The following is a 288,358-nucleotide window of genomic DNA, read 5'->3' on the forward strand; positions in this document are numbered from 1 at the left end:
TGTAATTTCTCAAGAAAGAGAGTGGACTGCTCACAAACACCTATGAACTCATTTGAGTGGTATAGATACTTACCTTCATGTAAGGGTGGTACTGTGTGCAGTGGATAACCTTAAAACCATGTTCAGTAAGAGGTTTGGAAAAAGGGTTGTGTTAGATGGAGCTACCGGCCCCATTCTTTTGACTTACAATTTTGTATACTTTTTGAGTAATTAACAAATAATTCACTGACAGAAGCAAGAATCTCTGATCTGTCCAGTGTGATGGTGCACTGGCCCTGTTACTGCAAAAATCACCTCCATTCAGAACACTGCCTTCAATGGAAACACTAATGGCTCTTCAGAGATGCCAAATTGCCTATAACACCTGCTCTCCTCCTTTTCAAACCCTCTAGCATATCCGCAGCCATTTCCCAGGGTTTATTTGTCAATTGTGGGCAAACATTATGTAACCTTCTTAGAATAGAGAAAAGACCTGAGTAACTCATCCCCTGTGGGGACACGTGCAGAGCTGTGATTCTGTGTCTCTGTTGAGCTAATGAAGGTCAGAAAGTCCTGTAGAAAAAAATTGGGGCTCCCTTCTCAAATGATCAGAGTGTGAATCCTAACTCAGTCATCAACTCCACTAATTCATTTTATGATCATTAGCAAACTGGTCAATCTTTCTGTCCCTCAGTCCCTTCCCCAATAAGATAGATACCTAGAAACAGGATTGTATTAAATAAAACTACCAGTCCAAACTATGGACCCGAACAAATATTTGTTTTCTCCTCAATTATAAAACCCTTAGGGTTATTCATGGTTAGGGACAGTTGCTAAGTTAGTTTTATTCCATGAAACAAGTGGCACTAACCACAATAAAACATTCTCCTTTATTGATTGGACAGAGATGAACTAAGAGACAATGAAAGCATATTTGGGGAATGCTCCTTGCCAAGTCCACTTTGATGTGTTTGTTATACAAGAGCAAAGGCAGATGGAAATGATGAAATGGCTCAGCTGGGTGCGAAAATATGAGACAGAGGCATTTTTTTTGACGAGTTTTTACTCAAGGAAATATTCAGCACCCTCCCCAAGATACAGAAGAGAGCTTCTGCTGAAAACCTACAGATCGCACAGCCCCTACCCAGACCTCAAGAGTCCTTTAGCGAAATATGACTTGGAGTTAAAAGCAGAAATGAGTTGTGAGGATCTGCTTTGGAGACCTCAGATAACACTCTTGCTTATCAATCCTTGATCAGAGAGGATGCCAGAAACACATGGGAAGGCCTGGCCCCTCTGACCTTCCCACTATAATGTTTGGAAACGAGAGGGCTCAGGGTATTTCAGGAGGAGTCTGAAAGAGAGATCAATGTGCCTAAGTTCAGTTCCACACACATTTATCAAACCTGTCCCAAATGCCAGACGGTATGCTGGGAGCAAGAGCAGCATTAGGAACATGACAGAGACCAGAAGAACTGGCTCTCCAGAGTCAGAATGTTCCAGAGCACCAACACCCTGGTAAATTCATATTTACACATTTGACTTGCACATGATGTTCCCTGTATGTGTTATGAATTGGCCTAGCAACAATACAGTCATTATTCTGTTATTTTATATGTATGAGCTCAGAGAGTTCTAGGCATTATACAGAATATAATCATTGTAATTTCATATTCAGTATTGCATCAGATTTGAGAACTCAGTTGCCTAATTTTAAAATAGCCCAAATTATATGACAAATCATACTGAAAAGGATGGTACATGCAGAAACTCATAATTTCAGAATTTCAGGACTGATCTGATAATTAAATGGGGTGATTCATGAAGAGTGCCTAATTCGGTGCCTGGATGGTTGTAGTCCCTTTGATTCATATTAGGCATCACCAAGATTTGATTCAAATCAAATAATGGTCGATTCACACAGACCAGAAAGACTGTGAGTATAATTAGGCAACAATCAATAAAATTATGGAATCGTTGGGTGTGAAGGGATTTTGGAATTTCATCTGATCTCATTTTGTAGCTAACCTAAGTCTGTCAGCCTTACTCATAAACCCAGTTTTCTTGCCCTGTCTAAGCATGTTCAGGATGAACCAACTTTTGATTTTACTCTTTATGAGTGCCTCAAATCAGAATTACACCTTGATTTTTTTTTTTTTTTTTTTTTTTAACAAGCTGCATGTGCTAGCCAAGGAGAGATATTTTCCCCCTAACCTCATAGTCCAACTTCAAACAGAAAGTGTCCTTATGGAAAGACTGGCCAGATGCAGGTATGTATCTCTGGGAGTTGTCCTGGTTTCTTTTTAAATTAGGCAATGAATATACCCCTTGACATGCACACACAAGATTTGTGGCAAAAACACCTTTCTTTCATGTAACTGATTTCCCTTTAATCCTCCTCTTAATGTATATCATTCTTGATGCATAATCTCAAACAGGCTTTGAACTAGTGAATGCTAACTTTGAGTAATGAAGAAAGAAATGATGGTTTACTTTATAGCTGGGTTCAGGATACATGGGGTTGAGGGGCAATGGCAGTATAACTGCTCACCTTTCACCTTGGCACAAGCAGGTGAAGTACTAAGGGGAAGTGATTGTAAGAGGTGACAATAAGTTAAAATGCAGAGGCTGCATGTTCCTGATGCATTTGCATTCGTGGGTTTGTAGGGTGGTGTTTAAAATAAAAAACCATCACCAAGACAGAAAAACTGCTATAGTTATATCATAGCACACTGAGTTGCAAACCTTTTAATGAAAGACATAATTCTTGGGTTGTCTACATCATACTATATTCTCATGCAAAACACTTTAATGCCTGGTGTAAATTACTTTCGACTTTCTTAGCATGTATTACATTTTTTAATCATGCGTATTCAGTTCTATTTTCCATTTGGATTCAGGAGAGCAATATCCAAATAAAACAGGATGAGCTCCACACCTCCAGTCTCCCTTTCTCTGCTCTTACTCCCTCCCCCGCATTCCTCTTTTCCTCCCCTCTGCTCTGCAACCTGACCCCTCCTCACCTCCAGAATAACTACAGTTCCTTGCACATCCTCAGTTGGAGGGTGTAATTTGGTGATGTAATTTGGTAGCTTTTCCCTGGACAAGATGTTAGACAAAGAAGTCGCCAGAAATGCTCCAGCCCACCCTGCACCAGGGCCATCTACAAAAAGACTGGGCATAGGTCCACTCTCTTCATAGCAGGGTATGGGCACAAAGAGCTGCTTATAACCATCTGCCTTCAAGGAAGACACAGCTGAAAGAATTTTAAAATATTTACATAAAATAGCCCAGGCCAGTGCCCAGAGTAGGTGCCCCATAGGCATGTGCTGCCTGCCTGATGCTGCACTGCCGGTATGGGCATCTTTCTAAAGCACCAGGAACACCAAACAGCTTCTGGCACACCACCCCCCTTTTATTTCTCCCTCAAAGGCAGAATTAATCATTCATATAAACCCTATCACACTGTCCATATGCTTTGCCTGTGTACATGGTGCTGGGGATCAAGCCCAGGGTCTCACGTATGCTAAGCACACACTCTACCACGGAGCCTTACCTCCAGCCCCCTAAGCTTTTTAATAGCAAGTGCCACCATGGACCATGGCTGGTGCACAAAGTTTTCCTTGACAATCTGTAAGCACATCTGGGACCCAGATTTATACATCTAAGAATCTCAGGGTTGGCATGCTCAAAGTTTGCTGAGTGAATGAATGATATATCCTATGGAAAAATATGTCAGATGTACATGCTGCCAATTTAAGTCATTTATATTTTCATCTCACAGTCTTTGGATTACGTAATGAAAGTAGGAAATACTCTGCAATGGTGATACAACCCCATAGTCTGTATTCTAGAAAACATGTAATGATAGTAAAACACTGAATGTGTTTATCCATTTTTAATTCAGGAGATTGGCAACATGGACTGCATTTGTTTTTTTGGGGGGGAAGGGGAGTGAATAATTTAGTATGTCTTCTGCAGGATTCCCCTTTTTCCCTGATGGAAAAAAAGTGCAGCTTTTACTTATTTATCTATAACCTCTGGTGGGCTCTATTTTTTCAGCTGGTTCTTCCTATCTAGGTTCAGAGTCTAAATAGGAGGTTGGTCCAAGGTTAGCTAAAGCCCTGGACGAAATGAGTGTTGGCATCTGTTCCTGTGACTATTGATTCTGGGGCTGTGCCAGGTCTCTGGGGATTGGAAAGATTCCCTATCTGAGGCTACTTGGCTACAAAAACCCTTCCTCCAGCCCTTGCCAACTAAAACACAGTGGGAGCAAATGTTGTGTGGCAACCGGGTATAAACACAACAGTTGGAATGCTTCAGAAAGAAGTTTGGATTTCCTGGTTAAGTGTATTCAATGTTAAAACAACAATAACAGTGTTAAAAACACATTTGGGGATTGTTAGAATGCCTTACCCACTGATTCTCATTATTACTCTTAGAGGCTTATTGGATGCACCAATGTCTCTGAGAAATATTTCCTTAGAGGCTACATCCACACGGGCAAGATAAGGTGAAGAAGTGAATTAAAATAGCACCCCCCCCCCCGCAAATAAGGCAAATACAATGTGTGCTCAACCAGTGGCTTACCTTTGAGAATGTGAAATAATGAAAGAACAGAGGCTTGGTTTCCACTTTTGACTGTAACCCTTATAAACTCTGAGAGTTCAGGTAAATCGTGTTTCTGAATCTTAGTTTCCTAATCTGTAAAGTGGGTAGGTCACTCATAGAAATCTCTGGTATTCCTTCTAATACTGAAGCTTGGTGTGTTTGCTGTCATCTGAAATTCACCTGATGTCCCCAGCCTAGCATGCTTGTGCTTAAGTACAGGATAGAGACTCCTCTTAATTTTTAAAATATGACTTTTGATATTGGCACAAGGACAGAAGACCTCATGAAATTCTCACTGAGGAACTACCCAGCGAAGCAGGCCCTGTTGGGGTTGAACTGCACCCACTGCCCCCACACCCCTGCCAAGAAGAGATATGTCAAAATCCTAGCCCCAGTTCTGAGGAATGTAACCTTATTTGGAAATAGCGTTTTTGCAGACTTAAGCAAGTTAAGATAGTCATCAGGGTGGACTCTATTCCAGTATGACTGATGTCCTTTTATAAGCAGAAATTTAGGCAGACAGATGTAGGGGAGACATGTGGAGACACAATAAGAAGGCTATATGAGACATAGTCAGAGATTACACTACCACAGGCCAAGGAGTGTCCAGGACTAACGGAACTGGGAAAAGCAAGAAAAAAATCCTTCCCCTCAGATGTTGGAGGGTCCTGTTGACATTAATCTCAGACTGCTAGCCTCTAGGACTAGGAGACAATAAACCTCTGTTGCTCTAAGCCACCCAGTTGTGGTGTTTTGTTACAAGAGCCCTAGGAAACTAATACAGGATCTTACCTCAAATCTCCTCAGCCCTGATTCCACCTGGCTTCTCTGCAAGACAGATGGGTGTTTTGCCCAGGGTGTGTGTTACTTGACATTTTCCAGATGAAAGAGTGGAAAAGAGACAAGAAGAGAAAGAACAAAATTGAAGGGTAATTATGGACATGGAGAAGGCTGGGACCAGAATGATAGTTTTGCAAAGGTACAGCTTCCTATTAGCAGATACGGTACTTTTGTTCCAGTTATACAGAGGTATTGCTCTAAGCCCCCTAATGTTCTGTAGTCCAGTTGATTGCTTCTGCAACCTGATGGCCCTGCCTCTCCCCTGAGACCCCTCTAAGGTCTCCCCCAGGTTCTGGGAAAAAAGGATTGAGATGAGTTTTTACTATACAGTTGAGCTACTACTTCATCTAAAATGCCTTCTGGCTTTATGGTTCATTTTCTAGAAACCCACCCTAATACAAAAGTAGGAGAGAAAGGAGGAAAGAGGTTCCAGGGGAGAAAAGCAGGGAAGGACCAATGCTCACAGAGACAGCAGAGGTGAGACAGTCCTGACGAACAGATGCAGGGTCAAGTGACCTCCTGTTGGTGCTACCCACAGAGACTCAGGTGAACTGAGAAAGTGTGGGTGGAGGAAACTCTCCTGTCAGCTAGTCCAGTCAGCCATGGGATGGGTAGAGGAAGCACCAATAACAGTAGTACCCATTTTACCTCTCTTTATGCCTCATCTCAATCCTTACAAGACATCTAAAAAGTATGCGTCATCATTTACAAGTGAGGAATCTGAAATGTAGAGAAGTTTAATAATTTTTGTAAAAGCCTATGCCTTGTAAAGAATAGAATTAGAATTCAAACCCAGCTGCATTTACCTCCAGCACCTCACTTAGAGCTGCTAGTCCTTCAGCCTCTGAAGGGAGGTTGTTCAGCTCTGTGCCACTCGCATCAGAGGGTGCTGTCATCAGTCTGAATCTCCAGTCAAATAAAATCTTTTGATCAAGTCCAGATGACTCATCTATAAACAAAACCAGATAATAATGGACACTAATGAGGTATCTTCCATGTTGTCAAAGACCTTTGTACAAGCCACATCATTTAATTCCAGACTGTCCATTTGCAAGTAGAACATAGGCTATTACGATGTTCAGCATTTTCAGGATTTCTGTATCGGAAGCAGGAACTCCTGTTCTCTACTGTCAAACAGTGATCTTGAGAGATTAGATACTATTCTTACTCTAACCCTACCCTTATATCTATTGGATATAAAGGAGCATTCTCCAGATATATTTCAGATTTATGGATAACATAAATCCAATTATTTTTAAATAAGATTTGCCTTGATCATCTGGCCATTTCCGAAGCATTCTTAACTCTTTATCTATGTTTGCTCTGTCAATCCTGTTTGGTAAACATCACCCAAGCATGCTTTCAAACACACTGCCTTTTAGAAATCAATGTAAATGTAATTCTACCAACATCAACTAAGATAATAAGATCTGAAAGGTCATAATGGTACCAGACATGCTATGAATAATAGCTGTAAATGTGACTCAATGATTGATTCAACCAATGACAATGAGGGTCCTGGGGAAAATGAGCTATTTAATTTTCTCATAGACCCTCATATGCTCTAAAGAACCTTTATTTTTGGTATTGGCTTTCAGGCTCATTGTATTATCACTACATGTGTTATCGGAGTTTGTAGAAGAAAAAGAAACTATAAAAGTAGCACTTGGTTTTATCATTGTGCCCATGGTAGTCCCACTCCTCAATGTTAAAGACCCTAAATCATGAACCTGCATGTTTCATCTGTTACTTTTAAGCACTACTGTATGGCTTTCCTGGGCCTTCCATAACAAAGCACTGCAAACTTAGTGCAATGGTAATTTATTTTCTCATAGTTTTAGAACTCCCCAAGTCCAAAGCCAATGTGTTGGCAGGTTTCTAAGACCTCTGAGAGAAAATCTGTCCCATGCCTCTCCTCTAGTTTCTGGTGGCTACAGTTTTCCCTTTGCTTGTCCATTGTCACTGCCATACTCTGTTTTCACATGGCTTTCTTCCTATGTCTCTGTAACTTGACCATTTCCTTATAAAGACACTAGTTATATTGGATCCGGGGCCCACAGTACACCAGCACAGACTTACCTTAGCTAATTAGATGTGTGATGACCCTGTTTCCAATTAGGTCACATCCTGATGCTGGAAGTTAGAACTTCAACATATATGTCGTTTTTGGAGGGGGTCACAATTCAAACTCTAACAACATCCAAGTAGATAAACATTAGAGTTCATGTCACTATAGCTGTTATTCTATAAATCAGACAAAACTATAATACACGTTATATACACATTGTGAAATCTTGGTTATAAGTAGAAAATTTGCCTTTTTTTTAACTTTATAAGTTTTATATAGTTAAAACAAAAAATGAATACATATAATGTATATAAGGTCCTGTCCCACATAACAATGTTACAGTCAACAACAGATCCATATATGACAGTAGTCCTGTAAGATTATGTCACCTACTGACATCATAACCATCTTAGATTTTTGTAAGTGCCCTCTTTGATGTTCACAGTGATGATGTTGCCTAACAAGATATTTCTTATATTCCTGTCATTAAGCCATGCCTGATTGTATGAGGTAGAAGGAATAATAATATGATTATCAGTGTACCTGTCACCAGCTTAAGAAATGGGACATGGCTAATAAAATTAAAGTCCCCATATGTCTCCCTAATCCTGCTCTCCTCTATCCTTGATAAGTAAGACAGACTAGGTCCCTGTCCTTGAGGAGTTTATGTTTCAAATGAGGGAGACAGGCTATAACCAATGACAACAACAATAACAGAGAGAGGAAAAGCTATGCTCTATAGTTGCAACAGAAAATAACTGGAAGTCTACTTTGGACTAGAAGGTCAGGGAGGGCTTCTTTGAGTGGTCACACTTGGGCTGTCACCCAAATGAAAAGAGGGAATCTGCCAGGCCACATAAAGATGCAGAGGGGCAACATTCTGGGCTAAGAGATGAGAAAGTTCAAAGGCCCTCAGGCAAGACAAGCCTGGCCAGTCAAGATGAGGTAGATTCTCAGTTAAGAACAGGATCTAAGGGCTGGGGTTGTGGTTCAGTGGTAGAGCACTTGCCTAGCATGTATGAGGCACTGGGTTCAATTCTCAGCACCACATAAAAATAAAATAATAAAATAAAGGTCTATTAATATCTAAAAAAAATTAGAAAAGAACAGGCTTTAAAAACTTGAGGAAGTGTTATTTTGTTCTATGAGCAATGAGATGTTATTGGAGTGTTTTCAGCAGGAAGTTGCATGACCTGATTACATTTCAAAAAGAAAACTGTGATGTTCAAACTAGGAAACCAATGAATGTTGATAATTATATATAAACCAAGTATGATACAAAAGACTAGTTTTTCCAAACGAATCTTTTATAGGAAACACAAGTCTATCCCTTCCTCCCTGAACAACATGAGCAGCAGATATACACATAGTTCTCCTTGGAAATTAAAATTCAATGTCTCTATTATTATTTTTGACACACATATTGGTGTGTGTGTTTCAGGCAGGGCAAAAGTGGTTTTATATATCTCTTAATATGATAACCTGATCTCAAATTGAACATCATAGGTTTATTTACAATGCAGATAAGAATTTCAACCTAATTTCATTAATCTAAATTTAATAAATAACTTTTTCAAATATTCTGACACTACAAAAAACAGAAAAGAAAACCGTGGCTGCCATATCAGGGATGGAGGCGAAGCAGAAGAGAAACAGGAGACTCTCAGGGCTAGATGGTTAGAAGTGGAGATGGGCACAGCACATATTTGAGGTGTACTCTGGAGGGGTGCCTACAGGACTTATGGAAACACTGGATGGCAGGTATAGAGGAAGAAAAGGTAAGGCCAGTATTTGTGGTTTGAGCAAATGAACAAATTATAGTAAAATGAAATGGAAAATATTTACAGTAGAGCAAATTTGGGGTAATGTGTGAATCACAGTTTTTTTTTTCCTAATGCCAATATGACAATCATGTGAAGATTTTAAAACAGTTTGCTATGTAAGTCTTTTCTCTTTGTTTTAAAAAATGGTTCTATTCCTTATACAAAGAGTCAAGTTTACGTGAGTCAAGACACCTCTATTTGGTGAATTTCCTCAGCCATTTCCTTGTGGCTTTCTTCCCCTTTGCTTCCTGATTGCTCAACACTCAATCATTCACCACATATTTTAGTACTAGCTATGTGGGTGAGCACAGTGCTGGCAACTCACATTCTGCAGTCATAAGTGTGAATGTTTGTACAATGGAATGAATGAATATATTGCTCAGGTTCTCTTGAGGAATATATAGTCTAGTTCAGGAGATAATAAATATACTTTAATAACTAAAATACGACATAGAAGGTGGCGAGTTGAACAAGAAAGGTACTAATAAAGGATTGTGGGAAAAGAGGAAGCTAAGCGATTCAGGAGAGACTTCACTACAAATGGGCTACATTTACCTAATAGAATATTGCTCAGTCATGGGAATGAAGAAAATAAAACTATATGCAATGATATGGATAAATTCCACAAACACAATTTTGAACAAAATAAACCATACAAAAGAATGGGCACTGTGTGATTTCATTTATGGGAAGTTCCAGAATGGTAAAATCAAACTATGGTGGTAGACATCAGCAAAGTGGTTACTCTGTTAGAGGAAGATGAGTAGAATTCTAAAGTTTTTGGTATGTTTTGGTTTGGAGGGCTTTGTTTGTATTGGTATGTTAACTTTTAAAATAGGTAAAAATTCACCTATTTGTACACTTGTGATTTGTATACCTTCTTAAAGTGTACTATGTCAAGAGCTGCGAAGATGCTGCAATTTCCCCACTTGCAAGCCTGCCAGTTAGGGATGCTGGTGGAAGACATGATATTTCTATATCAGAGACCAAAACATGTATTACTCACAGCATGGCAAGCAACATGCACTTTGAGTTTGCTCCAGTTCCCGTTAGTCCCCACCCCCAAAGTTGACCAGAAGAGGCTCAGATGGAGGCTGAGCCTCCAAGCAGTGGGGTTGCTTATGTGGAGGGCCTCCAGCTTGGAGAACCCAAATTCTTCAAAATGGAATGTAAGCAAACTGCTCCTGCTTTCCTCTGGAGAGAGACAATATCTTTGTTATGTTATATAGTAAACAAAGCTGTCCTCTGCTGGGGGCTTTTGGTGTCATCTATCTTCTGAAACTGCTCTCTATTCAAACATCCTGGAAAAGATAATCTAGATAATCTAGAACAAAAGTTGCCAGTGCCTCTCTGCTCACAAGACACACATAAATGTGAGAGACAGGTGGAGAATCATCATACAAGAGAAGCTTTAAGAAAATGCTTACGTTTTAGAACCTGTGGCATTTGAGCTGGGACTTTGGGGACATGATCAGAAAATGGGGAGAATGATTTTCATGCAAGGAACAGTGGGCAATGGAGTTTGAGTACAGCATGGGGGTTTCCCTACATGAAAGGTCTTTTGACATAAGGAGATGGGTAAAATGAAATTCAAATTGCCAATTTTATTGACTTTTTTACTGCTCAGATAAAGGTTTATAGAAGGGAAGAAAATCACATTAAAGATTGAAACAAGATTTTAAGAAATCATCTGTGGATCTCATTTATTCTTTTCCTCCAACTGTACAAGATTTTGGATTATTTAGAGTTGAGATTTTGAAAATGTTTCCATCATAATGTGTGCACAGTTCGGTAGATTTTATTTTGAAGATAAACTAAGAAATATGGAAAATAGTAAACGCAAATGCCTTTAAAAGTTGTTTTTTATTTCTGTAATTGAAAATTTTAAACCAAAATTATATTGGCCCTAATTAACTTTACTTTGAAAGACAGATCTCTAAATTTCCCTTGTCTTATTTAGTATCAATCTAGATGACCCAATAGCATTTAACAGAAATGTGATCAACTTAATGTTAACATCTTCTTAATATTTTTCTCTCTGAAACATCCATTTTTATGCTACCTAGGTAAGAGTGTGGAAGTGAATATTAAAATCCCATAACCATATTTAGGTGCTGATGCTGCGTTTTCACATTTTATGGTCTATCTTGAGCTGTTTGATTGAACGGCAGTCTGCTGCTTAATCAAGAGCCATGTGTTATTCTATATAAGTGTACTGTATTATAAAAGTGAATGTAAAATTAATTTCAGGATATATATGTTTAATTACACAGCTTCGTGTTACACAGCTGAATCAAATTGTCCATTGCCTCTTAATAGCTTAGAAAAGTTTGGAATTAATTTAAGCAATGAAGCCTGAAATATTTTTAAAAGAGGCTTTTCTCAGATCATAACTCAGTTCTTGAAGTTAGGTCTTTTGTGGTTTTGCAATTTAGGCCCTCAGGTGGGGATGTCAAGAGATATTCCATTTATCGAATGTTTGCTGTATGCCAAGCAAAAGGATAGGTGGTTCACGTATACCACCTCATTTTAAAGCCTAACAGAATTCCATGAGGTGAGTGTAATTATTCCCATTTTATGAATGAATAAACAAGTCAAGAATAAATTACTTGAGACCACACTGTTAGGTGATCAAACCAAGACTTGCATCCATAGTTGTCCGACTCCATACTAAAATTATTTTTAAAAATAAGGCTTGTGCACTGGTAGAATGGAAGGATGAATAAGGACCATTATGTTAGCAGTGGTGACATTCAAAGTAATCCTTAAATCATCATTTTTCCTTTCTGTATTTTGTGGATTTTGGATAATGTGTAAAGGTATATATTTATTTAAATGTAGTATAGGACTTAAAATGACTTTGAGAAGTCATGAAGGAAAATGCTATCAATGACAAGGGCTCTGGTGAGATATCTACATAAAATCTCTAGACAAAGGAAGTTTGAACTCACAATCTTCTAACAGTCAGAGCTATAAGGCTATTGCTGAGGACCCAATGGTCATGGGCTGATAGAGAACTCAAAGGTCAAGTTTGGTTCAAAAGATAACCAGGTGAGGGATTCACTCCACAATGAAGAGGTCTAGTGGTCAGACCTCAACTGGCTTAATTATTGCTAGATCATGTAAACAATTATGATCCCTACCTCCACACCAATACCACTTAAAAAATTACTCTAATAGCTTATAATCATCAGAGTCATTACACTAATTTCTCTATTAAAGGATGGTCTTAGGATTTCCTTAGTAAGTAGCCCTATACTTTTTATGAATCCTTGATGGAGATTGAGCTAATCATTTCCCCCTTAAATGTATCATTCCCCTTAATATTTCTGAAACTACACTTAATTGCTCACTGAAGGCATGGAGGGAGAAGGATCAGGAGAGTGTGGGAGATGCTGCCTATGTCACTCATGTTCCCCCTATAAATCAAGGTATCATTCTCCTAGCTGCCTGGAGTGTTGTCTACTGGAAGCTACAGACCTGCTGAGGATTTGTCCTTGGCTAAACAAGCTGCCTTGTGTAGGGTAATATGGCCTCCTCAGGGAAAGCCCATGTCTACTGGCTGAATGGTAAGTAGGTATGGAGTACAGTCTCTTGCCTCAATTTGGGGGAAATCTCTGAAAAGCCATTTCTGCTCCAGGCATGCCCTGGAGGATCTCATGAGACTTCTGTTGCAATCCCAGTGGAGTTCCACTGCACTTTCTACCCAGTCTTCTGTCTCTCACTCCCTTACAGATGTTGCTTCTTACTGCAAACATCCATGATTCTTCTGTATGTCACTCTGTTTCAGAGTCTTTTCTCTGAGGAACCTGACCTAAGGTTTGCCTGAGATTTCCTGTGGCTTCCACTCCACCCTTCTCTCACTGGTGAGCTACAGAAACAAGAGCATACAAAGGCAAATTATTTCACAATCACCATATGAAGCAGATTCCCAGATGGATTTCCCTTCTTAAAGGGTAAATGGCAAGTTTGCTTACCAGGGTCCTATAAATCTATTCTCCAAGTCCTAGAGTCAAGAACTATACTATTTGTTAGCCTCACTGTCAATAGTCTCCTTAGAGTGTGAATAAAATGAGCACTGGTCTAAACCCAAGCTCAAAGATGCTGTGACTGATCTGCTGGACTTCAGAGATCATGGGTCACACTGACAGGTCAGAGCCAAGAGTTTTCTCTGGTCATAGCAGAACTTCAGTAGCAGTGGTGAAACAGGTCTCTGGTTTATGATGAAGCAACGACACCACTTCATGGGTGGCTTTGGCATTCCAATACTTGTCTTTTGGGTTGGTCTCTACCATCAGTTACATAAAAGAAATCATAGAATTGAAATAGACCCTGCCTGCTCTGGATTTGGGTGAATGGGTAACACAGCAACTTATCTTGGATTTGCAAACAATGCTCACAGAAACCCACAAAATCAGAAGAATGAGATGGCAGAGGCCACGCCAAGGAAGTAGGTTATCTCTTTGCAACAACTACGAAAAATATACTGGAATAGATTACAGTGGGACACCTTGGTCAATGAAGACTTTGGGATTTAATCACTCTTATATGAGGAATGTTTTGTATGACATCAGAGTGAGTTGTTTTCCCCAGTAAACAATGATGGTTATACATTTCATAGACCCCCCCGGAACTTTCTCCAGATAGGAACTGCTAACTGCTATCCACAAAAACAAATGATTGATTGACGTAAATGGAAAAATACTCCAGTAGAAACATCTTTAAATGTCCTTGTGAATGGTGACTCCTTTCCTGCTAAACTTGTTTCTCTACTTCTTAGATATAATTTTCTCTTATAAGCATTCAAAAAGTATTTACAGTATGAAACAATTTCATTGGACCAGTAAATTGATTTCATTTAATGGGGTAAACTTTGCAGAGAATTCTTCGGGTTTGGCAGGATGCAGCGCTCCTAAAAATCAAACCATCAAAAAGTTTTTTAGTGATCTAAATAGTAACCCTCTTCATTTACATTAATTTTTTGGCCAAAATAGAAATAAAATACAAAACTCACCAGGACTTCCTCTTGCCTTGACAACTAGAACCTCAGGCCAACTTTAATACTAAATTACAGTGACAATATTAGCTTAGATTTTCTAATAAAATTCTTCTTCCTTTCCCATCTCACCTTCACCCTATCTTCCCAACATACAATAACTATATAATTTGAGAAGTAGTTTTAAGAGTTTATCCTGGGTAAAAGCCAAGAAACATTCTGGAAACTGTGTCTATTTTTATCTAGTTGGTCCAATATTTTAAGCCTGCTATGGAGAAGGCAATTAAACCACAAGTATTTAGTAAGTGGGCAACAAGAGTAAGAAAGATGTTCTAGTTTAACATTTCTCCAAAGATCAAGAATTTGCTGATGTGTGGCTGAATGTGGATTATATATCCATTATAGAAAGGAAAACAGTCTCTTCAGTATGGAATCTATTTTCCAAAACTGAGCAGATCTGTACCTCAGACAGTTCCATCCAATAAATTGTGTCCTAAATCTTTTTTGAACTGCTGAGCTTAAATCAAATTTAGAATATAAAAGGTTTTATTTTATATAACTTATATTCAAGACTTCTATTGAGTCTTCAACATGATTTGCTGCAATGTATGTGTTTTTGGTGTGAGTCCAACTGCTTAACCTGTCTATGGTTTTAGTGATAAAAGTTCATATTGAGAGCTCTCAGGCTACTTGTCAATGTTCCCCATGTCTTTAATATATTCCGATAAGATGAGCTGAACCTTTATAAAAACTGACATTAATTGATGATTCCCTATATCAATACCTCTCTCAATTTAAAAGTGTATTTCCATATTCTTCGTATGTTAGAATCTGAGATAATGGAATGTATATGTCAAGATAACATCGGCACTGATGTGGTAAAAATATAGCTCTAGAGCCCCAGTGATTTAACACAATAAAGGCCTGTTTCTTACTCATGCTAATCCCAGTGTGAGTTGGAACTAATTCATCAGGGTACATGCCCTCTATGCTGTGATACAAAGATCCACAGAAGATTCTTTGTGTTTTCTAGCTCCACCATCTCAAAACCCACCCCTCTTTGTATCTCGGCAGGAGGAAGGAGGTTCAGAGTTGCACACTGACTCTTGAATACCTCAACTCTTGAGAGACTCGTGCTCATGGACTATTTATTGCTCAGACCCAACCACTGGGAGCATGCGGATTTTCAGTAAGCAGCAAAGGCCTCTCTGTTCAAGACAATGTTCAGCATTCCAAAGGCATATGCAAAGTTGTTGGATTTGATACAGTGAAAATGAAGTTTATATCAAAGTCACTGCTTTTAGATAATGTCTTAGTAATATTTTATCTGAACATATACACAAAATCCATGCTTACAATTATACATTTAATAGCAGAGCACAGTTTTGTTTCATAAAATAACTCCCTCTACTTTATTGTTACAAGTGATGCTTGTGACATGGATATTGAGATCAGTTTTTGGTAAAGTCATTGTTTTATTGTTTAGATGGTAAAGATCAATGACCTTCCCCATGTAGGCAGGAGATAGGGTTTTACTTGAATAAGACTACTAAGAGCGCCAGGCCCCAGAACGATAGCAATCTGCTAAGGAACAAGCAAATCTTTGCCCTCCAAAAGAAAACTAGAGGCATTGTTCAGAGAGACAATTGTAAGGGAATGTTTTTTTCAATGTCCCTGTTAATGAGACTGTTAAGAGAACTTCTCCTCTATATTGGAAAAAAGTATAATAATAGGCAGAATAAGGAAATGGTGGCCATGATTCCAGGCAAGGGGCTTAGGGGTCACCAGACCTTTAGAACAAGAACATAAGACGGGGAAGGAGAACAGGCATGGAACCTGGGACCTTGTCCACTACCTCAGTTTTTTGAATAAGATTTTTGAGTTCCTGGGAGGACCAAGGGCTTGGTTTACCTTTGGGCCAACTTTTAGAAAGGAAGCAGAAAATCTTTTTAGCTTATATGTGGAGAATAGACTAAAAGAAGTGAGAAGATTCAAATATAGGGTTGCTTTTGGAGACAAAGGCTGGGCTGAAATCATTGACTAAGACTATAATGTTTGATATGTGTAGGGGATGGGGTGAATGGGAGATGAGGTTGGGAGGTGGACAATAGCCAGATGACAGACAGATTTGCTTCCAAAGTCAATGTAGAGTCATTGCAAGATTCATATCAAAATTAGAACCAACAGCTGGGAAGCTATTGCAGTAATGCAGTCTAGAGATGATGATTTTATGAACTCTGACAGTGGTGAAGATAGAGATCAAATACTTGGCAATGGACTCTACAGGACTTATCAAAGTATTGATGGTGGGAATGAGAAAGTTATAAGTGAATTGGGACGACTTCCAGGTTTCAGGCTTGGAAAATGGGTGATGATGAGGCCATATTCACTGGAAGAGAAGCAGGCTGAGTGTTGAGAAGGCAATGGGACAGCTCTGTGCCTGGTGAATCTGTGCTGGAACAGAATGGATATTCAATAATATTTCTTTGAATATGTGCATTTCTTACTTGTTTGGGTCAGTTTTTTCAACACTGTTACCAAAAGATGTGACAAGAACAATTTAGAGGAGGAAATGTTTATTTGGGGCTCAGTTTCAGAGGTCTCAGTCCACAGATAGCTGACTCCATTGCTCTGGGTCTGAGGTGAGGCAGAACAACATGGTGGGAGTACATAGTGGAGGAAAGCAGCTCAGGACTTGGCAATTGGAAAGCAGTAGGAGTTCTGATCACCAAGGACAAAATCTATACCTAAAGGTACACCCTCAGTGATCTACCTCCTTCAGGCACACCATACTGCCTACAGTCACCACTCAGTTAATCCATTCAAGTGGATTAATGCACTGATTAGGTTAAGGCTCTCATAACCCAATCATTTTACCTCAAAACTTTCTAGCATTGTATCACACATGAGCTTTTGGGAGACACCCCATGTCTAAACCATAACATTACTCCTTCAAAAAGAAGAGAAATGACCACTTTCCAATATCTGAGACATAAAAAATGTGCAGCAATTTTCTGAATACTATCATGTATCAATTTGAAATTTAAATAATAAAGATTCAATGCTCATGCAAAGTTGTACTCTACTAGAATTCTTTATTATTCAGATCCTGAAGCTATGTCCTGAACATTGGGTTAGACTCCTGGTTTTGCCTGCTTCAATATAGCTGAATTTGCTACATTCACTTGATTCTGAGCTGACATCAGCATCCACAAGTTTGGTTAGCATCCACAGTACCCAATGAGCAGGTCTCCTAGGAAGGCTCAATCAGCCCCTCTTTGACCCCATCCAAGATTCTGCAACCCTGATGGTCATCTGGTTCACTTGCTCCAGCCACAATCCAGACATTGCCTCCGGGCATGGGTAGGCAATCACTTTCTGAGGTTGCAAATTATTCCTAATGAAGTAATACTCATCAAGTGACTCTCAAAATACATTATTGTTCTCCTCCCAAAAACTTCACACCAAATCAATTGTTCGGAATGTGAAAAATAGTGTTTGTTGAATGAGAGCCTGGATGATAAACATCAACTGGAGGTCATTTAAAAAGTAAAACTCATTACTCTATCAATGCACCTTAAGCTTACACATTTGTGATTTTTGAATAACCCCCATGTTAATGTAAATATGCTATCTATAGTGAAGAACATAAATGTGATGGTGAGCAGCACAATTTTCACTATCAACTGAGTGGAAATAGCCAAACTCATCACATATTTCTAACCTGAGAATTCAACATATACTTTTGAAAGAAGCAAGATGGCCAGGGAAGCCCATCTGTGACACAACTTCCCAACACTAACATGATCATGATTCTTTTCTCAGACATGAAAAATGCAGCAGAAAAAGGAATAACACATTTTTAATTAGAAACATTCAGATTTACTCTTAATTTAATTCAGCTGCCCAACAGCCATGATTAGATTTGCATCATGATGTATCTTCAATACTATCTATTTTCATAAATGTAAACTTTCCCAAATATTGTTCTGATGGATCCTGACGTTTTAAAATATATCCTATTGTCCTTTTCTGTGCAGTAGACCAAGCACGGAGTGTTCACTCCTATATCATTGTCACCATACTATCAGACCAGATGGCTACTTCATCACAGAATCAAGAATTAAGAATAATTTATGTTCTTTCTTGCTCTAGAATGTGAAAATAGAAAGCATTTGCTGCTCATGCACTAGGAAGAGCAGCTCACCCAGCAGAAAGAGCCGGGTTGGAGGGCGTTTGGTGCTATAGATGCATCGTCATCAGGAACTGGATTTTATTCTATGGAGACCTGAACTCTCGGGTCACAGAGAAAATTGTCAAAGCACATGAGTTGCTGCTTCACCCCCTAACCAAATTAAGCCTGGAGGACCTCTTTGTTAAGGAAAATAAGTTGCAATAAAACAGTTCTAAAATGGGAAAGATTATATCTGAACTCTCCATTGTTTCATAGTCAAGGATTTCTCCCTTCATAGGGGAAAAAAAAATGCACGAATGCAGGTTTAATATTCAGAGCAGTTGTTTTTGTGTCTGTGAACATTAAATGTTAGAAACGGAAGAGCTATTTATCCTCAGCCTACTGAAGAGAACAAGGGAAATTTCTCTTTATTGGTCTATAAATAAGCAAAGTCTGAACACACCCTTTATTGGGAGAAGAGCCCAGGCAACTCATTATACATACCAACTGGTTCTCAGTGTCCCTTTATCTGATACTGCCATAAGCATGCAGATGGAGGCATAGATGAAAGATTGTCCTCTCAAACTATCAAAAGCATTTAACCCCGGGATCAACAACTATCCCCTAGGTGACAGAAAAATGCATATAAAATCATAAACACTTCTGATTAACAGGTGTTATTGTTGAGAGAAAGTTAAGTGCAATATCATTTAACGCAAGCTCTGAAGTGACAGATCCAATGATCACTGGTCTTTGTGTTGTGAAATCACTTATCAACAAAGTCATGTGGGGCATTTGGGCTTTGTCTATATAGTACCAAAAAATACTGGCTAGTTCAGTAAAAAAAAAAAAATGAGCTAACATACAAATACAAACCTTTCCCAAAATAAGAGTAAAGATACCTATTCAAATTCTGCAGACCAAAGACCTGGTTGCATTAATTTTTATATATCAATTATTTGTGGTTGTGAACATGTAGAAAAGCCATTGGAAATGTGTCAATTATATGGTCAATATAACCTGTCCTTACTGTTTGAATCTGTTTAATTTGTTCATGTGTATTAGTTTTTTCAGATTACATAGCCCACAAAACAGACAGTTAGACTAGGGGAATTTAGTTGTGAAGGCAAAATTAAAAGACCATCAGTGTGAAAAGTGAGAACAGACAAAAAGCTTAACAAAGTGGAAAGAACAACAGGCAGCCAGCAATAATTGTGCTCCTTTTCCAAGAAAGACACTCTGCTTTCTCCCTGTGTGTGATTTGAGTCCTATACTCATATTAATGATGATACCTCTTCCATCAATATCTTGGATTATTACCAGTGTCTGGGAGAAATTTTATTGGCTGCTGCAGTTCATTGAGAATTAATTGATATGACACACTTACTCTACATGAACTTGGAAAAAAGTCTATCGAGTGAGTGATTTAATTCATTTTATGTTAATTATAAATTATGCCAGGAAACACGATTATGGATGGACTTGTTTCCACCTCTCAGTTTGCATGTGTGAGCAGTTTGTACTTCCGACATGCAGGATGCCCTGACTTTGACTGACGGACTAACACCTTAGGAAAGGCATTAATTTGGCATTCTTACTAATATTCACAATGTGGCATGTTCTTAAACAAATTAAGCCAGGAGGAGGCAGCAAAATGGCCCACTTATCTTTATTTGTAATTTAACCAACATTATGAGAGACAACCTCCACATTGGGCAATTTAAAATTTTTACTCACACGCTGTATATATTTAAATAATCTCCTAAGTGTTTCATAAAACTGAAAAGGAAGAGGGTGGGGGTGGAGCTGCTGCCAAATCAAACAGAAAATGAAAGATTATTTCAGAGAGAGAATGTAAAGAGTTGCGGGTGCACATTAAGGCGGCATCCTGAAAAACTCCTATTTTCATTTCCTGTGCAATCCTGCCGATGAGTAGATTCCCCTCGGTTTTCTCCCTCTCAGCGAACACACGCTTGTACTTTTATTAAAAGAAGTCCATCAGGATAGGAGTCGTTGTTATGCAGAAGCGGTAACTCACATAATGGGGGATGGCATTTCTTTCCACTCGTGCTGGTCCGCTGGTTCTAATAGCAACCTGGAGCTCAATTTCCTCCTCAAGAACATTGCATTTCATGTGGAATGTCAATTATTAAAATGCAGTGTCCCGTGTCTTACTTCTCACTAGATGAATTCATTTGCAAAACTTGCTAATTTATGCAAATGATCCTTAACCTGTAACTGCCTGGAATCTATTTCACTGCTCTGAGCTTTTGGCAGCTTGGAGCTCAGATGCAGGAAGGAAATCCATTAATGCAGAATTTGTCAGTTCTGTCATCATTATATTGGTTATGGAGTTGTTTAAAAAAAAACCAAAACACCACCAACAACAACAGATAAAAATGTGTTATTAAGTGGAAGCCAGTTGTCAGCCAGAGCTGAAAAATCTGGAGATTAAATTAAAGATAAACCAGAATGAAAGGATCTGATACCTGCATCTCCTGACACTCCTGAGTAATGTTAGAAGCTAATGACCTCTTTTCTAGAAGAAACTAACTGGTTAATAACCCAAGGAGGGTCTATCAGCTACTGACTAACACAGATACAGATAGTGGGCAGATAAGAAATTTCTTCTTGGGATTAAGAACCAAACTAGCCCCATGTTTACAGAACACGAGGTACAAAGGAACTGTGTGTAATTTTTTATTTCAGTCATGCTTACATGAAAGAGAAGAAAGCCAAAAGTGATGGTTGTCAAGCAGGGGATTCCATATATGTGTGTGCACCTGTGTGTGTGGATGTAGAGTAAGACAGGGACAGGTGGGCCTGGCTGGTGTTCCTGTGCCTCAATGTGTGCTCCCACGGGTACCCCTACATCAAATCCTGAGGCTCTCCTCTAAGTCAGTTGGGTTCTGTGGGTGCCTACATTAATGAAGCCATATTTAAATCAACAGTTCAGAAAAGATATAATGTGACTTTTGCCCCCACTGACCCTCACACAGTCTCTTTTTTTTTTTTGAGATTGTTCTTGAAAACATAGAAGCTTCTTTTTCTTTTCCTTTTCATAGGTCAGAAGGATTTGGATTCCTGACCTGGCTTCCGGGTCCACAGGACACAGATCCATGTTTTTAGTCTGTGTTCTTCATTCCCACATATTTAGGAAGAGCAGTGAGCTTCCTAGATTAGAAAAGTAGGAGAGAGCAGCCAGTCATTTGTATGGTTTGTGCACGTGTTTGTGGGGCGGGGGGGGGAGAAGAAGGGAGAAATACAGGTGAGCTCTAGTCTGGACACTCACCCTGGGCCACTGATGAAAACTGTCCTGCAGCCCCTGAAGACTCCTGTGTTGTCATCATGGAGGCCACCCTCCACTGTCCTGGGGGACTCCCTTTGCCCTGCTGAGCATGGCCTCTGACTCATCTGGATTTCTGTCATACATATGTGGTTGCAAACTGTCCTTCTATCCTGCTGTTCTCATCACTCTTTCAAGTGTATCAATATTTGCAAAGTAGGAGGGGGCATTTGTTTTGAATATTGGAATGGATTCTTTCAACTCCACAGTGGATTCCAATTAAAAGGGGGGAAAAAAAAATTTGCCCTGGGTAAAATGTACAGTTACTACTTCAAGGACCCATCCAAACTCTGGAGAATAATAAGGGAGAACATATTTAATCACTCACTTGCTCTTGTTTCTTCCAGAACCATGTCTCTTTAAATCTACTGAGGAAGATATTCCTTCTGGCCCACAGGATGCCAAAATGACTTGATGATTTATTTATGCAGCGCTTGGCAGCCCATAGTCCAGATTGTGGCTGGAGCTGAATTTTATGAGCCTTCCCCTAGTGAGTATATTTTAAAATTATATTAAAAATATATTTTTTTGAAAACCCCAGCCATGTTTGGCCTCACCTCAGGCCCTGACAACAGTGGTGATAGGAAGGAATTAATATTTCTAAGGACTTAGCTGGTGAAATTTTTATTGCAAGAGCTTAGGAGAGTGTTAAGTTTTCAGTTAGGGAAGGGAAGAAATGGTATTCAGTGCTAAATGCTTTAGTGATATCAAATGTGACCTTTTCTATTTGTAGCAATTCATCTGGTCACTCAACAATTATTTATTGTGCTTCTTACTATATTCTAGGAAGTAACGAGAGCCCAGGGGAGTGTAGTGAAAAAGACAAACACTGCCCCTTCTTTCCTGGAACAGACATCTCAGAAGAGGGAGATGGATGAGAAACAGGTAAGTAAATACTGTAGGTGAACAGAATGTTTTCAAATCACAAGAACAACAAGTCCCATGTAAAAAAAAAAGGGACTTGGAGCTGGGACCTGCCTGGGGAGCAGGGAGTTTGCATGTTGGCCTGGGAGGGTAGCTTCTCTAATGCTAAATCAGAAACATGGAGGATCTGGCAAAACAATTTTCTGGACAATTTTACCACTGCAAAATCCAGGTCAAAAGAAAAATAAGCTGTCAAACTCAAATGAAAGGGTTTAGACCAAAAGATGGGAGTCAAAGCTATGGAGGTAGTCAGGCAAGGTGGTTCTAGAAGTGACTTTGTAGCTCAGTGTTGTGGGTTTGAAGTACATAGGGTCAGTGCTCACTTGTTATAAGGAGGCCCAGGTTTACAAAGTCTGAAATAACCCTGGGGGAAGGAGAGGTTTTATCAATGAATCATAAAAAGTGAATTAGCAAGGATAAGAACTTAAAATCCTGGCCAGTCTTGATTGAGATGATTAATAGTAATACTCCATATTTATGTGCCACTTTTTTTTTTTTAAGAACACAACTTATGTCTTTATGCCATTTGATTTCCCTATCGATAAGTAAGGTATTGTAATCCTCACATTAGATGAGGAAACTAAGGTAAAGTTAAGCAGTTAGTCAGGTCTCTTTACTATGGCTAGCCATTTAGTGGAAAACGCACATACTTCACATTAAAGGCCATGTTCTTTGGGATTATATCACATGCTACTTCTGCAGCCAGTCGAAAGTAAAAAGACTTGTAGTCCATAATTTTGTGTTTTAACCATTTTATGTAGATTTTGAAAACTGAAGTTATGCCTAGGAACAACCGTCGAAATGAGCACCTGCGTAGAGAAAAGTGTTCCAATTGGTCCCATCTACCAAACAGACTGCTTAAAGATTTAGTTTGCTGAGGAGTCAAGTAGGCAAGGACTCAAGTTCAAAGACATACTCTGGCTCTTATAGCAGACATATGAAAATTTTACTTCACTCACTACTGACAAGAGAAGATCAGACTCCTGTAAGTGTGTCCAGACCAGAAGGTCTTAGGGGACTTGTTAGTGTTCAAACTATAACCAAGAGCAACCATTGCACTCTGAGCCTTTGCTAAAGAACTGCTGGCCAAGGAACAAAAACATTAATCATTCAAATGAAACTCACTTCAATCATTTTAATATCCCTTTTAGTAAACAAAGACCTTCTCAAAACATAAACTTCAGGAAATTTATCACTTGTAAGAGAATAGATGTAATTATTACCATGTAATGTTAATTGAGTGTCAAAAACATTTTAATTAATTTATTGGGCCCTAGTAATGCACAAAGATGTTGCACAGAACATGAGATCAGTTCCTTTCCTGCCAATTGAGTGTCCAATCATAATTCAACAATCACAGCTCAATACTCTTAAGCTAATGGAATCTATCACCAATAAACTTGCAAGTGCTATTCTTAAAAAAAATTTAATTAATGTGCCATTTCTCCACAATGTAGTCCTCACCATCTAGGTCTTTTAACTGAAGGCTGATTTTGAAAAAGTTATGTGGGTATTTCATTAAAGGGACTTAAGCATAAGTAAGTACTGCTGGAAGTACTGAGAGAAAGATTCAACCTGATAGGTGTCCTTTCCTGTCATATACACAACTCCATGCTATCCTAAGCTATTAGGGAAAACTTGATTGTGAACAAATTTCATTCTCAGGACTATGGAAGCATCTTTCTGTCTATTTTAGTCAGGGGTGGTGATGCTCTCAGTTAATGGTAGATTCTGCATTTTGTTCATGCTGTGGTTCACACTCTGAAGCTAGCAAATCCACCTTCATTCCAGAGAAATGTTCCTTAACATACTGCATGCCTGGGTCTCCTGGGACTTTAGAAAGGATTTTCCAGAGTCAAAACCTTTTTTTTTTTTTTTTAATCCCATCCTTTGGAACTACACTGAATTAGTCTCATCACTCTTCTACAGGATGGCTAATTTTTTGGTTATTCTAGGTCAGAGTTCCATTGGGGCCAGGAGTCTTAAGCAGGTGATACCATAGTATGAATAGAAAGTTCTAGTTTTGGAATCATCTAGATCTGGATTCGAATCTCAGCTTTGCAACTTCCTGTGTGAACTCAGATAGTGATTGCACTATTTGAGTCTCAGTTTCCTTATTTATAAATGGGAATGATTATGCCTACTTTATAGGACATCAGGAGGACTCTGAGAAAACAGCACAGCTCACTGCATCTAGCTAGGTGCTCAAAACTGTAAGCTCCCTTGACTCTGAAGGACCTTGCCTTATAAATATATCTCCATCTCATACATCATTTCAAGCTGCAAATATACCAAGTAGATTTTATGAGCCAGTTTCATCTGGCTGCATATTTCATCTGAAAGTTCTAACTACTTTGCTGGAACAGTGGAACCTTCCACTAATGCCGTCCTTGGATTTCTTGCTCTAGAGCCCTTTCATAAATGGAAGGGTACAGAACAGTAGTAACTTCCCTCCAACTCAGTTAAGCTCACCTGCCTTATCACGGGGCCTATGGCATGATGGAAAATGGGCCTTCATATATTATCTACCAAGGTGATCTTAAAACTCCAGCTTGCAGTTAAACGCAGCTTGAACCTTCCGCATGCTAAAGCAACTGTTCAAAAAGTAAAATATCAGGGCTAATAGTGACTGAGTTCTGTTTGTAATAATGTGGGAAACAATCCAATTAGTTTAATTAATTCATTATTTTCCCAAATAAGAGCAGTTTTGTCACTTTCGCAGAGATAGGCGTTTGGTTCCTTTTAATTAATACAACTTCTTAGAGGCAGGATTTTGAATAGACTCTGTGATTCCTGCAACACAGTCTATTTTCCTAACAGCTATCTAGACAAGATCAGTGTTGTTACTTCAAGTTATACAATGGGATGGGGGAGTTATAGGTAATCCCTTCTTCTGTACTAGCTTGAAATAAAAATTAAATGGGCCTTGAGCGTTCGTGAATTGCAGTGTTTCATTGGGGCCATGGAACACTAAGTGAGGCTCAGAAACAGGGTGTTAATTCAGGCCTAATCATTTAATTCCACTCTGTTATGTGCCGTATTTATTGCCCTCCTGGATCTGTTTTCTATGGCCTGATAAAGAGACAGTGATTCCCTGAAGCTCAGTCAGGGACCATTTTATTTATATCGTTAGTTAGTCCAATAAAAGCACTGGCTTCAGATTCCTGCTGTTATTTTCTGTTTTGTAGCCCTGTCATTAACTATGAAAATGCGGATAGGGTTTTCATCTCCTAGGCTGGAGTAGCTCTGCGGTTGAATGAGGGGTTGGAAGGAGTGGGGAAGGTCAGGAGGAGATTGGCTGGAAAACTCAGGCTTGGTGTAAACAAACGCAAAGGGCTTGGGAGCCAACTCGAGCTTTATCAGCAAATTAGAACTTTCCATGATTGGGTGTGTTAAGTGTTGTGAAAACTTGATTGTTATAATTCAGAGTGAACTTGGGCCCTTTTAAGCTATGATTCTGTTTATGAACCAGACAGATTTCTAATTTTTGTAAAAAATATCAAACCTTGCTACTACTCTTCACAGAGCAAAAATAGTTCTAATTTTGGAGGGAAGGGAATGGAATATAGCTATAAAGCTATTTATGTATGACAAGCAAAGGAGAAGTGATAAAAACCAACAACAGACATTCAGTGGAATCACACTTCAGAGCCTCTTTTTTTCAAGTTTTAACTGTGTAGTTTTATTGTTTTCCTAACAGTCTCTAAAGTGTTATGGAGAGGTCTAGAATAGGGAAATGATAGTGAGAGACAGATTTATAGAGGTCACTTGAATTAATGATATGGCAATCAGAAGGTAACACAGGTACATTAACATAACATACTGTGTAATTGCTAGTGCTTCCAATGGAGTTAATGTGTACTTAACCATGTAATAACAGACATTATTTCATAGCAGATATGAAATTAGCTCATCTAGTTGGTGTGTAGTGCACAAACGAAGCAAATCATCATTGTTGTTTTAACACCAAGAGTTGAGGATGTTTTGAAGGTTAATGGGCCTTTAGCAGAGAGATCATCTTTTTAAACCTGCCTAAATCATACATTTAGCAAGTGAATGTGAAAAGTATTAACAGGCTTCTATACCTATGTTGGTATTTAGATGTTTGGAACAATTAGTATTGCACAAAGTTGTATTTGGAAATGTGGCTGAAATTGCATCAGCAAATTTTCTTGGCGGTATAGACATTAATAACCAAAAGTTATTCAAGGAGGCCTTGAATACAGAGTTTGTGCATTCTTATTGAAAGATAAGAAGTGAATATTCATTCATTTTCCCTTCAAAGACTTATTGATCACTTTCTATGAAATAGCTAATGATTTAGTTCAGGCCTCCAAGTACTGTGTACCCTGATAATCCTCAAAACCTTGCTTGTTTCAGTGTGGCAGAAAGAGGTAGCAGAGGTAGCAAAATTTTCCACAGTTCCCAAAGAGATCTGAAGTGACTCAAATGAACAATCTCTCTACTTTTCCTAAATACAGAAAAATACACTTTTGAATTGTGGCACAGGTAGAGACTGTGCTTTGTATGGAGACATTTTAATAAACGGCATCACTTAGCAAGTTAGAATTTATGAATCACTTCATCTTACATTATCACCTTTGATCTTCAGAATAACCTTGTAAAGGAGGTAAGACAGGTTTTACCACTTCAAAGATGTGGTAACTGAGTGTCAAAGAGCTCATGTGACTGGGTCAAGGTCACCTGTCACAAGTATGGTAGAGTCAGGTCATCTCATCCCTAATCCAGTATGAGCCTACTAAATAAAGATTGAGAGAAGCTATATAAAAGAATGATAAATGGCCCCACTCATTTCCCTGCCAGTTCTAACTTTTCATGATTCTGTAGTAAGTATCAAATCTTGGATTTTGGAGAGAAAAGAATGTGAGACAACCAAAAAGAGATTTCAGAGAAGATGCGGAAGTGCACCATGGGAGCTGGAGAGAGTGTAAAGTCACTGAAGGCCCCTGGACTAGCAGGGGAGAAGCAAAGTGTGGTGGCTAATGTACATCATCCCGGACCACAGAGTGTGCCAGGAGCAGAGGGCTTGCATGGGAATCCATGGGAAGCACATGCTGAGTGGCAGACAGTACCCAGATGGTAGAGACCTTGAATGCAGAGTTTACTTTCAAGGAATTAAAGAGCCACTGACAGTTTGGGGTAGGAGAAGGATGTCATACAAACTACTTTTTTAATGAGGATTGCCTAGTGTTATGCAAGAAAAAGTAGTTATTGTTGGTAAAGACACACGTTATAAGCCCCCATAGTAATCATCCAAGCATGAGGGAAAACTAACACTGCTCGAGAATGTATACAACCACAAGGATTTAATCATTCTCTAGAGAATTAGAAAAACTATTTATAAATGTCCTAAAGTATTCAAATAAATCAGTCACAGCTGCTGTCCCTTCTTGGGAAATAGCTCCAAATTAAACTTAGCTTTCAATATGCATGAAAAGAAAAATTAGGCAATCATCTAAAATCCAGGGCAATGCCTAATACTTAATAGGTGCTCAATTAATTTTTCTTACTATGATGATAAAAATATTATCCAGTTTAAGAAAAAAATCATATTTCTCTAGATATCAAGCTTTTTCAGATATAAATATTCTTGTTAAAATATGCTTTTTAAAGTCACTTTAATGCTCTATGTATTTTAAATATATAAATGTAGATTAAGTGAATTGTAAATTTAGAGGTCAATACAAGAATTTTTGTTTCTTTATGAGCTGAGCGACACATAATAGGATAGTAGTAAGACTAGAAGGATAAATTTAACATTTTAAATTGAGTCTAGAGTCTTTATTATAAAGAATTTCGTAAAACTTTGTATTTGCCAAGGGTCACACTATCAATTAATTGTTGCTTTAATCAGTAAGCTCCGTTCTTCCTAGACAGTCTTGGGCTAAATCCTGAGCTCATATAAATTAGCTTTTAGGGATACACAATTCTTCAATAAAATTATCCCACTGGCTGGGTAAACTTGAAGAGTAGGTTCCTAGCATTGTTGGGCCTCAGTTTTCTCATCTGGGCAATGGGAATGAGAATAGCAGTGCTGCCTTCACAGATACACTATGCAATGTTGGTCACTATTAGATTCTTTCCCTAACCTGTTTTGTGTGCCCCTGCCACTTGTAATAGTAACCAGAGCCCTTTTGTTTCCTTGTCAGCAACACTCCATTTCCCCCTCACCCATATTAAAGTTACCTGTCCTGTGTTCTAGCTCATCACAGTGAGAACCCTCATTTTGACTTAGCTGATAACCTGCTGCATGCCAAGATGTTAATGAATATTAATATATCTAGTTTTCAACCCTCCCAGACATCTTGCTTGTATTCTAACAGAATTTAAAACACTTCAATCAGACAGTGAAAATGGTATTAATTTTACATTCCTCCATTGGTTGAGAAGGAAGATTCTGGTAGAGAAAGTTGAAATCATGCCTATACATATGAAGGACTCTGGGGGGTGGGGTGGGAGGAGACTGACTTCCTGCTGGTCCTTTAGTGGCTCCATAACCAATATCTGATGTGGATGCTCCGGCCCTAACGTATTTCCCAGTCCCTGGTTCCTATCATCAGGAGCGTTTTTCTGGTTAATAACATATGCCACTGTCCCTTTCACATTCAGCCAAAGTGAAGGATGCCCTCATTGGATTCAGCATCTGTGCTTTCCATAGGTTTTATAGCAAAGGGCTGCATCATGGTGTCTGTTCCAGTTACAGTAAGAGCCCGCTGGGTCTTCCTCCTGTGTTTATAAATGCAGGCATTTAGTCCACAGTCGTGCTCACCATTGCTGGAGAAGAGCGCTGCCCTGCATCCAGCACGGTAGGCTCTTTCCACTCAAACCAATTGTGCCACTGGCTTCCCTCGCCCTGGTGCCTACCTACAGCTGTGCTTACTGAAGTGCGACTGTAATTTGCTACAGCATGCCAGAGTATTAATAGACAATTATTTATTGCAAATCTGAACCATTTATACTGTTTACTGGCTGACACAATGTAAAATTTTGATCCAAATGTTAATGTGTCCATGACATTGCATAATTCTGTTCCATGCCATGGTTTTTCTCTTCTAAATGAATCGAATTTGCGGTACAAGGAAACGGCATTTTTAATGGATGAATGATTTACAGCCTCAAACTTACAGGGCTATTATTTGTGTAACTAAGGGAGAATTGACTAATTGCAATAACACAGCAAATTAGACAAATTTAAGATTGCATTGGGAACAAATTGATAGGGAGAAAATGAAAATAAGTCACAAAGTTCTTAAAGGGTAACTGAATAAATCTCACTTTAGCTTTATAGGGCGATTGTATTTTGAGGGGGAGATCAGGTACCTTTGAGGCCAAACAGACTTATAAATATTCAATTGAGTAGAACATAGATAAAAATTACCTCTTCATAAAGAACCATATGTGTAGGAAAGAGCACTTCCAATTCTCCAAATGTTTACTGAAATTGCCTACACAAATGTTTTCAGCAGTTGGGTGAAAACAAAGAGCTTTATAGCTATGTGGTTATCGTGGAAAAGGCACCAATTTTAGCATATTTACCTTCTATTTGTTGAGCATGCAACATGACACCAAGGAAGAATGATTTCCTAACGGAGATCTTTGTGAATTTTCAAAATAAAAAATGTGCATCAGCAAAAATACCTTTCTGAGGTATTCCTCTTAAGTTGTTTATATCGATTCCTGTTATTCTGATACCTCTGCCCATGGAGAGATTGCTCAGATAAAAAGAGCCTTAACACAGTTCTAATTAAATCTCTAAGAACTACACTGGGATGTTGAAACACAAGGACATTCAAAGTGATGATTCCTTCAGCATGCTAGTCCCTGGGGATCCCACAAATTAATGCTGAGAAAAAAAGCAATTTGGTGGGGGAGCTCAAAATGACAAAATATTTGTGTGTCCCTCCAAATTAAATTTTAAAATGGCCTTCTCTTCTCCAGATGGCAGGACCCTCCCTCTTACTGGCTTTAGCAATTGCTTCCTTGTTTTTCTTTCCTGCTCCCTCAACCAGTCGTATCCCCTTCCAGTCTGTCTCCACAATTTAGCTAATCATCTTTCTCAAATGTATATCTTATCTTCCTTCTCTTGCCAAAAGTGCCTCAGGATGATCAGGATAAAGTACAAGCACTTTGGCATGGTGCGCATAGTACTTCTGAACTTTGCACCCTTGTCCTGTCATCAACTTGCTGGCTAGTCCTCCTCTTCCCCTGCCCTCCTTGTCCACCAACTCCAGGCTCACTCTACAGGTGAACAGTGTGCTCCAGATGACTTGTAATCCTCGAGGCAGGTCTTGCACTTATATCTAGGGTCAAGGTCTTTGCATATTTCTGTTCCCTCTCTCTTTGTGGTGCCCTTTCCACTTTCATTGGCTCTTGCTTGTGCTTCAGGAACGGGTTTGGATGACATTGACCTTGGGAAGCCTTTGTTGAACCCGTGAACCAATAAACTGCTCCTTTCCAAGAGTCACTTTGAGTTCCCTGTTTCTATCACTGCATTGCCATAGCCAGTTGAGAGCAATGATTTTTTAAAAAATTATTTATTTATAGCTAGTATTGAAAATCAAACCCAGTGCCTCACACATGCCAGGCAAGCTCTACCACTGAGCCACAACCCCAGCAAGAGCAATGATTCTTTAACCACAAACTTCCACTGAGCTGGAAGTTCCTGGAAGGCATGACTTGTTTTTTCAACTGGGTGTGGCCATAGAGTAAATATATGAAGAATAAGTGAAATATTTCTTGAATACCTTTTTTGTCTCAGGCACTGAACATGGTCCTGTGAAAACATAAGAATGTTTGCACCTGGTCCCTTCCCTCAAACAAGATAGGCTATAATTAAGTAGGGGATCACAAGACATCTAGAAATAACAAAGCAAAGCATGACAAGTGTCACAAGAAAGGCAAGACTTACTGCTGGGTTTCAAAAAATTGAGATTCATTCTTTAAAAACTATTATCTTCTCATTCACTGATATGCTTACTTTGGAATTTGGAATTAAATCCTCGATCACTTATTAATTATGCAACTTCAGACAGTTTACTTTCCCTAAGACTCAATTTCCTCAGTTTTAAAATGAAGATGACAATATTTACCTCATGGGCTGCTGTGAATATTAAGTGAGATCATATGAAAGGCCCAGTGCACAGAAAAGACAGCGAATAGTACTGGGGATGTAAGTCAAGATGCATACCACCTGCTCTCTCAGACTTGCTCCACTATGCTTCAGGTTTTATTATTTAGCATATCATATTTCACCTGTTGGGAAGACACCTTCATGTAGGAGTCTTATCCACATATGATAAGTAGCTTGTTTTCAAATTAGGATACAATATACTCAGTTCCTTCCAATATTGATTGTAAGTATTTAGAAGGACTAAGCTTTAGTTTGGGTCTTCTTGAAATTTTAAGAACCCAAGGACAGAAATCATAGCTTATATTCTGCAGGTTGCCAAAGACTTTTGTTGAATTTGAATTGGAGAACTTGAAAAATTCTAATTTACTTATTCAGCACATATTCATTGAGTTCCTCTTGCTGTATCCATCTTTCCTTCCATGGACCTTCCTCCACAATGGAAGTGTCAGGGTAAAAGGAAAGCAGTAATCAACCAACTGCAGCAAGGTAGGGTGCAACGGACTAGACTTCAGTATTAATTGTAGTGTCCAGGTCACACCATTCCTGTGACTTACCAGATAATTGAAGCCAAGACAATTGTTCACCATATAAATAGTGAACCCAGGGGAATATGGGGTCAGGAATCTGAGTTGCAAAATTAAAGACATATAACTGTAATTTTGTTCGAATTACTTATTTTTAAACTCCTGATTCTTCAACTGTTTCCTAAGACAATGCATTTAAGACAACACAGTGAGTAATAAGAGAAATGCAAATCAAAACCACCCTAAGATTCCATCTCACCCCAATTAGAATGGCGATTATCAAGAATACAAACAACAGGTGTTGGCGAGGGTGTGGGGAGAAAGGTACAATTATACATTGCTGGTGGGGCTGCAAATTAGTGCAACCACTCTGGAAAGCAGTGTGGAGATTCCTCAGAAAACTTGGAATGGAATCACCATTTGACCCAGCTATCCCACTCCTTGGCCTATACCCAAAGGACTTAAAATCAGCATACTACAGAGATACAGCCACATCAATGTTCATAGCTGCTCAATTCACAATAGCCAGACTGTGGAACCAACCTAGATGCCCTTCAGTTGATGAATGGATAAAGAAACTGTGGTATATATATATATATACAATGGAATATTACTCAGCCATTAAGAATGATAAAATTATGGCATTTGCAGGCAAATGGATGAAATTGGAGAATATCATGCTAAGTGAGATAAGCCAATCTCAAAAAACTAAAGGATGAATGATCTCTTTGATAAGTGGATGATGACACATAATGGGGGGTGGGAGAGGTTAGTGTTAGGGTTAGAGTTAGGGTTAGGGAGGGGGGCAAGAATGGAGGAAGGACTGTATAGAGGGAAAAGAGGGTGGGAGGGGTGGGGGAAGGGAAAAATAACAGAATGAATTAAGCAACATTACCTTATGTAAATTTATGATTACACAAATAGTATGCCTTTACTCCATGTACAAACAGAGAAACATGTATCCCATTTGTTTACAATAAAAAAAAAAGAAAAAAAAAATGATATGTGTTTGAAGGGATAGTTTTACCCTGTTTGAATATTACTCAATGTGAACATGTATCTAAACATCACATGACACTCAATATGAACAACTTTTGTGTTTGTTAAAAATTAAAAAAAAAAAAATACTAAAAATAAAAATAATAATTTAAAAAGTTAAAAAAAAAGAAAAAAAAGACAACACAGTGAAAACTCAATGTGTGGGTATTTCTATTAGCATTTTGAGAATCTATGGCATTTTAAGATACACTAAGTTAAGGATACCTGTTTGGAAGAGGTTTTTGCATTTTTCTTACTCAACTGAATGCCTAGTCCATTCTCATGGGAGAGTACAATCTAGTCTTCCCCCTCACACTGCCGAAGAAGGGGACACTTGTGAAACACATTTTTAAAAAATAGATCAATAGAACTGACAGCCCTAATTAAATCAAACAGAAATTTTGTATTCCTCCTAAAATCACCAATACTGCCTTCAGTATATGACATCTATTGGTCTTGCTTTCTGTGTTATAATGCAAAACCTGAATATGAAAATATTAACACTTAGAAAGAAAGAAAGAAAGAAAGAAAGAAAGAAAGAAAGAAAGAAAGAAAGAAAAGAAAGAAAGAGACATCTGTAGTCTCTATTAGAGAGGAGTCATGAGTTGTTTGGCTTTGCATTTAGGAAAAAAATCTCAAAATAACTTCCGAGCAATTTTTCTAATCTTCAATTACAAAGACACACTGACAAAGTTAAAAGAAAATATACATGGAACAGATTCCAACCTGGGATCCCAGACTGAGTCTCAGGCTTGTAGCACACTATTAAGAAAAGACTATTCATACATCATTGAATTATCTTTGGAATAACACAGTTATTTTATATTAAGCATTTGGTATTAAAAGCAATTTATTTGTTAATTTTACTAATAAAAAATATGCCACAAGTTCTGTAACCTGTTTAATGACTTCTTCACTTTTTTTATACTCATAACCTCTAAAATGAGAAGGCACCTGGGCCACTCTGTTGACTTCTGAGCGTCAGGTCACATCCTTTCTAACTTACTCATCTGGTTAATGCCTGATTTTGAACAACAGAGGGAAACTATCCTCTTTTCATATTAAACATATTTATTTTACTTTCACATCCCATTTAAGAGGAGAACTCATAAACAGGAATATATTGGTTAAGAGCCAGTTTTTAATTATGTCCAATGGAAGAATTCCGTGGGAGTCGCGTAGGGCTGTGTCACTGATGTACATCAAGAGGAATTCAGATTTTATATTATTTGTTCTAAACCAGAACATTTTACTTATTATTCATAATACATGTTGAAAGCAGACACCAAAATGTCTCATTTGGAGCCTTTTTGTGCTTGCTGGCTAATGCACATTAACGCCAGTACACATTCTGTATTACAGATCCATAAAATGCATTTGCATAATATTGAAATTATAATCCCAAATGTGTACTAAAAACCTTTATGAAAAATTGTTACTGCTCAGCTACTATACAGTGGCTAATTTTTAATCTTCAGCCTCTCAGCTGCGAGTAAAGATGGGGTATTCTTTAAATAAAAGTCTCAGGAGCGCGAGCTGAAGCCCTCTCTCCCCTCTTTTAAGCAGGCTCTTGGTAGCGGGAGGAATATAATAGCCAAAGTGGAAAACAGTTGTCTTCACAGTGACCCTGGCATTTTGTGGTATCTGGCTTGATTTTTAAGGTGAGGGGAGAGTACCTCTAGTTTCCCTGCCTTTAATTAGCAGTGGGATGACCATCCATTGCCTGGAGAAGTTCACCTCTTAGTCTGTGAAGAGCCCTCTAGAGAAGAATCAAAGTGACTGAGGTGGCAAATAGTTTAGTAGAGAATACTGCTGGCCCTGGTCATGTATATGCTTGGCACAGTGGGAGAACAAATTATAGTTGAACAAATTGTAGAAATGAACCCTTACAATGGGTCTTACAATTCCTTACAATCATCTTACAATGATTCAGTGAAGTCACTATCTCTTATAATGAAACAGGATCTCAGAGAAGTTCAGCACTTTGCCTAGTCTCTCATCTTCCCAATGTTGACCTATATCTATGACCTGCCCCTTCAAACTGCTGTCTCCAACAACAGTTTCAATACACATGTTTGATTCTTGAAAAGATTCCACTACTGTGTTCCCCGATAATTTTCAGAGTTCTAGAGACTTCCCAGAATTAGCATCCTAGAATTGTATTTGTACCAGGCCTTTTTGGGGTGCACTTTTATATGGGGAATGCTGTGGATGGGCTGAATTCTCACCTTGTTCCAGTGGTACCCTGCATTTCCTCTGTGGAATTAGTCATCTCTTGGCAATTGCCTCTCTTGCTTCTACAACGGTCCCAGGCAGAAGGTTATCTGCTATGCCACCTCAGACCATTCTGCTCAATTCACCAATTGTGAAATGAGGAAATGCTCTCTGGTGTTCTTCCACCAGACTCAACTTCCTATTTCCTCTTCTCTCTTTTCTGGAAGTTACAACTACCGGAAGGGAATAAGAAAACCCAAGTCAAAAAGTCCTGTCATCTGCCTGATGGCCATCTTATACTAGTTAGTAGCTTCCTGAAAAGAGCCAAGAAGAACCAGAGTTAGGAAAAATAAATCCTCTACTTTAGTTTGGGAATTTGGATCCCGAAAAGGGCTTTCTTATTTTCCCTTCGTCGTTTATTTAATTTTCATTTATTTGATTTTAATGGGAATTACATATACCATAAAAATTCAGATAGTGTAATAATTCAAGTGTTATCTTGCAAAGTGTGTCTCTTTTCTATTCCTATTTTAAAATCAATAGCATATTATACATGATATTCTGCACCTCTTTTCTTTCATTCATATTTTAGATATCCACTCATAGGGATGAGTAGAACTGTTTCTTTCTGTTAACACAGATGTGCCATAGCTTATTTAAACAATCTTCTTTTGATGGATATTTATGTTGTTTTCAGTTACTTGCTATCCCAAACTTTGCTGCTAAACTAAATCATGGGTCACTTTTGAAATTTGTGAATAGATCTATAAGATAAAGCTCTGGGAATGTAATTGTAAGATTGCAGAATATGTACATGAATGAAAATTTTGGTAGGTTTTGAGAAATTGTCCACCATAAAGATTGCTCCAGTTTACACTCCTCCTTCCATTCATTAGCACCAGTGCACAGGGACTGCTTGGCTTAACATTTTAGATCAAGAGGTTCTGGGAAGCAAAGGCTAAGACTTGAGAAACTGGATTTAGGGGAAGGTTGGACAAAGGGCTAGGTTAGTGGACATCTGCTGTACAGCTAACCTGTTCCCAGATAGGTGACAGAAGAGAAGGACTGGGAGACTCTTGATGAGCCCATTCCATGCATTTCAAAGGACTCTGAAATAAATCGGAACATATGGGTCTCCTGACTGCTGCAAAAAATCTCCAGGAGGTAAATTCCACAGCTTTCTTGGGTAAACTATTTGGGCTTCTCACAACTCCTCTGAAAGTCAAGACATTTTTCCTTATGTCTAATATAAATCTTCCCTGCATACATCCACTTGTGAAAAACGTGTGCTAACGTTTCCCCAAAGCAATGCAAGTTCGACAATCTACACACCACGATGCCATAATTTCATAGCTAAAGTATGTATCTTCCTTTTTTTTAATAGTACACATCTCGTAAGTCATTTTAGAAACCTTTGATACCTTCACAGGGGATGGCATGAGCCCTTTTATTTCACCCTGCATTAAAATAGCAAGGGCCTTTACAGAGACTCTCTGTGTGTGTGTGTGTGCGTGTACTTGGAAATGTTGCAGTGCTCTCTTTCTTTTATATATTATAATCATAGAATTATGATACTTTCTCATTAAACGCTGATTAATGTATAGCTTTCTTAATAGCTTGTCCAATATCACTTTTGCTGAAGGAGACAATGGCTCTGTAACTGACAGACTTGTAGGTCATTTCTGAGTGTATCTTTCTCCTGCTGTCGAGCTACAATAACTATTTTAGGAACATTTGGCATCCAAAAAATCCCAGCATTGTGCAAATTAAAACATCTGCTTATACTTTGACACCCTCATTCTTCAAAGGTTAGTTGGATTTGCGGTTGCTTTGTTCGACAAGACTGCTCTTAGGGCCCAAGGATGCACACTTAATTATTGGGAAGATGTGTTTGACAGAGCTGTGGGGGAAAAAAATTACCCTTCATATTCAGACCAGCATTAACATTTTTATAGAACAAGATTGCCTGAGAGTCAAAGAAGGGGGGAAAACTCCAGGAAAATAAATATGAATCTGTTTGGTCACTAGACTTCTCCTACTGATTTACAAGACGCCAACCAATGACTCTTTGCTCTTCCCTAGAACTCATCAGCTTGCTGTTAAACTGGCATTTCTGATTTCTGCTGAGGTTAAAGACAGCAAAGTAAACTCTGCTTCCGACAATAAATAACAGAGGGAGTTATTCTTTTCATTCAAACAGGCTTTAGATCACAGCAGACAGCTACAACCAGGTGCATTTAGCTACATTTGTCATTGCCACAAATGCAAAACATGTAAAGAATCTGCTGCAAACGGGTCTATATCCAACCTTTTTCTGACTTAAATATTTTTCCATCCTCTGTTGTGGCTGAGCTGTTGTCACCCATCACCGTCACCATAAGGAAGGGCCGAGGTGCCTGTGGTAATGCCAGCATCCCCTGATTGGTTTGTTTATTTATGCAGGTCCTCAGTGCCAGGTAGCAGATTGTGCCCTGGAAGGCTTCCTGTGTCTCGAGCCAAAGACTGGTAATCTTCTCACTGGGCAATGCCGAGATAACACATGTCAAGAGGCAGCAGTGGCAAGTGAGCCAACTCATCACTCCCTTCATCCCACCACCCTGCCTGTCCCCTCTCCTTTTGGTCTAACTGCCATTCCACAGGCCAATGGACTTCAGTTGCTATTGGTCAGGGTGGAAGAGACTGGTGAGGGATACATAAAAGGAAGAGCAACAGGGATTTGGTGAGGCAGGGACGGGCAGGTGAACAAGGACTCATATGCAAACGCACAGCTGGGTGTGAGTTATTTGCATATGGAAGACCCTTTGTTAAAGTGGCTTGCCCAGCTGTGTGGGCGCTGGGGGGTGGGGGCTGCTCTGAAGCGCGAGATGAATTCTCAGAGTGAACAGAGTTCCTTCCTATCTAATTTGTGCACAAGTTGAGGGAAGGCACTCTCATCAGGGACCTGAGGCAGAAAAGCCACGTGATTCTGAGATTTATTTTCCTTCTGCCGAGTATATTATTTCCAAACTCGCCTTTTCAAGATCTTACAAATTCCCTTGAAAGATGATTTAACAATTTAACGAAAACAACAGCATAACAAAAGCCGTGTTGATGAGGGACAGAAGTAAGGTTGGGTTTGAAGTGAGTGACGAACCTCGTAATGAGGTGTGCAGCTTTGTATATTAAGCGGTTTCTCTACGGTACTTTTCCAGATGTGATGGAATACATTTATTTTTGTGCTCATCTGAACTGAAATAATACAAATGAGATACTAAAATGATATCATTACGTGCAGAAGTAGGAAAAGAATTTAGAATCCCAATTCTACAAGTTAACAGCTGTGCATGAAGCAATTCGGAGCTGCTTGGAATCTGCAGGTTGCCTAGGAACCTGTCTAGTTCATATGGACCGACCGTGATCTACGTGTGAGTCCTGCATGTTGATAGTTCAAGGCTACTTTATTTCAGGCAAAAATAAATAGCTGGTAGTAAGAAGTCTGTCTCCACTGCAGCATGGCTGAATACAGCCACTGCAGTCGTGCAATAAAACGGGATGAGTTTAAAACTACCAGATGGTACCCTGTACAGTGCCTGAAATAAAATAGAGAATTAGGGTGCCCCAAGGTGTGCACAGGAAAGGCAATTACATGAAATAAATGGGCCTCGGGCCTACAGGATGCTCAAGTATGCTACACAGGAGACATATAGTACATCTGGTGAACAGATTTTATCACACACTGGAAAGCCATAAAGCACACCGTTGAATATCGGATCCCCGTCTCACAATGACATTTTACCTGTGTTGGTATTCAGTGCTGTTTATTTTAAAAGGTGCTGTAATCTCAATGATGTGTTTTAAAAGCCTCCTTAACATTGTTTTCTACTATGCCCCATTTTGCTGGGGCAGATTGATACAATGCAAGGAGAGTCTGTGGACAGATAGCCACCTCGGTCGCACGAGATCATGTTTTTATTTCGTTTATCTCATAGCTGATGTGATTTGAGTAATAGGATTATACTTGTCAGCACTCCCCATTTGGGAAAATGCCAGCATATTTTTAATGCTAGTTCCCACATCTTTGCAGAATCACCAGTTTCCCTCCCCACCCACCCCTCCTTCTTCTTAATGTTCAAAGAAAAAGCAATTTTCGGTGGTGGGGGTTTGTGAGGAGGATTTGTTGGCATGGAGCCCTTTCTTGTTTCTTCCTCCACAGATGCAAAGCTGCTTTCTGTTTGAAAATGGTTGTGCTCCTTTCTGTTGCAAAAAAGACTGAGGAACACATAACATTCATTATTGTTTTAAGAGTTGCTATAATAAAATCCTCTCAGTACTTAAAGATAGTTTTAGTGTCCCTTCTAGGATTCATCCTTGCTTTGATAATTGGGTAATTGCATCCCATCCCCCACCAATAAATATTTTCACCCAATTAAGTTTAAAACTATAATAAATTTTAAAGAATTATCGTCTAAAAATTCATACCCTAGAACCAGTATTAAGTATGAATATTTATCTTAGGCTGCTGAGCAGTGCAGCCTGTTTACACGCTCCCATACCTCCTGTGCAGTGGCCTAGCTCCCAGAGCTGCTCCTGGCAGTGTAGCTGTCCTGGACGCCAAGCAGGAGCTGCAGGAGCCAGGGAAGACTAGTACTCTTCACCGCCTGGATGGTTTTCAGACATCCAATCCTTCACCTCCATGTTCCTGCTCTTCTTCGTTTCCAGCAGCATTCACTTTGTTTCCATTCCTTCCATCACCCTTCACTTCCTCATTCACTTGTGCTTTCATTCCTTCGTCCTTGTTCCTCATGGTTAAGGCCCTGTGTGGAAAGCCACATAGAATGAGCGAAGTGACTGTCCACACACAGCTCACCTTCCATTCCTTCCCATGTTCTCCACAAACCAAAGTGTCACATGAATCTGTCAGGCATCAAGTACAGGCTAAGCTCTCTGCTGCACAAGAGCATACAGTCTCCATGCTAAAGGCAGCTAAATGGCATGAGGCACTATCATATCACCCAGATGTGTGGTAGATGAACAGCAGCGCCCCAGGACAATCCATGAGTTCACATCTCAAACTCCTCCCACTACAGACACCAAACTTCTGGTTCCCTTCTGTGGCAATAGAATCTCAACCACGGCCCCCAAATCAGTTGCTTTTGACAACAGCAACACCTGAAGCCAGTGAGCCAGGAGTGAGGACGAATGGGCATCACTGGCAAAGCTAAGGTCATGGTTTGGGAGGAGGGAAAAGCCATGCAGGAGTGAAAGAGAGAGATGGAGAATTGACTACCAGGCATGACAGAGGACAATAAGGAGGAGATGGGTGTCCTGACTGGCAGGTGAAGGAAGAATGGACCCTGACTCAGAGGCACTACCCAGCACCCACCTGGTCTTCCTACTCCAGGGCTTCCTCAGATCTCTTGCCTCCTTTCAGCTGCTCTGTTCCCTCCTCCTAAGCCAGCTCCTAAACCAGCCATTCTACCAGACTGACCTCAAAGCCTAGGCACATTCTTCCCTAGTCACCTCCTCCACCTCCACCATCAAACTTTACCTCATCCTGTTCCCATTATCCCTATGCAGGAAGAGTATGTGGAAGTGTTGGATGTCCAGGTAGTAGTGTTTCAAAGGCATGTAGTCAGGGACTAGTGACTTAAAACAAAAAGCTGTCATGTAGAACCTATAGTTAACATGGTTTTGGGTGCCAAGTTCTGCTAATAAAGAGAATGTCAACGATGATATCATGCTGGTAGAAAAATTATAGTATACTTAGGAAACAAAATTTTAACTTCAGCAATTCTATATAAATTTCAAGGTTTTTTTGTTTTTAAAATAGCATTTATTGTTAAAAAGTTAATGTGTGCATTACAGAAAAAATAAAAACACAAGCAAAGAACAAAGTCATCCAGTCACAAGCAGCTTAGTTGAATGTGTCCCTCCAGGTTGTGCACGTACATATACAATATTTGAGATCAACAATAGGGAAGTTGTTTTAAAAATTCAGGCTTATAAGAACTGAAAAATACCAGAATCTAGTAGCCTTGGCTCTTGAAGCCTTTATGATATGGAGGGGCTTTGGTGGTGGCCATCAGTTTACAAAGAAGAAATATCCTAAAATTTCAATTTCAATGGTAGAGCTAGAGTTAAACCAATCTGGTATTTAACTCGTAACTTACACAGTTGTGATCAAGATGATGGCAACAAAACTTCACATTTAACTCGTTTAAAAATATTTCAGATAATGTTAATTGATTTCAAAGATTTCATCTGAAGAAATGCAAATAATACATTCAAGAAAATAGTGTAAGAGAAGGACAGAGAAAGAGGATAGGGAAGAATTTGCAGAAATTCTCTTTCATGTCTAGACTCAAAAATTTTACTGTACTCAGATTTTTCATCAGTTCTTAACAAGCAGTGAGCAGAAGCTGCAGGCAAAGGCAGGGAGGGATGCTGGTGACTCTTTTTAGGAACCTGTCGGGGAGAGGTGTGTGGAGGAAGTTCTCCACATAAAGGGTTTATGCTCCTTTCAATGTTGTCTCTCCAAGGATAGGTTGGGCTACAGGTGGCTGCTTGCTGGCCAATGTCAGTTGGTGTGTCACCTGCCCTGAGGGTGGAGTTTTTCTGGAAGAAGGGATCAAACCAGAATTAACCAAGGTTCCAAGGTGCCTCTCCTAGATGGAAGTAGCCTGAGCAGGTGTGGAGAAAGGTCGTTTCCATGGCAGCCATCACTAGGCACTCTGCCAGGGAGGCTGTTTGGTACTTAGCAGACTGGTTGCAAGGTAACAGCAATTCCAAACTGCCCTGCTATAAGCTGCCATCCATGAGCAGAGAAAGATCAGAGAGCAAGGCATTGAAGTATGATAGATTAAATGAGAGAGAGAGATAAGAGAGAGCCTAACTTCTACTACTGTTATTTTCTAGTTGTGTAAATTAAGGCAAGTTATTTCATCTCTTAAGCCTCAGTTCTCCATTCTGTAAAGTAGGCATGAAACTACTACTCTTGTCCTCATGAAACTATAATGAGGAGTAAATGAGATAATCCACATAAAAGTACACAGCCAGGCTCATAGCTAAACTCAATAGCTAAACTATGTTTAGCTATTGTTGCAAATAATAACTATAGATAAGGATGAATGAAGTAGAAGCGCAGAGAGAAGCAGAGGAAAATGAGGCTCTTTTAAGGGTGTTAGCCAAAAGCATCAAAGGCACATAAGAGAAAACCAGACGCAGTGGGGATGGTGGGCATGCATGTGGTGAGGAACAAAATTACACTGGGCCTGTTCTCCAGCTAATGACCCAGGTTTTTCTATCATTAAGGAACAGTATCCAAGGGGTGAGAACCCTTTGGGATAAACAGAGACAAGGGGTGGGAAAGCAAATCAGAAAGCTTTCTAGCAGCTGGCATGGTGGCAGTAAGTCATAAGAATTCCATAGCAACTGACCCAGGAGTTGCTGAATGTGATGAGAGACGGGCCATGGTTGTCAGTGTACCTGCGGATGTCATGACGGGGTAACGGGGGAGATGGCTTCTAGACGTCAGTGTTCATGATGGGGAAGGAAACTAGAGTCAGGAAAACCCCAGGTTAGAGACATTGCCAATGTCTTTTGAAGGTCCTTAGAGAGAAGAAATGCAGTCTCGACATGTGGATGAGGGAGGGTGCCGATGGAAAGGTTTTGGGCTCAAAATAAATTGTTGACATCGAAGAGCAGGAGAAACCTATTTAGAAGTCTGAATGAATGTAAATGACATCAGATGTTGGCATTCAATTTTTTTAAAGGTAACAGAGTAAAAATACATTTTAACGTGTAGGGAAAATAGGAAATGTAGCAAAAATATGAGACTTTAATTGACCTAGAGATAATTTCAAAATGTTCTGAAGATAAAAAGGATTGGAAAAATACCTGATGTGTCAGAATTCACCAGCAGTAATGCAGTGTGAAGCAGAAACAAAATCAGACTGTAGAACTATTTCCATACCAATCCCATTAAATCACAAAAGTTGGGATTTGAAGGACCCAGAAAGTCCAACAGAGACCAACAGAGCTAAGTTCTCAGTGCTCAATAAGAGCATGATAGGGAACAGAACTTTCCAGGGTACAGGGTATAGATAAAAGAGAACCAGGAAAACAGAACAGGAGAACCCTCACAAATGAAAAGTCCACAGAAGCAGATGATATCTTGGTAATACCATGTTACAGGACACCTCTGCCTTTTCACCACCTTCTGTCACCTTACTGTCCTGAATTCTGAGTTTTGTCTCTTTGACTCCATTAATTCTCTTTTCTCAAAAAGCAATGGCCAAATCCACTTACCTGTGCACACATATCCATTTATTCATTGTATATTTACTGTGTAGCAGCAACATATGTGGTATTAGCTCTGCTTTCTGAGAGTTACAGTTTAGGGAAAGGCATATGAATACAGAGAAATTAATAGAAACAAGGCGTGAGATGAGTATTATGAGTTCTGGAAAGACAGTGCTTTGAGGATATGATATTTGAGGAAGGAATTGTGATTTTTTTTGGGTGGACCGAAGGGGCTTCATGAGGGTTTAGGATTTCGAGAGTGAGGGCAGGGATGTAGGTGGATGTTTTAAGCAGAGGAGAATGGGAATGAGCTATTTTTAGGAAACATCAGGAAATCTGATGGTGGAGAGGATAGTGGCAGGCACACCTTCCAATCATGGAGGATGGGGTTTGACACACGATCAGTTCTATATATAACAAAGATATTGCTCTCAGCAATCTGACACAAAGAGACAAATAGTTCTGAAGCAAAATGACAATGGCCGGTACTGAGTCTCTTGTTGAGGCTGTAGCCCAACAAATGGGAAGGAGGAGTTGAGTTGGAGAGACACTGGACAGGTAGAATCAAGACCAAAGGGCCTTCTGGGTATGGAGAAAGGGGAAGAGGTTGGAACAAAGATTCTCTTCTGAATTCTCATGCTCTTTAGCCTTTCTCTCCCACACATTATTGCTTACCATTCCTGGCTTCTGGAAGCTTCCTTCTGTTTCTTTTAATGAGGCAGCACTATCCTGCTTTTTCTTCTGGTCATAAGCGAAAAACTTGAGTGACCTTTGGTTAGAAATTTGGTTCTTCATTCCAACACTCATCTCTCCAAAAGATTAAGTGATTTATGTGACGCAGGTCAAGAACGAGTCAAGTGGCAGGTCTGGGACCATGAAACTTATCTTCTGAGCTGAGTTCCACCCCCTGGGAGAAGAGAAAAAGAAGAGATTTAGTTGCAGGTGTGTACAGATGTGAGCTTAGGGAACAGAAATGTTCCTAAGACTTTCTTGGTAGGGGAACTTAATGCTTCATACCAGCAGGCAAAAATAGTTTGAAGTTCATTCCCAAGATAGTGAGTTTTAAATAGAGATTTGATTTAGAATGGTTGACATATAAATCTTCTTCAGGCTTCCACGTGAAGCACATGTTTGATCCAACAGACAGCAATGAGTCTTTAAGAGCTGTAATGGCCCATCATGTCAGAGGGTATTTATGGATTTACAGAGTCTTCAGATATCTGGTTCTTGTGCAAGCATGATAAAAGCCCTGTGAAATTTTTGCTCAAATAAATGAGAGCTTAGCTAGCTGTGTTTCTTAAATTAAATGACTCAGCCATTGTTCACTTGTAAAATACCCAGGGGTCCTAGACTACATTTTGGAGAAATGTGTTCCAACATTTCTATTGGAAGAACAAGGCAGTTTGGGGGTTGTAGGAAATCACTAACTTCTATTTTTGTTTTTTGCACTGCTCACTTAATAAGAAATATGCTGCTGAATACAAGTTTTTCTGGCAGGCATTTCTCAGGTCATATCTCTAGTGACACACAAGGGTGATGGGAGCGAAATAGTTTTATATTTGAAAAACTGATTTGGGACATAGGTCAATAATGTTAGGAACCAAATATTTTTTAGACTCTTAACTAATAGGACTTAGAAGTTAATGGTCTCAGAAATGGAAATCTTGACTGTGGAACCACTAAGTTCTCATTTCCAGGAAATAGTTGAAGTTTTTTTTTTTTTTTTTTTTCCTCATCATCTTTTCAACCCTTTTCTTTGATAGAAAGAAAATTAATAGTCATTTTCTGTATCTTCACAAAGTTGCTTGTTAAGATATGGAATTCAAGTACCCTTTCCATTTAACATTTGAAACAAAATATTTTATAAGTAAGTTGTGCTAAATAAGGATTTTAAACATTTTTTATTAATAGTGCTGGGGATGGAACCTAGGGCTCTGTGCATATTAAGTAAATGCTCCAACACTGAGCTGTCCCCCAGTTCAAATGAAGTTTTTGACTAACTGATACTAGAACACTCAATTCTGCCAGAGGATACTTAGGGTCTTCCTCATACCACAAGCCAAGGCTTTGGCTTAGCTCAAAATTGAAGACCAAAGGTTTTCTGATCAGTGTCAGATAAGTCTGGGGCCTCAGAGATAATTGCTTTAAAACAAATAATGTTTTCCTAATCTATACCTCTTAGTAAAGTCAATATTGGGGAAGGATTGAATATAATGTTGCTTTCTTTGACTACTGGATGGAAGTGCTAATATACTAATAGCCATGTCCAGAGCAAATTTGAGAGCTTGAGGAAAGTTACCAGCACAACTACCACCATGGTGGCCTCCCCCATTGTCCTCCTGAATCGCCAGGAGAGGGGCAGACCTCCCTCTTGCTGGTTTGGGATTTAAGAGATTTAAAAAAGAGGAAGAAGAACAGGAGGTTCTATACCATCTTGTGTCCAAGAGAATCACCTTTCCTTTGAGTCAAGTTCCCCTGGGTTGAAGAATGAGTTACTTCTTGACTCGTCAAAGAAAAACTCAGTTTTTCTAAAAGAATCTGAAATAAGCTACCTCAACCTCTATTTACATGTGATTTAAATAGAATGAATTGGAGCAAGAAAAGGATAACAGCAAAGAACATGATCATAGCTTCTCAAATCTTCAGGAGATTTGAAGAACAAGATGATGAGATTTGAAAAACTGCCAATGACATTGCCCATCCAAAACTGTAGCTATGGTATCAAAAGCAATCATGATCCTAATACACCTCCTCATGACCCCAGATCATGTCATGACCCCACCTTGGTGGCCTCGGTGCCTATGCCTGCATTGTCCCAGGAGGTTCTCCACACCTTCCTCAGACATAAGTTCACATGTCACAGCATGTCTGCTTCCAACAGGTTTTAATGTGCATTCCTTGCCATGAGAGACTTTGGGTATGTTTACAGTTTTGGATCAGGGCCATTTCCTCATCCTGCTCATAGCTAACCCAGTGAATTCTTCTTAACCTGGATCACTTTCTAACTTCTGATCACAAAGACAGGTAATGTAAAGACAGACACACGGTGACAGCCCAGAAAACAGCTTCTCGTTTTCAGAATGATTAAGGTCAGAAGAGGACTCTATACAGCTGAGACCAATGTGGACTCATAATAATAAAATAATTATTATAGCTTTGTATTTTGTACTTAGTACTGCTTTATACTAGTCTGTGGAGTCAATGTTTTATATATATTTTGTTATTTAATCCTTATAACAATCCTATGAAGTGGGCAATGTTAGTATTCCTATTAAGCAAAGAGAAAACCAAGGCTCAGTTTTAGAAACCTTCCCAAGGTTTCATAGATAGTAGGTAGCAGAGCAGGATCAAATCCAGGTCTCTTATTCCTGAGCTCTACCTCTATGACCTTGTGCCATGAAGAACATTAGCGCGGTTTCAATTCCTGCACAAGTGCCAATCTATTTCCAGTCCAGTCCATGGTGCAAGGTCAGACTCAACCAAACTGCAGGCATTTTTTCCCAAGTCTAATTCAATATAGGGAGATAAGCCTATCTTAATTCATGGAGAACTCCCTTAGATTTACTCCAGCACTTAGGATCTGAGTTTCCCAAAGAAATGAGTTTACCAGAGGATCCAGATGAAATGAACTCTCAGACCCACTGCAGTGTGGGCCTAATCTAGCTCCAGTGAGAAAGGAACAGAATATATCCAGCACCCATGATATCCCTCCTTCAAGGGTTAGTGACTGGATTCATCTCAGTCATCTTGCAGAAGCTTCCTGGCATGGGGTTTCCAGTATCAAATTAGTGACACTCAGGAGGCATCAATCTTCCCAGACTTGAAAAGAGAACAGGTGAAGTTCTACTTGAGCATTAATGATAGATTAGATCCAAGAGCACTGGCAGCCATATCTGCCAAGGGAAAGGGGTCTGCTAGCCCGTGCTCTAATATCAAGTCTACCCCTGCCACAGTAAATTATCAGCTAAAGAAGTCATTTAGTCCCAAATGCAGAAGCTACTCCTGATGATCAGTTACTGAGCATTACAAAGAACCTTTAAAAAGTCTGATGGCATAGAGAAGGTAAACAAAAGATTAATATCCAACATTTATATGCAAGCAATACATCATTAATGATCATTATGGAGAACTTGCTTAGTTCAAATGAGTTTCCAGAAGACTGGAAGCATTTCACTGTAGCACCAGTATTTATAATAACCACCCTGGGGAACAGCAGGCCCATCAACTTGACATAGCTAATATGCAAGGTAATGGAAATAAGTAGAGGTGAAACGGAGCCACACGGACACAGAATTATCCTGGGAGCCAACTTCCATGCAAATAATTAGAAACTGCCCTGTTTATTAGCGGAGTGGAGAGGACATTGCCTCAGACACCTTAGGTCACATTTTAACTTACCATTTGAAACTGGCACAGCGTGTTGTCCTGCTTCTTAAAACCACAGCAAAGAGCATTTGAAGCAATTGGCAGAGGACAAATAGTTTCTAAAGAAATTTGAGGAACAAGTTTGTTCAGATTGTTGGGAAGCAGTAGCATATTGGAGAAAAAGAGGTGGTCTGGATGTTAGTCCTTGTTGCTGGCAACATCTTCAAGTCCCTTAACATATCATTCTATTAATTTTCTGAACTGTAAAATGTGGAAAACATTTTACAGGTGCCTAACCTGTCTTATAGTTTGTGTAAAATAGGAGACTTATATGAAAGTACCTTGTAGAATATAAGAAAGGAGAGGCAAATGCAGATGGCACAATGGGCCAAGCAGCGAAGGGACCTGGAGGACGCTCTGGCTCTGTGAGGACTAGACTCACCCTCTAAAAGGGCCCTTGGGCTCCGATCCATTATTTCCTTGCAGAAATGCAGGACTGGTGTCCCAGTTTGGTCTTTCCATTTAAAATCGAAATTGGAAATAGTTTTTATTTTCATTTTCTTGATAAGAAATCTTTCTGTTTTTTGCCAGGTGTGGTGGCACATGCCTATAATTTCAGCAACCTGGGAGACTGAGGTAGGAGGATCTCAAGTTCAAAGCCAGCCTCAGCAACTTAGCAAGGTCCTAAGCAACTTAAGTGAGACCCTGTCTTAAAATTTAAAAAATAAGAAGGGCTGAGGTTGTGGCTCAGTGAATAAATGCTCCTGGGTGTAATCTCTGGTACCAAAAAAGAAAAAGAAAAAGAAAAAAAGAAGAAAGAATAAAAGAAAAAAAGGATTCTTTCACTTTTAAAGAGCAGCAACTAAAACAAAAATTTCTAAAACTCTGTTTATGCAGATTGCATCCTGTTCACAGTCTATTAGTCCTCTTTCCAACTTCTCCCCAATGGATAAAATGGTATAAGCACAATTAGGAATTTTATTAGGTGATAATAGTAGTAATTACTAACATTTGTACAATTACAGAAAAGAATACTTATTGTTTATCAAGTCCTTCTCCTTCTTTCTCCACTTTCTCCTCCTCTTCCTTCTCCTCTTCCTCCTATGGAAAGAGTTTTTTTAAAAAGCTTTATTGTGGTATAATTGCCATATAAAAATTGTATATATTTGGGGCTGGGGTTGCACCTCAGTGGCACAGCATTTGCCTAGCATGCATGAGGCACTGGGTTCGAGTCCCAGCACCACGTAAAACTAAACAAATGAAATAAAGGTATTGTGTCCATCTGCAACTAAAAATATATTTTTAAAAATTGTATATATTCAAGGCCCTTATGTGTGCTTAAGATATTCCTTGGCTAAAATTATCTGTATTTTGTGCAAGCCATAATTTAAAAAATAATTTTCTTGGAAACCTTAATTTTATTTTTAAATGCAGTAGTGGATATAATGTAGACACCTGCGTCCTCAATTTTTCTTAACATAACCCTTTGCTATGGTCGTTCCAATGAAACATTTTTCTCGAAGTACAGTTAATTGTAGATCTTTGCTGTAAATAAATACAGAGATTTGCCAACATTTCCTCTCACATGTTTACTCCTGACCTACGGAGTTTGTAAGCTGGATAAAAATAACAATTCATATTTATTTCATTAGGCAAAGCAAACCAGGGATTGGCTACAGAAGGTGATTTCTTCACCTGATCTAGCTGGCCACGAAGTGAGGAAGGTAAGCCATGGGATGTCATCCTGTGTCAGCTTCAAATACAAGGTAACTGGGTCCAGAGGAGGCATGGTAATATTTCATCTTCCTGTCATTGCACAGTGAAGACTCCCTTAGAGGTCTGTTATCCTGGAAAACAATATCCAGGAACTTCAAGTTCAAGAAAGACATTTGCAAGAAGACCTAGGAAATACAGAAAGAAGACACCTCACGGAGAGAAGCAGGTGGCATTTTTCTGTCAGTAGGTGTGATGATCAGGTGAATATTGGAACAATGAATGAAATGAATGATTTAGTAGACCTTTGTCAATCTATGTCGATTTATGTTTATTTGTCTGACTGCTGGAAGAACATAAAAAAGAACATCTAAAAAGCCATTGTTCTTTGTAGGACAATTAGATTGAAAGACTCATTTGTAGTGGTTACTAATAAACAACTAACAAGGACAAAAAATGGAATTACCTAAAATCCTTAAACAGGCAGGAGCCTATTGTTTCTCAGTCAGAACTCTAAGTTTGCGTTCTTACTCTTCCTAACACATTCCCACACTTCTGTCTTTTCTGTCCAGCCATTTCCAGAATTCTTTTGTGGCATGGATGAACCATAGAAAGCAGTTTAACATATCAGAAGGTGCTGGCTAACGAAGGTCAAGGTCATAGTGAAGGAAATCAGAAATGGACTCTTACCAGGGTCTCTGTGCAGCACATCAGAATGATTCCAGTGCACATGAATAATGAACTTGGGCAGAAAAGAAAACAAAAGGGCAGACAGAACCAGAGGAGCTCTGCGTCATCTCTCTGTCCATGGGCTCAAGGCCTGCATCCCTTTTCTTCCTGTCAAAGCCTGAGTGTTTCCCCAAGGAACCAGGTGATTACTAGAGGAAGTGAGTGTGTAATCCACGAGGGAATCTGAAACAAAAGCAAAACAAGAAAAGAAACTTCCCTTCACCAAAGGAGCATTCATTCTGAGAAGCAGAGTTCTCTGGAAATGGTGTTTCCTTGGCCTGTGAGAGGGAACTAGCTGGTGAATTCTCAGAAGTAACCACAAAAGAGTCTTGGGATCATGAAAACTTGTAGGTACTCTTGACATTAGTCATGAAAAAGGAAATGGTAGCCATTAGAAATTCCCAAGAATGAGTTATTTGGGGACAGAAAGAAGAACAGCATTGATTTTTTTAAACATGAACAACACATTCCCCCACCCCTGTTCCCCTATGGGCAGTCTATGAAGTTTGTGAGTCCAAAGCTCTTTACGTAACTGTCAATTGTGTATTTATAAAGCTTTGGTATGGTCTTAGCACTATGCTAGAGATTTCATTCAATGGCCATCAAGAGAAGAATTGTTTCATTAAGCAAAGGCGTCACATGTAGGAATGGAGTTAGTGGAATCAAGAAAGATTTTTATGATCCTTAAGCCTCCCAGGACTTATGTCCTGGCCCTTTATGCTAGATTGGAAAACCCTGGGCACATTTCAGAAGTGGACATCCCAGAGGTAGGGACATCAAAGAAATCATGGGGTTTTAGACAACTTGCAGTCTGTTGCAAGCCCCAACTTAATGCTCTATGGAGAACCAGATCCAATTAAATTGGGGACTGCTTTGCAGTTGCCAAGTTTCATGCAACTTCCATTGGATTTGGAATGAGGAGTAGGAAGGCAGGCCCAGAGCGAAATGAGCTGAGTCGGGAAAGGGAAAAATAGATTCAGAATGTAAAAAGCAGGGCTCTTTGATGGGCTGAAGAACTGACACATGGAAAATGTAATGTATTATTGACAAACACGTATGCTGGCTGCAAAAATAATTAACACAAGCAGAAAAGAAATAGGAATGAAATGGAGCAGAAAGACTTTGAAAGATTGTGAAGTGGCCGCTGAAATTGCCAAGCTAATGTCAGAGAGATGATTAAAATTTTCCAATAGAACAGGTGAATAGGTACTTAGGAGGGTGTGATGTAAACCAAGAGAGAGTGGATCATTATACGAATCTGCACTGAGGTACTAATCAGCATTTTATGTGCAACTTTGCAGTGCACATTTTAGCAGATGGAGGAAGCTCTTAAAAGCTGATAGCTAAACCGAGTCTGACTGCTTTTCTGTTCCATAATAACCATCCCTGGAATGGGTAGTTGTTCCAAGTGAGCACTGCACAACCAGTTCCCACAACAGGATTCTAGAAATATCAGTATGCTCACAAAGTAAAGATATCTACAAACCTTAGGATCCAGGGAGAGGAAAGGGAAGGTAGGAGGTGTTTAAGTCTTCCTAAACTGGGATCCCTAGATGGAAGGCTCTACTTAGATAAACTGATTGTTTAGCAATCAGGACTCAAGGTGAAGATCAAGTGACAGCAAGGAGAAATTGTTCTGCAGGTCAAACTGTATCATGCACGCAGGCGTGCGTACACACACACACACATACACACACACACACTTGCAGAAACTGTATTGCTGTAATAACAAAAACAATTAGATGGTGGATTGTGGGTATGTTAAAAAAGAATAATTCTTCATGATCAGAATGACTTTTTCGCTCATTCAACAGAAAAAGACTCTTTATTTTTTATTTGTTGGCAAAGCCAAATTAGAAAAAATATATATCTTTACGATCATAGGAGACAAATGAGTGATACCAAATATCACTAAAAATGCTATTAATCTACAGTGATATAAAATTACCATCTCAGCACAAAGAAAGCCTATATAATCTGAATTTCTCTAGCATCATAAAAACGAATGAGAAGCGAAATTGAGAGTAAGTATGCTTTTGAGATGCTGTTAAGAAGTTACATGCATTGTTAACAAATGTGACTAGACAGACTGGTGATTTACCTTGAGTAACACATTTATAGAGACACAGAAAATTTCCAAATGGGACCAACTCATTGCCCTATGTGCTGGTTGATGACACCTTTGAGGGTGTTATTCTCCTATCTTAGATACTAAAGTGTGGTTGATTAGCCATTGACTTTATGGATTATTTCCCCTGTTTTCATTCGCTCATTTTCTGTATATTTCAGAAGACAAAAGAAGCTGGGGGTGGTGAGGAAAAGGATACAGATCAGGATTTTCTTCTTCATGTGTCAGTGAGGAACACAAAAGGATTGTTGACTCCATTGCTCATCTAAGGCTCCCGTTTGGTTAGTCTTCCACCAACTCACATCTCACACTTTCAGGCTATGTTCATAAGTCTCTGGAAGAGGTAGCGGAGGACAATGACTGGGTCAGCATCTGACAGGAAGTGGAGGGCAGTGGCAGGCCTCAGGTTGTAGTGGAGGTGGGAGGCCAATGAGAATGTGGAAGAGGAAGGGCTGAGTAAGATAACAGAGAAAAGGGAGCCAAAGAGAGACAAGTATTTCTACTTCTTCCATATTATTAAAAATAAGAAAAGGAAACCCATTATCACTATGGATAACAGCACTTAAAGAACATTTGGAAGGGGACATGTGACAATTTTCAATTTGTCTCAAGGTGATATGGGAACAGTATAATAAGGGGGTAAAACTTCACCACATTGCTACCAGTAGTTTTTGCCAGTTCGTTGCTGTCCAGGGGAAGGTGCAAGGCCTGGCTGCAGTGGCTTTCCTCCTTTCCTTCTACAAAGATTTTAACATCACCACAATAATACTCACGCAAGACACCCCCATTATGTGAGCAGGGGCTCTTATTTACTGAGCATCATAGGGGCATGTAATTAGAACAAGGTTAATTTGGAAATAAAATTGAAGTACCACTCCAGTCATCATATTCTTTCTATGAAACTGAACCTTTTCCTAACATCACAGTAGGCAGAGGCAGCAGCTTCGAGGATATGAGGATGCTGGGCATGGCCTTTGGGGCCCCAGTAGAAGTTTCAGGGTTCGCCTCAGGGAATAATCCAGGTTTATGGGATCTTAAATTTATAAGGCATTCCAAAGAAAAACAATTCAAAAAGATGAACAAAAAATCAGGTATGAATAGTAATATTTATTTTGAATGAATACATAAATCACATTATCATCAGAAATTTTATAAAACTGACAAATATCAGAGTTTTAAAAGCATCAGGAAAGTCACATTATGATTTTAGTAACTAATTGCCTAATAGAATTCTAAAGATTGTTTCTCTACCTCTCTGCCTTCATCTGTGATTGCCTCTTTATATGGTAACGATTTTGTAATATTTCCTAGAGAGAAGATAGACAAGTAATTCAGCTTTTCCTCTAGCATGGTTGCTCAAAATGTGGTTATTGATGATTTCAAAAGGTGACTTTTCACTTCAGTCTTTTATTGGCAATGCCATATCCGTAAATTCCTCATCAGTTTCTTGCCTTAAGCCAAAGGTTTTGGAGCCTGTCAACCCTCTGATCCAGCCAGGCAGCCCCTTACTCCCCTGTCCCAGTCCCTAGGCACAGGTCTGATTTAGATTCCTGTCCCTGAAGGCAAAGGTAGGCGAGGATGTTCAAGAAGTTGTCATTAGGTGTCAGAGAGATGAAGAGGTATTTGGAGGTTCACCAACCCAGCCACCAGCCCCAGGACCACCATACACAAGGGAGCAATGCTCTCAGAGCCGATAGGCATTCTTTGTGTCCTTGCTGGGGTGGCTGTTTTCTCCTGAAGCTGACACATGAGCCTTGGAAAACACCTTGAGTTTTAAGCTTCTCTAAGTATGCCATGAATCTACCTCAAGATGGCCCTGGACACATTATGAAATAGAAGGTTCACTTTCGGGAACTCCATCTTTTCTTGGGACATTTCTTGTTCTTGGAATGAAACTGCAGGGGATGTTCTCATATCAATAAGTTTGAAGCTCAGAGGAGCTTTTCTAATCCACCAATAATAAATTATCAAATTTTGATTAGCACTGTTAAAGGATAAAGTTATCTTTCTAACTCTCTCTAATAATATCACAACACTGTCATATGAAGAATCAATCAAAGAGTGTGCAGTCAAAAATTGCACAAGAAAAAATAATTTTAGTGGTATGGGTCCCTCATCAGTCCCAGAACCCAGAGGAGACATCACCAACCCTGTGGGACTTGATCTTGGCTTCCTGGGAGAGATCATTAAATATTACTTTCCTTCTGGGTAAATGCCTAAAAACTAGTTAAACCTCCCCAGACCTTGGGTGACTTGATTTCCACCAGAAATCTTTAAAACAAAATTCCATGATTTTAAGGATTTAACTGTAACTGTGGGATTCAATGGAGCCAGTAGGAAAGATGCTGTGATACTGGAGAAATTCATATTATCTAGGCCAGGAGATGGACACACCCATGACATTGATGCCTCAAGGCAACAATTCTGAGCTTAGCAGTTTTTGATCCTTCGTCAGTTGTATTATCCATGACTAATTTTGTAAATTTTTTATCAGTCCTGTTCTCTTCCCGATTGGAAAGGGGAATGATACAGTGGTTATACTTATCTTGCAGGATGTGAAGGCACCTACCCCTGCCCTACATATGGCACTTAATGAATGTGATTTCCTTCCTCTGGTTTTACAGTATAGGCCCTTGCATTTTACAGACAGCTTTCTATGGTGTCTTTCATCTTTATTAAAAGGTCCATTTATGTAACTTGAGTTCCTGCAGGAACCCAAGAGACCCCATTGTTTTTAAGTCCTTAGTATTTCCTGACTTTTCCTTTATCTTCTTCACCCAAAGACCAAACCTTCAACTCTTGCTTCCACCCTATGGTGCTTATTTTTGTGAAATTGATGCTAATCCTTGAAAGAAATGAGCTGACAACATTAGTCATCTCTCTATGTAGCTTTTGATGGTTGACCTTCCTAGAAAGACTGGCTACATTGCTCAGAGAGGATGTCTGACGAATCATGATACAGAATTCAACTTTTTCTTCTCCTCAGACTTCTCCAGGCTACTTCTAACTTTAGGAGTTTCTGCAGTCAATTAAGAGCCGACACTCACCTGCTCAAGGGCCAGTGCCAAAGCTGCCCATCTGATCGGACAACTTATACTCAGTTATCTTAAATCCTTTTCTCTGAATTGGATGATTTAATGCTTCAAAGTTTTCTAACACTCAAAAATGCCTTTTTCTGAACCTCCTCTTAAAGCATGTTGATTTTAGGGACCTCAGTGGAGCTTTGTTCAGCTCTTGGCTATAAAATGTATCTGACTCCATTTATTTTTTAAAATGCATTGTCTGCTTTTGAAGGGCAGAAGAGGTTGGGGAGGAGAAGGTGGATAAGGTTGAATTCTGGCTCAAACTGAATTGATTAAAAGGTACTTTTCGCTTTTCAAATTCTTGGCCTCATTCTCAATCTGAGATAACTGTTTTTAAATGTGGACAGAGATGGCTAAAAATCAATGTGCAGAAATGTTGGGGTGTAAAAGTGATTGACATATCAGCAGAGCTTTCTGATGCAAAGGGAAAGGATAATATACCACGGCTTCCTTCAAACTGATCTGTTTCCAACCTTAAAGGAATTTAAAAAAAAAAAAAGTTCACAGGGGTTTTAACTCGAATAAATAGCCTTGTGGCATTGGCATAGGACCTGGAGAATTCTGGAGTCAAACAAGGTGCTGGCTAAACTTTCCTTGCTGATAAATGTTTTTAGCACAAAGTGTACCCAATTCCACCATCAGCGTGATGCATACCAGTTTTCTTCAGTTTATAGCAAGACCATTCCATTTTAAGGTTATTCAAAAGTCATTGATCAATTACTAAATATATTCTCATAAGAAATAAATCCTTGCCATGACCATAGGAAAAAACATGTTAAAAATAACTTGGCAGTTGAAATAATTAAAACAACTTCATCTAAACCAGTTATTTTACATGTGGAAGAACTTAGGCCCAAGTTGCTAGTGTGATTTGGTCACTAAAGAAGGAAAGCATTCTTTGACCAGTTGCTGTGTTTGAAAATGTCTCTTCCAGGGATGGGAATGGGAAAGACAGTAGAATGAATCTGATACAACTTTCCTATGTTCATATATGAATACACAACCAGTGTAAATCCACATCATATACAACCACAAAAATGGGAAGCTATACCCCATGTATGTATGACATGTCAAAATACATTCTACTGTCATGTATAACTAAAAAAGAACAAATAAAAAATTAAAAAAGAAAAAGAAAGTGTCCCCTCCAAAATTCATGTATCAGAAACTTCATCTCCCACATAACATCGTTGAAAGATGGGTCCAATTGGGAGGTGTTAGGATTAATGTCCCTATAAAGTAGGTCTGTGGGAATGGGTTCTTTTTTTTCTGCTTTTCAGGCACGTGAGGACACTACGTTCCTTCCACAGAGGACCCAGAATTCAAAGCACCAACTTGGAAGCAGTGAGACCAAGCCCTAATCTGCTGGTGATGTGATCTTGGAGTTTTCAGCCTCCAGAACAATGAAAAATAAAATTTTTTAAAATATACAACCCAGTCTCAGGTACTCTGTTTTAGCAGCACAAAATGGACTAAGACACCACCATTAGCATTCAGGTGTTCTGATTAATATTTGTATACCACACTGGAATAAATTGGAGGGGACCTGAGGACATCTATATGAGTTAGATGAAAACATTTACTACATTTTCTTTGTATTTTATGATGATGATAATAAAAATAAAATACAGAGCATTAGAGATGGATATTAAATATTGAATTTATATAAAAGCTCAAAATAAATTTTTTCCAAAATTTTTAATGAGAAAGTTGAGCTTGCTTCCATGCACATAACTATTTTACACTAAGTTTTATGTTTGAAATGGCTATGAGCAAGTCCCGATCAAGTCTTTTTAATGATCTCTTCAAATTCTTGATAGTCACCATTGATGAGAAACTTTGTTCGCACAAGTAGGTGATAAAAAATTTAAAACCATTTTTTACAGCCATTCAAAAATTTACAACGGTTGAAATTATCTTTAAAGAATCTAAGAGCTCTTCTTTTATATTTTCTTTGACTGATGTAAATGTTGAAATTTCTTGATAACGAGAATGGATTTCTATCCAGTCAAACCTTTTCATCTCAAGTATTTCAAAAAGAAAGTGCTTGAGCATGCAAACTGCATGCAGTGCTGGAGCCCGAGCCCTGCCCCTGGCGTGGACTCCATTCAGAGGGTATAAGGATAAGGTGTATATGAAGAGGTGCAGGACCGCCTTCTGCACTGTGCCTTGCAGGAGTCCCACCTGGCTTCTCTGCTTCCCTAGCTCACACATTCAGCCTAGACATGGATCACCCATCACATTCCTGAGCCTCTGGGACAAGAAATTGGTAGACAGCAAGGAGCACCTTCTTAGCTATGGTACATTGCAGATAAGCTCATGCCATCAGCCACCTGCAGGGACTGTGGACATGCTGTCAGAGTACCTGAAGGCTGTGCTGGAAGAGTCATAAACTGACAACTACTGCTCAGGGCCATAGTTACCCCAGGCCTCAAAGGGCTGAGAGTTATACTAGCTGGCAATACAAGACTCATCTTTTTGTGGTACAGCAATCAAGAAGCACAGTGGACATAAATGACTGACTCAGATCTACAAGTGATGGCCTGGATCTAAAATGGAATTGTCTGCTTCTCGGTGTATGTTCTCCCCTTTCCGTGATTCACCTCCATCAATAATTTGACTAACGTACCATTCTCAAGGATGGAAGTAGTGTCTCCAAGTTCATCTAGAGGGCTGACAAATACAGTAGTTTCACTTCTCCTGTATAATCAATGGTGGTCCCAGAAATTCCTACAATTAGTATCCAATAGAAATTTTATTTTACAAATAAATTAAAAACAACAAATCCTATTATATCCTCTGTGAGATCTCAGAGGTTCTGCTTTCCTTTCCCCAAGTGTTCCATATCAATTAGATTGGTACCATTGATCAAGTTGAAGTCAAGCAAACATCACTATGGATAAAAAAAAAAAGGATTTTTTCCTTTATCATTTTTTTTTACTCCAATTCATTGTTTGACTTTACATATGCTTCATCCATTTCAATTCCCCTGGGCTGAGCAGTTTATGTTATAAAGAGCAGCAGCCTGCACTGAAAATGCCCTTCTTCCATCTTTCGGTTAAAAAAGAAAACCATCTTTTTTTTTTCTGCGCCTGGAAAGAAGTGCTGAGTGGACAGACCTGGCAGCTTCTGTTTATACTGTGAACAACTGCAGCACAAATCAGCACCAAGTTTCAGTTGATTTCTGCCTGGAACAATATTATCCTTCAGGGACCTACTCCGGGGGTCCAGAGGGTGATATATTCCTTGAAGTTATATGTACGTGCCTGAGAGAGCAATTTTAGCCCCCTTGATGCTGACAGAGATGGTGAATGGCAATGGAGTGGGGGGAGCATCATGCCAACATGCTTTCTTCACAACCCATCAGCAGCCCTACTAGGTACAAAGTCGTGTGGCAAGTACTATGTACTAAATACTATGAACTAACTCTGTATGCTAAGTCTAGTCCAGGATAGAAGAAGTAATAATAAATATTTATTGAACATTTTCTATTGCTCAGGCACTAAATCAAAGGTATTACATGCATCATCTAATTAAGCCTCACCATGGTCTAATGAAGACTGCATTGCTATCCCAATTTTATGCATAAATGTATTATTATTCCTAAGATAATGGCACCTCTGTAAACAGGTTCTCCCTAATTACCTTATTCAATGCACGTACATTTTTCTCCATCTTGGCTCCTTGTTTTCTTCATAATACTTCTTGCAATTGTTTTATTTGTTTATTTATTGGATTTTTTTTTTTTGACCGTCTCCCTCACTAGCATGTCATGCTCTCTGAGGCTAGAGTCATGTATCTTTTGTTTCACCGCCTTAGCCTGGATACATAGCAAGATGTCAGAAATTGTTAGTTAAATGAATGAATGAGTGAGCAAGTGGGTGAATAAAACAAAGATGAAGATGTTAAATGCTTTGCCCAAAATTGTGAGTTAGTGAGTGATAGTCCCCCGTTATCATTTAGCTCATGTAAATATATATGTACTTTCCTGTCAATTCTGTTGGGGATTTGAGTTGTAGACACAGAAACCAATACAAAGGATTCAGTGGGTCTGCACTGAGATGAAAGTCCTTTTCTCAGGTATAGACTTTTCTCAGGGTATAGCTATGCCCTATTTTAGAACTTGGTAAATCCATAGCTAAAAATAAGTTGGGATTCCTGCTGGATATACTGACCCACTGACCATAGCACTCTTTCTTACTCATGTTTTGATCTCTCTCCTCCATTTCTCTTTGCCACTTAGGAATACCAGGTATCATAGATACTCCTTAGACACTGGATATTGTGGATACTCCTTGGATACTCAGGCAGTCATGTATCATTTTCCCTAGTGTAAGACATGGAAGAGACTGGAAAATGATTTCATGAACCAGTTAAGCCAGCACAAAAGCTGAAGCCAGGAAGGCCCATTCATTATCCAAACTCCACTCATTATCTGACTTTGCTCCCACAAGCTGCAGAGGCAGATGTCAGTTTTTCCCATTGATATTAGACCATTTGGAAGAATATAAAGATTAAATTGGTGAAGGAATTGGCTGTCTTGTAGAGCTTTTCTCTTCTCCTGGGTCAAGAGGAAGAATCAAACATGGTGCCTAGGGCTTCAATCATAGGGCACACTCAACAAACCTTCATTGCACAAATAAGTAAACAATTAGTTGGATGAAAATGTTCTTTGTTAATAGCAAATCTTTCCCTTAATTTCCTTTTGTGAGAAATGTCCAAGGGGAAACTCTGACTCATAATGTTGTAAATAACACTGTTTCTCTCTAATATAATTCAATGATTATACTGAGATTTGATATCTTTTAGACTCTTTCTTACGGGCGATTTCCTAGTGACAGTGAGACTCCTTTCAGACAACCAGTTGCTTTGGGAGTCATAAACCAGTGATATTTTAAAATCTGAGGATGATGATCACCAAAATTTTTTTAAAAATTAAAAAGTAGCAGACGGAATTTATTATCTCATGTTGGGGGAGAGAGCATTAAAATCCCCTTCTCCATGTGGGATCAGGGAATTTCCAGAATCGTGAATGACTCTAAGCTCACATATACAAGCCAAGAAATATTAAAGGATTCTTTCCAGCTATTCCTAAAATGGCATCTCTACATCATTGATATGAATTTCTCAAATTTTCTACTAAATATCTTAGGATATGGAAAGAAAGCAGCACTGGTATTACGAGTGGTTAGAAAAGAATCTTTGTATATCATATAGCTAAAGCTTCCACATCTTTCAATAAGGCTTTTACCCCCTCCTTTCTTCTCTTTCCCCTCTCCCTCCCTTCCTTCCTCCTCTTTCCTCCCATTTCCGGTTCTCTTTCTCTTCCTTCTTTCCTTCCTTCTTAAGCATACATCTACTCCTTTTGAACAACTGTGTATCTTTGGCATCTCTCTCCCAACATATCTTAGCAACATTATTATAAGCTTGTGAATTTTCATCCTGAAGTGATGACAGTGGAATTTCCACAGAGGCAATAAATATCTTGATGATGTTCTCTTTCCAGTAGGGCTGGGTGGTCTGTTAGACTAAATATGCAATTGAAGACCCCTCACCCAACATCATAAAATTTCATGGGTATCAACAACGAGAACTAGGCCTACTAGACCTTTCAACCAAAGGTATAAAGTAACTGCACTATCTCTGTGGCCTCATTAGCATGTGCATTCAGATGAGTTCTCATTAATATTGTCTCAAATTTCTTTGTCTTGTTCTGTCGCTGCTCCAGTCTCCTGCCATCCTGGGTATGCCCAAGGAGTGCCTCATCACCTCACACACCTGCCAATCAGGCCTCCAGGCAGCCCCAGTCCCTCCTCTCTTGCTGTGATCCCCTCCACTAGGGACAGGCTGGCAGGAAGCTCAGTGTAGCAACAGCTGGTGATGCCTATGATGAGAACAAGTGCTTGTAACATGGGCAACATCTACCTGACCCATCAATCTTCAAGGAGCCACAGTTGATGGGTACCTCCAAGCAGTAGGGGAGAACGGTGCTCACCTAGTTCTGTGCCATAGTTTGATATGTACAAGAAAGACTGCTTTGTTGCAGGCCTATAATCCCACCAGCTTGAGAGGTTAAGGCAGGAGGATTGGGTGTTTGAGACCAGCCTCAGCAACCTAGCGAGGCCCTAAGCTACTCAGTAAGACCTGGTCTCTAAAAAAATATAAAAAAGGCTGGGGATGTGTCTCAGTGGTTAATTGGCCCTGAGCTCAATCCCTAGTACCATAAATAAATAAATAAATACGTACATGCATACCACCATCCTCAACAACAAAAATTATTTATGTTCTCTCCTTGCTCCAAAAACAAGTATTCTTATAGATATAACTCATACAAAGTTGTGCACAGAATAGTCACTATCTTATTCCACAAGCAGCCAAGCTCCAACCTTTGGCCTGTGCTCAGCAAGGGCATTTCACTGTCTTGCACAAAGGCGGTGCTATATACACAACCCCCACTATTCATGGCTCTGTTCATCCCTGTGGCACGTGTCAACCATTTTGCTTATTCACTATGTCTTGTGAGCACTAGACAGTGAGCATTCCTTACCTCTGGTCCCTGCTCACTCAGCAGCCCTGCCTGTATATGTATACAACAAACCACCCTCAACTCAGTAGCTTTTAAGAAGAATCTTTTATTTCCCTGCATCTTTTTTGAGTTTGACTGATCCTGTCTCAGGTCAGCTGGACTTGATTTCAGGCTGCAGACTGGGTTCATATTTCCTCTTTGTGTTTTCTTCACCCTCTTTATGTCACCATACTGGCCATGACTTTTCTTTTCCTGTTGGAAGTATGAGAATGGGTTCAACTGCACAAGCACATTTCCAGTCCCTGCTTGTGTCGCATGTAACAATACCCCCTCAGACAAAGCAAGTCAATGACCGAGTCCACCATCAGCGGGGCAGAGAGGTGTACTTCTCCATGGAGGGACATGGGTGGGAGTTGAGGAGGAGAGGGCGTGAATGTTTGCCAAGTGATAACATAATCCACTGCAAAATTCAAATCCAAATTTAGATGGTGAGTAAACATGCCCTCAGATGCAGTGAAGATTTTGCCTGAGAGACAGTCTGACAAGTTAGTGAGGAAGATCCATCCAGGACTCATATTGTGAGGAATATCACAAATCACATCAAAGCATTGCCACTTGGATTCTTGGTCAGCTCTCAGCTGATTTTGTTTTAAATAGTCATGACTCAGTGAGGGATCCCTGGCTTCCAGCACCAATTCAGCCTGTTAAAGGAATCACTCCTTTCTCTGATTTGTATCCTGGACTTCCTTTCTCCCTATTCCCCCATTTCCATTTCTCTTGGGTTCAGACTTCTCTCTCTGTCCCAAAATGTTTCTGGAGAAGTTTATGATGGCTTTGCAAATCCAAAGGAAGAAGAAATAGGGGTCCTTTCCTACTACCTTTCTCCTTCCTCCAGTTCAAGTTGCTTGTGTGTGTGCATGCATGTGTGTGTATAGTTTGTGTTTGTGATCTGCTTCTTGTTGGCAATGGAGCAGGGGTTAAATGAACAAAACCATCAAAGACCTGTACTATGCACATGTGCCCATTTACAGTTGAGAGAGGATCCAGTACTGTGTGTGAGCCACCTGTCTCTATCCTACCTTCCTCTAGATCTGAAATAGTCACATAGAAATGTTCTTTCACAGGGACACTGACATCTTTTTTAGCCACATGTTTAATTTTTAAAAGTCAATATTTGCAGAAAACATAAGCACAGCATGACATTGCCTTGGAGTTGTTGATTAGCCCCGTCCTGAAGACTCCTTTTTTTTAAGTTTCCTTTCTATTTTCAGCTCATCATTAGTCCCGTAATGGGGTGTATGCCTGTCTGTGTGAAAGCATTATCATATTGCCTCAAAGCCTGAAAAGGCCTATGATGAGTCTTTATTCTGGTTTAAGTATACAAACCTCCTTGTTCTTATTCTGTGCCATAATCAGTAAGAATAGTTAGGAATGACTTAACTCCGTGTCCTTGGAAAATTTGAAAAAACAAATACCTGAGAGAAGTAATGATGGTGCTGATGTAATCTGTAACCTAGACATGATAGGGATGTCATCTGTTTAAGAAGCTCAAATGCCATCTAAGTATATGGATATTTGATAGCCACTTCATATGCAAAGCAAAGGAAGCACATGGACATATGACATGACAAGCAAGAATCACACTGCAGGAACCTTGAGGACCTCTAGGAGTCTACTCTTCAGGGCACTGAAATCTTGAGGCTGGTCTCTGGACTCTTTCCTGGTTCTAATCCCCTTCCCCACCCTACCCTGGATTTCAGATATGAACAAGTAGAACATATTTGAAAAGCTGCTCTGTAAGAAAAAGGGGAATGATTTTCAGCCTCCTCATACCTTTTCATCCATTCCTCCTTTCTAGAGGTTTAAACAAATTTTAATCACAAATCCACTGGGCCATTGATTTTCTAACCCATCTGCTACAATACGAGAAGATTTTCATTTTTCTCTCTGTTTATATGATTGCTTGTGTAGCCTGCAGACTTTCAGAGAGATGTAATATTGGTTTCCTTCAAATATTAGGGCTTTACTCTATTTTATTTTCATTTCCAAAAATGTAAAGTCTGAGTGTCGTAGCTTGGGATCATTAAGTGCCAAGAAATTAGCTGAGTAAAGTGGCTCATAGAACTTGGGACAATTATAGCTTCTTGCAAAGCTGAAAAGAACTTCTGATTCAAGGTCATTCAGTAAATCTCATGCTAAATGCAAATTTCATCAAGTTTTTTAAAACCTTTTATTCTGGGGCAAGAAGTAAAAAGCAACTGACAAACCATTTGAGAAAAATAAATGTCACTCAGACTTCTCTGGGCAGAGGCCTTCATCAGATTTCTGCCTATAACTGGAGGTCAAAGCATCAACTGTCCATTGACTCTTGAGCCTGCTTCCTCCCCTCTGCAGCGAAGCCCACAGGCCTCACAGTGTTCCTGTTTCCAATTCCTCTGTGCCAGCATATCTGCTAATGTCCCAAGTGGCTTCCTTTACAGCCGTGTGATCATCTGTGTATTATTAACTAACCGCAAATTAAAGTCATTACTTGGTGCTTAATTTTATGTAACATTTCTTTGTAATGTGTACAAAAGAAATTTGTTTTTAACAGGAGTTTGGTAAATAGCATGTGCCATGATTAATTAGAGAATATAATGGGTCTGTTGATTTGAAATTAAATTTAGTGCAACAATTTTCTTAAAAATAATTACCTAAGTGATATTTCAAGGTGTATGAGTCTTTAAAAAGAAAAAGAAGGCATCCTGCATTGATAGGCCCAATGCCCTGTGTCAGATCTTTTTGGTGAACGAGAACCAGAAAGAACTAGAACAGCTAGAGGATTCACTCTTATTTTTCTCAAATCCGTGTGTACTTTAAGGAACAGCAACATTCAAGAGCTATTTTAAATCCTTTTTGGAACAAGGTAGAGTATAAATGAATAAACTAACAAAGAAACAAATTCTTAAATACTTGGATGTCAATTATATTTTGTCGTCATTCACCCCCCATAAGCTTCACGTGCTCTTTCTCTTCTCACACTTGGAGCACATTCCTGCCTCTGGGTCTTGCACTTGCTCCTTCTGCCTAGACATCACTCCCCTTGGGTCTTCATTCAGCTCAAGTCTTAGATCAGGGACTTTCTCTGACCATGAAAGTCAAGGAACTTCCTCCCCTCCCCAGTCAGTCACTGTCACTGTCACATCAGTGTTCATTCACAGAACAATCATTGTGTACTGTCTGGCTCTGTTCATGCTCTTTCTCTGTATGCTCCTATAGAATATAAAATTCCTTAAGAGCAAAAGCTCATCTACCTTGTCCTCCTTGTATCCCCAACACCAGGAACCATACTTGGCCTTCAGTGGGTGCTGGGTAAATCTCCTTGAAATGAATGAATGGATTGCATTGCTCTCAAAAGCCAAGCACCAACCATGCTCCTACTGGAGAGAAAGCATGGTAGGCTTTCTAAGTTTTCTCAAAAGAATAGAAAGAGAAATTCAGTTTTAATTGTCTTGATATGAGATGGCTTACAAAGTGATGAAGAATTAACCTGTAAACAAATCTGATGATAGGAGGCAGGAAGCAAAGGTCGCAACTAATTTTCTTACTGTGTGGGACCACCAAACTCCAGGCTTCTATCAGTTGGAACTTTGGCCCAGCAACTAGTTAAATTTTTCCTGTTTGAACAACTCAGCAGGCCACTGTCCATAAAGTTTAAGACCTGAAGTTTCATTCGACCTTCATATATTTAATAGTGAATTCTTAGGGGTGATAGGGTCTTCATTATATAGAGAACTGAGGAAGAATTAGAGGAAAGTGTCACAATTATCACTAAGCATTTCTGACCAAAAAATAAAATGCAAGAGGTATCACTTCCTATGCAGGGTGTCATACTTTATTTCAGTTCATCCTCACAATACACCAGTCTCTCTTTGTCCCCAGGGTCTTTTTAAAGATTTTCTACATTTCAACATTGTCTCTTTCAAACCACAGAGAACTGACCTGCCAGTGGTAATAGGATGCTATTCCAAGATTATAAGTGGGTCTGGGAAATGTTTCTTTTCTGTTTTTTTCTCATTGCATCTGGCTATCCAGGTATCCTAATACCAGTTCTTAGAAATTCCATCTTTTCCATCTTTTCCTCACAAATTAGGGGTGCCACTTTTATCATATACTCAATTTTCATATGCAATTAGGTCTACTTCTGAGTATTCTGTTTTTCCCACTTGTCCTATCAATTAATATAAAATTGTTTAAATTTTAGAGGTTTATGACGTTTTAATATTATAACATTGCTCTTCTTTTGGATGAATCTCCTGGCTGTTCTTCCATGTTTATTATTTCAAACCTGCAATAAAATCATTTTGTCTAGCTCAAGGAAAAACATTTGATTACAATTGTCTTTATTGCATTAAATATTTAAATAAATACAGGAATAGTTAAGATCTTAATGATGTTGGACCTTTCTATGAACACAGTTTACCTTTTCACTGATTATATAAGTCTAATTTTATATCTTCACAAGTGCTAATAATTTCCTTCATATCAATCTTGAACATTTATTGATAAATTTACATAGAGATATTTTGGTTAGCTTTTAACTATTTGGCATGAGGTGTTTTGTTTTGTTTTGTTTTGTTTTGTTTTGTTTTGTTTTGTTATTGGGGATTGAACAACCCAGGAGCACTGAACTACTGAACCACATCCCCAGTTCTTCTTTTATATTTTTTGGAGGATAGGTCTTGCTAAGTTGCTGGGGGTCTCACTAATTTTCTGAAACTGGCTTTGAATTCGTGATCCTTCTGCCTCAGCCTCCCAAGTCACTGGGATTACTGGTGTGCACCCCCAAACCTGGCAGCATGAGATCTTTTATTCTATTGTATCTCAAAACTGGATTTGTTTCTGTCTATCAGGAGTGATCATGTTGTTTTGGTAGCATTGGTAGCATTGGTATTGATATTCTGAAGTTTTGGATGTAGTGTGTGGTAAAGCAAAAAGATATATTGTTTAGTATCATTTAGGACCGGGATTTTCAGCTAGCTAACACAGATGTAAGATCAATGAGGTAAAATACCTGTAGTTATGAAAATAAATCTGAGGTAGCAATACTAATTCACAGTGGGTTTTATGTTTATGCTTTGTTTTCTAGTTCTGACCATTGAAAAGGTCTAGAAACAATGGCCAATTGAATAGCAATGAGAACCACTAGCGCTTCCACTGGTTGTGCCTCTCACTACCATTTACAACAAAAAGGAACTGGTCCTCTTGGAAAGATGACTGATTCTAAGCTTGAGGTAAGAACTTTATTAGATGAGTCTGGAATATCTTGCCTTACCAAGTTGCAAGAAAGTTATGAAAAAATGTATAGGGTTCTCCTTAAAGGATCCAGGTACCAACTTAAAGAGGATCCAACTCACCAAAGATGGGCTAAGTTGAGCACCTGTAGGATAATAAATGAAATGAATTGAAATATATCAAATAAATTTAAATCCATAATTTAGTATGATACCCAAAAAATGAAGCTCATTAATCACTTTTAAAGGATGTTAGAGAACCTATTTATTGTATTAAAAAAAAAAAAAAAAACTGATCTTGGTAACCAAAGTTAAGGGGAAGTTTCTCTTTATAGAATTTGCCTAGCTAACAAATGATTTAGGAATTATAGAATTAGGATATCAACATTTTGCAACCTACTAATGAATCAGTGGCTCTGAGCAATGATAACCAGTGACTGCTAACATCATTGTATCTATCATTAGAGATAATCAAACATTATGCACCTGTTAACAGAAATATAGTACACTACATACAAAATATTCTTGACAAAACAATCGAACCTAAATCTGGTCTAGCCTCTAAACCTAACTATCAATTTACAGTTTTACAATTACAGAGGAATGCATTAACCATTTTCACAAGACAAATTGGGGAACAGCCAATTTAATCAACAATAGCCTGCACACTCCCCTCTCCTAAAGTGCAGGTAAGAGAGGTGGTGGAGAAACCTATAGCTTATTTTTCCCTACATGCAAGCTTACCTATTTTATCATATTTAAAAATTCAAGATAGAATCATGTTCATTTCTTAATAGTATCACTGTAAACAGACCAGATTTCAGAGCTCTTAATTCACTTTGGAAACTTTTGGAAACAACCCAAAAATGGTTTAGACCATTAGCAGTCTAAAAAGTCTTTCCTTCCCCACTAGGTCTTCTAGGTTTTCTGGATTCAGAGGGTATCAGGGTATTGGTGACAATGGGTGCTAAATAAATAGAGTGTGGTGTTCTTACTAAGCCCTTTCCACCTCCTCTCATAAGCAATGGGTGACTTGGCTCATCCTTTATCTAAAGTCATTAGTAAGCAAGTAGATTACCAAAGAGAACCGAGGGACGTTTCCACTTTAGATAATTTCCAAAGCTGGATGAAGTTAATTAGAGTTCAGTTGTCCACTGCTTTCCTTTGCTGATCAGAGAGAGGCAAGCTAGTCATGGAGCTCAGAACCTCAGTCCATTGAGGAGGCATCAGCATAATGTGCTCAGTTTCTGTGATCAAGAAGTATTGAAAAAACCATCTACAGGTGGGGAAGATAAATCAGTTACTTAAAGTGATGCTACTTTAAGAGGTAAATCAGAACAGGAACTAGCAGGCAGTGACCCTTTCCTCTTAAACTCCAATGATCAGTCCATTTATGCCAGCTTTACAGTTCAAGCAAACTCAACTGGGAGTACAGAGGGTGGCAACAAAGCAGAGAAATGAGGAGGCCTTTACTCAGACTTGTAGATCACTTCAAATCCTGGATTCCCAACATTGTTACTTTTGCAGTTGAGGTAGTTTTGGGGACTCAAGGTTTAAGACTTCATTTTCTGGCCAGTGTAAAAAATGGCATGAACACTTGAAACTTTTGAGGTGTACATCCAGATAACGGTGTTTTTTTTCGGGGTGCAACTTCCATGAAAATTTAGAGACACAGATGACTCCCCATTGAGGCTTAACTTCTTTCCAATGGCAAGAAGGCTTTCTTGGAATATGGGAACATCTGTCCATCTTTAATTGGTCCAATGTTAAGAAGATAGTTGCTTCCCAAATCTACTGTCTGAACCACGTTAGAAATGATTTCAGATTCACTTACAATGTCTGACATTGTCACGTTGCAATGGTAGCCCAGGATTTCTTGTCGATGGCAGTATATATCTCCCATTGTCTGGCAACCTTCCAGGCTTGAATTTATCTTGACAGTTATAGCATCCTCCATGGTGACAGGAGTATTTCTGACCCATCATTCATTTACTACCACCTTGTCCTTGATGGGGCTAGCATTGTAGTCAAGAAAGAGTATTTGTAGAGTTCTGATAAGTATCAGGGTACTCCTACTCTCCATCACATGAAATTGGATCAGATTTGCACCTGCTAACATCATATGGCTCTGGCAAGGTTTTTATAAAAACAAAATGATGTATTTTGAAGCCATTTTCCTTTCCAAGAAGGTAGAATGGATGGAACTGTGCTATACATTCCTCTTTTGGACAGCAATTCTTAACTCACCAATGGGGAGCCAAATCCCTAGGGTTTTAGTTCTAAGACACCAGACTCAGCTAGTTTGTGAAGGCTTTGTGATACTTTGTCAGGATTATGCACTCAGGAGAGGTAGGCCCAGTTATCCAGGTGAAAGAAGTATGCCATGAACTACAAACCAATGTTGGTATAGCTAAAGATGGGTGTGTAGCTGGTGTACATGAAGTGCGGTCCTTGGGTGACCCTTGGCTCTTCAATGCCACCAGAACCCTTTGCTGCCCAAGGTCAGCACTGAAAACATGATCCAGTACATAAACACCTGAAACTTGGCCTTATCAAACCAGTGTGGCAGCAGACAGGTATGCAGGCTCAGCCAGGCTGGGGTGTACTTGCCCAGAGTCCTGAGCACCCACGCGGTAGCTTTGAGCTGCAGCAGCAGCAGCTCTGGGTTACTACCTGTGCCCTCATCTCAGGAGTGTCAGAGATCTGCAAATTAACAGAGACTTAATTAACTGATCCTAATGAATGCACCTTGTTTGGATCCTGATTCAAGCAAACAAACAGCTTTGCTATGCTTGGTTTTATTTTAAGGAAAGCATGACCTGAATGGTGTTCCCGAGGTAGATGAGATCTGCTGCAGAACCACGAATGCTGTGGTGGGAAGCTGGGGAGGGCAGTGCAGGCCAAGATTGCTGATGGGTACCTTCCCACCTATGCGATACTTGTCACAACCTCATTTATTATCCATTGTCTCAAATCTGCCCCTCAGGGAAATAATTTGGTCTAAATAAAATCTCAGAACGGGGATCCAAAAAAAGATTAGCTATATTAAACCATGCACTCCAATTCAACTAGAGATAAAACAAGAGAGAAAGGAGACATATCTCCAAATTCAATTCTCCTATCTTCAGTTATATTTTATGGAGAACTTATGTCATTCACAAAAGAGATGTAGTTCCCCAGGGGAGACAGCAGGTGTACATTTTCTCTCAAGGTTATTTAATTGCTGTCAGGAAGACATATGATTAACAAAACCAAATGCTGGAAATATGAAGTATAGACAATTTTAAAGTTGTTTATATAGTTGATTACAGTATATCATACATTGTGTTTATTTGCCATAAACCTGCCTATCACAAACTGTTTCCACACCTGTGCGTCGGCACTAAACAGCCTACTGCTTAGCTGTGTGTAAATCCCTGTGTGAGAATGGCCAGTAGCAGAAAGTAGCTTTCACCAATGGTCTCTCAGAGTCACTTCTCATGTACCAGCTTCATATGGGTGGCTTGAACCCATATGACTGGGACTGAGGCCTGCTGAACCATGGTGTCCTCTGCTTGGATAAGAGACCATTGAGCTCTATGCAAAGAAAACTGTATTAGCATGGTAGGCCTTTGGGGTTCCTGACTGTCCTCTATGACATTGCAGCTCAGAGTGAGGCCCACAGTCTGTCATCTATTGTCTACTGTGGAGATAAGCACAGGACTGAGAGGAAGTGTTTAGAACAAAAAGAGCCATTTGGCAGCAAACATTTTTGTCTGCTGAATCTTATAATTAAAAAAATGGAAGTTGAATTTTATATGCATCGGGTTTTTTTAATTTCACTTTAAGTTACTTTTATTGCACTTTCCCAAATATCAGTAGGTGACAGATTGGGGGGATGGGGAGTGACACCTTCCGCAGATAGTTTGAGAAGCACCACTTTACAGGGATGGCCACTGTGCAGGCCACACCCCAGGGCTTCACTTTGACAGAGTCATCCAATGGCAAAAATATGGACCCACAAAGATGGCCTCCCCAAAGGTCACTCAAAGGTGAGAAGCAAATAGGCTCTTCTACTGCTTAGCTGTCAGATCCACGCCAGGAGACGGCAGGTCTAATGAAACCATCCTAAATGAGCCCTAGTCACTGGAACTCAGACCTTTCAATATACAAAATAGCCAGTGGTCTTCTACTGTCTTTCACGTGATATATATTCTAATCTATACATGCACATGGGGGAATTTAGCATCAAGTCTATTTTCAAAGATTCCTTGTACGGTTGTGAAAATTTATTAATGTCTGATTCTTTATTAGAGTATTTTAAGACATCGTGTTGAATATGCTAGACAGTCATTAAGGAATAGAAATCTAATGACTGGAAAACAAAGTTCAGATACTGGCTCATAGAATATGGATGGAAAAATTATTAGTATAAAAATAGCATCAATATTGGAAAAAATGAAGATATTTTAACTTATGTTTGCATTTTTTGTTGTTGTATTTGGAAATTCATATATGTGTGTATGTGTGTGTGTGTGTGTGTGTGTGTGTGTGTATCTCCATCACAACACATGCATCACAATATAGATACATATTGGTCAGCTTTGTATCACTATAACAAATAGTTCAAAATCAGGTGGACCCAGTGCTTTGAGCTTCTGAATGGCACACCAGATGGCAATGGTGGGGGTCGGGGAGCATGTAGCAGAACAAACTGCTCACCTCATGGCTAGGAAGCAAAAGAGAAGAAGAAAGGGGCCAGGACCCCCACAATCTCCTTTGAGGCCACACTTCCAATGACCCAATGACCTCCCACTACTTCCCGCCTCCCTGTAGTCCTCCCAATAATACCACCCTGGGGAACAAACTTTTAACATGTGGACCTTTGAGAAACATTTATCTAAACCATAGTAAGACACTATCCAAAATCAACTCTTTTAACTACTAGTTTAAAGGTACTCCCCCCAAATATCCTATAAGACTAAGGAGCATTTCAGATATATTCATATATCTTACGCCAACATTGGGGTTTAATAGATGTTTGAATTTTACAATGTCTATATTTAAGAGAGTCCCCTGTTCTTCTAAGAATGAGCCTTCTTGGACTCTGAATAAGAGGAGCTGCTTTCTGGCCCCTCCTATCTCCTCTAGAGTAATCAGAACTGCTCCCACCACTATTGGCAACCAGGATCTCCACTTGGCTTTGGGATTGTCAAAAAAATGTTAATCACAAATGGATTTTCACTGCAGGTAGGGAGGGTTTAAAGAATTCACCCTGGGGAAACACAAATGGTGGTGTTGGGAAATTAGCTCCTACCTCATCTTTCCAAGGCCTTGGTCCCTTCACAGTTTCTGTGACCCAGCTGGTGCTAAAGTTTAGGGATAGCGGGTGGTTTCAAACCTATGTGATCAGGGAGTAAAACTTTTGTCCCTACTGACCAAAATTTCTTCCCACAAGTTGAAAACACAGTAGTAAAATGGTAATGTTAAATCCCAACCAATTAATATTCTTTGGGAGCCCATAACATTCCAGAGTCATGAATCCTCCCAGGAGCTTCACCCTAATTAGCCCTGAATCTCCAGGGAGACTTCTGCACATTAACTCTGAGGACCCTTAGAGGTGAGGTCATGCTCATAGGCCTCCTCCTAAAGGTTGAGAATTGCCAAGGAGGGAGAAGCCAAGCCAATAGCCAAAGGCACCAGGTGAGTGCATGAGATGCTAAGAGGAGGAAAATGTCTGTTACTTAGTGGGTGATTCCACAAGAGAGGCACTTCCAACTTCTCCCTCTTTCTCTCCCTCTCTCTCTGTGTTTTCATTTTCCTGCTTCAGGTTATTTGTACAAATGTCATAGGAGGACACCAGCCCCATTCACACCCTCGGGACGCTGATCATTCTATCCTCACGTTGGTAGACAGAGACCTCTGCTCTGGAGACTTTGTGGGCACTCGGGGAACCACAGACTGGGCCTTGGTTTGAACCTTACCCTGAACCGCCAGAGAACAGAGCCAGACACACGTGGCAAGGCTGGCATGGACATGCTTCATGAGCTTTGAGTGGGTGATGGAGAGCTTGATGTCCTCTGGGAACTTGGACTTGATTTCTTTGGGCTTTTGTGAGGCAGGACAGTCTCATCACATGCACTCAGGGCCTGGTGTTTGTGACCTGTATCTTCCTCAGGTCTTTTTTATGGCTCCTTGGCAAAATGCACCTGGTGCAGAAGCTTTGGGTGTACTCCCCTCAGATATCTTTGTGGTAAGGGGGTTTTGATGTCATTTATGTTGCATTTCCTGGGCCATCTGTGCTTGGTGTTGTTCTTAGGCTTAGCCATGCCTGCACAACCCCAGCCTCCAAAACCTCAAGGACAAAGAGGACCCAGTTTGTTTCCTTGTGAAGTAGGATATAGCTCCTTATAAAATGCCTTCAAAGAATTGTTATCGTATCTTCCCAAGAGGATGATGGGACAGATGTTAATATGTCCATTTTACAGATAAGAAAACCAAAGCTTAGGAAGAGCAAGCCCTTGTCTGAGGTCATACCTTGATCGAACCATCAGGCCTGTAAATGAAGTTCTCTGCCTTCAAACCAGTGCTTTCCTGCCTTTATAGCCTCCTGTGTGGTCTTTCTTTAGATTTTTTTTCCTTTTGGATGTTTCAAAGTCATCTCAAATTGAATGTACCCACAAGTGACCTCCTCGTTATTTCTTCAAATCTTTTCCTTTCTTCTATTTTCTGTACAAGGTATCTGGGCATCATTTCTGACATCCTGTCTCTCTCACTTTCCACATCCACGACAACACCAAGTCATGGTGATTTCACCTCCCAAATACCCTTCTTGCTACCTCTGATTTCACTGTCTGCTTCAAGACCTCCAGATTTTTATTTGTTAATAAGTAGCAAAGTGGAATATGTCCAATTAAGAAAGATGCCAGGAAGACAAAGTAGTTGGGAGGTAAGCTAGATTTTCTTGTGAAAATAAAGATATTGAGATTTCCTCAAAAGAATATAAGGAAAAATTAAGTTTATGAGTCACCGTTTTGCTTTACTTTATCAGGTGGTATTAATGGTAATCACAGAAATACTTTAAATTTGCATTTTAATTTCTCTGAGTACAACTGAGACCCTTTCTGGAATAAAGCAGTTTAAATTAAGTGTGTTGTAGTTTAAAAACAAAAGAAAACAACACTTTAGATAGATTATCTAATTTTCCTTTTACAACCACATTCTTAAAGACAGGTAAACAGATGCTATTATAATTTATAGATGGAAAAATGAAGTTCAGAAGGGCCAAGTGACTTGCCCAATATCACACAACCTAGATGAGAATCCAGTCCCCACGCCACATGAGTATCTTCGGTAGTAGGCTTACCACCCCCTCCAGTGCATTCTCTCACGTTTTAATGTGAAGGCAAAGGAAAAATAGAGAACAATATAGGAAATACACTGATTTAGCAGAAGCCTGTGGCACGTGCACTGTGACTCAGAAATCAACTTTTTGTTCTTGTTCTTTTTTCGGTTTGATTCTGCTTCCGCTCTTCCCCCTTCTCCTTCCTGTTGTCTTAGAGACAGTGCAAGTGCTCCAGAAATCCCAAAACAAAGATCTTAATAAATTTTCTTTATTGGTAAAATAACAATCCTGAGGAGGGAAAAAAATATAACCACAGTGATCAGAATGATGAATTTCTATGAAACCCTCTTGCACACAGATTCCTTTCGCCTTCGATACAAATCCTTCCTTAAGTGACTTAATATTACTGAATCCTGCTCTTCAAAATGTTATTTATTCTTATGGTTCCTTTTGGAACCAGAAATTCCAGGAACTCTTGCATTGTAAAGAAATTCAAGAAGCAATCTAAAGGGATTTTTAATTTGCTATTTTACATAGATTAGATGAGGTCACTGCAAAATGCCATCATTTTTCTCAGATCTCTTTTCTCTCCATTTTCATGTCATTGAAAAATTGACCATGAGTTTCCCCAAATCCAGGTCTCATGCTCAAAAACGCTCCTAGAAGTGAGGATAATGAGTTAGAAAATCTCCCAGTGATGCAGATGAAAATGAATGTTGGAGAAATTCCTGGGCAGCAGAAGGACTCCAGTGTTTACATAATCCCAATGTGCACACATGGCTTCTTCTACATTTTTCTGCTAAAGCTCACCTGGCTTTGCTCAAGACCCCAAATGTACTGAATTTTAGACAGCACCTAATATTTATTCATGCCATTGTCAAGAGCATCTTTGCAGTTCTTGCCAAGGTCTGTCATTGAATATGTTTATCCAGCTGCGTGGCAAAAGCATAATACACAGTCATCATTTTACTCAGTCACCTACTCAATATTTTCTTCTATGATTAAATTAACTCATAAATATTACACTTTTAATGCCAGAAAGCCATGGTTCATCCAGCCAGTTGAATGCTTGTTTGTCCATTTTCTAACATTGCCAGGCACTCAGTCATTTCATTATAGAATCTGAAATAATGAAAATCATTGCATTCACTTAACATGCACAATAAACAGAGCAGGATCCTTCCAAGAGCCCTTTTATTATGCAGTGCAAGGCCATAGAAGAAATTTTGCAAGGAGCGCAGAAGAACTGTGAAGGCTGGGTAGAAATGATTTGGGTATATAAAAACAAATCTGCTCTGATTGTCTAAAAACAAGGACAGAAATGCCGGCTGTATTTGCAGCTGGCCCAATTTCTTACTTAACCAAGTAGGATTTCAAATAAACACATGCATCTTGATGTTGCTTATATCCGATTCACTGACAGTCTCTGCTTATGAACCCTGCACGCTGTTTCCATGGACTATGGCATTTTTGAGACTCTTTCCTCTGAACATCCACACCCACTCTGGATTTTTAGAGCAGCCTAGAGTGACTTCCACTCTCATCTCCATCATGTTCAGATTGCAGCTCGAGGGCAAGAATCTGCCTTTGCCCTCTGATGCCAGCCCTGGTGACACCAACACAATGTGCATCCACTTAGATATCCAAACCCCAGAGGCAGAAGCCATTTTCCACAGGATCCTTATTGAATCACCTTCTGAATGAAATGTTTAGAGTGGCCCTGCAGGGCAGTTAACTTCTCTAGAATTATGTCCAAATTTGTTTGATCATTCTGGGAATAGCCTTGGTTAGCAATTGTTCATAATGTCAATGCTTTTGAAAACTTTTTACAGTCATTTTATTGTTTTTATTTCAAAAATAAAACTTAAAGGAGCTTGAAAAGTAGGTTTTTAAATGATCACACAATGGCCCGATTTCAGTGGTTTCAATTCTGTGCATTTTACTTTATGTGCACCCACTGAAATTAACCAAAATTAATCCATATTTGAACAAAGACTATGGATACAAATGAGCCCCTAGCTCCTGAGACTCCTCAGTGCAGTGCACCACTGACGCGTTTGGAATGCATTGGCCCTGGGAGGCGAAGAAGTTATAGCAAACAACATATGGGCTTTAAAATCTGGAACCATCCAAGACAGAATAAGAGAGCTATTTTCATTTTACTCCCCCTACCCCTCCCCTCTTTTTTTTTTTTTTCCTCCAGAAGATGACTGACTTCTGATCACATTTGATTCTCTTTAGAACTGGATCCTGAAAGAGCCAGGTTCCTTCAAACCTGCTGGTGAGTTTGCAGCCCTGGCCAACTATTACCTAATGCCTTTGTGTCATCTGCTTTCCTTGTTGTGAGAAAACACACGGAGGAAATGTGCAAGTCCACTGAATTGTTCCCAACTCTTTTATTCACCTTTCAGCATGCTAGTTCCTTCCCTTGGCGTTGATATCATTATGCATTTGTCAAAGATAGACTGTCACTTCAGAGCCTCTATTATGCGTAAGAATTGGCAGCAAATTTTGCCACTGGGATTTGCTTATATCCTCTGTATGTTATTGTACTTCTTTGGCATCCAGTAAATTCCGTACACCCACTTCTTTGATGTTCATTCCAGCCCCTAAATGTGGAAACAATGACTGAAATTTTGGATCAAAGCATCCCATAGATGGCAGGCAGCTCCGTCTCTGATAATTCACAAGAACGGAGAGTACCTCCCCTCCCCCTGCTAAAATCCAGGCGACAATCCTCCAAGAACAGATCTGTCTTTTCCAGTGCAAAGGCATGTGAGGAAGTTAAAAAAAAAAAAAAAAAAAAAAAAAATCAGTCTCGGATTTTAGTCACAAGAAAGATTAAACTGGGTAACTCTGTTGAAGCGCATGGTCATCTCCATCCACAGAGAAGGCTGAATATTGTTCAACTATTCACCCATTTCTTTTCTCTGGTGCTGTTCTAGCTAGTGATTGAACTGGGCCAGGCTTTTTTTCAGAATGGAACTGTCTTCAGATCTAATTTCTGTGTAATGTCAGCTGCACAAAATGGCCCAGATTTTTAAAATGAAGTTTTTGAAAAAGACTTGTAGTGCCCAGGAATTAAGGCATTTAAAAATTAATTCTGCAAAACCAGAACTACTGAAATTAACTTTTGCAAACTAGAATGCTGTCTGGAACAGTTTTCAATGTTTGCTTTTGCTTGACTCCTGGGATGCCAGTGCAAATAATGACTTCATTCCACCTATTTCACAGGTCAACTTTGACTCATAAGAGCAGTAGAGCAGGTGCCCCCCTCAGAGTGCTGAGAAGATGGCTGAGCAAATAGATGTGAAATCTTTGTGAGCAATGGTGGGGAGGGGGGCACTTTAGAGATCCAGGGCAATATATGCTTATGTTTTCACTTCTCCCCTTTGATATCCAGAATATGCTGGTAACAATTAATATATAAAGTTGGGAATGCTATGTAATAAGACATAGTGAAGAAATATAATGTTAAATATAGTGAAGAAAATAATTGAGGACCCTCATCCAATGTAAATTAGAATTACCAGTAGAGAGGCATCGTTGAGAATTGGGCTGGCTGTGCTGAATGGGGAAGAGAGTCACCTTACCCTGATAGCATGTGTTCAATCAAAAGGTAGAGAGCTGGGAAGGAAACTGCTCTTAAAATATCAGTTTCAAATTGTCCCACTAGATAGGAAGTTTTTACTGCGAGGTGTGTGCAACAGTGACATCTAGTGGTTATAGAGATAATAACAACTGTATATCATTTAAAAATATTTTTAAAGTTTTATAACCAAATATTCTGTATTGTTCAGTGCTGTCTGCATGCCTTATCTGGCAAATATATATGTCAACAACTCATTATGTGTTACAAATAAAGCAAAACATAGTCTTTATTTACTAAGTAGTTTCCAAAGACTAGTTAGTGTTTGGTTATTTTCCTGGTTTTACCTCTGCTAAAATTGTAGTAGGGCTACTCTCCAAGGGTCTCTCTCACTCTGCTAGCACACCTATGTATTTTCACAAGCACAAATGAGGTGGTGTGTATCCTGCACACCCAGGAAAAACAGACTGCGCTTTTCAGCACTGTGCACCGGAAGACATCTGTGACCCTAAGCACTCTTATTGTTACAGAATTACATGAAGAAGTTCAGAAAGATTTTTCCAAGTTATTGAAGATGAGGAGAAAGACAAGAAGGAAAAGAAGAAAAAAACAAAAAAAAAATAAAGAAGAGGAAGGAGAGGAGAATGAGCAAAAAAGCAAGGAAAGAGAGGAAAGAGATGAAGAAAAAAAGAAAGGAAGGAGGAAAGGAAGAGAAAGAAAGAGACAAAAGAGCAGGACCACTCATTGATCTTTATTAAGTTTTGGCAATTGGCTTATTAACATACCAAAGAGGAAAATCAGAGGTGTTAGCCTCCACCACAAATGCAAATAAGTAAATAAATAAATAAATAATAAAATAAAATAAATTGTTTTAAATTGTACTCCTTCAACTGACAGGTAATTAATTGAGTGAAACAAAAAAAAATTATTAATAAAAAATCTGGGAACAGCTACCATTGCTGCTATAGAACATGCCACTTGTACAAAGATGCTTAAAAGGCATCTCCAGCCCTGTGCTACGAAGGAACTCTAGCAGAGCCTGAGACGTCCTATCACCCTATAAGTTGTTCACTCCGTGTCAATGCTGAGCACACCAGTGACCACTTATAAATCTTCCACTCCTTCAGAGAGCCTGCCATCAGGCATGCTGCTTCTCAGTCTTAGACTTCGTAAATATCAGTTTCCCCTTAACCACCTTCCTCTTTTAAAAAGTTCTGGAAAGGGGAAGAACTTTCTCCTCCTTGCTAAGGGGGCAAAAACCAAATAAAGAAACAAAACACCTACACAACTCCAATAGAAAATACTAAAAACAAGATATGATTCCATTTTTAAAAACCCTCCAAATTCCTTTAGATATCACACTCCATAGGGACCAGACCAAATGTGTCTGATTGAAGGAAACTCTATGCGCAGAACCTGTGTTTTTATTAAGCACAGAGCACTAGGACAAAGAGAAGGAATGACTTCTTTTCACTCTGAGAAATGATTCCCATTTGTGTCAGGGAGAGTTAGGGGAGAGATGCATTGAGACTGAGCAGGTGATTCTGCAGCCTTTAACTAGTTTGCTTTGCATTTACAAAGCCTTTGAACTGCAAGCTGGATTATGCAGATTCCGGAGAATGCCTCCCTCCTAACACTGCTCAGAGTATCTTCACCCTGAGATTCCCCTGGCTTCCAGCTTCTCAGTCATTTTCATAGCAGGACTTTATCAGGAATATATGGAGGATTATTCTGCTTGTGTCTCACTTCTCCTTTTAATTCTGCAGGAGTCTGGCTGGCCCAGCTCTTATCTCATGCACCCAGAACCCTGATCAGATGATTTTTGGAATCCATCTGGAGCCCCTGGAGAGTAAAGGTGGAACTTTCCCTTAGCACATAGGGGCCTCCTGTATTAACATCTCCACGACCACGCATTACCAGCTCCTGCCAGTCTGAGGAGCAAGAGGCTGGCATGAAGAATCAGTTCCTTCTTTCCTCCCTAAAGGAAAAGATTGCTCTGCAGAGCTTTCTTCAGTGTTTTAGGAACAAAACTTTATATATATATAAAAAAAAATAAGCAGGTGTATTGTGTGTACATCCTCTCCTGGCCCACAGCTTTACGTATAGTTTTACTACAGTATATAATCTAATAATCCATTTAATTTCTTTAGAGAGATGTTATATATACAGGTGGCATTTGAATGGAATCACATGCCATAAACCTGTCTGCCCCTATCGGAGCTCAGAATGCAGAGGAAGAATCTGTTTTACAGGCCTTCTAGAATTTTTACATGGTCAATTGGCTGGTTTTTGTATTCTGGAACATATCAGAGCATCTGCAGAAAAAAATACATATAAATTCTATAAAATGGTGGCAGGATTTCTGATTTACTGGTAGTACTGGCTTGAATTTTCACAAAAATATTTAGCTATAGGACAATGTATTAGGTGTATTCTTAAAGGTAAATAACTGCAGCCAATAAAAGTTCGGCCCATAAAGGGTCCCATCTTCTACTAGTTTTCTGCACCGAGAATTACTACCAGTATAATCATGGCTCCCTGCACACTAATATTTCCTCTGATACAGTATGATCAATGTTGTGGAAAAACATTTATTATATTTCTTCTAGCTACTTAAAGGCATTACTGAATTATGGGCATCGCAAAACGAATCCACTGTGCATTTTTTCTTTATGTGACGTTTTTACAATCTTCATTTTCTGCTTTGCAGCCACTGAGCTATAGAGATCCACACTTCGTCCCTCTTACAACTGCCACTGCGGCCACCCTCTCCTTTCTGCTTTATTACATCTGAAATGCACTTCATATGATAACCTTCCTTTTCATTCTGTGCCAGACTCTTATTTGAAAGGAAGAAGTTATGAAAGAAATTAAACAATCAGTGTTGTTAATAACAGTTCTTAATCCCCTTACTTAACAAAGGTTATGGAGTTTAGACTGAGAAAAGGACGAGGGGAGGAGATGGTATTTTACAGAATCATTCCAGAAGAGCTGCTGGGCTCCGAATGGGTGTAGGTTTTGCAGTTTTGACATTTAACAATTTTATTAGCATCTTTGCTTATTATGCGCCTTAATCCACAGGGTCTGCAGCTAGGAGAGAGTGTGTCCAGCTAACAGCCCGTGTCTCAGGCCCTGCCAAGGGATGAATCAATTAGCAAGAGAAGCAATGATGCAAATGCTCCGGGGTCACTTGGGATGCTGCTTGCCTTTTTGATAGAGAAAGCATGCCATAAATAACATCACACCTCAGGAAATCATTCTGGGAGGCCCAGATGCCGGCAGGGCTGCTGCTAGGGACGGAAGGAATCATTTGCTCATTGTGTGTATTTCCCCCATCTCAGTCAATGGAAGATTTGTAGTAAAATCAAAGTATTTAAAAGGAGGACAGTCTGTGGTAACAGAGGCATGTTTAGTAATTTTTTTTTTTTTTTGTACCAGAACCCATGATTTATGACCCAGAGTTACAGCCAACTTTATTACAAAAATGACTTCACCCATAATAACCTTATTCAGGGCTCTCTGGAGAATGATGTAGTACCCAACAGCATTATAATCTAGCAAATATTCACAAACAATTCCCGCCTCTGTCTCATTTCCCCTGCCCCCTCGAAGGCAGGCTTCCCCCTTTACCTGCGGGGAGAATAGGGGTCCCAGGCAAGGTTTTGTGCTCTTTCTGTGAGAATTTGCTTGCATCAGGCATTTATAATAAGCTACAGGAGAAAGCTGACTTCAGGGTCTCAGTCTTATCTTCCCTGACCTGTGCCCTGAGGAATAGCTGGTAGAAGACCCCCACTCACCTTCCATTTCCTCCCTGTATGCCTTCTCCCTCCCTGCACTGCCCCCTCAGGTCCCCAGCACCTGAGAGGAGCTCCCTGAAGCCCCCTCCCTTTTTAATTGCCATGGTAACAGACGGCTGCACTAAAACTGCCAGGGCTGGGTGTCCAAGCAGGGTCCCCTGGGCGTACCAGGATCTAGGAACTAGCCCTCCATCTTATTAAACTCTAGTGTCAGTTCCTAGCAATTGTTTTAAATTTACACCCTCAGAGTGGCTTAGTGGGATTATATGTCCATTTGCATTAAAACAGGTTTCTGTCATTAAACTGCCATACAATAAGCTTCCTTGGGACAAATTAATGAGCTCTAAATATCATCAAGTAGAAGTTCACTTCACCAAGACAGCCAGCAAGGGGTGGGGGGTGGGGCAGCAGGAAGTGTCTGCTCAGAATCTTCACCCAGGAGGACTATAAGTGCCAACTAAAGAAGAGTCTTGTCCTGCTTCTTCACTGTGGATAAGTGTCCTGATTTAGAGCTGATTGGGGAAGAGTTGGAGACATCTCCCCATTTACCAAACTCCCACAGCTCATCTCCTTTTCCCTGTTCCAAATGGGCCATTAGCCTTGACCTTGTCTGCTGAAACTTGCTGATGAACTGCTGGCCTCCTCACTCTGTAACAGTGTCTCTGTGTCATTCTCTTTACCCTGTTGTCATTGTCCTTGAAGAACTTGTGTGCATCCATGTGGCCTGGGACAACAAGCATACAGCACAGCACAAGGTTGACCTAGAAGGCACATTTCCTGGCTCTAAAATGCCTGTGTGATTGTTAGTGAACTGTGTGGCCCATCAATCAGGGCCCTGGGCCCTGGAACTCTGGTCCTGGTAAGGAACATCTTTCTTTGTCATCTGGGAGCAAAGTTGAAACGGGGCCAGTTTTTAAGTCTGTGTTTACCCTGATTAAAATTATTTCCCATGCTTGCCCTTACAAATCCATACATATCTAAGTAGAAAATATTCATCAAAACCAAATAAATAACCCCCAAACCTTCTCAAATATAAAGAAGATGAGACTGGCTGCTAGACAGACTTCCTGATCCACATGGGCTGTGATCTCACTTCTGTGTAGCCTTAACAGGGGACAGTAATGTATGATTGAGACACTGCTATATTTAGGAATGACAAGGTGGGCATTATTAATAGCTTAATTGACATTAAGGCAATTACCCCTACCCTTATTACAGTTTGTAGAATTACACAGAAAATATTGGCTGAGGCCTTTTTTTCCCTAGAGCTACCCAAGGATACAGCATTTTATTTCATGCCAGATCCTGGCTTTGACATTAGATACTTAGCCATAGAATGATTCCAGTAAATCATTATAAATGCATTATAATAAAGATGTTATGAGCTATCAGATATTAACCCCCAACCCCTAAAGAGAGATAAATAGTCCAGTTGCATGATTCCCACTTTTGTTTCATAAGAAATAAGCTTTTGCAAAGAGCAACTGACTAATGAATTATAAAATGGTGTGTTGAGCTCAGATAATTAAACAATGCATTTTAGTGTCTAGTGCAGGATGAACACTAAATCATACACAAATAAAAAAGGGAAAAGCCTCAACCCCAAGCCTAACTCTTATTTTCAAATACCATTAAGATTGGTCTACAATCCAGAAATGCTTCAACCCTTTTCTTATCTGATTAGAGGGGCATATCAAGAATAAGATCAAGACACAAGTAGGTAAACCCAAACAAGAGGCAGAACAAGAATTCTGGAGGTGCTAATTTCAGATAAGCCCACAAGGTTATTTTAATGGAGATTTTACATGGAGATTGCCTTTTCCCCAAAAGTGCTAATGGGGCAAAAGTCTAGAATAAGTTGGAAGTTTCCAAGTTTTCTTGTACTTTCCAACTTTTGCATTTGATCTCTGAACTCAGAGTAAGTTTTATTAGTAGGGATTTGTCAAGGAGGGTAAAAACTATGGCATTGGTGGTGGTCTGAGCCTTGTAATACGGCAAAGACAAATGTATGTCCTAAAAGATTCTGTGCTGTGGAGGTGAGGAAGCTGCATTGGGTTCCAACCACTATCCTCTGCTATGTTCCTATGCCCCCTAGAGCTCCATCTAGTGGTCAACCTTAGATCACCATGACATTTTCATGGGTAGCCACCATACAGGACTAGTTTGCCTTGACTGCCTTTTCCTGGGAGGTTCTGGGTTTACTGCATGATTTGAAGCTGAGCTTTGGGACACCCTGAATATGTGTTTTGGGTTTCCAAACTTGCAAGGACATGGTGATCACCTAGAGGCAGTCTCTTGCTTTTTGGTCAAACCATATACCATTAAGGACTATGTGGCCAAAATTAAAGATGACCTTGAATTCTGCATGGCAATGACCACCTGTGATGGTGGACAGGGCTTCCCTAGAGCCCCGGTGCATGATGTACCACTCAGTTAGTATTCTGTGCTCCAGTCAAGCTACATCACACAGTTCCATCCTATTTCCATATCCTCAGCCACACACGTTAGCCACTGCAGGTTAATTAACCTTTCTAAGGCTTATTTTTCTCAAATGTAAAATAGGGATAATAACAGTGTCATGTGAACATTCAGGGAGATCATTTGGGGGGAAATCTGTCTATGCAAATGACCTATTACAGAGTAAGCCCACATCTATTTTTATTTTAGTTTTCTTGTATTTTCCTATCTTATTTCTTCTTTCCACTCCACTCTTAAATTTCCTAGTCCTCTCCCTCTCTCTTTCACACACACACATTTGAAAATCCCTGAAATGAGATATTCTGCCCAATTTATTCAAATATGCCTTACCATGTCTTGCTTGTGATGCACACTCAGGACATGCTGGCTGCCCTGAACAGTACTGATAACAACAGCAACTGCTAAGAGTCAATGTCTTCTGACTACTCAGTATAAACCAGGCACTATGCTAATATCATCACCTCATTTAATTTTCAGAAGCATATGAGACAAGTACTATTTTAATCCTCATCTTATGGGAAATTAAAGCTTAAAGATGTTATGTAATGTGCCCAAGGTCACACAAGTTCCTAAGTGGAAAGTTAAGACACAAATGCAGAATCAACTTGAATTTGGAGTCTTGGTTGTTAACTATCACAGTGTCAGGCTGATTTGATCAGCTTTCTCCTCTTTTAGAATGGGCCCCCTCAAGGGATCAGTCAAGGGATGTGCCCACTCTTTACTGCATGACCCTTAGGATCTTTAACCTTGGGGTTCCAGGACATCCAGAAGTGTATCCTGATTACTTTATAGCTGCCCAAAAGTCACTAGTCTAAATATTCCTGGGACATTATGCAAAAGCATCCAAAAAGACTTGACTGTTGCACACCCCATAAAGTTAATTTCACTTTGTGAGAATGTGTCCTAGGGAGGTGTTGCACTTGGTTAAGTATTCAGGTTGGTGGCCACAATAGATGAAGCTGTCCTGTCATCCTTGACACCCTGGCTTGCTGGCAGCCTCGCTCCACCACACTGTCACAGCGGAGAGATGGCCTCCCCAGTCTTGCCTCAGAATACTTATGCTTCTTAATGGCCCAAGATTCACAAACCCCACACCTCCCTTAATTAAAGAAGTAAATTGAGGGGAGTATTTCAATCTTAGGGATGAATTGTCTTAGTAATTTAAGATTGATGCTTTATTGGATAAAAAGACATGCATGAGTTTGACTATAAATGCTGCCTTCAAGAACAAGGATCCATGGAAGAGGTCGCCAGGAGATTTGTGAGGGGTTTGTGTAGCCAAAGAGACACACTTGCAAAACAGCAATAGACAGGTTAGGACCAGAGGACTGTTGTTGCAAATCGCAGGGTGCTTGTTCTACATTTGTGTCTATTCATTCTACACTTGTCCTTCAAGCACAGCTGCCAGACAATTGGATAGTCTATATTCTTCACTTGGCCATCCTGAGTGCTGTGGCAGATACTACTAGAGTTGCAGAGAGTCAGGCATCTCCTCCTTCCAGGTGTACAGAGGCTATATACTGCTTGCTCTTTGCAGTTGGATAAGCCATGCGATTTGTCTGTTGTTGTGAGCAGAACTACTATATGTCATTTCCAGGCCAAAGCATTTGATTGTCAATAAAAGAGCCTCCAGATCTCTCCTCCCCTGCATAAGTGACCTTGGAAACATATATTGAGACAACTGAGTATTCATCAACCTGGATTCCAGAATAACTTGGTGGAGCTGAGTCCACCACAGGTCCACGATGGACATGTAGCATCAGCATGAAATAAACTTTTCTTGGATTAAGCCACTGACATTTAGAGGTTGTTTATTACTACCACAAAACCTAGCCAATCCAGACTAATCCAGGAGCTGACTTTTTGTTCAAAATATATGAGCCTTCATTCTAAGTCATAAAACCTTATTCCTTTTCCAATAGTTTTCTTCACTCATTAAATGGTTTACACATTTTCTCCCATACTTTTGGTATGCTCTCAGGTGTCCAAAGTTGCCACAATGACCTTGAATTGGGCAGAGTGGAGAGTTGTTTTTTATCCACTGATAAACATATGCTACTCTGGCATAAGTGAAGGAAACAAGAAAGGACAAGGTTGTTTGTTTGAGTATAACATGGTATCATGTGATAATAAAAAAGAAGAGGAAATGTACAGAAAAGAAAACAACACAAAAGATGGACAATTCTTTTCCAGTTAGCTAGAGCTGATTGGTTGGAGTTGGGTTCCACTCCAGACGGCATCTCTCAGGATGTCTTTGGCCTTCAGAATCTATAGATAAATGTGCTTTGCATGCCAAGGTGCTAAAGGAATGTTGACATAAAGGGTAAATAAAAGAATGATCTCCATTTTTATAATCTTGGAAGCCTGTATGTCTTTAACCAGCCTGTGACTATGAATGGACCTCCCATTGCACATTGAAAGGCAGCACAGGAAGTGAAAATGGGAACTAGAAATAAATGAGTTTGAATAGCTCTTCATAACCTTTAAACCCAAGTCCTTGAAAAGAGCAACTATGAGGTGGAGCAATAATTCTTTGTCCTAGAAACTGGACATCACTGATAACTCAGAGCAATCTATTTTAAAAAGTGTTTCAAATAAACTGGTTAAAAATGTCCTTGTTTTGTTTGCCTCTGGCTGGAAAGAACTGAGGGTGCAGTCAGTGGTGAGGTATCTATAGCCTTGATGTGGTGGGAAGTAAAAGAAGGAAAATCTAACAAAATTGGTTGAATAATTTATTTTTCCAAAATTTTAATGAGGCAAGGAATACCCATGTGCCTTAGGGATAAAGGGAAAGAACTGTGAGTCATTCTACTGTTGATGTAATTGGAATCCCCAACAGAATGTTCACCAGGTTAAAAGAACTAACCCAATAGAATATTCACTTTACCAAAGGTATATAGAAGGTCCTTGGTAAGGCTGCCCCTATTTAAGGATACTCACAGGTAAAAAGTTAATAGAAAAGAGTTCTAAGACTAAAGAAGGAAAGTTGCCCTTCTTTTAGGGGAAGGTTTGCATTCAAGGTCTCTAGTCTGAGAAGTTATTTGAGGAGGAAGGTGTTCATGCTTGCATGCATGTGCTCACATACAAAACTCAGATGTCCAGGACTTGAGATGAGAGTGAAAAACACTAAATAAGCAGAAAATTAATGCACACTGGGCTGGAGAAGAATAACGGCAACTTAGAGTGGGCAGGAGAAATGAACCACATAATAGGAAGTATCTCTATGCACCATATGGAAACATAACAGAAACATTGGTCCATCCTAATTTCAGTTTTAAAGAAAAAGAAAATATCCTGGTACAATCTCTTGGGGATGAATACATACAGTACACTGCAGTTCAAGTTCAACATCTTTCACCTGTCATCCCAAGTATTATGATTTGAACATAAGGTGCCCGCACAAGCCCAGTGTCAATGCAGGGATAGTTAGATGTGAAATGATTAGATTATGAGAGCTGTGACCTAATCAGCTGATCCTAGTTGAATGGATTAACTGGGTGGTAACTATAGGCAGGTGGGGCATGGCTGAAGGAGGTAGGTCCACCAAGGATGTACCCCTTACCCCCTTCTCTGCTTCCTGGCTAATGAGGGGAGCAGTTTTCCACCATGATGTTCTACCTCACCTCAGACCCAGAACAATGGAATTAGCTGACTATGAACTGAAAATTGGAAACGATGTGCCAAAAGTAAACTTTTCCTCTTAAGTTGTTCTTGTCAAGTAGTTTGGTCACAGTGATGGAAAGATGACTAACACAGAAATTGGTACCAAGAAATGGGGTCATCACTGTGATTACCCTGACCATGTGGTACTTGGAATTTGTTTGTGGGAGGAGTTTGGAGAAGTTTGGAGATGCAGTATGGAGAAGACTTAGAATGTTTAAACAGAGTTTAATGGACAATTCTGCTGATAACTAGAATGCTACTAGGAATGTGGACAGTAAAGACTATGCTTAAGAGATTACAGGGGTAAAGGAGGATACTATTGGGAATCCAATAGAATTTGACTAGAGGTCATTCATTTTATATCTGGCAAAGAAATTTTCTACATATTTCCTATGTCCTGAGACTTCTTGTGAAGTTAAATTTAAAGATGATGGACTAATAAACAGGCAGAGAAAATTACAAGGCAGAACAGCAATCAGGCAGTGGCATGGTGAATACTATCAGTTTTTAGCCAGGTTTGCTGTGAGAAATAAAGAGCAGAGCAGAAGTATTTTAAAAACTTGCAATTTGTACAGAAAAGTGAGTGTAAAATTGGGGCCAAGGAAGGTGTGGTTGTTAAAGAGATTATAGCCATGAAAGAAATGTTAAGTACTTTTCACAGAAATAATAGGGAAGATGACTTGTGGGCATCTCAGGAATTGGTAAGATCATACCCACTGCAGGTTCAAGAGTGTAAATGTAAAAAATTTCTTTGAGAAAAGACTGTGGGCAAACCCTGCTCACACAGGGGTTGAGGAAGGCCTAGAAAGTTGTTTGACTGTGCCTAACCACAAAGGCATTCAGAGGCTACTGTAGGTTGATTCCAGGAGACCTGATTGCTACACAATCTGGCAGCAGACCTTGGCATTGTCCATGCAGTGCTAGTTCTGCAGGAATGTTTGACGCTTTAGTTAAGAAGTCATGGAGGTTTCCACCAAGATTTCAAAGAAAAACATGGGAGACCAGGGAAAGTGGAGCAGGGTCAGAATCCCTGATGGTAGCCCTTGAAAGGTATTGTGTGAAGCTGTGGGAAGGAAGCCAAAGTTTCAGTGGAGACTATCTAGATTAAGAGATGCCAGTAACATGGACTCTCTGATGAGGAAGTCTGCTGGCTACAGAGAGAGCCAAGCCAAGAGAAGGGCCATAAGCATTACAACTAGCTAGGCTATAGGAGCGAGCACTTTGGAGAAAGCATCTCACTGCCATTTGTCCCAGATGCTGATATAGAGCTATAGGACTATTTTTCCCAGCTGGGTCTTGCTTTGGCCCCCTCCCATCTTTCTGTGCCTCCATTTCTCCTTTTTGGAATGGAATGTTTACTCTGTACCATTATATTTTGGATGTATGTAACTTGCTTTTGATTTTTACAGAGGCTCACAGCCAAGAGTTTGCCTTGAGTCTCAGAGAAGACATTGGACTTAGACTTTTGGGCAGTGCTATAATTGTCAAGACTATGGGAACTCTTGGAAGTGAACTAAATGCATTTTGCATTGTGAGATGGACATGAACTTTTGGAGGTCAGATATTGAGTGTTATGGTGAATGTGAGGTGTCCTCAAATCTCCTGTTAATGTAGGAATGTTCAGAGTTGTAACAATTAGATTATGAGATCTGTAACGTAATCAGTGAATTCATCCATTTGATGGATTAATAATTTGAATGGACTAACTGGGTAACAACTATAGGCATGGTTGGAGAAAGTGAAGTAACTAGAGAGGCATGCCCTTGGGAATTTCATCTTGTCCCCTGGCTCCTTCTTCATTCTCTATTTGTTTCTTGGCTGCCATGAGGTAAGAAACTTTCCTCCAACACACCATTCTTGATGTTCTGCTTCATCTCAGGCCAAGAGTGACGGAACCAGCCAATCATGGACTAAACCTTTGAAAGCATGAACCCAGAACAAACTTTTCCTACTCTATGTTGTTCTTGTCAGGTATGTTAGTTACAGTGATAAAAAACTGACTGTCACACCAGGCTACATTCTTCTTCCACTGTTGATCAAATGAATAAATGTTCTTCTTGTTTCTCTGGCTTAACTACTCAAAATCATAAGCTTTTCTTTCCTGGTTTCCCCTCCATTTAAACTCTTCCCCTTCAAAACGTTTCCAGAATTCCCTCTTATCTTTTCCTTATCTGGGCATATACCTAGCTTGTCTACCTAACTCTAGATCATTGCCTTCTTATAGGAAATATAAAGCACACAAGTAATAAAATACTATCTCATAATCTAAGGCAGAATTGATGAGTGTTACAGTAACAATGGCCTTATATGCTAGATCTCCCAGAGAGTTTAGATTTCATATAATGTTATTATTTTTAATAAAGTCAATTTGTTAAATTCATTATGTGGAAGGATACACATTTTTAGAAATCATATTACCTCTTCTGTTTTTTTTTTCTCTAACATTTCTTTTTTCCCTCTTAAACCTTCTTCCTCATGTAAGCAGCTGGACAAGGAAGGAAAATGAGAAAGTATTAAACAGAAGAATTCTCTTCTCAATTTGTATATTTTCAAAGTCTATCCCTTGGGGCAATGAAGACCTAGGGCAGGAGCAAAGTATAAGCATAACAGAGGCTCTACTGCCTCACCTCTTACCAAAAGAAAGAGGGGGTAGGGAAAGATTTGGAAGAAAGTAGTGAGAACAAAGATGTACATACTTGGGTCCTGTTTGCCAGAGTAAGGTATGGTAAGATGGCAAGAGCCCCATAACAGTTCATAGGAATAGAGGTGAGGGAATTAATATTGGTAAATTGGTATGGTCAGTTTGGAGGTTAATTCAGTGTATTTTGATAAAAATAACTCTGGAGAAATTTTTACAGATATACATAAGAGATTTATAGAAAATGTTTATTGCAGTGTTACTTTCAATAGGAAAAGAACTTTCAACAACCTAAATGTCCATTGATAGAAGAGGTAAAAAATAAAATGCGAAATTGCCTTTGACATGGATTATTGGGTAACAGTTTAAAGAAATGGTTAAAATAGTAAGAAGAAATTGCAAAGGAATTTAAACCTTAGACTCTTAACTATCTAGTAATTCTTAAAAGTTAACCTATAAGTACCCCATTTTATAGAAGAGTAAGAATGGGGGTGGGGACTGAAGTTTGAATGGTTTCTTAAAATCAGGCTATGGTTTAGACTTCCAAGCTGATCTTTTGTCTCTGATGTCATCTGCCGCCCCACACTACCTGGCATAATTTTTGGTCTGCTCCAGGAAGCAGAAAGTTGTGCCCTCTGGCCTCCACAATATTCTAGCACAGATGAACAAAAAAAAGAAGGATAACAGAATGAGAATATGTTGTTCTGGCTCTTGAGTGCACCCCCCAGGTAAAGAACAGAATTAAAATACAAAACCATTCCCTCCTGCCCCCAGTGACTCAGTCTTCACACTTCTCATGTTTCCCACATTCAAAACTAAAAGCTCTCTTGATCCTCTCTGGCTCTCCATTCTCTTAACAAAACAAAGAGTCAAAACTAGCAACATCTTCAAAACGTTATCCTTGTAACAAATCTTTTAACCATAGAATCTAAGTGGTCTTGATTTTACTGCTGAAATCTATATCCACAAAATAAATGTTCAATGATTGTTTTTTTCCAAAACAACCCTAACATTTTCTAAGAGTTGGTCAAACCTAGAGCCATATCGGATACTTCTTTCCAATACGACGCTCAGTTCTCAACATTGCCATGAACTGTTGGAAGAAGACACTACATAAAAATTTAATAGTAACTGGCAATTCAGGCAATTTTTCTTAAAGATCAGGATACAAATGTCAGTGGAATGGCCTTGATTCCATCTCTCTGAAAGCTTGAGGTGGGAGTGAAAGTCTCCCCAGCACCAGCGCTGACCTTCCAGCATGGTCTGGTGGGCTGAACAGGAGTGGGAGTCAGGAACTCAACGTTAAGTACTAATTGCGTGACTGATCTGGGCTGTGACATTAGAGGAAATTGTTCCACCTCTAGGCTTCTTCTGCAAAGGAGGAGAAAGTTGCAAAGAGAAAAAGTTCTCTGAAAAGTACATCATGCTCTAGAGGCCAGAAGTTACCATCATTAAGGAAGCAAGAGAACACTGTGCTTCCTCCTCGGCCAGGACTGGGCCACCCATGGTGCCCCCACCCACACTGCCCATGTGTTACAGCCTGGCCACTAGAGACACAGCAACTTCCATGCAAATGGCTCAAATTCACTTTTCACATTTAAAGTAACACAGTTTTGTAATTATTAATGGTTTGTTCTTATGATCACCCATGAGTGAAGGACATTTCCGTCTCCCACATCTTTAATGGCAAATAATTAATGATGTGTTAGAAATTAACAACAATTAACAGTGCATAAGAACAATGGCAAAAGGTCAGAGACTCTAAACAAATGCAATGTTTAGCTTCATAGGCAGAATTTTGCAATTTCAAAGACGGAGACTCTGGGAGAATGTTCCCTGATAAATATATTGCCATTGCCATGGCTTTTCAAATGAGAAAAGCATCAACTATGGCTCCAGTGTATCTTAACAGCTTAGATTTCTCTGATGGACCATGGAGATTGGGAGCTCTGGAATGTGTCCCTCTGACACAAAGATAATATTGCTGCAGAACATGAGTTCAAACCCAATAATTTTCTAAGATTAAATTTGTGGAAGGAAGGAAGCAACTACCTGACATTCCTAGTAAGTTAATTAATTTTGCTAAATAAACAAAATATTATAAAATATTATATTTTAGCTTGATATTAAAAAGCATTTCATAAAATATAGAACAGATTTACAATTTAACAATTACATGGTCATTTTAGATTATTGTAGATTCTAGTAGATTTCTGAAATGGACTCATTTTGAGTAATATATATATATAAAATTACAGAAATCATATGTATATAATGTTTTTTGTGTTAAAGGAGCTCTGGAAGTATTATTGTTGTGCATAGGGAAATTAAATAAACTTCCTTAACTTCATCAACATGAAAGATAAATATCACAGAATATTACTACTGAGGTATTGGATTTTCTAGCTTCACTCTATGAATTTTTTTCTCATGCCAAAGTCTCACAATGTTGAAAATAAAGTCAGAGAGAGAGCTGAGAACATACAAATTGATGGTCTAACCAAGGATATTTGCCAAGGGTATCCTGCTAGAGAACGGGAATGGGATATATATTCTGCTTCCACCCACAAAGTAATTATAATTATAATTACATTACCTGTAATTATAAACATAATTAATTATATTCCTGCAGTGCTTTAGAGCTTACAAAGTACATTCACATGCATTAATTATTTAACCTCATCAGTACCTGGTGAGGCAGGCTTAGCAATAAACCCACAGAACAAAACCCAGGGTCTCACAACTGAGAGCCCAGATCTGGTACTTCCAGGTGACCATTTCCTTCTTTCTCTCCTGTGATTATATCTTTAAACCAAACTTCAGCTGAAAATGAGGAAATGACCCATTTTCTAGAGACACTGTGCTTCTAGTTCTTTGGTTAAGCAATTTCCAAAGCAGCTAAAGTGGTTTTAAGGGAAAGACGCAGGATTTGTGGGGAGGGCACACCAGTCCCAAGGACCTGATGGCTCTGATTTGGCTCAGATGAGTAAGGCACTTGGCGGGCCCTGAGCCTCAGCCCACGTTTTCATAGATGAAAGTAATTCACAGAATAACAGGGGTTTAGAGCTATTGGGCCTCCAGTATGGATGTGCCACTGGGATGCAGAGGGCGCCTGAGCTCCACAGCAGCTTGTACTCAGCAGGATGGAAGCACCATGATGAGTCCATGCAGTTCAGCCCTCGCATTTTGCAGGAGAGGAGGCCAGGTATACACTTCTGCCTGCTTTTCAAGATTCTCCATTTTCACCTTTCAAAATTCTGCACATGCCTGTAATCGCAGTGACTTGGGAGGCTGAGGCAGGAGGATCATAAGTTCAAAGACAGCCTCAGCCTCAGCAACTTAGTGAGGCCCTAGGTAACTCAGGGATACCCCGTCTCAAAATAAAATAATAAAATAAAAAGGGCTGGGGATGTGGTTCAGTGGTTAAATGCCCTTGGGTTCAATCCCTGGTACCAAAACCCCTCACATATAATATTGAATATAGACCACACACCTCTCTCGAGTTATGCCATTGTGACTTAATATTCTATCCAGTCACTCCCCCACAGACACACACAAACTCATGCCACTCTTTGCTCCTGTCCCTGACTGGGCCCTTCATTTGCAGGGCTCTTGATTGACTGTTAGTTTATTCAAATCCTGGCCATCTTTCAATTCCCAATCCAAGGCCAGCCTTCTCTAGGTATTCGTAATGGTAGACATTGGTCCTTCTATCCAGCTACAGTCTCCTTGGAGAAGAAATTTGTACTTGAATAACTTCAGTAGAAGTTGTAAGATCTTCAGTATGTTCAGTAAGGTATTCAAGTTCCTAAACAGGACATGGTCTGGGACCAGCAAGGACTTCCTTATGCCCAGGATGCCTGGGGAGGAGTTGCCAGCAGTCAAGTTCCAAATAATGGCAACAACCTACATTGATTGAACCCCTAAGACTTCTAAGCTTTATTTACAGGAACTCTCTCCTTCTGTTCTCACAGCCCAACTGAGTAGGAAGTGTTATGATTCCCATTTAAAGATAAAGAAGCAGAGGTTTGGAGAAAGTAACTAAACCGCTGACCTCACACACTTGTGTTTGAATTTTCACAGCAGTGAGGCTGTAGGTTGACTGTTGAACTTGGCGGCACCAAGATCATGGCTTGACTGTAGAGTGAGGCAGGAGCCATCTGGGATGGTTAACACACAAACGATCAGCAAGGAAACAGTTCGTGTAGCCATAAATCCATGATAATGAAAAGGAAGGATCAGATTCCAGGCAGTGCAAGGAGAGGATTAGGACTTGAAAAGGGATGAGACAGAAGGACAAAGGAGAGGCTGGAGTCAAACAATTTTGGGAGAGATTAGTTTGGGATGAAGCAGAAACCACTGACCAAAAGAGAGAACAACAATGAGAGCAAGCATACCACTCCCTTCTTCATTTTATTTATTTATTTATTTTTCCCCCGTCTGAGGGTCCGGGGATTCGAACCGCCCTTGCGTATTAGAATTTGCTGATTAAACATGTTTCTGACATGTTTTGTTCTACAAACTTTACATAGATCAGTTCTTTTTAACTTATACAACAATCTTAAGAGGTTGTTATTCTTCTTCCCATTTTACAGTTGAGAAAACTGAGGCACAGAGAATTGCAATAATTTCCTCAAGTCCTCATGGAACAGCCAGTCCTTCCTAGTCTACTCTATCTATGAAATAGCACTGGTATGCTCTCAGTGATTGCAAAATTTGTTTCTTGAAAGAATGCAAGTAGATTTCTTCCAAACATGGAAGCAAACAGAATGATCCAAGGAACAGGTTAATTCATCCAGCAGTACTCAAGCTCCATGCATCAGAATTACCTGTGTGGCTTACAAACCTACCAGTGCTGGGATCCCATACCCAGAGATGAGGGTTCAGGTGGTCTGAGGCAAGGCCCATGCAGCATTTGCTGGTTTGTGTATTTGCTTGCTGTTTAAAGCTCCTTGGGTGTTTAGCACACAAGAGAGCACAGAGACTACCGAGTAAATCAATTGACAAGCTTTTATTGTTCCCTACCAGGTGGCATGTGCTATACTGCCTGCTGTGGGAGATTCCAAGGGCGAACAAGATACTACCCCAGCCCTCAGAGTGAAGACCTTCCAATATCTGCATAAGATTAAGGAAAAGAAACAATATTGGGGAGCAGAGCAGAAGCGATGAATTTAGTCACTGACCCGGAATTAATCCTTGGAGCCTGCTAGGAGAAACAGGAAGGACTCAAGGACAGTGTTGATACTAAATAAAACAGATAAGGAAGCCTCTGGAGATTGTTGTATAAAGCATGCCTCCACTTCGGAGGTCAGCTGTGTAGACCAATTTGTCATCCTCTGCCTCCCTTCTGCGCAATAGGAACTCTGAACAGCTCAGGCATCCAGGCACAGGTCAGGCCTGGCGCCTACGCTGCTGATAGCAGGCACATCTTTTCTCAGCCAATAGGAAAAGAAAGAAAACATTTCTGCAGCTGCTAAATCCCAGTGTCTTTATTTGAACTTCCCTGAACAGGCAAGTTAGTGGTATTTATGGCTTAAAAGAATTCCCATCTGTAAGTTTATCTTCTTGTTAAAAATCAGCCATCCCCCTACTCCAAACAACCGAGGACAATAAATCAAAGCTTAAGTCAGAAGCAAAGACTTATCTCTACAAATAGAAATCCCTAAGGCTGCTAATATACTAATTTTTAGTATCAGGCATCTTAAGAGGTTAAGTGATTGGGGGGAAGGTGTGTGCTACCCCTCACCTGGGTGCACAGAAGGCATTGATATGGGTCCAAGTGTGGTCCAAGCTAAGAGAGAAAGAGCTGGGCTACATTTCCCAGTGACTGCTAAAATCCCGTCAAGACTGTGCCTCCTCCACACGATGCTGTTGCCATTAACTGATTCTTCCAGTTAATGACAATGATCCCCAATCTGGTTCCTTTCTTTTTCACAAAAACAATAGTGTCAAAACAAGCATGTCTCATTTTTGAACCCTGAATGGATATACAGTTCTATTGTTTTCAGCAAGGGTTGAGAGCAGAGTCTGCTGGCAGCTGACTGGTACCATAAGCTGCTGTGACTGTATCAAAACATTAAAAAGGTGCTATTCAGCATCCACTGGCCTCAGAGTCTTTTCTTCCAATAACACTGTGTACTCTGTTTGTCCCCACCTGTATTTGAGTACAGTATCAGTGACAGGTTCAGACAACAGCTTTTCCACCCTAACACCCAAGTTGCTCCCACTTCTTGCCCATATTACATCACCTGATTTGGAGGTGACATTTTCCCACTGCTCAAGGTAAGCCTTATTCATAAGTACAATAAAAGGAGCCCACATAAGTAGAATGTCTTTTACTACCAAACACGTCTACCGATCAAGTTACTATATTGTCTGAAATCTATCTTTTCTGAAGAATATCTGAATTTTTTTCTGAAAAATCTTTGTCAATTATTTTTCTTTTTGAAAATTAGGACCATTGCTCACTCTCTCAGAACTTGTCCTTTAAAATGCACTTAGTCTTTGGACTTTAGGCTTCATATTTTAAACTATTTTCCATTACTGATTCAACATTCCACATAAAGTTTTTCATTAAAATAACACACACCCACACAGAGCAGTGGGGGTGGGAAGAATAGAATTTAAAACCTACAAATCATGTTCATGGAAATTCTTTGTTCTCAAACACAATCCCATGTGGGCAAATAGGACCTTAACCTCCCAGTGTTGGAAATTGCTGCCTTTCCTAAGAGCACTTTTGTTGTCTGTGGTATAGACCAAGGTGAGGAGCAATGGGGAGGCAACCCGGCTTCCATCAGCAGAAGTTTCTACCAGAGGAAGCCAAACATCAGCTCATGACCTCTTTCTTTTACAAGGAAGGTACACATTGCTTGGACCCTCCAAAGCTCAAAGGAAGCTTTCTTCTACTCCCTCCCTGTTTTCTTGAGCAATTCAAAAACTACAAAGAAGTTGAAACAAATCCTCACAATCACAGTTTCCAAAGTTAACAACTGTTAACATCTGGTTATATTTTCTTCCAATTTTTTTTTAGATAACATGTATCAGATTCCAAAACCAGGTCTCTCTAGCCAGTCCGCTCCCCATACCCAAGGAAAATTACTTTGTGTCCTTTTAATTCATTTAAATATGCACGTTTTATACACTTATATAAGCCACATGTAATATGTAGAATTGCTTGTATATGTTGTTATTTAAATAAATGGCATCATTCTTTATAGTTTATGCAACTTGTGTTTTGTACGTTAACATTGGGTATTTGGCAATCTAGCCTGATTGAACTATATAATTCTAATCACTTCTTTGTTCATATATCACATTTACAGTCTGCTATTGATGAATATTTAGGTTCTTTCCAGTTTTCTCCTGCTTTCTACAATCCTGCAATAAACATTCTTGTACAAACTTTTTTGTACATTTCTGGAAGTTTTTCTGTGGAAAATAGTCTTGGTAGTAGAATCTATGGGCCTAGGATACGAAAAATTTCTGTTTTGCTTAGGTGCTACCAAAAGTTTTCCCAAGAAACTATACTGATTTATATACTGGAATAAAATGACGGGACCATTTCCTTCACATGTTGGTCAATACATGATATTATTAGATATTAATTTTTACCAATTTTTGTAGTTCAAAAAATAAATACTATAAGTATTGGTTTGCCAGTCCCGGTGGTGGATGCCTATAATCCCAGAGGCTCAAGAGGATGAGGTAGGAGGTTCTCAAGTTCAAAGTCAGCCTCAGCAAAAGAGAGGACTAAGCAACTCAGTGAGACCTGTCTCTAAATAAAATACAAAATAAGGCTGGGGATGTGACTCAGTGGTTGAGTGCCCCTGAGTTCAATCCCCAGTACTACCCTCCAAAAGAAGTATTGGTTTTGTTTTTCACTTCTATGCCTATTTGTAAGTTTATCTTTTAGGGGGTTACTGGCTGAACAGTTTTCTTTTATCATATCTTTTGCTTGTTTTTCTATTAGATTGTTTGTATTTGATTTACCCATTTGTAAGAATAAGACATATATCTTGGATAGCACTCTTTTTGTATTATATACATTGAAAATAAATCTTATTTTTAATTAGTAATTTATTCATAAGGCACAGAGAACACAGTGAAAAGTCTCCCTCTCACATGTTCTTTCTCCCCCAGTTTCCCTTCTTAGAGTAAAATCATTGTACTAAAGTACCCTCCCCAAGAGTTCTATGCATATACAGAAAATAGCTTATATTTTACCCTGCAATTCTTTTTTATAAATATGAATGATAGCAGACTACACATTTTTTTGTATCTTGCTTCTTTCACTTAAAGATATTTTGAAGATCATTATCAGTTTACATCAAGCTATATCTTTTCTTTCTTTTTCTCTTTTATTGGCTATAAATTTTTTTTAAATGAGTCAATTTATTTAACCAGTTTCTGAGTGTCGTTTAGTTCTGCTTCCAATTTTTTGTTATTAAAATTTTTGCTTCAGTGACTACACATATTATTCCATATATATGCAAATATCTATAGGATAAATTTCTAAAAATAGGTGTCACCAACTCATCTTCTATAGAGACAATACCAGTTTCTACTCCCACAAGCAATGTGTATGTCACTTGTCTTTTTAAAAGATAAATGCAATGATAACCTTTTCTCCATCTTTATTATAGTTCTGGCATGGTCCTAAATAATTATTTATGTATTTTAAGAAATCACTATGGAAAATGTCAAATAATATAATATAATATAATGAACTTACATATTATATCCTTCAAACCTTACTTACATATATTCTGGCAAATCTTCTTTTGTCTATACACCTGCTTCCCCTCTCTTTCTCATAAACTGCTAGATTATTTTAAAGCAAGTGCCAGGCAGTATAAAATTTCATTCACAAGAATATCAGTGGTTCTTCTAAGAGATAAGGATTTTTAAAAAGCACATTATTATTATGCCTTAAACATTAAAATAATTTTTAAAAGAATCACTCAGTATTCAAATTTCCTCAAAAGACACACACGCCTCTTTTCCTACTTGTTTTTCTGACTCAGAATCCAAACACGGCCCACACATTTCACTTGGCTGCCATGGCTCTTTTGTTTCTTTTAGTCCACGACAGCGCCCATTTCTCTTGTTTTCTCCCCAGTTATTTATTAAAGAAAAAAAAGCATTGTATGTCTTATTTGGTTGTGTTTTAACCTAGTTTATAGTAGGTTTGGGGTTTTGTTTTGTGTTAGTTTGGGATTTTGTCATAAAAAGATATACATTTTTGCTATAGTCAAATTTTAGTGCCTTTTCCTCCATGATACATGTTTCTTGTATCTTGTTAAAAGAAAGCGTCCTTCCCAACACTAAAAATATTTAGATATTTCTTTTCATAGGTTTAGAACTACTTTATTTACATCTTAGGCCTTTAATCCATCAGCAATTTTTGTTTGCATCTGGCATAAGATAGGAATCAGGTTTTATTTTTTATGGGGTAGTTTTATTCTTTACTCTTTTTTTTTTTAAATGATGTTCAATGTCATATCTGACACAGAATATATTTTATTTAACATTTGCATGGCTCTATTTATAGGCCTGTTTAATTCATCTCTATGTTTCTGATCTTACTCTAATACCACACTGTTTTATTAATTATAGCTTTTTAATATGTCAGGCCATTGTTAAGACAAATTTGTTTTAAATTTTTTTTTAAGTTCAATAAAACCAAGCTAAGCAGTGCAAGTAAGTTTGCACAAGTGCAAACAATGACAGACATTTGGCAGAATGTTGGGACTGAACTGGGAGTCTGTATTGTCCTAAAAGATAAAGTTCAAAAGTTAGATTTCTTGTGTTTGGAGAAGTTTTATGTAGTTATTCTACAAGCACTGTGCTTTCACAGCATCTTGTCAGGTCACACAGATTGTATCTTTTCCTCCTCTTCATCTCTTCTACTGCCCCACTCAGCATGTGCGTGGCAAAGAAAGCTCAGGAATCCACGAGGTAGGTGAGGATGAACATTCAAATCTTCCATTTATAGATTAAGAATGAGACCTCAGTAGTGGAAGAAGGTCAAACCACAAGTCACAGGGTTCTTGCTATTTGCTGTACTGCCAACAGCTAAATTTAGTAGATTTAAATGCCTCAAAGAGCCCATAATTAACTGGTCATGGTTAATTCATCAAACACTGTTTGGCCAAGTTTGAAAATGCGGGAGGGATGGCAGCAGTGAATGAATTGGTCAGCTTTCAGATGAGGAAGTATTTTTGCTACAGAGGAGAGAACCTGGGGAACCCCAGAAACAGAGATCTGCCTCATTCCCTCCAGGCTGTCCAGCCAAGTCTACCCTATCTTGCTGTGAGCACCATTTCCCAAAAGCAAACACTGCATTCTTTAATCCAAGCCTGCAAAGGACTCTGGACATCTTCAAAAAAACTAATTAAATACTGTTTTAATGGCAAAGCATATAGAGATCCAGAACCAAAGAAAACAGGCTTGGTAAAATTTAATTCAGGATATAGTATAGATTTAAAATGTGGTTTGAGCCGGGTGGCTCAGGAGGCTGAGGCAGGAGGATCTTGAGTCCAAAACCAGCCCAACAACTTAGTAAGGCACTTAGCAACTCAGTGAGACCCTGTCTCTAAACAAAATATAAAAAAGGGCTGGGGATGTGGCTCAGTGATTAAGCACCCATGGGTTCAATCCTCAGTGCCAAAAAACTAAAATAAAATAAAAAATAAAAATAAAATGTAGTTTGATATATTATACAAAGAAAAAGACCTGCTTGAGTTTTTTGGTCTTTGATTTAATGAAGTCCAAGGTGACAGGCAATTTCATAGCCAAGATGAATAAAGGAGACATTATCTCTCTGGAGACTTAAAAAGAGGGGCAAAAGAAGAAAATTGACTTAGGTTACATTTTCTAAATGGTAGATCACCAAGAGTGATGTGCCAGCAATTCATCACCATAGAGAAACGAGATTTGTTTACTGGAATAGGACCAGCAAACAGGATTCCTATTCATTCCTCCAACAAATATTTACTGAGTTTTGCCAATACCAAAGAATGCATCCTGAACAGGACATACATGGTGACATGTTTCATGGAGTTCCCATTCTAGAGCTGAAAAGGAAAACAAGGAAAAAATAAATGACAAGCTGCAGTGGCTGATATGAGGGCTAAGACAGAGTCCAAATACAGAGCACCTGCGCTATACATGGTTGTCAGGTTATGCTTCTCCGAGACATTAGAGAGGCACAGGAGTTGCATAAACAAAGATCATGGAGAAGAAAGTTCTTGGAAGAAGGAAAAAAAAAAAAAAACCCTGCAGGGAACAGAAGCTTGACCCAGTCAAGGCACTAAAAGGGAAGCTGCAAGACCAGGCCTGGAAGACTTGACTAGGAGTGGGAGGCAAAGGGTGGAGGTTGAAGAGAGGCCTTGTTGGGCATGCAGAGCCTTCCTGGCCAAGGTGATCTCTTCACTTTTTTAGTCTAACATGAAGAGAAAGAAAGCCTGGGATAATTTTGAGCAGAAAAGTGCATAATTTGACTCACATTTTACAAGAATCTCTCCATCCATTGTGTGGAGAATGAATGGGAGAGCAGATGTTTAAGTGACAAGAGGTAGTGACTCAGGCTAGGGATGGGAAGAGTTAAGAGGGGGAAAAATGGATGGATTCAAGTATATGTAGGAAGTGGACTTGAGTATGCTTGTTGAAGATTACTGAGAAGGTGAGGAAAAGGGTGAAATTTTAGAGGACTCAGATTCTTGGTTTCAGCAGCGATGCAGTAGAAATGCCCTTCAACAATGCAGGAGACACTGGCAAGCAGAGGGCACAAATTGGAAATGGAAACTGTTCTATCTGCATAAGTTGTTTCCAGGTATATGATTCAGAGGAAAGGTTTGGGCTGGAGTAATCATCAGGAGTTGTCAGCACATAAAAATCACTGAATATGGGAAGGAATGAGATCACCTGAGGAGAGAATTTAGAAATGGATAAGATGGACCAGGACCCAAGTTTGAGGAGCTTCAACATTTTAGAGTAGGACAAAGGATAAAAATTTCACACCACAGCCCAAGAAGGAAAAGGAAAAACAATGGAGTGTGTTGCTATGGAGCTTCAAAGAGCACAACATTTCTGGAAGGATGGAGGTTTGGCTTGTTGGAGACTGCCAGGATTCTCGAGGAATAGGACTGAAGGAGAACATACCTGGGATTCTAGTTCCTGGCCGCCAGTTTCTCAGAAGACTTCTGCCTATGGTCCGTGCAACAGACATTCAGGAATATACTGTTCAGGTGGACTTCTTGGCCAAAAAACTAGTGCTACCCCTGTTGTGTTTGCCCACCTTTAGGCAAACTCCAATAGCTTCCACAGCACCTCAGCCCTGGATCACAGTACCAGTTGCTTGGTGGCTGCCATGATTCTACACTGCCTGGCTCTGGTATTACACGCTTCTCTCAACATTTCCTAAAACACTGCTCAAAACTGTCATGGCATTTTTCAGGGCAATTTGTCATCATCTATTAAAATTTAAAATGTTCCTGCACTCTGACCTGGCATTTTTACTTCTCTGCATCTCTCAAGAGCTAAGATGAATGTTCAAGAATGTTTCATTGCAGTATTGTTTGCAATAGTAAGAAATTGGAACAGTTTAAATGCCCACCCATACAGAGATGATAAATATTAAGGTAAGTTATACCAATACAGTCAAATGTTACAAAGCTATCGGGGAAAATACAGTCTTTCTGAGGTGTCTGTCATGAGAAGGTGAACAGGAGGTCTAGTACGTTGCCTGTGCAGGGTGCCCTTTCCTCTGCCTGGCTTCTAACTGATGTCTCCTTCTGTTCTGGCCTCTACTCCTGCCCAAGGTGGCTGCTGTGATTCAGATTTTAGCCCACTTAGGCTTTCTTCAAGAGACCCTAAATGTGAAGACTAAGTCTGTTCTTATCTTTGTAGCCAGATAAACTTTAAAAAATATAATTGTGTCACCTTCTCCTTGCCCACAGAATAAAGACCAAAATCCCATAAGAAGGTGGGTGAAGCCCTGCATGTCTGGTCACTGACTGACCATCCTCTGACAATAGCACCCTCTTGCTTGTTCTCTTGGCACTGGCCACACTGGCCTTCTCGCTGTTCCTTGAATCATGATACTTTTCTTAACATAGGACTTTTGAACATAAAGTTCTCTTTGCCATCATCCTTCAGGTAGCTCAAATGTCAAGGGAGCCTTCCTGACCACCAACGCTAGGTTAGATCTCTCTTGTTTTATGTTTGAAACCATGGTGTACTTTTCTCTCTTGGCTCTTCTCAAATGTGTATCATGTGTTCACTGTGGGACCATTTTATAAGTAGCTATCTCCCTCATTCAAAACCAAGACCTCTGAGGGAGGTACTGTGACATCTTGCTCATGATTATAACATCCAGCACAGTACTTGGGTTGTATCCTATGGTCCATAAATGTTTATGGACTGAATAAGCCTGCAACTATGTCTAACACAAAATAGGACAATCATTGATCAGTACTGAGTTAGAAATGGGCATTTGGATTTGTCCTGCTAATTTTAATCAAATCAACTTCTATGACTTTGAGATTTAAACATAATATATTCCTCTTTCCTCCATCCAAGTCATCAGTTAATTCTGTCAACTCTCCCCCCAAATCACAGTCCAAACCTATTCTCTCCCCTTCATCTCCACCACTACTACCATGGTCCAAACCACCATCGGTTCCTATCTGGACTGTTGCTATAGGCACCCAACTGGCCTCTGTCTTCACCTACATTTCTTTACAGTTGCTTTCCCGGAGGTAAATAAATCACATCCTGTCAAACCCCTGCTTATAGTACCAACATACCCAGAAACACACCTGAGGCACAGTTCAAATTCCTTAGTCCAGTCTCTTCCAGGTCCTGAAAAAAATCTCTTTGGCATAACCCTAACCTTCTCAAAACTGCTCCACCCTCCCTTACACTGGTCTTTCCCCTCTATTCCTCACACATCTCAGTCTTATCCCACCTCGGGGCCAGCGCTGGCCAGTCTCTTTGCTGACCAGGTTTTCCCACACAGCCAACCTCCCAATTCAAAGCAACCACCTGGCCCATCATTTCAGTCTATTGTAATTTAGGCCTGTCCATTTTCTGCTTTATTTCCTTGAGTGTCTTGCTTACTGCTATGTTCTCTGCACCTAAAACAGTACTGGACCCCAAAGAGGTGGTTAATACATTTTTGTTGAATGAGCACTTACCTTCCTTAACTCATTATGGAGTGCTCTCCAGCCCTACAACTCAACTGAAAGCACTTTCAGGTACTTCCACAAATGCCTTTTGAGTGCCTTTAAGTGCTTGCCCTACTCCCCACTGCATATTGGATGCCCCCTTTTCCCTCTGACATGTGCTTTCCTTCCTTCTGTGATGCCTCCTCTTGCTATGACTGACTTCCCTTGCAATGGTTTCTCCCATTCTCCCTTGGAACATCCTCCATGGTTTTTATTCTTCTCCCTGTCTTAGTAAAACCATCTGTACCAATATTTCCAACAAAACCCTTGTCACTGTGCCTCAGCTGCCTACACCTCTTGCTCCAGCTTTTCACTAACATTTCCAGTGTTCTCAAATTCCACATGTTAAATCTCTTTCATTTCCAACTAGTTTTGCTTTTAAAAGTTCTCTTTTAGGTCAGAAGCATTATGATTCATCCCTGCCCCCAAACCTAGGAAGTGAGTTATGGTTAATTCTCACTTTCCCTTTGGCCTAGATAGCCAAGCTGTCATCTTGACCTTCTGAGTATTCTCTATAACATTTCTTGGATTCAATACTTTTTCCATTTTCATTCCTGGCCCTCTCTGTTTTTTTTTTTTTTTTTTAAACCTACAATAAGGCAAACTCTTTACTTTGTAAATTTCTCTCTCAGCTCTCAAAACTCAGAATCATGGGGTAGTGAACTGGAAAGATTCTCTGAAGTAACCTCATTTTTTTGAGATAGAAAAAGTAAATCACATAAGTAAGTACAATTTGCTCAATGCTGCAGTTAAGCAGTTGCTTTAAAGGTCTTTCTACCTCCCCTTCTGTGCTGTCTTACTTGTCTCCAAAATGTTCTCTTCAACCTGGCTGTTTTCCTACACAGCTGCTGTGTCCATCTTCCTCAAGATGGAAATGTCCCCGTCATTCTACTGAAATAATTTCAGGAGTTACCACTAGGACACCTACTCACTTTCTAGATTCATGGTTTCCAGATTTAAAACAGAAGCTCAGTCTGGGGTCTGACTTTTGAGTTCTTATAAGCTAATACCTCTTCTGCTTGCCTCAGAGATCAGAAGGGAGATCAATAAGAGCAAAGTGTTGGAAGACACATTTGAGATCAATATGAAGAAGAGTTTTCCAATTATTAAAATTGTTTTCCAATGGCATGGGTTCTCTTAAGAAATGGTGAGCTTCCTGTGAGACTTAGTGTTCAAGAACAGGCTAGATAATGCCTAACAGAAATGTTGGGAAGAGAGCTTCAGTCATGGAGGTGAGCAGGAAACTAGTTGAGATATCCTCAGTCCAGCATCTTCCATGTCTTAATCAACTTGGACTACTGTAACAAAGTACCATAAACGAGGTTGCTTAAACAGTAGAAATTGACTTCTCACAGTTCTAGAGACTCAGACATTAGCAACCAGGGTGCCAGCATAGCAGAGTTCTGGTGAGGGACCTTTCTAGGCTAGAGACTGCTGACTTCTTGTGGTATCCACACATGGTAGGAAGGGAATGAGCTAGATCGCTGGCCTCTTCTTATAAAGGCACTAATCCCATTCATGAGGGCTCCATCCTCATGAATTAATTGCCTCTAAAAAGCTTCATCTCCAAAAACCATCACACTAGGGATTAGAGATCAAAATTTGAATTGGGGAAGGGGGACAAATGTTAGTCCAACCTAACCCACTTCAGAATTCCTTTTTGTGTTCTCCTCCAAACAAACTGAATTTCTAGCTTGTCCCACATGTTCCCATATTTTCCCATTCTTCTATGCCTTTGTTGCTGTTCTTACAGTCTTTTACAGTCTTCATGAAACTATGTCACCTCTTCTGGGACACTTTTGCAGATGACTCTAGCTCTCACTCCCTCTTTTTCTCCCTCCTTCTTTCCTTTTCTCTATCTCTTTATCTCTCTTGACCTAGAATACAATAGCGTAGAATCGGTTAGATCCAGTTCCTACAAGCTGGTCACCCACCAGTACCCACTTTGATTAATAAATTAGTCTTTGCCTTAAAACATAGCATAGAATCACATAGTAATGTTCCTCTTGGTGGATTGGAAGGAATTGGTTCAAACATTTGTAATTTTATTTCCTTGCAGCATCCTCTTTCACCGAGTAACGGTGTGCACCTCTTGCACACCGTTACGGGATCAAGTCCTATGACCTTCCTTCTGTATCACTTCTCTGTTTGTTAGGGAACCTTCAGCAACCCCTACCCTGAATCTATGCCTCTCCAACCTTGCAGTTCAGGGTCACCATCAGTAGTTCCCACAGCTGACTCCCCTACAAGAGTCCCTCCACTTGAGCCAGATAAGCACCATCTCTTCCTCTACCCAGTCCCTGCCTCTTCCTCCCTGTATGCTCAATCTGTTTGCTCACTTGACATACTCTTCCTTCTCTTCTCTGCCAAAAAATGTGTTATACTGCTTTCCAGGCTTTCTTAATTAAGAGGGCTACTCTTTATTTTAAATTTCTTGATTACTTATCCATACAGTAATCGAATGCCCTAATATATATTGATAGCAAATTGTTTTCTGGCTCTTTTGAGTATTGACATCTTTTCTCCCTATTTAGAAGATAAGCCACCTCTATTTCTTTTGCCTGCCTCCACCCAATGTATCAAGTACAAAGACACAAACACTTGTTGATATGCATTAAACAAGTTATATTTTTACAGTGGCCATTTTATCAAACAATGGCCAAAACTGTGTAGTATGCTATGGAGCAAAACCAGGTGGAGAGAAAGAGAGATGTATTGGGAAGGGGAGACCAAGAGGAGAAACTGAATATTAGCAGTGAAACAAAGAGGTAATAAACCCTTAATCGTTTCCTAAAAGAGCAAGCATGATTGCTTTAACTGAAGCAGAAAGACACGAACACGGGAGATGTGCTCATTTAACACTGGGAAGATGAATTAGAAAAGCTGCCCCAAATATTTTTTTTTCCCTGAATGATGTATTATGTGATGAAAAGCTTGTAATACATTCTGGTTGCACTTTTGACATATAATTTAACCCATTGGTGCAGTGTTTGGATTTCTTGATTTGCCTCTGTCTGCCTGTGTCTATGAGAAAGGAGATTCCAAAATGAGAGTTAAAAGGGGTCCTTATAAGGGTTTAATGTAGAGGGTGAAATCTTTCTGCAGATTTATGCTGAGAATTTACAGTAGCTTAGGAAGAATTGCAAGACCAAACAGTACCATAATGAAAGTTATTCCTTAGAGACAGATCACTCTGAAGTCCGACTCCTAGTGGTCTTCCTGCCTAAGCTTCCAGGCCAAATGATGGCAGACAAATATATTGCTCAAAGTTGGAGAAGTGGCATTTCACTCCTGCAAATATTTCCAGAAAGGTAACTTTTACTGCAGGAAAATCATCAATTCAAAGCAGAACTAAGCCAAGGTAGAGACCTCACCCTGGCTGGGGCTAAGGGGAGTGACCAGTACAAAGTGACCAGAGAGCTCTGTGAAAGGAGCTTCTGAATGTTCTGACATGGACTCAGTGGATTCAGGTCAGGAATAGAGAAACCAAGTCCTCTCCACGGAACCCACAGGCCTGCTCTTCAAAGGCTTACATTAACATTGATGATCAAGCTGCCAGCTTACATCTTACTATCTTTCATTGTAGAAATATTTTTAAATTTTAGAAGAGCACATGGTTTCTTCACTTCAGTGCAATGCTGCTAGCTCATTTTTTAAAAAAGAAAGTGTTATGACCTCTAAAAGCTTTTCTGCCATGCTTGCATAGAGCCTGCCCAGCCACATCTCATATTTGACAAGTTTAATGAGTTTCCTCCCCTATCTCTCTTTTCCATCATTAAGATCATTCCTGAAACATGTAAGCAGGGTGGCTCAGTCCAATGCTCATAAACCTCACCCTCTTCTGCCTTCTGGGTCATGTTGACCCAGCCCCAGGGCAACCACGATGTGGCTTTATCCTGAGAGCTCATTGGACATCCCACGAAAGGCACTGTGGTCCATCTAGCATCTTTCCAGATTACTGGTGACCATGGCCTGTGGGAGGGCATCAAAAACCAGGGCAAAATACAGAAAGAGCAGGTCAGCTTTGTCCTTCCACCCTGTAAAGTCCAACTAGACTAGCCATGAAGTATGTTCTCACTGATATCTTACATTCCTTAGAACTCTTCTTAAAGGCACTTTTTCTTTGTTGAGTTTAAAATAAATACTACTTTGCTTTAGATAGGCCTTTGAGTTCCAAGTGCAGTAGTTAGTGTTAGTGTTCTCTTTTATGTCCTCTGATAACAATAATTCCACCCCATATTCCATATCTCCATATTTTTCATCGTGAACAGGATTCCAGACTCCTTCTCCCTAGGCTACAGTCTCAGAATGAACACGGAGCAGACTTCAAATCTTCAAGTGTCAGGCCATTTCTATCCTACAATATCTTTCCCCCAGAATCTGACAAATTCATAGGCTGTCTTTCTCTGTGTTCCTTTCTAGAAATGTATATGGATTAAATAATAATGATCTTCACCATTGGGCTTGGGAGGTGCAGTGGGACCAAAGTGCCTGACTCAGTCTTTTCCACAAATCTGAGAAATGAATCCAGAGAATTCTGTTGTTTTTCAACAGCTGTCTTTGAAGGAAAAAAGATGTAGAGAGAGCAGATGTTCTGGGCCCACAGAATGGAGCTGACCTCTTTGAGACAGGTGTGAAGCCAGATGGACCCACAGCAGAACAGACTCATGGCCCTGAACAAAGCAACCTAAAACCTTCACCCCAGCATCAGACAAACTGGGCATTTCCTTTTTCAAAAAAAAAAAAAAAAAAAAAAGAATGTTTTCTTTGAAGTGGGTGTTCCAACAGCATGTGGGACACCACAACCCCGACCAAGAATCTGTTGTCTAAAGTTAGAAGTTCCACTGAGGGAAAAGAGAAAGTAACAGATTCCAGGTTATTCAGTGAAATCCTCAAGAACACTTTAGCTTCTCCATCCATTTAGGATTGAAATAACAAGCCCTGAACTCTAAAAGATTTAGCTGAAGGAAAAGCAAGTTAGCTTATTTAAAACCTTTTCTTATTAACACTAATAGCAATTAATTACGAACATCTATTCTGATTTATGGACACCTGCTCAGCATCAACAACACAGACCCACCCCTCCAATTATTTAGTGATACAATGGCACATTCATTTTGCTCAGTGGACTCAAGACTTTTCTAATTTCCTGTGTAGCCACCTTAGGCTCTGTGTAGATCTTCCTATTTTAAATTACCAACAGGCCTCCAACATCTTTGCCTGGTTTTGAAAGCAGCAGGAGGTGCCTTTTGAAGTTTCAAAAATCATACACATGCATACACTCACGTGTGAGTGTGCACACACGCAGGTCACTCACCCCGAGGACAACATGATCAGATCCTTTTTGTGCAAGTTTTCCATGAACTTAGTAACACTCAGACATGCACAACTCTACTTTCCCCCTTTATTTTACTGATCTATCACAATTAGATGTGTTTCTTATTTTAACACTATTTTTGCAACAACAAAGAAATACAAGATAAGTGATGACCAAAATGACTTTAGAAGTCAGTCCAGGACATTATTTTCTGCTATTAGTCCTTACCAATGTCAAGTGCAAAATTTAAATTAACAGGCACTTCCCCTATTGGAATGACATCAGCATTTTTCGCTGCCTCCCATTGATTTCTGTTTACTTTGGCAGCTACAGGCAAGAAGTACATCTTTCTGCGCCTGAAGAAGCAACCTAAGACTCCACTAGGGTACATAGATGCAAATGTCATGATGAAATGTTGCTCTGAGGTTATTCTAAAAATTAACATAACACAAGAGAACCACTATTTATGTGGTGTTACTACAGGCCTTACCTTCCTGTTAGTGTTGTGTTAGAGTCATATCCGGGTGATATTTCTCCTATTAACAACTGGTCTATAGGACTTTAACCTAGCAGTAAATATGGTGTCAGAACCATTTTAACACTAAACAGCTTATCTGCAAATATGTCATGTTTCAGACCTTCTAGACCAGAGATAACCTTGACTTCATACTAGCCCATAGGAAAGAAACAATTGCTTTCACAGAGTCACAAAGTCACAGTTGGGGACAGGTGTGTTTGAGGAATTATTCTTCACCAGCAATACCAAGAGTAAATCTCTCTGTGGCCCAAGTTGGCTTCAAGAAGGTATATAAACCTACAGAAAAGCCAAAATAAGTTTTAGGTGCATTTCTTATTTTTTCACTTCTTTGTAAACATTTAGCCTTAGTGTTCTTAAACAGAATAAAAGCAATCAAAAGATACTGTCTTTTTTTGTTGTTGTTGCTTCTCTCCCCTACCTATCACCTGCAATGAGAATCAATCATATTCATCTACCAAAGGTAACTAGGTTGAAATGTGAGTTATTACATTTTCCGTGAGCCCTGTCTCCTCTAGTCTGACATTTTAAACATGTTCCAATGCTTGGTGGCTACACTGGTTTTAATAATATACAAATAAAAGAAATATAGTTAATCTGAATTTTCAAAAATAATCTCAATCCTATAGCATTATAGAAAACATTTTCTCACCCTACTTTTAAACTAAAGAAGATTTTGTTGATCCAGTGTCAACATTCACTCTTCCTAGGACCAGAGGTGATGCCAGGAAGTAACCCTGGGATTGAGGAAAAATACCCAGACTTAGAATAACAAGGCCTAGCTGTGTCATAACCGGACAGATTCTCATGCCTCAGTTTCCTTATAGAGACAGATATTTATAATGAAGTCCTCTGGAGTACTAGGAAACCTTGGGTACAAAACCACATTGGAAACTTCCTGGCCCTATGACAGTACTATGGCTTTTCCTGACTCCCTGCCTAACCCCCTGTCATCCACAGGCCCAGACAGGATGCACCAGAAGCCTGCCTGGTTGAAAGCAGGCTGGGAGGAGGGGCATGTTGACAGGCAGGAGGCAGTTAATTCAGCTGCAACCAGACCAGAGCACCTGAACTAAACCTCCTATGTGGGGAGAGGGGGGCAGGGGTTCCTTTAATGACCCCAGATAGTCAGGACCTCTGTTTTATGTCTTATCGCAATTACTGGGAGATCAGGCCCTGTAAGTCAAAGCAGCTGCAGGCCCACATGCACATTAACCACCAGTGTGCTGCCCCTTCAGATCTTGCCTGCATAAGCACCCCGCCCCCAGCCTGGGCCAAATCCATTCCTTTGAAGCATTTTATACACACACACACACACACACACACACACACAAAAGCCCCTTCTCAGAAATTCTGAGTTACTTTTGAATGATGCTATGTACTTAACTCTCTACCCCTTTGAAATATTGGCTAATGAGACTCAAGGAAATACATTAGCCAGTCCCCTATGTCAGTGGTCAGTTCCTAATAAGGAAATTTCTACAGTAGAAACTACCTCAAGGAGTCTTCTGCTGCTGTGATAGATGATTTCCTATGCAATTACACTAACTTTTGTCAATGAGCAGTATTCAGCCAGGTCCTTACCCTGCCTCACCTTTCCTCTCTTTTAGCCATTCAACAAACCTGTTCTGACTCCTCTGGGCCAGCTGTGAGAATAAGCCATGAGCAACGCTAGCAGGTCTTGCTCAGTCTGTTTCTTAGTTAAGGGACAATTCATTCCTGCGAAGTGGGGTTGAGGTTGCAAGAAATAAGAACCCAACCTGCATTATAAGTGGACAGGACAACCACTCAGAGGCCACCTTCACTTCATAAGGTCAACTTTAAAGAGTAAAGAGGGTTTTGGAAACACTTTGATTAAAATGTAATGCATAGAGTCAGGCATGGTGACACACACCTATATTTCCAGCACTCTGGAAGCTGAGGCAGGAGGGTTGCAAGTTCAGGGCCAGCTTCAGCAACTTAGTGAGGACCTAAGCAACTTAGCAAGACCCTGTCTCAAAATAAAAGACAAAAAGGGTTAGGGATATGGCTCAGTGGCTAAGTATCCCTGGTTCAATCTCTAGTACAAAAAAAAAAAAAAAAGAAAGAAAGAAAAGAAAAGAAAAGAAAAAGAAAGAAAAGGAATATGTAGTCTTCCAGGTCCAGAGATAGTTTCCACCAAGAACCTTGGAAATTTTCCATGTTTTAAAAAAATGAATGTAAATGGGATCTTCTGGCACTTAGAATACAAGCAAGGACTGGATTTTGTTAGATCTTTCATCCAGATACACGATTTCTTTATAAGTGGCATTCCATTGTTTGAAACAGTATTAAGCAGAACTTTCTTCACAAGATCTGCAAGAGTCATTGCTCCAGGACCGGGTGACTAGACAGATAGAGTAGTCAGGAGGAGGCAAAAAGGTACAACTGGGTTCACATTCATATGGGTAGTCAAACACAAGGTCCTTTGGATCCCAGCACCCTCTCTGCACCAAGCACAACTTGGCAGTGGGGTTTTGACCAGGAAGGGTGGTCACCATCTTCTTTCCCAGGAGTCTAGATATAACATGTAATCTGACTAGGAGATACCATCAATCTAACTCCAACCTTGTGATGGAGAACTGCCCTTACAACAGGGGAAGTAAGTATTTGTGGTCTTGAATCACTGAACTAACCACCTGTAGTTATCAGAAGGGAAGGAATAAGCACTAGGGGTGAAATGCAAGTGAAAGCTATTTTCAAGGTTAATAGAGTGAGTTCCCCAATGCAGGAGGTGTTCAAGCATCAATTGGCCCAGATGTGACAGAATTCAGACATCTAGATAGTTTAACTAGATCAATGATTTCTAAACCTGGAATGATCTCCCAGGAACTTTGAAAAAATACATACTGCCAGGCCCACTGTCACATGGGCAGATTCATTTGACCTGGAGTGGAACTTAAGGAATCTCTAACATTCATAAGACATGCACTGATTCTAGTTTTCACAAGAACTGGTCATCTTTGGGCAGGATGACCTTTGTGATTCCTAATTGGAGCGTCGTGATGTCTTGCCAAGGCTCTGAGCTTCACCTGCCACACATTCATAGGTAGAAAATTCCTTTGTGGGCTACCTGCCACTAGGGAATAGGTTTTACCCCACACAATGCAGTGGTTTGCATATTTGCTGATGTTTCCCCCCTAAAAGCACGCAGGAATGAATCATTATTGAAACAATTTACTTTCAGTTAGTGCATGAATGCCTTCCCATGATGCTCTGATGCTTTGTTTGTCCTCCTATAAAAATTATTTATGACCCAAGTGTGATCTTTTAAATCAGAATACTTATTCCTGAAATCAAAGCTCCAGCATGCTAATGCAAGTAGAAACCTTGATAATTTTTCAAAGCCATGTTGAATATTCAAAAGCTGGAACTGAAGGAAAGGAGTTAACATTAATTAATATTTGAAGCAGTAAAATAAAAGCAACAGTGAAGCTAATTTTGCAGGACAATTAATCATGAGTCTTGCTAATTACACATGGGATTTTGCAAATGATTTTTTTCTCAGGTAGCAAAGTAAAAATGATAATCCGCTACCCATCAAAATCATTGGCTTCTCACCAATGTCCCCAGCAAGAGCAATTAGTGGAAACAGCAGAGCCCTAGTAATTGCATGTCAAGAGAGGAGAATGCTAGAATTTTAATTGCTCTAAATAAAGACCACTTGCTCATATGTACACCTGATTGTCCAAAGCAGCTCTGCAAGCCAGAGCAAGTATGCCACCACTTCCAGGTGCCCACATAAAAATAACTGTGGGAGCAGTATTCTCCCAGCAACCCATGCAGTTTCTGGAAGAAAATATCAATATGCATTCACATTCTGAACTGCAGTGTCATCACTTGAATATAAGAACCGAAAAAAAAAATTACCCAGTTGGGAAAATGTGCATATTCTTTATATTTGCCAAATATTTATTGCTGACATTTTTTGAAGAACTTTAACTATCTACAAGGTGCCAAGGGCTTCAAATTTACTGAATTTTAGGATCCCCAATAAAATGTTTTTAACAAGACATCTCAAGAGGGCATAAAATAAAAAATTACCATATTCATGAGTGTAAGCCTCTAAGATTGCAATGCTATAAACTGGATGTTTATAATTTGCTTGTGGCTTTCTTAATTAAAAACTGGTAATTAGAAACTCAAGTACTATTTTTATACTTCATCTTCTACACTTTACATGCTACTGTTACTTTTCAGTTTAATATATGTACACATGGATGCACACAATTGCAAATGATCAATAATATTTAACTGTGTGTCTAAAACCTAAATGATGATGGATACATTTAAATATTGCTTTCCCAGAGATTATTATTCCAATGGCCATGTCGTGGCTTAAACATTTAGTTTAAACAAGACAGCTACCATTTTTTGCTCTTCCCAACATGCATCATTTACTCTCATTTTTAGACTGAATTGCTGAATTGCCTTCTAAATACTACTCGTGTCTATTGTCTCCCCGCCTCGACTTGCATCTTTAAGTACACCATATTGAGGTGCTAAACCTCCACACACTTCCTGCCATTCACTTTGTGGACTGAGGCTGGGCGTTAGTGAGCAGTAACCTTAACTTACCACCGTATCTTCTTTGCACATCCAGAACTATGTGCATGGTTTACTACACCAAAACTACTTAAAAGCAACAAGCGGGACTTGAGGAGGGCGGCTTCCTTTGCTAAATTACCAACAGATCACAGGTGTGTAGATGAGTCCCGGAGGTGATTCAGGTAATAACAATAAGATGGTGACTTAAACAGTTTGAAGCTTTTCCTTGGAAGCTAGTCCTGGAAGTCCTATCATTTTTCAGATATCGCTCACAAACGGCAACTTATTTACCTACCCTCCTTTAGTGACTGTTTTTGATTCTTATTATGTTTTAAAGTAGAAACCTTTGAAGGTGGATATTGTTCTATTCAAAGCACAACTATTATGCCACCCTAAAGCTAAAATTCCTTCTTGAGGTTATTATAAACGCATATCTCATGAGGTCCTATTCTAAACCTCCTCTACTTTTTTCCCCCCAAAACATCAATTGGGAGCTGAAAACCCCAAGTTAGAATAATTATTTACTTAGGAGCATTTTATCAAAGCACAAAGAATATACTGTTTTTTTGCTATTTTATTCTGGGTCCTCTTTTTTTTAAGAGGACCCAGAATAAAATAGCAAAAAAAAAAAAAAAGTTATAGGCAAGCCAAGTCCATTGGGTGAAATAGATAGTACCCATATCTCAGATGGCACTAAAGAATCTGATGTTATTTTGAAGACAATTGATCAGAAAAAGCATATTTTTTACAGACTGGAATTATAAGAACATACTCTTATTCTGAATTTCTGAAAGATAAAGTGCAGGATTCTCCAGGTTTCTTTCTGGAGTTGTAGGAGTTGTCTGAGCAACATCTGGAAAGTTCACATGGACACTTTGTTTCTCAGTTTGTCTGGCATTAAAATCAGGAGATCACTAATGTGCTATTTATACTTCTACTCATTACTGGACAGGGGAAGGATGAGGAAGTTTTTTGATCAAAATGTGTAATTTCCCAACATTAAGTGTAAATAAAAAGGTGTTATAATAATAAGGGGTTAGGTGAACCCCCAGTTTCCAAATCAAGGGCCAAACCACTTCAGAGTGAACTCTGCATAAGTTTTTCTAGATTATAGCTACTCATTAAGGGAACAGAGTAGAGCTTGACTTGACCTTTGCCCCATGAAGCCCCCAGGACCTTTTGTGGTTTTTCTTGACTACAGCTTCTGCAGACATGTTGGTAATTTCTAACACCATGGCAGACTTCCATCGTAATAAAGCAGATCTATTATATTGGCCCTTTGATGGAGTTTATGGTGCCACATCAATTAAATGAGGCAGAGAGGGACAGTGAGCAGACGTCCTATCACCCTTCATTTCAGAAGAGATTTGTAGTAAAAGAATAAATTTTGTGCACACCTACCAACATCAAAGAAAAAAAGTTAAGAACAGAAAGAGAAAGAAGGAAGGAAAGACTGAACAAAGAAGGAAAGGTGAAAGGGAGAGAGGAAGGAAGGAGAGAGGAAGCTGAACGATCCACTTACAATTTTGGGTTGCAGTTGCCTCTTTGGGTTCTTAATCTGGATTCCCTGGATCCCCTCCCTGGAGGCCCCACTATTAGGTTTGATGATATCCATGAGTCCCCTGAAATTATGGAGAAAACGTTGTGTGTTTTTCTGGGTTCAACTTTGCGGCTTTTATGAGATTCTCAAATATTGTTCATAATCCATGTAAGGATTAAAACTACTGGGAAAAAAATGGGTGTTCAGGCATTTTCCCATTCCAGTCTTTTATAATAAAAAACCATTTGATATTTCTGCTTCTAAATGAAGGCCACTCCAAATGACTATTTTATGTCCAAAGATTCCCAGAGTTCAAAATCTTATTTTGGTTGTATTGGTTAATATAATTGCCTTCTATGGTTCACATACATCTAGAAATTTGAGATCCTTCAGCAAATACTTCACAAAATTTTACTTCAATCTTTGTTATCCAACCTTCCTTGATGCAGTACTTAATTGAGCTGTATTAATAGCCACAAAAGAAGAAAAAGGAGATGAGCATTTTTCTCCTCAGCTGACTAGAGCTACTTGAAAACTCCAGTGCCTGAGCAGTTAGTTCTTTTATGAGTTTGCAATAATTTTCAGAGTTAGTGAGTCTGGTTGAAGTCAGCTATTATACCCATTATGACAATATTTCAAATTTAGAATAATTGGTTTTTGAAAATGGACTTTGCTGTGCTCTTCACACTGGACAGTCTTGTTGGTTTGTGTTCCTAAGGTTTCTGTAAGTCATAGACTTGGGGGCTACTGAAGTCAAACATGTTCCATAACCATGGAAAAACTCAAAACTATAAAACTACTAGAAGAAAACATAATGGAAATGCTCTATGACATTGGTCTGGGCAGGGGGTTTTTGGACCAAAATGAAAAAGCACAGGTAACAAAAGGAAAAAATAGGTAAATGAAATTACATCAAACTTAAAAATCTGCTGTACCACAAAGGAAATAATTCACAGAGTAAAGAGACAACCTACAGAATGGTAGAAAATATTTGCAAACTATACATCCCACGATGAATTAGTAGTGTTCAAAATATGCAAAGACCTCAAACAACAGTCAATAACAAATACAAAAATGAATAATCTGATTTAGAAATGGGCAAAAGAACTGAATAAAGACTGCTGAAAAGAAGACATAAATGGCAAAATAGTATATGAAAAAATCCTTCATATCACTAATCATCAGAAAGATGGAAATCAAAACTACAATGAGATATATTGCCACTCCAGCTTGGAAGACTTTTATCTAAAAGACTTAAAAGATAACAACGCTGTTAAGGATGTGGAGAAAGAGGTAACATATACAGTCAGTATATCGGTAAATTAGTGCATCCACTACGGAAAACAATATGGAGGTTCCTCAAAAAACTAAAAATAAAACTACCCACTCCTGGGTATATGTCCAAAGGATATGAAATCAGTAGGTCAAAGACGTTTGCTCTCCTGGGTTCTCTGCAATACTATTCTATTACACGAGAGTGTAATATAGTATATGACTATAGTCAATGATGTTGTATCATGAAGATCAAAATAACCGAGAGAATTTTGAACATTCTCATCACAAAGATATGATTAACCCTAACATTCTAATTTGTCAATTATACAGTGTATACATGTTCCAAAATTCACACTGTCTCCCACAAATATGTACAAATATTATCTGTCAATTTAAAAATAAAATATCTTTTAAAAATAAAGAAAAGAGAATTCAGAAAAGTGAAATAAATTGACCAAATTTATGGATGGACAGGTACCCTTGGATTATTGGGAACCAATGCTTTAAACATCCAATAGCATGAAGTGAAAGCATATATATGGATTATTCAAAGTAATTAGAACTCTAAGGGTGTTTACTGTGATACCACTATAGAGGAATTTGAAGGGGAAATCAAGACAGTCAGAAGGAAGCAAGTAAGAAAACAAACCCCTTGGATTTTTAAGTAGTAGGCCCTAATTTTAAAAAGGACATGTGGAGGTGCCTATTTCCTGAACTGTAAATTGAAGGACTCCCTTTAGGGCTGGAGAGTACAGTTCGGTGGTAGAGCCCAAACCTAGCATTTGTGGGACCCTGAGTTCAATTTCCAGGACCAAAACTTTGTTTTAAAAATAAGTCTTTCTATAGCATTACTGCCCTGGGAGTAAATCACTGAAGGCAGTAAGAAAGTTATGAAAGTAGTTTGAAGTGAAGATTATGCAATAAGAAGTTATTAAAGAAAGAAGGAAACCTAGGTAGAGCACAGTAAGATGCACATCAGAATGATCTCCTCTTTTCTTGCTTTGTACCCTCTGTGCATGACCAGTATTTACTTCCGTGTTCAACAAGATTGCTTAGGTATGGCAGAGAAGAATTGCATTTAATATAGTTTTAATGACCTCAAATCTCTATGCTCTAGTACACCCAACATGGAATCAGACACAAAATTGCATTTTGTTTTGCATAACTTTGAAGGTTGACCCAAAGAAAATAAAGATATTAGGCATTTATGTGAACAGATAATCCCTAAGAGAAGTTTCCAGCAGGGAGAAAAGAACCACAAGTGTGTGCACTAGGGTGAAAGCGACCCTTCAGTGGTTATACTGGGGTGATAGGGAGCTGCCCTGGGAAACCGGGTCAGAATCTTCTTAAGGGAAACTGAGAAATGACTTGGGTCCCCCACAAAGCAGGGACCCTAGGGGTGCAGCCTGTGCTGCCCACCAAGCCCTTCTTCCCTACCATGAAGTCTTCCAAGAACCACCAATAGGAGCCCATTTGCCTCTAGAACAAACTGGCCCTGCCTTTAAACAGAAATACATTGTGTTAGCCCCAAAGAGTGATACAGGGGAGAAAGTAGAGAAGCACTGAAGTTAGAGCTGTTCGGAAAAAGGACCAACGCTGATAATCTAGCATTCTTTTATTCTCTCTTTCCAAAAGGTATCAAGCATTCAAAAAATCCCATCCTATGAGATATAGGCATCCTCCCTGAGCCACATCCTCATTTTTCCAGCCATTAGTCACTCCCCTTCATGTACCTTGAACCAAACAGATGTGCGTTCTCCTGCCTGGTGTCAACTTGTTCTTCTAAAAAGCTCTGGTCTTAGAAACAACTGTTCCATGTCTCTATCTGCATTTCTGCACCTCTTCACTTTGCCCTTTTAAACAAACTGTCAAGTTGGTTTCAAACAGGGAAACTTAGAGGGCATAGGAGAAGGGAGAGGGGCAGAAGCAATCAGGTCACCAAGAAGAAATGGCTAAATAAAGGTGAACACAGAGACCTCCACCAACGTGGGAAAGGCCCTGACTCCAAAAAGAGCTTAACTGGCCTCTCAGTGCAGGTTTGAAGGCTGGAACCCGTTACTCTCCCTTCTCCCCTGGCAAAATGTAGAATTTAAAGTCACATTTTTTTTTCTCTTTAAGTCTTCTAAATATTAAATTATTTTCATGCTTTCCTACTTCACTCTTCCAGAGGTTGTCTCGTCAGTGCTGTATTCATTAAGTATTTAAAATATTTTAGAAGTTTGCATGGCATTTTAAAGAAATTTGTATTAGCTAAGATAGAGTATATGCAATTCATCAAAATAACAAAATTTCTTATTAAAGAGACTTACAAGGATCTCAAAGCATTTTACAAGTCTCTCACTTTGAGAAGGAGAATATTTTAAAAAGTCATAACAGCTAGCACCAAAATTCCCTTTAGGGAGTAAATTATATTTGTTTAGGAAAATGCTTTGATAAACTTTGAGGAAGGGATGGTGTAACCCTGAGCAACCTGGGTTCACAGAAAGCTGAGGCAGCAGAAGAGAGGTGAGGGTGGAAGGGAGAGAGAATAGAACACAGGAGACAAAAAGGGGACAGAGAAGCCAACAAGTCAGCACATGCACCTGAGACAAGTGACTGATGAGAAAAAACCCATGGCAAATGATGTGGGCAGAAAGAGACGCTTAAGAACAGGGTGAATAAACTCAGCTGGAAGATATCCACTTGGATATGATATAAACTCCATGTGTTTCTCCAAGTCCCAAGTGAAGGGTATTGAACCCTTCTTGGACTTCTTTGCGTAGAAGTCAAGGGAAGGATTGTATCCTCTGATGTGCATCTGAATCCCATGATACAGGGCAGAAGCCCCACAAGAGATACAGTGTGTGGCTGAACACAGTTACACACGACTAGGATCCCAGAGACGGGAAGGTTAAGGCAGGAGGATCACAAGTTCCAGGCCAGCCTGGGCAACTTGATAAGAAGCTGTCTCAAAATAAAAAATAAAAAGGACTGGGAATGTGTCTCAGTGGTAGAGTGTCCCTGGGTTCTGTCCCCAGTACTGAAATTGAAAAAGAAAGCAAGATTCAGTATGTGAATTCAGAAGACAGCAGCCATAAGCGGTCACAATAATACAAACTCTCTCCTTCCCCTCACTCCCACTTGTCCCCCAGGAAATCATAGAACGCTTGCAAAAGATTTTGCAAATAAGGGCTCAAGTCTGTCCCAAGAAATAGAAAGTTCCCAGGTAACATCTGAGGTAAACTCTCCTAAGCTACTGTTCTTTATTATAATACTGTAGGACATTCTCAAGAGAGGATACAGCCATTTAATTTCCCAGTCCTCTTTAACCGTTGTATCTTGGTTACCTGCTGCCTCTGATTTATAAGTCATCTTTTTAAAAAATGTTTTTATTTGTTCTTTTTAGTTATACATGACAGTAGAATGTATTTTGCATATCATACATACATGGAGTATAGCTTCCCATTTTTATGGTTGTACATGATATGGAGTTACATTGGTCATGTATTCATATATGAAAATAGGAATGTTATGTTGTATTTATTCTACTGTCTTTCCCATTCTCAATCCCCCACCATCCCCTCAACTCCCCTCTGTCCAAGCAGGTGAACCTCCACCCCTTCCCCAAACCACTGTGAGTCAGCATCCACATATCAGAGAGAACATTCGGCCTTTGGTTTTTTGGGGATTGGCTTATTTTATTTAACATGATAGTCTCCAGTTCCATCCATTTGCCAGCAAATACCATAATTTCATTCTTCTTTATGACTAAGAAATATTCCATTGTGTAAATGTACTACATTTTCTTTATCCATTCAATGGTTGAAGGGCACCTAGGTTGGTTTCACAGCTTAACTATTGTGAACTGAGCTGTTATAAACATTGATATGACCACATCACTATAGTATGCTGATTTTAAGTCTTTGGGGTATATGCCCAGGAGTGGGATATCTGGGTCAAATGGTGGTTGGTTCCATTCCAAGTTTTCTGAGGAATCTCTATACTGCTTTCCAAACTTGTTGCACCAATTTGTAGTCCCACCAGCAAGGGACGAATGTACCTTTTCCCACCATATCCTCATCTACATTTATTGTTACTTGTATTATTGATAATTGCCATTATAACTGGAGTGAAAGGAAATCTCAGGGTAGTTTTAATTTGTAGTTCTCTAATTGCTAGTGATGTTGAACATTTTTTCATATATTTGTTGACCATTCACACTTCTTTGACACTCTGATGTGTCTGTTCAGTTCCTTAGCCCATTTATTGATTGAGTTATTTGTTTTTTTGGTGTTAAGTTTTTTGAGTTCTTAATATATTCTGGAAATTAATGCTCCATCTAAAGTACAGGAGGCAGAGATTTTTTTTTCCCATTCTGCAGGTTCTCTCTTCACATTCTTGATTGTTTCCTTTGCTGTGCAGAAGCTTTTTAGTTTGATGTCATTCCATTTATTGATTCTTGATTTTACTTCTTATGTTCTACGTTTTCTTTACAAGGTTTGAAGTGCAACCCAAGTCAGAGAACACACAAAGTGAATTCTCCAGGGATGGGATCAGTGCATAGCTATATAGTCAGTTACTTAGCAAAGATTTATTTATGATGAATGCATCCCATTAATTATCATCAAGCTCTTGCTATAAGTATTAATATTTACCACAATTGCACCTCATTTTGTGCTAGATCCCTTATCTCACCCTCACAACTGTAAAATGATGCAGTAGTATTACTTATATTTTGTAGAAAAGGAATCTAAAGCACAAAAAGGTTAATTCAGAAGTACATAGAGCTAGTAACTGACAGATCTGGGATTTGAACCCAGGCATTCCGATGCCAGAGTTCATGCTCTGTAATCCAACAACTTATTTTTTTGCTAATCTATCATTGTAATTACTGCTTCTGTAGAAGTCACTGGAAGTACACTGTCTAGTGATTGGACATCTGCTTCACCAAGTGTCTTTCAGAGGTAGGTGTTGGTGGCTAAGAACCCAGACTCTAGAGTCAGACTTCTTGGGTTCAAATCTTACCAATTCTGGTGAAATTATTTAACTTCTCTAGTCTCAATTTGTCATTCAGAAAATGGGAATGATGAAAATAGCTATAAAGAACACATTACACATTGTATTGTTATACTGTAGTCATGTATGAATATATAACAACAAATCCCACCATTATATACAACTATACTGCACCAATTAAAAAATGTGAGAAAAAAGAACACAGTATGTTTTAAAGAACATTTTGTTTTAAATTTAAAGGGACTGTCCAGTAACCCTCATGATCACAAACATAAAAACGGTCAGTAATATGTTAGAAAATTGAATTCAGCATTATGAAAAAATAATAATACACCAAAATGTGATTTATCCTGGGAATAAGGCTAGGCTGAATCAAAATTCAAAAACCAATTCAGTAGTGTATTAAAAGACTAAGGATTGGGCTGGAGATACAGCACACTTGGTAGAGTGCTTGCCTAGCATGCCCAAGGCCCTCGGTTCAATCCCCAGCATGATCTCCCCGACCCCCCTTAAAAAAAACTAAAGATGAAAAACTACATGCTCATGAAGAAAGCTATGTGTATTTAGAACACCTAAAGAACTCCCAGAACTCAACAATAAGAAAACACACGACTTGATTTTTAAAATGGGCAGAGGATTTGGACACTTCATCAGAGAAGATATTTGGATGGCAAATAAGCATATGAAAAGGTGCTAAACATGATTAGTTTTAGGAAAATGTAAATTGAAACCACATGAGTACCAATGTGTACCTACTAGGATGGTTAAAATTTTTAAAACCTGACAACATCACTGCTACAAACAATGTGAACGAGTGGAACCCTTTTGTTTTTGGTGGAAATGTCAAATGGTACACACACTTTGGAAAACGGTTTTTAATAGTTTCTTATAATCCAACAACCCCAGTCCTACATATTTACCCACACGAAATGAAAACCTATGTTCATGCAAACACTTGTATGTGGTTATTCATAGAGAATTTATTCATAATAGCAAAACTGGACAGAACCCATATATCCCTCAACTGGGAAATATTGAAACTGTGGTACATCTGTAGAAGGATCCATAAAAGCACACAGTGATAAAGGGTTCAGACTGTTTGCATTCATTTGCAAGTGCTGTCATAACAAGGACCACAGACTGGGTAACTTAGTAGAAACTTATTTTTTCATGGTCATGGAGACCAGAAGCCTGAGGTGAAGGTCTGGCAGAGTTGGTTTCTACCAAAGCCCTTTTCTTTAGCTCCTAGTTGGTCACATGTCCTCTGCATTGTCACAAGCTCTTCTCTCTGTGCCCAGTCACATTGGATTGGGCCCACCCCAATGGCCTCATTTTAACTTAATTACTTCTTTAAAGACTCCCTTTCCAAATACAGTCACACTCAGAGAGACTAGAGGTTAGAACTTCAACTTATCAATTTGAAAGGGGGTGATATCATTCAGTACATACCCCCTTTTTTCTTTTTTCAGATACAACATCATAGATAATTCTTGAATGCAGTAATAGAGTGAAAGAAGTCAGTGGGACAAAGAACGGGTCACAGGTCGCAAATGTTGAAGGTGGGAGGTAAGGAGGGCTAGACTACCAAAAGGTAACACCAGGTGATTTGAGGAGGTAAGGGAACCATTCAGTAACTTGAGTTTTGTGGTGTTACATGACTGCACTTCTCAAAACTTGAAAAGCAGCAGACCAAATAATAAATATTCCTGCAAGTAAATAAAAAAATTTAAAAACATGGGTGCTAAATCAGAACAAAAACTGTTTTATCTTGAACAGTCTGTCGATTTTAAAAATGCACATTTAGAGTAATTCGCCCAGGGATGTGTGTGTTCACCCTGTCATGGTGTAGGCACCTGACCTCCTTCTACCTCTTTTCTTCAATACTCACAAATTAGACTCAACATTTTCACATAAGGAAATTGCGATTCAAGAAGCATTTTTTTTTTTTTTTTTTAATTTCCAAGGCTTCTCTTAACATGAACTTCTTTGATGAAGTCAAGGTCTGTCCATACCCATGGGTGTGGGTTTCTCTAGTGGGCTGAGAACACTCACCCTGACTCCCACACACAGAGAAAGGAGCACCCCCTTCCCCTCATCCTGAACTTCTGCTCCTCACTGAGGGAGGGAGGGGCCTGAGACTCCAGCTCTGTACATTGCCACTGCCGCCTGCCCCCTGTCCTGTTTTATCCCCCAATCTTCATTTACTATGAAGTGAGCAGCTTTTCCATGCTCTCCTACAAGGAAGGAAATGTTATTTCTGTCATACTGGTATTTATGATTATTTGAAAGAAATCATTATGAGTTCACATGAGGCATTGATAGCACAGCCATTTGTATTTATGTGTTCATGTATACTTTGTCTACTTCCAAAAAGGATTGTGGTGGCTTTGTGTTTAACTTTATTGAATACTTACTGAGTTCCTACTGTGTGCTAGAGGCTGGGGATTTGGGATGACATAATAGCCCTGCTCCAGAGGCCCCACTGTTTGATTAGGGAGAAACAAGAGAAGACCGTCACAAACCACTGTAGTAAGGGCCAGGGCAAGGCAAACACAGGCTGCTCTGTGACCTTGAGGGAGGGCGTGTCATTCACCCTGGGGATCTCAGTGGGTGTCAGAGTTTTTTTTTTGTTTTGTTTTGTTTTGTTTTTTTAATTTCCTTACACAGCACAACCAGAACACAACCAGCACTCTAGCCACCAAAATGTGGGGTCCTTCCTGCCATTCTGACCAAGCAGTTCTCCAGGACATCAGCTGGGTATCTCTAATTTAATTCAGTCCTGACACTACCTACCTGGACAGAGCATCAGGTCCCACAGGTTGAGGACTGAGTCTCCTAAACCTGAGTGCCTCCCTCTCCACATACACTAATCACAACCAGCAGGATGTCACCCCCACCTCTGACCCACTGACTACAAATTAGTGTCCCCACAGCCCCTCCTCTGGGTTCCATTGATTTGCTAGAGAGGTTGATAGAACCCAGGGAAACATTTACTGGTTTGTTATTAAGAATATTACAAAGGATACACATGAACAGCAGATGGAAGAGATGCATAGGGTCAGGAGTGTGGGAAGGGGTGCAGAGTTTCCATGTGCTCCGTGAGCACACTGCCTTCCCAGAATCTCAGTGTGTGATGGGAAACTCTATAAACCCCATCCTTTGGGTTTTGATGGAGGCTCCATGACATAGGCATGACTGATTACATCATTGACCCTTGATGACCACTTCAACCTTCATCCCCTCTCCCCTCCTAAAAGTTGGAAGATAGGGCTAGGACTTCCAATCCTCTAACCACATAGTTGGTTCCCCCGGGCAACCAGCCCCCATCCTGGATTTATCCAGAAACCCACCCAATGTTGCCTCATTAAAACAAAAGCTTCTCCTAGCACCATATCTACAAGGTTTTAGGAGCACTATTTTAGGAACTGAGGACAGAGACATATATATTTGTATATATATATATATATATATATATATATATATATATATTTCTTTTTAATTTTTTAAAAATTTATTATTTTTTTAATTTTACAGACTGCATTTTGATTCATTGTACACAAATGGGCTACAACTTTTCATTTCTATGGTTGTGCATGATGTAGATTCATACTATTCGTGTAATCATACATGTACATAGGGTAATGATGTCTGTTTCATTCCACCATCTTTCATACCCCCTGCCCCCTCCTCCCTCTCATTTTCCTCTATGTAATCTAAAGTTCCTCCATTCTTCTCTCATCAACCTCCCCCCCACCATTATGTATCAACATCCACTTATCAGGGAAAACATTCGGCCTTTGGTTTTTTTGAGATTGGTTTATTTTACTTAGCATATTCTCCAATTCCATCCATTTATCTGCAAATGCCATAATATTATTCTTCTTTATGACTGAATAGTATTCTGTTGTGTATATATACCACAGTTTCTTTATCCACTCATCTGTTGAAGGGCATCTAGATTGGTTCTATTTCTTATTATTTCACAGAAGGTTTCCATGAGTTGAATCTTCAAAGATGAACTGGGATTAAGCAAGTAAAGAAAAGTGAAAAGGATGCAAAAAGTGTTGAAATTGTTCAATTTGCCTGGGAAATATGTCATAAAAACAGGAGGGATGTTGTCACAGAAGAACATAGAAGCTGATCACAAAAGGTCTTATGCCCCCTCTGAGGAAGTTTATACAGAGTGCAGGGGCATGCCAAAGTCAGATTTAGAAAGACCTGTCTGGCGGCTCTATGGAGGGTGGTTTGGAAGCAGATGAACCTGGGGTTTGGAGATTGGTTGGAGGACATATTTCTGCAGCATTCTGGGTTAGAGAAGTGAGTAAGCTGGACCAAGGCAGAAGTTAAGGAGATAAAGAAAAGAAGAAAGAGTCAAGGTACATCTAAAATCAATTGCACACTAAGTGCTAGGCAAAGTACAGGTGAAACACTGCCCTTTTCTGATCTAAATACAAGAAGTAGTTATTAGATAGGCAGTCTCCACTTTTTGATGGCTCACATTTCACTCTCTCATTCATTCAGTCTCTATAATAAACATGTATATTTGTTGCTGTCTATCCACTCACTCTTAGATTTCTTAGGCCACATTCAGTATTAAGTAACTAAAAATGTGAATTTTAGAGGCAGACTGATCTCATTTTAGATACTTTCTAAAACAATATTTACTTCTTAAATTATCATGCAGTAAAATTGATATTTCTGGTACACAGTTCTATGAACTTTAACACATGCATAGATTTATGTAACTTCCACCACAGTCAGGATACAGAACAGTTCCATCACTCCAAAAACTTCGTGCTCTCTGGTCCCCATCCTTATCCCTGGTGGCCATTGATGTCTACCCATCACTTCAGGGTATTTTTGTTTCTGTTTTTGAAGAATGTCTAACTGGAATTTCATACTCTTTGACCAGTACATCACTGTTTCTTTCATGCCTATATTCCATGGTAGCCACCATTCTACTCTGTTTCTATGAATTCAAATTCTTTTTTTTTTTTGCGGTGCTGGGGATCAAACCCAGGGCTTTGTGCTTGCAAGGCAAGCACTCTACCAACTGAGCTATCTCCCCAGCCCTCAAATTCTTTAGATTCCATATATAAATGACTTCACGTGGTATTTGTTCTTCTATGCCTGGCTTATTTCACTTAGCATAATGTCCTCAGGTTTCTCCACATAGGCTTGAAGGACAGAGTTTCCTTTTCTTAAGACTGAAGAAATTCATTTTCTTTATCCATACATTTATCCAAAGACACTTAGTTGATTCCATAATACCTTAGCAACTGTGAATAAAAAAGCAATAAAGATGAAAGTGTGGTTATCTCTTTGACATACTGATTTTATTCCCTTTTGATATATACCCCAAAATGGGATTATTGCACCAGGTAGTAGTTCTATTTTTTTAATTTTTTGAGAAACATATATTCTGTTTTCTGTAGTATTTACTCTAATTTGCACTTCTACCAGCAGTGAAGAGAATTACCTTTCTCCAAATTCTCACCAACCAACGCTTATCTTTGTCTTCTTGGTAATAGTTACCTAGATGTGAGGTGATGGCTCACTGAGGCTTTAATTTGCATTTCCCTGATAATCAATCATGTTGAACGCTTTTTTATATACCTGTTGGCCATTTGTATGTCTTCCTTTGAAAAAGGTTATTTCAGGTATTTTGCACATTCAAAAAAATTTTTTTTAGTATTGAGTTTCTAAATATTTTGAATATTAACTCTTATCAGATGCCTGGCTTCCAGTTGCATAGGTTGTCCCTTTATTCTACTGATGTTTCCTTTGACGCACAGAAGCATTTTCATTTGCTGTAATTCCACTGCCTTTTTCTTTTGCTGCCTGTGCTTTGGGAATAATTTCCAAGAAACCATTGCCCAGACCAATGTCAAAAAATTTTCCTTGGTTTTCTTTTAGTATGTTTATAATTTTAAGCCTCATTTTTTAAAGTCTCTAATTCATTTTGAGTTGATTCTTATTCACAGTGTGAGTTAAGGGTCCAATTTTTTTTTTTTCTAAAGATGTAGATATTTTGGGCTGGGGATATAGCTCAGTTGGAGGAGTGCTTGCCTTGCAAGAACAAGGCCCTGGGTTCAATCCCCAGCACCGCAAAAAAAAAAAAAAAAAAAAAAAAAAAAAGATGTAGATATTCAGTTTTCTCAATATCATTTATCGAATGGAATATAAAAGTATTACTCAGAATGTCATGGGACAGTGCTGATAGATTGTAAGTGGTGGGTGGTAGTGTTGTGGGGATGAATCTAGACCTCCCATTTCCTATTTTCTTAAGACACGAAATGCCTTCTGTATGAGATTTGGGGGTATGTTGAATTTTCCTGCAATGCAACTTTGACTGCATTCAATTTGGTTCTCTGTACTGAGACTCCTTGTCATATCAGCAACCTGGGTATATTACACCCAGGGACACCAAAGCAAAGGAGGATGACATACTTTCCACACCAGTTGAGCCTGGGTGTGCTATTTAACTGTAGGGATTTATGGTAGAATTAATAGAATTTTTAAATTCAGACACAATGAAGTTCAAATTCTGGCTTCTCCACTTTTTATGTATTTGAGGTTGGGTAAGTTATTCTAACTCTCTGAAACTCATTTTCCTCATCTGTAAAAGTAGATTAGTAATACTAGCACGAAAAACTTCTTTGGTGACTGAAAATAGTGTATGTAATCTATGTATCTTTTGTGCATAAATATATTTATAGAATACTGATGGTACCCTGTGTAAAATAAAGATGCCCTATTCTTGCCCTCTTCAGAAGGTTCTAGGGTTTAGAATTCAATGAACAAGCATGCACTTCAAAGAATGTTTACAATAGTTTAATGTTTGCGTTTATGACAATCCACCTTAAAAATTCAATTTCCAATAGAACAACTCAAAGCAGGGACATCTATACTGTTTAAGATTTTTTTTAATGCTCAGTAACAGGGGCAGCTCAGTGCTCAGAAAATAATTATGATAATTATGATAAGTGGAATTCACTAAAAACAGGGGACCTTGTGCTGCCTATAGCATGTCTTTGGACTTGTCCTAACTAATATCCAGTTTCCATGGATTCATCCCCCTAAGAAAACCACAGGGGTTCATGACTGCTCTCTGGTAGGAGCTTTCTTTATGCCATAATTTGGCCTTATTATAAAATGCCAACTATAGTCCCTTACATCTGTGGTCCTTAAGAATGAAGACTATAAAAATAGTTACTTAATACAGTGATCACTGCCAGGCTACCAGGATTCTGCTCAGCACTTAGCTACCATTATCTCAAATAACCCTTTTGACACCTCCATAGGTTAAGTACTTTTACAGATGAGGAATATGAGGCTTAGTGCCTTTAAATAACTTACTATCAACACATTGCAAAGAAAGAATTCAAACCCAGTTCTAGCTGATTCTAAAACCCACATTCTTAACCACTACTCTGCCTAGAGATTGTTTTTTTACTTCTTAAGGTTGAATTCCAGTGACCCAAACTGAACATTCAGAACCTATAAAGTATTGGTTAAGTAGGTCTTCCTGTTTTTATCAACAATTAGGAACTAGAGTTAGTCCTTACAGGTACAGTACAAGACAAAATCTAGTACAACTTCAAGGGTCTTCCCAAAATTCTTTTGTTGCACTTGGATTTGGTTGAGTTAAACAAAGAACCATTTGCCTGGAACCAGATTATTCTTTGCTTAAAATGTTTCTAGCAATATTTGTTTCAATAAAATATTCAAGACACAAAGGAAAAAGTAAAGAATGTGGCCCTGCTGTTTGAAGAATTGAAGACAGTTTATCCAATGTGTGTATATTTAGATAATATCCAAAGGCCGTGTATATTTAGATATACTCCATCAACCACTTCTGTTTAAATCCTTCACATTATATAAAACAATTTTGCAACTGATAGGGAGTAGGATTTTGTATATATATATATATATATATATATATATATATATACACACACACACACACATACATGTTTTATATATATGTTATATATCTTCTTCCAAAAGAAGAAATTCAACTTAAAAGATTAAGTGATCTGTCAAGTCATGTAACTCTGGATTAAGTCAGAAATGGAACCTGAATCTTCTGAATGTGGGTCCAGTTTACTCTAAAGAGAACAAACAGAAGTGACATTTCATAGAATGTCAATTTAAGTTGAAAACACTACTGGAGATATTTGGTTCTATGAAGACATGCATTTTAGTTGGAATTTTTTGTTTTGTTATCCACTTACTTGTTAAGACACTAAATAGCATCTATTTTTATCATTATACAACTACACCATTAAAGTATTATGATTATTTTACAAGTCAAGTAAGTTAGATATAAAAATGACTTGTCTAGGATATAATTTTAAAAAGTGATAAGCTAAACACAGTGGCTCAAGCCTGTAATCCCAGCAACTGGGGAGGCTGAGGCAGGAGGATCACAAGTTCAAGGCCAGCCTCAGCACCTTAGCAAGGCCCTAAGCAACTTAGCAAGACTGTGCCTCAAAACAAAACAACAAAAAAAAAATTTTTTAAGTGGTGATGTGGCTCAATGGTTAAGTGCCCGTGGGTTCAATCCTTGGTACCAGAAGAAGAAGAAGAAGAAGATGAGAAGCGATAGATTTCAGATGAGAACACAGAGACATAGATTGTTATGCAGATATTGACATTTTAAATAATTTCTTGGCTTAGTATTGAAATGATATCTGTAACATCAAGTATACAGCATTATTTAAAAGTCTCAACTCTAGTCAATGACGGACTATTCCAAAGAGAAATGTAAAGCACATGTTATATTAGGTCCCCATTTCCTATATTGGGCAAAAAATTATGTAATACAAATGAGAGCTTTTTGTGCAAATACAAAAAAGGTCAAGAGAATTATGTTGGGTAATGGAATAATGTACTTAAAGATTTAGATATTTCAAATAGAAATGCATTAGACATGTTAATATGCTTAAATGCACAAAATGAATTTAAATATGATGATTCATTCATCACCTGTTGACAAATAACATTTTATACTTAATGTTAGATGAGAAATATTTTCATGAAATGGCCAGCTCTAATAAATATGCCAAATGTGCCTGTAAATAAAAGGTGATAATGTTACTCAGCACCTTATAAACTCTCTGAATTCAATTTACTCTAAGTAATGTGAGTGCCAGCAAGAAGAGTAATAAGAACTCAGTGACAGAAGAAAGACAGCTGACTTCAAGGGGAGAGATTCCAGGTCTGAAGACCAAGGCACATGGTTCAGCTCACCATTTTGCTTTCTTCAAGCTGCAATTAATTTTCAAGAGGAAATCACAAAACATATATTTGAGTGTTCCTGGGTACCTAAAATTCTTGAACTTTATCACAGGCTCGGACACAGGGTTTCTTTAGTCAGAAGCATTTTTCCTTTTAATAGAATGTTTATGTTTTGACTATTAGGTGCAATTTCCAAATAAGATATTTGAGAACATAGATTATTATTAGCTTTTAGTTAGTAGATATTCAATAAATCTAATGAATAAATAAATAGATACAAATACAACTGGTTCCCAGTCTATTTTTCTTCTTAAAACAAATATTAATGATTCTCCATGTCATTACATAGCCAAGTATACAAAGAACAAATATCACTCTCAAATAGAGTTCCAAGCCAAAATAATAATAATAATAATAAGGAAATGAATGATTGTTTTAATGAGAGCAGGCTACCTATTCCTCAACATTAAGCTCATTACATTTTCTTTTAAAGTTATTCAACTGCAATTCAGGGACAACACATCCTTTCGGTTTTCTTCACAGCCTTAAAAGAAACCAAAACCAAAAGACTCACTTCATCATATAAAATGTTTGCCAGGATTTAGCAGGTTTTTTTTTTTTTACAAACAAAATTTTCTATTATCTGCATCCTTTTATATTCACAGGGAAAGAAAAATTGATGTTTCATAATGATGATCCTAATATGGAGTAAGATTCTGCAATGTTCTATAAAACATTAAATCAGGAATACATGAAGGTATCATTTTAGCATTAAGTACATTTTGTTACGATTTAAATATTAGCTGAGTATTATATCCATTTTAATGTTGTTTTCCAGCAATTGAGCATGCAAGTCATAGGCTTGAGTGGTACTGAAAAGTGGTTCATGGAACACCTGGCAGGTTTGATGATCAACTTGATTTGGAATCCCAGTTCTGCTTCTCATTGGCTGTATGACCTTGAGCAGATGATTTTCTCAGTTTCCTCATCTATAAAATGGAGATTACCTTAACACCTACCCCATGGGGTTGTCATGCAGGCATCAGATCATGTAAGCCAAAATTTTGCACCATGACACAAGAGATGCATTCCTAGAGATTAACTAATATATTACTTTAGACTTACTGATTATGTGACAAGATTTTTAAAAATCCAATCATGTGTAGTTAGGAAGAAGCTAAGCAAAAAGAAAAAAAAAATCCTCAAATGGGCTTGACATAAGAACTCTTGCTCTGAATTAAATACCCCACTCCCCTCCCCTGCAAAAATTAAAAAAAAAACCCTCAACCTCAACCTTAAAATGTGCAAAAAACAATTGTTACTCAGAACAAAAGGATAAATTTCTCTATTCACATGTAGTTTAAAAAAAGGAGCATTTCATCATATACGTAAGTGCTTTGATAAGTTTTTTTAAAAGAAAGGAAATAACCAGCCTCAATTCACCTAGCACTGCCAAGGTCATTGCAGCATTTGGGAGGAAGCCTTTGGGTGCAGAGAGAAGCAGGTTGGAGCTATGGATTCAGGCCCAAGGCATCTCACACCAGACAGCTGCAGAAAGGCCCTTCTCCTCTTGCTTCAGGCTGCTAAGTGAACAAAAAAGCAAGAACCACTGCCACTGGAGCTTTTCACTAGCTTGTTTATTTACCCATCAAGAACCATAAGGACCTTTACTGCATAAAATGCCAAGTGTGGTGGTAATTGACATCAAACGATCCATGTCTACCAACAAATAAAAGACTAAAGTAATAAACATAGAGAGATGAGTGTTTAATGACCTTCAACAAATTTTTATTGTAAGATCCATAACAGTTAACTATATACACTGACATCTCTGGCCTGGAGCAGTCTGTTTTCAAAGTCAGTGGGAGAGGCCCAAATCCTGCCTTTCTACAGTGGTACGTGAAAGCTGGCTTGAGTGCATCAGCTTGGCACAGGCTTGCCAAAATTACCAGGCCCCTGAAATTTCTACCATGTCCATAAAATTAGAATTTCTCTGCCTTGAATATCCCCCTTGAAACATACATATGCATACATAGTCCTTTTTCTCTTTCCATAGCTGGGTAGAAAACATTAATCGGCAAATACTTTTAGACCATTTCTTTCTCAAACCAATCTATGCAGATGAAGCCTAATGAATCCCACTGTTGAAGGTACTCTTGGATTTCCATAAACTCCAACCACTGACCTTAGTCCTATAAATATCTGACTATATCCTGAATGGAATGGTCATTTTGTTAGTGTTAAGAAAAAACCTTAGAATGTTTCTTTGTATATAGATTTTTATTTGTAAACCAAACATAAAGAGCTCAATAATTAGTCCCCTGTTGAACACTGTAATTGCCATAGCACAACACTAGGAAGACAGTACAGAGACATTAATTTCCTTCGAGGCTCACAGCCTAGTTTTCTTTAGGCACCAGAAGACTTCATTTAGGTGCCTAGTATTTGCACCAGGGCTTAAGTTCATAGCTGGATTCCTGATTCTTCACGGGGGACAAGGAAGCCATTTTAAGGACTCCTCACACCTTCTAAGGTATGAAGTCAGCTTCTCTTGCCTCATCCTGGCCAACAGCAGGTCTCAGCCCTGAGACAGACCTAGCACAAAGCTCTTCAACTCCCCTAGTACACTTAACCTCTGAGGAAATAGCTTCCTTGTTCTGTTGAGGGAGGGGAAAGGGCTAATCACACTGAGGCACATAGAAAGTATTCAATCAATGATCACAAAATTCAAGTCTATGCTAGGCATTTGGAAGACAACATGAAAAATGGAGGTAGGCTTTTTTTATGTTTCTGTTTCCAAATTATTACATTAGTATGGTAACAAAATACATAAATGGATTTCAGAGCTTATGAATTCAACTGACAATGGCAGTGAGAGGATTGGTGGAGTAATATTAGTTTATAGAAGACAAAAACCTCTCTGTACTCCCAAATCTCCAGGGTCACTTTTTAAATAAAATAGGCTTTATTTAGGCTTAAGCATGGCCCAATTTCAAGTGGTTTACAAACTTCTGTAATACTAGGAAGGCTCTTTCTAACAGTTGGATAAAAATTTCAGGGTGACGTTCAAAGTCATGGAAATTCATTCTTTTGCCTGCCCAGAACAAAATGCTTCTCTGAGAAATGCTCTTTCTAATACATTTTAAAGAGATGTGATCATGTTCTCATAGACCACTTACACTTAACATTATCTATAGGGACAACCAGTGGACCAAGCTGGGCCAATCATCCTGCAAATCTGTACGGCTGTACCACTGGTCTAGGGATGGCATTCAACCCAGCAGGTCAATCAGAGTGCTTTCTGAACCATTTTTATCTTGAGATAAGAGAGCAAGTCTTGGTGCCTTGCTGATGCTCTGGCAGTGAAATCAAAGATGGGAGTCTAATAGTTTCTAGATACCTGTTCCCAACCATATTCCTGGTCTGTAGTACAAGAGGATGGACTTCACATACAGGAAGAAGCAGAGCAGCAAAAGGAATAGAGATGGAAGGTGCTGGTTGTATCAGTATCTGGGTCCAATTCTCCTCCCTATAATCTGATTATATCAAATTTCTACAATACAGATATAATAGACATAAATAAATTCAAGAGTACAGATAATAGAAAGTGTAATAATTAGGAAAAGACAAGTTGTTTTGCATATTCATTGCATTTGTTCTTCATCTAACTTACTTAATTGAAGATTTTATAATTTAGCTTTTACTGATGACTCTGTTTACCAACCAACCTGAAAAATTTCTGAACATGTTACCATTAGGTCTGGTAGGAGTTGGATGGTACAGCATGTTCATGGCACATGGTAATCTCACTTAGTTGGTTTTTTTATATTAAAGTTTAAACTTTTATTGAGTTATAGATACCAAAACTTTGTAGTTTAGGCCTTTCATTATTTTAGGAAGGTCTCTTTTTTTTTTTTTTTTTTTTTTGCGGTGCTGGGGATTGAACCTAGGGCCTTGTGCTTGCAAGGCAAGCACTCTACCCACTGAGCTACATCCCCAGTCCAGGAAGGTCTCCTCTTAATAGATTTTTTAAATATGCATATTTTCTTCCAGTACTTTCAAATTATTTTCTCACATCAAAATCTTTAATTTACCTAGAATTTCTTTGAGTGTAAAGTGTGAGATAAGGATCTAAACTTTTCCCCTCAACGTTAAGCCTCTTGTTGCCTTTTATTTGAATAAACTATCCTTATAATTTAAGTTTATGATATACTAAATTCTGATGAATGCTTGGATTTGTTCTGCAGATTTCTATTCTGGTTCATTGATTTATCTCTATTTTTTATCATACTTTTTAAATTAGTGAGTCTTTAAAATACATTTTTATCTGGGTTATTTTGTGTATTATTACTCCAAGTAAATTACATTCACATTGATTGCATCTGCATTAAATTTTTACCTTCTTACAAGTTTGAATCATTCTATACAGGAACATAACATTCTGTGTCTGTATCTCTATGCCTACAATTATATCTCCATTTATTCAAGTCCTCTTTAAATTCTTGTAGTTAAGTTTTATATATATATATATATATATATATATATATATACACACACACACACACATACATACATACATACATACATACAAAATATTTATATGCATATTATATATATAGATTTATTTTGATTTAGGTCTTAAACTTTTATTATGTTTATTTCTGCAAATATTGCACTTTGTTACTATAATGAAATTTCTCATTCCATTTAGTCAGAAACTTTAAGTTAAAAATACAGAAATGTCCATTTAAAAGGCCGTTGTTTTATTTTGATTGTATACTATTAACTGCCCACTTTTCTGACTCTTCTTGATTCTAATAGTCTTTAATTTTATTCTTAACCACAAAGAAAATGTTTTTACTCTATCATCAATACTTATGTCTCTTATTTTCTTTCCTCATCTGATTGCATTGGCCTGGACTGCCAAAAATATTGAACAGTAGTGAAAATGAATATCTTTGCCTTGGTTCTTCTATTTTAGGTTAATTCCTCCAACTTTTGTGTTCAAATAGATATGTGTTTGTTATTTTAAAGTAATAGCATTGTAATCTTTAGAGATTTCATTAAAGTTGAATGTTGATTTTTATCCAATGATTTTCTGCCTTATGAGAAAACTCATATTTTTCTTTATCCTTTTAATATACTTTCTAAAATTAACCCATCCCGTATTCCTGATGTACACACTATGCTATTCTTTTAACACTGAATTCAGTTGTAGCTTGATGACTTTCACAGAACATGTACAAAATATACTGATTTACTGGTTAGTTGAAAAATGAAAATGAAAGTCACTGATTTTCTCTGTTGTTTGGAATTTAAATTACCATGATTATTTTTGTCTTCCTTAGGGGGAAAAAAAACAAAAAGGAAACTAAAGACACAAATTAATTAGCTTCAGGAATGATGAATGTCAAGGATGAAATTTTCCTGGGTATTATATCCCAATTCATGGGAAAAAAATAGTTATTGGCTTCTAAGTAGGTTCTTATATTCCTTGATTTGATAAATACGTAAGTGAATATAAAACAATAACAGTCCAAAGATTGGCCTAACTCAACTACTATTTCAATAGGTGGACAGGTTGATAGGTTAACATCAGAAAAATAGACCAGCTGTTGGAACCTTAGGAGGTATTACTCTAAGAAAGTTTCACTAGGCTAACAGCCTCAGTAGTTACAACTTCCTGTGGCACAGACTATCTGCCAGATCCATCATAAAATGTGCCAATATGCTCTCTTGCACTCTGTCTGTAGTGAATGGTTTTCTTTGCTGCTTCTATGTTCCTGCCATGAAATCTAAGTCCTGAAGGGGAACCATCTACTTCTTCTCCCTCAGCCTTTCTACCTCCAGGCAGAACTAGATCTAACTCACAATCTGCAAAGAAATATGGCAGTCTTTCCTCTGGGGAGACAATTTCTGGGCTTTTACAGTCCTCTCAGTTAAGAAGTACGCCCTAACCTCTACCTTATATTCTTCCTACTCTTTTTCTCTTGTAGTGTTTTGAAATGTGCTTGTCGAAATTCTCCGAAAAAAGTTTTTGCCCTCTAAAGGTAATCTCACCTATTAGGAATGCTACTGACCAAGAAATTGCTACACTAAATCCAATTCTCCCAGCTTCCATTCTCTCAGCAAGGTTTTACTGAGCACCTACTATGTACAAGTATCACAGCAGTTGCAAGAAGGGTGTGGGGAGGAGAAGATAAGGAAATCTTTAAAATAAAGATGAATCAGAACTGGTTCCTGCCTTGAGAAGCTTATGGGTTACCTGAGAAGCAAACACTAGAAACATAAAATTACTCCCTAAGGGTACTTTCCATGGATGGTAACTTCCAAATGAGAATCTCACATATGGGAGAATGTTATCTGCAAACACACAATACAAAGCATTTCACGCTACTTGATGTTTATATAGATCATTTTCCAAGAAAATAAAAGTGATTTATATGTGTTCCCTCAATATCTACACATCCCCTCACCCTCCAAAACCCTGCTTCCCTTCACACACACATAGGCCTTTTATTGACTTCAAAGACAGCTGGGTGCATAAAGGGGGAGGCCCACAGAGGTTGAAATGGACACACACAGCCATTAATCTCAGAACACTTCTCTGAGCTGGGGAGGCAGGAAGTGCCGTTACAGCCCTTTAAAAGCAAAGGAATTGAACATAAAGGTTAATCAACTTTCCCAGAGCCAAAGTGGTTCCTGAGACTTGAGCTAGGTAGTGAAGTGCTTCGGCTCTGAAGTCAGACTTGGAATTTGAATACTGGTCCCAACCCTGACCACCAGCATAGACTCAACATTAACTTGACCTCCCTATGGTTTCTTTATCGGTAAGATGGGAATGAAAATAATGCCTCCTTTGTAAAGTGGTTTTGAGGATTGAATCAATTAGAATACTCTTTATCACATATAAATTATTCAGTAATTATTTGTAAATACTATTCCAGTGCCAATAGTGCAAATAAGCTCCCATTCTGCATAAATATTAGATTTAGATCACAGCCAGTCCAGCAACTGAAACCTTTGAGATCAAGGTCACCCCTAAGCTATCCTACTGAATTAGAAATAATAGAACTATCTCCCAACAAGCTAAGCAAACCTCAGGGAGAAAAAAGAATCCTTCCTTATAACTCCCGCTCCTGTAATTCCTTCTTTTTGCTACCCTGAGTATCCAAAACCCAAATTTTCTTCACCTGAAATAACACATTTTCATTGCCGTGTTTCGTCTTCTTTTTTATGGCAAAATCACAAAAATGACATAGGGTCTGAGAAGGTTCGTTTTGCCCCAGGAAGATTACCTGGCTATTTCCAAAGAGAGGCTGCACGCAAGTCTTGAGGAAGGAAAGAACATCTCATTCTTATGGCCAAGCTATAAAAAAATTGTATACCTAAATCAAATTGTCAGGTCATTCTTCAATTTCAGTTAGTTTCATTTGGGATTAAATTATTATATGATCAGGATTACAGGCTAAGCTTCAGAAACACCCATGCACAAAACAAAACCAGGTATTAGAAACCTGAGTCTGTAAAACCTTGCTTTCCATCCCAAACAGGCAAGTCGTCATTATATGGAAATCTGTATTATAAATTGATTGTCAAATAATAGAAGCAAGAGTAATTAAAAATCCCTGAGGTATACTACCCTAGCTCCACCCCTCCAGTCCCCTCCAACATCCAGCCAAGTCTTAGCTTATCTTCTACTAACTGGAGGCAAAAAGCTAATCAGTCTTCAGGGAAATTCTGAATTTGACCTCTAATTGAATCATTTACCTTGCCCTTTTACATTTACACACAGGCTCGCTTGCCCAGGCTGAGCTCAACTGGTGTTGAATTCAGGTCCTTGCTCTAGAGAGCCATTAGCATCAGACTAATTCTGAATTTGAATTCACATGATTTGCCCAAAGTCACAGAGAGAGTTTTAACATTAGATTCCTATGTCCACTCTCTTAAGAAACACTTTAAACAATATTATCTGTTACCACTACTGCTAAATGACATGACTTAAGATATTTACACAATTGATAAAGCACTAGTTATCAATGACATTAAGTGAAGAACACAGAAATAATATCATCTACATTTTTCATTGACTCAAATGTAAAAGAAAATTTTGAAACATTTTCTCTGATCCAATGATCATTCTTGTCTGGGAGCTGCCAGCCTCTCCTTCCAGGGTAAGCCTTCAGCAGCTTTGCTTGGGCTGCAGCCTCTCTCCTCAAAAATGGGGGCCCTGACGATGTAGCCTAGAGGTGGAACACTTGCCTAGAATGCATTAGGCTCTGGGTTTGATCTCCAGCCCTGAAAAAAAAAAAAACACGAGGACATTGTTGGACTGATCATATTCTCCCTCCTGAGAATCCGTGTCCACCTTAACAGGTCTGCAAATAGTATAAAGCAAATTGGAAACACCTGTCAGGGGAGCTGCACATTTTCATCAGATAATATCATCTTGTTTAGGAAATCACCAGTCGTCCTGGGAACAGTGGTCTGTGACTAGAGAACTAGCAATGTCACAGGAAAGAGGCCTAGGTTAGCTCTCTGTGTTTAGTGGCACTGAGAGTGCCTTTGGGAAATAGGATGCAGCTTCTTGTTTACTTGGGGGGTTGATGTCAGTCTGTCAGGGAAGTCTGGAAGTCACTCCTTTCCTGGGGTAACCTTCTGCACTGTCCAGGTGTCAACAGATCACACTCTGCAGACATTTATTTAGCAATTGTCGAGCATAGATACATTGTTATTAACTATTATTGTCATGTTATACAATAGATCTCTTGAACCTATTCCTCCTGTCTAGCTGAAATTTTCTCTTTTGGCCATCATCTATCCAGTCCACTCCTCCTCCCTCATCTCCAACCTCTGGTAAGAACCATTCTATTCTCTGTTTTCTATGAATTGCACTTCTTTAGATTTTACATGGAAGTGAGATCATGCAGTATTTGTATTTCTGTATAGCTTATTTCACTTAACATGATGTCCTCCAGGTTCATCCATATAGTCATGAGTGATAGGATTTCCTTCTTTTTTAAGGCTGAAAAATATTCCATTGTATCTATATGCCACATTTTCTTTATCCATTTATCCATTGATAGATTCTTGGGTCATTTCCATTTGTTGGCAGTTGTGAATAGTGCTACAATAAATACAGGAATGCAGATGTTTCTTTGACATACTTATTTCATTTCCTTTGGATATGTACCCAGAATAGGGATTGCTGATCATACAGTAGCTCCATTTTTAATTTTTTTGAGGAAATTCCATACTGTTTTCCATATGATTGTACATTATGTACATTCCCCCAATAGTGTACAAGGGCTCCCTTTTCTTTACATTCTTGATGATACTTGTTATCTTTCATCTTTTCAAGAATAACCATTCTAACAAGTGTGAGATGATATACTGTTGTGGTTTTAATTTCCTTTGCCGTGATGATTAATGATATTGAAGATTTTTTTTATATACCTATTGGCCATACATGCATTCACTTATTAATAGTAAGTGATGAGATCATTCTCTTTATGGGATTAGTTGTAAATAATTTTAAATGTTACTACCTTAAAGGGCATTTGCATTTCTATAAACATTACTACTAGTAGCAATAATGATAATTGCTAACAATTCAGAAGCTTCTAAACTGCCAAAGGCCCTAACCATTCCCTATAAGCTCTTCTACTCCCCTCAAGTACTCATTGGTACACTGACACCCATGATATTCCAAGCACCCACCCATAAGTTCTAACAAAGCCTCTTGGATCCCCACCTCTCTTGACTATATTCAACACTCAAGAATTCAGAATTCAACACTCAAGGAGACTGACAGAATGAGATATAGGACTGGGAGTAATTACCTGGAAATGGAAGCTATAGGAATGGATATAATTCTTGGGGGAAGAGTAGGAATAGTGCCAAAGACTGATTTCTGGGGAAGAAAAGATCTAAGGGATGGTGGAGGTCAAAGAGGAGTCAGAAAAGACAAGGAAAACCCAAGAGAATTATCAGTGGCATCTAGGTGGTGAGAGAGCTTTTAAGAGAAGGGGATAGGCTACCATGTAAGAGAGGGGTTGAACTGAGAACAGCATTGGTGGAGGGGTCAACAAGTGGGAGGCACTGGAGCCTGAACCTCATTCAACTCCAAGCAGGCACCCATGTCAGAGCAAAACTGGCAGTCAGGAGATGCCAAGGAGGAGGCAGGACCCAAGAGCTTAGAGGCCCAAGACTGACTAGCTAAACGTAGTGCCAAGGAGCCATAGCTATTTAAGTTGCCAAACCGAGAAAACTTAAGTCAATGGTGTATATACAATTGTTAAAATAACATTTATCAATGTTCCTCCTACCTGACCATCACCAAAAGGCCATAGTGAGACACCCACCATTCTCAGAAGAGCGCCACTATACCTGGTGGTAGCAATGACATCACATACATCCCAGCAGAAGCCCAGCTATGGAGCACTCTTTAATCAGATTTATTCATCTGTCCTCGACTTCTCAAACACAGGGGGAAGTTGTCAAAAAAGAAAAATTTTAGAGATGTGGTCAACAAAGAAATATGAGATCAGTACAGGTTCAACTCTACCCTCATATTTTTCCAGCCACATGAAAGAACTCATGTTCAGGATAATAGTCCTGAAATAAAAGATCTGCAGCCACTGAAAAAATATTTACTTATGCTCAGGTTCTTAAAAAAATGAACAAAAATTTTATACTTCAAAAAGCTCTATTCAACTTAATCTTGACAACAACACTATGAGTTAGATATTACTTCAGTAGAGTTAATCAACTTCCAGGGGAATAATCCTTGGTTTTAGATAGTTTACCAGAAAGCTTATTTTGGCAACATTATAGATAAATTTGGTTTTCCTATGAGTTTCAGAAATCAAAAATCACTTATGAAGAAACTAGACTCATGCTGAGAAACATTTTCTGAAATATTCTGTTCCTTTATAAACCTATTTTAAAATTATTGAGAAACAAAATGGAAAAACAAAAAGAAGCAAAACAGATTTGGGTTGCTTTCTTATATTCCCCTAGGCTCAAAAATAACAAATGTGATAGAATCATTAGTCTAACATTTGGGTTCAGGGATCCTATTGATATATCTGTACCTTTTAACTATTTCACTATGCAGATCTGTCTTTAGGGTTTATGCTGAGGAAGATGAGAGAAGATATACCGCATTTTCACATGAAACAAATGGAACTTAGATATTGAATCCATATACAGAGGTGCCAAAATTATAACTCATTTCTCCTGGTTTTCTTCCTTTTATTTTTAATTCTAGTTTACTATGTTATTTTTTATCCACTAGATTCTTTGAACTTGCAAATAAAATTAAGGCAAAGTACTATACTATAATATAATGTATTAATTAATGAAACTTTGCTTATATTAGAACTGACCCAAATATTTTTGTATATGATTAAGAATTAAAATGTGTAGGTAGAATTCATTAGGACTGACCCAAATATTTTTGTACATGATTAAGAATTAAAATTTGTAGGTAGAATTCATAGTACTTCTTATGTTGTCTCTCTCTCTCTTTCCCTCTCTCTCTCTCTCTCTCTCTCTCTCTCTCTCTCTCTCTCACACACACACACACACACACACACACACACACACACACACACTAATGGTTCTATCTAGGATGTCTTTATAAAAGGTTGATGGTTGTGGACTGACTGTTGATTGACTGATACTTCTGGGTACCCAGTAATGGCTTACTCATTCTCTTCCACTGTCCAGTCATGTCATTCAGAGGAAAGATGACCATCTATGAGAAAAGAATTGCTCCCGGAAAGGACATACATGCAAAGGGCAGCTGTTTTCCCCCTCTCTCTCTCAGAACATCCAGGTGCCATTATTGAATTTCCTGTATGCAGGGCTCTGGAAAAGTTCACTGACCTCGGGCAGGGGCTAGGGGGTGGGAAACACTCTTTCCTTTCCTTTCAACCCTCCTTTCTTTACCTATTGTAACCAGAAGATCACTACTCACTATGTTCTTATAAATTATTCCTCTAAGATTTACAGCGCTTTCTATGCTTCAAGTCAAACATTCTTTTAAGGCCAAACAGAGTAATTTACAGGATTTGTGTCTCTAAACTATCTTATAAATAGTTGCTCTCTAGTTCAAGGTGAATAACAGTCGGTGGCAGGATAGTATCAAAGAATACTGATTGCAATTCAATTTTATTACCTTTGAGGATTCACCCTGAGGAATAGGGCAGACTGGTCAAAAATCTATAGGCTGATCATCATGGGTCTGTATTGGAAAATCCTTTGCAAGTAAATACCTCCTATAAGGGTTTTTACCTCCTCTCTTCATTGATGACCATATTTTTTTTTCCCTCTCAGATGCCAAAATGACAGCATTGCTAATCATAACCTGCATTTATGGTTGAATTGGACAATACACATCTTTTCCTGCCTGCTTGCACACAAAGCCTGATCTCAAGGTTATGGTTGCAAACACTTGTTTAGAACCTGCCAGACTCAGTAAGCTCACTGTATCCCTGACATAATTGCAAATGGCCACAAATATAGTATTAATGCCATTATGATTTCTTGCTCTTGATTATTTTACCTGCTATTTAAAGCTCAAGATTACCTGCAGGATTTTCAGGAAAATAGGTATTCTGGGTAGACTTAACTTTTACTGTTCTAGAAATACTCCCATTAGCCTATCAACTTTGATCTAGCATGGAGTTTGATAACATATTGATACCAATTTCTCCATGTTAATCTACCAAAGGACATGTGCAAAAAACAAACAAACAAACAACAAAAACTCTTCAATTTCAGAAATATAAAGGAATAGTCTAAAAATATGCCCTTGGATACAGCCATCCCAGGAAAACTATGGTCAGTTAGTGAAAGATGGCGAGGAATTCTAGACTCTGAAACTCCATGCTGGTGGTGATTTTAGCCTGAGGGAACACAACAAAGGTGAGCCAAGCTTGCATTTATTTCTGCTTTCTTTCATGTCCTTAAAAACTAAAGATTAGTTAGCCAAAGTAAAAATTTAACTCATTGGCAAAGGTTCCTTTCTCTCAGAATCTCACTTCTAGACTTCAATGCTTCTTCAGGACCAAAATCTGAATTCAGCAAATTAGATCTTACCAAATGTGCATGTGTGCTGCCTGAGCAGCCAGATGCCCAGGGAAAATTAAAGGTGAGGTACAGGAAATGAAGTGCAAATGGAATTGTAATGTCTATGTTATTGGTAATGTGTGTGAGAGAGGAACCGAGTCATTACTGTGGGGTACAAAGGATCTGTGTTAATGTAACAACTAGGCAAACTTTATTAAAACTACCTTTCAGCTTCTAAAAGAAGGCTACTGCATTAAGGTGGCTACCTTAATGTTCATCCTGTTATACTGCTGGTTTCTATGGCAATATCCTCCTAGGTATTTGTAAGGTCACAAAAGGAAGAGCTAACCCCTCTTACTCCTGGAATAACTAATGTGGTTCTGTTACTTGCTTGATGTAAATGGTCTCAAGTGACAGCAAACTGTACATATAGTCAATTACAACTGCTCAAAGGAAATGATTTGTTGTAACAGCCGCTGTTCAACCTCTGTGACATCAATGTTTCTATGGAAACAGTTGCCTATTGCACTGCTTTGAATTGAGTATTGATCAAACTAGGGCCAACACTATTTCAGAGACTTGCTACTTTACTGTGTGGCAATTTACGATAGGAACTCATAACATCACTGTATATTTCAAGCCCCAAGGAACCAATTTAGCAGACAGTTACAGTAGAATATTAACAGAGGTCAATAATGGAAGTCTGATTATAGTCCTAGGACAATTATTCAATGCTTTTGTTGTCTGCCCTTTCAACATTCTAGCAGCTATTACAGTTTTCAAATAATAATATTCATGCCTGAAGAAAGTGCTATATACATTCATCTTCTATTTTAAACTTTATTTTTCATTGTTATGTTATCTATCAATAAAATTATTCGGCTATATTAACCAAGCTGTGACCCCTCAGAAGTAAATAACTATTGATCAAGGAGTAAAGATCTACTGGCACACAACACTGTTTTCCATTAATGATCTTATTGGCCCAGCTGATAAGAAGGTTCTCTCCAAACCACTGAAGATACAAAAGTAAAGAATAACAGAGGTTTAAATTCTATGAAAAATAGGGACTCAATCTCCCATCTCTGTGGAAGATTGGATTCTCCAACCTGTGCTGAAGGAGTAGTGAAAATAAAAACAACGCCAAGCAGAATCTGTCAGTGTGCCCTTCGTTCCGTGTAATAATTCTGTCGTTCATGAGTGTTTCGTTCAATCTTCTTTGGAAACAATCTTCAAGATGATCTTGGTTCACCCTCTCCTTTTACAGATGAAGAAACAAGGACCCCCAAAAAAGTGGTGGGGCCTGTCTGGCATCTTTCAGAAAAACAAATGTTATCTTTACAAATTTATATGTGAAGAATGTCATGTTGGAAAAAATTCATAATTTACACATTTTTCGCTCATCTTAATGAAGATACATGATAATTATCTGTACTCTTAGATTGATTTGTCAATAACTTCAGTCAACCCATTCTATAAAATTATTTCTTGTTTCCACTCTTCACTCCAAAACAGAGTCTGAGGCATGAAATCAGCCAGTTCACAGCAGTGACATTGACCACAGCACAGCTATTTTTGTGACAGTGAAAATTAATTTTTGCAGCTAAAGTTATGAAACTTCAGAAAGCCCTTGAATAACATGGCTACATGCCAAATAAGGGGTGATCCCTATGAATGAAATCTGTTTCAATACACAGATAAGAGCACTAACTTTTTTATTACCATAATTGAAAAATTATGACTTGGGGAATGATTCTTGTCAGGTAATAACAAATTCATCCAACTGCTTGAAAGGAGCTCTTCCTTGTGTAAGGAAAAAGGATATTCTTCTAGCTTAGCTATTGATTTTTAAAACCCTATCTGGATAGCTCAAAAATAAATCCAGTAAAATAGCAGTCCAGGTAAAGTCTAAAATTATACTAAAATAAGTCTGGATCTTATCATGCTTTTTTAAAAATCAACTAAGACTTGAAGTTAGTCTTGCTAGTGATAAATATTGTCTGTTAGGAAATAAACTTGATTTATAAAGGAAATATTTATTGAGCACCCATTGAATACCAGGCACTGTTCTGAACATTGGCACAAAATTGAACAAGGCTAGCTGTGGTCCTCACACAACTATGTTCTAGTAGGTGGAAGGAATCATTTGTTTTGTGGAATAGAGATCTCAGGAAAGGGTGGTCTCTGGTCTCATACTTGATTCCCCCCCCCATGTCTCCTTCCCCATATTTTTACTACCATTTTGTTCCTTTATATGTTTCTATATCACATTGTTATCAAAAGGATTGAAAAGACCTTACAAAAACACAAAAGGAAAAATTTACGGCAAATGGAACTGAAGATGGAAAAAGTAAATGAAAGTCAAAAACAAAGTAACATAAGGTATGCCAGAAGATCACTATACATTCTATGGGTAAATAGGCATAAATTTGATTGAACTTCCTCACAGTTGGTGCCTTAAAAAGAAAAGAAAAAGAAAAGGAAAGGAAACAATCAGTCATGTAATTCAGTATCTAGGAGATTAAAACAAAGGAAAAAAAAAAACAAAAACAAAAACAGGTGTGTAGAAGAAACCCAACGACTCCTACTATTGAGACCAGACAGAATTCTCTCTGCCCTCCTACATCCTGATACTTAGAAACCAGCCCCTGATGACTTGGCGACTAATATCTTCCCCAGCACTCTGCCTATAAATATGCAGCATGTTCCACAGGGCTGGAACCATAAGACTTTCAAATTAAGTTCACAACCACACACAAATATAATTTAATAGACACAATTCTTCAGGAGAAAAAAAACACCTTTCCTTAATACTGCTGTTAATATCTAGGTAGTGCAGAGTCATAATAGAATACATAGGACTATTAGTAAAGCACCCACTCATCTGTAATTTCTGTACCTTCCTGGGCTTTTTGTTTATTTGTTTTTGTTTCTGTTTTTGTACTGGGAATTGAACCCAGGGGCACCCTACTGCTGAGCCACATCTCCAACTCTTTTTATATTTTATTTAGAGACAAGGTTTTGCTAAGTTGCTTAGGGCCTCACTAAGTTCCAAAGGCTGGCTTTGAACTCCTGATCCTCCTGCCTCAGCCTCCTGAGCTACTGGGATTACAGGTGTGCACCACATCCAGCTTCCTGGTCTATCTTGTAGATCACTCAAGTGCAAAGATTTATGCCTATATAAATAGATAAGTTGACCTCCACTCAAATATACCATTTAACTACATTTGTGTAAATATACATATGTGTGTGTGTGTGTGTGTGTGTATTTACCTCTATACATGAAATAACATGAAGAGCTTTTACCAAACTGCTAATACTGATTTTAGTTTATGGATCTCAAACTCTTTGAGAGTCACTCCTAGCTCATCCAAACCATGTCATCTGTATTTTTAAGAAAATGAAAGAAGGAATGTAAGAGGGATGGAAGACCAAAATGAGTTAATCCTGGATTTAGCTAATCCAAAGGTGATATTAAATCATTAAAAAGCATATTAAGTGGAAAGGGGTTAGGAAACACCCCTGCTTTACTCCCCCCCCACTATCAAAAGGCCCTAAATTGATGTCATGTGGCTTCATTCTTATGTAAAAATCAAAGCAAGAGTAAGGCTCCACAACACCCCCCACCACCACCACCATGAATCTACATTACTGCAACAGATGACTGTGTAATGATAGCATCATATCAGAGGTCACAGAGGAATGGCCATTGAAGATCACTTGGTCCTCATGCTCCTTCTGATTTTTCAGGAAAGAGACTGACTTGTGTTTTACTTTATCAGTTTACAAATCCACAATCTGGAGGGATTCACGGTCAAAGCAGCACAGGAGTAACAAAGTTCAACATGGTTAAATAGGGAAGAGTGAATTTCTCAGACACTATCAGGAATTAGGCTTCACTAACTTCATTCCCTAAACCATACACACCTACACCAAGTAATTACATCCCAGAATCTGCACTCATTATTGGCCCAAACAGCCAAATTTAGATCCACCTTGACTCCCTCCACAACTAATGGATTTATACTTGCCATTTTAGTAATAAAATTTTTATAATAACATTTAAAGTTAGTAAGGTTTGGGGTGATCTTTTCTTCCTATTTTGGTTTCACGGTCACCAAACCTTGTCAAGTTTGCTTTGTCTGTGCAATATTTCTGGCTTGTGATAGGATTTGGTCAGACAAGTTCCCCATTTGCAAAGACAGAGTCGGAATGTCCAAGGGTTTAAATGCCTCTCAATCCATTCATGAGTGCTGATGGGAGAAGAATGGTTAGTTCTAGAAGGTTCTCAGAAAACAAAATGCCAGCAATAGGACTTGTAAGTCTGTGGATCCACTTTATAGTTTTTCAGCTCTATTTCAAGATGAGGGCAGAAAGACCTCTGCCCTCTTTTGATGTTGACCAAACCAAGATTTCTCTGAGGATATTTACAGATAACCTAACTTTTGGGGGGAAAACAGAGCAACATAGTGTTTTCTTTTAGCCAGTTAGATAACCAGGGCTATTCAGTGCACTCTGTATGCAGAGGGAGATAATCCTCCTTTAAGATGAGCTGTGATCACTCACCATAAACCATCTCTGTCTTCCTAACTCATCCTTATCAGTATAATACAGTATAATATTTCATGTCAATCATTTTTAATCCTTAGAATCATGTGTTGCTTCCAAGTCTGAAATCAACTGCTCTATAGAGAAGAGAAAGATGGGTTAAGTGTCTTGCAATCAAATATGGGAAACCATGCACTAATATATACAGGGATAAACTTAATTTCAGGGCCCACCCTAACAATATGGTCATTGGTTCAGATATTTTCCATTGATTTTCTATTTTGCCTTTATGACTTATTTCTGCAACAAGAGCAAATAGTAATTATTTAGAAGGTAGGAATTAAGACACCCAGGGCATCCACATATTTCAATTCGTAAATAAGAGGTATGCACTATATAGAGCAGTCCAGATTTAAAGCCAAGAAAAGAATGTGGTTCATGGCAAGTGGGGGCTTGAATGGCCGAAATGGTGAGCTGCTAGGATAGCAGCTGTGCTCTGAAAATCCAACAGTAGTTCTCAGCCTCAGCTGTAGGTTAGAATCCACTGGATATAGGACCCAGGCATCAGCAGGTTTTTAAAGATTCTCAGATACTTCCAAAGTACAGTCAAAATTGAGAACCATAAAGAAATATGCCACCTGAAAGTGGGCTTAATTTCTTTCTCTAGACAGAATATGAATACTCTTCATACTTGTGGCTTGCCTTATTGCCCAATCTTTCTTACCCTAATGATGTTCTTGCAGTCAGAGCAATTGTTAGAGAGCAGAAAGGGGAATTTCCTTAGAGAGGGAAAGAGAGACACTTGAAAGGGTGCTGTAAGCAGTCATCATTCTGATAATATATCAGGCACTAGTGCAGCCCAGCTTTACTAGAAAGTGCCATAATTAATTGGGGGAAAGTGAGGTTTAGAACTTGAATACAGTTCATCGAGTATGGACCCTGGAAGTTAGTTGGTGCCTCCTCAGCACTTGGTCTACATTGCTAGTAGTGCCTCCTAAAGGGAGGATTCAATCTCACCAATTAAAGCCCTTCATCAGACTTGAAAGGCATTTTATAGACATTTTATAAAATTAGGTTGTTTAACTTTTTCTCTGCTCCAAAACCTCCTTATGAAAATACCTATGTAAATATCTACTAAATACCTATTAATTACATTTGCCCACAAGTGTATGAAATAAATGCAATTTGAAGCAAGAGTTAAAGAAATTAAATACCTGAGACAGGTTAGTGATTACTGGCATGATTTTGTTGTTTAGCCCTTCCTTAACTTCCTCTCGTCCTGATACTACTTCCTAGATCCAAGACAGTGCATTTTATGCTCTCTTGTTAGCATCAGTACTCTCAGAAATCACAGAATTGGAACCATAAGAAGGCTTGGAGATCAATTTACCTTCTCACCCATGACTCTGCAGCTCCAGGCACTACCATTCTGACCAACATTTTTGCCAGGTACTACACTATTACAGTGACAGCAGGGGAATGTTTCCTCCCCTGTGATTATACTGTGGAGTAGAGTCCAAACCTGGGTTATTTAAGCCAAAAATTGTTTCAGAATTTAGTGAAATGGCTATTTTAGCTTAATCTTTTATTTATATGCCCACTTCTAGGGTTGGAATAGGTTCAAGTAACAGCTGTGACACTATACCTAAAACTTACTGCTGTCTTCATCCTGTGGACCTATTATTAAGTCCACCTGCTCGTGTCCAGTTTCTTCTCCTTATGATGAACCAGGGACTCTGCTCATTTTGCTGTGGTTTGGAATCAATGGATTGCTGAAATCAACCAGACATACCTACATATGCATGAATCCCAATCACTGAAATTCTTTGAGTTAATTTCCAGTGAGAAATTAACTCACGCTATTAGACAATCCAACTGAGAATGGAGAAGATAATGTGATATGTTTCACCATTAGTTAAATCCGAGTTTGGACCTTCCATGTGGTTTGACCTAGAGAAATATGTTACCCTCTCCAAGTCAACTGCTGTCAGTGGCAGAAGTTAAGGACTGGATCTCAGTTCTTAAGATTCCCACAGTGTTCTTTCCACTACAGCATGCCAGCTACAGGTTACACTTGGCCTAGTAATGTTTCAGAGGTGCCCAGCTCTGGGTCAAATGGTTTAGTGTTTTAGGTAAAGCTTCTTAGAAACTCAGTCTCTAGTGTTCCTGCCAGTTGGCTTCAATATTCTCTGAACCTTCAGGAATGATTCTCAACAGAGGAAGCACTGGAGGGGCATTTGGGAAGTTTGATGGGAAGATCATTTTTGATTTTCACAATGACTTGTAAGAAGAGCAGTATTGACATATAGTTGACAGGAGACAGGGGTGCCAGACATCCTGCAAATCATGTGGCCCTCAACAAAGACTTATTCCACATCTCAAATGACTTTTAAATGTCCCACTGGGCAGTCACGTAATGGAAAAAAAAAAAAAAAAAGAACCTACTTGAAATTAGCCTAGAATCTACCTCATTTTACACATAGTCACAAATTATTTATTGTATGATTCAAATAAACTCTGAATTTTCTGTAAATGCAACTGCTGTGGAAATGAAGGGAAGATTGTGCTTTATTTTGTTTGAAAATTGTCCAAGAGATATTTATCGTTTTTCTTTTAGATGTTCATTATTTGGAATGTGGCAAGGTCACTCATGATGGCCTTTGAGTCACCAGTATGCCATACATAGATGGCTTGAATTCACAGGTTCTGTACCAATGAGCATTCTACAGTGTGCATAAGTACCTCATTGCTGCATTACAACTGCTGTGGGCATTGAAATTATTACAAATTATTTCATTATGAATGTTTTAATTTTATGTCCCTTTATGCTATAGCAAAGCATTATTTTTTAAAGAATGTACATAAGTATTTTGAAATTTCATTTCAGGAAAGGAGCATTACAAAAATATTGGCTTTTAAAATGGGGTAGGGTGGTTGCTGCTACTAGAATGTCTTTCACCACCTACCAACTCTCCCTCCACAACCCTGTGTATACAGGTAGGTCAGCCTGATGCAACTACTACTCCCTAGATTTGTCTCTATTAAATACCAGAATTTGGGGGGGAGAGAAGGGGGAGTCTTAACCCTTTAGCTTTTTCTCTTTCAATATATAACCTGTAAAAGTAAGAAATAAGCTCATTGTATTCAGTTTCTTACTTTCCACCCAGGAAATGATACGTGGGCAACTAAACTCATTCTCTTAAGCCCCCTAACTCATTCTTTCCCTGTTCCTTTTCTCAGTGAAGGGTACAATGAAAGAACACAGATGTCCTGGCTCAAGTCTGACCTCCACTTCCCACTGGTCTCCTGGCCTCTGATGAGTTGTAGCAAGTGGCTTTATGAAGTCTCCTCATCTAGTAAAGACATTATAAATGCACACCCTCCCTTCCAATGGGTTGTGAAGATTCAATGAGGTATTATATGTGAAAATGTTTTGTAAACTGCAGAAGGTTATTTAAATTTGGAAGTATGTTTTATTGATACTTTTTTTTCATGGTCTGCCTAAATCTCAGAACAACATGGCAGCATTTGGGGAACTGCTTTAAACAGACAAATATAGAAAGCAACAGCTCAGGCGACTCCACTCCATGTGGTGTAGTGGGCAAACCATGGGTCTTAGAGTCCCCTGTTTCTCGTAGCTTTTGGCTTCGTCCCCAACCTGCATGAGCACAGACTGCGTACTTGGCCCTCTGAGCTTGTAAACTTGGATTAATGGTCCCCAAACTGAAGATTTCTTATGGTGACTAGTAATGAATGACAGATGAGGGCACTTGGCACTCAGCAGGTACTTGATAAATGAAAGCTCTTACTATTTTACAGAGAAAAGGAAACAATAAACTGGATAGAACTACATAAATCCTGTCTATAATATTATGCACCATACAGGAAGATTTGGAGTAGGGAGGCTTAATCTGGGAACCCTGAAGAGTCAAAATGTACCTCCAAGAGCTCATCTCTATAAGGTTGATAAAGGTTGCTTCCATACCCATTTTACAGGTGAGAAAATGGAGCAACTCATATTAGTTAGTGGTAAAAATTAGAACAGGATGGGAACCAAGCTCTTCTAATGACCATAGTTCTTGTGCTTGTATTTTCACTGAAGTCTTGCCAAGCACACCGTGAGGCAGATTATAATGAACATTCCCAAGCATGTCAACCTAACAAATCTCTAGCACTAGAGGAAAACAGAGGGATGATATCTGTCTACCAGTAAATTTTACCTGGTGAAGATCATCTAAAAAAATATTAAGTGGGGCATAACCCTTCCCAGCCCTTGGAAGAAGTCATCCTAAAACGTGAAGGGTTAATTCAACCTAGAAAGCAGGAAGGGCCTTGACAAAGAGAATAGTTGATACGTCCTCTCCCAGGCCTTACAGCACTGCTGGCCCATATATTACCAAAATGTGGGTCCTATTAAGAGTCCCCAGAAATCTAATCTCATTTATACATGGCTTAAAAGATCTCTAAGAGCAAGAATTCTGTTGGTTTATATTAACCAAGGTTTGGGGAAGTAGGAGAAGAATATAGGAGAGAACAGGGAAAGAATTAGTAGCCCAGGACAGGAAATGCCAACTAAATGTCACAGCATTCAGCTTCTTTGGGCTTGCTTGTTGCTATATGGATTCTCATCTCTGTGTTCAGTCCTTTAGACTCCAGAACCATCTTAGAATTTAAGCACACAGGTCATAGATCCAAAGGGCTGGCAATCCACACCTTAGGTCATGGACTCCCTGAGCACAACAGTTGGAAAAAAGTCACAAGTGTTACCAGTGGCAAAACTGGAATGATCTGAAACTAGCTCCATTCCGCAGCTCCGGAGAAGCTTCTACACACAAACACACACACACACACTCTTATCACTGGGATGTGCCTCAGAAATCCACTGAATTTAAAAGTATTAGAAGATGCTCTAAAATCTGGCTAATTTACTAAATAACTAAAGGAATAATATTCATACAACAGAAAAGTCCTTTAAAGTAAAGATGTTTCAAAGGAAATCTGAACTAGTTCTGAACTTTCCAAGAGAACACCTAATATGTTGTGGTCATTCAATTGATCATAATTTCACATTTTTCCTGTTTGTTTCTAACATCTCTTCCCATCCCTAGGTATCCCCATTATGGTGGTCACCAAGAGTAATCCTACCCTTTGACAAGAGAGCGTTTATTTATTTCAGATTTATAAAACAAATATTGACTTGAAAGATCTTTATAATTTTTCTCAGGAACCTGAAAGAGTCATTGGATTTAGGTCAGGAATACAGCTTTTACAAAAGCTATAATTTATGTTGAAAATATCTCAGGAAATACAAAGTCCTTGAGAGTATGCTTTTTTTTTTTTTTTTTTTTTCTTGGTTGCAGGCATGCAAACTATAAATTTTTGATGTTCTATGAATCTCCCTCGTCTGACAATATTGCTCTCCATTCCATTATTCCAACAGATATGAAGGTAGAGCCTCATCCTGTATCTTATAGGTCCTCTGTGGGTGGAGAAAGAGAGACTCAGGGAGTACAGATAATTTAATTAGTGCCTGTGCTCAACCTTCTCCAACCTGGCTCCACAGAGAGCTGAAAGAGCTGGTCTGTGTATGTGGTAGGGGAGCACAATGGGGTATAGGGACAAGGATGAGGGCTGGGCACTTGATTCTCTCAAAGGCTGAGGATGTGGAGGGAAGAGCCTGCAGCCTTCACTTCACTTCTGGACAATTCATCCAGAGAAATTAATTACTTTCTATATTCTAACCTCAAATTCCACAAACCATTAACATTTGGCCACACGTGTACCATGAGAGGTCTCTTCCTTAAGGTTACACATCAGAACCGTACATGAAGATATGAAACCAACCTCCTAAGACAGAAGTCACCTGACAGCGGGTTTATTATGGTAGGTATGTATGCGCAGGTGGGAAACCTCAGTCTTCCCATGGGCCACACCTGTGAGAGGTGGACATGTGCCTCATATGCCCAAGCCCTCATCCTGCTCTCTGCTTCTCCTTCACAGGGGTCTGGATCACCTCATTAAGACCATGACTTACATCTCAGGGGTGCATTGCTGGGTTTCTCTTATTTATTTGGTTCTCAAACAAAAAAGCACAGATCCAAGGATGGCAGTATAAACTCCCTTTAATACAAAAATAAAATGATATTTCCATAAGGCCACAAAGAGAGGCACTGGATCTGACTTCACAATTCCCACGAGCTCTCTCCAGAAGTCAGAGGCAAGGAAAGCTGTATTTCCCAGTGTGGACATAGCATACACCTTTATTACTGAAAGAGGATGTTTTTATTTGCACTGCATTATACCCATAAATTCCATCCACTCAGCAAGTCAAATTATTGCTGGCCTCCAAAATACATTAAGTTTGGGTTTAAATCAGTCACTTTTAAAGATATACTGCAGCCCACTTCCTAGCCATATTTGTAATATATTCACCCTGCAAATGTTCTTTAAAATGCATGGTTTGTGGAGTTGTCTTACTTCAGTCAGCCATGTGAAGATATAAGGAATATAAGCTCTCATTTGCAGTTTCTTTGTGTGTGTGATTGTTCATGATCCCTACCCATAGAGCTAATGGCTGCCAAAATGCTTTCGGGCTATGAAGAGAAAGAGCTCTCTGAATCTGAATCAAATTAGAATTAGTGATATAATAGTAAACAGCAATGGGAAAATATAGGACCCTGAGTAGTTTACGTTAGAATTTGGTGACAGCAGACAGGCTTTTCCAGATAATGGCAGGGAGCAGAAAGCCAACAGATTATTGAGGATGCTTAATGGTGTACAGCAAGACAAAGGTATGCTTAATGAAGATCCTCAAATTTTTTTCCCTTACCTAGACTTTCTATTCTACAGTCACACATTTGTATTCTTCATTGATTGTCATTCATATAATTTCAACACAACACGGTTTCAGAAAGTATGTGGAAGCTAAGTTGATTATCATTTTAAGTGGCTGAAAAAGCAAGATATGGAGAAATAGAGCCCTATTTCCATGGCTCCCTTGGGAAAGGCCTGTTTCCTCTGAACTCCCCTTTGTCAAGCTACTGTCGGATGGGGAGGGATGCGCATGCAGGGGGGAGGTATGTGGTGGCCCCACCAGATGCTCTGCTTTTCTCTGAGCTGGTGAAGGAAACTTGGGCCTGTTGAGCAAAGCACAACATTTGGCCTTTATTTTTGCACCTTTCACTATTGTTAATGTTGCCTTATTTCAAAAGACTGTATTGTTGTTGTTTTTAAAGTAAAAGCTGCTAACATCTCACCAGGAAAGACACCACGGCATTCTGCACAGCGAAGACACCTTCTTTAAAACAATAGGATACAAACAGTTTATCTGTTTCCCAGAAATCGAGCACACATTTTGCCTTTCCCCAGCAACTTGTGAGACATGTTCCAGCCTATTCATATAAATCTGCTCCAATAAATGCCTGGTGGATAGTAAGGTATGAATTTCACATAAGTAAGGGCCAGTTGATACCTCGGTTTTATCTACGTTTTCTGGTAGTCACATTATTTCTACATAGATTTTGGGACTGACACATTTACTCTCAGGCTATAATACTAATAATAAAATTAATTAATAATATTAAATAATAATAACTAATAATATTAATAGAATAATATTAATAACTACCATTTGAGCACTCATATGCCAAGAACCTTACTGAGCACTTTGTGTTTGTTACCTTCTTTATCTCCTCCATCAACCTTAGAATAAACATTGTTCCCATCTTGCCATCGAAGAAAACAAAGTTCTGGATATCAGTCTCTCCAGAGCTTCTTTCATCATTACCCATGTCTATCATCTAACTACTCTACTCAGGAAGTTTATAAGCTGACTGTTGTCACATTGGTCACACAAAATTGACACTCGTTGGAGTATTTACACCATGGAAATTGGTAAATGCTACAAATAATGCCTTATTATTATTATTATTATTATTATTATTATAGAAAGAGTGAACACAAGTCTTTAAACATTAACCAACCTACAACTGCCAAGGAAGAACTTTTCCAAGTATAATAGAATTAGCTGATCCTGTCTTTCCCTTCCATTCATGTTGTTTGTCTCCAAAACATATATTGTGACAAAGTTAGCAATACAATGGAACAAGAATTTGAAATGGTATGAAGCCAGGTGTGGACTTCCCTTGTGTGAACTCAGCTTCCATGCCCCATCTGGCTTGATTCTTTCCTCTCTCTTTTACTACTTGTGACAAACATACTTCTCTGTACCCTGAGAAGGGTGACAGAGCAACTTGAAATATTTGATAGTTGTTCTGATGAAAAGTCTGCAAGCCAAATACAGTTCTTGTGCCCCAAAACTAATAATCTTAGTCAAAGGCAGTAACTAGCTTTTTCTCAACTCTTTTACTTACCATCAGGTGAATATAAAGTAAATCCAAAGGAAAGATAAATTCTGAACACAGAGGGCATCCCTTTATATCCACAACCTCATCTCCACTGGGGAGAGTCATGCTCAATATTTTTTATTATTATACAATTAACATTTATTGGGTGTTAATAGTGAGCTTACATATAACACAGAGACCATTTCTGAACCTGGTTTCTTGGCAGATTGTAGGAACAGCATGTTTTTGATATCTTGGATGGCACCAAGCTCACTATAATTTCCCAATGAAGTCAGTTGCTACTAATTTCCTGAACATCTGTGCATCAAATTCATTAAATGGCTAATGAATCCAGATATATAAGGTTCATAAAGATATTTATATCTGACATTAACAAAATGGCACTCCTGCTTTGTCCCTCTACGTGACACTCTTAAGACAATCACAGTTTTGTCACTGCCTTAAACCTGGCAGGGGAAGGTAAAGAACTGAAATCAGCACTTTTGGGCTTCTTCCATGGGACTAAGGCATTAAGTGGTCAGTGAATACAGGACAGAGAATAGGGGAAATAGGAGCCAGGGGTGCAGTCAAAGCCAGAAGATAGCCATATTCCATAAAGCCATTACACTAAAATCTTAGCAAATGGTCACGTACAGGTTTTTTGTGGGGATGTAAGTTTTCAGCTCCTCTGAGTAAATACCAAGGCACATGATTGCTAAATTGTACGGTATGAATGTGTTAAGTTTTATAAGAAACCACCTAACTATCTTCCAAAATATCATTTTGATTCCCACCAGCAATGAGTGAGTTTTCAATGAAGGAATTTTTAGGACAGTGAAAATTCTCCATGTGATACTACTCTGGTGGGCACACATCATTATATATTTATCCAAGCCCACAGAATATGTGGCACCCAGAGTGAACCCTAATGTAAATTATGGATATTGAGTGATGATAATATGTCAATGCAGGTTACTCACAGCAATGGGACTATGGCAGGGGAAACATGGCAATGGGAGGCCATGCATTCATGGGCATAGGGGGTACCTGGGAAATATCTCAATTTTCCTCTGAATTTAAAACTGCTCTAAAAATATTAAGTATTTTTAAAAAATTAAGTCAATTTAAAAAAATCCTCAGTAAACATGAGCCGAAGTTTCACTAAGAGCACAGTATCATGCAGGGTGTGCTCAGAGACCATAATTGGGACCCTAGTGTCACCATTATGACTGGTCAGGGGAGCCCCAGGACAAGACCATACTTACAAAAACTAATAATTACAATTCTCTATTCTTAGACATTAAAACATCTGGAAACAACTGAAAAGATCCTGTTTGCCATGAACTCTGAACAGGGTCAGGCGCTGGGGCTCTCTTGTTAAGTGTGACATTCCCTGGTTGGGAACCTTGGTCCTGTTGTTGAATTCTACGGCTGTCTCGGGGTTAGATTTCCTGCTCCTTCCAACTCTCAAAAATTCTCAACTTTTCCTACTAAAAAGGAAAGCAGGAGACTGGCAATCGATATTTGTCAATAAAACTTTACTGCAAAGCTTCAAAACAATGTTCACTTCTGCAGTTACTCAGTTTAAGGAAAAGGCTTATGCCGGAACCTAGCAGAAGAATCTTCGAACTTCATATCCTCTCTTATTGTCACCTCTCCCCTTTTCAACACAAATCAAGTTTGCAAACAGAGCTGTTTGTTCTGTAAAAGAAAACCAGGAGCTCAAAAAACTGGGAGAAATACAGTTCTTGTGCCTCAAAACTGGTATGAAATGGTATGAAGCCAGGTGTGGACTGAAACCTCTTCTGTCTCCGATTCAAGAAGAGCAGTGCTTGGTCAGGAGCATTTCTAGTTACATGGTGAGACTGGACGGCATATTGCCTAATGTAGATCCCTAATGACCCTCTGCAGACCCAGGAACTATGAAAGGGCTTGATTTATCACCAGCCTCATCCATGCCCGAAGAGTTCAGGAGAAGACTTCCAAGTTGCATTTGCTTGAGCAAAGCTGTCTCCTTCCCCTTCTCATTTGATGCTTACCCCATGAAGTGCTGGACCCTCAAAATGCATTCTTCAGTTATCTGTCCATTTCAAGGTATGAAATGTGCCAAAGAAAATGAGAAAGAACAGGTGTAAACAACAGCAGTGTGGCCCAGAAAGCCCCGGTGGGGGGGGGGGGCGAGCATTACAGCTTTGTGTCTGGTTCCTATGTTTCCAACTCCTGGAAGAGCCTGCCTACCTCCCTTCAGTGGTCCTTCCAGACAACTTGAATCCCACCCTCTGCTCTCCAGACCTCATACTGCCCTTGCCCAAAGCAATCACCTCAGTTTCTCAAAACTCTTGCAGTATTTATTCCCCAGTGTAATCTGCTTTATAATCAAGGACTTCTCTGTGATACTGCTTTTCTGCTACCAAACTATTATTTGAATATATTATTGTTGCTGTTATCTTTTACATATGCACAATGTATGGCCATGATTCAATTAGAAACTCCTTGAAAGCAAGTTCTGTATCACTCGCGTTGGAGTGTCCCACAACTCTCTGGTGAGTTACCATTAGCAGACTCTACCTTAGTTTCTTCATCTGTAGGATGGGAACAATGGTGATACCTGCTTTGTAGACCTATTTGGAGGAGCAAATGAGGATGTGAAGAGTAAATTATGCCTGAGTTAATCAATGTAGATATATTTTATTAGGATTGCTAAAATTATGTTAGGAACAAAGATAGAGTGCTAAAAATGAGAAAATCTGCAATCTGATCCTACCACTACCAATTAGGAGCCCTGTGACTTCACAAAAGCTAGTTAGGGACTTGGGGTGCAGTTCAGTGGTAGTGGTAGAGCATGAGCAAAGTCCTGAGCTTGAGCCCCAGCATCGAAAAAAAAAAAGCCAGTTAAATTAAAACCAGAAAAGCAACTCTGCCTGCCAAATTGCTGTTGCCATAGAGATCAAATATTTCAGTTCCTTCAGAAATAGATCACTTATTGGTACTCAGTATATATGATTTGATTTGAAAATTATATTGTCCTTATCATAAGCCCCTTTGTGGCTAAAAAGGCACTAGACGTGCATCACATAAGCTTGGAAGGGAAAAATGGGGTGCTCTGGACCACCCAAACTTCCAAAAACTAGTTTACATTCAGGTGATTCAGCACCTAGGCTGCCTAAGATCGTATTCCAGGGGTCTCATTTAGAGGAGTAGTTTCATACCACCATAGCAAACAAATTTAAATGTAAACTGTCTACCTATCTCCCCACTGTTTTAATGAAAACAAGTAACGAGTAGTTTTAAATAGTGAAAAAAAAATCAACTATCCTGACATGATTGGTGATGCCCAAGCAGAACAGAATCACAGAGCCAGAAGGCTGCACACAGCCCAAAGATCCCTCAGAGTCCCTCCCTTAGGGACAAAAGTTTCCTCTGGCCTGGGTACAAAGGAGCCTTGGCAAAGATAGTATGGGGCTGACCATGCCTAAGCAAAGCTATCACTTTCATGAAAAGTTAAATATATCACAGAATAAATTACACAATTTGGTTTCCAGAGTCCTTCTGGTCTGAGCTTATTCCTCTAACTGCAAACCATAAATATGATCATTTTCACCTTTCTGTTTCATGTAGTCTACTAACAAGTATCAGATGGTATTAGATGCCAAAGGCAATCTAAGTAACATCAGCAACACACCAAATCTTCATTCATTCACCAAATAATAATTTAACATGTCAATGTGCAAGGTACTGGGGCATATAAAAATGAATGGCACATTCTAGCTATTTGGTGTTATTTAGGCAACTTATCTTAGTATCTATAAGATTTGTATATTTGCTTCTATGCAAGCATAGTTTACCGTATTTCCAATAATGGTACTTTTTATTAAAAAAAGAAAAAGTTTATTCAAGAAATAGCATGGCGAAAATACTTAGAATTTAGAGTTCTGATCTCCTAAGTCGATGAAAGACTAAAGATTATTCGGAAAAATTATTTAACATTTCTTGTGTTCATACTCATTGCTCTGGTAAAAGCAGGAAATGTACAAGCACATTTTTACCTGGTATAACAAAACAACCCAATAAAAAGTAAAGTATGGTGAAGTATACAGCCTTTATGATATTTCTTGAAATTACTCCACTTTTATAGAGGATGATATTCACGCTGGCAACGGCTGTAAAAAATATGGAAATGTAAAAGAAGAGAGATTAAATATGGAATTTATCTATGGGCCCCACTACATTAAACCCTTAACACCTCTGAAATATGACAATAACTTAGACCTCAACATTAGGATCATGAAAGGAATTTTAATGGTGACCTGGCCTTCACTTAGGAGATTTGAATTTTTGTTGAGTTCAAGGTCTTTTTACATGTTTGTTTGACTTGCTCAGTGATAGCAATTTGTCAGTTTAACCACTAAGAAAAACATTTGAAATCTGTGCTGCTGGAATGTCCATCCTTACCTCACATGCAACAAGTGGAAACCGTTCCTTGTTTTTTTCTCTCAGCTTCACACAAAGTGGGAGTTTAGCCCGTGCCACTGGGCTGGAAATGGCAGCAGCCGCCGGCCATGCCCGTGGGATAGGCCGGAGGCCCAATTCTAAATCCTCTGCCCGTGGAACGAGCTGGACCCCTGCGGCAGGGTCAACTCAGTTCTGCAAGCTGTTAGGGAGCAATGCAGCTGTTCCTCCATCTGTTCCCTGTGACTGCCCCCTAAATGAGGCACAGACTGACACGCTGAGCCTCTGTGAAAGATGCAAGGATGGGACTAAGACCATCCCCAGAAGTGTCCTTTCTGCGAGGACTGAATACCTGATCGTTGGCCTAGAGAGAGTTTGGTGAACAAAACCAGAGTTGTCAGGGAGGCAGCAAAGACATGAACTGAGACCCATCAAGTGGGCATGAGAGAATGGGTATGAGATAAGGTGTAAATCCAGAAATCCAAGCCTGAAAAAAAACAGCAACAAGGGAGACAAAAAGAAGTCACCGGGCATGAGGGGATAGTGGAGGGCGTGGCTGATAGGTAGAGACAAGTTCATCTTCTTCCTGCATTCCATGGGGCCTCTTCTGACTCTTTAGTTACTTATGTGCCACAAGAGTTGGCAGATAAAAGCAACCTGGTAATTCATTTTTAAAATAAAAACTCCCAAAGGGGTTCCAGTTTAAAGTGGCATCTGGCTAATAGCCCTAATATAGTCTTTTCCACCAACACACACACAGATACACACACAGGCACACCCACGTGCACATGTGTAGGCAAACATTTACATTGCCACCAAAAATTAAAATTGACAGTCAGCCCTACCACTAAATGTAAGGTCAATGACTTGCATTTTTAAAGGCAATTAGTGTCCCACCTGTGCTTGTCACCAGATCTAGAGAGAGCACCTGTCTGAAGTAAGAAAGGCCCATTATTCTGTCCCTACTGCCTGCCACCTGGCTCATTAAAGCAGACAGCCGTTCTTCTACTATGTGAGTACACCTTTCTAAGATGGAGTGTTCTTTTCTTTCCCTCTCCAATCCCTCAGCAGCAGCTTTTTCATAAAAACAGTCAGGGTCGCTACTTAGAAAAGAACCGACCAGCCAGAGGGAATTAGTGGCAAGTTTGGGAGATGCCTCCTTATATTTGAAAGGTATTCCCCTGAAGGAAGCGCAGTTGAAGGGAAGAGAGAACAAAATACTCCCTGGGAGGCACATACATTAAATATGACAGCTCACATGTTAGAAGGGTTACAATGAAGTTGGAACAAGAGCTAAGGCTGGGTCAGCACCTGAGGAATGAAAGCAAGTCCAACACCTGAAATTAAGGTGCTAGCCCTGTCCACCAACCTGCCTGGGGTTGCAGTTCCATGAAGGGAACTGAACCAGCGTTGGGTGGACAGAAAGCGGGACCTGCTGAAAACCCAAGGTCTGGATAGATCCCTTGTTAAGGAGAGGGACAAGAAGAATAAGTAACAAATGTATTTTGGTAAATGAAATGAAAGCAGACACACTCCTACCCACTGAGAGATTATTTAAAATAAACAGCATTAGAATGAAGCTATTATGCTGTTGAAGGATTAACAGTGAGCAGTAAGAGATGTCACGCGTTTTAATTACATTAAATAATTGTTGCAAAATTTGTGAAAAACAGAAAGCAAATGTCAAAAATTATCCATAAAATGAACAATGTTATATAAAAATAATAGCAATAATACATGTATTAAATCTACATTTATGTTAAGAAAGATGGGAAAGTGATAAAGGACAAGGGATTAAAATTATGTAAATTTTCTCTAGGCATATAAGGGAGTTTTAAAGTTGTGGTTCGATTCTTGATTTGAAAAATTTGAAGAATATTGAAGAATGGTTTTATGAGCAATTGTAAGACAACCAACAATAAATTTTAAATAATGATTATCTTTTTAAGTTTCCTAAGTAGATAAATAGAAGTTAAATAAATAAAAACACACTTCATTGAACAAATAAGCAAAATATAACAAATAGAAAAATGTCAGAAAGAAAATAAAACCTATAGATTATGAGAAAAAATGTAAATGAATTAAACCAGCCCATTTGAGAACTGATATTTTCAAAATGACTTCAAAAATAAAATTTAACTCTATATTTCCTAAAGAGAAAACTACTAAAAACTAAGTGTCTCAGAAAGATAAGAAGTACAAGAAAGGGCGAATATACATCTGATAAATATACAAAAGAAAGCTTATAAACTAGCAGACAAGCCAAAAAGCAATCAACAGATCACAGATATAATTTTATAATGATAAAAGGTATGATCAACAATGAAGGTAAAATAATCATAAGCATTTTATTCACCAAATAACATAGCAAGATTCAGAAGCAATGCCCATATAGTAAACAATAAGCACATTAAAATTAATTCCCGAAACAGAAATTCTAAAGGTCACATACTTCCAATCATAATAAAATCAAACCAAAAGCTATTATGACATATTTAAACAAACTAAAAAATAAGCAAAACCAATAACTCCAAACTTTTAAAAAACATTCCTCCAAACTAAGTTACAGAGGAAATCAAATCTCCTACTATAGATCAGGTTTTAAATAACATATCAAAGAAATAGCATGACCAAGAAAACAAATAACAACTGTGGAGCCTGCCAAAATTCTAATCAAAGAAAAATCCACACCTTAGTGAATTATTAAGTATAGCATGAAAATAAATAAATGGATAGTTTAATAAATTGATCAATTTAATAATAAGGTAAAATAATTGAAAATAAAATGATGACATATTTGAGTCAGGTACTGAACCAGAAGTCTTAGATAATTACCACATTGAATCCTCCACATTTTCCTTGAGAGATGAATATTATTAGTTAGAGCTTATAAATAAAGAAATTAGAATTCTGTGATATTAAATAATTTGCATAAGATCACACAACTAGAAAATGGCAGAGGTCAGAATTTAATCCAGGTTTGTCTGAGTTTAGACTTTGCTCTTAATTGCTGCCTTAACAGGACTGGAGAAGAGGAATGAGACTAAGTGATAACTATAAATGCAATCTCACTATTGGAAAAAATTATCAAAAAGGGATCAGAGGGAGGAAAGGAGAAAAAAGGGTAGTACTGGGAACCGAAATGGAGCAAATTGTGTTATCCGCCTCCATGAATATATCAAAATGAACCCCATGGTTATGCAAAACTACAATGCACTAATAAAAACATTTCTTAAATCTGATAAACCCATTATAGAAAAGAGGTAAAAGCAAATTCAAATTTTTTAAATGAGAAAAAATTATATATAATAAATACATTAGAAATTCAAAAAGGATTATTTTGATATTAATGAATTTTTAAATATTAATAAACTGGATTATTTCATAATAAAACACAAATTATCAATTTTCTCAAGAAGAAATAGACCATAGATTAATAACTGGAATAAATAACTGGGGGAACAAAAAAAGAAGGAAAGCTATCAAAAGCATGAAGGTCAGATTGCCCTACCAGTGAATTTTTTGACATTCCAAACAAGAAGTCTTTCAAACCAAGGTATACAACCAAATTGATACAAAATTTTATCAAAACACTACAACTTGAATAAAAGTGAAAACCCCATTTATAAAGATAGTTTAAAAAAAACTTCTAATATTAACTTGAGAATTAAATTCAATATTCTTGGGGATGATTTTGGAATTTGGCAAAGTGGTTCTAAAGTTCAACTGGAACAGTAACATTGTTCTGGGCAATGATTGGATATGATCCCAAAGGCACAGGCATAAAAACAAAAATCAACAAATAGGATTGCATCAAACTAAAAACATTCTGCACAGAAAAGGAAACAATCAGTCAACACAGTACAGACAGAACCTATACAGAATAGGAGAAAATCTTAACCCTATCCATCTAATAAGAGGTTAATATCTAGAATAAAAGAAAGTCAAATAACATAATACCAAGAAAACAACACAACCTAAAAATGGACAAAATACTTGAATAGACATTTTTTGGAAGGAGAACTTATAAACAACCAACAGGTATATGAAAAAAATGTTCAACCTCATTAATTATCAGGGAAAACAAATTAAAACTAATGTGAGATCATCTCACAACTGTTAAAATGGCTATTATCAAAAGGCAAAAGATTAGTGTTGGCAAATATATGGAGTAAAGGGAACCCTTGCACGCTATTGATGGGAGTGCAAATTAGTACAACCATTATGGAAATAGTACATAGGTTCTTTGAAAAAATTAAAGCTAGATCTACTATGTGATCCAGAAATCTCACTACTGGGTATATATCCAAAGGAAGTAAGTTCAGTCTGTTGAAGAGGGATCTATCTGCACTCCATGTTCCTTGCACCATTATTCACCCTAGCCAAGATATGGAGTCAACCTAAATACCCATCAATGAATGAATAGCTACACAATGGATATATTCACACACACAATGGATTATTATTCAGCCTTTAAAATAAGGAAATTCTGTTATCTGTGACAATATGGGTGAACCTTGAGGACATTGTTAAGTGAAATAACCAAACACAGAAAGAAAAATACTGCAAGATCTCATTTATATGTAGAATCTAAAGAAGTGAAACTCAGAAGCACAGAGCAGAATGGTGGCTATCAATGGCAGGAGAGGGACAACTGGGGAAATTTAGGTCAAAAGATGCAAAGTTTCAGTTAAAATTGAGAGATCTATTGTACAGTGTGGTGATTACAGTGAATAACAATGTATTATGTATTTGAAAACCACTAAGTAAATTTTTAGAGTCCTCATCACAAAAAATAGTTAAATATGAGGGAATGAATATTTTAATAATTTGGTTAGGCCATTCCACAATATATTCATATCTCAAAATATCATTTTGTATACCACAAATATATATAATTTTTATTTATTTGTCAATTTAAAAAATTATTTTCTGGCAGAATGAATCAAACAACATTACCCTATGTAAATTGATGATTACACAAATGGTATACCTTTGCGTCATGTACAGAGAGAGAAACAACATGTATCCCATTTGTTTACAATTAAAAAAAAATTATTTTCATTTTATCTACTCCCTCTGTAAAGCAGAATGTTCCTCTTTAGAATACAAGTTGGGCAGGCACTTAAAAAAAGTCAGTTGTGTTAGTTTTCAAGTCTACTTTTGCTTTTGGTAACTGCTATTGAAATTATCAGTGCAAAATGAAGGAGGACAGATGTTTCATGAAAATTAAATTTAATGACTTGCAAAATTTACCTAAAAACAAATTGCTAAGAAGGAGGGAAAGAAGGAAGGAAGGAGGGAAGGAAAGAAGGAAGGAAGGAAGGAAGTTTCTATTATTAGGGAACAACAAACATTGCGGGAAATCAATGAAGTATATAGTTGTGATTCTCAAGATTTTTGTTCCTTTACACTTATGAAAACTATTGAGAACTTTAAAGAATGGTTTATATGGAAAATATCTACTGATATTTACTGTATTAGAAATTAGAACAGAAATTTATGAAATATCAATTTTTATCAATTTAAAAACAATAAACCCATTATATATACATTGAATGGCACATTTTATGACAAGTAAACATACTTTTCAAAATAAATAAACTAGGAGTGACATTGCTTCATTTTTCTCTAATGTTTGCAATACTGAAGACAGCCAGATTCTCATATCATTTCTGAGTTCAATCTTATATGGCATCACAAGACATATAGCCCAGAAATCTCACAGTTACTCATGAGCAAATGAAAGTTAAAAGGACCATACTGGCTTCACGTTGTTATGAATACAACTTAAAGACATCATTAAAGGGTCTTATGGATATTTAGAAGTCTATGGACCACACAATGAAATCTGCCGACATAACAGGGATCTGTGCTCAGATTATTGGTAAAATCTCTACTTAGAGAAAAAAACAAACTAAAAAACCCATAAAAATTAGAAGGGCATTATTGATACTGTTTATTCAAGAAAGCACAAATCTCCACATTGTCCTATATTTTTAAAAAATGGTAAACGAATGTGTGAATATGGGCATGTCTTTGGGGTTTATATTTTGACCCTGGCTCCTTGCTCTATCTCTGCTTCTTCCATGTCCTGAGCTGCTTCCCTCTACCATCCCCTTCCGCCTTGATGTTCTGCCTCTTCTCAGGCTCAGAACTATGGAGTCTGGCCTGTCATGAACTGAACCTCTGAAACCATGAGTCAAAACAAACTTTTCTTCATCTTTGTTGTTCTTCTCAGGTCTTTTGGTCACAGCAATGAAAAGTTAACTAAAACACATATTGATGTTCATTTGTGTGTGTGTGTGTGTGTGTGTGTGTGTGTGTATTTTTTTTTAATTTGGAAGGAAATATATATAAAAAAATTTCTAAGTGTTTTATTTTGGTTTATGATTTAGTTTTAATTATTTTCCTTATAACTTTAAAAAATATTTTTCTGATTTTTTTCAAGGATCATATATCACTTTAATAAACTGATAAAATAATAAATTTATGGAATTAAAAAATATATCCATGTCTTCCATTTGTAGAGCAGTTTTACATACTTCATTTTCTTTACTTGTAAAACTGACATAACAATAATAAGAAGATGCAATAATACATGTAAAATGCCAGCACTAGTGTAGATAATGAGAGTTCATTAAATGCATGCTATTGTTATTATTTCATGTTACTCTGTGACAGAGGTAAAGCAGGATTATTCTCCTCATTTTATAAGATAGCAGAAAAGCAGTGACTTACCCAAAACCATATCAAATTTGCCAAGATCAGTATTCCTTGCAACTTCACCAACTTTGTTCGTCATCTGTAGTATAAATAATAGAAAAAGAAAATTCTGTTCTTAGCTCTATGTCTCACGTTAGAATTTTTGTTATAATAGATTTTTTAAAACATATTATATTTTGTTGTTGTTGAGATATAATGCACACACCATAACTTTCACCCTTTTAAAGTGCACAGTTCAATGGTTTTACAGTATATTCACAAGGTTGAACAACCATCACTACTATTTAATTCCAGAATATCTTCATCAGTTCCCCCCAAATCCCCATATGCATTAGCAGTCACTCCTCGGTTCTTCTTCCTGAAGCCATAGGCAATCACTAGTCTACTTCCTGTTTCCAAGAATTTGCCTGTTCTTGAAATTTCTTGTAAATCAAATCATACAATATGTGGCCTTACATATCTGACATCTTTGCTTAGCATAATGTTTTCAAGGTTCATCCATGTTGTAACATATATTAGTTCTCTATTCTTTTTATGGCCGAGTAACATTCCATTGCATGGATATACCACATCTTGTTTAGACATTCAAAAGTTGTGAACCAGGTGTCTGAAAATAGAAATTCATCTGTTACTAAATACAACAGCATGTGAACCAACAAAATTCAGGAAACTAGTAAAATGACTAAATAAAATAACGAGTAACCAAAAAACCTATCAGTAAAATTCAGCTTGTCTGGTGCATCTAAAACTTTTTGACTTTTTATTTCAATGCCATGAAAACCCTAATTATTGCTTACCTTAAATAATAAAATATCAGATAGACTCCTTTAAAAAATTAGAAATACAGTACATATTTTTCACCTTTCTGTGGAATCATTTCTTGTTTGCTTTCTGTTTATTTATTAGAGATCAAAAATGTTCCAATTCTTTCTAGAATCCTTTATCCTTCAACTCAACTGCAAGTCTTTTAGCCTAGATTCCCTTAATTAATTATAAACTATAAAACATGTGCATCTCTGATACTCAAACAAGTTGTGAAAGGGAAGCCTGGATTTCTCTTCCCTGGGGCTGTTGTATCTGTGTTTTCTTCACACAGAGATATTTGAATGGATTACCACTGAGGTCCTAGTCAACTTCTAATGATTCTAATTTTGATTTGTGTTTGTAGTCATCACCACTCCCACTCCAATTCTGTTCAAGTCAGAGAATGTAGATGGAACAAACTTCCTGGGACTGTGGTGGCAGGAGGAAATGGAAAAAGGGAAGATGTATTAGATGCATTATTTTACAAAAACCCCAGCAATGGCACTTCATATTGACAAAGCACTTTCCCCATGCAATTTCCCATACAATTCCCCATGACACCTCTTGAGTAGATCAGGCATTTTATGGAGGCAGAAACTGAAATATGGGAACTATCCCAGGTTCATGGTCAAGAAGGCTTCTGCCTCCCTATGTCTGTTCATTGCACTGCCTCACTAAATCACCTGCCTCCTATGGCACTGGTGAGGTAGAGTGTGAGCAGCTGAGGGCAAACATTGATGACTGGCAGGTGCTTACTCTGTTCGCAGGCTGACTCTTCACTGACACGAGCTGCATGGGAGTAAAGAGAAGGGTGGGGACAGGAGTAAAGGGACAGTCAGAAGAGCAAGTGAAAAACTGATCAAGTGCATCCAAGGCCAATGCATCAGCACCACAGCAAGAAGAATGTCCAGTACCACAAGTCCCTTACTCATAGAAAGCTTCTGAGAAAGAGGGGCATCTGAACTGCCCATGGAAAGTCAATTAGATATGGCACGATCAGCTCAATTTCAGACCTTTCCCCTTGAACATTGTTTGGTGACAATGGCCTTCACTCTGAGTTTTCATGAGTGTATGGTAAGTTGCCATTAAGGACTTGAGCTCAGAAAAGCTATACCACCTTGGGCAAGCAGTACACAGAGCAAACATACTTCCTGGCTTCACATTTCAAACCATTTCAATACCATCTCTTCAAATTTTATCTGACTCTAATTTTAACAGAGCACCTTCGAAATTAAAAGTCTAAAATATTTTTCCCCCAACTGCGTGGTTGTTATTTTCTTCATCTCAATGGAAGCTGAGAAACTGCTCCCAAAGCCCAGGCAGGGCCAGCAAGGGTTGGACAACCTCAACTGTGACAAATTTCTGACTAGCCCAGTCCAGCTTAATCTACATAAGTGTACTTCCTGCCCTTTTGCACCCTTTCTTTTTTTATAAAAGCTGTTTGCTCACCTGAGCCCCCAAAGATGGAGTTTTGAGTCAGAAAATGTCTCCTCTATCTTTCTCGAGGTTGGCTTTGAGTAAACCTGTTTCCCTTCACCAACCTCTGTTCCTGAGCTTTAGTGAAGCATCTGGTGGTAGAATCTTCATTCCCAGTAACACAAGGTCTATTTCCTGTCCCCACTTTTACCAACACCATTCTTTCCTATACATTAGCTATGTTCATAAAGTTGTCTTGCATATAAAATCTCATGTTTCACCCCTGTGAAAGAGGCATTATTAACCCCAGCTTACAAATGAGCAAACTTAGCTCCGAAACATGGATAATTTGCATAAATGACTTAAGGCTAGGTCTGCCATTCAAACTCAGGTCTCTGTGGTTTCAAACCTATTCTCCTACTACTAAAATGTACTAACTCTAACTTGTTAGAATTTCAAATAAAATCTTGCTTTCAGTTGAAATTAGTAAGACATTTTGAAGACATTTTTATTAGTGACAGGATGCTCACAAATTTGGGAGCTTTCTAATTTCAAAATATAGTACATTTATTTGAGTCAATTAATGAAATACTGAAGCAGTCTTAATAAACACAGTTGCAATGGGCATATTATCTTCCACTTCCAACTCAGTGTTTATTTTCATTAGATTGCACAGAATTCAGAATACCATTTTTCACACATATGAACAGATGCAAAATGGCAATAGTCTTTTAACTGGGATTTGTGATCTCAAGTCACACCTTAATTAAACAGAGATGACAGAAAAAGCTTTATGCTGTCTTCAAAAAACACTAGGTAACCTGGTTGCATAAATTGACATGTTAATTTTCCCCAGTGTACTAAAAAATGAAGGCACACATTTTAGAGTACATGTTGTTTTTATTGCCATTTAAAAAATAGCCTTAAATGTATTTATTTAAGATGAATTCTTTCCAAATCAATCTATAAATTCAGTGTAACCCCAATAAAAGTCCCAGCAGGCTTCTTAGAAGAAATTGACAAGGAAATTCTAAAATTTTCATGGAAATGTGAAAGACCTATAGCCAAGCCCTGAGGATGTAGCTCAGGATAGAGCACTTGACTAGCTTAGCTTTCCCCAAACCCTGAGTTCTATCCCCAGCACAATAAATAAATAAATAAATTAATTAATTAATTAATAAGCAAATAAATAAGAAAGAGAGAATGAGACTTAGAATAACCTGATGAGTTTTGAAAGAGAGTTACATTTGAAGGGTAGAATAGAGAGTCCAGAAATAGAACTATGGTCAATTGAATTTTGACCAAAAACAAAAAAACAAAAACCAAGATATTAATGGAAAAATCAGCAAAATAGTACTAGAGCAACTGAATATCTGTCAGGGGAAAATTTAACCTTATAGCACATGCAAAAACTAATACAAAATGGATCCTAGACCTCAACAAAGGAGCTAACACTGTTAAATTTTTAGAAGATATAAGAGAAAATATTTCTGGTATCACTTAGGAAAAGCCTTCTTAACATAAGACACAAAGGGCACAGCCCATAAAGAAAATATTTATTAAATGAACTTCACAAAATTAAAAGCTTTTGCTCTTTAAAAAAGCTATTAAAGACAAGCAAAAGACTATAATAATATATATGCAAAACATTCAACCAATAAAAGTTCTGTAACTGAATATATCAGAGCTTCTGACAACTCAATAAGAAGGAAATAGTCCAATATAAATGGGAAGAAGATTTGAACTGCCACTTCACAAAAGAAGATATACAGATGCCAAAACACACACACAAAGATGCTCCACGTCACAGATTGTGAGGAAAATGCCTCTCAATTTGGAAATGTAAAACCACAATAAGCTATGATTCCACACCTGACAATATCAAATACTGCTAGGGAGGTGGGGCAACTGGAGCTCTCTACATTGCCTGGGTGAAGTTATCCAATGATACACCTTGTATGTAGTTAAATATACATATGCAAGTCATACAATCTAGCAATCCCACTCCTAGATATTTACCCAAGAGAAATAAAAGCATCTGTTTAAACAAAACTTTCACATGAATATTTCTAGCGATATTATTTGCAATCATCAAAACTGGAAATAACACATATGTCCATTAATTAATGAATGGGTAAGCAAACTGCAATGTCTCCATAGCATGGGACCCTATTCAGCACTAAAAGGAACAAAATGTTAATACACTGAAGAACAGAAGTGAATCTCAGAAACATGCTGAGAAGAAAAAAGTTGAACATACAGGACTGTTCTACATACTGTGATCGAATTTGTATGAAACCGTGGAAGAAGGAAAACTATAGCAACACAAGCAGATGTGAGGTTCCCTGGAACCAGGAGCTGGGGAATGAGTTCACTGCAAGGGGGCACATAGGAATCTTTCAGGGTGGCCAGAATGTTCTAACTTGATCATGGTTTAAAATTACCAAAATTCATTAATCTGCTCACTTAGAATATTATCTTATATAATTATACTTCAATAAAACTGTGGAGAATTGATTTTTTTTAAAAAAAATACTGAAATCTTGAAATTCCTTAAAAAGAAACTATCTGTTCTTTAGGTTAGGAACAGATATTCTCTTTTGCAACAACATCATCCTAAGGAAATACATACAGATATTAAGTCAGAATAGGTAAAATACTGCCTTCTTGATACTAGCTTATTTATCTTTAATTTTTGTCCCTCTAGTTTCCATTACACTTTAAGTAATTTTGCTTGACTTTATATATACAAAACTACTGATTTTTCATTAAGTTCTCAAAGAAATTTTGAAACAGGAGAATTTTCATTTGACCAAAGCACTTAAAGCGTTCAAAGACAAATAAAAAATAGTTTGGGTTTATTGGTTCCGTTTGGGTTTCTGTTGTTGTTTCTTGTTTCTTTTCCTTCCTTCCTTCCTTCCTTTCTTCCTTCCTTCCTTCCTTCCTTTTTTCCTTCCTCCCTCCCTCCCTTCCTTCCTTCCTTCCCCTTTCTGCCTTCCTTCCCTCTCTCCCTCCTTCCTTCCCTCTCTCCCTCTTCCTTCCTTCCTTCCTTCCTTACTCCATTTATGGTGATTATCTATTCCATCATGCTGTCCTATTGCCCAAAGTGAATTTATGGTCCCTCAGTCAACACCCAGTGTCAGACAATGAGCCATCAGCATCCTTCACCAGCACTGTGATGAAAACACTATCACAACTTGGGAGAGAGCCCCTTGAAGATGGAACTAAAAGAGATTGAGGCCACATGTTGTTTCAAGCCTGTATTCACAACACCTCCTGACTGCATGTCATATGAGACAGGCCCAACAGATGTGTAAAAATAGCTGTTTAACAGGGGGGAAAATACTGTAAAATTGTTTACGGCAGGACAGCAGGTTCTTATAGGCAAAGTAAATTACAAATAGATTTCTCAATTACTTTTTAAAGCCTGGTATTTGATTCTTATATAACAGTCAAAAATCAATTTTGCATGGAATTTATGTGAATGCCTCATTATTAATAAAACAGCGGTTGGCGGCTGCTACTTCCTCCCCATAACAGCACACGCAGTGGGGAAGCACACACGTGCCAGACTATGCAATCCTTTATCTTTTTATCCTCTGGTTCAGCATCATAAAAAGGAAAAGAGATGAATTTCAAGCAAATTTTAGGCAAAGGCTTCTGGCGGTACCTATGTGAAGGCGGCCTGGAGAGGTACCAAGAAAGTACTCAGTGGTTGATGTTGGAAAAGTCTGGAACCCCTACTTCCTGCTCACATTGTACCCTGCAGATCTTTTTTTAAAATAAATAAATAAACTTCTAATTAAGCAAGTGACTTCGGTTGCTGAAAAAATCATGGAACTCTGTCCCCAGTATATCCCTCACCCCAGCACTGGAGTCCACTGTTGACTCCATGAACTGATACGAAATGATTGGCCAGTGGCACTTTTCTCCTTTTGCTTAATGGTAATGTTTTTACATACCTTTATTTTATTTATTTATTTTTATGTGGTGCTAAGGATTGAACCCAGTGCCTCCTCACATGTGGTAGGCAAGCCTCTACCACTGAGCTACAACCCCAGCCCCTTAATGGTAATTTTTAATTTTGAAAAGAACTTGTTTCTGAGCCAAATATTCTGAGCACATAAAAAGCGCATGTATCTCCGGTTCACAAACTGAGTTCCATGAATGACTACAGACCAGAACACACTCCTCCCCATTTTATACTTAATGCATCAAACTGTGAACACCCTTCCCTTCCTAGTGAAAAGTGGGTGGAGGGAGAAAAATCTAGCTCTGATTAGCCTTCCTTAACCAACAGGTGGTGACTTTAAGTAAGTTGTATCACCACTTTAGGCCATGTCTCTCGCCAGTACAATAAGTTTTCCAAAATTATCTAAGGTTTCTTTCAGCTAAGACTCAGAGCAATGAAAATAAAACATTTCATTCCCATTACATGTGAATAGCAAATAAAATTTAAAAATTGGCCACCAACATAGGGAAATGTTCATTTCCAGAGGTTGAGTACTAAACCTCCATGCTGTTCTTCCATTGGGTCCACACCTCACAAATGCCAACAGGGAGAAGGCAGGAAGTACATCAGGTGTTTGTGGCATGTCCAGAACCTGACCTCCCTTGGTTTGAATCTCTGCTCAGTTCAAGACCACACCTGGCAACTGCAGGCAAGTTGTGGGCCACACTCTTCTTGGCCCCTAAGCTTCTGTGTCAGTGGCTAACTAGGAATGCGGTGTTAACACAATCACCAAACCAACCCCTGAAACCTGTGGTGGGCTGTAGCTTAGAAATTCGGTTTCAGATAAACGTGAGCCCTTGCAGATACAGAATGCCAGGAGTTTACTTAAGAATGAAAGTGCAGTATGAATAAGAAGGTCTATCTACAGGTTTATATTTGAGGACTGGATTTGATACATTATGGAGAAATGAAGCATCTTGAATATTATCAATTAATTATGGGGCTTAAAAATCACTTTCCCTTTTAATCACTAATTTTTTACATGGTTAATCTGACCTAACTTGTCTTCATTAAGAACCAGAGTTGATCCAACTGAAGTAAGTAAATTGGTTTTCTTTGGAGGGGCAGAACAAAGAATTGTTGTTCTCTTAAGTTAAAATCATTTGGGTGTTTGGATGTGCAAGTGTTGTTAATAAACCCAAAGAGAAGCCTGTTCCTTGTTGACTGCTTAGAGCACGAATGGCTCAGGCCTTCATGCCTCCCCATGTCATGCCCTTGGCCCCTGACTTTGCAGTTCCTCTCACTACAGAGGCAAATCTATGTCTCTACCTGGTCTTGGATATATCATTTGGTAAACAGAATGAGATGGAACTCATAGATGTGCCAGTTCCAGGCCTGTGTCTCAAGCAGCCTTATAGGGTTCAGCTTGGGTTCTCCTCTTTCTGCCACTGCCATGACAAGGACATGCTTGGGCTCACTGTGGGTCTCAGGAGAAGGAAGGCAAAATTATGGAGCAAAACGAAGTCATCCTGCCCAAACCCAAATCAGACTAACCAGCCCTCAGGTACAGAGGAAGCCCAGCCAAGATCAACTAAACCTTGCAGATGTAGGAGGAAAAAAATGCTTACTGTCGTACACCATTGAGATGGGACTGCTTTTCATGCAGCAGTTTTATGTCAACAGCTAATAGGTTCACCTTTCCTAATATTAGCTGATACTGATGATGATATTGACATTGACATCCTAAAAAAATGTTGTAACCATCTGGTCTTTCTGTACCTTTATTAGCATGAATGCTAGATTGATTTTGAGTATAAGTTTATTATTAATTAATCATCATTATCTGGTAAACAGTTTTCTTTGTGTTCTCTCAGCATTTTAGGCAAGGTACTCTCAAATCATGGTGTACCCAGAATCACCTTGAGGACTTCTGAAAACACAGATCGCTGAGACCCACCTGCAGAGCTTCAGTCTGGGGATCTCCTGGGCATGAGAATGTGCATTTATTACTGGCAGTACTGGGGCTGCTGCTTCACACTGGACCACACTGAGAGCCATCCTTTAGGCCATCAAGGGTTAAGCACCAGTTGCTGGTTCCCATACCCAGCTGTGTTTTCCCAAGGCACGTTTTTCCATCACCTTCTCCAGCTGACCAATAAATGCTTGGAGCCAGAGCCAAGATTCCACAGCCTTCCAGATGAGGCCAACAGCAAGCAGGGTTGCCAAGCCACACAGCAGGAACCCAGCACCACCTTTGCTCTGCACTTACAGTTATTCCAATGGTTCAGGAAGCTTCCCGGTTTGTACTCAACATACACTGATTTGGGAGGATCAAAGAGAGTTCACAGTTTTTCTCAGTGTCAACCTCCAGGTACTTGTTTTTAAATTCCTCATCACAGAATGCAAGGGTTTTACTGTCAGGGGAAAATCTTAGCCCCATCTATTTAAATGTGTGCAATCAATTTCCCTCTCAAATCCCCATGGCAGGTATTCTCATTTCTTCCCCCTTGCTGTGTTCGCAGTGATCTCCCGCTGGGAAACAGAACAGCTTTTGCTCATGGTGCAACTCCACTCTGACTTCTTTTTCACAAAGGTCTTAAGTTAAATTTGAACTCAGACACTTGTCCATGGCTCCTCGGCTTCGGCATAAGTTGGCAGGAATTTTGGTCCTCTGAGTGATGTTCATTTGCAGCGCTGCCTCAGAAAATTACACCAAATTAAAAATCTGCTGCTTGAAAGTTAACATTTTTTAAAATGCAGTAGGGAAATAGGAAGCAATTATAGCGAAATGGTCGCCTGTTTTACCTTTCACGTCCTCCTTTTTCCTTTTATCTTTTTCTTTTTTTAATAAAGTATGGTTTTCATCTGCTAACTGCTGCATTATTCTAACTCAAGGGTTGTGCTTTGAAGAAGGGTAGGGTTGCCCCTGAGGTGTGTGAACACTTGTCCAGGGGCCTGGGGAATGTCTGGCACTTTTCTGCTCATAGCCCAAAGTGGTGGAGATATTTCCAATCTGTTTTATGGAACTCATTTGATTCCATTTTGAAAATCCTTCTTTATTTTACAAATAATTTTTATAAGAATCTTGATACTTAAGAATTCACAGTCACTATTTTGCTCATCAGTAAAGTAGTATACTATTAGACATGTTAAACCTAAGGTATTGCTTTTGCCCAACATATATTTATCAAGCATGTACTATATGCAGACACTGTGCCTTACAATTGGGAAAAAGTAAAAATATCTTCTCCTTGTTTTCAAAGTGATATAATCCTTTTGATGAAACTGATCTCAAAATGAGTAATTGTCCCTTCCTTCTTTCAACACATACATCGAGTGTCTACTTGTTCTAGGCTGACTGTATCATAAAGCACACCATGATAAAGCAAGGTAGGGTTGGTTCCTGCTCATGGTTAGGTCTTGTGAAGGAGTTAGAACTTTTTTTCCCCAAGTGTAATAAATATTATGACAGCAGACAACCTGTGGCAAGAGCATGGGACAGGGGATCTGGTCTATGAAGTTAGAGAAAGGCTGGAGAAGTAGCAAGTCGAGATCTGAAAATGCAAAAAGAAAAAAAAAAAACTGAAGAAGTAGGAGGGAAAGAGGAAAAAAGTATCTGCGAAGGCCCAAAGATCAGAAAGGGTTGATAATGAACTGAATTAAAAAATTGAAAATACTTCAGTATGATGAGAAAGCATGAATTCAAAAGTGATGATGGTAAAGAGGCAGGAGGGTGCAAAGTTTAGGAGTTTGAACTCAACTCTAGTGGTGATGTGGAGTCACAGATTCTAGAAGGAAGACATGAGGTTTGGGTTTATGAGCTAGGTTAGGACACAAGGCTGATGACACAATTTGTGAATTTCATATTTGCAAAATTTCCTGCTCACTAATGTTTATATGTAACCTCAGAACCAACATTTTTAGCACCTTCAAGTTCTTTTGAGAACACACAAGTATGCATGTGGTGGCAAAAAATTGAACTGCCCAATGAGCACATTCCCAGCTGAGGTAGAGCAAATCAATGTTCTGCCTTTGCATTCCAGGAATCATACTGTAAAGTGCACTTGTGGCCTATTAAGTGCCACATTTTTTACATTTTTGCACTTAAAGGTTGGTAATTTTACTCCTTAAAATGCCCCAAGAACAGTGCTGACTTGCTATCTAATATTCCGAAGAGCAAGAGGACTGTAATATGCCTTCCATATACAGTCCATGTGCTAGGTAAGCTTCATGCAGGCATACAAGTTCAATGGTAATGAACCAATAATATATATTAACTAAGATATTGTTCAGCAGAAGCACACAAAACAAGTATATGTATTGACCACTTGATGACAACATGGCCCAGAAGTTGCAGAAACCTAAACATGTTTTCCCCAAGAACTATAGTACACTTTTAGTCAATTAAGTTTTTGTAGAGACTTTATAGAACATAACTACTAGGAATGATAAGAACTAGCTATATGTTGGATAGAGGCTAAACTGGAGACAAAGGCACCAGTTACAGGAATTTTTCAAGCATTCAACTGAGAGACGCTCTTGCCTGACTCCAGTCTTGGCACTGGAGATAAAGAGAAGTGGTCAGATTTGAGAGGAATCAGTACTTGGTGATCCATCAGGACTTGGTGGTTGGTTGAATATGGCAGGTAAGGGAGGTTGGAAAGTATCAAGGATGGTACGTGGTTTCCAGTTTAGGCAATTAGTTAGATGGTAACAACACTATGGGAAATAGGGGACAAGGTGGGATGACTGGAGTTCAGTTGGGGTCTGCTATTTTAAGATTTTTATATGAAGCTGGGCACCATGGAGAATGTCTATAACCCCAGAGGCTCAGGATGCTGAAGCAGGAGGATCATAAGTTCAAGGCCAGCTTCAGCAACTTAGCAAGACTCTTAACAACTTAGTGAGAGCCTGCCTCAAAATTAAAAGTAAAGAGTAAAGAGGGCTAGGATGTGGCTAAGTACGTAAGTACCCTCCGGTTCAATACCCAGCACCAAAAAAAAAAAAAAAAAAAAAAAAAAAAAAAAATTATAAGAAAGATATCCAAGTATAACTGTCAAGTTGGCAGTGGGATGGGCACATTAGAGCTGAAGACAGACATCTAGATGGAAAATGCAGATTGGAAAAACTGAGATAAAGAGTCCAAGTTATAGGAATAAAACCAGGAGAGGAGCTCATGTCAGAGAAACCAAAGAAAGGGAAGGATTAATAATGTTACGTGCACTGGGAAAACTAGGAAATAAAGATCCGAAAGCATGCATTGAATTTAGTAACACTGAGGAAATGGACAACTTTGGTCAGAGCAGGTTTGATTGAGTGATGGGGCAGAGGTCAGAAGGAAGTGGACCAGTTAGCGAGTCTACAATGTTAACTCCATCTACGGTGTCATGGGGACACCTACAGAGGCACCAAAGGCTTTAGTGAGAAAATTAACCTTGTTACCATTAAAAACAATTTAAGGAAAATTAAAATTCTAACTGAGGAAAGAGAGGAAATTGAAAGTCGACAAAGAAGATCAAAATAGGAAAGAAAACTGGGGGGAGTAAGGAGTATTAGAAAACAAACAAAAGGTCAAAAGAAGAGATGATGTTAGAACAAAAGAACTGAGAAAGAGTAACCAGGGCATCTGGTTCCAGTTCTTCATTCCATGAATAAGACAACTGAGGTTCCAAACATAATTTGACAAGCTTAAAGATGCACGGTAAAATACTGACCAAAGGAGACTGCATTCATCCAGATTCTGTTGGAAGACATGTAAGTATCCAGTATGCTTTTTTTAAAAAGCACACAAAAAAATCAAAGGTCCCTGTGAGAGCTGAAACTCTATGACTGGGTGTTTACAGAAAGAAAGGATTGAAGGAAGGAAGGAAGGAAGGAAGGAAGGAAGGAAGGAAGGAAGGAAGGAAGGAAGGAAGGAAGGAAGGGAGGGAGGAAGGAAGGAAGGAAGGAAGGAAGGAAGGAAGGAAGGGGAGGAAGGAAGGAAGGGGAGGAAGAAGTGTGGTAGGGAAAGAGGGATGGGGGACAAGCCAGCTGAAGCTCCTTGATGACCCTCCCACTACCAAAGGTCAGCAGCTCCCACGGTGCCCTGACCATCAGCATGCAAGTGGATCCTTACTTGCTGAGAAAGAAAAGACAAAAGAAGTGACCCATCTCCTGGGTCATCAGACCAAGACCACATTGCCACCTGTGCTTTGTCCAGGCCCCATCTCAAGGACAAACCATTGTTCCTTCATTCAGCAGATATTTACCAAGAACCTTCTCACTACTTACATGACCCGGATTCATAACAGAACCAAGGAGACAAAGAACCCTTCTTTCAGGTTGGGGATATAGCTCAGTTGGTAGAGTGCTTGCCTTGCATGCACAAAACACTGGGTTCAATCCCCAGCATCACACACACACAAAAAAAGAACCCCTCTTTCAAGGAGGTTATACTCTAGTTAGAGAGAAACGGAAAAAGAAATATAAAGTAAATTTTCCTGTACAGGAAATTTAGTGAAAAGGGGGTAAAAGAAAAAAAAAAATTAAGGCTAATGTGAAAGGGCAGAGAAGTGAGAATTTCCTGAGGAAGAAGAGGAAAAGGAGAAGGTAGAAACCCAGCAGTAGCTGCAGAGCTTCCCTTATCTCCTCTAGAGAAAGGGGTAGCTCCTCAGCACCACATGGACACAAATGGCAACGTCTGAGCAAGTGGGTCCTACATACGGAAGGGCAGATTGGGTGAAGAATTGAGGACATGTGTAATATCTTCTGCATTATGTCAACCCTCTTCAATCCTGAGTTTCCTTTTGTGCTCAACAATAGGTCTCCTAGCTACCCATGGAGTCCTCTTGCTGTTAAACCAGACTACTATCCTAATAGTGCATGACGGCAGTATTCCATCCTTTGAGTGGGTCCAGACACAAAGACTTCAATTTGCTTTTATTTTTATGACTAATTGTCATCAGATGCTTTGTTCCTTTCCTGGGATAATCCTGCAATTTCAGGTACTTACCACCAAATCAACCAAGTCTTCTGGATCCATTTTTGAGCTGCCAGTGAAACCAATGAGGATTTCAGTTTGCCTCAGATGGGAGCAAATAAGAAGTCCAGAGGGCCTGCTTTGCCTCCCAATTTTGATTTTTCCAAAAACACTGAACTTTTATTTTAAAAACCCATTTAGCAAAGCATGAACCTTGTGGGATGCCCAGAACATTAGGTTTCTACTCAGCTTGGTCTTGGTTCAACTCTAGGTGTGAGCAGAAATAGCTGAGCTGGGTCTATTAGTTTCCACCTTAATCTCCCTGAAGTACAGTAACGATGGTGCCTTTGACTTCAGAGCAGCTCAACGCTCCTTGCAGCTGCTTTCGCTGCTCTGCCAACCCTCCTTGTCTGGAAGACTTGGCTAGGGAAAAGAAAGATCTCGTTCCCTCAAGATCTTCTGCTCCTTAGTGTTCCCTCCATCTGTATCAGAAGTCCAAATGCCCCACAGTGCATTTATATATCATGAAAACCCCCACTGCATTTTTTTTTTCAAACAGCGATTTCCCTGCCTTCTGACTTGGAATTCTGAATTTTTCTCTATTTGAGAAATGTCCCAGTTTCCCACTCCCCTTTCTGATCAATAGCTGCCCTCTACCTACAATCGATTCCTTCTTCAACTAGCTCTAAATCACAGTATCAGATAGAAACTGCTTTCTGTTCAAAGACACAGTGTTGCAAAAATGGTCACATTTTTACTGAAACACAACAGGTAACTTGCCTTTTATTTACAAAAGAAATTTGACTGAATTCTTTTCTCTGTGTCAATGTGCCTCAGTTTTAAATATGCTATATTTTTGTATGAAAACATTTGAGCATGTTCATTGCCAGTCTTGGAATTCCAAGCAATGAGCCTCATTTCTCCAAAAACAACAGACTTCCTCCATCCTTGGCTCCCAGACAAATTTCCTTAGTCTGAGCTTAAAACTAAAGGCATATTGATTTCTGGAGAGGTGCAACCTTCTGTGTTTGAACCAGTAATTAGAACAGTGTTTATACAGAAGGTCTGAAAAGCAAATGTTTTCTACACATTGTAGAACCTTGCAACTCAAAGTGTGGTCCTTGACCATTCGCACCCCACAGGAGCTCCTCAGGGAGGCAGAAATACAGGCCACACAGAAGTCCTACTAAACAAGAATCTGCATTTTCACAAGATTCCCAGGTGATGTTCATACACATTCAAGTACCTGTGAAACTCTACACCATGTACAATCAGATGAATGAGAAGTTATACTCTCATGTGTCAAAACGCATTCTACTGTCATGTATAACTAATTAGAACAAATTTTTAAAGATAGTGTTTGTCAGTTCCTGGGTTGTTTATCCCAAGCAAAAGTGTTGGATCGGGAAAAAAAAGATGAAAATGCTGGCATCTCTGTGATTTTCAACAAAGTTTCTCTTCTTTAACACAGCTACTATTATAGTCTTTTGACAATCAGCGACATTCAGGCCCCTGATATGTTACATCCCTCTTGCAATGGAAATTCCAATTCCTTTCTCAGAGATTTGACTACAGCTCTGCCAACCAAGAAGTTCATTTCTAAGTTTTAGGTTAACATTTCTCTCCCTCTTCTTCCAAAGTCCCCATTTCTCTAGTGTCAAGAATATCTGGGCCTAGAATAAAGTAGAACAAAAAGAGGAGAGACAGACATCTTAACATTCCCCTTAATGAGAAGATGAGCCCTGTCCAATAGAACATTCTATGGCGACAGAGATGTTATAAACTGGCGTTTCTCAGTCTGGTAGCCGGTAGCCCAGGCACGTGACCATTGAGCAATTGAGATTGTTAAAAAATAAATTGAAACACATAAACATTAAGGGGTTTGAACAAATAGCAATTCCTGAAACTCACAGAAGGGATGCAAGTGGAAGACTTTTATAAGGTGATCAGAAAAGCAGGGTGCAGAAAATATTTGATTGAAGAAAGTAGAGCAACAGCCTTATTTGGATCATTCTGGGGAAAGTCTCTAGAAGTCAGTTGGTAGTTTCTGATTGGTTAAGCTTAAGATTTGTTTTCCTAGAATACTACCATTTACACTGAATTGAGTGCCAATTTGCTCATGCAGGATCCCAGGGCTCTGGAGCTGCCTCAATAGAATGACCTCTCAATTAATTGTTTTAACAAAATATAACTAATGTGACAGAGGAACTGAATTTTTAGAAATTCAGTGGCTATTTAAATATTAAGTAAAAGTAAATAAAATTTAAGATCTAGTTCTTACTCTCACTACCCACATTTCAAGTGTTTAATAGCCACATATGGCTAGAGGCTAAATTATTGGACAGTGAAGGTCTAGGTCATAGATTGGGGTTCTGCATTTCCCTACCTTTTAGTTGTTGCTGAGTGGTCATTATAACATTGATTAATGTCCAATCACAATTTTAATGATGAGAATATGTGTGTTTATGTACAGGAGGATGGAAATCCTTACATTAGGGTACAATTGCTATTTTTATAGCTACCTTCTCTAGTATAAAAATTCCTTTAGAAACTAAAACTCAAAATATTTTTTAAAAAATAATTGCAAGGTTTTTGTTATGGTTTGGATAGGATGTGTACCCCAAAAGCTCATGTGTGAGACAATGCAAGAAAGTTCAGAGGAGAAATGAGTGGGTTGCAAGAGCCTCAATCTAATCAGTGAGTTAAAACCTGATGGGATTACCTGAATGGTAATTGGAGGCAGGTGGGGTGTGACTGGAGGAAGTGGTTAATTGGGAGTGTGGTTATGGGGTATATACTTTGTATCTGGAGAACTGAGTCTCTCTCTCTCTGCTTTCTGATCAACATGTGAGCTATTTGTCTCTGCCACACTCTTCCACCATGATGTCCTACCTCATCTGGAGCCCCAAGGAATGGAGCTGGCCTTCTATGGACTAAGACCTCTGAAACTGTGAGCCCTCAAATAAACTTTTCCCCCTCTAAAATTGTTCTGGTCAGATCTTTTAGTCACAACAGCAAAATAACTGACTAAAACAATATTTTTAAAATTCTCCTAGAAATTGACTACTTTGTATTAACTTCCATTTAAGTAAACTGCCTTGAGAACTTTCTTTTTTCAGAAATATAGAAAGTAACAACATCAGCAAGCATTCCCATCAAACTTGTGAATGTATTAAAAGAAGAAATCGAATATTCCAACTGACTGTTAAGAAATCTGAACAGGGACCAATGGACCATAATTCTCTGTTCAGAATTTATGAGGATTCATCATCATTTAATTAACAATATAAATATTAAAAAAATATTTTATAATAAAATTTTATAATTGTAATAAGACACCCTGAGCATGAATTATGGGGTACTAATTCCCACCCAGTTTTGTTGAGACTGGACATGAATGAATACATTTAAATGCATACTATGTCATGTCTTAGGACTTAAAAAATAAAGTGGCAAAAAAGTATTTCAAAATTCAAAGTCCTATTCCCTTAGAATATGAGCAAAGAAATTCAATGAAAATGTAATTTATTGAGTTTGAGTTTTTATTCATTTTTCCACTGGTAATTACATTACCCACACAAGAGACAGTTATTGAAGAGGTTCAAAAAAATTAAACTATTTTTTTCCTCTCTAGATTTGTAAGCTTTCACTTCTCTGTGGAGAGCCCACATTTTTCCCTCCTAAATCACCTCATAATTTGAGAATGCAAAAATAATAAAATATTAACAGTCAGCAGAACACAAAGATCAGACTTCTGAAGGGCAGAGGACTGTCCTGCATCTTCCCATATCACAATCATTTATTCATAATTACAATTTACACTTGTGGATATCTGCATTGTGCCCAGCACTGTGCGATGAACTTTGCAGATGTTACTTCAGTGAACATTTGCAATAACTCATGAGGTTGATACTATTATTAACCCATTTTATAGATGAAAAAGTAAGATTTAGAGGGTTTCCATGAGTTGCCCAAGGTCAAAGAGCCAGTAACTGTAGACAGGATTCAAAACCAAGCAGTCTACTTGCAAAATCTAGCTTTCCAATCACACCCTAAACATAGTGTACCCAGAGAAATTAACCCCATAGACACATAAGAAAAATGAAAAAAGACCAGCAAGAACTAAGCCTTTATTAGTAGGGTTTAAGCGGCAACAGGGTGGACTTGGAGTAATAAGGCAACTCTCAGATTTAACAAATCCTGAAGGGCTGAGTAGAGGCTCAGAGTGTAGTCTGAAGATATAAACAGAAGTTCTTTTTGTTTCTGAGACTGGGAAATCAAGGAGAGCCAAGTCTTAAGATTGTAAACTGCTTAGATGCAGTCATAGGGAGACAATAGATTCTCAGATGTCCAAGTAGGCTCTCAGCAAGTGAGGATCCAGTGAGTTGGAGCTCAGAGCAGACAGAAAAGTAGCCAACAGCCTTGATCAAGCAGAGTCTGACACCTTGGAGGTGAAGGCAGTAGAGAAGGGGATGGGTTTAAGCAGACAGCCTATCATGATACCAAGCAGAGAGTTCCTCGAAAAGAGCTCATATATTCCTGCCCACCAGACTCTCACAGAACCAGTCATTTCTGGGCTTGGGGTTTCCCCTCTTCTTTACTGGTCAGGTGAGGGGTAGAAAGAGAAGCAAGGTAAGTCATTCTTTAAATGACTACTCTTTTAGCATGATCATGGGCTATTCTGCTATTGTTACCCATACATGCAACATATAAGAGACTGAGCGTAAATAACAATTGCTATTCATTATTGATGGCATCAGACTGCCACATACATTAGTTCTGAGGTTGTCCATGACACTCTTTAATCAAACAAAAAAAATTAAACTGTATCTTTACAGCTTCTTGTTAAATACCTATATGTTTTTTCTATTCAATTTTGTGGGGGTTTTTTGTTTGTTTCTTTGTTTTTGTTTTGTTTCAGTGTTGGGGATTGAACCCAGGGCCTCACACATGCTAGACAACACACTATCACTGAGTTATGCCCCCAGCCCTGCTAAATTCTTCTTTTAATCTTTGAATGTGTCTCATGGATAGATATAAGGACCCTCATTATAGATCCTATAATTACTTGGGTTTTATTAAAGTAACAGAGCTTGGGTTTATTAATAGAATTTCATTTCATTTCTGAATACCAAGCAGGTATTGATAAAATCTGCTCAATCCATAGCCTGAACCCATATGTAAACATACAAAAAATATCAATCAAGATCCATAACTACTTATTTGTTTTATCATTTTCTGGTACAGATGAGTTCTTACTTTGTTCTTAACAAACTCTAGATCTTAGAATTATTCAATGGTGATTTAACATATGTTACAGCCAATCACTAATAAATAGAAGCCAGAAGAATCTGGAGAAAATTTTTACTCAGTTAATGACTTAAAAATTAATAGGCAAAGAATTTACTGACTAAAATAAAATGGTCATAGGATTTCATGATTACAAAGTGACACTCAAATACTCCAGCTTGGGTTTAAAGGTTTAGCTATGTTAGGAACCTTTGATAGAGAGAGTAGAGCCTCCTCACAAAAAAGGGCATCCCAGTGGTGAGATGCAAGGATTTCATACAAGCCCAAGCTTAATGCCTGGTATCAGAAAGGAGAAGGAGGATGCCACTTGAATCTCCAGGACTCCAGAAGGAGTTCTAGGGCCAGGGCACGGTGTGCAGCAGACAGCAGGTGGACTTAGGGAGGCAGGAGCAGCACCAGAGCTGGCCTTCAGCACTGACGACAACACTGTGGCACCACTGTTGGGATTTGGCATCATCAGCAACCAGAAATATCCCCACGGTCACCCCAGCCAAGAAGGGAAAATGGAGGAGGCCAGGTGTGCAGAAAATGCAGGACATCCCTTAGGAGTTTCAAAATTGGAAGAGAGCTGGACTGGGGAAGGACATTTTGTAACTATGCTTGTGATATGATGATCTTCCCCTCTAGGACAATGTGTGATTCCTTAGCATCTGATTGATGAGGTGCAAAAAATGCTAACCCCAAATATGGCATCTTGGCATGTTGAGTGTTTTAAGTTGAAGGAAATTGAGATAACCATAGAAGCAGGAAGGATAGTCTGAGTTCTCCCATTTTTCTTGACTGACACATGGCCATAAAAGAAATCTCAGACCTACCTTCCCTGAAAATAGATCTAAGAGCATCATTCCAGAGGGATCTTACCCTATACCTGGAGGCCAAGAATAATCTGAACAAACAGATCTTCCTAAGTCCCCAGTTCATTACCATCAGATCACACACTTTGTCCTACAATCACACTATTGTACAACTGTTTATAAAAATACACAGCTCTCCCTGGGTCTTTATTTCTGAAAACTCCTGTGTTATGCAATACTTTGATGAGGGCTGGGGAATGTAGCTCAGGAGTAAAGTACCTCCCTAGCATGTGCAAGGCCCTGATTTTGATCTCTTGCACCAGAGAGAAAGAGAGAGAGAGAGAGAGAGAGAGAGAGAGAGAGGAAAGGAAGAAGAAAAGAAGAAAGAAAAAGAAAGAAAGAAAGAAAGAAAGAAAGAAAGAAAGAAAGAAAGAAAGAAAGAAAGAAAGAAAGAGAGGGAAGGAGGGAAGAGAAAGGAGGGAAGGAAGAAGAAAGGGAGGAAAGGAAAAGAAAAGAATGTAAAAGAAGGAAAGAAAGAAGCAAACTTTGGTTCAATGACTGTTATGCTTTTCTCTTGTTAATCTATCTTTCATTGCGGACCTGTCATCCATGAACTTTACAATGGTGAGGGAAGAGACACTATCTCAAGTGATAGTATTAAGAGGTAACACCTTTTAGAGCTCTCATTCATGGGATAAGCTGTTGAAGGAAGCTGCCATGCCCCATCCACCCTTTCTACAGGTGAGGATGCCTCAAGAGGCATTTATGAAGCAGAGCTCAAACCCTCAGCAGGCAACAAATCTGCTGGTACCTTGATTTGGGACTTCCCAGCCCCCAGAACTGTGAGAAACAAATTTCTGCTATTTATAAATTGCCCAGTCTAAGGAATTTTTGTTATAGCTGTCCAAATGAACCATGATTATCATTTTCGGATTTCCTTCTCCATAACCCCATAACCATAGCCAAATGAAACTTGAGTTTTCTGTCAGTAGAATTATGTTGGACAGTATTTTAAGCCAACTTGGAGAATTGTATAAGTGCCTCTTTCTTTTCACTATAATTTTATCGCAATCCTGCTCTCTGGAAATGATTACTGGACTTGAGGAGGGAGTAGTCAGATGAGCTCAAGGTATTGGGTTAATGAGAAAGGAAATCGGTACTCATGGATCCTCATGCTGAGGGAACCAAGCATCATAAACCAGAGCTACCCTACAGATGGAACTTGAGACCTTCAGGAATTCAGATCTTATAAAACAGAAAGACATATAAAGAAAATATTGAAAACAAAGTTGGAGATATAAAGGTAGTGAATAATTTTGCTGGGTCTTAAGAAAACCCAGCATGGCTGCAAGGATTTCAATATGACAGCAGATAGCATTGATTTTTGCCCTCAATGTTCCTCTCTTGCCAGTAGACAAAATGGCTTTTCATGCTTCAGGAAATCAGAGAGTAAAAGAATCAAATGTTTAAAGCTATAGTCCAGTTTAAAACAGGAATAATTTGGATCAACAAGAAGGCTGGTTTTCCCTTACCTCGAATAAAGAAGAGAGGCAGAACAGGAAAAGAAGAGTCAGGAACAAGGATGATCTTTAGACTCCTGCAGATCCTGGGATCCCTGCCCAACACTGCTAGGCTGAATCCAGGGTGAGAGATGAAGCAAGAGATTAATTTGGAAAGATAAAATCTAAGGAGACCAGTACCTCACTACCATGTGGACCCTACAAAGCCACGAGGTCTGCAGATCCACCATAGTCTAGCATCAGGTTGAGAGCAGTAGAGTAAAGATACCTACATGGGGCCTGTGATTCTAGAGACTCTGGAGGCTGAGGCAGAAGGATCACAAGTTCAAAGCCAGCCTCAGCAATTTGGTGGGCCCTTAACAACTTAGTGAGACCCTGTCTCAAAATACAAAGAGCTGGGAATATGGTTAAGTGGTAAAGCACACCTGGGTTCAATCCCTAGTACCAAAGGGGAAATAAAATAAGAAACACGTGCATGAGGTATCTAGGAAGAAAGACCTGAGGGCCTCATGGGAATATGGAAATGTTTTCAGTGAAGACAGTATTAGCATGGGTATGTTTCTGAGAGAAGATGGGCATGCAAGGGTGGAACACAGCAGTGGGTGCAGTTGAAGTCCAGATAAGACCAAGGAGAGGACAGGAGCTGCCCAAGTGGGTAGATAACTTCATAGAAGCTTATCCTGGCCTCCCTGCTGCCTTGACCATATCTGAGTACAAGGAATTCATATGCAAGATATATAAGAAAGGGGGAAACCTTGAATTAACTGAGAATCACCTTGAGTTGGCAGTTTACCCTGAATTCACAAAGAATACATTTTTCTTTCCAAGCTAAATGAATTGTTGAGATGAAAGTTAAGTTCATAATATAGAAAGAAAGTTTCATTGCATGCTCTAGTTTGTTTAATAGATGTTTAATAAAGCCAAGTATGGTTTTATTTAAAGTATGGTTTAGTTAAACCAAGTATGGTGAAATAGCCAACTTCAAAAGCAGGTAAGTCAGATACTTAAAACCTTAAGAACCACATTCTTTGCTGAATCTTACAGAGTGCCTTGCACAGGGTAGAGGCTCCTGGGAGTGTTGCTGAATGTTCCTCCAAGAACAATCTCCCTTATTTGATTCAAATAAGTACTCATGAGCATGCAGTATCTTAAGTACAATGCTATTGTGTATTTGAAATACAACTATATGCAAAAAAGAGGGAGTATTTCAAAGTAACAAATATAAGTGAAAAAGGAATGAGGAAGATACATAGTCAGATGGAAATTTCCCTCCCAATTAATGGCAAAGGATTTATGGGATTTATCCCACGTGGGATTTGCTAGATAATCGGCAACACATAAATATCACTAATCTGCTACTTTTAGAATTTTCCTTGGGAGAAAATGTTTTTACCAGAATGTCAACAGCCTATAAAAGTACAGTGACTTCGATCTCTGTCTCAAGACAGTTTGCAAAGAAGCAGTGAAAAGTGGAAGAGCCATCTAGGACTTGAAAGCTACTTTTTTGGACATATTTGGTCTGCACTGAAACCAAGGTTGCTCTGATGCCTGGTGTGCTCGAGGATCCATTGTAATTCTGCTTATCAGGGTGTTTGCATACACTTTTGTTTTTCAGTATCTCAGCAGAGTGGCCAGGACTTTGGGAAGGGGAAGCCCTCCTGCTTGATCTGGCTCAATTGACTGGCAGATCTCAGTCATCTATCTAATTAGAGAGAAATATTTTGCCTATGCAAGATAACTCATCTCTTTCTGAGCCTGCATTACTGATGGGTAAAAATAGAGACTTTTAAAACTAAAACTTAATTGTAAATAGACAACCTGCTACTTTGGGTGGGATTCATCATATAGTTAATTTCTATAAATGCTTAGACTTTGGCATCTGTTTTCAGCAATGGTCCTTTACAAAATTGATGACAGCTTTGAAGCATTTTTTCTTCTTTTTATTTGGATATGGGGAGGAACTGACAGTGGCATAGGATTTATTGGGGTGTAAATGTAGTTATCTAAATAAAAGATTATTATTGTAAAGACTATCAATAAAAATTTAATGATTAAAAACAGAAGTGTCAAGCTTGTTCCAAGTCCCCTGGCTCCTATTGAATTACAGTAGAGTTTTTAAAATGTTCTTTTAATGGAATTTTTCATGAATGAATTTAATTGGGTTTTGAGATATACTGGTATATATGACTTTTATTTTTTTTGAATTTAAGTCACGATTGACTTTTATTGTTTTAAAAATTTTGAGATATCTGTCCATTCAAATGCAGCCATACAAAATAATACAAAGAGAGCTCTCATGTCCTTCAAGTTTACACAGTGGTAACATCTTGTATAACTATAATGCAATATCCCAATCAAGAAAGTAATATTGATAGAAATTAATAATCTTGCATAACTACATTTTTTAAAGAAAAGAAATACTATAGAATAGAACAGAATAGACTCTCACAGATTGCATTGGGTATAACAAGTGTAAATCTTGTTACTAAAATCTTTTTTTTGAAAAAAGACTGTATTTATGGCATCAGATTAAAGTAGTTCAAGCAAGATATACACATATATATATATGTGTGTATATGACACATGGTAGACTCTTTAAGACATGTAGTTATATAGGGTTGATTACATACTAGGTGCTCAACACATACTTGTTGGGTAAGCTCCTGATTTTGTTGTCCTCTTCAATATTCAATATTGTAGATATAGTACAATTTTTAAAAACATATTTTTAGTTATATATGGATACAATATCATTATTTTATTAATTATACATGGTGCTGAGGATAGAACCTATTGCCTCACACGTGCTAGGCAAGCACTCTACCACTAAACTATAATCCCAACCCCAGTTTTGTTTTCATTTTTAGCTCATTGTAAACTGCTTTTAAAGTAGGATCTTTGTGAAAGGTAGCATTTAAAGTTTCCCAATTTTTTTTGTTTGTTTCTTTTTTTTAATTTATTTTTATTGTACACAAATGGGATACATACTGTTTCTTTGTTTGTACATGAAATAAAGGCATACCATTTGTGTAGTCATACTTTTACATAGGATAATAGTGTTTGATTCATTCCATTATTTTTTCCTCCCCTCCACCCCTCCCACCCCTCTTTTCCCTCTACACAGTTCCTCTTTCCTCTAATACAGAAAAGATTAGAACTAAAAATAAAAGAAAGGAAGGAAAGAGGAAACAAAGAAGGAAGGAAGGAAGGAAAGAGAATTGGAGGGATGAAGAGAGGGAGAAACCAAGGATCCTGATACTCTGCTGATACTTTATAGTGTCCCCAAAATGCCTGTTTTTATTTCTCCAATCTTTCCAAAAGACAGCAATGTTTATAGAACATGCACACATGTTATATACAGTCCTGGTTACCCTGTTCCCATAGACCTAATCACTTTTCTCTGACACTAACATAACAAAAATTATACACCATCTTGCAAAAACCTTGACAATTAGAATTATAATAGATGCCAGAGCATACCATGAATAGGCTTATACCCTACACAAAAATGTACAGATCAAAGTTAAAGTACTAATTTTGCAGTTAAGCCTCTAAAATTGGGTTTGCATGTGAAGCCTAGGTTTCAAGTGGTTTCCCCACCTGTCAAATCAGTACAACTCTTAACAGAATCTTTAAGAAATTCCTCATCATTGACAAATCTCTGATGCTCTTACTAAGGCTTACCTCATTCAAATGAATCCAAATGTTTAAATCAGCCTAGCCTTATCTCAAGCTCCATAATGCAAGAGTTTACTCTATTTATGAAACCCCTAATCAAAATTTTTAAGCAATACAAACCAGAAGTGTACATTATTCATGTCACCCTCTGCGTGGGAGATGATCTCAATTATACACACTAAATATTGATGTATTGATTTATACTCTTGGGGGGGGGAAAAACAGCTCCCTTTAGTGGACAGTAAGGTCCAATTGGCTGTTTTCCCACAACATAAGTTCTCTGACATGTAGCTAAATATTTCCCAGCTCAGAAAAAGTCATCTATAACTAGTGGTCCCTTTAGGGATAGGCTAACAGACTTTCTGATTTCTCTCATTTGAAAGTTGTCCCTATGTGTATTATTGTCTTTTATAATTATTGCATAACTGGGGGCCTGACCCTGTTCTAGGTCTTTGGAGTATGTAAGACAATAAAACAAAGGCTGCTACCTTCATGGGGCTTATACCATAGTAGAGGAGATAAACAGTAAGCAATTGACAATAAAATAGGTGAAAAATTAGGAGAGTTTTTAGTAAATCTCAACCCAGATCTATTTCTTCAGACCTCCCAATAATTGTGAGTCAATTAATTCCCTATCCTGCTACAACTAGCCAAGTGGATTCTTTTTTCAGCAACTGAACTTCAACTAATGTGATTAGTCAGCCTGCTTTATGAAGTCTTGACCCCAATTTCTCTTTTAAACCTACACTAATGGAGTATATCAGCCAGCATTTTTAGTTGCAAATAACTACTTCATTTAATGAAGAAAAAAATCATCGAAAGGATACTGGGTGGGCTGGCTCCTAGGATTGCCTGGAGGGCTATAGATCCAGACTTGGAAAACAGACAGGAACAAAGGGAGGCTGGGCAGCCAGCAGTGCTGTGGAGCAGATTCCTTGTTCACTGGTCACCACTGCAGCCTGCTGCATCTCAGTCTTTGCTCTCAGTTCTTGTCCATGTCCAATGAGACAGAACACTTACGTGTTATACGAAGTGACTTTCATCCTTACAGATAGGCAGCAAAGGATAGCAGAAGCCTAGGGTTCATGACAATCAAGTCCCCCAAGGCCCAGAAAAGTTGCAGAGGGTGGGCAGAGTCCCATCTACAGGTGACCCATTTGTACCATAGCTGAAGAACCCCAGAAAGCACTCACCCTGGATTTTACACCTGGGGGTAATGGAACCCACTGGGTTAATGTATTGAAGGACACCCTGTTTCTAAGGATCCTAGGAACAGTGTCAGGGCTGCTCCATCCAATCCCTCCTTATCTCAGGACATTGCAATACCCAGCACACTTTACAGACATTCTTGAGAACAATAGGCAAGAAACAGGGGAGAACTGGATTAGCCCATGGATACCTGGAAAACTTTCCTGCAGTTACAGCCCACGGTCTGCCATGAAGCAGGGTCTTTCACACTAACTCCAAAGTACCACCCCTTTCTGCTCCAGGACACTGAACAATGTCCAGAGCTGGGCAAGACATTCTCCAAGGCCAGTAGTTCTTTACAACAATAATTCCACAGGCAACATCTTCAATAAATAAATCTGATTGGCCAAGCCTCTGTGCCTACTCCCAGCTGGCAAAATCAGGAAAGTTATCTAGTATTTTTCGGCTTCTCAAAATGGGAAAAGACTTTGCCAAATGTCAGAAGTGGGTAAATTCTCCACATTTAGGAAGAGCCATCCAAAGCTTGGCAGCTCCTCCAAAATGATAAACATATTTAACAGAGAACATTTCTCTAAGCATCTTCTCAAATGTGCTGTCCCTTTTACCAAGTAGTATCTACACCTATTATCAGTCCTTCAGTCTCCAACCATAAAAATGCCAAACCTTGCAGAAATTCAGACATGAGAATGAATTTGCAGAAGTAAAAGAAAAATTATTCACAAGACTCAGCATGTGGTCAAATAACCAGGCAGTGAAACCCCTGGTACTTCCAGTCACCAGGCAGGTAGACACATCAACTGTCCCCTCATCTGGTCCTCAGGCTGTCTGGTCACCTTGATTTGGGACACCTATGCCTCTCCTATCACAAACACATTTAACTGAAGAGAAAGCAGGAATGAGAGATAAGGTTGAAGACAAAGAAGGTCTTGAAACTCAGTGTTTCTCCAATACGTCATGCTGTATTGAGAACTACAGTCAGCTAAGCCAGATTGCTACAATATGAGAAGCCTCAGAGCTCCTATTATTGGCAAATCAGTCCTCCCTCTCTCCCTTCCTCTGCCCTCACCTGTAGGTTGACAGAGATCCTCCTCTTACATGCCCCCAAGCTGGCTCTTCTAACCTGTATCACGTCACTCACCTCTTACTGTAAATATGTGTTTCGTTTACTTGTCTGCCTATGCTACTGGGCTGAAACCACTTTGAGAAAAGAAATTTTGTATCTTCTTAGGTGTTTACCTTTAAGGACCAGAAATATCAAACACCCCTAAGTTGAAAATCAATTACTTTTTGACAATATTTCCCCTCCCCACCCTACACCTAGCATTCATGTGGTTGAGGTCCCCAGTGGAAAATCTGGTCTCCCAAACACTGTTCTGATGGGCTAGAATGGAGATAATGCTTGCACCAATTAGCCTTCCTGCACATCACCCAAAACTTAGTGACCCTCTAACAATTGTCATTTGTTTCTGCTCACAAAGCTTTTGTCAGCTCAGTGTTGCTGCTTACCTGGGTCAGCTCTGGCTGCTCTTGGCTGGGCTCCCTCATGCATCTGTGATAACCTGGCTGATCAGGTGGAAGCTGGATACTTGATGCTCTACAAGGACCTTGCTCACAAGTCCAAAAGATGATTGGCAGTTGGCTGGAGTCATGAGGATGACTGAGCCATGAGCTTCTCATCACCCAGCAGGATAGCCCCAGCTTCTTCATGTGATGGTAATAGTCACAGCCCTATATACCGCAAAAGAAGGTAGGTTCCAGTGGTCAAGCACTTTTCACATGTCACATTTGCTGTTGTCTCACATTTGCTATTATACCACTAGCCAAAGCAAGTCATAGGGTAAAGCTCAGAGTCAGTATGACTCTGGACATGAATACCAGGAAACTATAAACAAATTGGAAGTCATTACTGCAACAATCTACCACATACCCTTGTGTCCACATGACTTCATTCTTCAACCACTTTAAAACATTTACCCTTCCAATACAATCAACATAAAGTTGATGTTTAATTTAGTAGTCAGAAGATTCCTCAGCATATCAGTGTTTGTGTGTGTGTGTGTGTGTGTGTGTACCTTAGCTAGTCACCTGTGTGCAAAAACAAAACCTGAAATTTCACACTACAGCACCCAAGCAAATGAACTTTTGAGATCAACTCTGCAATCACATATTCATTTACGTGAATCTGAAGTTCACGAGATCATTGATTTTATGAATCCCATTCCCCATTGTATGCTCAGAGCTTGGAACAGGACCTAATATATATAGTAGGAGGAGATTCGTTCAACAATTTATTTTTCTTGATCTCCTCCTGTGTGCACTTCCCTAGGACTAGGGCAACAAAAATGAAAAATCTCTGTCCTCAAATAGCTCTCAGCCTAATGGCAAAAAAAAGGTGAGAAAGGTAACAATTATACAACAGTATGACTGTTGTGACTTTTGAGACAGCAGCAAATGTACAGGTTGCTAAAGGACTAAGGCTGGAGTAGAGAGGTCAGGTCAGGAGCTTTTACCATAACTTAGGAAATGATGCGGATCCAAACGAGGATGCAGGCAAAGGGGCTGGAGAGAAAGTGACAGTATTGAGAAAGGAAGGAGGGAAATCGACAGGTCTTGGTGATGAATAACATGTGGAAAGGGAGGATGAGGGGGGATCAAGGATGACTCCAGGTGACTGGGTGGAAACCAGTGTAGGGAGTTAGATAGATGTAAACAACAATACACAGATTCAAACTCGCTACTCTATTGCTTTGATACCATTTTTAAGTAGAGAAAAATCCTATGCAATAAGCAGTCATAGTTTCCTGAGCCCTACACATCTTAAAGAATCCTTTAAACTCATAAGTCTTCAATATCCTTGTAATTGCCTTTTCAATCTCTGCTCTACACCATCTCAAATATGTAATCAAACCTCAACTTAGTAAAATTATTTTTCTATAGAGTAATATATTTTTATTGTCCATGTCCACTGCTAGAAGCCAACAATCTCTTTTTTATTGCTATTATCTTATAATCATAAAAGCTCTGTGGTTGGGTTATGATTGCTTCAAATGAAGAAACTTAGGCCAGGTAATTTCTCACGACAGAAGTCCAGGAGGAAGGTTAAGCCTGAAATCAAGCATATCAGATAATGCATCCAAGTTCAGACATTTGATTTATTGCCTATCCTTCCTAATGATTAAATATTCGGCTTCCCCATTGGAACTACACATATATTCATAATATAATGTTCAAAGCAGGTTAACTGTATACTAACTTTCCACCTTTCTCCTCTGGAGAGAAACATCAGCCTGCACACAACTCATAACAACAAAGAAGTGATGGATACCAAGATCCAACAAAGAGCAGAAGCAGCTAATGAGGACGTGAGCATCAAATTTCTCTCCCCAAACACCAGGTTCTAGTGAAGTTTTTCTTTGTGGTAAAGGAACTCCAGAACAGCTGTCAAAAATATGGCATAGCCAAGCCTCTAACAAATTAAAACGCACCATCTGCAGGCACTGTGGTCTGATACACAGATGTGGCCCCAGTACAAAGCCTAGGGAACAGAAAGTGGGTCGGTGGTGCTGAGGTTCACGGGTCTGAAAGCAGACAGCATATGTTTCTCCAATAAGAGGAGCACTCCTCTACAGAAGCCAACAATTTGTAACGTTTATAAATTGTTATTGAACCTCTAAGGCACCTCTAAATACCTGCATTCATGTTTTTAAAGTTTCTTTTAAGAACAGTAAGTAGATCAATTACAAAGGACTACAAGTTCAGCATCTTTCCATGTACCATTAGTCGTTCGGTTTAGCCGAAGAAGGTCCCTACACTATCTTTAATCTGTTTCTTTCTCCCCCATCTAGTAACACCTCTCATTAAAACTAACTCTTTTGAAATATGCAACACCGGCTAGCTTGTCCCACTTGCTAATGGTCCTGAATTGATTCTTAATTAGTTGCAGTTTTGGAAAGAATCCAATTAAAATAGTGGGGAATTCCAATAGCAGAAAAGAATGGCTAATATGCGCTATGCTCTGAGCTGCTGATCTTTGCATTAAACTTGCTCAGGCAAAAGGCAGCTATGCAAAATGTGGCAGGATTCAAATCATACTAAACATGTTCAGGTTTTAAACAGAAACCTTCACATGGTAATTTATCCTCTAGCCATAAAACATGATCAAAGAAAGGCAGCCAAATGCTGTTAGAAAAATTACATTCCTTCATTCCTCTTTCCCTCTCTTCTCCTAAAAGGACAGGTTACTAATTCAGGAGAAGACAGCAGAATCTTTTCAATAAATTAGATAATATTTTTTTTGTTGTTTATATCCTAGTCCCCTTCTTAAATTCCAAAAAGGGAGAGGAAGCTCAGTGTGGGGAGAATTGGGGGGGAAAATGGAGAATCGGGGAGGGAAGCCTACAGGAAGCTAAATAGGATATTTTCCTATGTTCTTTCCAAAAGCAGAGTTGCTACCAGCAAAATCCCGGTGTTGTTTATGAGGGCAGCTGGAGGTCATTTGACAGGTATGGCTTTTATGGTTCAGATTTAATTATAGAAAAGCGAGGGCTCAGAAAAGCAAGGTCTCAGGAAGCCCAGGCAGGAGAAGGACTCATGTCACTGCTGGTAGGTGACAGTCACGTGGCCAGCTTTTGTATTCAGCGGTAATAACTCACTGCCTGGGACTGGGCTGGAGCCCAGCTCGGCTATCCCCTGAGGAGCTTCCACCAGGCATGGATTCATGGAGTCTTTGATCTGCAGATTAACATGATCAGGAACACAGGCTTTGTCTTTTGCAAACATCCTCAGTTCCTAAATTTGTATCCAATGAAAGGTTGAGCTCATTTTTATTTGAGTAATGAATTGCAGTAATTAATGCACACATTGATTTTTTTCAAGTCTCCCTAAAGGCTATTTCCATTTTTAATTTATAGAAAATACATACCATTCCCTTAATAAGAGAGTGCTCTATATTTCAAAATACATATGGAAGAAGAGGCACAATCGGGCAAATAACAAAAAGACATAACAAGTGATGTTTGAGAGTGGATAGTAAATGAATTAAACAAAGTCACTTTGAAAATCACTAAGAAGAAACTCTTCCTGTGGAATTTCAATATCTACTCTGAATCCACTCAAACATTTCCGAATGCTTTTTAAAGAAACCACTATTTGAAGCGTGCAGTATTTGCATGGATAAGTAACTCCTTCCTTTTAAACTAAGCTTTTTTCAACTATTAATAAAAAGGACATCCTGTGCAAAAAAGAGAGAGAGAGAGAGAGAGAGATGAACAGAATTAAATCTGAATCAGATAAAATTGTCCTGGAATTTATATTTTAAGTAGCAGTCGTAGCATTTCTTCCCATGCTTATGACCAAATAGCATTTAAAACAGAGAGAGACACACATACAAAGAGAGAGAGAGAGAGAGATATCCTGTCTCAGCTGCACCTTAATGAAGTATCCCCAGGGTTTAAAATGATGGGATTTTTCTTACTTGAGGAATACTTCTTTTCTTACACCAGGGTTCTTAATAAATACCAATAGAGAAAGTAAAGTGTATATGTGTGACACAGTCTGATATGTATCTGAAAGTCACAGGAACCCAGCAGCAGACCATCTCCCCTAGCAGGTATTCAGCTGTGGCACAGTGGCCAGGAGGAAGGGGTTTGAAGGCACATGCAAACTAAAGGAATACCTGATTAACCTTTCGCTGACTCTGAGCCACGTGATGCGCAGTGAGCCTTCTTAGAGTGATGGCTTTAGAAGAAGATGTTAAATTTAACCTCTGGCGCAATGATAAATTGACAATAAAAAATTCAATGGCTTGGTAATTACCAATCACTTTGGACATCGGCAACATTTTTCAGTTCTGTCACTGTGCATTGGCACAAAAGCTTCAGCTGAAATTCTCTCGATCTTCCTCTTTTTAACTTTGTTTTCATGATGCAGATTAAATCTGCCACCCTATTACTGATTCATTTTCCTAATTTTTCATGTCTGCACCATGCCCCAGCTGCACCAGGCTGATAATTGTGGAGCCCAGCCCTGATGATTAACATCAGAAGAATTAATTATGCCTGCCATTAAAATTCCGGGTTGCACATGGTGATCAAGAAAAATTAAGTTTCTCTAGGCCTCTAAATCATTTCACCTTTGCAGGGAAGGATAGTGCCTGGACAGCTAGGCTGCAGCCTGTGTTCCTGCCGAGGTCGAAACCACATGCCCTTTGTGTAATTCAACAAATGCTTTCCCAGTTGTTTTTTCCCATGATTTGGACTAAAAGATTTAATGCTTAGAAAATAAAAGAAACCTGAAAGATATTCTCCATCTTTTGCTTTGAGAAAGGAGAAAAATACTTTTTCAGCAGTTCAGCCGCTGTTTCTGAAATATCTGTTATACTAATTTGTAGATGAATGCATCCCATGGAAAAAAGATGTAGATGAATGCATCCCTTGGAAATAGTTGATGAAATGAGAGTGGAAAGGGGTCTAGCTTTACAATCGTTATAAATGGGAAGAAAGGAAATGTTCATTCAAGTAGACAAAGGCAGTGGCATTTCTTGGAAATAAATTGATAACAGAATAAAAACAGATTCCTCAGATCTTTAGGCTAAATAATAATGAGTAAAAGAAGCCTGTTGACTGACGCATTTCCAAAATGATTGTTGCATGAGAAACTCAAAATGTATTCAGTCTAGCCTAAGGTACGAAATTTACTAGAGCTATAAAGAGTAAGATGATATGCATTTATCATGTTCTTTTTCTACTCTATGTTCCATTTTTAAATTACCATAATAATGTATATTACAGGCATGGCTTTAGAAGACTACAAAGGGAGTCATATTTTGATGAACGGATGTAAATATCTTATACCAAATGGTAAATCTCTCTTTCACCTCTATGCAAAGAGTATGCATAAGCTATGCATCAAATCTCTTTCATTTATTATATTTAAGAAGTGATATCAGAAGACAACTATTTCAATACAGATTTTCTTGTTAGTTTTTATTGGCAGTATATTTACAGCGTCAAGTTAACATCCACCCCTCCTGGGTGGACTGGTGGGGGGCACAGGAGAAGGTGTTAGGGAATAGTGAAAAACTAATTCTACCTTTCTAAATGCTGCATCAGAAAAAATTTTAGAGCTTGTTTATTTTGAAGTTGGCTTGCTTTCACAGGCAATCTTAGACTTAGTAATGTAATAAAATCACAAGCTTAATGATTTAGTAGCTTGAACTGCATATACCTCCTATTTCTGGAAGTGACTGCCTTCTGTACTAATTACCCAGGATGGCTTGGTAACACAAATGACAAGTCCTACATACAAGGCTGACTGCAAATCTCTTCACATTGCCAGCTAGTTGCAAAGATGATATAATTAAAAAATACAAAAGTATATTGAAATATCAAAATTTGAAAAGTCACAAAATCTGTTTAGAGGAGGTTAAAAGAAAAAAAAAAAAAAAGGTCAGATCAACAGCAGACTATTTAAATTCCTCAAACTCCTCCTCACAGTGCACAGACCTGACTTTTGAGGATCCATTTTCTTGATAATATTCAAGTCTTTTGGTAGGTCTAGAAAAAGAAGGAAAAGTTGCACCTGAATATTTGTAACTATTTCAGATTAAAGAAACTAAAATTAAAAATACAAGCAAATAGTGGGATATTTTTTGTCTTTTCAATATCAAGCAGATTAAAATTATAAAAAGAGAAAGAGAACATGAAACAACAGAAGGAAGGGAGAGAGGGAGGAGAACCTGCAAAATGTATGTATATATATAATATATAACTATTATATATAAATATAATATACATTATATATAATTATATATATAATTCATATACACCTCAAGATTGTTTAATGTAAAAATACATTACCCAGCAACTTCCTGATGAAGAATAAAAAAGTAACATAAGAATGGAACATCAGTGAAATACCTGATACCAACTACAAAAGGAAATCAAGAAGGTGGCTCTGAAAAAATATCTGAATTTTTCTCATAGGTATTGTAAGGAGCAATCAATGTAGGGGGGAAGACCCTCTGAAGTGTGAGAAACTGTTAGAAAATAGATGAGGGGTTTCATGTAACTATGTAGACTAGTAAGAGTGGGATAAAAAGAGGCAAAGACTTCCTACCTGCATTCTTTTTCGCTTTCAAATAGACTAATTTTTAGTAAATCCTAAATCTAAATGAATAGACTCATATTATATTCCTCTTTATTTGTGACAGAGAAAAGAGGTCATAGGAGAGAAATTTGGATACCCTAAATGATGAGCTTTTGCTTTCAGTTAATATATTATTCCTTATGTTCTGCTGGTCTTCGTTGTTATCACTGGCATTTATGCTGCAAAAACATAGAATAACTGTGTGTGTGTGTGTGTGTGTGTGTGTGTGTGTGTGTGTGTTCATCTAGGTTGCAGGAAATGGGCAATTATACTGATTGAAGAGACACCAAGTTTACCTAACAACGACCGTCTATGAAAATCAAGTATGTACGTGCAGGGTCTTCTAGTCTAAGTAAATAGAATTTATCATGAAATGATTCTGGCACATGATCTAATGAAGCACATGATCTAATGAAATACATGATCACAATAGTGCTGTTCTCTAATTAGGAGAAAATAGTAAACAGTTTATATAAATTAATATTATTCCTGTTACTATTAACCAGTCATATAAAATGTTTAATTTTTCCACTTGCTTGTTCTTCAATGCTGTTAAATTGGGTACCAATGAATGAAAATTACAGGGAGCACTGGAGCCCCTGGCTTACTGGTGGCATGTGTGCCTCCTCCCAGGATACAAATAAGACACAGGGGGTCACTTTTGAAGTGCCAAAGGTGTTTACCCTAAATCTAACCAAAATTTACATCTAACTTCCACCATACAGGAAAAAAGCAGAACAGAGGAAAAAGTTAAATGACACCACAAAGGAACAGACAAATCCAGAAAGTGAAATGCCCAACAGGAAAACAAGCTGAGTCTTCTTAACAGGTCAATTTCATTGAAAATAAAGAAACTGAGAAACTTGATTAGGAGACATTGTATATGTATACATTGCAATACAGTCTGGCTCAAGCAAAGGAGTTACAAAAGATATTTGGTGAAAATAATGAAAATCAGAATATGAGCTTGTTGCTAAATGATACTAGAGAATAATTTTTTATTTCATTTGGTGAGATAATGGTATGTGTTTATGTATAAAAATGTCCTGCTTACAAAGAGCAGAATATTTAGAGTGAAATATTATCAGTAATTTTCTTTAAAATAGTTCAAAAAAAGAGATAAATAAATAAAGCAATTGTTATGTAAGGTAGGTTTAGGGTGGCTCATTGTGCTATCCTCTCTGCTTTTCTGTGTGTTTAGAAATTGATCACGATAATAAAGTTACCTTTGTGGGGGGCGGGTATTGGGAATGGATTTCACAAAAGATAGTTGGATCAGAGTAATAACTAAGTTGAAGTAGTTATGATTATTATGATAGCCTTCCATTAGTATGACAAAATACCTCAATGATTAACTTATAAAGAGGGGATATTTGCTTTGGCTGAGTTTCAGAGGTTTCAGTCCATGATCACTTGGCCCTGTTGCTTTGGGCCTGTAGCAAGGCAGCATATCACAGTAGAGTCTCATATTATTTGAGAAGCAAAAAGAGAGAATCAGGAAGGGGCTGGGTCCCAAAATCCCCTTCAAGGGCACCCCCTCATTGACTTCCTTTCTTCTCCTAAACTCCACCTACTGAAGGCTTTGTCCCCAACCCATGTCACTGAAAATCATTTGAGTTATTGGAGAATTCTTACACTGAGTCATAAAATCACAGACTCGTACAATTTTTTTTCATTCAAATGATCATTAGTCATCACCTGGTCCAACCATACCATTCTATGGAGAGAACAGAGAACAAAATAAGTGAGATTGTTGCTTAGTTGAAGGTGCCATCAGAATTAGAACTAATCCTCTTCACTTTTAGTTGCAACTTCTTCTACTCCATCCCATTCCAAATATAAATTCCAAGATTCTACTTTTCAACAACACTAAGGATATATTATACATTTACACATTTTATTGTTTCTGGTATAGTCTTCATACATAATTTTTATAATGTTTCCAACTCTAGGAGATAGAGTTTTACCTGTAGGGGAATTGATGTGCTCAGAAGCTGAACAACTTGCCTCACATCACAAAAGAAAAAACTTTGAGGTAGAAACAAAATATATAACAACTCCTAACTCTGTGTTTTTTCATTAGTCTACAGTCAGCTCTTATGCTGGTTAAATGACAAATGTCCAAGATCTGATTCCCCAACAGCCTAGTTAGGGGGCAATATCTTGCATCAGCAAGTTTCCTATGACCTTTACTTGCAGGATTAGATAAAAGTCAAGTGCATAACATTAAATAACAACCACTGAAGGTAATTAGCTAAACCATGGTTCAGGCTGCATCTTGAAGAACCTAGAGTGATGCTCTGGGTTTTCTAAAACTGCTAGGTGGAGGAGGATTCTGATGTGCAGGTGATTTGAAACCTCTGAGATAAATTATCACTATCCACTATGTAGCCTTATGGTGATCCAATCTGATTCAAAGATAGAATTTGGAAACCTGAAAAAGTGGTATGCTACCAAATGGAAACTTGAAAACATGCTAAGTGAAACACAAAGGTCAAACACAAAGGTCCACATACTACATGATTCTATTTGTATGAAATGTCCAGAATAGGCAAATCTACCAAAATAGAAAGTAGATTTGTGTTTAACTAGGGGTCCTAAGTGACTTGGGATGATTGAGGGGATGGCTAGAAGTTTGGGTTTACTTTTTGAAGTAAAGAAAATATCCTAAAGTTGATTGTGATTCAAGATTCACAAGCTTGTGAATACACCAAAAACCACTGCATGCTTCAAATGAGTGAACTATATAGACTGTGAATCAAATCTCCATTCAGCTATTTTTTAAAAGTAAACCGTAGGTCTAACAATCCCCTATTTTAACCATTTCTTTCCCCCCTCACATTTTGAAAAAAGCCGCATTTGTGCATCCATTCCTGGATTCATCAGATATTCACTGACTCCTTCTCTATGTCAGGCTCTGTTCTAGGAGTTGTGGATAATGGCAAATGGGGCTCGCAAGAGTCCTGTCCTCATGGAACTTATGTTCTAGGGGAGGGAGATGAACCATAAGCAAGTAAATGAGGATAACAACTTATAACCTGGTATAAGACAAAACAAACAAAACTTGGTGAATTTTTAGTGCGGATGGTGTGGGTGCTACTTTAGATAGGAGTGATCAGTGGCAATATCTTTGCGGTAACCTTTAAGTCAAGAATGACAAGAAGTAGCAACCCATTTGAAGATCTGGGGACTGACCCACCAAGCAAAGACAAATGCCTTGAGGGAGTAACAAGGCTGATGTCCTCAAAGAATAGAAGGCTGGGCACAAAGCCAGCAGGCTGGCACTGGTGCTCAAAGAGGAAGTAGGGAATGAGTTTGGGAGGATGACAGGAGCCAGGTCATATCAGGTCAATAGCATGGGTGATGGCATTACCAGAATAAACCCTAGAGTGAAAGAGGATGTGTTATTAATTACATAGGACATAAGGACAAACTGGTGACTATCTCAGGCAAACCAGGATATCTGCTCACCCTATATAAAGATCAAGATTTTACTCTAAAATGTGTTGGAAAACTGTTGGTGGGTATTAAGTTGGATTGCACAGAGTTTGAAATTATCCCCTCTAAGGGGTCCCCAGAGCCAATTCTTGATGAGGTAGATTAAGGATGGAAATAGCATAGGCAGGTGGCAGGCTTGGCATTTATTAGGAATTCTGGAGGTGCCTACAACCACCCCATCACATGGGAGAGGCTTGCAGGAGTCCTTGTAGCAAAACCAGACATAATCATCTTCCTCCAGCAACTTAGAATCAGTTCCAGGATATGAAAAATGTTCTGTTGAGTCCCCAGGGTTCCATGATATACCACAGAGCAGAAATCATTTTGACTTGGAAAATTTTCAAAGCAGGTGTTGCCAGTGAGTCCTCTAACCATAGAAATGCTTCAGAAACGCTCTCAAGCTTCAGCTGACCCAAAGCATGTGAATTCTGTGCTTCCCAGGGGGCTCACAAGGAAGAGTGAGCTATAAAATGCATTCCCAATTAACCACTTGGAATTGAGTGACAGGTTTACTGAGTTTTGGAACTTGCCTACCAAAAACAACCATTTTGATCTTATATGGGTTATGCTGATGTAGTCTTTCTGGCTCTTGTTAGATACTAGGACATTATTAAGTCAATGATGAACACAGAGCAACAACCGACCATTTTCAACCATAAAACCTGCCTTGAAACCATATTTGAGAAATGTTGGAGAAATACCAGTTCCACAAAGTAGTTTTAAGACCCCTAAAACTCTTTTTGAAAGAAGGTTATTAATAGTTATCACTTATTGAGCACCTATTCTGCACCAGGCATTATACTAGATACCTCACCTGCTTTACCTGTCTGTAACCCTTTAATACATACTTGCAAAGTGTGTGTGTATGTGTGTGTGTGTGACTGTATGTGTTATTTTCAATTTATCTATAAAGAAACAAAGTCTTTAGGAGGTAAAATCATTTTCCCAAAGTCATATCCTTAATAAACTTCTGACCTAAGTCTGAAAAGTCAGTCCATGTATATTCCAAAATGTCCTGACTCATTCGCCTCTGACAAAGTAAAACATATTTTGTTGTTTACATAATATGCAAATGGTCCATATGTACACCATCTTTTAAAAAGTCAATATTGTATATGAAGATCCAAGTAACGTAGAACAAGTAAATTAGGAGTTGTTGTTAGCATTTCAACAAGTTTTACTTCATTGATTCTTTTAATAGTAACCTCTCAGGTGCCTTCACAATTGGCTCTACAAGTTTTCAATTTTCATATACTTATTCAGGAATGCATCTTCTGAGAGTACTGAAGTACAAATTTATAGCCCATCCTACAGCATATCTATTTTTGTGTTTCTTTACACACCTCCCCTTTGCACAAAACAGTTATGTACCCAGGTGGTTATCATAAAAATCCCAGAGCTTTGGCAAATGGGCTAAAGCCTCTTTAAACATTATTATTAATGTGGCCTGTGGCATATGCATTTATTCAACAAGGTGCTCCCTTGCCCTTAAGGCAAATCCAAACTTCTTAGTATGCTTTACAAGTCCCTTCACACTCTCTCGCACTGTTTCTCAGTCCTAGCTAGCATGCTGCATCCCCCAGGGACCTGTTAGGTAAAGGTTGGAGCTGGGTTTAGGGAAATCAGGCAGGTGACAGGATGGGCATCCTATCACTACAATTGCAGCAGTTCTCCTAGTTCAAAAGCCATCCCCACCCCACCCCTGCCATACAGAGGCCAAGTAAATGAGACAGAGGATGAGGCCATAGCTTTCTCTTTTCTTTTCTTTTCTCTTCTTTTATTTTTTCTTTCTTTCTTTCCTTCTTTAATTAATTGATTGATTGATTGATTGGTACTGGGGATTAAACCCTAGCCTTTTTTATTTTTTATTTTGAGACAGTTGCTTAGGGCCTTACTCAGTTGCTGAGGCTGGCTTTGAACTTGAGATCCTCCTGCCTCAGCCTCCTGAGTTGCTGCAGTTACAGGCATGTGCCATAGTGCCAGGCCATAGCTTTATTTTTTAATTTGTTTGTTCACTGTTTATTTAATCCCTCCCAGGTATGCTAATGTCCAACCAAGGTTGAAAACTTAAGTCTACTGCTCACCCTCGAGTCCTGGCTTGGTGTGTCCTGCCCTTACCTCCAGGCCTCTGAGCCAAGTGTTCCCTTTGCCTGGAATGCTTTCTTCCACTAGTGTCCTTCTGCCCACCCAGATCACTGCTCATCTCAGGTCTCTCTTTGGATACTCTCTCCAGAAGGTTTCCCTTCTCCCTACCACCCATTCTGGAACAATTTCCAAAGTACCCCAAACTCAAACCTCAACCCTCCCAAAGGCTTCATAAGCTGCACTGAAGTCTGCTTTCCATCCTCCCCTTCTTGAGGCTTCTGGAGGGCAAGGATTGTGCACAGTGAAGCTTGGTATTACTGGTGCCTCGCTCAGTGCTGCTACATGCTACGTGATCCATGTGTATTTCTCAAGAGACCAAATGAGTGATGAGTGAATTCTATCTCCCAGTTTGAAGGAGCTTGCCAGTTGATGGAAAATACCAGTAAAACACCACTGGCTGTGTCAAGTGCTTCCAGAAATGCACAGACGGGGCCTGGGGAGATAGCTCAGTTGGTAGAGTGCTTGCCTCGCAAGCACAAGGCCCTGGGATGGATCCCCAGCACCACAAAAAAAAAAAAAAAAAAAAGGAGAAATGCACAGAACATGCTTACAGGGGAAGCCATCACTCCTGGATGGTCATACATATTCTTCATCCCTTGCCTCCTTTTTGTGATCTTACATTTTCATTCTCAGATAATGGTGCTGTTTCAGAATTCAAAATAATATTTATCAAACAGTCTGACACCTAAGTCCATGCTTATCTTACAGATTAACCACTTCTTTTCATGCAAAGATGTCTGCACACTCTAGTAGCCTGGCTGTGAACATGCCCTTTGATTGACCTGAAGAAGCAGATGTGAGAATACTATCTCTAAAAAAACGAGTTTATATTAATAATATCTGTGAGTATGGACAGAAACACATTTTGGTGTGTTTTCCTCAAAAGAAAAATTGATTCACTATTTTCTTTATTTTTTTAAAAAACTACTAATTCACCAATAATCAGAACTAACAATTATCATTTTTTTATTTAAATCCTTTAAGACTTATCTCTGTGTGTACCTTTTCTACATATACAAATATATAAAATGCATAAAATCTTATTATTCTTTAGAAAAGTGGGAACATAATTTCCCTCATCTTTATTTTTCATTCAATAATATATTTTCCCATGTTAATAAATACAGATTCCCATCATCATTTTTAATGCCTATAGGCAATCTGTGGTACTGTACCTGTGGTTATGGAACCAACCACTACTGGCAGTCATGTAGACTGATTGCAGTTTCTGTTACAAACAATACTGTAATGGGTATCCTCATGCAAACCTTTTTATGTGTTTATCCAAATATTCCCTTCAAGTAAATCTCAAAAAGTGAAATTCTGAGCCAAGGGGAAAACGTATCCTTAAATCTCATCACCAAATTGCCAGTAGAATGTTAGATTAATTTCTAAAACTATCACAAATTTATAAGAATGTATCTTTCCCTGTTTTTCTATTAACATTGACCATTTTCAATATTTGTTCATTTCATAGAGCAAAATACCTATTTCTGACTTAGTTTATAGTTCTTTGATTATCAGTGGGAGTTAATAACCTGTATATATTTGGGGCTATTTTGCCTTTTTCTATTGTCATGTTCACATTTTTTATTAATTTATAGCTCTTTATATATTAGAGATATAATCCCCCCCATGATGTGCTATAAAAAATGTCCTTTTCCAGTTTCTCTTTATCTTTTATTTTTGTTTATAGAATGTGTTTTTATACTACGGTTTTGTTTTACATACGTTATATTGTCAATCTATTCTTTGTTTCTGGCATCGATGACATGCAATCTTAGCATTTGTGTATAGTTTATAAAATTTCAGATGGTTGTTTATTTTTATCCACCATAAAATGTCACTGGAAATCAAATTACAACTGTTGAAATTTTATTTTAAACTATAACACAACCATAGTCCTTTTCACAATTAGGAAAAAAAATTTTAACAACAACTAAAGTTAACCATATTTATCAATATTTTTGAAGATAAAATAATCTTTTCAAAATCCTATCTGTACCTATTAGCAGGTGATACTTTGTATATGCTATACTTAATACCTGAAATAAAATAATCCCAATAGAAAACCTAATTTGGCAGAAAACGATTTTATAAGCTGTTGCAGAATATGGATACAAGCATCACAGCTTCAAACTGTGAGGAGAGATCCAGCCAGAGCTTGGCTGGAAGTGTTCTGATAATGACCACACATGGGATAAAACAACTGAACATCATTCATTCTCATTGACAGGTAAGACATTCTTGAAAAGTTTCTCCTTCTTTTCCTGGAGATCTTACTTTAGAACCTCAAAGTTCATGAACAATGGTGTGATCATAATGCCACAGCCTGAGGAAGACCTCCATCTGCATCCACTCCACTCATTGATGACAACCTGCCTACAAGTCACTCTCTGGTCCCTGGAGCCTTTCTTTCACAGATTATGTGTTCAGAACCCTGGTCAGGAAGGTAGGCTTAGCTTTAAACCATCTGAATTCCTTATGATTTCATAATGGCTGCTCAGTTCCCTCAAAATTAGGCAAAATAGTTTTCTCAATGGGTCATAAAATGATGAAAGCCAACAACTTGACATTTTTGTTTCTAAATCACTATAACTAACAATAAGCAATAACAAAATAATTTGGGCCATATTCTCTTTAACAAAAACAACTGTGTAAGAAAAGCTTTCATTTTAATCTCTGCAGAATATAAAAGTATTTAGAGCTATCTTCTTGTCTTTGTATTCTATTATTAAGTGTTGTAAAAATGTTAATAGCATATAGTCTCATATTTACCTTTCACATTTATACCCTCAACTGAAGACAAACCAATGCCTGGAAACCACTCTCGTATTGGTCAGTGACTGTTAAATAAAATGGAATGCTGGGCCAGAAGACATGGAGAATGCATAGAAAATAAAAATGGAATCCCTGCCCCCAAAGAAGTGGTCCATAAGGAAGGGTGGAAAGAATTACATGGGGAAATAATAATTACACAATACAACTTAAAGGGCCTTTGGAAAGAATAAGCATAGACTGGAGCATAAGACAGTTCCGTAGAGAAAAATGGAAATTGAACTGGATGTTAAAGAACAAGTTGGCAGAAAAGAAGAAGAAGTCTTGTTCAAGAAGGGATATGAAGGCAACAGCTTCAAAAAGAACAGAAAGGTAGAGTTGAGCCTAGCACATGTGGGGAACAATGAGCAAAACCCAATTTGCTTTGAGAAGTCACTGACTGCTTTACTGCAGAAATGAAAGAGGAAGGCTAAACCTATGGGGAAGGAAAAGGAAATGAGACATAGACACAAAGATAAGCTCCAGAACCAGGAGGAGAAGTTTCATCAGGGATGAGTAAGCTATTCCCACCTCATGTCCCAGGTTCCCCAAGTCAAAAATGGAAAGCTTCGTGGGGTGGGATGAAGACTGTGTGCTAAAACATGGAGTCCCTCCCTTCACTGATACTTTCGTCACACCTGGGGGATTATCTTATACAGGCAGGCACTCAAAAATAATTTTAGAATAAATGAATGAATAAATGAATGAATGAATGAATGAATGAACGAACGAATGAATAAACAATCCTGATGGAAATTATTTCCAGGAGCATATTATTATCTGAACATGAACTACTAGAGATTTCAAGGTAGGTGTAGAAAGAATGGTAGCAGAAAGGAAAACCAGCACTAAATTACTGCAGAAAATCAATTATAAAATGATAAAGACCTAGATTTAGGAGACAGAAATAAGAATAAAAACAGATATAAATTTGAAAAAATTATGGTGATTCATTAAGGAATTTTAGCTCATTGCTATTTCTAATAGCCAGGTCAAGTTTAAATGGTCTGATCAACTATTATACTCATTCATTCACTTGGAAAATATCTACTGAGCAGAAGGCACTCTCCTAGCTCAGAGGTCAAAGTGAATTTTGAATTTATTTTTCTCCAATTTCTGACTGATCACTTTAAGCTTTGAACCCTGACAGCCGAACAACTCAAGTACAATTGACTATTGTCACAATAACCATCCTTGATTACCAAAATAACCTGGTGTTTATTAGGAGAAAATTTGAAAGAGTGAATTTTAAGGCTGAGCATCAAGATACTCCCAACTGTGTATCTTTTGGAAACATTAAACAAGCAATTAAGCACTTCATCTCTAGTCATTCCACATTACTTATCCAGGTGAGAGAGTTCCAACCGAAGATAATGTTGTTTTTAGGAAACATAAATTCAGCTATGACTTTTAAGATAGAGAATAATTTTCCTAACAATCATATATGGATCATAAGTCCAAAATTCTAAATTTAACCAATAATATACCATCCTAAATATCTATATCAAGATTAGCCTTCCCAAAACAGAATTCAGCAAATCACTCCTCAGAGAAATAAAATTCAATAATTCCTTCTTCCCTGTCTCTTCCCCGCCCTCCACCCTCCCTTCCCATTGCAACTGTGGAGTGCCCATTGTGCATTAGACATGGTCCTAGGGACTGAGGACTCCCACGGAGAATAAATCAGATATGGGCTGTACTTGCATGGAGTTGGTGATCAATTGAAGGGTCCTCTGGACCACAGCCAGCCATCCCAAACCCTCCCAAGTAGCACCCACCTTCCCCAGGGTTCTCTCCCATTTATTTCCCCATATACAAACCTCCAAATCAGAGCAACAGAGTTGTGTACTAAACTTTGAATTTCTGGAGTTTGTGTTTGTCTTCTGACCCCTGGTCTTTCACCACTCCTTTACAATGCTGCTCGCCAATGCAGAGTAGTCTGATCTGGGTTCAACTTCTAACGACCTTTTTCTAGCTTTCGGGTCTTGAATGAGTTACTTGTTCTCAGGGTTTCGATGTCCTCATCAGATAATTGAAAATAGTAATACCTACAAGTCAGGGATGTCTACAGAATTAAATAAAATAATACATATGAAGGCATCCAAGAGAGGCTCTGTGATGAGTTTCTGACCATTTCAGCTGGAATTGAACTCTCCTTTCAAATTTCAAAGCATGATGATATTTTCACTCCTTACTGAGCATCAGAGAATGTGGCAAACCTCTTCCCTGCTCCCTGACACCTGTGACAGTGTCTGATACTAATTGGTCATCTGGGGGGAAGGATGGCTTTGATGTCTCCATTTGCAGTTGAGTTCAAGATTGTGTAGAATTTCGAGACTCATCTATCCTTCGGATTGTTCCACTGAGCTTTAGATAACAACACACATGGGGTAGTTCCTTAGAATGACTTGCTTCTTTTATTTCTGTTGTTAGCAAGTTTAAGTCCAAATGCAGAGATTAAAAATATTCTTATTATTTAAATAGAATCCTGCTAATTTCGCATTGCTTTTCACTCTCAATGGCTATGAAAGAGTTGTAAAAGATCAAACCAAAAAAAGTATTTTTGCAATGAAACAAAAGCCATTCGAATAAGAAACTAAGTAGAAAGTTAAAAGGTTAATAAAGAGTCGACCCAGTTTTATAATCCTTCCCTTCAGCTAGCATTCCAAGACAGTGACTTCATAACCCCACAAGAATGAGAATTGAAGCCTGTGTCTTCAAAGAAATAACTGAGGATGAAGGACTCTTTTTTCTAGACCATTCCTGTTGCCAAACTTGCTCTCATTCTCAAGAAAGAGCAACTTCAGAAAGGCTCCTATGAGCCAACCTCAGGAAGCTTTAGACCACTCAACAGAATCACTGTGCTGGCCAGCAGCCCCTTGCTTCTGTAGAAGTCATTTGTAGCTCCCTAAATCAAGGACATTCCACTCTTCAATAAAATCCTCTCCTGAATTATAACTGTAGTCATAACTAATTTCACCTAGGCTGGACAACATGCAACCCAAAGTTTCCAATGGCCCTCATCCCTTTTTTTCAGGGAGAGCAGTAGTCTGGTGCGTGAGAACCCAGCCTGACTCTCCAGTACTCCCTAAAGTGGCTCTCTCCCAGTGTCCAAAATCTGGAGATGGTCCACAATGGGAACAACCTGCCTACTGGCATCAAGCTTAGGGGGCATCTTGCTCCTTCTCTGATGAATGAAGAGAACTAGTTTCCAAGAAACTGAAAAACAGCCAAAGGAATCTAGCAAAGCACACACACACACTTTATCATATAGGCTCATTCTGATTATAATTGCTTCACATGTGGGGGAAAAAAAAAAAGAACCCACAAAGCTTTCCTATCCAAGGGAACTCACACTACAAAGACGGTCAAAAGATAGAAACGGATTGGTAAGTTTCTCAGGACACCTTTAGATGCATTTTTTTCTCAGAAAAATTCCCAGAAACAGCGAGGGACCCCCTCTTTGCCCCATTCCAATAAATTCTCTCCATAGCACGTTGTACCTCCCCAGAGATATTCAGAAACTGCCATTCAGAAACTGCCATTCACTTAATTGCTTGAAAAGCCCAAACCAAACAAGAGTGGCTGGAGGTTGACCCTCTGTTTGTTGGCTGTCTGCAGATTTACAATTTAGCACCATGTGGATCTTCAGAGCCAAAGTGTTAGAAATCTAAGGGGCTCATTCTATCCCTCAAAATACAATGGGCAAAAAGCAGGAAAAGCTTCAAAGTCCCCAGAAGGCACCAAACCCAATTACATTACAACACATGTGCTCAGGCCTTAAGCTGCTCATTAACATTTGGAAAATTCTTCTGGTAAATGTCTTCATATCCAATTTAGGCTTCTTTTCCCCACTCTCTACCACCCTCATGTCATAGACAGGCCACAGTAATGAGCTATATAAATGTAACTCTTTAAACGAAGAATGTCATCACTTAAGAACACAAGAGAGCGGTCCATGTTGTGTGTGTCTACAAACTGCAGTTGCTGTCTGTTAGAGTTTGTAGCAACTTTTAAATCTGTCATCACGGCATGAATTTCATACTAAGCTCCTTCCCTGTGTTGGAGCCAGGAAGCAAAAGGGGAACAGGCTGTGTCATTTATGGGCAGACTGGTATCGGGCAAGTGTGACATCACCCTGCTTGGCTGTAATGAGGTGGGAAGGCAAGTCTGCACCAACGTGGCACTGTGTTTACTGGGAGAATTTAAGTGGCTGCATTTCAGCTTATGACAGAACTGAAACAAAGGAATACAGATTTTTAACAGCTCCAAGCAAAGAGAAGAGCGGGGAAAAGGGGAGCCATTTAGGAATTTATTACAAAATGCAAAAACTCAAGAACCAAAGTAGGCTTCAAGCAGGCTGGTCACTTGGTGGTTGTATTGGGCACATTTGTTCAACTAAAGTATTACCACATCAGTCAACTGTCTTAATTTTTGTTTCTCCTTCCCATAGTTAATATTTAATCAGGCAGGAGAAACTAGACCTAAAATTAATGTGTGCATGTACATCTATTTTTTTTTAGCACATAGGTCTACTTTTATACTCTGGTATTCCTTGTCTCGATCAAAATTTTTCTTTTCAAAGATAGCTAGACAGCTAGACAGACATTTTCTAAAGTCTTTGCTTTAACCTACACTGATATTGGATACCATGATCAATTCCTGTTGGATTCCTATATCAATATTTGAATTCATAAGTAGTCCAAAGAATATAATGCTAAGATACATATGGCAAATAAGGCAATGGAAAAACTTTCAAGACCCAACTTTATTTAGAATTAGGAAACCTTTATTTACAATTGTAGCTAAAGTACACTCTCATGTATTTATTATAACCAATACAGGCCCCATGCCCAAGGGGTGCACAGTCAATGGGGAATTGTTATATAAACATCAGACTCTGTGACAAGGTGGGGTGAAATCAGTACAGGGGCTAATGGCAATCCAGAGAAGCCATTAAATTTACCGAAATTATTGTACCTTCTGCTGAAAAAACTCCCTACTCTGATTTGCTTCTTTTCCTGTATAGCAATAAAGCAAAAGACTTGAGCCCATCCTGTTGCAATGGGCCATTCAGGAGAGCTAAGAAGTCCCCACTCAAGTGAGAGAGACATGAAGCTTCACACTACTGAAGGCCTACAGAGTTCTCTGTTGGAGATTATTTTCCGAATTGCTCTAAATAGTCCTTCTTCATTTAAGTGAGAAATTTAAGAGAGAAACACTCATTGTAGGACTAAAAATGTATATTTATTCCTTTGTTCTTAATTTTCTTAGCTCTAATCAGATACACCCTAGTAGAATTGGGCTGAAATTTTACCAATTCTTCCCCTTGCCTTTTCTGAATTATTGGTTTCTTCCTGTAAGTCCAATATTAATTGGACCCATGCTTTCCCTCCTAATTATGGGCCTATTAGAAACACAGCCTATCTCCATGGTGACCATATAGTTCCTCATCAGCAGTAAATTAACCCCTGCTTAGCTGTTTTCCACCTCCTGTAGATGCTATTTGACCTATCCAGATGCTTAGCTAGGAGTCCAGACTACTCATTTTTCATTCTCCATCAACGGGGTGATTAGACTGCTTGATTCTTCAAATAATCAGAAAAATAAAGTGGCTAAGAACATGCATTAAAACAGAAAACATTTTAATCTCAACTCTACCATGTCCATCTGTGTTTCCTTCAACAGGGTATCTTACCCTTCTGAGCCAGAAAATGAGAAGAATAGCAACACGTACAATAAAGCTACTGTGAAGATTAAGTGATATGTGACTTAGTACAATAGTGGCACATGGTAAATGCTCAGTAAGTTAGCTGTTGACAAAATAATAATTATGTAATAATGAGAAGATAGTAATAACAAATATATTCTGTGATAACCATATATTATACCAAAATTATTCTTGGAGTTCATGAGCTCAAATTATCCAAAATCAGGTCTTTTTTCTGGCCATTCTATTTTTTCTTTCTTTTTTTTTTTTGGTTAATTTTATTTTAAGACCTTAATATTTTCAATATTTCTACCTGTAGGGAAAAAAAACATTGGAGAAATCAGAAGACAATAGAAACAAAACGCAAAGACAGCCAATCAGTCAGCAAAGCCCCCACCCCACGCGTGTACAATCAGCACCAGCTGTAGTCCAATTAAACTTAATCTAGTCACATGCTCATGTGCTCCTCAGAAATTAGAGGAAATCAATTCAAATGCTAATGAGAAAGTCCATAATTTATTATCTGCTGAGGAATGCATGTTACATTAATTTTAACTGTAAACAATTATTTTTATTGCAAGATTAATTACCCTATCTTATACAACTTCCTTTTTTCATATTCTTTTAAGGAATTAGTTTTCAGTTGCTGTTTTGTGGCTCTGTCACAGTTCTTTAGCTTGAGAAAAGTATAATTAATTTAGGGATGCTGCAAATGTTGTTTTCTATTCTTCTGCCAAAAGAAAGTGGGATAAATGGCTAGGTCAAGCATGGAGAAAAATGGCTGCAGCTTCTGGCCAGGATGAAAAGACATTAGATCTCAGAACGCAAGTAAAGGGAACCGTACAAAATTAAAAACATGGGTTAATGTTGGTCAGTTCTGACCACTGCATTTCCCAAAGGCAAGTCCAGTCTTCAAATTATACCTAAGTCTCTGAAAGTCAATGAAAACTACGTGATCTGAAGTTTTCTGAGCAAAAGGTTAATCATTTTTTCTTGAAATAGCATCAAGATCTGGACTTGTACTTGCTGAATGGATTGGCTATTCCTTTGCACAATCAGAAAGGAAAGAAATTTGTGCTGTTGGAATTCTGCTCCCTTGACAATGTTATGCTCACCCTGATTTGGCTCCCAAGGTGAATGAATCTTTAGTACAGTGGCTTGTGGGAAATTCAACTAACCACTTTTCCAAAGGGAGAACAGATGTAAGGCAGTGAATACACTCATAGGGTTGATAATATTCTATTGTTTCTGACAAGTCATTTCCTTGGTTCTTATGCTTTTTAAAAGTTAGAGCTCTATTTTCTTTATGGACTTGACCAGACTTAGCATTTTAAAGGTAAATATTTATCAAATATCAAATCCATTAGTTTACTTCATTGGGACTTTCTTAATTTAAACTTCCAGCGAAAGCAACTGCAAGTCATCGATTAAAATTAAATTACTTTAAATTAAATCAATAAGCCTAGTTGTTGATTTCAATGGGAATTTGGTTAGAAAATGGATAAGAGAATTGAACCCAGGAAAGATTCAACTGCTAATTACTGGTAAAAGTTTGGTTTTAGAGAATAATAAACATTCGACCCAGGAATGGAAACAGAGAAAGAGGCGTTAGCTTTGAAGAACCCAGGCCACAACTTTTGTAACAGATTCAGTCATGACTTCCTGTTAACGGGATTGAATCCTAGTTAGTCTTAAAGTGTTCCGATGGTCCGGGAGGCCATTGGGCACACGCTATCGGCTGGGCTGGAATAGACAGGATGAAAAATAATCTTTCCCATAAGCAACAAGCTCCCAGCACTCCACACTATAAATCCAAACCAAGGAGGGGAGGGCTTGCCCTTTGTACATGCCTTTGTGATTTCTACTGAATATTTTGGCAAGCCCCTACTAGTAGAGCATGTGCTACTTATCAGAATCACATCTAGTAGCTACAAAAATCAGGAAGTGGTCGGAAGGGACAGGCTATGGTGATGCGGGTTACACCTGGTTTTAATTTGATTGTCAGATGTCATAAGGGTGGACTTATAAGTCTAAACCTCATTTCTACCCTAAACCTATAGGGAATTATTTCTGATTTATTTTAGCAAAGAGTTTCATGCACTAGATTTCCATTCCAATTTCTCTGCTTAATAAAATAAGATGTCACGTGTCAAGCTACATTGTAGTGAATTATTTCAACAACCCAAAGTCATTTGATTCCACTTGAAAACTTGCCACAAAGCCAAGATCTGTCACAAAGCATTAGGATTAGTTACCCCTGGAAAGCCCTTCTACTATCAAACAAATTGACAGGCAGCACACAAGAAGAAAACCATAAAGGATTTCCAAACTTTGTACCCTAAAGAACTCTTTGATTCAATACACATCAGGGTTCTGTGGCCTCTTGAATCACCCAGTACCACGATTTGAGTTTCTCTACTTTTGACTAGACCCAGTGTTATCATAGACCAACCTTGTAAGAAGTTTTAGACTAGTGTCAGCTTTCCTAGTTTGTAAACCTGTGTGACAAGTTCCACAAACTACAGGGGAAAGGGCCTCCATTAATTTCAGAGATTTCACATAATAGAAATTTGCATTCTATTAAAGCTCTCTCCTGTTGATGAAAAGCAGGACATGCAGGCAAGTAATAAGCCATATGTCTGTATTAGGAGAATTTTTCTTGCCCTGGGCCTGTTTCCTTGTGGTGGTAGCAAGAAGCACACTTGAGTGAACGCTCTCCTGACCAAAGTGAGTGGGAGCATCACCAACTATGATCAGTTACAGATGTATTTCACACTTCCCAACCCTATGCAGTTACAGAAGAAACTGCTTTGGGGAGAGTCTATGATCATAAATGTGATGAATGAGTCTAAATGCCCCATCTGTAAGTGCTTATGCATTCTACATGTAATGGTAGAGCTTCAATGTCTTGCCCTAAAACTGTCCTCAACAGAGATTGTTCTTTATAGCAGAAATGTGTGGAATGTCCCACAGAATCCCAGGTTTTCATTTCCCCAATGTTAATGTTTGGGACTAAAAATGAACCAGGAAAAACAGAGAGGTACTATGTGAAGCATCCTCCTTAAGTTTTTCTTTGACTATTAAGAAACAGGAAACCTCAAACATCACACCAGAAAGTATTCTCTTCCATGATTTCCAGGAGAGAACTCAGTCTTAAAGGGACAGTGATTTGGATCTGGTTCAAGGTGGCATCCTTAGATCCTTAGCTTCTGTGAGAGTCACCAATCCCTGGTCATATTAAGATCATGCAAGTGTTCTCATAAAGCTGCATTTTTGCAGTAGGACAGTGAATAGTTTTCCTTTCTGGCTGCAGCCTTTGCTAGGCCCCTCTGTCCTTGGAGGAACTGCTGAACTTCCATCTCCAGGCCCAGCCCCATCAAGATTGTAAACAAACTCCTAGGGGGTCAATGGATAGAAATCAAAACATCTGGGAACTTGGGCAAGAAAGACCAATTTCACTAAATTCCAACCAAATTTATCATTTCCCTAAAATGTGAACATAGACACAAAGCAGAGTAGAATTAGTACACCTGGGACTTAACTGAAATTGTACATATTTTCATATCACCACTATTATTGCAGATATCTCAAAATACCACTTATATTCTTCACTACTTCAAAATGCTAGTGCTGGAGTTACTGTTAATAATTAATAAAGTATTAATATATATGAATATATACATATATTATAATTTTAGAAATTTTCTTACTATTTTAATACAATTGATTTTATTTATAATTTTAGATTTTATTTTTTGATTAAAATATTTTATCAAAAAATTTTTTTGAGAAAGCGTTTACTAGCTTCATCAGATTTTCAAAGGAGTCACACAAAATAAGTACACATATAAACACACAAAAATGAAAACTCCAAACCTTAATATGACTCTAGAATTCTTATCTGACCACTATCAGTTCCAAAGAATGATTTTCATCTGCTCCTACCAAGTAAGAAAGTTCTAGTACCCTAATTGCTTATTTTTCCTACTCAAATACCTGTCATGGGAACTTATAGAACTATATGGGCCCTTTGATTTGCTCATTCATTCACTTGGTAAATATTTATTGAGTGCCTATTATGTGTCAGGTACCATGTGATATAGTGGAAGATACAGGGTAGGACAAGAGAGATGAGTCCCTTATTCCAGTAGAGCTTACATTCTAGGGGAAGGGTGGATTAGTTGAGGACAGATAGATTAAATTGATGGATGGACGGATGGATGGATAGATAGATAGATAGATAGATAGATAGGTAAAGGGAGGCAGGAAGCAATTCAAAAACTAGAATAAGGTGATGTCACGGATGATGACTGGTGATCACCATTGACCTCATAGATATTTGGATGGTACAAGAAGTAGCCACTTGAAATTCAAGGAAGAAAAATTATCAGAGTAGTGAAGTGATCAGGGAAGACCAGGGTTGTTGGAACACAGTCCTGAGGTAGAAAGTGGTCCTAGATGTGATCAGAATGGGAAGAAGGGGTTGTTTCATGAAGGGCTTCCCAAGCCAGGGTAAGAACTTTGGATTCTACAAAAGTTATGGACAGCAGTTCAAGGGTGTTAGGAGAGGAACATGAAGTGATCTACAATGTTAAAGATCATTTTGGCTGATGTGTGTTGAGGGAATAGGCAGTAGGAATACTGAAGTGGAAAGGGGCATGAGTTAGGAAGTTACTTATAACAGCAGCCTTGCAGGAGACCATGGCAGCCTGGATTAGGAGAGAGCCCATGGAGATGGTGAGACAGTGATGAACTGGAATATGTATCACATGGGATCAAAAGGGGAGGCAAACCATGTGCCAGAATCAATATAATTTGAGTTTTTAAAATGACAGTTTACAAATTACAGGCTATGCATAAAGAAACCTCAAGGAATTGTGCAGTAGCCCAAGGATGTTACCCCTAGGCCCAAAGGGAATGGGAAGAGGGGTAACCAGAACCTATAGGGAGAAAGTGTGTAACAGGTTGCCTCAAGAGAAGTGCTGACCTTCCAGCAGGAGGAGAAACCAGCCCTAGGCTATGCTATCATTTTCAAGGCTGCTAGGAAAATAAACATCCTGATCCATCTCCTTTTCTCCCTCCAATCACCTGTAAAGACCCACCATTGATTTAAGAGGAAACGGGTTCAATGATTGGTCCTTATAGAGCAAAGGATGAGCGATTATGGAAGAGCAAACTGAAACAAGACACTGTGGAAACAAGACACTGGAGACAGCTACTGGATTGTTCTTCCTAGTCTTCCCTCAGAGTATTGCCAATGAACCTAAAATTCCAAATTGACAACCTACCTGCTCAGAGAAGACCCCAAATGTAAAAGTTATCTCCTTGCTTTCAGATGATATGTTTACATCCCATTTGCCCACAAAAAAATGAGTTTTTTCCAGATGACCATTTGCATCTGCCATTCCCAGGACAGCAACTGTTAACTGAAAGGCATGATTAGGAAATGAACAGATAGCCTCTTTCAGGTTCCCATGGAATGTATTGTTCCATGTTGGATTTCCCTGTGTTTAGATATGAGGTATCCTCCCAAAGGAGTGAGACAATTCAAGAAAGTTTAGAAGTGAAATGATTGAGTTATGAGAGCCTTAACCTAATCCGTGTTAGTGATTAACTGGGTGGTAACTGTAGGCAGGTAGGGTGTAACTGGAGGAGGTAGTCCCTGGGAGTAAACCTTTGGGGTATATATATTGTTCATGCTGAGGGCACTCTCTCTATGCTTATTGGTGCCATGTCCTGACCTGCTTTCTTTTGCCATACCCTTCCACCATGATGTTCTGCTTCACCTTGGGCCCAGAGCAAATGGAACCAGCTGTCTATGGACTGAAACCTCAGAAACCATGAGCCCCCAATACACTTTTATTTCTCTAAAATTGTTCTTGTCAGGTCTTTCAGTCACACTAGTGAAAAAGCTAACTAAAACACCCTGATACCAATTTTTGGACAAGTAACACATGCCTGCCTATCACAAGTCATGGTGATACACTGACTCTTCTTCCCATTCCTCAGAGGGGCTCATTACAACATTCCTGTCCCGCCTCTTGTCTGTCTCTAAGTTCTATCCTCTTCTCATTTACCCCTGACATATCAATTAAAGTTGCCAACATGTTCAAAGACAATTACCTGGTTTTTAAAAGTTTTTGTCCAGTGTGATCTAACTTCTCAGGAAAAGAAATCATATGGCTTCTCTTTGAGCTCTTCTGTATCAAATTAGCACTTTCACTGCTGTGTCTTAGAACATTGGTGAATATGTACACACATATATATCATATATATCTCAAAGCCGAAGAGACATGGTCTGTTGCTGTCTTTAGTACTCAAGGATGCCAGCCAGGGTTTCCTGCTAGCATGCTCATTGTATAAACATTACAACCAGATCTTCTTTGGAGATATAAACTGAGCCTCTGCGTTAGCTGATGCAAATAAAATATCAAATAACCAAGAACAAATGACTGATTTCTGAAAAGAACAAACTACTTGATACTTATCAACCGCCATATCTTGCCTGTCCAGTACAGTAGCATGCACAACTTTTCAGCTTTACCTTCAAAATGTGATAAATCTTCCCTCTGGGGCAAAGAGTGCATGTCTGTATTTATCCAGAGAAAGTATTTAACTCTTGTCTACATGTTTAAAAGGGGTGGGGGGAGAGAAGGAGGCGGGAAAAGGTAACAGATTGTGAAGGATTGATTACTAAAGCAAAAAAATCAATCTTGAGACTTTGATGATTTAACCAGCCACAAAAGCATAGAAATGTATGAGAAAGCCCTGATTGATTTTTAACTCCGTAATCCTTCCCACCCCATCTATTATCCTGTATGGATCATATTAGCCGTCATTATGACTAAGACAAGATAGGACGTTGACATCCGCCTGACATGATATAACTGTAAATGGAATCAGCTTATACACAAAGGCTTTTACCTGGTTATTAATAGTGTTCTCAGTGGGTGATGGACTGGGCTGATATTAAAACCTCCGTTGGCTGTGTGGAGACATTGCAATTTGATTTCAGTCCAAGAAGTAGCTCCTCAAGGTAGAGATTGCACAGTGCCCTGACAAACTGCTCAAGTATCATTCCTGGATACTCACCCTTTTAAGAGGCTCATAAAATACTGGGGGTGGATGACATCTTGTTGGCACCAAGGGTTCCAAGCCACTACTGCTAAAGGCTGAAAGACACCAAGTATGTTCACAAATCCCTTGATGACATCCCTAATCTTAATCACCACCAGTGTGAATGCAAAGTACAGGAAGATTTAGGATGTACAGTTTCACAGGTATCATGCATGCATGGTGATAAAACACAGATGAACACATACCACGATTAAGGTCACTTGATGACTAATGCTTGATTCACTTACCTTCAATGAATCAGTGAAAAACATTTAGGTCAGGATTCAACCACTATTTTATTTGTAACCAAACCAAATAGGGTAAGAGGAAGAAAATTAGAAACAGAAATATTAGATAATTGAACAGAGATTTAAAAGCAGTCCCAATAGATAATTCAGGCTTTCCTTCTTTGGATCAACAAAGAACCTTCTTTTACTCAAGAAATATGTACTGAGCACTTACTATGTACCAGGCATTTCTAGTGAGTGGAGGAAATGCATTGAAAAAGTAGATGAAATCCCTGTTCTCATGAGACAACCACTGTTGACCTCAGAACATTGTTGGGAGACACATACACAGATGCTCCTTAACTTTCTATAGGATTACGTCCCATTTAGCTCATCAAAAATTGAAAATATGAGTCCAAAATGAACCTACAGAATGTCATCGTTTAGCCCAATCTACCTTAAATGTTCTCAGAACACTGATGTTAGCCTATGGTAAGGGGAAATCATCAAACTAGAAGCCTCCTTTATAATAAAGAGTTGACTGTATCATGTAGTTTATTGAATACTGTACCTAAAGGCAAAAACAGAATAGTTGTGTGGGTATACTTTCATACCATTATAAAGTTGAAAAACCCTAAGTCCAACTGTCATAAGTCAGGGACTATCCGTACACAATCAGGTTATCATGTGACCAAGTTCCTGTGAATTCAAAGAACCTAACAGTCTTCCCCAAACTACACTGGCCTCCTTCTCCCCTATGAAGCCAAACACAGCAGCATATTCTGAATAACATCCTAAGAGACAGGTGGGCAGACAGAGAAGGGCAACACCTCATATTTAAAAGCATTAACAGTTTTCTTTTGAAAACTTGAGTATCTTTCCATTCATTTATAATGAGGACAAATTTGAAAATCACTATTTTGAAAATCACTGCTCTGGAATCAGCTGTGAGAATTAAATGAGGTTTCAGGTAGACAGAAGGATGATAGATAGAACTTAGTGCCTGGCAGAGAAGACTGCAATAATCACAACCAGTGAGGAAGAGGTTGCTAATGATGAGACATTCAGTCACCTGGCTGCACATCATCCTATCCACTCCCTCACTCTGAAATAGAGATGGATATGGGAAAGGTAGATTCCTATGCTATTTAAGAGATTTTTCAGATGCCACCATATTCCTACCAGTGAGCTACACTTCCTTGGACATGCAGTTGCTCCTCCCAGGACTAGCATTACTGCAGTGTTATGATTTATATTAGGTGTCCCCCAAAAGCTCATGTGTGAGACAACGCAATGAAATGATTGGGTTATGGGAGCCTCAACCTAATCAGTGCTTTAATCCCCTGATAGGGATTAACTTGGTGGTTAGCTGTAGGCAGGTAAGGTGGGCTGGAGGAGGTAGGTCCTTGAGGGTATGCCTTTGGGGTTTATAATTTGTTCTTTCCCTCCTCTCCCTCTCCGCTTTCTAGTGCCCTGTTCCCAGTTGCTTTCCTCTACCATATCCTTCTGCCATGATGTTCTGCCTCATTGAAGGCCCAGAGGAATAAATCACCCTTCTATGGACTAAGACCTCTGAAACTGTGAGCCCCCAAATAAACTTTTCCTCATCTAATTGTTCATGTCAGGTCTTTTGGTCACAGCAGTGGAAAAGCTGACTAAAACACACAGCTACTACTAAGCCAGGCACCCCTGCCTTCTATACCCTCTGACAATCAGATTCAGGACCATTGATGTTGTTCTCAGGGGGAGTCCAGAATGTTCTAGAGACCCTGAATCAGGTGAGCCCACTCACAGATTCCAGAGTTCAGAGCAAAAATGGTCCATCTGGAGACAGCCCCAGTTCATCCTGCGGTGAAGCATATCACTCATCCGTGGGTGCTCTAGTTACCAGCAATTTTCAGACCACCCACAGCTTAAGAATGGCAGGGGAAATGTCCAGATATTAAAGTTTCCCAAAGATATGCTGTGTCTCATTTACAGTACAACTATTATTGATTGCACAAATGATCTCTATCATTATCTATAAGCATCAGCCAGGGCTCTATAATTTAATAGTTGAAATAAGGAGACCCCTATTTTCTTGGAATAGTCACATACAGATTTGATGGTTAGAGGAACGGTGTTCATGTATCACCGTTCCAATAGACTCCAATAGAGAGCCATGATTACCTGTGCAATATTATAATCTCCTTCAGCCCAAAGTCTAGATCTTCCTGGAAAAATGGTTAATCTCCATCTAAATTTGATCCCATTACATTGCATGCTTTCAAAGAAATACATGTTTTCTTTCATCTCTTTCATCGCATATATATGGGTGATCACTTCTGTGTACCCCCAAACTAAAAACCCCTGAAGCATCTTTGTCCTTGCTATATAAGAGTATAGAGAGGACTAGGCCCATAGGAGAAACTCAAAGAATACCTGTGGAGTGAAAGAAAGAATAAATGAAGAGATTTTGATTCACCAGAACCAAGAGATCAACTATATATTTGCTTGTTTTCAGGGGCCCACCTTCATATGTCACTAAAAACAGGTCCTTATCATCTCTCCTTCAGACCTTCTGCTGTGTAAACATCATTAATGCAGACACCGACATGCAGATTAATGAAGGGAAGCAATTTATTGAACTGATATTTGGTGTAGATGTCATTAGCAGCGCTCCTTTGGAGCAACTGCATCAGATTAGAAACTGTCTCCCCCCCGAGAGCATGAGAAAAATCATTTAGCTGCTTTTCTGCAGCTGTTTATGTGACACCAACCCGCTATGAATTGCTGAATTGACTTGAGACAACTGTGAAACTTCTATGATTGCTCCTCATTGATGCTGTTTCTCCCTTCTGAGAAACAAGTCCTATAATAAATCATGCTGTAATGGTTTCAGTTTTTCTTGATCTTTTCTCCCCTTCTTCCATCTACATTAAAGATACTAAAAAAGTTCCAATAATTAGATGAGGTCAATAGAGCTCTGATAACTTTATCAACAAGGTGACATCTAAAGGATGGTCTTAGAAATTAGGAATAAGGGTCTGATAGGTTTGGGTGGTTTTCCAAATCCATCAGGAAATTATAGACTTTCAAAGATTCTTGGAATTGGAAAAGTCAAATATATTCATTAGGTAATGAGGCAAGATTTAGGAAAGACCATATGTATCCATTACCTTCCTGGGCCCCACTGATAAATGGGGCTTATAATGGATGGCCCAGTCCCCTCACGTGCCAGTCTCATTTCTCCTAGTCATTGCTAAGATACTTATAGACCCAATACCCTCCCCGTCCCCTTGTATTCTGAAATTCATTCCTCTATTTCCTTAATGATCATCCATTTCATTTCCATACAATAGCCCTGATGAGCAGTTTCTAGACCCTACTAACCACACTGTAGATGACCTTTTTCTGCTAACCCTTCCCACTGTTAGGAATCTCTGAATATTATGCATTAATTCACCTTTTAAACCCTTTGACTTGTTAGTCCTAGTTATGTGCTTTAGAGTTACACAAAATCGATCAATCATTCTTTCCCAGGTACCTCCATCTAGGGTTGGATGTCCTTATATTTCCGCAATAAAATTTACAATTTCCAGGACTTCTCTTCTTATGAATTACTGCCCACTTGAAGAATGTCTTAATATTCAATGAAATCATTTATTTCTGGAATTGAGAGTTCTTCCCATGATACTACATGCATTATCATAAAAATTCAAAGTCAAAGCATGCTCAAAGATGTAAGTAGATATTTTTCAGTCATTTGTCATGAGAAGCAGGCTGGCTCACATTTCTCTGGTGTAGAAACTCCATAATTCCACCTTCATTGCAGCCTCCCACTTCTGAGATCACTTTGGATTTCTTGGCCATTGGCTACTTGGCATTTGAGTCTTCTGAAATAAAAATAATAATAATTAAGTAAGCATTTTAAGCTCTGTATTCTAGCTGATCTTCAAAGACCCTGCTTTCCATCTGAATCTAGTCTTCTGCTTTAGCACATATTTATTCCTGGAGTTCAAGAATTAATACTAGCAAAATTTGGCAAGTAGGAAATAAAGGATGTCCTTGAAACTAAAGCTTCCACCTGGAAATGAATAATATGGCACAAGTACGCACTGAATAAAAATATGATTGAAAATATTACTTTTTTTTCCAAAAGTCATAAAGCAAGATTAATGGTCAATTTAAAACTAAAATCAACCCCCGAATGAAATTTCCTCCCCTAAACACCACCAGCACAATATTAACAGACCACTTCCCTCCACCCTGCTATTTTTTACTATTAGTAGCTTCCAGGTTTCCAGTCAGAAGCAGGAAATACTAAAAACCTTCCAGGAAGTCTGCACTGGTGAGATTTCTCTCAGGCTTGGCAGCACCAAGAAGTGAACAAAGTAATCACATCATTTTTTGTTTGTCATGGGTTGTTTATCCTGACCAAATCTGACATGGGCTCTCTTTGACCACAGAAACTGCTGAGTTCATGCAAGTGACACAGGCTACATAAGAGGGATGCCAAGTTGAAGCACCACACAGAAAATGTTGGAGAAGTATGTGCTTTCCAACCACACCCAAAAGGATCTTAGTAAAAATGCCTCACGGGAACTATCTGCTTAAGATATATCCAGGACAGAAGGATATGAAGATCTGAGCTACAAAGAGAGGCAATAGCCAAAAACAACTATTGAGATCTTATTGTGTCCATCTCTTCCTCTGTAGTTCTTAAATCTCCAGTTAAAATTTTGAGGATTATGAATGAATATGACAAAATTTGTAGAGTCTTTGTTTTGTTGATTTGATTATCTTCAGCTATCCCTTGGTTAACACCACCTTCTTGGTTTTGTGGTTCTATTTGCCCACAATAAGTTTTTTTAAATATATTTTTTAGATGTTGATGAACCTTTATTTTATTCATTATTTTTATGTAGGGCTGAGAATCAAACCCAGTGCCTCATGCATGCTAGGCAAGCACTCTACCACTGAGCCACAACCCCAGTCCCACAATAAATATTTTAATTAAAAATGATTTGATTTGAACATTGGCATCACTTAGTGAAAATATAAAGGTGAAATTAACTTTTACCAAGGAACACTTTTTTACTGTTGGTGAGATCGGAAATTAGCAAGCCACTATGGAAATCAGGATGGAGGTTCTTAAAAGACTAGGAATGGAACCACCTTATAACCCAGGTATATCACTCCTAAGTATTTATCCTAAAAGAATTAAAGTCATCATACTATAGTGATACATTCATACATACATAGAAGTATAATTTACAATAGCAACACTATAAACCAATCTAGGTGTCTGTCAATGGATTAAGGAAATTATGTCATATGTGGGAAAATGGACAGAACTTGAGAACACTGTGTTAAGCAAAATAAGCCAAACTCAGAAAGTCAAGGGTCAGATATTTTCTCTAAAATGCGGAAGCTAAGCAGGAAAAAGGAAAAGAAAGTTGGGGGAATAGATCATAAAAATCAAAGGGAAATCAGTAGAATCAAGGAAAGGGACGAGAGAAAGGGTGAGGGGAGGGAAAGAGTAAATACTGAGGAATGATATTGGTCAAATTGTGTTGTTACATTGTGTGTGTGTGTGTGTGTGTGTGTGTGTGTATGAATATGTAGCAATAAATCCCACCATTATGTGAGCTTGGTCTGCATATTCTCTTGTCATCAAGGCTGAGGCTCCACTTCCTTAAGGTTTTTCTCTGACTCTCTGTACCAACTATAATGCACCAATAAAAAATGTGGAAGTGGGGTGTCTTTGAAAGGATCAGAAAAGAGACAGAGGTTTTGCAAGTATCTTGGAGCAGTAAAGTCAGACTCTGAGAGAAGATTGACATTAGCAGGGGGAGCTGGTCTCATAGATGCTGTGTTCTGAAAATTGAAAGGACATCAGGCTTCCTTCAGTGACAGACAGGAAGAAAGGAAAGAGAAGGAGATGGAAGAAAGCAGGAAAAGTGGAAGGGGAAAAAGGAAGAAAGAAAAGTGCTGGAGACCCTCCAAGATGAACTAAGCAACCTGGAGGAGGGCAGAAGGTTAGAAATAGGGCAATGGGATCAGAGGGAAGAGAATTGGAAGAGTCCAGAAAGGAGAAAATTCCCAAGTCCTCTAAGATGAGGTCATCCAGGAGAGAAATGCTTACTGACGATGCCTAGGTTCTTTGTATGCAATGCAAACAAGACAAAGATTATTTTCCCTCTGACAATATCCATGCATGGCAGAGCCCAGATAATATAGACATAAAGAAAAAAATCCATTTTTTGGTTCAACAAATATATTGAGCATCTATCATATATGTGCCAGATATTGTTTAAGTGTTGGTATAACTGTAAACAAATTAGGAAAAACAAACAAACAAAAAACCCTTCTCTTGTGGAGCTTATATTCTAATGGAGGGAAAAGATAAGCTAAAAAACAAAATATAAAAAGACGTTTTGTTTAAGGAATCTAGAAAAAGCACATATCCTGATAATGTAGTAGAACACTAGGCCTTGGGTAGGAGGAAGAAGTCTAAATGGTGTTAAGTGAATATATTTCTCTTTGAATAAATGGATGGATAATAGGGAGGAGGGTGTTTCCCATCAGAACTACCATAGCAGATGCTTGTCTTTTGTACAAGTGCCTCCTCCTCAGCTCTGCCCCCATGCCTTTTCCCAAGCTGATCTGAATGGTTCACCCATACCCCACCCACTTCCTGAAACAAACAAAAAAAACCTCTTCTTCTCCTACCCCTACTTTAAGTGTTACTCCCTCCCTGAAGTCTTTTCTCAATAAAAATAATGCCCCACATTCACCTAGCACCCCCAACTTGCAAATGTCTCCCATACATTAGCCTTAACAATGATTCTGAGAGAGGAACATTATCATCACTTTTTCACACTAGTAGAAATTAAGATATGAGGAATGTGAATTGTTCAAGACCGAGTGACTACCACTGAGAACCAGGTGTTCTGAACCTAAGTCTATGCTGTAGACCTGAGCAAATGTGGGAGTCATAGAAGGGGCAGATGTCTCACTCAGCAGGATGATGAGGACAGGTTGATTAACTTGTCTGAGCCTTAGTGTTCTCATTTACAAAATAGGATAAGTAGACAAATAGGGCAGGTTTGTGAGCACATACTGTGAGGCCCCATCCCAGTACCTAAAACCTGGTGGGCACTAGACCTTCTGCCTTTGCCCCCCACCACTCTCCATGGTCCCACCATCACCATAACTATATGGGCTATCTTCCTCCACACTTACACAGAAAAACCTGATGTGTACTACACAACTTGGTACTCATTAAAATATTAACTGGAATTCCTTATGTCATAAGGTATTAAAACTTAGGTAAAATCAAGGGCACTTATTAGCTGTAATAACTGAAAACAGCAGGGATTGGCAGAGCTTCCTCCATGTAAGCTTGATCTGCATAGTCTCTTGTTATCAAGGCTTAGGTTCAACTTCCGTAAGGTTTTTCTCTGACTCTGCATTTGTCCATAAACTGGCCAAATTCTAAAGCTGGCTTCCATCATAATAACAAAACCTACATCATGCACAACCATAGAAACGAAAAGATGTACCTCATTTGTGTACAATGTGTACAATGAATCAAAATGCAGTCTGTAAAAATATTTTTAAAATTTTTTAAAAAATTTACTCCAGCAGTTCCAGTCTTTTTATCAGCACTCTACACTGACCAGAAGAAGAGAAGAGAAGATCTGGCCTCAGGTTTCTCAGAAAACATCCTGCAAGTCCTAGCTCATGTCTCATGCCCACCTTATCACCAATCACTGTGACCAGGGGATGAGCCAAGCTCAGATTCTCTGTCTAGGTCGTGCCTTCAACTGCTACACTAACCTTAGTTATAATCCAGACATGGAGTCATTGCCCAGAACTTGCATATCGATGGAAACCAGAGCTGTAGAGTCTACAACCGTTTTTTTTTTAAATTGGTATAAAAATTGTAAATAGTGGTTTTCATTTTAGCACATTTGTACATGCATACTACATAATTTGATCAGTTTCACTCCCTAATACCTCCCTTTACCCTTCCTTCCTCCCTCCCCCTGATCTTCTCCTATTCTAATAGTCTCTCTTATGCTTTCATGGCATCCTTTTATTTCACCCTCTAGCATCTACATATGAGAGAAAACCTGTCTTTCTGAATCTGACTTATTTCACTTAACATAATACTCTCTAGTGTCATTCATTTTCCTGCAGATGACATAATTTCATACCATCCCAAAGATTCCCAATCCCATCTGATTGGGAAGCTAAGCAGGGTAGGACCTGGTTACTTGATGTGACATTGCACCTGCTTTAATCAATTTGATGACAGTGTTCTACTGGGCCCAGGCACCTCTCCCAGCACAGACAGCAAGCAACACTGAGAGTGGAGAAAGCCTATTCCTTCACAAGACCTCGCTCTTCTAAGGGCGTCTGTGGTCCAGTCATCCGCAGGTGATTTATTTTAAGTTTTATACTTCTTCCACTATGCAGATAACCCCTCTCACAGGAAGCCGGAAGACAAAATTGCAAGGGATTGAATTTGCCCCTAAATTGATTTTATACCCTTTCTTAAAGAGGAGTAATTTGGGGGATTTGTACTTTGCACTGTAGTGTGTGTGTGTGTGTGTGTGTGTAAAACTTTTGATTAAATAAGGCACTTAAGGATAAGTTCATAGAGTTATCTCACCCATTTGGCTTTCCAAACAAATAAAATCCTTCATCATGACAATGACCTTCAACAAGGGTTAAGCATGCAAACTTGAAAAAGTTTATTCATAGCTGCTTTTATCTTCAAGTCTTTGAAGTAGAAGGTAAAAAAAAATCAAATATTTCATTTTTGACATCTTTAGGGAAGGTATATGTAAATAGGAAACACAAAACCACTGAGCATAAACAGAAAACAAATAGCTACATATAATTACGATTGCAGAAAAAGATAGGCAGTAAAATAGGTTACGGATGTTATCCTTTGAAGCTACTTTCTGTCAATTAGGTCTAGATGGATTGTCTAGCTTCTTATTTCTCTGATCCAGAGGTAAAATTTGCCATCCTCTGACTTCTTGTCACCATCTCAAATATCAGGCTAAGCACTGCGTATTCCTCTGGGGTATTCACAACCTTCAGAGAGTTGTTGATAGTGATCACATTTCTTCTGAAGTCTTTGTTGATCCAAGAATACATATTTTGTTGTGTAAGTCTTCATAAATCAGTCTTTCCGCCCGTTTATCATCCTTGTTGCTTTTCTCTGAACACTCTCCAGTATGTCTGTGACTTGCTAATAATGAGGTTCCCAGACCACAGTGCATCATTCCAAGCTCAGTCTTTCTCTTTGTGCAGGGATGGACTTTGCCTTTTTGGCTCCCTGACCCACTGTTTCCAGTAACAAAGTTCATATGCTGCTAGATCATACATGAACCCATGATTCATTTGCTGTCTATGACAATGCCTAGGGGAACCCAAGCACTTCCCCAAACAGGTCAGTGCCTGACAAGTCATAGGTGCTCAAAAAAAGTGCCTTGAATAAATGAACAGATTAAAGCATGGACTCCCCAGTTATGTCTTTAGTATACCACAACATTTATAGCAAAAAGAACAAAAGAGGGCATGTACACGTTTATGTCAAGGGTGGGAACATAGGATCAGAGCAGACACATGAGAAATCATTTATGGCTTATTTGGCCTGAATCCTACCACTTTGATTTGATTGGTACATAGTTCAACTCTCACTTAGCACAAGGCAAAATGAAGTTCAGAAAACTAAGTTATTTCACCAAAATGGCTCAACCATTGATTTATCTCTGAACATACCTGGAATCTAAAATTCAGTGTCTAGTGTAACCTCTGGAATAAGCCAATCTAAAAAGGCCATTAGCAAAGTCTCCGTAGAACCTAGGAACCAGTCCCTACATCTTCAGCTAAAAGACTCGAGGCATGGATTTCTAACTGTGACTCTGTTGTTCTGTCCTGGCCAGGTGGCTTCTGGTCAATACAGCAGAACACAGTAGTGTGACAAGATGATGAAATGCCTAGTGAAACAAATCCCCCAAATTACTCCTCTTTGAGAAAATAATAAAAACAAAAAAAAACAAGACCAAATGTCCTTCTCTAAAGGTTAATCCACCCTCCCTACCCCCATTATCTGTACATTCCTCTGTCTTTATGCCATAATTCCAAACCAAATTATTAAAATTTTTTAAGAAGTAAATTCTTCAGATAATTCTACATGCCATTCAAAAGACAACACAATTTTATGGAAATGATGCTGGATAACAAGTTGAGAAGATTTGGTGGCTATGTGGTTTACTAGTTTCTTAGCAAGGACTATAAAAGAATGGTGTTTGAAAGCCCATTGGGATATATAAAGCATTCTACAGTACTTGTGAAATGTTGGTTGAATTCAATGGACTGACCTTGGGTAAACCTCTCCATATTTCCAAGCTTCAGTTTCTACGTCCATAAAAGAGAAACTAATAATAACTTCCTTGTTTCATAAGGCTATTGTGGGACTCCCAACAGGACAATACATACGAAATCATTTTTTAAACAATATAGCATCATACAAAAGTAAGTTATGGAGAAAGGGAGAGAGACCGTGATGATTGAGCCAATTATGTAGGCATTGCGCCAACCAGCCAGTTGAAAAGGCAATAGCACTTTTTTGCTATTTGTACAGATATTTGGGCACATCTTAACTATGAACCTCAAAGCAGTCACTGGCAAACTTTCAGACAGTCAAAGCGCTGCTTACTGGAGCATCATGAGTATTCTTTAGGTCTCCTGGACCCCAAGGAAGGCAAGGAAAGTTCTGTGTGGAGCCTCAATTCTCTTGCTGCTCTGAAAGGAAACCCCTGTGCAGATCTCAAATACTTAACGATGGGCTGGGGGTGCAGCTCCGTCATAGATCACTTGCTTAGTGTGCATGAGATTGTGGGCTCAATACCCTGCACTGCAAAAATAAATAATTAAAAAATTAAAAAAGCAAAGAAAGAAAGTAAAACCAAATATTTAGTTACAATATGAGCTGAATGAATCTACACAAGAGTTAAATCTTTGTTTTTTCACTAGGGAATAAGCCCTTTAGATCTTATACTTTAACCTCAGCTCCACAGCAATCAAACTAAGGCAGAAATTCGCACTTGCGAATATTTTTGAAAGATCTGACTAAGCCATTTTTAGATGTTTTCCAGTCTTCATGTGCCTTTCCCTCCCACAGAGCACAATTAAAAAGGCACCTTTAAAAGGCTATTAAAAAACATTGATTGGCTTAACTGTGCTAATGTCATGGCTTTAAAATAAAATTCTATTAAGTCTTTAAAATATTGCAGACAAGTACTTTGCAGCAGAAACTCAGGACAACCATCCTGAGGCTTGTTTTTCACAGATACTTAGTGATTACTTTAGTGAGTTACTTTAGTTCTTCTTTATCATTTTTTGTCTGAATTTTTTTTTTTTTTTTTTTTTAGTTTCTGAGAGTTCTCATGCAATAATTGTCTTTATTTTTAAAGTTTTAAATTTTTAAATTTTATTTATTTACTTATTTGGGGGATTGCAGAGATGCTTTTATTACTAAGCTACATCCCCCGTTCTTATTATTTTTAATTTTGAGACAGGGTCTAAGTTGCTGAGGTTGGCCTCAAATTTGAAATCCTCCTGCCTGAGCCTCCTAAGTCACTGAGTTTATGCGTATGTGCCACCACATCTAGCTCAGTAACTGCCTTTACACATACTAGAAACAGTCCTTTGCACACTGCTTCCCCAAGTCACCTTAATGAAATCATAAAGATAGACATGTTCATGCTCCCTTGTGCTTTGCTGCTATTAATCCACAGGGAACAATGGAGTTCTCTCCTTATATTTTAATGTTAATGTCACAGAGAACATTTCCCTCAAAAAAATCATCCCAGGCATTATTTTTGATTCTGGTTAAGCACATGTGATCTCCTTCCTGTTTATGTACTGAATCATATTTTTGTCCTAGAGAAACTCAAGGGCTCAACACAAACATGCAACACTTTTTGAAAAAAATTCTTGCTATTTCCATGCCTTTGGCATGCTCCCTCTCATCTCCATAAGGTGCAAGGCAAATTCAAGAAAGGAAGGCTCTAGTGGGGTTGGGTGCATGACTGTAATCCCAGTGACTAGGGAGGCTGAAGCAGGAGGATCACAAATTCAAAGTCAGCCTTATCAACTTAGTGAGGCCCTAAGCAACTTACTGAGACCCTGTCTCAAAATAAAGTTTGTTTTTTTTTAAAAAAGGGATGGGGATGTTGCTCAGTGGTTAAGACCCCTGGGTTCAATCCTTGGTACAAAAATAAATAAATAAATAAAGACAGTTTCATATCTCATAAACAGGTCTTATTTAGAGTTGTAGTTAACTGGACATCATAGTTTGAGTTGACCCACACTAGGTTGGGACCAGGTATCCTGATAACATTCTTAACAAATTCCACCTAGCTAGAAAGCAGAGGAAGAAGATCAAGAGGGATAACACATGAACACATTTATAAACTGCACTTTTTTTTAAGAATGTTAATTGGGTACTTGTTATTTTTTGTTGATCTGATGAAGATGATGGTGGTGGTGGTGGTGGTGGTGGTGGTGGTGGTGACAGAGGAGGTGGTAATTATTGGTTTTTGTTGTTGTTAAAGTAGGATTTGCTCAGGAACCAAGCAAACTCCATGTAGACTATGTAAACTGTGAAGGACATCAAGCCTTCTTGAGTTATGTGTCTCAATCATGTGGAACCTGATAGAAGGCAGTTTTATAAGTTACTATCCTGATTTGGCTAAAAGAATTGATAAAGAATGAGTTATGATGTTTGACAATTTTTCCACAACTTAAAAAGTCTGGGGGGCTGGGGAGATAGCTCAGTTGGTAGAGTGCTTGCCTCACAAGCACAAGACCTGGGTTCGATCCCCAGCACCACAAAAAAAAAAAAAAAAAAAAAAAAAAAAAGTCTGGGATTCACATCCTTGGGAAAAGTACTTTCAGGCCATAACTAATCCTGAAGAAAATTTCCAAAGTTAATGGAGGCCCTCATCATTCCCCCATCCAGGGTTACCTTTCCTGAGTGTCTGCCTTCCCCTCCTCCATCTCAGTTGCCACCATACCTTTCCACCCTCTTAAATCCAAATGGATTAGTCAGATATGATCAATTTGTAGAACACTTATAAATATTATTTGATTCACTCTATCCTCAGTTCTCCCCTGTACTAAGGTAACTTCAGTAAATAATGGAGCTCATTGTGGGGACTAAGTATTGTTTCCCTTTGCAGCACAAAAGAAAATATTCATTGGTATTCTACAAGTAATAGGTTTGAATGGGTTTGTTCACAATTTTTCCAAATGTTGAGTGGACCAACATGGGAGGAAGAGCCTGGGACAGGTCAAGCAGCATGTCAAGGCAAGATGCAGAACCCAGAAATCAAGGTCTTCTGCCAAGAACAGTGACAGCCATGGATTAGGGGAGAATTCCAGCCAGCTCAAGCCACTGTCACAGCTCTTCGGGACCACCTGGATTCCTCAAATTCGTTTCTCTGTGCTCTGGGCTCTTCTTCCTTGGCTCTTTCCCTCCAGCCTTCCTCTTGTCCTTCAATATCACACTCTGGGGTCATCTCAGGAATAGCACCTGCCATGGTACCATTCCCACTTCCCCGAGACACTTAGGAGCCCTGCACTTGTGATAACTGGTTCATATCCCAATCATAGCCACACATGGCTCACCAGTTCATTAACGTAAACTATAGAACAATCATTATTAGACCCCTGGGATAAAGTACTCATGAGATATTGGTTAAAATTTTTGAACCAATCTTCAGTAAACCTCCCCATATGTCCACACTAAGGCCCATGCATGCCAATAATTTATCACCTTTCAGATATTCTTTAAATATTGGTTTATCATTTATTCAGTAGAGTCAAGAAAGCTACAATTAATAAAAATAGTAATTTTCTTTATGTTTAAAATAAGAAATGTGCTTGGACTGTAACATGATATTTGACTTATTTGGAACTGTCTTTAAATCTACTCTTATATTATCTTGTATAACTAGATACTATTACTGTATTACTTTTCTACTGCTGCCATGACAAGTTACCACAAACTTAGTGGCACTAAAAATATTAATTTATTCTCTTAAAGTGCTATAGTTCAAAATCCAACAGAATAATAGATGTTGGTGTGGATGTGGGGAAAAAGGCACACTTTTACATTGCTGGTGGAGTTGCAAATTGGTGCAGCCACTCTGGAAAGTATGGAGAATCCTCAGGAAACTTGGAATGGACCCACCTTTTGACCCAGTTATTCCACTCCTTGGTTTATACCCAAAGGACATAAAATCAGCAAACTATAGTAACACAGCCACATCAATGTTTATAGCAGCTCAGTTCACAATAGCTAGATTGTGGAACCAATCTAGATGCCCTTCAACAGATGAATGGATAAAGAAACTCTGGTATATATACCCAATGGAATACTATTCAGCCATAAAGAATAATAATATTATGGCATTTGCAAATAAATGGAAGGAATTGGAGAATATCATGCTAAGTGAAATAAGACAAGCCCAAAAAACCAAAGGCTGAATGTTTTCCCTGATAAGTGGAGAATGATATATAATGGGGGTGGGGGGTGGGGAATGAGAGAATAATGGGGGAACTTTAGAATATGTAGAAGGAAATGAGAGGGAGCAGGGTATGAAAAATGGTAGAATGAGACAGATATCATTACCCTATGTACATGTATGATTACACGAATGGTATGAATCTACATCGTGTACAACCATAAAAACAAAATGATGTACCCCATTTGTATACAAGGAATCAAAATGCAGTCTGTAAAAAATTAAAAGTTAAATAAATAAATAAATAAAATATTAAAAAAAAGAAATATCACTAGGCTAAGATTAAGGTATTGAGGAAACTTCTTTCTTGTAGACTCAAGGGGAGACTCTATTTCCTTGCCTTTTCCATCTTCTAGAGGCCACTTACATGCCTTGGTTTGTGGCCCCATATCTCCATCCTGAAAACCTGCACCAGTGAGCTGAGTATTTCTTGAAATGCCATTTCTCTGAGTGTCTTCAACAGGGGAATGGTTCTCCATAATCAGGGATGCAAGTGATTATATTGGGCCCAATTGAGTCACCTAGGAAATCTCCCTCATCAGAAGATCTCAGCCTTACTCACAACTGCAAAATCCCTTCTTCTATGTAAGCAAAATATTCAAGATTTCAGAAATTTGGTATAGATATCTTTGAGGCCCTTATTCTGCCTACTACAACTGGCTGCCCCCACTGGCTTGGAACAGAGATAACTGACATGAATAAAATTACCAAGGAGTCATGATAGGAATGAGAGCTATTTTAATAACCCTCAATAGCTTGGTGTCTTCCTGGTCCTGCCCTACACTAATCTACCCCTTATGCTATTGCCAGATGACCCTTCTAATGCACAGCTTCCCTTTTGCTATTTCCTGTTTAAAATTCTCCAGTGACCTATGTTACTTTCCAAAGTAAGTATAAAATATTTTCTGAAATGTAATGGCAGTAAGACAGTGATCTAGGTATCTCTCATGAATTATCACACTGAATCTTTACAACAGCACAAAGAGGTTGCTGTTTTTACTATCCCCAGTTCATAGAAGAGCTTACAGAAGATAAAAATAGGTTCAGAAAGGTTGAGTAAATTGCTCCATCCCAATAGATGCCTCATACTCTAATTCAAATGTTGACAAAGTTTGACCCACAGGCTAAATCATGCTCAGTGTCTGCTTTTGTGTAACAAACAAGCTGAAAATGGTTTTTATGGATGAATTTTGCAATTTATTTGATGACAGGGAACAATAACTTTGAACTTCAGTTAAATGAAATGTTATCTCCTTCTAAATAGAAATTCTATTCTTCTCAGTAGACCTGTAGTACAAGAAAAAAGTACTCAAATATTATTATTATTTGTGTTTCAGCAATAAAAATATTTGTGAAATTTGCTTTCTCTTTTATTATATAAGCACCTATATAATATCTCTAATTTTACCTCTTGATCTACAAAACCTAAGACTTTTATTATCTGGTTCTTTACAGAAAAAGTTTGTCATTCCCCACTGCAGCCAATTGTTTCTCAAATTTGAGTGAAACAGGGAATCTTTCTAAAGGAAGTCTTTTCTTTTAGCTGCCCAGTGTTGAATTATATCATATCATTACAATGTCATTAAATATGATCAAATATAAACTTATAAAAGAAAAGGCTCCTTATAATTATAGCTCTTAAACAACTATAAATCAAAATTTATTTATAAATTAAATACAAATAAGCTTATAAAACTCATAAAATTTAAGTGACATCAATTTGGTGCATCCAATTGCAGTGTTCAAATTCAACACATAGCACTGTAAATATAATAAACACTACTCAGTGAAGATTATAAAATGACTGAATAGATGGCCCAAATATACTAATGTTCATTGTGGTTATTACTGAAGTAAAACTAAAACTATAAGAATACATAAAACTCACAGCTGCCTAAAATCACCTTGGTAGACCCATAGAAGTTCACAGACTCCTTAATTTGATTTTTTTCTTTTTATGTGAAGTGGGGGTTTGAACCCAGAGCATGCTAGACAACTGCTCTACCAATCATCTACACCCCATCTAAGACCCCTAATTTGAGAAACTCTTCTTTAACCAACATAAACCAGGGTTCCTCTGAATAGGTTGTGTACACGTCTTTGTGCCTCTGTTCCCATTATCCCCTCCTCCCAACTCTAACCATCAGTAAAACTTCTAAATCCCTTTCCCCATTTCTTCATTGGTGATTCCCAAGCCAAAGAGTATGTTAGACATTGGAGAGGCCAAACAAACAACTCAGGGTGACCTACAGGAACAAAAAAAAAAAAAAAAAAAAAAAACCTTGTGCCCTACAGAAAGCTGTGTTGCATTAAGACAAACATATTTGATAAAAGCCTTCTTGGGAAGTGATCAAGGAGGCAAGTCCTCAAGACGGTAGTGTGTGCCTTGGAGCCCTAGTCACGTTGGTGCTGGCACCCAAAAGCAAGAGTAGAATTGTCTAGAGGGTTCTCAAGGCTACCCTACATTCCCATGTAAGCCTTAAAATAATCTCTCATCTGACAATATTGGGGATGCATCTCTTCCTTAGAACTTAAAAAGTTCAACTTATAGCAAGTGCTCTCCCTTCTTGGCCCTGCCTAGTTCTTTCTGGAAAATTCTCCAGAATCTCTTCAAGCTCTGTTCCTTCTTTTATCCTAATCTCTGTAACATTCACAGAGATTATTAATGGCAATTGCTACTGAGAACAAGGGAACCTGGGGAAATGGAAAAGGGCTCTCACAAGAACTTTCTGGGTAACTTTAGGCATTCATTGGGTAGATATTTTTGTTTCAGTTTTCATATAAAGAACATAATTTCTATAAAGTCAGTGTTCTGAAAGATAAATATATATATATATATATCCATATATATATATATATGGTATTACTCATCCACAAATATGGAGTTGGCCCAAGTTAGAGTAAATGTAAATGAGGTTCATAACTGGATGGGCAACTAATCCTCAGTTATAACAATACCTACCAGATATTACTTTTGTGTAATAGAAAACAAATAAATGTAAGCCATAAAATAGAATTATCAAGGGTGAATAAAATGAACAATTGTCCCAGAATAAAGTAAGGCAAAGGTAAGAAAATGATATTTTTATGTATTTGGTATTAACATAGAATAGATTCTCTCATTCAATAGCATTTTTTGAGTGCTCAATAAATATTCTATTATGAGTTACAGGAAACACAATATTTGGTTCCAGATCTCACAAAGCTAAGAAAAACAGATATAAAAAGAAATAGTACCTATTAGTTGAAGGGTTGTGTACTTCTACACATACTCTATTATTAATTTCTCCAAGCGTTCGAGATACATACTATTATTCATTTTATATCAGAAGAAACAGCAGCTTAGAGATAAAGTAACTTTCCCCAAATCCCACATCTTGCAAGCATAGGTCCTATAGATTCAAAACCCTTGATTCCATCATAAGAATAAGTTCTCTCCCAAGGAACATGACAACCATCGGGATAATTACAGCTTTTAAATATTCATAAGGGGACAAACACATGGTGCTGAAGATATTCAAACAAGAGAGAACATAGACTGATTCTCTAAGTCCATAGAAATTAACAGGAAAGAACAAAGAAAGAAGTCACTAGATGCTTAAGATCAGCAACAAAATGTATATGAAACAGAGGGTCACATAGTCCCAGTGACTTAAGAAACTGAAGCAGGAGGTTTGAAAGTTCCAGGTCAACCTGGGCAACTTAGCAAGACCCTGTCTTAAAATAAAACAATAAAAGATCTTGGGATATAGCTCAGTGGTAGAGCACCAATGGGTTCAACCCCTAGTACCAGCTAAATAAATAAATAAGAGAGTCACAAAATGTTATCATGAACATAAAGGTTATAATGCAAGAAAGGCTCATGTTGTGTGGTTTAGATTCCTCCTATATTCACTTAGTTATAGTGTACTCTTTTTGTTGGGAGTAGCCCTAAGAATTGAATCCAGAGCTTCACTAAGCAAGTGCTCTACCACTGGGCTACACCCCAAGTCCATACAGTGCACTCTTTTTAAACCACCCAATGGTGTGTGTCTATATATATGCATTTTATATATTTTTCTTTTAATATTAACATTCATTTTAAAGACATCTTTGTTCTGAGTCACTGAATCTTTGTTGTGTCTACTTCAATATCTTTTTAAAATTAAAGCTTTGCTCCACATACAATACATGTACTCTATCCTATCATCCCAGCATCTCCTAGGAGCTCTCTCTGGTGAGCTTGCATGTGCCAGTCTGGCATGATGTATCAGTTATTTGTGGCCAAGTGCAGGAAAAGAGCACTAATGAGATCTTATATTTCAAGCAGGAGACTTCTAGATTCCTAAGCTCAATATAGAATTTCCAATACTGAGATGGCATTAATTAGTATTTCACCTATGACCTGAGAAGTTGAGTATTCTATGGATATAATTTATCACAGCAGAAAGCTAAGGGCATTTCTTTTGAAATAAGACCATGTTCTCTGTGTGTAAGAATGAGAAACTGTTCACCTTCCTGTCCTACCCACTATTATGACACAACCAGAAACAACATCCAACTATTAAAATGAATGTGTACCTCTCTGCAACTGCTCCATAGTCTGGCACAAAAGAAAACTGGGTGTACAAGTGGCTCCTCCCACCCTACCTCCCAAAGTCAATGGAAGGATCTTTTGTTGGTCATTCTGGTCAACCTTCATGGTCTAGAAAGTAATGATGAGATAGAGGAATGAAGCACAACCTTTCTCATATCACAAACTGATCCTGGAGACTGAGCAGCAATAAAAACACCACCACTGAGAAATAATGGGGCAGAAGCATGAAAATGAAGATATTCACCATGAAGTAATCGGGGAGAACTGGGCTAAGGTGAATTTGGGACATTTTGCTACCTATATATACTATTTTGCTGAAAGGATACCTGAGCAAAGAATAAAGCAAAAGAGACACTGGCCACTTGTTCATTTCAATACAGTAAACAGGGTTTACCCTAGGATCTTAATTTCTGCTCCTACATGACAAGCATGCCATAAATGTTTGCTAAATGAGTGACAGATGTCATGGGGAAGCAGCTTCTTTGAGTCAGGAGGTCACCCCTCATTCTTCCATATTTGTATTGCCCTCTAGCTTGAAAGCACCTGCAGGTACATTATTCCATATTTGCTCAATAATTCTATGGTAAAACAGAGAAGAAATATGACCCCAGTTTATGAATGAGATAATTATGTTTCAAAAAGAGGGAATGACTCAATTAAGGTCACACAAGTATCTAGTGTCAGAGGGTCCTCTCATCAGGAGCGCTTAATTTTATCATTGGAGAAGACTAAAATTAGAAGCCCCGTTTGGCTCTCCTAATCTATCCCACTGATTTATGTGGAATTGGTGGCCACATATCACTGGGAATAATCCAGATCACTAATAAATGCCCTTACAAGGAGTTAAATAAGTGTTATATTTGTGTTTCAGATTCCTCATCTCCATCTACCTAGTACCTTGTAAATGGTCTTGAGGATTAAATGAATTAAAGAATCTAGAGAAATAACTAGACATAGCTTATACTAGTGAGAGTACCTGCCTCTTCTTGCAACCAAATCCCACGTGCCCACAGATAAATGTTTCCATAACTCCACATGTATGCAGAGCAAATGCAGTAACTTCAAGGTTTCTCAGTTCTGCTGGGAATCTAGGGGTCATCATAAGCTCAGAGACTGAGGTTCTTCCCATCTTTGACTACCAGTAGACTTACTATTTTTCCTGTGTTTATTCATGTTCTAAAAGATTTTGTCTATTTTGTCTATTTGTGTATTTATTTTTTTAAAAAGTCAATGTGGATTCCTCAGTAGGAAATACACTATTTCTTTAGACCTTTTAAAGCACTGAAAATAGTTCAGTTTTCCATTACTCTCTGAGAGTCACAAACTGAGAATCACTGCACTAATCTAGTCTCTTATTTTCAGGATGAGAAATGGAAGACCCAACATTTTGGGAGATTGGTTCAAGGTCACTCCAGAGTTAGAGTCAAAGTCTGAGCCAGGATCCAAAGGTCTTGACAACTTCCTTACTCTAAATTCACATATCTAGTTAGATCCTTTCTTCCACTAAAATTTCATGCCAGAATTCACTGCTCCTTGCAATCTGGACTTCTTAAAGACAACTTCAGCCCTCATTAAAATTGTAAAGGGATCTATTTTCACACTCCCTAGTGCAGAGTAAATGTTTCATAGCAGCAGTCGAAGACCTAGTCAAATACCCATACCTGACCTCTGTATTTCAAGACACAGATCTTTATTTTCCATTTACTATAGTTTTGGATCTGTTATAACTTTCAGGTCACCCATCTTATACTATGAAGATTGATGGTTCCCTGACATTTTCTGGCATTCACCCTTCTAAACTTCTGTAGTTTTCAATCACCCATTTCTTCTTTTCTCCCCCATACAGTAAAAGACTGGCTCTCTAAGATATAAGCCCACCCCATCCAGTTGTTTTCATTAGCAGATTTAATGAACAAATTCTATTCTATCATCCTGACCATTAAGGAAATGTTGAGTAGGACTGGACCAAGGATGGCTGATATAGAAACCCACTTACTCTCCCCATTGGCTGAGAGCAAACAAGTAACACAATATTCATCTATAATGTATCTTTCCAATTGTCCTAACAAGACAAGATTCCAAAACCACAGTTATTTCAGCAGTGTTAAGTAAAAAATAAATTTAAATGGAAAACAGATTTTACCCAAAGTAAGTATTCTATACAAAAGCTGTATACCTCTCCCTCAAAAACGTCACACATCTGAAAGGAAAGAGTGGAAAATTAGACCACACTTTGCTGTTTTACCACAGGCTTCTCAGCATCCCCAGCTGCATTCTCCAGCATGCAAAGGCACTGGGGATTTTTCTGGCACTTGTAGTTTTTCCATGTTGATCAACTAAGGCTGACTAACTGCACAGCCTTATCTCCTGTATGGGATATAGTGTCTGACTCTCCCCAAAGGAACAGGATACAACATTTAATGAATAGATTATCATGAAAATAAATATTCTAAAGTGTTTCTCTTCTGCAAGGGATAGGTTTTTATTGCAGTATTACTCTTGTTTAGCCATTTCTGAAACAAGAAACTGAAAAATCTATCATTGTATAGTGAGCATAAAAACACTCAATCTGCTGTCACCATACAATTTGGTAAAAGAGCCATTTCCCTTTTCTCACAATTTTCTACTAGCAGGAAAAAGAACCCAGAGGGATCCAAACCTGAGCACGTGGCATTTCTGGCCTCCATACAAAGGTCTATACATCCTCCTAAATATTTGATGACCCTTGGGATGCTGTGGTGCAGCGCTGCTGTGGGAACATCTGAAGCAGCCAGCGTGCACAGCTGTTTTTGTCTTCCCATGCTGCTCAGGAGGGTGACTGGGGTGGGGTGGAAAGGGAGGTAGAGCACTCACCAAGCCCATGTGCAAAGTCAACCTGTCTGAGTTTTAAATTGCTGAACTCCGCTCCCTACAGATCGGCCATCTGTACTTGCCACCTCCAATCCTTTCTCTCCCTTTCCTCATCATGCTGAAAGCTCTTATGTCACATGCTAGGGAAGCTGCCAAAAAAAGCACCCACATCTTAGGAAGGGCTGTGGCAGTTAGCCCGAGACTGTCCCTAGGAGATGTGATGACAGTCTAGTGGCAGCAGCATTTCCAGTGTCACTATAACAGGCTTCAGGTGGTGGGAAAGGGACCAATGGCTTCTGATAAAGAACCACCCACAGATGCCTTGGTAATAAGGAACTTGATTCAGTTTCCAATTTCTGTAAAATAAAGTAATATCACTAGCTCAGCCCTCTAGGAACCCCCATGGGCCCCTTCTACACCACCCCAATAAGCAGACATGGCACGCATGCTACACAAATGCTGTGTCAAGACTAGTTTCCCTGAGGTTATTAGGTAGCCACCAGGAAGCAGCAAAGTTGTTCCAGGGAGTCAATTAGAAACTACCCAGAAGAATGAAATCACTAATGAAAAACATAAAGAAATAGCAAAAGAAAATATTTTGTGGATTTTGTCGTCATTCTCTTTTAAAAAGTAGGGTCTTTGTCAGTCTGTCTGTCTGAGAGTGAGTGAAAAATGAAGAGTAAATCCCATGAACAACAAATGAAACAGTGTAAAGTGTCTACAGATATCTGTTATGCCAGTTGAGCCGGCACCTTATTACTAGAACAAGTTACTGTAGTATCTTCTTTAGACCCTTGTCCCTGTCTCATCTCCCTCTTCTTATATTCTCATCCTCTTCTCCTTCCTCTTTTCTACTTATTTTTTCTCTCTTTAGGACAATTGAAATGAAAGTCAAGAACTAATTGTGCTCCTTGAGTTTCCCTGGCATTACTGAACCTAACTTGCCATAAACAAAAGTTTAACCTGACATCTCAACCAACATTACAACTTTGTAAGCATGCAGCCAGCTACATGCTCCAAAGCAATATTCAGCTGCCATTAGTATGCTACTTCCAAACATTGAATATGTCACATCCATGGCTTCTGTAGTCATGGAACTTGTCCAACAATGTGACCAGCAGTCTGCTCTGATAAAGAGTCTTCTTATTACATACTCTTACCCATAATGGTGACAAGCGACATTTTACCTAAACAGCTTCAGGGATAATTCATCATAGGTTAGGACTATCTGCCTGGCTGCAGGTATCATGTTCTTTCAACACCATTCAAAAAAGCACTGTAGCTAGTGTAATTCCTGGCTCTGAGACACATAAGGGAGGACCTAGATTAGATCATTCTCAAAAAGAAGCCAAAAGAGAATAGTGTGCATTAGCAAACCCCAGATATGGATACCTTAGTTAGATGCCAGTTCCTGACCACATGTCACCCAATGTAAGACTCCATGTGGTTCTACTTACATTTGTACTACAATTCCTCTCAGAGTCTCAGATTTTCAGCTTCACAGTAATGGCAAAATGACTCAACTAAACCCATTTTCTTTTCAACCTTGGAGAAGAGTGCCTCATTCCCTCTCTGCCTAGAGTCCTGATCCCTGACCAAATCATAGCTAAGTGCCTCAACATGAATTGCCCTAGCTTGGAGGCAGTTGCCTTGCAGAGGTTAGTCCCTGGGGGAGGACAAAAAGGGACCAGCTGGCATCTATTGATTGACCACTGGAGTGGGTGCAATCTGGAGCGACTGAGAGGTCATCCCAGCTCCAGCACTCCTCTTCAGATGAGCCGAGGACCTATTTCAATTGCCCATCAGTTCAATGTCTCCCTTTGCCCATATCTCTCCCTTCACTCTCTGCAGGTGTTCCCAGGAGGATTCTCCAGTTAGACTCCCTGCAGGCAAATTTCTATCTCAGAGTTTGAATCCCAGGTCACCAAACCTAGACCACACCTGAGCAGTAAGTGTGTAAGTAAATAAGTGTGTAAGCAGTAAGTAAATAATTATTGAATTCAATAACAAAGGAGATAGAATGCACCATACAAAAAGAGCTCACGCTAACTTTTGCTATCATTCTTAATGATTAATTTGCAAAGTACCCTCTCAGAGCAGTGGAAATACTTTCAGTCGGGAGATATTTTTAGTTTGGAGACATTTTTTGATGGTCATGTCTGGAAGGAATTGCTATTGGCATCTAGTGGGTAGAGGCTAGGGATATTGCCAAACACACTACATTGCACAGGACAACCCCAGTGACAAAGAATTATCTGGTTCAGAATGTCAGTAGTGTTGCTGTTGAGAAACCCTTCCCCAGAGGTGTCAGATAGCATTTGGCACATCATTCAAGTGAGTTATTCCCGTCAGCCGGCTACATAATGTCTCCTAACTGGACCTGGGTCAGACACAATCCCAAGACTGTGCTTCTCAAGAGTGTGAACCCTGAGCTTGGCCTCTCTCAGTCACAGAGAAGACAGGAGGCCTAGGAGAGCTTCTAGGCCCAGATCTTCTTCTGAGATGGAGATTCAACCACCAGGATTCCACCATCAAGAGTCTTCTGACAAGTGGCCACTCACTACCTAGTGATAGTTCAGCTGGTGAATAATCAGATGCTCCACACAGCTCCAGACTAAAGATGATGTTTCCTTAAAGAGGAGACTTGGGCCTTTATTGTTGAGAGGTAGGCAGTTCACCAAAGTTAGGGGAGAAGGTTGGTCCTTCATATTTGTGAGTGGGAGGGCTGCTGGACAGAGACTGTTTGACACTTTCCAAGGAGATGCCACTCTTTAGGGAAACTCCAGAATTTTTAAGACATTTTGTATGCAAATAAGGTAATGTTAGGCTTGCCTTCAAAGTAAAGAATTCTTAATCCTGAGAATTAAAATCATCACTTGTGAAACTTTTTAAAAACGCTAATGATTAAATCCCACCCAAAAGGGACTGGATCAGTGTTTAGGGTGGAGCTCAAGAATGTGTTGTTTTTTTTTAAGTTCTGGTGATATTTCATTTGGAAAATGATAACCATCACTTATTTTTAAGATTTTAATTTTTCTTTTAAGTGGCATGCTAATTAGATAAAAGGCAGTCCTGGATATTAAAAGTATTTATACACTGACTACAAAAAAACACAAATAACTGAAAAACAAATTGTTATCTATTGATTTATTTTGCATTCCCAATGTTCATCTTCTATTTCATTTTCCTTTGCTTTCTGTTTTTCTTGGGTTTTGTTTTGTTTTCAAATTGACTTTTGACTCTGGTTTTACCCACTGTATTTCCACTTGTTTAGTATTTTGAAAACCCTGATGCACAGTCAAGCATGAAAACCATTGGTCTGCATGTCCTCTGAGAAAGGAGAGCAGAGGGCACCGCTGCAAGCATTGTGAAACCATTTGTAACCACACAAATGACCCTGGCACAAAAAGAGTCAGGCTCCTGGAAAAGACTGATTATGAGCTACCTCTCTCCGAACATTGTAGAACTCTGTGATTTCCCTGAAACATTCTTGTGAACAGATTTCTTATAACTTGGACGGCAAGTGCCAGCCTGCTGTGTTCTATTGTAAGGAGATTTCTCCACATTTCTAGAGGGAGATCTTACCATTATAAAAAATGAAACTATGAAAAGTAAGAGGGACCTTTATTCCAGTGTCACTTGTAAATCAAGTTACACCAGTGATCAGAACTTAAGACGACTCAGGCATTCAGTATAGATTCTGAGTTGGAAAATGGCCATAATTTGGTTTAGTCAAGGGGATCCAAAATGATTATGAACATGATGGCAATGGGTATGTTTTGGAACATTACCCGTTCACCCACTGACTTGCTAATTTCAGAGTAATTACACAGATATAGTCAGTAGACATTTCATGTATTATATGCATATATGTATCACTGTATCATATAACTTCATAAAGGAATTAGGAAGATAGTAATCTAGAGAAATATAACACCTGAACTCTGAATTATAAAATACTGTTATTAGATCTGTTTGTTTGTTTGTTTTTTAAGATTTCTTAAGGTTTCAGTTCATTCTTTCAAGATTTGGCAATGAGCACCAATCCTGACCAACTTTCACAACTCATAGGAGAGATAAAGGGAAATGATATGTTTCTCAGTTATAATACACAACTTAAAAATTATGAGTATACTAAGCTGCTAAAAGTGTCTGATTGATCCAGTTTCAATTTTTTTAATTTTCAGCTTATTAAATTGTAACAGATAATTTGCTTTATGAAGATGTATCTTATGGCCAAATATCACTTGCAAAAGACCCATTTAAAAGCCAGAAACTTGTGGCTCTGGTCCCTACCACTGACTTGCACAATGTAAACATAAGGGAATTCATTGGCCCATCTCCAACACGTACCCTGAGAAGCTAAGATAGAAAGTTAAGATTTGAAACCCTGAATTCAAATAGGTTCTATATTCACTAAGGGCTTGTGGTTGTTCCAAGCACTAATGAGAAGAAAAGAAAACTAAAAAATGATTTAAAGAATCATCCTCACTGAGCATGATGGCACATGCCTATAATTTCAGTGGCTCAGGAGGTTGAGTCAGGAGGATCACAAGTTTAAGGTCAGCCTCAGCAACTTAGCAAGGCCCTAAGCAACTTAGTGAGATTTTGTTTCAAAATAAAAACATTAAAAAAAGACTAAGGATGTGGCTCAGTGGTTGAATATCCCTGGATTCAATCCCTGGTACCCAAAAAAGAAAAAAAAAATCATTCAAACAATGACTTTTAGTAGTAAAAAATTTCCTGTTTATGTATAGCCAAAAATACATTTCAAGATGCAAATGATGTCTAACTAATTGACTAACTGAATTTTGCTTAACTGATTGCTTGAAGTTAGACACTCAGGTAGACAAAGTGAAGACTTGGAGTTTCTACTGGTAAGCTTCTCAGAATGCACAGCAGCAGGACACTGCCACAGCACTTGGGATTCACTGGTCTACTTGATTAACACTTTTCTGGTTATACAGCTTATCTCATTTTCCCAAGAAGAGAACTATTTATGAAGAGTCACGGCCCTTTCTTTGGCTGGATGGAAATGCCGCCCTCAAGCCGCCAGCACAACCTGGACAAGAATGCTTCATTGCCTCCCATAGGACCCTGGGGACTCTTATGCACACACATATTTATCTTCTCCTCCTTGTGCATACAAAATTCCACTATGAGGAAAGCCCATACTCCAAGTCACTGGTCTTTCCAAAACCTGCGTCTTCCTCAGCTTAAGGGAGCCTCACCTCAGCTAAGGGCCCCTTTCCCCACTCTCAGGCAGCCGTAGACTTGGCTCTCTACCCTGCAGCTATATGCCTTCCTCTTCCATTTTCTGCCCATCGCCAGAACAGCACTCTCAAACTGCCTTCCCTCCATCCGCTGGTCTTCAATCTCTCTGTGACCCTGAACAATAATCCTATTACATCCCTGAACTCTATCCAGGACGTTCATCTCCATCCACCTTTTTAATGGCATTGTTAATGATTTGAGGGGAGTAAATCACAGTCAAGATAATGGCTGCAAAAAATTAATAGACATGATTTTTATGATATAATATACTAGTGTACTAATCGTGAGAACAGTTAATTGAAAAGCACTAAATATTTTATTATCCATTCAGCATTCTGTCTCCTTTTACCATTCAGCATTCTGTTTATTCTTTCCCCCATTCTGAACTTTTTACCTATTATTCTTTCATAATTTCCCATAAAAAAAATTGCAGAGTAAGATAAAGGGGATTCTAATCACTACATCTAATTACAGAAATGAGTAAATCACCATTTAACGTGTCATAATCTTAAGAAAAAGGGACAAGGCATGATTCAAGGAGACGCTAATGCCTTAAGCTTAGAGAGAAGTCTAAAATAACCTAAGAACTAGAGAAATGCTTGATAAACTGGAGTCCTTTTTTGTCTTTCTGAATTTTGAAAAAGAAGCACCCATACCTCTTTTCCCTTGACAATATTTTTCAATTAACTAAACTGTTTGATTATTGGAATTTATGGCTGCTGGCCACACATGTGGGAGGCGACAGCCCTGGTGTTTTGTTCATCCTTGTAGCCTTATCCAAAGCCCAGTGCCGAGGGCCCAACGCAGAAACCCAGAGAAGACACCAACTTCCCACTTCTCCTCCCATATCCAAGGACCCTGTTCCCTTTAAGACTGTTGGATATGAAGCTTGCTGATTGTGTTGTCCACTTTTTTCCACATTAAGAAAAACACAATACGAACTGGAACATTCACCTTCCCACCATCAGATTACAAAAGTGGCCACCTCCCGATGAAGTCAGGTATTTTCACATCTAATAAATTCCAATAAAAGTTCTCAAAGGCTGAGTTCAGACCTCAGACTTACTGGTTGGTTTACATAACAGTTGAACTTTGTTTTGTTTCTTGGACTGGGAAGAGGATAAAAATCACAATACCATATAAATTCTTGAAACCTAACAACCCTCTACCCCACTTGGTGCTATCATCTTCATCTCCAGAGAAGCAAGATAGCAAAGCTTACCAGCTGTGTTCACTCATCCAGAGCTGGCTCTGAGCATGCCTGTCAAAGGCACAAGTTCTCCTTCCTCAGGCCTCACCAGTACTATCCTCCACCCCACTCCTACCCACTACCTCTCTGCTGCCCCACCCACCAGACCCCCAGTTTCCCCCTGCAGGATGAAAGGCGTTAAGCATTAACTGATCCAGGACACTTAGATTTTTTTCAGAGGACTCTTAAAGCTTGGGAGAAAATTATAGTTGGAATTTCAAGCCCCTGAAAATAAATCCTTTGACCATTAATCCCCAAACCTAAAAGATTTTCAGAATTATCTGGAAAGCCTGTTAAAATTATAGAATCCAAGGTCTGTTTCACAGAGGCAGACTCTTCAGGGAACAGCCAGGAATCCCACCCTGGGATTCAACCCAGCCAGGCCACGGGCCATCAACAGATAACCTACCTCCCGGGCCCTGGTGTGAGCCACCACCTGAGCACCTTCCTCAAAACTCTCCTGACCTGGACATGCTAAAATGAGAGCTGGAGCTGGTTTTACCAGAAAAGGTAGAAGGCATAATAATATATAGAAAAGAGAAGACAAATCAGTTATATTAACCATGGCTATATTTTTTTTGCTAAACAGGATGCCAGCTTCAACTCAGTCAGCTGAATCTACCACATTGAGATATTTGATCAGCTAATTGTATCAAGTAAGAAAATGGCATTGGCTCTTTTTAATTTCTTCATTCCATTAGGCTATTGCAAAAGGTAGGATTTATAGATGTGCATAAAGGCCTTTCCTTTCCTCCCCCAGACATGAGAATGAACCCTGGCCATTTTCTAAACCCAATCTAACGGTTTTTAAATCCAGACCAGTGCTGAACTCCACTTCCCCTTATTAAGCAGAGGCCTTGTAATCATGCCAAATTGAAGGACACTCTGCAGAGGACACTTGTCCCACCAGAGGAAGCCTCTTTTTTCTCACTTCCTGCCTTTTGGAAGTTCATGTAAGGACTTTGACCTAGAGAAGAGTGTTCTGAGTTCAAGTTCTTGCATCAGCTCCATGACTGACCCTTTCCAGGGGGCCTGTCCTAACATCTATGGACATCACAGTACCTGCCCTGCCCACAGCAAGTTGTTGGGCCCCTTCCTCTCTCAAGGTCTCTCAGCTGTTTGGTCTCAGTTCACCCAGTTCTAGACCCTGTCATGCCCAGTTAAAGCTGTTTGATGCAAATGAAGACTCTTATAGTTCAAATTTGATTGATTTAGGTAGTATTTTTTATACCACCAGTAAGTTCTTATCTCAATAACAGATAATTATAATGCAATTAGACACATTACAATGATAAATTGAGACCATGTTTATCTGAACCATGACAACTGTTACTTGTTGAGACAATAATGTCAGTGAACTTCTAGGTAGCCAAAGGTGGCTATGCACAGCTTGAATGACCCTTTGGGAAGTGGATTATAGAAGAGGGAACTGAGGGACTTTGTATCTGTGTCACATACTCTCAAGGATCCTTCCTACCACAGTGTATGAAGTTATTGCTAATCCTAAATGCTATTCATCATTATAGTATTATTAGTATCAATCTATCTACTTATTTTTACTCAAAGATGAATCCTGGAAAATCATATTCTAGTAAATCAAGTCACATTTTATGTTCAATTACTGGAATTCTGCTATTCCACAGGAACATATACTCTATCACTTTGAGACACAAAGTACATTTATTGTGTAAATAAACTTATTTACCTATATTTGGTTCTTTCTCAAGAAACATACCCTTGCAAGAGAGATTTTACACATCTATTAGAGTATAAAATTATAAATTGCAGAAGTTGAACAGAGGAGTTTTTTTTTTTAAGAATTTACTTAATAGTCAAAATAAAACGACCGAGTCTCTGCTCATCCTCAACACGTCATTTCCAAGGTGTCATAGCCTTTGACCTATCGCAAAAAGTATAGAATCAAAACAATAGTTTCATTGTTGCTAAAGTACTAGATCTGCAATCCCATTCAATTCTGCCTGAATTGTAGTCAGTTGTTGTGGACAGTCATTGTAAACCATAAGGTTACTGAGTAGGTGCAGAATGTCCTTAACACAGACAGGAACATAACTGCTCTCAATGTTCTTGAAAAGCATAACTATTTTGCAAGCTTGGTGACTTCTTGTTTGCCTCATCAGGTTCCACCACCTATACTTCTCACTCTTCTCAGTAACCTGAATGAACTGAATCCAGAGTTCCAATGGGCTCAGGCTTCTAGGTGGGCCCAGTCAATAGAAGCATCAGCAGATCAAAAGTAGGAGAATGAGATAAAGGTATCTGTCTTATTGACGGTCTCCCAGCATGTTCGCTTTGCACTGGCTTCTTTCTCAGCTAAAAGTCTAGGTCTTGTCAGGAGCCCTCTTCCCATAATACTCTCTGCTCGCTTTCAGCAGTCACCACTGGTGTGGCACAATATGGTCAGCAGCACAGATTATAACAACAAATCCAGGCTTTTGACCACTGTGGGATAGGTCAGACTGAAAAAGGGCCAGAACCAATGTCTAAAGGACAGATTGCATGACACAATAAGTCTGAGAATTAAAAAAATTTTAAAAGGGAGTTGGATAAAGAGATGACTACTTTGCAAGGTGAAGCTGAAAGCAAGTCCGACTCAGGAAAAGAATGCAAAGTAGAAGGGCCAAGTGTTATTCCAGCCTGAGGCAGAGCAGGTGATCAGCTTGGGGTCAAATGAGAGGCACTGGGGGGGATCCAGGAGTACAGACAGTCAGGGGCAGGTTTCTGATGACTCAACTATGGGGAGAACTTGAGATCACACACAGAAATCCATGCAGACTACAAAACACTGAGGAGCAAAACTATTCTAATGTCACTGAGGCATAGGCACACAAGGCAGTGACGTAAGAGCTGGACTGCCAAGCTCAGAATGAGACCAGATGCAAAAACAGAAAAAAAAAAAAAAAAAAAAATCAAGGAGCACATGTCTTCCACCTCCTCCAAACCATCTGCCTAGAGTCAGTGATAGAACTGAAATCTGGGAAGGGACTGAGTTGGGAAGCTGGGGACGGTGGAGAATGGGGGTTAGATAAACCAGTTGCCAGGGAGAAGGGGATTCTTTAACATTCAGGATGTTAAACACCTCCTACTTAATTTCACCTTGAGAATTTCATTTGGGGAAATATGGTTCCTAAATGGACCAAAAGGGAGGAGTTTAAAAAGGTAGTTTTCTGTACAACTAGCACTTATTGAACTTACTCCTAGGAACTGGGCTTTAACATGCATCTTCTAACATCCACACAACACCTACGAGGAAAACACTACTATTACCTCCATTTCACGGGTAAGTAAACTGAGGTTAGGATAAATCATTTTCCTAAAGTCACCGAAAGCTAATGATGGCACTGAGATTCAACCCAGCTGAGGCCACCCTCCCTACTACTAAGACAGTCTCTGTAGTAACATCAAAGAGTCAAATGAAGGCTGAGCTATCAGTCATCAGTGGAGTGTATGAGTGGGTGGTGCATGGTATATTTATCTAGACAAATAGATAGTTATAAACCCTCAGGGAGTTTTGTTCTGCTGCAGAGCATTCTCATATGTTATTGTTAAGATAATAATTTTATTGTTTTCAGACAGTAATGTTATCTTTCTCCAGGAGGAAAGGTTTGCCTGCCTACTCACCAGTGTGATATCCAAAGTCCTTCTAGTTACCCCCCTTGCAAAATATTTCACATTTTGGTCTCCCAATCAAGATCAAGGGTGAAGGTGAAGGTGGGAGGTGAGGACCTTTGTAATAGAACCTTAGGTTTTTAAAAGCTTTCAAACTGTTTTTTAGCATCAGAATCCTCTGGTAAATGCAATCTTACTCAGAATCTGGATATCTAAAGTTCATAAAATCAGAATATCTCTGATATAAATTTTGGAAGCAGGCCCAATTATTGCCAACTCAACTTTCCCCAGGTACTTCAAAGTTCTGAATTTAAAAAAAAAAGGGAAAATAACTGATCTTTTGTCAGTGTCTTATAAAGCACCATATAGTCTTATCATGTGATCCAGCAATTGTGCTCCTGGGTATTTACATAAATAAGTTGAAAACTGATTTCCACACAGATGAACAAGCACACAGATGTTACAGCAACTTCATTCATAGTTGCCAACAACTGAAAGCAACAAAGATGGCCTTCCACAAGTAACTGGATAAACAGGTTATGGTATATTCCTCCAATGTGTTCATATTCAGGAATAAAAGAAAATGAGTCATTAAGCCCTGAAAAGACATGGCAGAAACTTAAAAGTATATTACAAATGAAAGAAACCTGTCTGCAAAGGCTACATGCTATATGATACTATATGGCAATATGTGACATTTTGGAGAAAGCAAACTACAGAGGCAGTAAAAAGATCAGTGGTTGTCAGAGGCTGGGAGCAGGGGAACAGAATGATTAGGTGCAGCACAGAGGATTTTTAGGACAGTGGAACCTTTTTCTATGATACTGTAATCATGGATACACAATATGCATTTATCAAGACCTCTAGAATGTACAACAGCAAAAGTGAACCTTAATGTAATCTGTAGACTTTAAGGAGAATACATCAATATTTGTCTACCAATTGTAAGAAATGTACACACCAAGGCAAAACGTTAATAATAGGAGAAAATAAAGGCAGGATGTTCATGGCCTAATCCCCTGAACCTGTGAATATGTTATTTTACATGGCAAAAGGTACTTTGAAGATATGATTAAGAGTCTTGAGATGAAGAGATTGAGATTATTCAGGAAGGCTAAATTTTATCATGAATCCTTAAGACAAAGGACATTTCCCTAGTCAAAATGTGACTGCAGAAGATGGATTGAAAGATGCAACACTGCTGGTTAGAAAATGAAAAAGGGGGCCACAAGCCAAGGAGTGTGGGTGGTCTCTAGAAGCTGGAAAAGGCAAGGAAGCAGCTCTCCTCCAGAATCTGCTCTGTTTTCTCTCTAGAAAGAACACAGCCCTACCAGCATCTTGATTTCAGCCCAGTGAGATCCAGTCACATACACCTGACCTCGAGAAGCATAAGATGAATGTGTGTTGGTTTAACCCACTAAGTTGTGGGAATTGCTATGGCAGCAACAAGAAACTAACATGATGCATTATGAATTGGAAGCCAGCCCTGGACTACTATGTGCCTCTCCAGCCTATCTTGGATGTTTCCCCAAGGAAGCAGCTAGGCTCACCATTCCCAATCAATGACCACCCAGACAGTCATGAACTTAATAGCAAGCATATTTTGGGAAGATAGACAGCGCATCAAGATGTGTTTTTTAAGCAATGCTTAAACAATTTCACTTGAGAAGAAAAACCAAAAAAAAATTTTCATCTCAACAGACTCTTGTGAGGGGAAAAAAAAAATAGCTTGATATATTGCAGAGAGTCTGTGCTTTGGAGCCAAACAGGCTCTGTTTGAATCTTAACTCTGTCATTAATTAGCCTGTGGTTTTTACACAAGTCACTTAAGCTGAGCCTCAGAGTCCTTGCCTGGGAAGTGATAATAATTATATACAAAAATGCAAAATGTATAATTATGCTTGGATAAAAATGAGAATTATAATCATATATAATGTTTTCAAGAAAACAAGCACTGGAAAAAGTGCAAAGTTGTTCCTCTTTTGTTCTCAGTTATCATCATTGAACACATGCTATACTAGTACCTCTAAGTAAATCTCATTTTTCCAACAGAAGTGGAACAGTGAAGAAAAGTGGGTAAACAGATGGAAGAGACCATCTATAATCTATCTGCCCATGTAGCTTTCCATTTAAAAGAAAAGAAAAGAAAAAGCATTGACATCAGATAACACCGTGATGTAGGGCTGGTCCCCTGCACTGCAAACTCAAAAGACTGCCCACATCTGATGTTTCTGAAAAAGCCTCTGCTCCTGATAATTCGCCAGTCTCTGCATCTTCACGATGTTTTCTGTTTAAAATTCATTGATAAACAAAGTGAAGAGCCTCACAGCAGAACTGGATCAATACCTCGTATCTCTAGGAGACGGAAAAGGTAACTCTCCATTGTTCAGAGTAATGATTGCATTCAACCCTTCAATCCTGTCATGGATATCACCACAACTGCCCTGAAAAATTCACCTGCAGAGGATGCCACCCAGCCTGGTGAAAGGTGGGTTCTAACAAGAAATGTTTTCGCAAGAGATTGTTAGAGCCCTATGACATTTTTCTTTCCCAGAAAATGTACAAATTGTTCTAAAGCATAATCACCAGGTAGGCTCCCATGAGCACAAAAAAATGTGAGGTGTCCTTTAAAAATAGCAAAAACAGGCTTGCTATCCCTATTGAGGGTCAACACAACACCAGCAGAGCAAGGCATTCACTTGTAGTGTGCAGCTATTCATTACCTAACCAAAAAGATATTTGACAATGCATAAAGTGTGTATATGAATAAGCATGTTGCTGAAAATACAAACTCTGTGTGTGTATCCTATGTTTTTATGCTTTACCCAATTAAACCATAAAATGAAGCCAAGTTTTAATAAACATGCCAAATTACACATCTCAAAAAGGGGGGGGGATGCATTTGACTGTGGAAGTGAAAATTTAAAAAATAAATGAACAAAGGGGATCTCTCTCAAAGCGGGGACTTTGACAGCCACATTAATTACCATGATTCTGCTGTTACTTGAAACATTTTTGCAACTCCTTTTGAAGAGCTTAAGTCTGTTTTGGTAGATATGTCCCCCAAAAATCTCATGTGTGAGACAGTACTAGAACATTCATAGGTGAAATGACTGGGTTATGAGAGCCAGGGCATTAATTCACTGATAGGGATTAACTGGGTGGTATCTGTAGACAGGTAGGATGGAGCTGGAGAAAGTGGTTCTGGAGGCATGACTTTGGAGTATATATTTTATCCCTAGCAAGAAATGCTCTCTTTGCTTCCTGCTTGTCCTGTCCTGAGCTGCTTTCATTCTCCATACCCTTCCACCATGATGTTCTTCCTCACCTCAAACCCAGAGCAATGAAGTCAGCTGTCTGTGGACTGAGACCTCTGAAACTTAGGGTCAGATACTTTTCCTCCTCTAAAATTGTTCTTGTTGGATTTTTTTGATCACAGTGATGAAAAAGCTAACTAAAACAACCACTCTTTTGCTTTAACCTTATTGGTTGCAGATATTTTCCCTTGAGTGATATATTTTTATTAAAAAGTCCAAAAACTTTTGAAACCTTATTTGATTAGCAATGTAGGTTATCAGTGGAAATCATGCATTATGGATCAAAATCAAGGTTTGAAGAGAAAATCATAAAACTTGAGTTCTGAGAAGCTCAAAAACTGACCACAGAGAGCTCCAGAATGGGCAATTTAAAAGGGGAGTGAATAATGACATCACTAGACTAGAAATATAGGATTTAAAAAGTATTCTTATGAAAGGGGAAACCTGCTTGATGTATGCAACAGCATCTGTCTGAAAGAAACAGAGACAAAGAGAGAAATCTCATTAATTTAGAGCAATGATTCTTCAATGTTTGGCCTCAGGACTCCTTAGCACTTTAAAATATTGAAACCCCAAAGAACTTTTGTTTATACAAGTTATGTCCATTGATATTTACCATGTGAGAAATTAAAACTGAGAAATTTGTGAAATGTTTATTAATTTCAAAATAATAATAAATCACTATGTATTAATATAAATAACACTTTAATGTAAAATGACATTTTCCAAAATGAAACAAAATTCAGCAAGAATAATGGTATCATTTTAATATCTTTACAAATCCATTTAATATGTGGCTTAATGAAAGCCAGCAAGCTCTCATGCCTATTCCAACATTCAATCTGTTGCATATTACATGTCACACAAACTGGAAAACTCCACTGTACTCCATGAAAGAATGAGAGTGAGAAGCACAGATAGTGTTCTTGTGTTATAATAGAAATATTTTTCCCCTGATAGTCTATCCTAAGGGTCTTGGGGATTCCCAGGATTCCTCAGATCACAATAGGAAAACCACTACTTTAGAGTCACACCTAGAGCATGATAATAAACGCAGACTTGTGTATGCATGCATGTGTGTGTATGTTAGCTTTCTGGTACTATAACAAAATGCCTGAGAAAAATAAGATGAAGGAGGGAAAACTTCTTTCCCCTCATTGTTTCAGTCTATGGTCACATGGCTCTGTTGTTTCTGGGCCTGTAGTAAGGTGGAGGAAAGTTACTCACTTCCTGGTGTCTAGAGAGGAGAGAATGAAGAGGAGTGGGAGAGGGAAAGAGAAAGGAACCAGACTTCAAGGACACACCCCCAGTAAAATTACTCCCTTCCACCAGTCCTCACCTCTTTAAGGTTTCATTAGCTCCCAGCAGCACCATCAGCAGAGGACCAAGCCTTTAACACAAGTCTTTGGAGGAAGGTTTAAAATCCAAACTGTATGAGAGAGAGAGAGGGCACAAAAAATTAAAGCTAAAGCAAATACAGAATGAGAATTTGGAAGCTCTTTAACATTGCTCTGAGGAAAATAGGTTTCTAAGTCTTCATGCTGCTAACCTCACTTTTACCCTAACAGGGCAATGTGCTAATTTGCCCCAGTAGCTCAGCCAAACCATCATCATCTCCTGTGCTCCTTAGCTGTATCTGTCTCTGCCCCCTGTGTCCTTTTCTGCCACTTAACAGGATACTTCAGTCTACCACTAGCAACGTGAGCCAGAAAAGCAATCCTAACAGTCAGCTGCTGCTGCTTAAGGAAACCATTTAGAATGGCCGGTGGTTCAACATCAGTTTGTTTACTATTTGTTCCAAACACGTAGCCTGTTTTCACCCCAAAGTGACCACTGATATTACTCAGTTAACACTTTAGTCACAGAAGATCCAGTCACATTTCTGCAAAACACCAGGAAGGTGTAGGTTGGTGGGCTGGTGGGTGGTTCAGCCTTCAGGACTCCAAACCCTGCAGACATGACACATGCTCTCAGATGACCAGGAAGGCATTTCTCAGACCTTGTGCTGATGGGATAGAAAAGGTACCTCTTAGGCTGAACATTTGAGGAAAATAGTACAGTTCTTAAAAAAAAAAAAAAAAAGAAAGAAAGAAAGAAAAGAAAAACCTATCATGTTAGCATAAATAGAGCTCTCCATGGATTCCAGGACCATTGTAGGTATTTGCCACTTAGTAGAACACTCAATTGAGGAATTCACATATCTGGAAGGTGGTTCCCAGGTTGCATCTAACTAGCTGTGTGTCCCTGGACAAATTGCCTAAGCTCTCTAATCCCAAGGTTTACTTAGGTAAAAATGGGAACACTAAAACAAATGAACTCCAATGACCTTTCAATTTTAAAATTCTGTGCTCCAAAAGCCTGGGGTAACCTACAAGAACACAAACAGAGGAAAAGATAAATATAAGGAAGGAGGAATGTGGGACAGATTTCTGTAAGAGAGCTCTTTAAATTATTGTGGATGCACACCCGTGGGTGGAGTGCAGGCAGATGATGCAGACGCCACCTAGAAATGCTTCCAGAGCCTCAGGAGCTGAAGCTGTGCACATCCCCACCTCCACCCAGTGCGGCTGCTTTCCAGGGACTCTGCCCTTCGCTGTTTAGTATCTCATTATTCCCAGGGATCCAGGCAGAATGTATGAAGGCCTCCCCATGACGCTGAGCATATGGCCTGGCTCAAGAAGTGCTCTTCTGCACAGAGAAATTGGAGGTGTCACAGAGACAAAAACACCTGGCCGTAACCTCAACAGAATGATCCTTATCCTTGAAACATGCGCACAGCCCTCGTTAATGCTCAACGTGAAAATGGGAGCAGTCGAGACCAAGTTCCCCTGAATGACACCCCCTCCCTCTCAGCTCTGCCACATGCTCACATGAAATATCAAATTGCTTGCAGCTCATATTGAATAATGAATATGCCCGCCTCAGCCTATCACCAAGCCTTCAGCAGTTCGCCAGGGGAACCAGGAGAGATGTTAGAGGTTTGCAGGCCAAGCACAAAATTGAAGACAAGCTTGAATTAATAATTTGCTTATTTCTATACATGCGCTTCAAAATAAAGTGCAAATTGAATAAGGTAATAACAGAGCTTGGGAGAGAGAGGGAAAAAAAAAAAAAAGCTTTCCTCTTGCAAACTGCTGACACTTCAATTTCATTATCTCTCACCACCCTGAATGTGATTTGCAAATGTTCTGTCCCTATGTCATCATGTGGAAATGTCTTCAGGAAGAGCCAAAAATGAATGGAAAACAATTCCATGGGGCTGTGAGGGAAAAAAATTAAACCTCTCATTTCAAACCGATGTTTTAGAACACAATTATTTTAAATTGTGCTCCGTGGACCTCAGCAATGAAATCAGTTGGGAGTCCCTTAGAAATCTCAGGGAGGTTTCACAGATTGTCTATTCCAGGTTATCCCCCTTTTCCCCACACTGACACACACAAAAAAAATCTTCATCATGCTCTTGCCAATCACGACTGCCTACAAGCCTCTGAGGTCACGCTTCGTGAACTACCATGGTCAAGCACTTTGGCTCCTGTATGTTTTGTCTAAAAATTTAGACACATTTCCTCCTAGGTTTGTAGTCATTTCTCTCTTATGTCCTATTGAAGCGTTTGCAGAAGAATGAAAACAATGTTATGTTTAAGCCAGTACTGGCATCTCACTCCATTAGGGCCATTTTCTAGGGTTCGTGGATTTTAGGGGGAAAATATTTCAAATACATCCATACCCAGAAGTAAATTTCATCTCAAGTTTCTTAAATTTGTTTTTATTGTGTATATTTCAGGTAAGCTATGTGATATTTTTAATGTTTTTATATTTTTAATTGATACATGGTAATTGTACATATTTATGGGGAATAGTGGGACATTTCAATATACAACATGACATTTTAAGAGATTCAAAATATTGAAGGAAACATACCCCAAACAAACCTCAAGGAAGAACAAGCTGAAGACTTGCCCTGCTTCCTAGTTCTTATGGAAGTGAGTCTGTGTACAGTTTGGAGCAGCTCTGAGGAGCACTCTCTCCGTTGGTGATGGACAAAGCCACACTAAGCCAACCTGGTGTAAGAGCAGAAATTCACCCCTTCACTCACGCTTTTCCTTGGCAAGCCTGCTTTCTCTCCATTCCACAACTCTTGGCCTGTTTGCTCTTTGTGGCAGTCATCTGTGAACCTTCCTGATGCCTTAAGATCCAGTTAGGTTTCCTCTGCACATATTGACCTCACCATATTCAACCCACCTGATGATTTGTCTATAATATCACCAAAATATAAGCTCCTGTAACATATGAATTCCGGTTTGCTGGGGTTTGTGTTCCCAATACTCTGTCCATTACCTGGTATACACAAACACCTGAGCAAGTGAATAAGTACACTTGGGCTACTCTGGATTGTCATCCAGAGGAGGGAAGGCAGGCCAGCAGAGGAAGTGAAAATCAAGATTCTAGAGGTTAGCAATGGAGAATTAGGCCTCCCACTTCTGGGTTTCTTGTTCATATCCAAATTTGATATGCAACTTATGAACCAAAACAGACAAATGCCTATTTGGTCATGGATACTAGTACTATTTTCACAAGTGAACAGCCAAAGCCAGAAGAAATGGAAAATCACTATTGTCTACTAAGGAGTGGTTGGACCATTGAGGCTAAGGATCCTCTTTCCTCTAGAAGTAACCTAAGAACCTCTTGGCAATAACAATCTGTGAACACGCAAAAAAATGACTCTCAGGTTACTGGTCTTGCTTTGCCTTTAACCTTCCATTAAGTCACCAGGTCAGAACAAAGATGAGATGAACAGCCCTGTAAAGTCAACCACAGCCACCCTCTCCCTCCTCCTTTGCAGGGAAGCCTCCATGTCTATGAATTAGAAATTGATAGAGACTGTGGAACATAATCTCAGAGCAATTTCAAGAAATGGAAGGAAAAAGCAACACAGAATATCACACTGATCATGATACATTACAAAGTACCGGTTGAAGAAGAAGTGAAGAGAAAGAAACAAAAACATCCCCACTTGGAGGTTTCTGATACTTCCTGTGTACAAGGCTGGATTCTTACTCCTTTCTTTCAAAATCCACTTTTTCTCCAGTGTTCATTATCCTAGTCAATGGTACCAGTATTCACTGTTACCCAAACTGAAAACTTGGCCCCCATTCTAGCTTCATTATTAACTTGTCCTTCTCTATCATCATCTCTTCTAATCAGACCGTAGGAACTGCTGACTCTACCTTCTAAATCTCTCTCTTTGCTTCCACTGTCAGGTCCTTATTCCATCATTACCTACTGTCCACATTCTATATTACTCAAATATTCTCTGCTATGCAAACAAGCTCAAAATCTGGATAATTTAACACAATAAAAATTTATTTCTCCACCCAACAGAGTTCAGTGAGAATTGGTGGTGGGACTCCTGTTGCAAACACTTGTTCAGAGATCCAAATCTTTTTTCCTGTGACTTTGCCATTTTCTAGGGTTTTTGAGTCCAGTGCTTTTGTGTCCAGTGGATGAGGGCGAAAGAAAGACAGCATGGAGGCTTGCCAAGCATAGGAGCAGCAAACATTACATCAACTCCCAATCCATTGGCCAGGACTCCATCATGTGGCCTCGCCAAATTGTGAAAAGGCTGGAGAAGTCATCTAACTTTGGACCAGAATGAAAAAGAAGCATATTTATTGCTTGACATTAGCATCCCTGTGCATAAATCTCCCATTGGCTCTTGACCTAATCACCTCATTCAAGTCACTCTCTAAACCGCAGACAGAGTGGGGAAAAGTTCTGATCACATCACTCTCCAGCTTCGAGTCCTTCAAGGGCTGCCATTCCTCATTAAATCCTTTCCATTGTGTATGAATTAGGGTTTTTTTCAGTCAAGTAGAACCCCCATGCTAAAGAATAAGGAATTTATTTAAGGGAATAGACCTCACACAATTATAACAGAGGAGTCTATGTTGGCTGCTGCCTCTGCATCAGGTTCTGAGCCTGAACTTATCATAGATCAACAGGACTGGTGCCCAGCAGGAAAGATGAATGTGGACAAGAGCAAGAACAAATTGGAACCCTGATGAATGGGGATCCAGAAGCACAACCTGAAACTATGAAGACAAACAAGAACCTATATCTGTTACTCACCACCTTCAATGTCAACCTTCACCTTGGAGCTGCACATGTACTTGGCCCAGGACTTGAAGAAACTGAAGGAGGAGATCTGGCAGGAGCTGAAGGAGCTGCAGATGTGGATGCTGTTCTTTGCCAACAAGGTGAGAGAGGGGATCTCAGACACATTGCAAGTGACCTGGCACCCGAAGTCCTGCACCAATGCTCAGGCATGCAAGTTTATCTGTTGCTTTACTCCAGCCTTCCAAGTCTGTCACAAAATATCTTCTGTGGCCTATTGTAACCCAGAGGGAGGCAGACAAAAAGGAAATTTTTGAAAATATAACATAGATCAGTCAAGTGGATAATGTCCAAAGTCATTGCATATCAGGGCTAGAAGTCTCGGTATGAGCTGCCCCACCTACCTCTTCATTACCATCTGAGGAACATTTCCCTTTTTATATTCTCTAAAAGCCACTCCCCCAGAAAGCATTCCTTAACCAAATTCTTCTTTAAAATACTAAGGGCACATTTAATGACTTCTTTAAATTCTGGCTTTACCATTAGACTACAAGCTCCAAAAGGGTAAGGACCCAGTGTGTACTAGGCACTATCATGTCCTAGCCTGGAGGTGGTTCCTAGTACACAGAAGGCACTCAATAAATACCTTAGGAAGAAACATCAGTTGATGTGTTATCAATGGATCTCTTCTTAGATAGAATTCCAATTAAGGCACAGAGGACTGATATTTACCCATTTTTTTTTTTTTCTCCAAGAAGCTCTAAAGTAGGAAAGACAGCCACCTGAATGAAAATCCATTCCAGACCAACATCCATTCTCATTGTACTCCCCTAAATCTTTAATGCCTTGAAAACTATCCAGTGAACTTCTCACTTAAGAGATATAGGCCACTAAATTATTAAATATTAGCGACAAGGAAGATAAGGGATACTTTCTTTTGGAGATTTATAAGAAATAGCACACAGCTAACATTTCTGCAATATATTAGAACCACCTGCCCCAGTGCAGGGAGAGGGCTTCTATGACCCTTCAGGGAAATTCCAGTTCAATGAGCCTATCAAAGTTATTTTACTAGCATAGCCATGTAAGATTAATCATCTTCGTGAATTCTTAATTGCTATGGTCAAAAAAAACCCCAGAGAGTAATCACACACCATGGTAGAATTCACGCTCCTTTCTCATTCTTCCATGATAAAGGAGAAATCAGGAAGAAGCAGTAGTTCACTGCCATTTGCTCTTCAATTCATTCAAGAAATAATTTAGGGTGTTTTGTGCAGAATAAGTGCCAAGGATTCAAAGACGACTAAAAGGCCTCAGTCCAGTGCAAAGAAAGGCAAGTAAACAGACGTCTCCATATTTCTTTACAGATGTTCAAAAGCAGGCTGCTGCTATTTAAAAATAAATAAATAAATAACCAAAATATCATAGGAAGTACCCAGTAAACATTTGCTAAATGTTAGGCACTGATGTAAGCCCTATTAACACATTTATTCCTCATGACAACTCAGTGAGGTAAGCATTTTTATTGTTCCCCATTTTCACAGATGAGTAAACTGAGTCTGAGAAGCTAACTAACTTGTCCAAGATCACACAGCAGGTCTTCAGAGTTTACTACTTAACTACAGTGCTGTCCTGCCTCTACCTATCTCTGCATCCCCTTCTATAATCCCTCCATAACTATCAGGTCTCATGATTACAAATTCCATTATTAGAAGTGCAATGATTTATTTTTAAAATATGAATTATTGCCATTTTATTAAAATGGCACTTAAAATCTATAGCAGGATCAAATTTGCAAGCTATGTCATTTATTCATATAAATATCTACATATTCTCCAAAGATGAATACAAACCACTGCCCAGAAGGAACTCCCCCACCTTTGAGCAAGTTCCGCCTTTGTCTGTATCCACACTTCTTCCATTACCAGGGGCTAAATGATGGCATGAACTTCCATGACCCACCACACAGGCCACCCCATTCACCAAAGAAACAACTTAAACGGAAACTCTGAAATCGTCTCTACTACTCTTCTCCAAGATCCCTGGGATTTCTTCAGCAGTGGTGTACTCTGAGAAACCAGCGATTTCCTCAGCTTAGTCCTAGACAGAAGAGAGAACGGGGCATTGCCTTAAAAGCATATGAAAATGTGATTCTTTTCATTCATCAGGAGATATAAAGGGACATAAAAATCATTTCTTACTTGATTTAGTATCTAATTGCATCAGAATTAGGGTGTAGAATCCTAACAAGGTGGTTCCATTGTGGAATCCAGAGTACTCCCTCACTTCCTCTTCCCGATGGCCCACACTGGAGACTACAGAGGCCTACTAGGGAGCAGGAATGGCTCATTGGAAGAAGTTGGGCTTCAAGGACCAACAGTTAATCCTTTGGAGAATCCCAGGAGCTCCCCATGACTGGAGGATCCAGGAATGGGGAGAACCAATGAGGAGGGAAAGTTGGGGTGACCCTAGAGATAAACCTAAAGACATAAGCAGGTTTCAGTCACTGAGGACATGAAGACTTTACTCTGAGACTATGGAGGATATTAAACAGGGGTGGCCACAAGATCACTCCAGAATGGCAGTACAAAGGACAAAGAGAACTAACTCTAGTCCCTAGATCCCGTAGAGGAACCAGCCTGCCTGCTTTTTATATCCTCAGCTCAGTTCAAGGTGAAAGAGGAAGCAGAACACTGCCTTAAGCAAGGTGCTGCATTGCCCCTGATAATAACTGATTAAAATGAGAGGTAAGGGGGACATAAGAACTGGGCACCATGGCGCACGCCTGTGATCCCAGTGGCTCTGGTGGCTAAGGCAGGAGGATCATGAGTTCAAAGCCAGCCTCAGCAACTGAATGAGGCCCTAAGCAACTCAGAGAGACCCTATCTCTAAATAAAATATTTAAAAGGACTGGGGATGTGGCTCCATGGTTAAGCACCCCTGAGTTCAATTCCTGGTACTCTCTCCCCAAAAAAGAGAGAAAAACAATCTTCTTGCATTTTTTTTAGCTATTGGTGGGGGGGGGGTTCTTTTTGTATTTTCCTAGCTTTTTTTCTTTAGCTATGTCACAGAATACACATGAACCCAAGTCAGATTCAAATACTGACAGCAAAACTCAGTGGAATTCATAACTTACAAAAGACACTGTCTGGGGAAAGACTGATGAGAAGCTGAGATGAAGTCAGGAGAAATTAAGTCTTTCTAAATGTTCACTGAAGGAGCCCAACTGATGATAAGCGAGCATCAGAAAGGATTAAACGACCTATATTGGGGACTGACTTTAAATTATGAGTAGGAGGACATGGGAATTTATCCTCAGGCCTTCGTCTGTCCTCTCTTCATGGTGGCATGCCCACAGATAGCACAGGAGTGGAGTGCATGGATTAAGAGCAGTTTATGATCCTTTGTCTCATAACATTTGATCAGAGGAGAAGTTTTTATGATACTTTACAGTAAAGAGTAGTTAAATTGAACAAATATTATGACCACAATAAAACACATTCTTATCACTGGAACATAAATCAGTAATTGCTACATTGTGAGGGAGTTTCCCCACAAGTCCAGGGACACTGCTAACATTAACTGGGAGAGAAGTTTAAAGGAAAAGCCTCAGCACCAACTATCATTTAATAAAATCAAAACACCACAAAATTAAAACTTGTTCCTTCCAGAGCTTCCACGCTGCTTTTCAAACCTTTTAGAAAAAGGCTCTCTGTCTCTCGAGTTCATTGCTAAAAAGCCACCAAAATAAAACCATTAATAAGGATTCTGGTGGAGGGCCTGACTTGCCATAAACTCTGGAATGCTCTGGAGCTCTTAGAGATTCACTCCTGCCACACACAGCTGGGCAACAGCAGCTCTGTTCAACCCCAGTGCACATGTTTCCAATCACGAGCTGAAGATTTCTATCAGAGTTAAAGATAATGGTTTTATACTGCTAGCGTGGGAGAAACTCTGTGAGGGGGAAATATCCAGAGCTCACGTAGTTTGGATTTCTTAGACGGAAAGACAGGACACTCCCATCAAGGTGCGGGAAAGTGGGGAGTCCATGGTAAAAGAGCATCTGTTTTGTTCCTTTGGTCTGAATTCCTTGCATTTTGCAACTTTTCAAAGTAGTGAAAATCAAAGTTGCATCTCATAACGATCTAATGAGTGCTTCTTATTTATAGACTCTTGGTAATAAGACAAGCTCTGGACACTTAAATCTACATTGAATGTTCACATTCTGCTTTTTTCCAGGGCTTATGGTGATACATAAAGCATCTCTGAAGGAAGTTTGAAAACTTCTAAGGAAAATGGGCTCAGGGAGGGCTGTTGTTTTACAGCTTTATAAATAAACTTGAGAACTTAAAAAGTTATTATCTCCTTTTTCTTAACAATCTCGTTTTTGTAGGATGATCCCAGATTTGAACAATTTTAGAGAGGAATTTCTCAAATTCAAAACAGTCAATCTCCCCAAAACATGAAAAGTAGTAATTTGCTCTCTAAATTTTTTTTTTTTTTTACGCTAACACGTACTCAACACTGAGCACATACCAGCCATTGTACTAAGAGATCACTCAATTCCCACAGCATCAGATGGGGTGCATATCCTTTCCTTCCATCTTATCGGTAAAGAAACTGAGGCTCAGCTTGATGAAGTTGCCTATCATCACACAGGTATAAAAAGTGATGGTGGTAGGATTTGAACTCAAGACTGTCTGGGAATTTACTGCTATGACATTGGGCTGGTCCGTGAGAAGTAACAACAGGAGACACACTTGTGTGGTACCTTTATTTTCCTGCTGCTGTTGAGACTAGAAAAAACCACTACTCCATTAAAACCAAAAATGTTCATAATGCTCATGCATCTGCTTTTTTTCAACCAATCCCTTCAATATGTAAGGCATGTATGTTTAGGACAGAAGGGACATGGTTACTTTCGCCCTTGGCAGTGGCATCTCATTTTGTTCTGATATTACTGCTCTGTGCTAATTTTAACTAATACTTACAAAAATGAGTTTCTGAACTCTCCTAAAAATAGAGACACATTTACTTTCACAAAGGACCCATAATCGACAATCTGGAAGGAATTTGTTCATTTGTGATTCAAAAAAAAAAAAAATTACAGCTGTGTTTAGTGTTTGTCCTCTGAGCACTGAGCACTGTGCTCTGATCACCACAGCCTTCCTGACATACACTATCAGGCCACCAACTATCACCTTCTCCCAGAAGCTTTTGTAAGTCTATATTTTTTTCACAAAAGGAAACAAGGCAACGTTTCAAATATATATCCGTGGAAATGTGAATCCATTTTCAAGCTTGAAATTTTTTATTTACCTAAGTAGGAATAAATCCAGCTCCATCCAGGTGAAGGAAACAGGCCTCAGGAATCAAAGCAGAAACCTCTTGAGGTTGCTGACAGAAGCTCACCTTTAATTGCAAGAAAAGAAAGGAATATGTGCTTATTCCATAATAATGGTCTTTTCCTCATGCTATCCAGTTGCAATACTTTCCCACCCAACACAGAGTTAACAATACATTACACATTTTCTTTGCCCCAATTAGTACAGAAAAAAAAGCTAAATCATTCTCAGGGCAACCTGCAAGAGGAACTCAAATCAACCTTGTAAAGAGTGCCTGTCTCTGGCTTTATACTAATTGCCATGTAAATTAACAAAAAGCACAGCCCCACCAGCAAGGAAAATGAAGGTTTCTTCACAGACCATCAACAAAGTCGCCCCCAGAAGCCTAAATAACATCATGCTTGTTTCTTTAGACAATAAAATGCCAAAGTTTTTCTTTTGCTGTCAGCGAATGATGAATACATGTGGTACCGATTATTTAATACCACGAGACCACCAGGGAAGAAGATTTAGGTGAACTGCGGCAGAACTGTGCCATTTATTTTTATTACCATGCATTAAAAATTACGTTTACAGATAATTGTTTTTTCTCCTTCCAATAAAGCAAGATTAAAAAAAAAATCTAGAAGAATATTTAATAATATTGGACCACCAGGGAGGAATTTTAAAAGTTGATTTTTTTCATTGAAAAATTAGATTTGCTTTTTTAAAATTTCCAATTATTTTTAAGCACAATTTGTGAAGAAATTATTTTAAACTGGGGCAGTAAGATGAGTTTTCTGCTAGGGGAGTATCTCACAGATTAAGTTACTCTTTTACAAGGGTAATTACCTAATCAACTTGCCCCTTGGAACCACAAGTTTTAAAATACCTGTGTAACTATGTGTCTTAAAATTCTACTCCAACCATTTTCACAGTTAGGGTTCTAAAATCCCCAGATAAAATGAACTCTTGATTTTTTCCAGCAACATTTGTACTAAAATGAGAAAAATTTACCAGTTTCTATTTTTGGTACCAGGGATTGAAACCAGGGGCACTCAACCACTGAGTCACGTCCCCAGCCCTTTTTATTTTTTATTTTGAGACAGGGTCTCACTAAGTTGCTTAGGGCCTCACTAAGTTGCTGAGGCTGGCTTTGAACTTGCAATCCTCCTGCCTCAGCCTCCCGAGCATCTGAGATCACAGGCCTACACCAAGGCACCCAGTTTCCAGATTCTTTTAAAAGAGGAATGAGAAGCAAAAGGAAGAAGAGCAGTAGCAAATGGAGGAAGAAAGGGACAAAAAAAGAGGGAAAAGGACAAAAAAATAAGGAAATTAATGTAGGAGTCACACAATAGTTGAAATGGTGCTCTTGCTAAACTTCAGCTGGCATATTTATAATTATAAAAGGAAGTAATTATACCTGTTTCCCTCTCCTGCCCTTCCCTCCCCTCTCCTCCTTTCCTGGTCCTTCTGTCTCTCCCTCCCAGGAATGCACAGTCTTAGGAAGTTGTCTCAGTTACTTCTCCGTCACTATCAGAACACCCTCCTCTGCATCTCCCACGGATGCCAGCCAATCATATCACAGCATTAACTGACTCTCCCCAAAACCAGGTCACTCAATAGCCAGACACCCTGACCAAGGTGACAGTGTTTCCTTGTCTCACTGTAACTTTCACTGCAGGTCCTAATGCTGCTCTCTAAAGTAAAAGAAATGAGAAGCAGATCTTAGATAGTACAGCCACTCCAGCAGTCAACCCCAACCTACCCTGCAGAATTATACTGCTCAAGCTTTATGCTAATCGCAGTCCCTGTCTTCTGGCTGAAATCAGTCATAGGTAGAAGGTACATACACCCCACATGTCAAGTCTGGTTTTCCTCTTCTTCCTGACTGGTTCTCACGGTAAAATAGAGACCAGGGCCAGATCCAGGCAAAACCATGAATCATTAAAAGCTGCCTTTGGCTCCTCCCACTTCCTCCCCAATTTATATTGTTAATTTCATCACTAATATTGTCTGCTAACGTGTCCTAATCTTATTAAATAAGTTTGCCAGATACTAGTCACATGACCCTGTTTTTTGTGGAGCCTGGGTCTCTACACATGAATTTTAGGGTTGACTCTCTGTGACTCAGGTTTGGTATAGGACTATCGATATGCCTTCATATAAAACAAACAAAAAAAAAAATACATTAGCGCCAAAAGCTGTTTGTCTTGAGATGTCAAGAATGTCCCCACATGAAAAAGCTTCTTCACGGCGAAGGAAAGAATCAAGAACATGAAGAGAGAGCCTACAGAATGGGAAAAGAAAAAATCTTTGCCACCTGCACCTCAGATAGAGTATTAATCTCCAGGATATATAAAGAACTCAAAAAACTTAACACCAAAAAAACAAATAACCCAATCAATAGATGGACAAAGGAATTTAATAGGCATTTTACAGAAGAAGAAATGCAAATGGTCAAAGAATATATGAAAAAATGCTCAACATCTCTAGCAATTAGAGAAATGCAAATTAAAACTACACTGAGATTTCATCTCACTGTAGTCAGAATGGCAATTATCAAAAATATAAGTAACAATAAATATTGGCCAGGATGCAGCGGGAAATGGTACATTGCTGGTGGGACTGCAAATTGGTGCAACCACTCTGGAAAACAGTATGCAGATTCCTCAATAAACAAGGAATGGAACCATCATTTGACCCAGTTATCCCATTCCTTGGTATGTATCCAAAGAATTTTCAGTACGCATACTAAAAATAAAAATAACAATAAAATAAGTATATTACAGTGATGCAGCCATATCAATGTTCATAGCAGCTCAATTCACAATAGCTAAGCTGTAGAACCAGCCTAGGTGCCCTTCAACAGCCGAATGGATAAATGTGATATATATACACAATGGAGTATTACTCAGCCATAAAAAGAATGACTTTATGATATCTGCAAGTAAATGGATGGATCTGGAGACTATCATGCTAAGTGAAATAAGCCAGTCCACAAAAGTCGAAGAGTGAATGTTTTCACTGATATGTGGAAACTAATCCACAATAAGGGAAAGGAGGGGAAGAATAGGTACTCAGAAGATTAGACAAAGGGAAATGAAGGGAAGGAATAGGCAAAGGGAATAGGAAAGACAGTGGAATTAATCTGAAATAATTCGTATGTACATATATGAATACACCATAGTAAATGCCACCATCACGCATATCCATAAAGAATGGGGTCCTAATTAGAATTCAGGCATATTCCATGCTTGTATAATTATGTTTAAATGATTTTTATGTCATGTATAACTAAAAAGAGCCCATAAAATTAAATTTTAAAAATGTCCCCACAATTCAGGCCCCTTCAGGTCACATAGTAAATCTATGCAGGAATCATAGTGTTTGTGGACAGGTTCCTTTGATTCAGGGCTAGCTTCAGTACAATGAAGAGTTTGCTAGCTCTTCTCATGCCTTCTAAAGTTAGAAGAAGGAGGAGGAGGAGGGGAAAGAGGAAGAGGAGGAAGGGAGAGGAAGAAGAAGAGGAGGAGGAGAAGGAGGAAGAGGAGAAAGAGGAGGAGGGAAGAGAAGAAAGAGGAGGAGAAGGAGGAGGAGGGGGGAGGGGGAAGGGGAGAAAAAGAAAGAATCAGAAAACAAAAGCACAAGCTGGCTGGAGATGGAGCAGGTTAGGACTGCCTGACACTGAACTTGTCATCAGTGTGCAGGCCCCAGCGAGTGGGAACAGCGGGTCACCATGGGCAGCCTCTGGGAAGACCTCTTAGTGTGCCCCTCACACTGGGCCCTGGCATTGAGAATTTTCTCCCAACTTCAAGGCACTTAGTCTTCTGTGCTGCCATAAAGTTCAAAATAATGGGCCTGTCATTTCTCCCATGTGAAAAAACCACTAGCCCTTCTACTGTATGTAAGCTGCTCTTCCAGAACATATGCTTCAGACCTAACTCCTCTGCTTCCCACTAGCTCAGCTCCAAGAGCTCTGGGATCCTCTAAGCAAAGGTTCAGAAGAGGAGCAGAGTGATCATCTACAAACCTAGTCTTATCAGTACCCATCTCAGAGCTCTTCTGTGGCTCCCCGTGCAGCAGGGGCAGCTGCAGACCCCTTTCATAGGCATGCAAAGTCAGTGTACCTGCTCCTTTGCCCTGTCCAGTTTCAGTGTCTCACATGATGAGTCCTTCAAGGGACTTGATGACACCTGAGCTTTTGCATGCACATTTTTCTCAACAGGCCCCTACCAAGACTATTTCCCTATCTTCATCAATAAGATTGACGTAAGAACCTTGGTGAAGGTAGAGCTCTTAGGAAGAGGTGGGGTGACTGTTCAGAAAGAGCATTTTAAGTCTGGAGCAAATACTCCCAAGTTTTATGTTTATGGGATTTTGTTACCCAAAAGGAAGAGGAGGAGGAAGGGAAAAGACAGAATCAAGACAGGATGAAGGTTTCCAACTGTCAATATCATTCATGCTCAGAAGACAAAGAGTTCCCTCTGGCTTCTCTGGAATCACGTTTGTCCTACTGACCACCTTACAATGGTCAAATGGACCTAAGAAGATGTAGGAGTTTAGCACAGAAAAGATAACCTAGAGAAGCATACTGGTGGTTCAAAACAGCTCATTCTTATCTCTCAGAGGGATATAAAGTTGCTGAGATGCAGATTGGAGGTATCCAAAGAAGGTATCCATCAGTTGACAAAGATATTCTGAATCTGATGGTACACAGCTGGGTGTCAGTTCTCAGATCACTGCCTGAATGTATAGACCAAACATGCTTTCCTGTTATCTTAGTTTATTCAAGCTACCTTATCAAAAATACCATAAACTTGGTAACTTGTAAACAACAGAAAACAGTAAATCCAAGATCAAGGTTCTGGCTGATTCTGTGTCTGGTAAGAGCATACTTTCTGGTTCATAGATGGCACCCTATCACTGGTTCCTCACACGGTGAAAGAGGCAAGGCAGCCTAATCGCATTCATAATGTCTCCATCCTCATACTCTATCTAATCACTTCCTAAAGATACCACCTCTTACTACCATGACCTTATGGGTCAGGATTGGAACATGTGAATTTTGGAGGGACACAAACATTCAGACCATAGCACCCACAACCAGCTTGACACCTCTTCTCATCTAGCTTGCAACAACTTAACTTACTAGAACATGGGCCACTGGATACCAACTCTTACAGAACTAATAAAGCTGCCACACAATAACAAAAACCTATGTGCCTCACATTTGAATGGGGCTTTCTGTTTTACAAGACTTTCACAAACATTATCTGACTCCATCCTCCCATAGCCCTGTGGGGAAGCAAGTCACCTTATCCCTCTATCACAGATGAGAAACTGAAACTCTGGATGCATATACGAATGGTCAAAGCCTACCTAACTCATAAACAGAGTTAGTGTTTGCCTTCACACAGGTCTCGTGCTCCTTCTTTGCTGATTTTCACCAGGACTCAAATCAAGAGCAAAGCAATGAAATAGAAGCCTCATTATCTAATCAGGACTCACTTGTTCAATGCATGTGTTATGCTTTGGATATAAGATATCCCCCAAAGCTCCTGTGCTAAGAGTTGAAACGACTGGATTGTGAGAGCTGTAACCTAATCAACCCATCCTACTTTGAATGGACCACCTATAAGCAGGTAGGGTATGGCCAGAGGAGTAGGTCAAGGGAGGTGTGTCCTGGAAGAGGGTATCTTCCCTGTGGTCCTTTATCCCTCTCTCTCTGCTTCCTGGCTGCAATGAATGGAGTAGCACCAATCTGCCATTCCACCATGATGTGCTGCCTCACTGAGGGCCCAAAGCAACAGACTGAGCCATCTACAGACTTAGACCTCTGAAACCATGAGCACCAGATAAGCATTTCCTCCACTAAGTCAGCTACCTTGGTTACAGTGACCTAGAGTTGACCAACACATTTATTCAGTCTCAACTCTGCACTTCCACCTGGCATTACCCACAACATCTCTCAAAGAGTAAGGGCCCATCTGGCTTTCCATTTTCAAGGCTTCTATTTTATTAAAATAAGATATATTGTGCTAAGACAGTTATAAGTTGTGGCTTTTAAAACATTTAAGATGACAAATTAATGTTCTGAACATACACACTTAATGATTGGCTATGGATAACTCACTTCAAAATAAAGTCAAAGTCTAAATAAGAGCTCTTGGTGAGAGCATCCATGGAATAGACCCCACCTCTGCAGGAAATACCTAATTAACTAGAGAATACAAATGTTTTAGACTTCTAAATTTTTTTTTTTTACAAAAAGGCAGAACTTCAGAAAACTTTAAATTCTCAAATAAGCAAACATTTATAATTAACACAGGCAAGTGGCAATGAGAAAGAACACTGACCTGGGAGACCAGATACAGTTATAGTCCCAAGTGCCCTGGACTAGCTGGACACTCATGATGAAGCCTCTCAGCTTCCCAGAGCCTCCATTCCCTCTGTCAAGGCTGCTGGACTGCATTGTGGGAGATGTTTACAGCTTCAGGTTCTGGGCTTTGAGTCCCTGGAGAAGTTCCTTCCTGGTCCATGAACTGAAAAGAACAATTGCTCCTGGCAAGAAGGACCACAAAACTAGGTGAGAAAGAGAGAACGTGCGATCACCAAAACAAACAAGCTGACTTCAGAAACCACACCACACTAAATAATGCCAAATGCAGTAACCTGGAGACTGGCTGCACACATATGGGCATTTTGTTTTATAGGATGCATGGGATCACTGTGAATTTGTACCAACATTCATGTACAGAAATTTCCAGAGCAAGAATTCTTTGGCAATAAAAACTGCAGTCCTAGATGTCATCATTTTCCCTGGGCTGTGAGCTGCTCAGATAACTGCATTCTGTATGGGCCCCCACAGGGGGTTAAGAATTCTTTTTAATTTGCCCAAGGATGCTAATCAAGCCCAGAGGCTTTGAGTCATGAGCATTTGTGCTGATGTGCTGTGTTTGTTTTAAATCAGAACGCCTACTTGGTGTGAGGCAGAACCCTGTTATTAAATCCCCTTTTGTTCTATGTGAACACCCATCAATCTTATCTTACAAATCAAATAGAGAAAGGATAGCATGTTAATAATGAATCTCTGTAAGCTGGTTCCAAATATCTAGTCAGATGCCCTATACAATGTGTACCCATAAATATCCTTTAATTATAAAGCAAAGTTTATCTCCACAGTGTTTATAATACTTTTTGCAGTAAAACAATGCCCTGTAATCTCTTCTGGTTTTAAAACAATTTAGACTATAAAACTTCCTTTGAGATAGAGTATTATTCTGATTATCTTTATTACATCCAAGGCAAGATAGTTTTATTATAAATAAGGAAAAGAATCACTTATACCAGATGCCAGCTAATTTTAAAAATTCCAAACTCATAAATACATTATTGTTTGTGTTACTAATTTGGAACCAAGGCACAGGCTATTAACTGTCCTCCATTAACTGTTCATTCTCCTTTTTAGAAATAGAATCCCCACGTAAGTTTTAACAAGGCACAGAACCATTCAGTGTCATTGGTCTCCTCTACTAGACATGAGATCCATGAAGGCAGGAGCCACAGCTGTTTAGCTCATCAGAATATTCTCACTGCCTAGCACAGGGCTCCCTTGCAGCTAGGTGAGGCCCTGTGGCCAAGTTCTTATATATAGGATGCAAACAGAAATTATGTGTGCAACTTCCAGCTCTGGACACTTAGGAACCTTGAATCTTCATTCTTCTCTCTCTTTCCCCTGTCAGGTGGGCTGGAATGTGCACGTGAGGTCAGCTTCAGCCAGGGAGACATGGGCAATGCCCCTCAGGCTGGTAAAGCAATGAGAGAAGAAACCTCAATTCCTGGGTGACTCTGTGCCACTGCTTCCCTTGAGGCTGATATGTGAAAGAGAAATGGTCATCTCTCTTGACTACATCACTGCATCTTGTTACTGCAGTTTGGTAAATACACTAACATAGGAACTTTGTTTTAATTTAACTTGATTTAATTTATATTAGTATAAACTTCCACTGAAAATAGTGCTTTCCCATATATTTTTATTACCATGTAGACTGTCATAAAAAATAAACATTTAATATGTATTATATGCACATAAGGAGGCAGCTTAGTATATAGTATTTAAAAACAGGGATCCACTGTCAGACCCCCGAACTCAAATATTGGCATAGACACTTACTAAAGCTTTCTGTGGCCTTGGGGAAATTGCTTTTCTCAATTTCATCATCTATAAATGGGATTATGACAATGCCTATCTCACAGAGTTGTGGTAAAAATGGAAGGAAAATACATACTGAGAATGTTAAGTTCACAGTAGGTATTAGTAGGTGTTATGGTACTGATGACATTATTGCTATGTCTCAGTGGCAAATTTAGGAAGCCATACAGTATAAAAAATAGTATGGGGTATATCTCCAATTCACCCAAACTCTGACAAAGATAAGCTGAAGCAAATTTTCATCATGCAAAATTGAAAAACCTCATGTTTAACTCACTCTCCCCTGCCCCCAATAGAGCATCTTTTTAAATTTTTATTCCCTAATTTCTAAATAACCATCAGAGTAAGAATGAATGTGTTGTCATCAACATATAAGTTAACGTAGGTATTTTCATTTTGAACCTTTATTTAGAGAATTCCAAGTAATGAATTTTAGGTAACAAAGGTACCTACCTTGTGGTATCTCTTATTAAATTCTTTTTGAACCTCAGTTTGTCCCCATTTGTCACTGGTCCTTCATTCTCTCCTGCTTCTCAATTATCATTCTTTTTTTTTCCTGCTATTTTTTATTTGTTCTTTTTAGTTATACATGACAGTAGAATGTATTTTGACATATTATACATACATGGAATAAAACTTCCCATTCGTCTGGTTGTACATGATGTGGAGTTACATTGGTTGGGTATTCATATATGAACACAGGAAAGTAATATCTGATTCATTCTACTATCTTTCCTCTTCCTATTCCCCATTCCTTCCCTTCATTCCCCTTTGTCTAATCCAAAGTACTTCCATGCTTCCCTATCACTCCCCCTTATTGTGAGCTAACATCTGCATATCAGAGAGAACATTCAGCCTTTGGTTTTTTGGGATTGACTTATTTCACTCAGCATATTTTTCAGTTCCATCCATTTACTATGCTATAATTTCATTTCTTTTTATGGCTGAGTAATATTCCATTGTGTGTGTGTGTGTGTGTATATGTGTATATATATATGTATGTATATATGTATTATGTATGTGTGTATATACACACACACACACATACACACACACACACACACACACACACACACACATATATATATATCACATTTTCTTTATCCATTCATCTGCTGAAGGGCATCTAGGCCAGTTCCATAGTTTAGCTATTGTGAATTGAGCTGCTATAACACTGATGTGGCAGCATCACTATAGTATGCTGATTTTAGGTTATTTAGGTATATACCTAGGAATGAGATAACTGAGTCAAATGGTGGTTCCAATCCAAGTTTTCTGAGGAATCTCCATACTGCTTTCCATAGTGGCTGTACCAATTTGCAGTCCTACCAGTAATGTGTGAGTGAACCTTTTCCCCCACATCCTCACCAACATTTATTGTTACTTGTATTCTTGATAATTGCCATTCTGACTGGAGTGAGATGGAATCTCAGTGTGGTTTTAATTAAATTCTCCAGTCCCCTAATACTTGGGTGGAGGCACAGCCACAAATATCAGCTGTTCAGGAACTGTACATTAGAGGAGTGAAAAGAGGTGAAGAGAGGAGGCAGAGAAGTGTATATGTAGGCCATTCCAAACCCAGAATTCAGGGAAGTGTTTTGGGTGGGGCAGAAAGAGTGTTGGGAACAGTAGAAAGTTGGTTATTATAAAATCTAGGACACTTAGGGTATTGGAATATCTATTTAACATGAATGTTGATTATAGATTCCAGGCTACTGAAACCAGAAGAAAAAACCCAAATTGGAGAATTCCGTAAGTCATAAAGTTTTGAAAGTGAGATATCAATAAAAGCAATGACGATGCTGATGACAACAATGCTGATGGTGGCTGAAGCAGACACTTTGGCAGTGCCTGCCACGCCCAGCTCCTCCCCTTTGCTTAGCCTACCTTGCTCATAGCAGAGCTCCTGTGAGGACCACATCATCCCACTCCAAATGGACTTAGATGCTCAGACCAGTACAGTCACCTAATCCAAAACAGACTCTTCTGAGTCTTTCTCTAGAATTCATTGATATATTGTTCCTTTAATCAATTATGTTCCATGTTTGATTAGGTAGACTTACACTGGCATCAAACCAACTCTCTTGAAAAAAAAAAGTGGGCTAAAATGTCACAAAACAAACAAACAATTAAAGTCAAATAAAAGAGCTATCATGTAGCAATACCCAAGGGCCAAGATCCTGCAGATCAGGAAAACAGAGCTTAGCCAGACATTTGACAACACCTTTCTCTTTGAGGTATTTTAGTGAGTGAGCCTGAAAGGCTGGAAAAAAGCTTTCTGCCATTGACATTTAAAAAATCAGAGTTTAGGGTCCACCAAGAACAATGACCCTGGAAACACCCAAACCTCCTTTGGAATCACTGAAGGGTGGCACCCTAAGAATAAGGGCTTACTAGAAATAACCTCTGAAAAGACTTAAACACAAATTTGAATTTCATCAATCTCAGATTGGATGAAGGGAATTAGTCTCTATTGATAGCTGTGTCTAAGCAGCAGAAGCAAGAATGCCTCTTCTCTGGGGGATAACACATCTAGAAACTCAATCTCCTCAATTTTTTGTATGATGGTCAGTATTCAGTAAGAGACCACTGAACCAAAACCAAGAGAATAAAATATATCAGACAACCAAAACAAACTTCAGAAGATCCAGATATTGGAGTTCGCATTAGTAATATACTACGTACCTACCACAGGCCATGAACTAGACAATGAAAATACATTGATGAGCAAAATAGCTACAGCTCCTGCCTACATGGAGCTTATAGTCTGTTGGGTGAGATCAACCAACAATAATCCTTAGTTTGAATTCAGAGAAATTAGGAATCAGTGGGAATTTATTAAGGTAATAAGCATGGACTTTTTTTTTGGTGGTGGTACTAGAGATTAAACACAGGGATACTCTACTACTGAACTACATCCCCATCCCCATCCCTTTTTTATTTTTTACATTGAAACAGGGTCTTGTTAAATTGCTAAGGCTGAGCTTGAACTTGTGGCCCTCCTGCTTCAGGCTCCTAAGTAGCCATAACCCCACATAGGCATGAACTTTGCATGGATTATATTAAAGAGGTAGTCAGAGCCTGTGGGTGGAAAACTAAGAGCCTCACAAAGAAAGCTGATCTTCACAGAGAAAAATAAGAAAAAAATTTATATATTTTTAAAATATTTTTATTATATATTTTATATAATATATATAAAGCAGAAATGGAAAAAATGCAGACCCAGAAAGACCAAGAGAAAAAGGTCACTTCCTGGTTGTGGTCTAATTTCCAAAGAGCCCAGCTACAATTCCCATAACTGGAGTCCATGAGATTGACCCTATACCCTTTCAATCAGCACTACTTTAACTTGAGCTTCCTTAAAGAGCACTTCTGTTCCCTGTAACAAATACAATCTCTAACAAGGACAGGAGTCGTTGCTGTGACCTGTGAACTGTTAGGGTAACTGCCATCCAACAAAAAAGAGAAGAGATATAAACTAAATGTCTTGGATTCACTTGTTGTGACTATCATGTGATAACACTAGAAAACACTGCATATCTATGATCAGGTTTACGAAGGGTAATCACAGACCAATAACATGAAACAGAAGGAAGAGCAGGTGCCATACAGTTGCAATTCTGTGTCCCAACATAAACAAGGCTGTCTCCAAAGATGTTGAAATTACCTGCCCAGACAAGCAGACATCTAACAGCAGTATTTAAACAAATTGTTTCACTCTTTGATTGGGTCAGAGTGAAAACAGCTTGTTTAAATACTGCAGTTAGATGTCCCAGGGTTTGTAGTTGTTCTTCTAGAAGTATTTTATTGTGTTTCATTTATATAAATCCCAGTCTTTTGCTTCTCCTCCAGTTACCTATGATCCCAATTAGAAGATCCCTTTGTCTAAATTACCTGTGATCAAGGTGGTCCAGGAAGAGACTGCTATGCAGAGGCAAAGAAGGAAAAGACACAGAAAGGCACATGAATGAGAAAGGGAGAGGTTCAGAAAGGTGGGATGGCATTTGGAGTTTAACAAAACAAAAACAAAACTAACTTGAGGGTAATATAGGAAAAAGAACATATTTAAATTCCAAGAGGTAGAAGTTCAGTTATCTTTTGATGCTGTAACCAAACACCCTTTGACAATGGTTAGTTATATTTTCACCTCACTTATGTGGGTTTTTTGCAAGTAAGCCAGATTATGTTCATTTACAGGTTATGTCTGGTTCACCTGTACGCATGCATCCACAAACGCATACAGTTTATGAATTTCAATCGGTGTCTTAAAAAAAAGAAAACAGTAAGAGCAAATGTCTTCTGATGGTACATTCAGCATTTCACAGTTTAGAAGTCGCCCGTAAATATGTCATTTCCTTTTTTCTTCATCCGAGTCCACAAAAAAATGAAAACGAACCAAAAAAAATGAAACAAAAGAAACAAGCCTCTCTAAGTAAAATGGGCTAAAATTAGCAAGCGGCAAAAGTGATGCCAGTTGCCCAGGGCAACAAATGGCTGATGGATGAAATAATTAAGATCGACAGTAAACTAATCTCAGTTCCTTTATTGAAAACGAAGTCCCCTGAATCAATTAGCCTTGTCATGGATACCTTTTGTAAAATAACTATGACACCCCAACCATTTCTCTTTGTTTATGGATTTGCCAACACTTCAATAAGAGCAGCACTGATTTCAAAATCACAAAGAAATAATCATGGAGGATTCCAATACATTAGGCACTGCACAAATAAAGCCACCTTTCTTAAAAAAAATATAAATGTCACAGATCAAGTGGCCCAGAAACTTTCAAAAACATTCTCAAAGACAAGAATCCTCAAAGGTTCCCTGCTAAGCAAGTCTAAAAGCCATCTTTTCAACAGGGCAAGCATGTACCTGTTAAGTGGGAGAGTCACCGGCCTACGCTCATAAATGATCACCTTGGGAGACCAAAGGGTGAAAAAGAGAGCTTCGGCTACTCCCACAGTTGCTTTTCAGTCTGAGACAAAAGAAGAAACTGGAAGAAACAGAAGAAAGATGTTTCTAGAGCAGGAGGTGGAGGGTGGAAAGAGACGTCTAACATTCTACACCTAATTGACCAACTCTGCAGCTACTGCTGGCACTACCCTGAAGTTAGGGAATAAATCGAAAGGATTAGAGATGGTCGAGAACTGTACTCTGGCCTCCAGTGTTTTCGTGACCTGCATTAAAGCAATGGTTGCTATAGACACTTAAGAATCTGCGGGATTCCTACAGTTAATCAAAGGGCTTGGGGCAAAGGGTTACAATCTAAGCATAAACCCTTTTAAAGTTATTTTTATAGAAAATCTTGCTTGGTTTATTTGTCTACTTTTCCACTTCATTTTAAACACAGCAAGTCATTTAACATTTCCTCGATGACATTGGCCCTTACAGTGCTTTGGAAGTGGTGCTCCTGAATATCCCAGCTGGATGGGTTTGGGAAGTACTAATTTAAACTGACTCTAAAGGATTTCTTTTCTGCAGAACATTTCAGAGCTTTTATTCTGCCTATGTGCATTGAGAATAGAGTTGGGAGATGAAGAGTACATAGTGTTTCCAAAATGTTTTGAACACTGAATCCTTTATTCACAAACATGTGATAGAGCAATTATTCCATAAAATAAACATCTAGAATCCCAATTATTTTTTACTTTATGATTCTTTTTATTAAACATTTTCATAAATGTAACCCAATCTATAATTACAGAAAGCAGGTCAATAATTGCTTGGGTTGCAGGGCAGAGGGATGGATTAAAAAGGGGCTCTGAAAACTTTGAGGGCGACAGACTTGTTCACTTTGGATTGTGGCAAGAATTATTTTAGAATATAAATGTAGATGTGAACGATGCATGAGATCAGACTGAACAGATAAAACCTAGTAAAGCACTCATTAAACACTTAGATACCAGTTTCACTATAATCATGGGAGGAGACTGGAGTTATTCAACAAAGAACTTGTTTTTTCCTCAAAATAGTAAAATGTCAAAAATAAAAGCTTAGCAACTTAGGATATTTAATTACTCAATTACTATTTTAAACAAGATTTTATTAGAATAGTAATAACACTAGAAAACTTTTATATGTAAATAAATTCACTGTATGCATGTATCTTGCAATTTTTTGGTGTGGAATTTTTCACATGCTCTAAAATGAAAGGATAAAGCTCTTAGACAACAGAGCTAAAACCAAGTGGTTCCACCTTGTACCTCAAAATTGGCATCTGCCGCAAGTGTGCTAACCCAGCTCATTTGTAATAATACACAGTAAGTTTTGAGGTGAGAAAATGCACAGCAAATCACAAGAGTGGGCAGGGGCTATATTACCCACCCACAGAGAATAAGTAAAGGGAATAGTTATAGGTTTGTCTTCATTGTAAAAGATCAGGTTATTAACAATTGTCATTAATGGAAGTAGATGGTTCCACTTAATTTTTTAAACAAATATTTATTTCTATGCAGATTTTTTAAATAATATATGCTCATTGTAGGAAACCTGGAAATCATAGGGCATTTTTAATAGGCACAAAACTAAAATAAATCCTAAATCTGTCACTCACCATGGGATTTTGGTGTAGGTCTCTCTACCTATTGTTTTACAGAGTTTAAGATTATAGTGTGTGTATTTTGCATCCCACTTACTAATGATCTGAGGCATTTTCCCATGTCTTAAAAACTCTTTAAAAACATCATTTGAAATGTCTGCCTATGATTTCCAAACCATTAACATGCCCATTACAGAGAGCATTTAGCAACATGTGGCTCTGTTTTCCTCCCCTCCTGAGCCTTCGCCCTGGTAAAACCTTCCTGCTGTCGGTGGACAGAATTTGGGAAGCTAGACTGTTGAATATTCACTACACAGAAATAAGCATTTTCTTCTACATGGTCAATTTCAAGGGCCAAAGCTGTATTTTTCTCTCAAATTGAAATGTGAAAGGTACCCTCAGGCCTAAAACACTATTTGCTTTTGCCAAACTCACCAAACGCAGGAATCATCGGTCCAGTGGCACAAGGCAGAAATGGCCAAACCTCCCCTCTGAGCACTGTGACATTACAAAGTCTCCTGCTGCAGGAAGCAGGCTGGAGAAATCAGTGAATCACAAGGTAGAGTTTTACTGCCAGTAAGTGTATGTGCCTCTGGCCATTTAAAGTCCCTCTTTGTAAATAAATACATCCAGTGGTGAAAAGAAAACGAGTCTTCTTATATTTTTTTCATGTGATTATGGGTCCCAAGAGAAGCAATACAAAAATTCTATTATCAGGACAGGCAGTGGTGGGGAAGCTCCCACCAACCATTCAGAATGTCATCCATTAACTAGGATGGGGCCATCTGTTGGAGAGAGAGGGCAGTTCAAGTAGAGTAGGGATACCTCCTTCCTGGTGGGCTACGGCTGGAGGGAGCCCTCCAAACGCCTTTTCCTAGGGTCAGGACGAGCCATCAGTTGGAAATAACTTTGAATCACTACTCATGTGGGCTGGATATGAAGCAGCCCCCTACAAAGGCCGATCTCGACAGAAGAGCACTAAACTCCAGGCCCTGCCAACCGCCCACAGCCCAGGCTGCTGACACTTTTATTTGCTGGCATTTACAATGTTGCAGCAGCTCAGTTCTGCTATTGTGGCTGCTTCCAATGCAGCACTTAGGCAAGGACTTGTTTAAGAGGAAGGCAAAAGGATGCTTCTCTGGGGTAAGACCTCCAGCAGTCCTGTTCATGTCAAAGGGAACTGCATTGTCTCAAAAGCAAAGCAAGAGTTGCAGACTGGCTAGTTTCCTAGTATTTTCTGGTTCACAAAGAATGTGA

The 288,358-nt window shown here is 38.8% G+C and overlaps 1 long non-coding RNA gene and 1 pseudogene across 1 annotated transcript; one reads left to right on the forward strand and one right to left on the reverse strand.

Moving 5' to 3' along the window:
* The first annotated feature begins 22,190 nt into the window (after positions 1-22,190).
* Positions 22,191-38,220, forward strand: LOC124980270 (uncharacterized). Its single transcript, XR_007107770.1, has 3 exons — positions 22,191-22,327; positions 22,624-22,722; positions 38,131-38,220. It is a non-coding gene; the product is annotated as an uncharacterized LOC124980270 (long non-coding RNA).
* A 30,956-nt stretch (positions 38,221-69,176) lies between these two features.
* LOC124979487 (tissue alpha-L-fucosidase-like) lies at positions 69,177-201,592 on the reverse strand (annotated as a pseudogene).
* Positions 201,593-288,358: the final 86,766 nt, after the last annotated feature.

Source organism: Sciurus carolinensis, chromosome 3 (genome assembly GCF_902686445.1).
Source record: "Sciurus carolinensis chromosome 3, mSciCar1.2, whole genome shotgun sequence".
Classification (NCBI taxonomy): domain Eukaryota; kingdom Metazoa; phylum Chordata; class Mammalia; order Rodentia; family Sciuridae; genus Sciurus; species Sciurus carolinensis.